Source organism: Lonchura striata, chromosome 14 (assembly GCF_050655825.1).
Source record: "Lonchura striata isolate lonStrDom1 chromosome 14, ASM5065582v1, whole genome shotgun sequence".
In the NCBI taxonomy this organism is placed as follows: Eukaryota; Metazoa; Chordata; class Aves; order Passeriformes; family Estrildidae; genus Lonchura; species Lonchura striata.
The window spans coordinates 6839344-7127635 of record NC_140716.1 but is presented as its reverse complement, the minus strand read 5'-3'; the positions used below and the strand labels follow the sequence as shown (position 1 = coordinate 7127635).

Here is a 288292-nt window from a genome sequence, read left to right as displayed (position 1 = left end):
CTCCTCAGTTTCTTTTCCAAACCGTTCCCTCTCTTGACTTTCCCTGTGCCACCATCCCAGAGCTTTTCTCCTGTTAACACGTGCGGCTCTTCGCAGCGGGGGTGCCAAAGTTTGCAGAAGTCACTGCGAGTGACCGAGCTCATCCTCACCCCGTCCGGCCGCCGGCTTCCAGCAGGGATTGCCTTTCACAGAACGGCTCCGGTCCCCGGGAGCGCTCGGCACAGGAGCGGCGCTGAACGGGGCTGAGCGAGCGCGACACAAACCCCGACCGGCTCCGGGCCAGGGCGGCGGGGCACGGAGCGCCGGGCATGCCGGGCGCCGCCGGCTGCTCCCGGTGTCCGAGGGGGACAGCCCGGTATTCCCGGTTAGGGCAGCGTGTTCGCTGCCCCGCCGACCGCGGCGCAAGGGCGCGGGGCAGTCGGTGCCGGTGCGGGGCAGTCGGTGCCGGTGCGGGGCAGTCGGTGCCGGTGCGGGGCTGTGCCGGTGCGGGGCCGTGCCGGTGCGGGGCAGTCGGTGCCGGTGCGGGGCAGTCGGTGCCGGTGCGGGGCTGTGCCGGTGCAGGGCGGTGCCGGTGCGGGGCGGTGCCGGTGCGGGGCAGTCGGTGTCCGCGCGGGGCAGTGCCGGTGCGGGGCCGTGCCGGTGCGGGACAGACGGTGCCGGTGCGGGGCGGTGCCGGTGCGGGGCGGTGCCGGTGCGGGGCAGTCGGTGCCGGTGCGGGGCGGTGCCGGTGCGGGGCAGTCGGTGCCCGCGCGGGGCAGTGCCGGTGCGGGGCGGTGCCGGTGCGGGGCAGTCGGTGCCGGTGCGGGGCAGACGGTGCCGGTGCGGGGCAGACGGTGCCGGTGCGGGGCGGTGCCGGTGCGGGGCCGTGCCGGTGCGCGGCGCGGCCCCTTTAAGGCCGCGGGTTCCCTGCGCCGCCCGGCGGAGTCGCCGCGCGCGGCGCTCGGGGAGCGGCGTCACGTGGGGCGCGGCGGCCTCGTGACCGGCCGCGAGCGCAGCACCGGGGCCGCCGCTCCGCGCGCGCCGTGGGCGGGGCCGCCGCCGTCCCTCCCCGCGGCCGCTCGCGCCGCCGCCGCCCCCGAGCTCCGGCGCCCCCGGGCGGGGCGGGGCGGCCGGCGCGCGCCGGGCCCGGCGCCGCTTCCTGGTCGGCCCCGCGGGACGAGGCAGCGCCGGCCCAGCATGGACAGCAAGCCGCTGCTGCAGGAGCGGCCCCCCGCCTACAGCCCCGCCGCGCCCGGCGCGCCGGGCTACGACTACGGGCACGGCAACTACGGCGCCATCCCCGCCCCGCAGCCCGGCTTCCAGCCGCCCCCGCCGTACTCCTACCCGGGCGCCGCCGCCGCCCCAGGTGGGTCACGGGCGGCGCCGGCTCTGGGGGGGCAGCGGGTGGGGGGTCCCCGGTGTGCGGGGCGCCCCGCCGCCCCTTCGCTGGGGCGGGCGGCGGCTGCGGAGAGCCCGGCCCGCTCCCGGGACCGGCGGGGGTGCCCCGGGGCCGCGGGAGCCGGGCCGGGGCCGGCGGCAGGAGCGCGGAACTCCCGGGCCGCTCCGCCTGCGGCTCCCCCGGCGCTCGGAGGCGCCGCGGCTGTCGCGGCTCCCCCGCAGGACGGCGGCGGGGCGACCCAGGTGTTGACGCCGTCCGCTTTGCCCTCCTTCCCTCGGGCCCCTGCGGGTTCGTGTTCCGCTCTCCCCAAATCCCGCTGGCGTTGCCGCCGTTCCTCGCACGTGCGGGGGTTTCTGCCTCGGAATAATGGCAGAGCCGCAGCTGTGCTTGGCACTGAAACACACCCGAAACTTGTTCTTTGCCTGCACTTCGCTGTACTCTGGTTAATGTTTGTTTTTTTCTGATGCACTTCAGTAGTCTGAGAGAGACTTAGGCAGGTGAGGAGAAGCAATACTTTCATTAACAATTAACACTAACATCTGCCGAAGAAAGAAGTAGCCTCTCAGGAGAGAGGAATGCTTCAAATATTACAGAAGTTACATAGCAAACACAGACCCCTGTCTTTCAGTTGAACCTTGAGGCTATAGATTGATTTTCCTGTTGATAACTTGAAGCTTGTTTTCCTGCAGTACAGGTATTAGTGGCTATTTTCAGTTTGAATAGTGAGGTTGCCAGACTTCACAGATAGATAACTTGATTGAAGAAAGTCTGAGAACTTGGGAAATAAGCTCAAAATGGATTATAACTGGGATAATTGTGCCTTTATTACACTGCATGCATCTAACCATCTGTTTCAAAAGCTTTTTTTAAAATACAATTTAAAATTTTTGATGTTCTGTCTTCTATCTACACCCTTAAAATAACTCATTCTTTTGCTAACAACATGAACTTTCTGAAAGTTGGGATTTTTTCCTATGTTCTCTTTCTGCTTGCATCCTATCACTCCTACCTTGCTTTCCAGTTGGAAAATTAGTGTATGGAATTAAAGCTTGAGACTAAAGGAAGATTTATTCTGTTTTAAGTTGTTTGTCTGCTGGAGTGGAACATTCTTGATATATAGCATCCAGAAGTGAAAGCTGTGGTCATTGTTCAAACAGTTTTTCCCGAGTGCTCAGCGGCATTGAAACAAAATCTTGAAGTTAATTATTAGCTCAGTGTCCTTTTGGGATGGTTAAATTGATACTTGGGTTTAAGAAGAGGCTTTGCTATTTTATGTGCCAGGTGTTCCAGTTCTGATTTTGATGGAGTTTAAAGTGCATAATAAAGACTACATTCCTGTTTATTATTTTCCACGTTTTGTTGTCATACTTGCAAATTATCATTGTTCTGTGTGCCTTATGTGTGGTGATTGAGGATTTTTTTCTTATTTTAGGGTATGCTGTTCCTCCACCGACATCACAGCCAAACTATTCGAGCACGTACACCATCATTCAACAGCCTGCCACCACCACCACTTCTGTAGTAGTAGTTGGTGGCTGTCCTGCCTGCAGGTAAAATGGCACTTGAGGAATTAAACTCAGTTTTGGGTTTTGTTATTTAAGATAGAGGCATCCATACAGTTCCTCGGTTTTCAGTAGCTTTTATTTGTGTGTGTGTGTTACAATTAACTGAAAAGGCACTAAGATCTAGAAGAGGAATGCTTTGGTTTGTGTAGTGTGAGCTTGTCCTGGTGGGCTCGTGACATGAGCTATAAATAATGAGGACACTTCAAACATGAATTTGTTCTTCAAGATGGAGTAAGATCTATAAGTGATACTTTTAATGAAATGGCACTTCAGTAACAGATGTAACAGATCAGTTCTTGGGGAAAAGCATGACAGGAAGTCCTTTCTGATGTGTTTCTGCCTGGTGATGGTGAGTAGCTTGATATTATTGTGAAACTCTGTAATCTTTGCCCATAGTCACTTCTGGTTTTCTGGCAGTACTGTGGAAGAACTTCTGCTGTTGTGGTGTGTGTTCCCCTTCCCAGTTCAATCTGTGCAAAACCGGTGAAAACATTGGTGGTTTAAAGCTTTAAAATATCTCTATAAATCCTTTAACTGCAGTAGAACAGAGAAATTGATAACCAGACCAAAAATGTCAGTCTGCTGCAGTGGTTAAAACCAGAAAAAGTGGTCAGCTGTTACATGGAGTTGCAACAAGACGACAACTTCCCCCTTGGAGATCACAGCCATAAACAAGGAAGGAGGCACTCAGTTTTTGCACTAGTGCTGTAAGTCAGCTGCAGTCCCTTTCACTTCTCAGTCCTCTTCCTGGGATTTTGGCCATGGCTGGGAGCAGAGGGATTGCTGCTGCTGCAGTTCAGGCACTGCTCTGCCTGGCCAGCTGTGACTCAAATGCAGGCACATTCCCCTCTGTTAAAGTGTACAGGAGATACCCTGGGGGTGTCTTGCAAGGAAGCATTTGATACTCTGCCCTGTGAGCCCTTCCTTGCCTTTCAGCACATGTAGGAAACCTGCCCGAGTAGCTGAAGTGATCCAGTGGGGTGTGTGATGAATGAGACAGGGGATGTCATATGGCAGAGGCTGTAGCCCAAGTGGAAAAGTTGGTGTTTGTCTGAGTCAATACCTGCCTTCAGAGGTGGATTCAAATAAGAAGTATTCTGTGGTGTTATGTAAAAACAGGTGCCTGTTGAAATGGCACTAGTTAAGGCTGAAAAACCTGTACCAGCTAGAGCTATTGATCTAGAAGGTGTGTGTTTTAAACAGTGGGGGAAAGCAAGTGCTGAGCTGTTCAGAGGATGTGGTAGATCCTGCCACCTAAGTGATTACATCAACATGCTGATGCTACATGCTGATGCTCAGCCAGAAGACAGGGCAGAGCATGGCTTGGAGAGAGACAGGCAGTGTATTTATACACACAGGTTTTCTGACCTTGACCCCAGGACAGCTCAGAGTGTTTCACTGGGGAAGTGCTCTTGGAAATAGCTTAAAATGGGTAGGCTCTTGTTGCTATTACTTTTTCTGGAAGTTCATAGAATATGCTGAGTTGGGAGGGACCCAAATCAGGATCATCTAGTCCAACTTCTGGCCCTGTACAGGACACTCCAAGAATCCCACTGTGTGCCTGAGAGCATTGTCCAGACACTTGCTGAACTCAGATAGGCTTGAGGCTTCTGGAATGGTCAAGGAAAATTTTTTGAAACAATCATTTGCACATATAATATATAACTTTGGCCAAATTTTTGAAAATGAGCAGTCAGTTGTTAGTTAAGTGATCTCACTTGAATAGCTTTCTTAAGTCATCACCTATGCTCAGCTGGAAGTACCCATTGTGGACTCTTTCCTAAAGCAAAATACTCTCCACAAAATCCTAGTTTACTTTTGGATCCTCAGTTTCTGTTTTAACAGAGGAGAACTCTAAAATATTCTGGATCAGGGAATCCCAAGGATGAGTAACTGTATCTAGTAATGGTGTGTCAGTCTCCTTTGCCCTATTACAATGTTAGTTCCTAATTTTCCTAATTGTGAGAAAAACTCAATCCTCTTTGACTTCTCAAGACCTTAAACACAGCTCTAGTTTACTTTCATGTCCTGGAAACCTATTTTATGATGAATGTATTGTGCAGCTACACTCTGAATACTGCCCTGAACAGAAAAGATGTTGAAGGGGCATAGAAAAATATTAAAAGCTATTAATGGTACATAAAAAAACTTTGTTATTAAACTACCAGGTCAGTTGTCCTGTTACTTTCCTAATTTGATGGTGCATGATTGTTAGAGAAGTCCATTTGCTTTAGATCACCAGGGAAAAGCCTTGTGTGTGGCTGTGGGATGATGTAACTGATGCAGGAATCTAAAGGCCATCAAGAAGATTTTTGCCATCAGAAATACAAAGCAGTCTGTTGCCCTATGGCATGTATTCATTTTGCTGGTTGAAATCACAACCATTTCCAGACTAAAATATATGGTCTTGAGGAGAAATATACAGTATTGGTCTGTTATATGAATTGGTGTCTATTTTACTTGCAGTCATGAGTGATCTTGGAGTTAATAAGCTGGCTCGAGTACAGTCTGTCTTTAGGTTTCTTTTAATGTTTTTTTTGTAATAAAAACTACAAAGTATCTCCAGCAGTAGCCTCTCTGAAGTTGGTAATGTGCCCGTGGTGCCTGGTAATTGCATTCCTGCCCTTCTCCCTCTGAAGCACTGCTGCCATCTGAGGGATGACTCTCCTGTCTCTTGCTTAGGGCTATTCCTCACACTGAGCTCATTCATCACTGGGCAGTGTTGCTTTCTAGTTACAGACTTCAGTTTTAATGTGTTCCATCCTTCCTTGCACTCGCAGAATGTCTTTGGTAGTTGTAGTCCTGTTTTCTCAGCATGGGTTCTTCTCCCAGCCCTGATGTACAGAGAATTAAACTGAGTTGCACAACCTTGTCAGCTTTATGGCTTCTAGTTGACATTTAAGGTTCGGCCAAGTCCTGCTTTTAAACTATTTTATGTTTCTGAGTACATGTTGAGTTATTGCAGGCACTGACTTTAGATATCCTGCAGTGGAATTATCTTTTTAACTTGGAGAATGGAGCCTGGCTGCTTTACTTGTGGTCACTTTCATTTTCTTTTTCTCTGTCTTCTGCTGTTGGTGATAACTTACTGCTCAGGAATGTTTGCTTTCCTGTTATTTACCAGAAGAAAGTTCCTTTTAAAAACTGTAAAAATACTCTCTTGATCTGATGATTGCAAAAGCCAGTTCCTTCAGAATGTGGGGGAGAGCCTGTGATGGGCCCTGTTGGGTTTTTATTTTCCTGTTCAGCTGTATGTAGTTGCTTGAAAGAGCCATTGCTGCAGCTTCAATTCTGACAGCTACAGTGCATCTGCTGGACCAGCATTGTAGTAGGTCTCAAATGATGCAAACACTGAAGCTTCTTCCTGAACTGGAAGATGACAAGTTTAATTAAAACTGTATTTTTTCTGAGATGTCTTACAGCATTCTTCCTTCTACAGGTGTGTTTTTGGTTCATTGTTATGGTGGGGTTTTTTTATTTATTGGGTTTTTTTTTACTTGACAAAGTTGTAACTTCTCAGGTTTCAGCTGAAATTTTGTTTTTGTCAATTACACACATCTCCTGAGGAAATAGCCTCTAGAAAAATTGCACTTAGGTGATCAAGTCCTTCCAAATTTCAGCCTCCTGCTCTTCCATTCTTTTCAGTCACAAATGATGTCTGGGCTTTGATAAAAGGCAACTCAGGATACAGTCTTTCTATAGTTGTTCACTATTTAAACTTCATGTATATATTCTTAGTATAATTCAATTATAGTCACTGATTAAATATGCAAGGAATCTAAAAAAAGGCAACAGCAAAACACCTGTTTAGAGAGCAGGTCTGAGAGTGTGAGCAAACCTGAGGATTTTTGTTTTCCAGCAGCAGGCTGGAGATCCTTTTGAACCTTGTGAGTGAAGCAAACTCTGCAATACCTTTTTGAGAGTGCAGTGAAGAGGACAGGGAAGAAGAAAGCTTTGATCCAGCAGACTGGGGCAGATGCCACGAGGGCAATTTGGAATTCCTGACTGGGAGAGCTGGGACCTTTCCCAGCTCAGCAGCAGCTGCTGAGCAGGAAGCTGCTCGCTGAGCCCCGCAGAGAGGAGGGATAAGCCTGTAGCAGGGTCCCAGATGAGAACAGCTCAGCTCTGGCTGCTTCTGAGGGGTTTTGTTCCACTGGTCTGACATGATTTGCAGGCAATAATCAAAATATATTAATCTCATGAAGTCTAATTTCTTAGAAAAATAAGGCACAGCAGGAATGTGTTCCCTAGTGGGACTGTATAAAAATAATAATCTGGTCTCTAATGCCTAGTCTGTCACTGACCCCAGATTACAGCAATATTTTTTCTTAGAGTCACCATTTGTCTCGAAGAATACTTGTGTGATAGTTAGGATTTCATTGCAGCAATGAGTTGTTCTGGGAGAGAGGAGGGAGCTGCCCCTGTTTGTTGCTCAGCACAGCAGTTCTGATTGGGCTGTGTGTGCAGACAAGGAGGAACAGCCCCAGCAGGGCTCAGTGGGGTTCACCCTGCTGGGTGTGCACCCCACAGAGAGCTCTGGCTGCTGTGCTCAGCCTCCTTTGCCAGCCTGGGCAAAGGTGGGAAGCCTTGAGGCTGGTCTCCTGATTAGAACTGGAATTCTAATCAAAGCTGTGGTGCTCCTGCAGCAGGGAAGGCTGGTGATTTGGAGGCATTTCAATAAAGAAAAACAGCTAGATACAGTCTGCTCCCATTGCCAGGATTCCTCTGCTTCTGCAGCCAGGGCTCTGTATAGGAAATGAGGCCTAAAGCACAAGGAAATTCAGATAAATCTGTAAATATTGTTGTGCCTCTTAACTTGGAAGTGATTTTTAAATATAATTGCATTTACATATATGTATATCTTGTGCTGATGAGGGCAAGCCAGTGGCTACATAGAGATTTGGGCTTCTTGTGAATATGGATCAACAAGCATTCAAGATGCCATCAAGCTGAGACTGGAGAAGCTGATACCCCTCTTCACAGAAATTAAAACTGTAAACATTCAGTGCTTACTCAGTAGTTCCATATATAATTGTCAAATATTTTTCTTCTGCAGCTGCAGGTGAGATTTAAACAGTCTGAACATAGCTGCTGCTAATGCTGTTGCATTAGCCAGAGATGATGAAGAATCTTTGGCTGGTTTTGTTTGTATGTTCAAAATTAAAGATTTGGCATGTAGCTGCTATAGTCCATGCTGCTCCCTGGTCTGCTGTTCTCATTCAAATCTAAACTTTGAAACTCAGCCAACCTCTGTGGCAGAAGATGGGACATGATTTGGAAATTCCAGGTGGTTGGACAATGATCTTTGTGGAGGATAACAGTTTTCTCAAGTGCAGTTTCTTTTCGTGTCTTGCAGAGCTTGTGATACAATCAGCCTCTCCGATTACCTGGGGTGACTCTTTGAATGTATTTGTAAGGTCTAAAAAATGCTGATAAGCCCACATTTAAATACTGTGATGTAGTGATAAGTCTAAAAATGCACGTGTTAAATCTTACCAATGCTGTGTTCACAGTTCTCATTATCAGCCCTCTCATCCTGAGCATTTGACTTAAGATCTTAATGTGAGAGTTACTTTGAAAAAGGGGGTTATCTGAAAAACAATTTGGTTTCAAGTACTTGTCAGTGGGCATAATTGACCTTACTGTATTGAGTTGGCAGCTGCAGTTATAGCTTAAATGCAAGATGCTGCTTGCAGTATAAATAAACCTTTCCACTTTATTTTTAGAGTGGGAGTGGTGCAGTTATAATCAGCTTTTATGTGGTTTATGCTGTAGAAGAAAATTTATGTTTGGTTATGTTAGTGAATCCACAGTGTGAATATGGAGTCTCTAATTACTCCACATCTCAGGCAAGATATACAAGCAAAAAATATCCAGTTTCCCTTATAAAAAGTATTTTTTTTTTCTTTTTATATTTAGTAACTGGCTAAGCAGTGGTTGGGTAAGTGTTCATCTAAAATTAGGTGCTGACATAAATCAGCAGAAGCCGAGAAGTGTTTGTGTGGCTAATGCTGTAATCACACTGTTAGACACGAGAGGAGCTCTGAAACACCAGGTATGGTGTGGGGGTCATGCAGGCACAGCTCTGGTGAGTGTCCCCTGGAAATGCCTTGCTGTGCTGCTGGCCTGGGCTGTCCCCGTTCTTCTCCAGTGCTGACCCAGCAGTGCTCCCTGTGCCTTGCCCTGTCTCTCTCTGGGCCTTTTCCCTGGATCTGGTGTTGAATATAGATGGCAGTTTTTTAATTTTTAGTTTTAGTTTAACTCACATAGTGCATTTTGCACTACCGCTAAACACTTCCAAGTAACTGTTCAGGGGGGAGTTTAAAAGAAATTATATTTAAAGTGTCAAGGACTTGTGCTGACCAATGTACTTGGGCCCTGCAAGCTGGTTAGGGGAGTTGGTTGGAATGGGTTGGGCTTTGCTCATCACTGTTGGGGCTGACCAGCAGTGCCCCGATTGATCCCTCTGTGTTTGATGAGTGTGTTTATTCTTTAAAGGTCACATTAACAGACTGCTTATACTCTTAACTAATCACACTGGCTTACTTGTCACAAATGGAGGTTTCAGGGCAGGAACTGGATATGGAGTTATTAAGAGACAAGGAGAGGATTTCAAAACAGTAATGAAGCAGGAGTTTGGTGCCTGCAGGAGGGAGCTGCTCAGTGAGTGTGACAGGAAAAGAAGGCATTAGTGTAACAGCAGGGCTGGAAATACCACAGCTGTAATGTGCTGTGTGCATTTCCTAAATAATGTCATTTGTGATGTCATTGAAATGCCTAGAAAAGGGGCTTTACCTGTCTTGGGTGGATCTGCAGTGTGAAAACTGAATCTTGAATTACTCAGAAACCTCGAGAGTGTGTCTGAGCCTCTCCATACATCCATTGTGTTACTGGGTTAACCTGTGGATAGGGGAGGAGGAGAGGCCTCACCTCCTGAGCTCATGCTGCTGGTTTCTGTTTGGTCTGAGGGTGGTCAGCATTTCGTGTATTGCCCAAGTGCAAATTGCCAAATTCAGCTGCTTCACCCAGACCTGACGGTTCTGGCTGAACACTGCAGTGTCATTTTACCCCTTTATCTGTAACTGGTCTGGTCCCAACAGTCCTGAATTTCTTTGCATTCCACCTCTAGTAGCAGAGTGTTCCAGGAGTGGCACTTTCCCAGGCTCCAGCTCTCAGGGCAGGCACTTTGTTTTGCCACAACAATGCAAGATTACTTGGATATTGAATTGAATATCTGCCTAGAGAGATTAGAACAGTGAGAGATGAGCTCTGCAGCAGTGTTCTGTTTCAAGATGCACTCCTCAGGACATCAGCTCCAAACCTTTTTGTCAGAGCTGGACGTTTTTTAGAGTGAGTTTCAGTAGTGCAGGTACTGCTGTTCTCTCCCCAAGGCTCCACAGCTCTTTGGGAGAGCCTCCTGTTCTCTCCCCAGGGCTCATGTTATGCTGAGTTTGTGGGAATAGCCACAATGTCCAATACGGGCTGCAAAAGTCTGAGCTGTGGGACTTGTGTGCTGAGACTTGAACCTATGTGGTGATACAAACTTTGTCTACATTTTTTAGTTGCCATCTGAGGACATGAAATGATAAAGCTGCTGCTGGGATCAATGGTAACCTGACAGTTCCTTTATTTTATACCAGATACAGAGTTAACTTCTACCTCTGCAAACAGAAATAAAGTGCATTAAAGTGAGGGAAAGCTTAAGGGGAACATGAACTTGCGTAAGCAGCAGAATATCAAGGACACTTGGAAAAGCCTTTGGCTTCTGATGATGGTTGAGGGGAAGGGGAATGGTTCCCAAGTTAAATCAAGTTGCAATGTTTCAGGCACTTGCTGTAAGGAAATGGTCTCTTGAGCCTGTGCCTTCCTTCCTTCGCTCTGTTTACATGTCCAAGAGCTTGTCCCGGACTGCTCCCAGGGGAACAGCAGCTTGTTGGCCTTGGCACCCTGTTCACAGCCTGCACTTCAGGGTCACTCAGCTCTGTTTGCATTGACTTTCACTGTACCAGGAGGATACATCTTGTTTGTTTTGCTGAACTCCACATCTTGACTATTTAATGTAACTTCACAAATTTATAAACTTGGAATTCTCTGTTTTACTGTCTGTCTACATTTTGGAGGATGCTCAGATACAGCACTTCAGAAAGGAGCTGGGGATTGAAACGGAGGTAAATTTCTGCTGTCATAGGACTGTGCTGAAAGAAAATGTCTGGGTGGTCATAGAGTTGGGAGCCATGTGACATCAATAATTAGTTCCTCTGCAGTTGTAAAGGGAAATTGTTTTTGTGAAGTAGAAACCAGGAACAAACCCCAAACCTTCTACTTTATCTTGCTCTATAAAATGGTGTGGTTTCTCGTGATTGCCAGAGCACTGAGTGGTGACTTGGGGGCAAACTTGTTGAGTGTCCTTTGACTGAGTCTGTTTTCCCTTTTTGCAGGGTTGGCGTGTTGGAGGACACCTTCACCTGTCTTGGTGTTTTGTGTGCCATTGTATTCTTTCCAATTGGGATTCTGTTCTGCCTTGCACTGAGGCAGAGAAGATGCCCCAACTGTGGGGCAGCTTTTGGCTGAGGGGCTGAATGTGGACGTGCTTACTGAAGCTACAACTGTTAGCATACTCTTTCTAATGTAAATGTCATGTACAATCATTTTATTTGCTTCAGACCTGTTTTGTAAAGTGTGAAGGAATTTAGTCTCTTGCATGTAATTTAAACTTAATCTTTTATGAGCATGTGCATTGCAAAACATGAAAACCTGACTTGTTTTCCATGTTTAGTGGCACCTGTTGAAAACTAAATAAAACTGCTTTTCCTTTTGCAATCCTCAACTTGTGGCTGGATTATTAAGTATGTTACTGACATATCTGATGCTGTGTAGTCTGAAAGCAGAGTAGTAATCCTAGCTACAACGAAAGGTATTTGCCAGAATCCTTATGATGATGATAAATGATGTTTAAGACTGTACATGTTTAGGGCACCAGGTATTTGAGGGAAGTGTTTTAAGTGCTGTGTGTGCTACCTCTGTGCAGTATCTCCCTCTCCCTCACTGCAGGTGTAAGTATTAACATGGAATCAGAGCTCTGTTTTAATTAGTGAGGGTTTTGCTTCATGCAGGGGCTGGTGTTGGTTCACAGACAGCAGAACCTTCTGCCTGCAGCAGGAAGAGGTTGGGGCACTGCCAACCATGAGCTGCCCTGAGTAAAGGCTTTTGCATCTTAGATTGTTGAATTCTGATAGTGAGTTACTGAGAGCTCAGACAGGCTAGGCTGAGTTGCCTCTGCCGTGCTTTAGAAGATGGGCTCAGGTGTGAGTTACCCCTCTGAAAAGCTGGTGTTGCAGGTGGGGATGGTTGATGTTTATGCAGGGTGCTCTGGCAAACTGTCCTCGGCCTTGAACTTGAAAGGCAGGGTGAGAGGAGCCAGCACATGCTCATATACTATTTTTTGATATTAAGTAACTGAAAGGCATTTCACATGACTTGAATTCACTGTTTATAGTAGTAGAAGTAGGCACCACTAAACGAATGAGCCAGGGGATGCTGCAGGAAACATGTGCATGTGTAAAACAGAATGATTTAGAGTTAAGGATTAATCACAAGCACAGCTCTGCTCTGGCTGAAGTTAAAAGCTCCGTTTCACTTAACTCAGCTACTGCACTGTGCCTGCACTCAGGCCTTTGCTCAGCTCCTTAACCAAAAATATTCAACTTTAATCTGTTTTTCTTTTGGGTAGGCTACAGTAATGGAGGAACTTCCAAGGCAGTTTTTTATATTGGCATTTGAGAAAAAACATGGCACTGCTTTATCAGACTAAAGTTTGACAACAGTTTTTAAAGACGAAATTATCATTGAAGAATGTGTTGACAGTGTAACATTAGACTGCAAATGAGTTTCTGTTGACTTGAAATTTGTGTGTGAACATTAAGCAAGGCATTACAAGTTGTCTATTCTTAAGGGGATAAATATTTATTTTTAACCTAAGATATCTTTCTTACACAAAATAACATATAATCATTTATACAGGCAATTTTCTATTCTGGAATAAGGCAGTTGTTACATTCTTCAGTTTGAAAAAAAAATCACTGTTATCTTCTTTAGGTGGCATATGCAGACTTATATTCTAGGACTTACCATTGAAGCTTCCAAGTAATGAATGCCAAAGATTCTGAGCTGTTACTTACTCTGATTCACTAGAGTATCCAAACTATCTCCAGTATTTTCACAATTCCTACTACAAAAAAGGCATACTGTAAAATCAAGCCCAAGTGCTCAAACACTAGCCCAAAGCAATTACCTCATTAGAAACTATAGGTTTAAAAAACATCAGAGCTCCATTCCAGTATGTGTCTATTGTACAGTAATTACATTTAAATAAATTTTTAGGACAAGTTGAGATAATAATTGTCATTGCTGAAAGTGGGTGTTGATAAGGAGGAAGCAGATGTGTCTGACCCACGCATTCATCGGATAATCGGTGCTGATCTGTCATTTGTTACTGTGGGTCTGAGTTTCACCGTTGCAAAGGGATTTTCTCCACTGAAAATAAATGCATGAAGTTACTTGAAGGCTTTCTGCAATCCAACCCCAAATTTATTCATCAGGTCCTTCACTATCAAACAGTAAGTTTTGGTTCTGAGACTCAGGGATTCTGTGCAACTCTTAGGTTAACTTGAATTTTTAAAATGAGGTACATACAAAGAATCACTTTTCAGTGAGCCAAAAATATGGGAAGTTAATGCCCAGTTCCATCTGGACTTTTTTTAATAGCTCCCAGTCTTCAAAGGTTTTTGCTTTTAACCCTCAAAGTCAGTTAAAGAAAGGTTTTAAGTCCTGGTCCCTGTTAAGCTACTGAAGGAACATGTTTTTCTGAGAAGGGCCTGTGTATTGTGCTGCATTTGATGCCACTCTTGAGGAAAGTACAACTAATTTTAGCCATATTGTTCTAGCAGTGCCTGGGAAAGGTCACAGAGAAATTAATGATAAATGTCCTTGTTTCCCCTTATAATCAATAAAATAATCCAATATATAAAAAAAAAAAGTGTAAAACTATTTTACCTTAGAAAAGGTGGTTTTATAATGCCATTCATGTCAGGTTTCTGTAAAAAAAATACATATATTCACATGAATTTGTAGAAATTTGCTACAGGTGATCTTGCTGTCCTGCTAAGGGAAAGAGACCCTGTAATTAATCTGTATGGCCAGTTTGGTTGTAATACTTCAAATTTCAGTGCTGAACCAAAGCCTGTCAGGCTTTCCATTCCAGGCATACTGTATTTCAGGACCTCATTCAGCAGGTTCTTAACTCATGTTTGGCTTGTGACTCCAATGAAATTGCTCAAGTACATCAGCTGTCAATAGACTTAGACCTTAGAATGGTCTAGTTAACCCTTAAAATTAAGAAAAATTAACAAATGCCTGAATTAAATCATACTGAGCACCATCCCTCCTCAAAGCTATGTCAACTACTAAAGTCTTTTTTTTTTTATACTTGATACTGTTGTGCATGTTACTGTCTTGTGTAGCACAGCAGCAACAGTTTAACTGTCAATAACTATTCCTCGTCTCTCCTTGAAATCCTGAGCTATTTTTTCTCTGTATTCTGAAACGAAAATAAGATGCCTTGAATAATTTCCTGCTTCTGCACAGGAGGCCCCATGAACAGCCTGTTTTACACATCTGTAAATCCTGTGTGAATGTACAAGCCACCCCAGTATAATGTTGGGCTTATTTCCAAAGCCTATGGAGATGTGGGGTTTGGGGACTTGCACGGAAGCAGGAAAGACAAGGAAGTTCTGCAAGAATGAAAATAAAGAGTGACTTTGGAACAAAACACTTGGTTGCAAGTGCAGCAGCTCTCCTCTACAGTTGTCCTAAGATGGGGTCACAGCAGCTGCTGTGAGTTAGGAGGTGCCTCAACAAAAGTGGTCATTGTTCTATACTCCAGAAGTTCTAATTTATTTTAGCCTTGCTTTCCCTGTCGAAATTTAGATTATCAAAAAAGATGTATTTGTTTTCCACTCCTATGAGCTATTAGTTTCCATTCTGGCTTCCAAAGAGATTGTATAGCTCTAATTAGAGCTCTGCCAAATGACTGATCTGCCCTTCCTCTTGAGTTTCTGTTTCAACAGGAATGTTAGTCCACAAGCCCTACATTTATTTCTAAACCCCCTGACCTAATGCCACAAACCAAAACAGCCCTTAAAGGTGACTGCTCCTGAGAATGGAGTGCCCCCAGCAGAACACTGCAGGGATCCTGAGACCATTTCACACATTTCCATAATTCTTTTAAGCTCTTTAGTCAGTCACCTGGTCCCAGGGCACAGAACTCTCCCTGCTGGACTGGCACCTCCCAAGAGCTTTGGACATAATCACACTTAAAAGCCACGCTGATCCTGCAGGCTTCAACAGCAAGACACAGGCTAAGGGAGCCTCCATAAATTCTGACATTTCAGCATTACTAAGGCTTCTTCATTCAAAAATGAAAGCCACAAATATGTCAAAATACAGATGCTGGTCTTCAGAATAATTTTGATATTTGTTTTAAAAGTAACTGAACACTGAGATTTAGGTCGTATTTCTTGATAATCATTTTATGCAGCAGAAAAGCTTCATTCCTCACAGAAGACACTGTCCCAGAAACATCACTACACAAACTACACACTTCCTACACCACAATGTTCATTACTGAGAAATAAACTCACTGACTTGAATGTGGATTCAAATATATATGCTAATATTAAACTCTTCTGGCTCCTAAAAAAGTGCAAATCTTTTCTGTAGGAATATTTAGATGGAAAAAAATAAAAAGGGGTATCCCAAAACATGACTCATAGTGAAATGGAGTAAGATCTCTGAGAGGATCTTCACAAATCTCCAGCAACAACTTCCATACTTTCACACTATTTATATTTGTAAAGTGAGGTAACCTGTGCTTTTAAGAACTAGACACAAGTATGTGATTCAATTACGAAAGTGATTGTAAAGGCCACTTCAATTTCAATTTCTACTGCAGGATTCACAACCTTACTTAGAAAGCAAAAACACCTGTCAGCAGGTCAACCTAAAATTTGTTTGGATGCTATATTAAGAGAAAATATTTAGTCATACCAATAAATAATACCATTTTTAGCTACTGGCAGTCAATCAGCCAATTGTATTATTCTTTGATTCTTGAAGTTTCCCATGGCACCAACTAAGAGAACTTTGCATCTTACTTTGGTACAGTGTCTCATATTTTAGCAATGCTAACCTTATTTTATTTAATTTATTTTTTTTTTTTTGCCTTCAAAATGTGATTTCTGCTTTAAGAGGCTCTTTGGAGAAAGTCTCAAAAACATCACCCTTCCATACATGTCAGCAAAATACTTACTTAAACAAGCAGCAAGAAAAAAAGGTCATAATTGCCTAATTTGATTAGTCTTAATTTTCAATCAGTTTGAATGCTGCTTAAATATCAGAAATAACAGCATTGTAATACATTATCTGTTAATAAAAAATGTATTTTCACTTAGCTTCAGCTTTGCTGAACACAGGCAGAAGTTAGTACAGCCCTCCCCTGGCAATAGCTGCAAACTCAAATTTTATGCTGCTGTAAGTCCCCTGTGCCCCACAGCTCTAACATCACTGGAGGTGATGGATTTGTACTGCTTTCTGTGAGAATTTCTTTTCATGTTTAACAGATTCCATGGCTGAGAAGTTTTGCTCTGCAGGGTAAGTCTCCTGCTGTTGTCAGTTACATATCTGAACAATTCTCTCCCTTCCTGTTAGGATGGATGGACCGAAATGCCAAAATCCCCGATACTGCTGGAGACAGATGGGTCAAAGGGCTGAGGTCAAGCACAGGTGGGTGAGGTAGGAGATCTCAGGGCCTCATTTAAGAGCCCATCCAAGCAGGGGGGAATATTTGGGTTCCCTGCCCCGGGCACTCACCGGGCCTGCCTGCTCCGCTCGGTCGGTCGGAGTTTTCACAGCAGCACCTTTGGCAGGCTCCATCCGTCTGTCTGTCTGGGCAGCCCCCAGGTAGTCTGGTGGTGGGAGGACAACTTCCCCTTTCTCCACAAGGTTCACAGAGCTAACACTTCGGATTGGTGCAGGGCTGCAAGACAGAACCCAACAAATACCAGTCTCAGATGCCAGAACCCACCTCGCACTTCTCTTCAGCACTGGAAAGCTCAGAAGTGCACGAGCTGGAAGTGAATAATGGGTGCCATGTCCTGGAGCCAGGGGGACTCTGAGTTAAGGCTGTTCTAAAGCTACTCCTTGGGTCTGTGTGTAACCATTAAAACACATTATTAGCATAATTAAGGCATTGTACTACAGACTATTAGAGAGTATTCGCTATACATGTTACTGAACCTCAAAGAACATGAGCACAAAAATAACATTTTAAATAAATCTGGGCATTTCTGCAAGTGGCACCCAAAATATTACCTTGGCACTGGGGCAAAGGCTTTTTCTTCTGCTGATTCATCCAGTGGTCTGGTGTATGATGATGGAAACCATCCTTTTCTGTAAAGGGAAAGGTCTTTTATATTATACAAAGTTGGAAAGATCTTTCAAAATACAACAGTAAAGTCAGCAAACAGATTTAACTTTTGAAGAAACCAATTTCTGATGATGCCATGTATGTGCATAGATTTTCCTTAGAGGGAAACCCCAAGTCCTAGTCAGTGACAGCCAGTAAAAAAGGTGGAAAACCATTTACTAATATCTACTAACTATAATCTGGTGAGACACTTTTACTTCATTGTCAGGGTGGGTAATGATTATCTTACAGTCTGGTTGTGTCATGCTCCCCATAAAGCCAGCCATCCTTTTCCTCAGCCACCAGCAGGGTGATGATATCCCCCTGGGCAAAGCTGAGCAATGTCTTGTTGCTTCCAGCAGTGTGAGGGAAGATTGTCTTCACTTTTTGCCTTTTCATTATGTTCAGTCCCGTGGCAACAGAAGTTGAACGTGATAAACTGGCATCATCTGAATTCTCTGTCAAAAAGAGGAAAAAAAAATTGGACACACAGAAATAAATGCAATTAGTAATCTGAGAGGAAAAAAATAAAGGAAAACTCAAGTGAAAGTGGAGTTCTGAGACTTTGTACTTAGACACCTCTCACTGCCAATGTTTCTTATCACCATGAAGTTATTAACTCCATATGCCTTTATATGCACATACCCAGCATAATAAAGTGGAACCAACAGGCAGAAAAAGTTCTGTGAGTTTTAACTGGCTACTTCTTTCCTCTTTTGGCATGAAAAGTACTAAACAATCACATGTGTAGAAGGCCTTTGAAAATTTTCCCTTCTGAAAAATGGAATTGTGTATAAAATCTAACTTTCAAATGTGCCTCAGCACTCAGCTTCAGCATTGAGAAGCCTTGCAGATACTCAGCACTTTTTGGACACCAGATGTTTATCAGAAAAAAATATAAAGGAGGGCTTAAGTCTGTATGTTATTTAACTAGTACAATATATTGTAAATGTATTTTTATGGAAGAAATGCTGGAATTTCTATTACACATTGAAGAGTTCTGCATTTCTTATGCTATGGTCTAGGCCTAGTTGTTTCCCATATCACAGAAAGTATAAAAATCAATATATTAGACACTTGGGAAGCAAATCTTACAAGGATTTTAAATTTCAGGAAAAGAACTACAAGACTATGTGCATTTTGTCCCATGTGCATTTCTCCCTTACTACTACATGCCCTTGAAGTATGCCAGAGTGATACTGTCAGTGTTTGTTTGTGTGCACTGAAACACTCACATGTATACTGTTCAAAATCATGGAATGCCTTCTGCTGATAACATTTCAAGCCATGAGAGCAGTTAAGTTGGGTTAATCAGTGACACACAGAGAGTAATTAAAATAGAAACGATTTACCCTGACCTGCGTTTAACACAGCTCTCTCCCGTTAGGTAAATGATGCAAATCCTTTGTAAAGACCATTTCCTACTCCTCCAAAGATCCTGAAATTCACATCTTCATAGTAGCAGAGCAGCCCTGAGGTAATTTTGAACTCTGCAGGATGTCATTCACACTTACCCAGTTTGCAGGGAAGGGACACTCACCTGCTGAGTGATTCAGCTTTTCAGAAGGTGCTTTGGGAGCTGTTGCAGGATTGTTGAACATATCCACGAGTGGGCTCGTGTACGCCCTGCCTGTGGGAGCCGGGGGCACTTTGGATGCATTTTCTTGGTGAGGATAAAAATCATTTCCAATCTGGAGCCACAGAAACAACAGTATGACAATACTGAGGGAACAGCAATAACTTTTTTGCAAGATTGAATTTGAGAGAACAATGTTCAAATATTCCTGAAGGATACACATTTAAACATGACATATAGCCCACATGTTCCTATGGAATTGCTGATTGAAAGTTTGTAAGTGGCTTGATAAACACTTACTAGTGGGAAGGCTACAACAGCCTTTTTTCTGCAAATAGCATGATGCTCTCCAGATTTTTCTTGCTTAGAAGTTTACTCTGATCTTTTAGAAATTCAACAACTAATGATGACACAACATTTGAACCAGCAGAAATGAGAATTTCACCTGTAGTCCAGTAAGCTAATAATCATGAAAGGAAGAAAGAAAGCAAATAGAAAATAATATTTTTCTTAAGTTTACATTGAACTACTGAGTATGAAATGCTCTTAGAGACAAGAATGTAGGAAATGGAATAGCTGGAACAAAAGCAGCCCTGAGGCCGAGTTCTGCAGGACTGGGCACCCAGCTGAGAACCGAGCCTTGCCTGGACACGGCTGCTCCCTTCTCTGCTGTGTGTTTTCCCCATAGCAGAGCTTCAGCTTGATGATCTTGGTTCCATGCCCAAGCCCAGCATATTCCAGCTGAGATACACCGTGGGGTCCATCCCAAATGCTGAGGTCCAGCAGAACCTCTGGCAGCCCCAGCCGTGAGGAAGAACGTACCAGGGCGTTTCTCTTCACCATTGGCGACGGCTGCGGCGTTCCCGAGACCGGCGTGGAACCAGGGGTCCTGATTTCATCTATCATCATCCTGACTTTTTCAGGCACTTTGGTGGCATCACTGCAGATTTCCTCCCACCCAGGCAGCTTGGATTTTAGGAAGTCCGCACACTGCATCCAAATTAAAAGATACTTGTCAAAGCAGGCTTCTTCATAAAATTGCACAAATCTACTGGTTAGTTTTCATTGTACCAAAATGTCTACACCAGCAAAATGGAAGTATTTTGTAGGATTCTTCTAAGGAATACCTCTTTAAAACAAATAAGATATTGTAAAAACAACTCTTTTGCAGGGTCAGATATTGGAAGTACCTGATCAGTCCATGTATTTTTTTCTTGATACATGATTAAAAAAAAAATCACAGTAACCCTTGATTTTTGCTACAATACATTTCATAGAATAGTGTATTATAAACACTTTTTGTGAACTGGGCACAACACTCGTCTGGCACTTCAGTCTTAGCGATTTCTGACAGTCTGGCCTACATGCTGCAGGAAATACTCAATACTCCTGTGTGCCTGGATTTCAGGAGTTTCATTTCTGTTTACTCTCACAGCACTGACCTGAACATGGTAGAAGTGCATGTGCTGGGTAAAGCTGCAGTGCTTGTCAACCAGAAAACAGAACCTTCTTTTCTCTTCAAGGAGAGCTTCTCTGCATCCTTCTGCAATAAATCTCTGAATATCACTTTGTCGAGAGCTCACAGTTTCCAAATACTGAGGGAAAAAAAGAATCACATAGATTGAGTTTTATTTGATGCTATATCCAATTAATTAAGAAAACTCTAAAAGCCTTAGAAAAAGCTTTTGGAAAGGCAGGGTGGGATAGGCTCTACTTCTAAGTCCTCTCTTTTCCTGCACAGATCTGACTTCCCTGATCTCATCAGGTGAATGTATACTGTCCACAAAGACAATTAGCAGCCTATTTAGGGGTTGTGAGGGGGGTGTGTGTTCAAATTAGACTAATGACCTTTGTCTGTGCCACCACAGCTCCATTTATTCACACAAAGCTGTGATGAATCTCTGCTTCATTTGGAGGGGGGGGATATGAGTTACTAAAAAGACTGAACTATATTTATCTGAGATTATGAGGATTCATTAAATGCTAATCCTTGAACTCAGACCCAGAACTTTCAAAAAACCCTCAACTCTTATGAAAGCAGGTTAAAAGACAGGCAGTAAGAAATAGGAGCTGCTGTTACCTCCACTTACTGTATTGTGTTATACACAGAGATTTATTTGGAAATTAAAATAGCTATGGAGAAAAATTATATAGGCTAGCAGGAAACACAAGTGTCATGAAAATAAAAATATCAATGGCAAGTATTTTCAGAGAGATACATGACAATGAGAATCTGATTTACTAATTTTAAAACAGTTTCTCTTCAGTGTGTTGCCATTTCAGATTTCACCTCAAGATGGCAATGCTGGATTAAGAGCAGTAGGAAAGGCAATCACACAAGCTGGCATTGCCTACTTAGGGAAATTACTCTATAGCGAATTACTACTGAATTTGCATAGTTCAGCTGGCTCCCTGTGTAGAGCCCTGAATAAAGGTGTAGTTAGGGATCAATTATTGGCCAAGGGATGAAATCTAGGAACCAGAAGCCTCTGAATATGTACACTGGAGCAGTGAGAGCTCCATTGCAGCTGCAGCACAAACTCTAGGAGTGCCTTTAGCACACACCAGCTTTGAGAAACCATTAATGTTTTCTGTTGACCAGTTCTCATACAGATAATGGAACAAATAAGAGACAATGCACTGACCTCCATTTCTTTGTGCTCATACTTCATTACATTTCGTGCTCCTTGGCTTTTCCTTCTGATTTTTTTCAGCTCAGCCTGAGACTTCTCTAAGGAATCCAGTTTGCTTCTGTGTTCAGTTTGGTACCTTTTTAAAGTTGCCTGCAAACAAAGCATTTACATCCTCTCATAATGCACTCAGCCTTGTATCTGGGTAAGGGACTGAAAAGCATTACTGTGATTTCTGAGATATTGCTCACACACCCCAAATGAATTCAGCAACTGTAGTAGTTTTATAAGGAGCTATGAAGTCATACAGGGGTTCCCTTTTTAACTTAAATTAAGCATGAAAATCTTGGCCATCTTTGTATATCTAAAGTGCATTTCTATTAAAGTTTGTTTGTATTGATTAATTAAATCTTGGGAAACAATGTTTAAAATAATTGACTAGCAATAGACAAATAAAATACGAGTTTTAGAATTGAATGTACTTACAGTCATATATTTTACATCCAGGTCTGTTTTCTTCTCCAGTTCAGATATAATTTCTTTATGAAATTTTTTGAACTTTAAAAACAAATGAAATAAGCATTATTAAAAATTGGCAAAAATAGATTATAATTGCACAAGGAAAATGAATTAGAAAAAATTATTTAACTTACACTTTCCTCTAGACTGTCATTAAGTTTCTTGTGTGTTCTTGAGATTTCTACCAGAACTTGGCCTGTTGATAAACATACAACTCTATTGGTTTCTTTCTTAGACTTCTGAAGTTAGTTAACAAAGAGCAGTAATAAAATACATTTAACTAAATACTCATTAATGGTTATATTTAAGAGCGGTAGGAAATTTCTTGCCGTTGCTTATCACAGCAGCTGAAATGAATAATTCACTCTGGCCACAGACAAACTAATCATGCATTGTTATGAAAAAGGGACCTGGAGTGCCTGGAAAGACCTCCTTCTCTCCAGAACGGTTCCTCTTGGTTTAGTTCACAGCCTCTTTTCACACCAAGTGAGAGAATAGCACACAAGTTGTTACTACCCAAATAGCTGCTATCCATTTCAGAGTCTGAAAACTAAACTTCAGTGTTTATTAAGTTACTGCACCTTCAGAGTCAACAAAGCAACCTTTCAGTTCCCTCACTGCACACCTACTAAAACAGACCTGATCCACACAGGAATTCCCACCTGTGCTGCATTAACCAACAGCCAAGGCAGAGCAGATTCCTCAGCATCCTCACAACAGACCCTGAATATCCCATTCTGCTCTGCTCTCCAGCACAAACTTACACAGCCCAGGCAGGACCGTGAGCAGCGGAAAGCTGAACTGTTCCATTTTGCTCCAGAAGGATACAGAGGAAACATCCCCCCATCCTTGGGTGTGGCTGTACGTGCAGAGCAGAGCGACCTGTGGGCTGGTGCTGCCCTGCCTGCAGCACCCACATTGCCCTGCCTGCAGCACCCACATCGCCCTGTGCCTGCTGCACCCACATCACCCTGTGCCTGCTGCACCCACATCACCCTGAGCCTGCTGCACCCACATCACCCTGCCTGCAGCACCCACATCACCCTGTGCCTGCTGCACCCACATCACCCTGTGCCTGCTGCACCCACATCACCCTGTGCCTGCAGCACCCACATCACCCTGCCTGCAGCACCCACATCACCCTGTGCCTGCTGCACCCACATCACCCTGTGCCTGCTGCACCCACATCACCCTGTGCCTGCAGCACCCACATCACCCTGCCTGCAGCACCCACATCACCCTGTGCCTGCTGCACCCACATCACCCTGTGCCTGCTGCACCCACATCACCCTGTGCCTGCAGCACCCACATCACCCTGTGCCTGCAGCACCCACATCACCCTGTGCCTGCTGCACCCACATCACCCTGTGCCTGCTGCACCCACATCACCCTGCCTGCAGCACCCACATCACCCTGTGCCTGCTGCAGCCACATCATCCTGTGCCTGCTGCAGCCACATCACCCTGAGCCTGCTGCTCATGGCCACGTCAGCCCCACGCCCTTCCCTTCCGTGCCCTGGCACGGCACACAGAGAGTGCCAGCCCTGGCAGGGAGATGGCAGCACTGCTGAGGAGAGCAGCTGGAAGGGCCCAGTTTGGCTGCACCCAAATTACACCAGCTACCAGTGCTGGGACCATGAACAGAGCCACAAACTGGGTTGCGTGTGGAAGCCTTGACTAGAGATGTGTTTTCCTGGCATTCCATTTGCATGGCAGGACTGGCAGGTTCAGTTTGACAGCTGGTTTCCTGGCACACCTCCTCCAATGATCCTGATCCTTGGATCCCTCAATCACCCTTGCACCCATCCCACCTGGATTTGCCACAGGTACCTGCAGTTGTGCTATTCTCGTGCACAGGCAGGGCTGCAGAGTGACCACAGTTCTGTAATTCCTGCACATCACTGGCAGTCACTGCATGGGACTGTGTGTCCCTCCTATCTGCCATCTTATGCAATTCTAGTTTCCTTTTTTTGAGTCAAAATAGAAAGGATGCATTAAGTGCTCAACACTTATGAATTTTGTCATCTACCATCCATATTCTTTGAGAACCCCTGAGCAAAACCTTATCATTCCATAATGCTTCAGATCGTTCAGCTGTTCAGAAAAGCTCTTAAAAGATGCCAATAATTAAAAAAAAAAGGCTTAATAAATGAATGACAGAACTCTTCATGAGAACCTTCTCATCTGACAGACATCCAAGCCTGCCTCCCCAGCGAGCAGGCTGGTGACTTGGTAACCTTCTCACATCAGGCAGAAGCATCCCCATGTCCATGGATGTTACCACCTTTCTCCCTTCTAACTTGTCATTCTCCAGGTACATCATCTCAAAAATCTTTGTTTCTTTGAAATGAGAACCACATATCTTGTGAAGCAGTATAACACAGCAGATTTACAACTAAATCTTATAAAATGTGGGTCTGCATTGTTGTTTGTGGGGAAACATGAGGTGGTGCAGGAGGAAACACACGTGTCTCTCCTGGCTTTTCAGGAATCCCTCTTCCTGCTCCAGTGCCCACCCCTACCTCTCTTTGCACAACAGACTGCAGGACACTTAGAGGAAAGAATTGGAATGCAACGGGAACAGACAACCCCTTGACTAGCAAGAAAAGGAATTCACAGTCACAGAGGAATGCTTTTTTTAAAGAAATATATATATAGTTTTTCTGAGTTCTGTGCAGCCCACAGAGGGCTGTGGGGTTTTTTTGTTCATATTTAAAGCTGCTGGTGACTACAGCAATATAAATACTATGAGAAGTGAGAGGTGCTACAATAATTAGTTGCTCACATGCAATAGAAAAATAAATACAATTAGTTACACAAACACTTGAAGTAACGGAGGTGAGCAGTGTTACTTTAAGGCTCCAGAATGAATGCACTTTGGTTTCTACTGTTTCTGTTTCACCAACTACACTCAAAGGATATATTTTAGACTATAATGGGCTTTTAAAGTTAGAAGAGTTTTATGAATACTTATCTACAACTTAAAAAGGAAAATGTTGATAAAAGAAAGAAGGAAAAATTATAGGAAATACAAACAACATTACAAAGTTTGTTTGGTTTTACATCACAGACTAGAGAGCTGTTTTGGAACTTACAGAAATTCAGGGCAAGAACTGGAATGGCCCTCAAAATAATTACCCTTCACAGATTTCTGTGCTTTTAAAACAAACTTATTCCCGCTCTGTGTAAAAACCCCACTCCGTGCAGCAGCTGCCAGGGCAGAGCACTGAGCTAATCCTTGGCAGTGTCAGCATTCCAGCACGGACAGACATCCAGCAAGGTGGGGCACTGACTCAGCTCGGGGCTGCCACCCTCCCTGCCACCCTCCCTGCCCAACGCCTTCCATGGAAAACCTGGGCTCACTTCTGTCTGCAGCCCTTCTGCTCTGAGTGCTCACTTTTTCATCTCTGTTACAGAAAAACACTGCCAAGACATGTCCTGAGAGAACTTCGGAAGCTGCACTTCCTTCTAAATGGTTTGTGCTGGGTTATTTGACTGGTTCATTTTAGTGTTCCAGAAAACTTTTAAACTGTGTGTTTAGTTGTCAGTGCCTCTGTCATTAATTGCATTTCCTTTTGCTCTCAACCAGAGATTTCCTGTACTGTGCATCAATCAAAAGTCATACTTATATTTAATGTATACATATATATACTTTATTCTGGGATCTCCTCCCTGCCACCAGGAATCCACGGGCACTGCATGTACTGGCTCACCATTTCATTTCCCCTTTACAAAATGTTGATTCTAAACATGAAAAGAACCTATCCACAATAACCACACTCTGATCTATTAAGATTTAAATTATAGATCAGATTCTGCACTTTGAATAAATAGAGTGCATTTTTGCAGTGAACAGTATCATATTTCTTTATTGCCTGTTTAAGATAATGGGTTAGTCACATTTAGATGGTGTTCTCCTGAATTAATTTATACAAGGAGACAAGTTTTTGTAGAATACTAATTCAGGAGAGACAAAATCACCCCTAGCCTACAGAGAACAGTGTCCAAGTAGAATGGAAATGGAACAACTTCAGTATGATATTTGGATTGTAATCACCATGGTGAATTATAGAACAGTTGTAAGAAAGACAGTGGATTACTCTGGATTAATGGCAGCATAACCTAAGGCCAGGCTCTTGCAAAAAGGCACAGAAAACTACTTAACGTGAAGACAAACATGCATTTCTCACATCAGTTAAAATATTCTGCTCTATATTAAAGCTGCTCATGATTAGGTTCTAATCATGATTAGGTATATGATACCTGATAATGAAATATTAACCTCGTCATCATTTACTGGAAACCCCCCAAACCTATCAAACAAAACAACAGAGCAGAGCACATGACACCAGGCCACTAAACTCCAATTTGTGGCAGCCATCCTGTAAACTTGAACCAGTTTTAGTCATCACATGATGCAATTAATTAATAAACCCAAAACACTCGTCTTGATGATAAATATAACTATTAAAATACTTGTCTTTCAACAATACTTCTCTGCTTTCCATCTTCCCACACCCTGAACATGAAATCTTTGTGACTGAATGAAGTAGGTGTGCATGAAATTTTCTCACTTTGTTTTAGAAAACAAAAAAGTAGTTGTAGATGTTCACAGATACTTGCTCTGATACTTTGCTATTACGTTAGAGGTGCACTGTAGGGAAGAGAAACAATCTCTTTCAGAAAAGGATTTTGGGGGAACATCTCAAATATCTTAAATTACTTAAAAATTAAACAAACATTCCTCATATACAGTTCATGAAACCATGTGTCATAATACAGCTATAATTTGATATAAGACCATAAGCAGTATTGGTTCCATGGTACATTTATTTCAGTTTCAATTAAATTCAGTGCACCCATAGAAAGATCTTTTAAGCTGAAACTTCAGGAATTTGTGGAATATTTTTAGGCTTAACCAAAGATGTTGGTTGCATCTATATTTTCTATTGAGAAAGTAATACAGACTAGAATTTCATTAATTATGTTGGGTCTGCTACAAAAAAACCCAAAACAACCATGAGTCCAAAAGGTGCAGCAGTCATTTCTCCATATACAGCATCCCCCGAGCAAGAAAAAATCCTTGAAAGGCTGTCTTGCCCACAGATGAAAACCAAGGAAAGCAATTTCTCTCAGAAATCCTCATTGTAAGGCCAGAACTTCTGCAGAAGTTACACTTCAACCTCACTGTTTGCACTGGCTGATTGTTCAGGTTATTTACCTTTTCACCTTGTGTTGACTGTTCTTGTGAAGTCTAAAAGGATTTGTTCAAGTTAGAAACAAAAATGGAACTCAATCAATAGAGTTCTGTCATAGAAGCAAGTATCAACAGCTACCTACAAAATCACTTAAACTTTTAAATACCTAATAGCTACATTAGCATAAATAAAAGTATTAATTGCATCAGCTTACTTGAAATATAATTCAATTTTGTTTTATTTAGAGGAGGTTGCTTTTGAAAAAATTCAAGTCTCTTAATAGTGACTTTTTTAGATGTCTGGGAATAGGCAAAATGCTTAATTATATCACTCATTTACCCTCTGTTGCCTTGTTTTGTATTCAGAGCAGGTTGATTAACTTTATGACTTAGAGATGAAGCCACATAATTATTTCTATTAAACAAGAGAATGAAAGGCTGAGTCAAAGCTGCACATGGAGACAGCACAGTCCAAGTGTGCTATTAGATGTATTGCTGGCAAGATGCTCTTTTCTCCAGGTCACCCTCTGCCCAGAAAAAAGGCATTTCTGACATGGGAAAATTAGAAACAAAGTCCTTTCAAAACAGCAGTCCCCAGGAGGCAATAAAATAGGAAATTTCAAAGGAATACAGTGTAACAAATATGGTTGAACAACACATCTGCCAAACTTCAAACGTGTTAAATTTATCATTATGTAATAGGAAGGATTTAACTGTGCAAGAGATGTGTTAATGAAACCAAAAGGTTTAATGGAATTTAACATATGAAGGAAGAAAATCATAAAGAATCATAACAATGCAAAACTTGCCTGGCTCTAACTGCACTTCTGATAAAATTTGTCCAGAATGCTTTAACACACTCCCCCCATCTGTAGAATTAATAGTAATATGCACATAAATCAATAGGACTAGGTCAAGTCTGCCTTTCCTTACTGCATGAGCGAACATAGAATAGGAATTCAGGAGTAAATCTCCCTGTAATTCACTTTACAAAATGGCATTGACACATGACCATTCAGTGCCATTTTGTGAAGGTGACTGCAGAAGGTGAAAGGGAGGAGAAAAAAAAAAAAAGAAAGATCGAGAAAAGGGGAAGAGATTTTATAGTATAGTAAGTATCTTAAGTCCACTCTACATGCTAGATATAATACCCTGAGGCAGCCAGAACCATACATAAATAAAATAAAAATAGAAGTAAGGAGAACTTCATATTCTAAATGAGATTCTGAGATTCATTTTAAAATATGCAGACTTCTCATTAAGGCTATGAACAACCTTAGTACAGTGAGAAATGTTTCTGTGATATAACAAGCAAATAAGTCAGTTAATTTAAAACAGATTAAGGGTTAAGTGAAATGAATAATTACTTTCCAGTCTCATTGACACAGAAGAGATAAACAGTCCTGCAAGATGCCTAAGTCTAAGTAGTCTGAGTATCTTGCCTCCACGTCCAGACAAAAGCAGTAAGCAATAATAGGATTGTGCAGGATTGTTGCTAATTTTGTGAACTGGGCACTGGTGGGATTTGAGCTGATGAACTCCCAGTGCTCCACTTGCTCCTGCCCACAGGACTTCACTGCTGTGCTCCTGAAAAATGTATTCTAGCCCATGCCTACTTCTTAAGTATCTTTGACCACAATCAAATTTTCATCTGATTCAAGTGAAAAAACCCCAAACAACCCAACCCTAAACAGCCTAAAACTTCAGCCTCTGTTTTTATCCAGTGAAATTAATTCTTTCCAGTTATATCACAGCCAACACACTTGGCCAGGAGTCCACAGCTGCTTTTCCCAGCACACAGAACTTTCTAGGCACAAGACGCATCTGTAGGACCAAAGGGAACTTTTAGCATTTTACTTTTACAGCAAATGCTGTACACTAAGTTCTGTCCTTCCCAAATATTGGCTTTATTTTGCAATGTACACGTTTGCCTGCACATATATAACTTAGCCATACAAGTGCCTGTCGGTTTCTCACTGACACATACTTGGCAATACTCTCTTGAGCACTTCCCTGTCATTAGGTTACACATTGCTCTCAGCATGGGAAATAGAATCAAAGAATCCTCTTATTCAAAGAGCCTTTTCCCATTTCATAATTAGGCAAACAATGAAGGAATAGAGCACAGTTCACTTCTATTCTAGTAGCCTAGCACCTCTTATGATATCATTTCCTTTTGTAGCCCAGGATCAGAACTATATATAGTCACCCCTTTCTTGTCCTATATATAGTCACCCCTTTCTAAAACTTCATTGATGATAATTTGAAATAGTTTAGGACCACATAAAAAAGGACTTTCCCAGTAGAGAAGACAGAATTTTAATTACTCAAATTAAAATTATTATTTTTCTTTAAAACTCTGGGATATTTAAATATTTAAAGAGACAGAATACTGCTCAGCTCTTTATAATTTAGAAAGTCAATGCCTGTTTATAAGCCACATTCAGTTAAACCCAAGGATCAACTTGTTTTTTAATTATACTCTACTAAGACTAAAATTAATGCCAAATTCTTTCAGCTGGACACAGGTGAAAGTGACTTTAGAAAGAACTACACAGTTCATACCATGCTATAAAGTGGGCAATGAACTGCTAATCCATGACTTATTCCCACATAAGGCTAGACAAGAGTGAATACTTATGACATTAACAAGACCATTTTGATTTCCAGTTACTCAGAGTTTGTTCTTGGGGTGATGCTCCTATTTTCCTGTTTGAAATGGAACAAAAACATTAGCTCACATTGTATTCTAAAGAGGAATGTGACTTTACTGCAGATTCAGCAAAGTTCAGTCTGCAGTCTAGTTCCCCCATTTCTTACAAGATGTTGTGATCTCTTAGTCAAAAAAAATTCAGAGATTAGAATTTTTAAAAACATACTGTATCATTGAACAGATGATAATCAACATGAAATATTCAGCTTGTCTCAGATGATTGGTAAGAACAGAAACTAAATTTTAATTAAAAAAAAAAGGAAAGGAAAAGTAAATAATGCATGAAAAATGACAAACTTGGTTTTCCACCTGTTACTCCATTACTAATATATATGAAGTCTGCTGCAGGTATTTTTTTTTTTCCCCAAATATATAAACCCATAATACATTAGGGTTTGTATGTCAGAAACTCATCTTTCATAGGGCCTTGGAAGCCCTGTATAAAACAGCTTTTCATACCTGAGCTGCAGTGGGGTACAGTGACTGGTAATCTCCACACAAGTCAGGTGAAAAAAAAAAAAAGTTACAATACAGCCACAAGCCTGAACTTGCCTGGATGAAACCCTGCTGGTTTGAGGCAGATTAGTTAAGGAAGATCATATAGGAGAGCTAATCCCTGTTTTACAGCAGGGATGGAACAAACAAATCATGCGAACCAGCAGCAACTGAAGTTTTTATGGGTTTCCAGTACCAGAGAGAGTAAATATTTAAGTCATCATTATAAATGCTACATGAAATTCAATAAACCACAAGGAACCACTGCAACTTTCATTACAGCATTGAACTGCCACTGAATTTCACAGTCTTAGCAGTGTCAAAAAAAACCCCAAACCAAAAAAACCCATATCTAAATTGTGTCAAAAGTTTTGATAACATTCTCTTACTCAGAAGTCCAAGACAATTGGTTTAGGTTCCCTGCCCTGCCCCGTGGGACTGTTAGTGACATCTACAATGGATACTGGATTATTTTTCTGTTGAGAAATAATTCAGCAGGAAGAGCTGACTGTACAGACTAAATATATCCTTTCACTAAAGGATTTACAAGCCAGCTACAAATATGACGTTATTTTCCTCACAAAATTTACTTTCCATTTTGTCTCTGAGAGCACAAGAAGTGCATTTTTTTGACACAGGCTGATTTTACCTGGGTGAGGAAAGGCTGTGATTGCTCAGCATCCTTAGCTCAGAGATGGGAGAGAGAACAACCTCCTGCCCTGGATGAGCCCCTGGTGATGGAGCCGTATTTGGGGGTTCAGGCTGGGGGAGCCGTGTTTGGGGGTTCAGGCTGGGTCGTGTTTGGGGGTTCAGGCTGGGGGAGCCGTGTTTGGGGGTTCAGGCTGGGCTGTGTTTGGGGGTTCAGGCTGGGCTGTGTTTGGGGGTTCAGGCTGGGGGAGCCGTGTTTGGGGGTTCAGGCTGGGCTGTGTTTGGGGGTTCAGGTTGGGCCGTGTTTGGGGGTTCAGGCTGGGGGAGCACACACCTGGAGTCAGCCTGGCCTGGCCAGACCTGGCCACAGCCCAGGAAACGTGGCATGGACACACAGGTGAGGGCCAGGGCACCCTGCCCAGGGCTCCCACTGCAGGATGAAGGATGATGCGAGGCTCCCGTGGAATTTACTGTTCCAGCATGGTGAGAAATGCTTTAAGCAATCCTGTCACTATTTCCTCAGGCCTTTGAGGCACAGCACGAAGATATCAAGTCTCACTCATTGCAGGTGTTTTGAATATGTATTTTTCCCTGGAGGGTGTGTGCTCATGAGCATCATTAGGGGTTTCTGAGCTGAAGCCAGAGTCAGGGCACTCAGGGGGATGCTCTTAGAGCCCAGACACCAGTTCTGGTACCAGCACCACCACACTGCATCACACAACCACCCTGAGCAGACCAGGGCTACAGGCTGCAGGAATGCTACACCCCATCTTATCACTGACTAACAACAGGAGAATGAGCTGCAGTTTGTAGGGTGCAGTAAGACTGGGACAGGTGGGGAATAAAAAATTAAAATTGACTGAAAAAATGTAACCTATTATCTCACTTAACATGAAAAAATAGCTGGGAAAATATAACTGAAATCCTATGAATATATGTCTTCTTTCTTTTCTCTCGTGCTACTACAGTTGTTACCAAAGGCCTTTTGTATTTTCATATTCTGCTTCCTCCCATCAGCCATTTCTAGAACTTGAAAATGTGTTATTTTTCTGGAAGCCTGCATAACAAAATTTACAACAATAATTGTATACAGGAAACTTTTTTTGGGTAGTTCTGTAAGAACAAACTGCAGTATCTGTTTCTACACACATTCTTTTATGTTCAGTAACAAACTCACCTCTTGTTCACTGTGCTTCTTGAATGCATCATTTCTGGTTTATATTCTAGCAGGGAAATATTACAGAACTTACACTTAGACTGGCTCATCTCCTTCCACCTTTCTTTTAGCAGACTGGAGGTTTGTATAGCACAAGCCTGGAATGTTACTGCATAACTGGAAGATACAAAACCTTATTCCTGTAAATCCCCACAAATACTTTATATTTCCCTTTCAAGACAGCTCTCTGTGTAGTTTCCTTTTATAGCATAGGAATCGAGTGACTTTTTCATCTGAAATTCCATTATAAATATAGCAGAATACTCTTTTATTAATGCTCCATAGGAAAAGCTGGCCTGATTCTAACTACTCAAACTGCAGCCTCTAAGCTGGTTTCCCAGAAGTTTCCACCAGATGAGGTGCTAAAGGTTCTGCAATTGCTGGCACGCTTCACTCTCCTTTCTGTCCAACACAATCCATTCCAAAGGCAGCACACTGGGATATAGGGATGGCATGGATGCAGTGAGGTGGACAAGATGTCAGATCTCTCCTCTCCAGCTGAAATGAGCCGAGGAAGGGAAGAGTGCAGGGTGTCATCTTTCTAAGTGAAATAGGATTCCAGCTGACAGGGTCAATGTATATGTGTTAAAGTAAGCCAACAACTCTTCTCCCTCCCCTTTTTATTTTAATGGAAGCTGAGCTAGCTACATTCATCCTAAACCAAGGAATTTTCTCTTTTTCTGCTTGGTTTTCCCACTAGTGAGAGTGACACAAGTTGACACTTGTGGATAAAGTTGTGGAGACCTTTACAATTACACCACTTGACCGGCAAAAGTCTTTTGTGTTCAAATCCTGTCTTTTACCCTGAAAAAGAATCTGTTCTTTTGTGCCTGAGAGGAACATCAAGTTCAGGGCTCACTCTCTGTCAGGAAGGAATTCCACTTCCTCTGTGCACCATAAGAAGTTTTGGGGTTTTTGCCCCTCCTCTCTCCATCTTGTGGCTGCTACAACAAAGAGCAATTTTTTACTTCAATACTAGCTTCTCTAGATCATTTGTAGTGTTTTTTAACCAGAAGAATTCTTCTGAAAGGAACCCAAATTTTCCCAAATTCGTACATTTTAGACTGCAGATGAACACAAGCTCTTGCGTACCTGTTTCCAATTAAGTTTTAACACAATGCAACTATTAAAAACAAACCTTTAAACCAGAGTAATCTTTAAATAAATTATCATTCTTGGTTAGATTAGGAGACACTTTTGTGTCCTCTGATTGTTCTATCAACATACTGATCTTCTGCAATTTAGTTCCATTGATCAAAACCATGCAATGTAATATTTTACTTTCTTCTTCTATTTGGACATGCAATTAATAGTTTACACTCCTTAATTCTTGAGCAACAAGCTCTGGGTGCAGATCCATAATGTAATTGTGGGTGACTGCTGTAGATACCGTTGCTACACAACAAACTGAGTGGGACTTTACACCCATAATATAAAATGAGATGTAGCTACAATAACTGGCAGGTGCTGGAAAAGATAGTTGGGAAGATATGAGAAGCAGAATTCCATAAGCAAGCAGGAAATAACTTCCCAATTCCATGTGCAAGTGAAGCCTACAGAGACAGCCTGTGTTACTAGAGGAGATTTTATTTAAATGATAAACACTAAAAATTGACATGACACAGCCTGACAAACCTTTGTGTTTTGGGCAAGACAAAAACCATTAGCAACACGTGAAAGTTGCTATTTTAACACTGCAGTGAAATGTCTATGTGAAGTTGGGTTTACTGCATTATTGAAACACAGAATTTTGTGCTGGTGTGGTATATGCTTAAATTTGAGTAGTATGAAATCTTAACATTTTTAAACATGCAATGTCTTGTTTTCTATCTTCCTAGAGGGATTTCCAAAAAGTACTAGGAAAAAAGATATGCAAATTCCATATTGCAGAATAGCTTGAAGCACATAAATTCAGATTCTGTTATTTTAATGCTCATAGCCAAGTCTGAGGGACTACAAGCTCTGAAATTTAGGGAAATACAAAATTAGAAAGAATGTTGACTCAATCAACTCATCCCTTATTCATAAGGATTGTGTTATGACTGTTGTACATTCTTCCACTTCCTCAATTTGCTTAAATTATTCTGTATTAAAATAATGCAGAGAGCTTCAACCAGACTTGAAAGATAGAGATACTTAGTACAAAAGTTCTGAATCAGCTGGAATATCCAGATTTCCTTTTCATTCTCATTTCCCTCTTCTGCTCCAATCTCATTCAACAGAAGAAAGGATTTCTGGCATTTTTCCTTGATTTTTTTCCCCATGACTTCTCCAGCCTCTCTGCTTTCCACCCTCTGCTTCAAAAAAATCTCCTTTTTTCTGTTCTGTTTGTCTCCTGCTGTGGGGCTGGTGTCCCTTTTGCTGTCTCATCTCAGAAACCCAGGTTCTTTCTGTGTTTCCTCCTGGGGAGGAAGGATTGGCTGTGGTTTGATACCAATCTTTACATCACATTGGCAGTGAATAGGCTCTAGGTCACCCAGCAGGTTTGGGTTTGAACTGTGAAACCACCTCTAATTTGGCAGAGATAACACAAGTATTATGCATGACAGAGCTGCTAGTGGTCAACCACTTGTGTTTGGGCAAGTCTAAAGGAACTCCCGGGTGAGATTTGCACAGGGGGCTGCAGCAGCTCCCCTGGAGTTAGAAAGGGCAAAGTTTGATCTGTCCCTATGCACCCCATACTGCTCAGCATGCACTGCAATATTATTAAAACACCAAAGTGTACAGTAAATACTTTTCTTTTCAAGCAGATACTTTTAGAGACACCTGGGTATATCATATTTCTTTGGTAAATAGTCTAATATTGTAGCTCAGCTTCAGAACTTGTAAGACTTCTTCTTGAAAATGCAAATGATCTATCACAGACTTCTAACCACATTATCCTGCCTTTTCCAGCATTCACTGACTTTCCTTATCTCTAAATTAAGTATTCCATCAGAGAGTATGCTGGAAGAAATCCAGGGTTGTTGTTTGCCTTAAGAAGAATAGATTTTTCTGCAGTAAAGTTGAAGCAGAAGGTGAACAGAAAGCAGAGAGGAAGGCCGTGTTTTCTCAGTATGGTATCTCTTGAAAAAGATTTATAATTGCAGGATGGAATTCATAGTTAAACAAAAATAAATTTTCAATCACAATTCTGTATTGTCCCAAATAATAGGGAAAACCAGCTGTTTTCGAAAGTCAGCAGAAGATTACCCAATAATAATAATATTTCCAAATAAGCACACCATGTCCCACAGCGACAAGTCATAGATCAGTTGCTTCCATGCATCTGACCAACTGCTTGACTGCAAAAACTGTCATTGTGCATTTTCTGCTATTTCATAAGACTCTGCACAGCCATTTCTTTTAGCTGTTCTGTAGTTTGACAGCAGCAGCTCTGCTTTCTGTAAACAGCCTGCAAAGCAAACAGAGGCGCTGCTGTCGGGGCTGTTTGCTCTGCCCTGTTTGCTGTTCCACCACTCCCGGCCCCCAGCGCTCAGCCACAAGAGCTGTCAGAGCAACCATAAAAATGCAGGCAGCCAAACAGCAACCAGTGCCCACCTTTCAGCAGGGGCCTGTCCCCTCAATTCTACTTCTCCAGAACTATGAAAAAAAAATTACTAAACCCATCCGTGGGAATCACCTGAATTAACAAACTGTGGTGAGTTACAGGAGGAGATGCAAGTTACATCACGGGAAGGGTCCTACATTGCCCAAAATCAAAAGTTCATAGGCAAGACACATCATCAAGTTATTTTTGTCAAACAGCAAATGAAAGCATTAAACAAATGTTTATTTTTTGCAGGTATAGGTCCCAGTTCTTTGCTTTGCAGTGACATGAGAATATTTTGTCAGAAATATTGCAAATACTTTGTTCTCCCTTGCCCAGTGTTGCAATTATGCTGCTCAGCCTACAGAACTGAAGTTGTCAAGGTCAAGTGCTGCTGCTGATCTTTCAAATATTCAGAAATTATTTTCAGAGAGTACAGAACTTGAAGTATTATATTAATGTAAAATTAATCTGTCTTTGAGTCTACAGTTTCTCTTTCAAAAGCTCGAGTAGAAAATAAATATAAATGCACCTGAGAACTTTTAGTCATACACTTGATCAAAAGTAGTGAAGTAAAACTGAGCCCTTCACAATGACACTCAACCAGAAAATTGTTTTAGTTTAGAACTGCTGTTGTACATGAGGACTTCTCATACCAATATTCTGTTGCAAAAGTATTCCAACCTTCACCTCTACTTTAAAAATCAAGATACATAGTTTTTTGGTACTTACTTTAGAATTAAAAATACATATTTTGAATGCATATGAAGATATATTCACCAAAGGAGGGAAAAAAAGAGCTAAATTTGTCAAAACATTGTTAAGAGTCTTGAGACATAATACGCCTTAAAGGCATGTAATCCCTTCCATCTGTGTTATATAAAAGTAGAACATACTTTAACTGATTCTTATCTACTTCACATTTGTTCTGTGAGCTGCCAGCAGGAAAGCAAAAATAAAGGTTATACTTTGGAGTAATTTAAAAAATGCATTTCCACTTACCTAATTCTTTAGAAACTGGAGAATCTGCTGATATGTCCCCAATCTTTGCAAGGCTATCATAATATGCTCTTCCAGCCATTACCATAACTGGGGGTGAGTGAAAAAAAAAAACCACAACTGTTAAAAAAAATCAGAAGATCTTCAATTTTTATTAATGTATGATCCTATGAAGTCTTGTCATCCAGAGCACAGAGTACAAGAGGGGTACATGGCAATAAGGAACTCCTTCTGTCAGAGAAGGTTAGGGAAGTCCCTGTGCTCCCTGCTGATCTGTGAAACCAGGAAACAAAGGCAGAACTCCAGAATACATTAATGAAGTTTCAGCCTTTATTTAGCTCCAACCTCCGTGCATACCCAGAGGAAATCAGCATCTAGTGGGAAGGCTCAGCCATAAGCCATTGGTCAGGGCATAGCAAAGTCCCTTGGTACAGAGAAAACTGCTGAAAAAGCCCAAACTGCAATCCCAAACTTCCTAAAAGTGCTGAGGTCTCTCGTGGTGACCAGCCAGAGCAGGGACCTGGGAAATGGCAACTGGACCAGGCACATGTGGAGCCCCTCAAAACAAATCATCCTTTCCCTCTAAAGCTGGCTGGTACAGGAACCAATAACATGTACCACGAAGTTTCAGTTATTCCCAGTTAATAATTTCCTGGTTAGGGCTGATTTAAACAGAAAAGCCAGTTTCTCTGGAATGAACATGGAAACATTGGGATTGAAGCTGCAGAGAGGCCAGTGGGGAGAAACACCTTAAACAGGGAATAGATCCACAGTGGCTGCCTTGCATCTTCAATGCAAGATCTGTATACCACAAAGAAAAGAAATAACGAGGACAAATAGGCAAGCTTTAATGTGATAAATAGATTATTGAAGTTATTTGTCATTATTTTTTTGTAGTAGTACATTCTTGACCTAAAGTGAAAGTTAAGCAGAGCCTCACTGTTGACTTTAGAATGCTTTTTCTTCTGAGAGGAATATAATTGCCAATTACAGGTCTGTAGTTTATAGTTTTTACTAGTAAGGTGATATCTTTGGTTGCATAACAGTATATTCATCGAGAAGACTGAAAATTTTCCAAATCAAATAAAGATTCTCTTTGAGGCTTTGTTGCATTAGAAAAGTTGATTTCTGTCTAAGCTGTCTCATAGGTGCTCTGTATTCAAACATTTTGAGCAGAAGAATTATACTGGTGCTACTGGTGGAGCAGTGTGCCACCTGCACAAAAGGATTTGATGCCAGTCCAACTCTTCCTATCTGTGTTTTCTCAAGACAGCCCCAAGTCACTCTTTTCTCCTAATACAACCACTTAAAAAGGAAGGAAATGTGTGACTTTCCCTGTGCTAAATCAAGAACCCTGCTTGTATAGTCCCTTAACCAGTACTATGGATATATATTATTTCTACAGAAAGGGAAGGTTTTTTGACCTTTTGTCCTTTGTGTAGAAAAATGCATTATAAACATATCTGGAGTTATTGTAAGTTTTATGTTCTTTGTCAGCATACTCCAACTTTTTTGGAAAGCTGCAAAGTGTTTGATTAGCAACAGAGTATTTACTCTTGTTACAGATCTATTTACACCACTCAGAACTGATGGTGAAAAGATTACCAATTTATGAGAGTCCAAAGAAGACTTTGCAACAGTTGTTGCAACACTGTAAATATTCACTTGAAATTAAGCGTTCATGCTAGATATGCCTTATTAGCTAGGCTTGAAGGCAAATGTAACAAAAACCAAAATGTAACACATCAACAGCAAAGTGTGTAAAAACAGGACCCTCAGAAACTGGTATAGAAATATTTCAAATTATTATAAAAACACTTGTTATTCCTTCTGGGACTACCTGCAATTCCTAAGATCAGGTACTAGGTAACCACATGTTAATCCATCAAGTTAGGCACTGCCACAATTAAGTCAACATTTCCCTATTTTCATCTCCAGCAGGTTTTGGTTTTATCTTTTTCTCAAGCCAGGTCTAAAATTTGCATGAAGAGAGATTTCAATGTCTGTTTGGCTAAGCACTACTTCTGCAGGATCCCATTTCTCAGAGGACTGATGTGCCACAGGCTTGAGTGAGGCAAAATTAGAGAGATTTTACATGGCTTTAATATGGTATCAAGCAGTTTGACAGGTCTGCATGGGGAAATGGAGCAGGCTCTGACAGGTCCCACCCACAGTGCAGGCTCTGGGAGTCTGGAGCCCAGTCCTGGAAAGCCCTACTTAGATTGTTTCTATGAAGTCAGTAGTGGAAGCAGGCAATTATATTCTAAAATCTTTGAGAGACTGATCCTTAGATTCAAATTCATTCTGATTTTGACACAATGAAAAAGATAGCATCAGGATTAGTATGGACAACAACAACAACAAATCAATCCACTCCTGCAGCTTGAACTAATTCACATTTTTCTGTACTCAGGGTTACTTAAGTAGTGACATGTGTAGGTGAGCAGGAACAGATCTAAGAATGTGAAATATCTCTGGAAGGTATTTTCAGATAAAAAAACCCACCTAATTTACATAACTTTGGTTTTTTTCACTTATTATTCTAATGTGGGTTACTTAAACCCACTTTCAGTTTATTTTGCAGGAGCTCTGTGTCTAAGTGTTTGTGATGCAACTTCTCCAGAACAGTGGAAAAACCCCAAAAGACTGGAAAGAAGCATATATATTTGTAAATTTGTGCTTGTTAGTTGGGTTTTTTTTCCCTCTTAATTAAACCCATCCAAAGTTCAACTTGGGAATTAAGCCTATATACACAACCCTCATATCCAATATGTATATTTCAATGAGAATTAAACATTCTTTCTATATGTAGCAATTGGAAAACTTACCATTAACAGCTTTTTCATAATTCTTCCCCAGATTTATTAAATTCCTCAGTCCGGGATTGAACTGTTCCATAACATTCTAGTGCAAGAAAACAAAATTTGTGTTATAACCAAGATAATTCCACAGTGCATGTGAGTATTAATCACAGCATCACTCAGGCCTAGTTCACGACTGAGAAGTCCATAGATGGATGAAAATTGGAGGATTTGGGAGACACAGGAAAACAAAGGATGGAAGGGAGAAGAAACTGAGCCATTAAGATCAACAAATGGGAAAAAAAGTTAAACTATTGGAACAGGGGGTAAAAAGGCATCTGGCTGTTTATAATACAAAAGGATATCAAGTGTGTAATCAAAGTTTGTGCAAGACCATCTTTTATGGTAGGTGATGTTGGAGTGAGAGAAAAACTTTTATCCACTAATTGTTTTATAAATTCAGACAACTTTCTGACAATGGTTCAAGATTTGAGTTCTAAATAATAATTAAAAAAAATGCTAGAAAAGAAAAGCAAAATTTCACCAGATCTCTAGTTCATATTCTTTGTGGTTTCTGTGTTATAGATGCATTTAGGGAAATTAGCCATTTTGGTATTTTTTGCTGTACTTTTTGTTTGTTTAAAATTTGTGCAAAGCCATGTTTTTTTCAGAAAGAAAATGAAAATGATGACCTTATTTAAATAGAAGGGGAAAAAAAAATCCACTGCAGCTGCTTTCACTGTCAAATACAAATACTGGCTGAAACAACCAGAATCTGAAATCCAGCAGCTCCAGGCAGGACTGCTCTCATTCCTAGCAAATTCTACAACCTGCAGATTCTGCACCTCCTTTCCCCTAACAAAACTATGGCTATGACATTACTCTGTGAAATTATACTGTCATGAAAAGAAGATAATGAGATTCCTGTAGATACCATTCCGTTATTCTTACTATTTTTATGACAATACTTTTATGACACCACTCACTACTGTTCACACAGCAGAATTGTCAAGTTCAAGGAATTCAAAACAGATGCTTTCTGTTTACAAGAAACACAAGAGTCAAGACAAGTGAAATACTATCAAGCTTTTGTCTGTTGTACTATTAGCAGAAGGAAAATATTTATGTTTAGTACACAGGTGGACCTAAAAAGAACAGCAATATGTCACATTTGTCTGATTTTCAGGCAAGGCCATGCAGACAGAATTCTATTACTTTTCAAAGACAGCACCATATCTGGATTCTGCTGAACATAAAAATTGAAGGATTAAGTCCAATAATACTTTAACAGTCATACTGAATAAAAATATAGATATTTTAAAAGTATATGAAACTATTAGATTCCAATTCTAGTATAGCATAAATTATATCACAAGCAGCCACAGAACAACAATACCTGGCTTCACTGCCTTTGTGTACACATTAAATGCAACTGGGATTGTTTTCTGGTCTGTCCCATTAAACTCTCACCCACCCAAATGCAATCACTGCAAACAAACCAGCTATTGTCCCCAGGCCCTTGATTTGTGTTAACTCACAAACCACATCCAGAAATCATTTGGGAAAGTGTGTTTCAGGTGGAGCCAACAATGCCAAGGGCTATTCTAACAACTTAACAGGATGGATATTCAGGCTCTGGTGTCTGGGAACATCCCTCCTCCTGCCCCAGCTCTGGAATTTGCTGCTGTCAGTGTTGCTGCTGTGGTTGTTGCTCTCCTCCTTGCTGAGGTGCTCTGACTGTGAGACACTTGTTCCAAGGAGCAAGTTGTTTCTTCCTATTCCAACTTCTTGCTATTTCTTCCCAGCTGTGTACTAAAGACAGTGTCTGTTGACTTACATGGAGTCAGTGAATCACAAGGAAAAAAAACAAATATGAATTAGGGGATTGTTTCAGGATAAAGAGTCCTGTATGTTCAAGGATATGGGAAAAAAAAAGATGTACTATGATAGGGTGTGTCCATGGCACATAAGAGTCTCAATATCATCTTGAATTGCCACTCTATACTGAAAATAATCTTGGAAGATTCTGCCTATGCTAACCCTGTTCCTCAAAACAAAAAATGACAGAGTAAAACAGTGAACCCCTTATTGCCACCTACCCCAAAATTCTAAGAAGAACATGATAATTATTGGCCTTGAAGTACTGATTTTTGGAATGACTGTCTTAAGCATTCAGGGGTAAAGATTCCAGTTTTCCTGACATCTTCTAATTCAGTTTTCAAACCAGTGACTGCACTTGTGTCAGTTGTTTTCATTCAGGAAGAAGTGAACAAACCCCAATAAAATTACCCTTAATGCTCCCCTCTCTGAAGCCAGCTCCCACAGCTCTTGTTTTTCACTGGACCTCCTGACCCAGAGCAGGTATTTGTGTTCAGCAGACACAGATCACGCTCTGGAGACACAGCAGGTCCAGTGGCACACTGGGGACTCGGAGGGAGAGCTCCAGGACAGCACTTCTGCTCAAGGTACACGAAAAACCACTGGGAAAGGGGAAGAAAACTTACAGCCAGTGCCTGCAGCAGCTGGAAGGAGCACAACTAATGGATCTTTTCTCCAGCAGCCCAGGCAGTCTCTGGAAGGGTTTCAGGCCACAGTGGTTGATTGTTAGAACCAGTCCCTGGACGTGAACGCCCAAGAAACGGCAAAAACCTCAGCAATGGAAATTCCCCTTTGGAGTCCTGGTTTCACAGTTTGCTTTATGGGTATCAGCTGATCCTCCCAGCACTGGGCAAGGCTCATCTCAATCAAGGGTTTGTGCTCAACAGAAAAACTTAACTCTCCCTGACGCCCCTGCCATGTCTCCAAGATGACCTGATGAAATAATTCTCCGATTATTTCCCTTTCATGCATTAGGAGGAAAGCATAATACGTGATCTTTTACCTTTCTACTGAAGACAAGGTTCTCAAAGCAAACAAAAAACCTGGCCATGCTTCTAGTGGTCTTTCTATACAGTTAACCACAGGTAACCACTGGCTGCCCTTGAAGTGCAGGAGAAGTATCTATCAGAAAGGGAAACTGTCACAGGCAGAATGAGCTAGAGATTTTATATTACCAAGACATTTCAGATAAATTAAAATTATTGTAGTATTTTATTCAGCTTCAGAAGTAACAGGGGACAAGTGCAACTCCAATCAATTTTTACAGTTACTTTTTCTTACCAAGTCTTACAGTTTTATAGCTTCTCTTACTTTTAGTCCAAAGAAAAGGTCACAAAGATGAGTGAGACTGAACACCAGTGCAAAATTTCAAGTCACACAATAAAGTCAGATCTCAAAAATTCTCAAAAAGGAGGACAGAGGAACAAAGAAAAATTTCTGATCAGGAGACAAACGAACTTAAAATTGTCAAAAGTCTCAGAAAATAACAGTATTTTTATCTGCCTTGGTGTACAAGGACATGCAAATAAAACCTTTGTCTTAATCCAAATAAACATCATAAAGTGAGAGAGAGCTTGGGGGGGGATAAAGTGGTTCAGAACACATCATTTGCCTGTACAGTGAGGCACACAAACAGGGCCTCCTAATTGTCAATCGTGTGTCCTATATTCCAGTGACACACTACCTCTCATGAACAGAATAATTAACGAGAAGAGGAGGCACATGATCAGATCCTACAGCTTTCTATTATTTAGGATGAATGGAAATAAAGGGAAACATTTACAAAACAGGCAACTGGAAACATCTTTTATGCAGAGACCTTTAGAGCTGGCAAAAGCGACCTTCCAAGGGAAAAAAGCACAAGAGAAACCTATTCTGGTGGTTTGAGTCATTAAATCCTCAGAGAATCTGTTATAAGAGTTGCTGTGTTCCTTTCACCACATGAAACCAGTGTGAGTTATCCAGCCTGGTAGCATGGAGCTGGCTGAAGAGGAAGAAGCCCTGAATTTCCACTTGTTGTGTATGGGTATTAAATCTTCCACAGTTCCTGATAGTCACATAAACAAGGCTAATCTTCAAACCAAATGACAGCCATTGTAAAAGTGCCTTCCTGTAAATGCTCAGCTTTGCTTTTTGCTTAAAGACACACCTCACTGAACAATAGCTCAGCAGGTATGAACACAACTAAACAATGCATAGACTCCCTGCAGTTTCAAGTTTACATCCTGCAGGCAATCTTGCAAGAGTGAATAACAGTGTATTTGGGTAGAATTCTGAAATTAGAAAACTACCAGAGAGAAGTAGATCTTGATGTCTACCATCACTCCTATTGCCATCGCTGTATCTCTTCATAACTAAGCTCTGCATAGCTACTAGTGATTTATTTTAAATTGTTATTTCTCAATTTGAAAATGAGCAAATGTTTTAAGTCTCTAGTGTGACCACACTATGTCTGAGACCCCCGCCTTGAGAAGATTCAAAAGGTGTACAAAAAGGAAATAATACTGTGCTCTACTGTACTTGAAGCATTTTGTACATTAGTGCATTTCATCTCCTCCTTTAGCTCCCGAGATCCATAATACAATTTTCAGAAGGGCACAGTTGAGCCCTCAGCACATCTCATGCTAAGATATCTCATTTGTATGTTAGCTTAATATTATTTTAAAACTGGTTTAACAGAATGGAAAAGACTAAATCAAGATTCCAGTGTTTATTCAAAAAGACTATTTCTTATGACTAATTATTAGTCGTCTTGATGGAACATTTCTTATTTAAGAGAAACTTTAATACATCATCCATCAGTGTGTTTCAAATACAAACCTTTTCAGGTATGAACATATGCCCAAGGATAGACCTCAAGTAGGCATAACTCTAAATAAGGGCAGAAGAGATAATTTGTACTGAGGAAGAACTGGATTTTATACAAACTCCCAAAGGCTCCTCTTCCCCCAAGTTAGATTTATAATGCAGGGATGCAAAGCAACAGCCTGACTGCAGCTTGTGCTGGGACCACAGGTGAATTTGAAGTTTGATACATAAATCCACTAGCTTAATATAATTTGTGAGGTTTTTTAAAATACAGAAACATAGAATTTAGGACTTTGAATTTATCAGATCTATTTCTCTGTATAGCCTACTGAAATAATTCTTAATGTCTCTGGGGAGTGCAAAGGTTTTTTTTTTAGTGGGGCTGTGTTTTGGGTTTTTTTAAATAGCGCATTGGTTGATAATCAAAATTTTTGGGTAAGATTCATCTGAATACAAAGAGATCTATTTTAAAGCCAAGATGAGCAAGACAAATCATGCCAATACCAAGAGCTCTGGAACCCTCACCCCACAGGAACACTCTGAGCTGCCTGCCCAGCCCTTGGCCCACCCAGGCAGAAGGACAGGTCTGTACCTCAGCACTTTCCTGTCCTGTCCCCTTTCCCCTGCACTCTGTGTGTCACAGCCGGGTGCCAAGCAGTTTTCCCCACTTACAGCAGAAAACCTGTGCAGGCTGCAGGGACACAACCACACATAACCACTTTGCTGGGGTGACCAAGTGACCATCTGAGTCCCACAGTGTTCCCCCACACTTCCACATCCCCACAGGGAGCTGCCAGGGCAGGGCAGTGTCATACCAGGGAACCTCTCAGCAGTTCCTTGGCAGAAGGGAGGCTGTGGCCCTCTTTAGTCATAGGCTCCCACACCCTTGGGCTTCATTGTGCACGTGCCATTCCTATCATGCATTAAAGTGATTCTTCAGATCTTACATAAAGGGTAAATGTCAGCCCTGGTTCTTGTGTGTGCACACACATTTGTGAATTATGCTGTTTATTTAGTCAGGTTAGCTGAAAAACATTGAGGTATTCGTTTTCTGGTGTTGTTGCCAGAAGAAAGGAAGAACAAGATAAAAATAAAATTGCATTACTCAGCCACCTGACGACTTCTGTAAATATATTTTGAAGCTTTGTATAACACAGGTTACTATGTATTTAATAAATCCAATGGATTAGCACTGTGAGAAAGAAAAAAAAAATCACACAACACTCCCCCACCCCCACAAAAATAGCAGGCCAGCAAGGTATTCAATTTAATTTTTTATTATTTTTCCAGGTCACCCAAAGCTTGATCTTTTTTGAGAAGTCGTAAGCCTGTATTTGGTCCTGCAGCACAGATGTCATCACTGCACTGGTTTTTCACCAGACCAAGCCTTTCTTCCTAGAGGCAGGAGAAGCACAAGCAGTGCTCTGGGTTTTACCCATCCCAGCACGGTGTTTCAGGCAGTGCCCTGCTGGGATGGCACAGGCGAGGGCAAAAGCGCCACGAGCACTGCTGAACAAAGGAGAGCACACTCTCCTCACAGGAGCATGGCACAAAGATGTGTTCATTTGTTTTACATGGGGCAGCTGTGATTTCAGTCCCAGCCAGTGCTGAACACACAGGCTCCTGCTCGCTGCCCCTAAAGGGTACCCAACTGCTTTCAAGATTTCAACTTTGATGGAGAAGTAACCGCTTTAAAGTGGACCCCGAATCCATTCTCTATCTGAAGCCGCCTTTATACCTTATCTGGATAAAGTTTCAATTTTTAATGAGGGCAGGGCAGGAGGGTTTCCAGGCCTGTGAGTACGAGCTATGTGATGCAACATGCCAGACCTCTCAAAATACCTACAGAGTAGACATTTCATCACAATGTCAACATTAACTTTGTATTCCTTTGTGGTTTTCCTGGTTATTTCGATCTTAAAGATCCCTTTGAATTAGTTGAGAAAACAAAACTAAAATGCAAACTTTCCCAGGAAATAAGTAGTGAATAACAGGGAAGGTTTTGCTATTTAGAGGTCTCTCATTCCTTTAAAGCCTATTTTAAATTATATCCATTGAAACACACAGGAGATGTTCTCCCCTCTCCTCTGTAAAACTGTTTTGACTGCATTCTGGAAGTCAATAGACAGAGCAGAGCATTCCTTTGTTGGCACAGCCCTGAACAGTCAACTTCCCAGGTTTCTCCTCTCTGAGCCTGTATTTACAGGGTGCTCTTCTGAGAGAGGAATTTATGTTTGCTTATGGCCTTGCCACAAACGTAACTGATACCAAAAAGCACCAGACTATTTAAGATTATCTGCTCTAGTTCTAGAGGACAAAATTTATACCCAGATAATCTAAATTTTTTTCAGTACTTCTGCATGAATTTGGTATCCAAGTCCAAAGACAGTAAACACCAAATACAACATGACCCCAGTGTAACTGGGCTACTTAAAGGGAGGGGTAAAGTTGACTTAAATGTGTGTTGAAGAACAACAAAATCAACAGCAAAATTTACTCCTTGTAAATGTTTTTGGAAACCTTTAAATACTGATGACAACATATTCAGAAATATGAAAATATTTTATAATAAACCATAAAAATTTAGTAAATAGTGAAATACAACAATCCAACAGAAAGCTTTCCTCAGGGCTCAAAGCTACAAGTACAGTGCAGCTGTAAGTTAAATTTGCAAATGTATTCAATCATGCAAATTTGAGTGCTTTCTCTGGTACAACACACTACAGAATGAGGACTACAGATACAACTATGGATTACTTCACTACCCAACCAAAAGTATGATTCTCAAGGGAATTTTTCCCAATTAGAATTGCTGTGTTTTGGAAAGAGTGTGTTTATAGGGAGAAAGAGTTCAGAACAAATGTCTGGTGTTCATAAACAAAATATTTTAAGTTCTACAAATAAGAGATTCCAAGGCTTTTGGAAAGTTTAAAACTTCCCAACATGAACTACCCACAGCAGTCGGTACTTTGGGGCAGTGCTAGGGTGCACCATCATAAATCTGATTATCAGCTCGGGACGCTGGCAAGCAACTTAATTCAGCGTTAAGCCATTTTTAGGCTCTGGCCCGTATGAAGAAACGGTTCAAGCAGAGGACCACAACCACCAGGATCTCCAAACCGCCTTATCACCAAAACACACCAAGGGAATCAGGGCCGGCTGTTGAACCGAGCCTGCTGGAGAGGCAGAGCCCGGGCTGGGAGCCGCGTTGTCCCGGGTGCCGCCTTGTCCCGGGTGCCGCCTTGTCCCGGGTGCCGCCTTGTCCCGGGTGCCGCGGCCGTGCCCCCCGGGGCTGCGGCGGAGCCCCGGCCGCGGGCAGGGGCGGACGGACGGACACAGCGGGGCGGGCGGGATCCCTCCCGAGCGGGGAAAAGAGGAGAAGGGAAAAAACCAAAAAAAAACCCAAGAAAAGAAAAAAAAAAAAAGAGGGAAAAAAAAAAAAAAGAGAGAGAAAAGAAAGTAAAGAGAAAAGAAAGATAAAAGTTTGCTGCGTTTCCGCGGCCCCCGGGGCAAAGGTGGCGGCGGGCAGCCCCTCCCCGCTCCGCACTCACTTTGTACGTGTTCTCCGTCAGCTTGTTCACCTCCTCGGGGTCCCGGGACATGGTGCCGGCGGGGAGCCCTCGGTCCTGCGGAGCGCCCGGGCCGCAGCGCCGCGGCAGCCGCGGGTTCGGTGCCCGAGCTGTCACAAACCGGCGGAACCAGCCGGGCAGCGCCGCCGGGGCGGGCCCTGCGCGCCGCCGCTCCCGACGCGGCAGGACTGGCTCGGCGGGCGGGGAGGGCCGGGCCGGGCTCGCATCGCCGCGCTCGGCTCGGCGGGCACGGCTCGGCTCGGCTCGGCTCGGCTCGGCTCGGCCGGGCGGGGCGGGCGGAGCGCTCGGACCGCCCCTACCTGAGCCACCGCCCGCTCCGAGCGCCGCCTCCATCCTCTCCTCCATGCCCCATCCTCCTCCTCCATGCCCCATCCTCCCCGGCGCCCCTGCCCCGCTGCCAAAGCCCGACCCGGGCTGTGTGGAAGGAAGTTCTCTCCGGAGGCAGCTCCGCTCTAAGTGCCCCGCGAGGTCGGAGGTAAACTTTTCCACCCAGCAATTAAGCGAGGGCTCTGTAGGAATTAATTAGTCAGGGTGAATTTTAGCTCAGCCCTGGTGATGGTGGTGCGGTGCGGTCACCCTGCTTCCTTCCACAGCTACCCAGCGTGAGGGAGAGCGGCGGGGGGAGACCCCCATTCCTGAAACCCCCTCAGGAATGGACACACATTCTTTTCTCCCGAGTCCTGGTCTAATGCACTGCCCGAACTTCCTGCTACGCGCTGGAGTTTTCTATTTGTTTTAAATACACACCCAATAAAACACTGCCCTCAGTCATCTGTCCTCTCTGAGCTGATTTACAAGTCCTTCATGGAGAGGGGTGGTGAAGAAGGCTGCGAGAAGCTGTAAATTTTTGTGAACTGTAAATTGTCCAGATTGTGAGATTAAAGTATGCCAGTTAGAATATCTTCCTGATAAAGTAAAATTGGCACTATCTTGAAGGGCTTTGTGGGAATTTTATAACCTTGGCTATTTGAAACTGGGTTATGGTGCTGGGTATCGCGTGTGTGAGGTGCAATCACCCTCCTCACTCGCTGCCTGTCCTCTTGGTCGCTGTCTTTCCCTCTGTTCCCCTCAATTTATAGCAGCAATAAAAAACTGGACTTGGATCAGAATCCTAGATATTGAACTCTGGTGAGGGAGGAAGTTGTTATGGGGTTTCGAGAGCTGCAAAAATGTTTTTGAGCATAGCAAGGTGCCTTTAGAATTAAAATTACAATTTACCATCTGGGGGAAAAGTGGGCACTTAAATTTTCTCTTGCATGCAGCTAAAATGCAGGGCAGAAGGGGGTTTTAGGACTCTTCATACTGCCAGGTGAGGTCTTTACTTCTGGTATGTATGGTGATGATTGCCTTTTAGTTTAATTTATAATGTTTTCCTATGGCCATAATGGATTATTCTGGGCCCAAGTCTACAACTGATGTTCCGTCTAAGCCCTGTTTGCTTGTACAAAGAGTCCTGTCAAACGTGAATTAGGCTGCTTGCCTGAGCATGGCAGGGAGAGTCACACTGTTTATTCCCAAGTCTTTTGTCCCCAGAGTTTGTTACATCTCTGAAAACAGACTGGGTGCTACCAACTTTTGTATCGCTAAATGCCAGTGCCTGAAAAGGATGTTAATCCCTAACAGACTGGTCAAATTTGAGGGAGGAGGTATCCAAAGGAAGATGCATAAAGGGACTTTTCCTTCCCTGATTCCTGCTCAAGGAGCTGGGAGTGTAGTGTATAGCAGAGAGTGTTTTATTCCTGTTAGGGGCATAGCATTTCTCTTTCCTCTGAACGCTGTGGAGCTCTGGGAGCTCACCCAGGATTCGGGGTGTTTGTTTCCAGCTGGTTTGCTAAATTCATCACAGTAGATTACAATGTGAGTGTAAATGGAGTATGCATATCAGACAGAAACAATATGGATAATTTATTTAGGCAGAAGTGTTTAAGTTGTTATGACACTTAACACATGGTAGGAATTCTCAGCATTTCAAAATATACATTTGTAAAGGTCTTTCTTTTTACTTTGTAAGCAGATGTAAATATTTTAAAGTTCTACTGAAGTTCCTACTTCTGTGTATGACCTTTGGTCTTTGGTATGATCTTTGATATTTGTTTCTGTATTCTTTCTTTTTTGAGTTTTTAGGTAATATTTTTTTTGTGTTTTTAGTTCTGTTGGTTATTTAAAAAATGAAAATAAAGATGGAAATAAATAATATGGTATTATACCAATTGTAAAGCTATGGAGAAAATAAAAAGAAACTTAGAAAAAACAGTCTTTAAGGAAGACCTAAGTGGGAAATGAAGCTAGCAGGGCAGAATCCTTAATCTGGGGTAATGATTACATCTATTATTTCATCTATTTCCAGATTAAAATAAAAATAACCATAAATAGTTCAGATATTTAACTTTACTCTGCAACTGCAAAACTTGAAACTTGATGGCCAAATCCAGTTCTTTGAGTATCCAGGCCTCATAAATTTTCAAATTCACTAGGAAAAGATCCTACTTGAGCTTGTAATTCAAATGCAAAGGCTTTGTTCTCTTAATAGGGGATTTTTATCTTACATTGTGTAAAGATTAGTGTTATGTTACTGACTTAGCTGGACTCAATCCTGTGCAAACAAGAGGAATTTGGAATGGTTGAATGAGGTTTCATTTTTGCAAGTTGCTTAAGGATGTTCTTACATTAAAACATGAGTGCAGTAGTTTGCTAGTAACACACCAAAGTGTTTGGTGTGATCAGGACAGAATGTTTAATAGCTTGCAAAGCTGAAACTGAATGAATACCTATCCATGCTCCATTGCCTACATACTCCTGGAGGCATTTGTAATAAACACACTATTGTGAGATGTATTGTTTTATGCAGACTTTTCTGGTTTATCATATTCATCAATTACACTGAAGTTTGGGTGTTTGACTTCTGAGGTAATGCATTTTGGTATTGTTTCTAAGGAATTCTGAAGAGCACTTGCTATCATTGCTGTGGAGGAGAGTTCAGAGCAGGAGTCTAGTTCTGATCATCAATCATATCTGCTCTCTGAACTGATTGAAATTGAAATTAATGTTTATTTTTTTTAATTCTTACTTTTAACAGATATGGATTTGTGTGCAAGAAGAGATGAAGAAGAAAATATTTTTTCTTTGGTGGTGAACCCATCTTGTGGTAGAACTATGTCTATTCTTTGTATTTTGTCTCAAGCAAAAACTGCACCTCAAGAACAGTTCAGGGAACTTGCCAGGTTAGTAGCTTAGCTGGTCCAGTCCCCATCTGAGAAGGGCTAAATTCAGCATTAGGTTGCTCAGGTCTTCATCCAGTTGAATTTTGAAGGGAAAGTTGAGGAACAGAACTGGAAGTTTTTTTTTGAAGGATCTTATAACTTGACAAGTAAAGATGACAATCCTCTACAGTGTTATAGCAGACTGTTTAACATTTTGTGTTGGTCTGTGCCACCCTTCCAACTGAGTTGCCTGTGCTCAACAGGCATCCTCTGGCTTGTAAGGAGAGCTCTGACTTAAATGTTGCCTATTGAGAAAACAAAACTCCTTCCTCATTACCTTCATTCTGCCTCACTTTACACTTCCCTGATGTTAAACTGAAATGTTCAAAGGACTGTAATGATGTATAATTCCAACATTTACCCTTGATACTGGCAGTTTATAAGTGATGGCTTGGATTTCAGGTGTCCTGGTGTTCCCCTTGCAGTGGTGAAGGGCTCCTGCCCCTGGCAGGCAGGCAGGGGCTGAGGCTGCCAGCACCTGAACCTGGTTTTTGCAGCTGTTGCTGGGAAGTGCCTCTCTGGGCCCCAGTCCAGCAGCTCATTCCATGCTGGCCAAAGGCAGAATCACATAGATTTAGCAAAACTGCTGTCGAGGGACTCACTCAAAATAAGTGTTTATATTTATTCCCTCCAGAAGGCCAGCTCTCCCTTGTAGGGTTTAAGCTTTGGAACATGAATAGCTACAATAAAAATTTCCCCATGCATTGCAAGCCCTATATAACTGAGATTGTAATCAGGAAAGGGTGTTGTTGATACATCTTTTGAAAACGCTCAGAAATACTCCCTTGAGTAAATACATCTGTTTCTTTAAAGGCATTAATATTTTGATGTACAATCATTTTCTGCATGTGTCCTGTTTGCATGTCAAATATGTCAGAGACATATTCAAACAATCTTTGGGAAGAATTTGAGCATGCTGTAAAGACCTATTAATATCAGTTCATCATTAGATCTTTAACATGTGTTTTAAGTAGCTTAGTACAACTGTAACTAATTACACAAATTGTGGCTAAGCAGTAATCACATGTGCATGATCTAGCCAGCTGTGCCCTATTTCATTCCCGTGGTCATTAGCAGATGTTTAACTCGATTAAGGAAAAAAAAATGTATACAGCGTGTTATTTGATTATTTCAAACTACATTCAGAGTCAGAATATAATTTTCTGAACAGGAAATTAGAGGGACTCTACAAGCTCTCTTTTCTGATTGATAGATTTTTTTTTACCCTCTGTTGACTCTTATAAGGAATTTTAAAAGTGTTTTAATCCCCTTAAAGTTGACAATGCAAAACCACACCAAAACTTGCACAAAGTGTCATTTGAAAGAATTATACAAAACTTTGAAGCGGTTACTGACCCTTTCAGTCTGATTCAGCTCTGGATCATTTAAAGGAATGACTCCATTTTTAAATTGATGCAAGCAAGCACAAAATCATTTTGTTCCCTGCTGTTCATTGTCCTGGGCTTGTTTCAAAGCAAATGAGCTGTAACTCAGACTCACAGGTCAATAAGATACTGAGCTCTCTGGTCAAGGAAGGCACTTAATCAAATGCTTAATTTAAACATGTAATTAATTGACTGTACTTTGGGGGGTTGAATCAAGGAAGTGCAAAATGCTTTTTATTAACTCTTCTTTCTCTAGGCTGAAAATTAGATTGTGTTTTTGTCTTGAAGATGAAGGCTTTGGATGCTTGTGTTTTGTGTCTCAATAGTCTCATGTTGCAAATTATCTTGGCAGTATTATAAGATGAACTATAATCTGATTTCATGACTGTGGTTTATGTTTTTTGAGACTAAAAAGAACATATGGTATGGAAGAAAGTGTTTTTTGAAAGGTTTCTTGCGTGAGGTCGCCTAGGACTTGGACAAAATTTAGCATTCAAGGGACTCCAACAGACAGTCCTGCTAGCTATGCTAATAATTTTCTGCTGCTAGCAGAAATATTTAATTCAAAGCTGTTATACTCACACATTTTGTGACTGCTCATTTCTTGCCCAGAGTAGCTGTGTTTTAATTCACGTGCTGTAGCCACTAGATGGCAAGCGAGCTATGCACGATGGAGGGAAGGAAATACACATTATCTGTAGGCATAAGGCTTTTTTCAAGTGCTTTGTAATGAAAAAAGATAGATATTAGTGGTAAGCAAATGAAACAGCCTATATATTGCCCAGCCTTGGAATTTTTTCTCAAGAGTGTAAGTGCAGTTAGTATGTTCATGCTATTGAAATCTAAATATGCCTTGGGATCTGTAACTTTTCTTTTGGAAGCCAAACCTAGTATTGAGCCAATATCCTGATGAAACTCCTGTTATAAACTTTTAATCCATTTAGGTTTCAGGGATTTATGAGGTGAGTCATGCTGAAAACACATTATTTTAAATACCTACGTATTTGTTATGCTCCCTTTTGTAATTTGCCAGCTGAGGATTAACTAACAACAGGTGTGCACTGTCCCAAATGGATAAATTGGTTTTGCCTGGGGCTGAGCGTAGAGTTGTGCAGCTAAACAGAGATCTGCTCATTGCTGCTCTTAGTGATGTCAAGAGATTCTGTATTAGAACAAGAGTGGGAATTAGCAGTGTTTGTTATGGGGTGGAACATAAAGGCCTCAATTGCGATGAGGTTGCTGGGCTGGGAACAAAATGTGCACCAGGTGTAAAGCAGTGCTGCTGTGAGGATTTTCAGAGAATTTTGGTGCTGTTCTTACCTCTTCCTTTCCACAGGAAGGAAAAGAAAGACCAAGTACATAATATTGGTAATTTGATTGTACTTAAAATTGGCAAAACTACTAGAACTGTGCTTCTATATTGTAAAGAAACTTGTGGTTCATTAACCCCTCTCTTTCATGCAGCCTAACTGTCATGGAGAATTACTAGAAAGGTGGTCAGGATAAATTGTATTACTAATGAACTGATAAAAAAATACAATTACCTTCTTCCCGTATTGCCATTTAACTGTGAACATTTTTAGAAGTGTTACTGATACCAAAAAAGCAATCCATGCCTGTTTGTTGGTAATAAAAATATGATTCCAAATGCATACATGATATTCTTGGACTGAGCCATACTGAAGTTTCTCTGTATGGACATGCTACAAGCCTACCTTCTCCTCTTCTGTTCACTTGCTGTTCCAGGAATGGAACACTGCTGTGCCTGCCCACTCCTTGTTTCTAGACACCCACTGGCCAGTGACAACTCTAGCAATGCTTTCCAGAAAATGCAGGGGCACTGATGGTTGATGCTGAACAGTGCAGATCTTGGGAGCAGCCTGTGGTGGATATTTGTAATCCTGGCTGTGTTCTGGGGTGTCTCCTCAGCAGACCCAAAACAGCTGCTCACAGTCACTGTCCCTGCTTGGGGTCCCCCCCTGGTTTGCAGAAGCTCCTGAGGAAGGAGGTGGTTGGGGGCTGTGACTGTTCTGCAAAGATGGGAAGATGGTGATTAGATTAGATTGGCCAAAGGCAGTCTTGGAGGTTTGGATGAAAAGGATGATTGATTAATCACAGGTTGTCTGATAGCTCTAGCATCAAAATACCTTACTTCCAGTCCCATTGAGATTGGGAAAATAGCATGTTTAGGGAAACTAGAGTGATTAAGAGTGGTTCTCAGCTTCTGATTAACTGGCTTTGTTGAAGTCAGTTCAGTTCCTATCAATTTCCTGAAAGTTTGGCTTGCCATTCCTCATTTCTGCTCAGCTTTCTCTTTTGAAAATCAAATATATGGGCTGTATCACAAGGAGTGGTCCGTAGCCTCAGGGCAAAGAGGTGTGTGGGATGGCTCAAATCCACCTGGTTCTGGGTGGGTTTGCTCTGGGACTTTCTGGCTGCATCTATGCTGCCAGCCCTTGGTTTGGGTCGCTGCTGGGAGCCACCTGTGGGCTGTAAACCCTTAACCATTGCTTTATTTCACGTTTTTTGGTTCAAAACAGCTTGCCTGAGTAGCATTTGCAGGGATGGGAGTGCAGGTAGCAGTGCATGCCCTGGGTGGGCAGGGTTACAGCGGAGGGCTCGGGGTGCATGGACTCCTGGCCTTTAAGGTGGGTCCTTGCAATGAGCTTTCCTGGGGTGCAGCTCCACTTTCTGGTGAAAGATAAGGTGGCAGCAAAGGGGATCCTGCATTGGAAGTGGCAGGGGTTATGTAGGGGGTGGAGAGCCCTGGGATCTCCATCCAGGAGTGACCTCAGGAGCTCGTTTGTCACCCTTACCTGACCTGTGAGGAGAAGGAGGCGCTTGACTTCTGACAACAGTGCCATGGGCATTGACTTCCAGAGGCTTCTAGGGCAAAATCCTTCCATGTTATTGAGCCAGTGAATTACTAGAGTTACAGGTAATTTACTAGGTAAGAATTGTTTGGGTTGTGATTCAATACAGACATTGGAGCTGCTCAGTTGTTTGGCTTCTGAGAAAAAAGCTTTTTACTGTGTCTTCTGCCCTTTTCACATAAGAGCTATAGGTCCAGCTCTTCCTGGGGATATCTTGAAACTAACTGCTCTGGAACCAGAGAATCCAGTTTCTGGATAGAGGAGATAAGTTGCTTTTGTGCTGCGTATTACTGCTGGTCCACCCTAGAATTCACTGAATTAGATATCAAGAATTTAATTAATTTCAGCGTTTCTAAGTGTGTTCTAAATATGTTAAAGTTTGAAGGTCTTGTTCATATAGAAAGCCTATATGTTACTGCTGGTCCAAACCAGAAGAAAAGGAATGTAGTGGACATTCTTTTGACCATGAGATTCATGTCTTTAATTTAGGACAAAGTTGTGGTTGAACTAGAATTGATGGGAGCTTTTGATTTAAATTAGAAAAGCCCAGCTTTCTTTTTTATGCTCTTGATTTTTTGTTAAGCTTCAAGTAATGTGAATTTTTAGAGAGAAAGCAGTTACTCAGAAAACTCTTACGCTGATAGGATTTGTGAAACAATTTGATGATACTTCCTCCTTCTTTGCCTGCTAAAATACTGAGAGCTTGTTGTACATGCCACGTTTTTATTACCTGCTCTTCATCAGTCAGTTGGTTGTGCTGTGTAGAATTTTTTTTGTTATTATCATGAAATACACTTGCAGCTAAAGATTACATAAAATTTCATATCTCTACCCACATTTGTTACTCTTGTAACCCTACTTAGCAGCTAAAAATAAATAAAAATATCAGTAATGAAAAACCTCTCAATTTCCCTCTTTACAATAGAGAGGAGGGTCTAAGCTGCAAAATTCAGATATTAGTTTAGCTCTGAAATTTTCAGAAGATCAAGGATCTGACACTGGTTTTATATTTTTAAATGTGAAAAGTCATTAGAATTACCTGGGTCTACTTTTGGGTGTTCTGTATTGATTATTTACAGACCAAGGCACAAGGCTGAACTAAAAGTATTACCATACATAGTAATGAAGTAAATAAAAAGACAATTATGATTGTCTCCTTTTTTGGAATATCCAGAAAAGATGTAATGTTGTACTGTGAGTTTATTCTAGATCAGTATCCTAAGTCCCCTTCCTCCCCCAGCTGACAGAACAGATGGTTCATCTCTCTCCTACAATTTCTGCATCCTTCAAAGTCCAACTGTAAGGGACCGGGGATAGGTCTTTCTCTAAGAAATCCTGTCCCTCTGGTGCATTTTAATTCTTAATTCCATGGCTAACTCTTCAAATAACACTTCAAGTATCACCCTGTTATGCTGATTTTTTCCAGAAATTACTAAGGGCTGAGATGGTGTGTAGAATTAATACTGCTGATGAAAATATCAATACAAGTAGTACTTCAGCAGGATGGGAGAAATGTAAAGGGAGAATGTCTACAACCTTTTTCCCCAAGTTTTTTTATATAAGCCTGTGGGTCTTTGAGCAGTCTGTGAGAGCTGTGGGCAGTGTAAACAGTTTAGGTCTGTTTATACCCATGAGTGGCACTTCAGGCAAAAAAGGATTTGCAAATTATACAGGTGAGATAAGAGCTGTGACAGTGTCACCATAACAGCATTGCCAGCACTGCTGAGGGGAAGGCTGAAATCTTGGGTCTATTATGAGTGACTCTGCATTCATAGTGGAATAATGCCTATAAAAAGAATGAAAACATCCTTGACAGTCAAGGACCAAAATCTGCACTCATGGGAAACAGAAAGGTGAAAGATAGGCAGAGCTGCACCAAATGGACAAGGAGATCCTGAACACCTTGATGAGTAGTAAAATTAAATCAGTTTTTGCAATAACTGCAGGCAAGGGGGGTGGGGAGGTTGTGCAGAAAGGCAGTAAATTTCTTACGATTTTCTTTCATTGTTGGGAACTTTCCATGACTTCAAGAGAACTATGGCAATTACATAGCACCAAGTCAGGAATGACATCAAAGTGACCAAGTCAAGTGGGCTGTGTAACTGGGAATTTAAACTCATGAATTACTTACATTGATGGAGAACTCTTTAGAGGAAATGAGCATTTTGTTATGGTGATTCACCAGCTAGCAGCTGGATACTTTCCCCAAAATATTCAGAAATATTCATCTTGCTAACTGCAGCAAACAGTTTGTGCTGTTTGGGTCATATTAATGAATTAATATAAATGTGTCTTCTATTCTGTTAGTTCTAGACAATGTGGGCCAAAGCCACATCCTTTTTTCAACAGCACAAAGTAGTTGAAAAGGCAGAGAGTGGATAGGTAGGAATCCCACTTACACAGGAGGAATCCCTTGGTAACAGAACCACCACAGCAGCTCGATTTCAACTTTTCTCCAGTGCCAAATCAGTTGAAATTTCTGAGCAAAACAAGAGTTGGAAATTGGTTTTTGCTTCTGAGTTACTCCCAGCTGTCAACAGTCCACCAAGAAAGTGGGTAGAAGCATATGAATTAGGGCAGTGCTGCAGCTTGAATTCTGTTTGATGTTGGTGCTGCTCTGACTCATTGTGATCTGGATTTCAGCACAGCTGAGGTGGAGTTTGAGGCATGAAGATGGAACTCCCTGGCTGCCACCCACCTGCAGCAGCAGCTACAGCTGGAATCGGGTACAAGTCAAATTCAGACCTTCTTCATTGCCAATTTTGTGTCAGTCTCTTATTCTATTTCTTGAATTTCCAATTTGTCCTGCCCCACCTATGAGTACTATTTGCCAATACAATAAAGAGAAAATACTGTATAAAATAAAGCACATACACATGAAGTAGCAGAAGTCCTGTTTCCCATTTTCAGATCTCTAACATAATGTTCCCTTTCTCCTTGCCTTTCTTGCTCATTTTATGACTCTTTCCTGTCTCAATTTCTCTCTGCAGTCATTGATTACTGATATAATATTTCCCATATCAAATCAAGAGCTATAAAAATAGGCTACAGAGCAGAAAATATTTTAGACAGAGGCTGGTTTAGTTGAGTTAGTGAGGTTATGTGTTGGAGAATAGTGACACATTCATTTATTTATCTGCAGGGAATTGTTAGTGAAGTTTCTTGTTTATGCCCTCTCAGTCTTTCTACTGATTCATTCTCACCTGTTTTCTCAGACTGCTGTGACCGTGTAGAAATGTAATGTGACCTAGGCAGCTCAAATTCATTAGAACATGAGGATCATGAAGCAAGAGGTCTAGCAGAGACATTTTAAATGAGGGTGTAATATAGGTAGCTTTTAACTTTTATGAAAGTGTGAAAGTATGAGTTACATTTTCATTAAGTTAAGGCAACGAGGTCTTCAGCATGATTGGTGTACCTGCTGTAGAGACAGCACTGTGAAATAAGCCAGGAGCAGCATTCTTCCCACTGCTTCCTCCTGCTTTTATTGATTTAAGTGAGGCTCTGGGGTATCTGATCTTACCCTGATGCCTGAAGATTTATTCCTATAACTCCCCATGCATCAGCATGATATTATACCACTTGTTCTCTGGAGAAAATAATTAAGTGAATTACTAACGCATAAAATGCTCAAGTTAAAATGCTTAAATATTCCATTTGATGCAGTTATATATAGTTTAATGTAATAAGTGTCGTATCCTCTTAGAGTGCCATGGCTTTAATCTCCATTAAATGGAATATTAATTACCAGTTGATTCCAATTTTGTCAAGGTTGTTTTGTTGCTGTATTCTTCAACAAGACCAGAAGGTGAAAAAGGACTAACCTGTATATAAATTAAAAGTAATCAACAGAGGTCAGAGCAATAGTGTCATTACTTTGGGGTTGCAGTTATAAATACTTTGCTATCACAGAGTTTTTAAAATGAGACAGAAACTTAATCTGTTGACTGACTTGTAAGAGAAGTTGCTGGTGGGGGTGTCAGGTATTTCATCCTACATGCAGGTATTGCAAAGAAAGGGAGAGTAACCAAATACAAGCAGTGATGGAGCCGGTGGTGGAGTTCAGCCTTTCACTGGAGGAACTGGTGTGAGAATGCAATTCCAGAGCAGCTCCGTGGGGCGCTCAGCAACGAATGGATGCACATGAAGCTCCCAGTATCCTGCTCAAAATGCCATCGAATAGCTTCCAGCTGTGTGTAAACTGCTGAGAGATGCAACAGTTAATTCTTTTTCTGATTACCTTTTTTTCTTCTTCTTCTTCTTTGTGTTAGAAAGCCTAATTCATCGACATTGAACATGAAAGATTGTTTAATTTTTGGGGAAAAGAAAATATTTTTTAGTCCTAAAATAGCTTAAATTTCACTTATAGTGAAACAAAATGTGTGGGCTTGTCTATATTGTTTAAAAGAAAACAAAAACCTGTAATATTTTGCAACATTTAGACTATTTACATCAGATGTTTTCTTTTGCACATACAGTTTCATTTGCCTGGGAATAGAGATATCAGTCCCAGATTTTAAACATGTTTTATTTTTTTTGAAATGTTTGCCTTTTTGTCTTGTTTCTCTATGGAAATAAGCATTTTAGCCCAACAAATTCATAGTGAAAATACAGCTGAAATTAACTTTTTTTTTTTTTTTTTGGCAAACCATATAAATGTGTGTTTGTGTATTCTGGTTGTATTAAAATCCTCTGAACACAAAATCCACTTCAGGGGCCAGATCCTAATCCTCATCCATCTTCATGATTCCTGCTATATCCCTTTCCCTTGATACAGCTGTTATATAAATGTCTGTGTATTGTACTGGGAATTGAATGCTGACAGTGTAGGAGAGGCACATGAAGGGGAGGAGGGAGAATTGTTCCAGCAGAGTGGTGTGTGTGTGTTTGGGTGGTGCCCACTTCATTCACTGCATCATTTCAGCTCAGTGCTGGCTAATTCCAGGAACTGAAAATATATCTAATGCAAATCTCATCCTTTGGAATCAACTTTCCTTTGGGTCCTGGTAAGAAAACTGAGTGTGTGCTGGCTCTGTTTCTGTGTAATGTCAGCTGGGAGCTCACACACCCATAGCCCATCAATGCCTGGGCACTTACTCCAACATCTCAGATTTCATGCTTTGCCCCAGAGTGCAAAATAAGAAATAGTTTAAGCTCTGCTATTGTTGATTCACACTTCCACTTTACCTGCTTTCCATGTAACAGAGGTTTTGAACAGGATCTCTGTTACACCAGTTTTACAGCCCAACTCAATTTAGCAGTTCTGCACCAAGTACGAGAAACTATGGTTTGGTTCATCTTCCAAGTAGCTTTTGCATCATTCTGCCTGTCCCCCTCCCTGATATTTTTCTCACTTTGATGCTAATGAAGGGCTGGAGAATCCAAAAGCTAATTAACATTCCTGGTCATAGCTGTGCAAATGTAAGAAGAAAATTGATCTGCCAATGTTGATCTAAAGTGTAAAAAGTAGAGATGCATTGCTAAGGTATCTTTCATCTAAATAAAAAGGAGGACTTTTTTCAGGAGCTGCTACTGCATTTTCCTGCACTATTTCTCATCAGCATATTAAACCTCTTCTTCACAGGCTTTGCTCAGCTGTTGTTGAATACCATTCTAGGTTGTGTAAATTCATGGGAATGTGGTTTGGGGAAAAGTTGGCAAAATGAAGCTGTAAATTGTTGGGAAGTGTTTAAATTGAGAACAGTGTTGCAGGTTTCCCACGGAGATTTAGGTCTGATTAACTTAACAGAACTGAAATATATTTTTCAATTTATATTCAAATAATGTTCATTGTTATTTTCTTTAATATGAACTTTTAAGATCTCCAAGGGGAACATTTCTCCACAGATAGCTGTCTTCTTTACAATAAACCCCAGTGTTGCCATTGACCTTGAATATTTTCAAGAGAGAAGAAGAGGCAAATAAGTTTAATTTCAGCCCTTGTTTGCCAGTCATCTCTGAATGTGCCAAATGTCACAGCTACCACTGACTTTGAGGAACCCCAGTCTTTGAATGGTATGAAGTCCAGATATAACATTTATTTTGATAATATTAGAAAATGACAGTCAATACATTTCAGTTATTCAGGAATATAATGTAATAGTACAGAAATTATTATAGGGTGAGTAAATTTAGCTGTAGTGTAGATTCTACTGTCTGGAATCCTGATCTTAAAACTTTCCAGGGCCTCAACTTTGGGGTGCTTCCAGTAGCAGTTTTTGTGGTCAGAAATGTGTTCCTACCCATGAAAATTATTTCTAGAATCAGAGAATATCCTGAGTTGGAGAGGGCCCACCAGGATTATCAAAGTCCAACATTTTTGGAAGAATGTATGGAGCTGTTTTTTCTAATTCTTATTGGAAGAAAACCAGCAGGGCTTAGGAGATGGCACTTTGAAAGGATTAATAACTCATTCAAAGTTATTAAAAAAAATTGGAGCAACTAAGGCAAGGGGACAGTCAGGGCAGTCATGCATGTTCATGAATTGATAGGGAACTTAAAGAACAAGGCCTGTGACTGAGAAGGACTAGAAAGAAGTCAAATATTGGAGTTATTTGAGGCTTTGTACACTGACTGATACATTATTATATTATCTGCCTAGAGTAATGGTGAAAAGCAGGGTGTCAATACATAGTAATGACATAAATTTATATAAATTAGGCAATTTTAGAAATGACTACTAAGACCTCTAGGACAATGTAATAGAACTTGGTAATAAGATGTCAGATTAATTCAATTCAGATAAGTGCATGGGAATTAAAGTATAAATCACTTCAGCCCATGCAGTTCTAAATCAGTCCTTAAGAAAATTTCTTGATATTATATTGGAATATTTGAAAAACACTACTTTGATTATATAAGTAAAGATTATAGTAAAATGTGTGATAAAGGCATAGATATTTTAAAATGGTATGGGCACTTTCATTGCACTTCTTAATTCTTGGTCATTGATTGCAATGGTTCTATAAAGTGTTCCAGGTACATGAGGTTGTGCCAGATTCCAGTGGCTTGGTAAAAGCACACAAATCCCATTCATGGCTCTGGTATCTGGCTTGTAGATTTAAAACTAGAGGTTTAGATAGTAATGTAATTTTTTTTTCCACAATTTCTCTTTTTTCCCCACATTTTTTAAGTTCTGCTGAAGACCAGGTGTTTGAGTTATATTGGATCAAACTTGGGAGGTTATTTCCATAAAGGTGTGCAAGATCTAAAATGTGACATTCCATGAGCAGGGTATACCCTTACAAGTAAATGGTAATCCTGTGAGCATAATTTTCCACTTTCCATAATGAAATGATGGCTGAATTAATCTTTCTGAATGCTTAAAAATAACAGCCCTAAACTGAAACCTAATCTAGAAAATCTGATGAAAATCAGCATTTTCTAACCTGCTGTTTTCCTGGAAGCACTAGAAACTCTGGTTGAGATGGTGAGAGCAAGGTATCACCTGCAAGACAGACCTGTGTGTTTGAATAATGAAAATTCTGATGAAAGCTGCTCATTGTGGCTGCAATCTGCGGTAAAACCACTTATGACTAAATCATTGCAGATTTGACCATAAACCTTTCCTGAATTCTCTGCTAATCTATAGAAGAGCTGATTACATGTTGAATTCTTTTTGCTGACACTTTCTCCATTGTTTTATCAATCCCTGCCCACTGTGTAGAAGTCTTGAAGAGAACTTGTGCTCTGTAACTTTGCAGTAGTCCTCGTGTTGTCCTTGTAGCTCGAGTTCCATGTGAAGTATTCCCTTTCAGAATTGGTTTATAATTGAGCTCCAGTAAGATCACTCACCTTGTCACCTGTTAATATGAAAAGTTCTGTATTTTAGGGAGAGGACATTGATCACTTTATTTCCATGTTAATAATAACAACTACTGTCAAATTATCATGGATAAAGGATGTATCTTTTTTTTTTTTTCCATTACTGGCGAGAGAAGTATGCTTAGTCACTGCAGTTAATTTTGGTTATGTTTCCAGAGCCTTATAGTGAGTAATTTCAGTCTCTATTTTTGGTTAGCTTTGGAGATTTAAAAAAATTTGGAACAGTTTTTAAAGCAAGGTTTTGATGTCATCTTGAATGACATTGGTTGCCTTTTCACATAATTTTGATTAAATCCTTTGCTTTTTTTACTTTGTTTCACCAGTACAACTAAATCTGTCATTCACTCCCAAATAATCCAAGCCCAACTTGCTTTGCAGCTCAGAGGATTAATATAGACTGCTCAGTGTTACATGCTTTAATACTATCTGGGGAAAAAAACTCCGTTTCCTCACTATCTGTTTTCAGAAGCATTAAAATGTTTTACAATTTCAGTCCTTATACTTTGTCTTCGATAGCTCTGTTGTAAAACTGTGGAAGCAATAAATCCTTTCTATCTTTAATTGAATCCTTTGATATCACTCTTCAGGGCAGTCTGGGCTTCGCAGTTATTTGCGCACATTGAGCAGGAAAGTCTGTTCTTGTAGTTTTTACTCCTTGTCCTTCAACATGTTGACTCTCATGGCCACAGATGTTTTCCATACTGTGTGGTCTCTTTATCTTTGCTGCACAGAGCTCTTGTTGAAAATAATATTGGGGCTGTTCAAGCCAGTTCAGTTCCTGTCCTTGCCAGCTCTAGCATTTAGGCCTGGCTCTGTGCACATAGACCCAGCCTTAGTCCAGCTGGGCTGAGCCCTACCCTGAGCCCTGTTCTGGCTGTGCAGTCCCACAGTGGGGCTGGGCAGGGAGGATGGAGCTCCAAGGAGGCTGCAGAAGGAGCAGAGCTGGTGCAGAGCTGCTGCCAGGGGCTGCACCTTCATCTCTGCAATGTGCTGCTTCCACTCCTGATCCTCCACACTCACTGTCTGGCTGTGGGTCGAAGAATTGCCTTTTATTTTTTTTTCTTTCTTTTTTTTTTTTTCAGATTCAGACAGATTCAGAGCTGTTTTGTAGGGAAATATTGCCAGTTCATTGTCTAGAAAAAAAAAAAAAGTGCGTCTTTCTGAGGTTCTTAGGAAAACCTTGTTTTTTAGAGGTAAGAATAGTTCAACTTTTGTACCCAAAAAGTATTTGCACATGGCAACAGTTGTCTGAAACATCAGGCTTAAGAAGTTTCTCTTCTGTGTTGTTTCTTTTTTTTAAAATGAAGCTAGGGCTGCTATGCAAGATATGGCATGTGCGTGATATCCTTCTTTGGAGATTTTATAACACTGCTGTGTAGGCAGAAAAGGGATTTTTCCCTTTGCAGTCTCTTTTGTTTGATTTTCTTAGGCAGCAGAGAAATGTACCTCAATTCCTAACCAAAACACTCTGTTGTACCAACATTGTTCATACAGTTATTGAATTTTTTATATTGGATAAAAACATGAGCAATATCTTTGCTATTAACATGCTGCTTATTCTTAGCAAACTTTTTCCTTGTAAAAAAGCAAAAAACCAACACAAAAACCTCCTCTAGAACACTGTAAGAAATAAAGTATAGTAAAGTAAAGTAGCCAGTAACTGGGGTGGATATGACTGTACTGAGAAAAGGATGCCGTGCTCCTTTAGGAATTATCTTGTTTATATTGCTTTTAAGTCACTGAACATGTCCATGGTGAAATATAGACTTATATTTACAGAACTCTGAACAGTGTCTAACTGAGTTTCAGACTTATGTAGTTAATAAAAGACCCTATTCTCTTCAGACAGCCTTGAATTCTTATTAAATGTATAAGTTTCATTTTAGATAGCAGGTTTCTACATACTGGAAGCCTCAGGCTAAAGCAAAAAGCAAAATAACTTGTATATGTTTGTAAGTACAGTGCAGAAGGGAGAATTCCTGTTTCTGCTGCCAGGGCTCCAACTAGTTTATTTGTAAGTTGGGTCTTTTTCTCTTTAAGAAGGGCGGGTAAAAAAAATACAACTTATAGAGAAAGTAGTTTTATTTCTGTTGCTCTCAAGGAGCTAATGTACTTTTAATTAGAAAAAGACATTGAAGGCAGGTGGGAAAGGGGAAAAACTGTTGTTTCTTAATGAAAGAGCAATGCAGAAAGAGCAATAGATATCCTACTGAGAATTTTTACTAGAATTAATAGAACTAGTGGTAGAAATGATTCTGTAAGGAATGAGAAAACAAGGCCTGAATTAATTAAGCCTTACAGTACAGTACCATGCAGTAAGTGCAGAAACTTCTTGTTTTTCACAGTCTGAAAACAAAAAGAAGTCATACAACTTGAATATGGCATACTTTTTCTGTTACAGCAAGAAAGTGAATCTAAATTGTTAATTCTTGACACTGTCTTATACCCCAATTAGAAAACAGCTTTTTTTTAAAGCTTAGAGGTCATAAAGTCATCAACATATTTGGGATAAAAGGCTATGTAGACAACATTGTCTAATTTGAAAAGCAGACTTGAATCAAATGAAAGAACACATTAAAAGCTGCATTTTAAGTATGGTGATCTTCACAGCCATGCCACTGTAGTTGTAAAAACTCCAAAAATCAGACATTTTTATGTAACTTGATTTCAGTGTTTCACTGAAAATATATTCTCATAACTGAATGGCTGCTGTGAGCTTTGCCATCCAACTTAATTGCTTCCATTTCCAGGCAAAATGGCTCTCCTGAATTCTGCTTTGGGCTTTTCCTTTTGCCTAGTGGAAGGCCAGAAATGCTCCCTCATGGAGGCAATCCCATATAGCAGAAGGTGAGAGGGCATTTGGAAATGGATGTTTGAAAACTGCTGATCTCACCTGCTGATGGGTGGGAGAAGTGACAGCAGATTCCACATCAAGAGAGTAGGAAATGCATGTGTGTCACTGGCACTCCTGCCTGAGGCTGGATCCTTCCAGGTGCCCAACACAACACGGATTCTTGAAGCAGCTGCTGCTGTGAATAAACATGTGTGAGGGTATTTATCTGGGATGGAAAGCTTAAAAAGCGTTTTGGAACCATATCACTGACATATGGCACAGCAGTTGAAATGAGTGGAATCATTGTTCTGGTGCAGACTTTACAGATAACAGCCGGAGAAGCAAAACTCAGGAAAGGTGCAGAGAGCCTTATGGGGTGATTTACAGAGGAACTGGATGTGACAATGCGAGTCAGTCTGAAAAAAAGAACAGCCCACAAGTTAAAACAGAACAGCTTTTCCTCGGAGCAAAATGATGAAGACAAACAGACGAATGTAGGAGGAATAAAATAAATCAGCTGGTAACAGTCTTTGAATGCAGTTTTAAAAGGGAGTAAAATTGCTTTTTAGATTTTTCATCCTTTTAAAGAAGAAATTAAGGTGTCTCTTGATTCTGTACTTATTAAAAATGAAGTGTTGCCTGATCCTGTGAGCACCTTCACATTGTGAAAAGTGTTATGTGAAAATGACAGCTGCTGGTTGTGAGAACAGGTATTTTTAACAAGTGCAACAAGATGACTTAACTGCCGACAGCTCTCATGAATTTGGCCTCCAGTCCAAATGCAAAATTCTGGGGAGGAAATGGGCTTCATGCTGGGAACAGAAAATTAAGAAATATGGGTTAGAGGGTGATGGTTCTGTGTCAAAAACAGTCTGCAGCTTTCTGCCTAGACTTTACAAATTGAAAACAGCATCTGTATTTGGATTCTGAAGCAAAAAAGAGCACAGCATAAATAGTCCTGATATAAGATGCTTAATATGTCAGTTCACCTAAGCAAATGATCCCATAATCTCTTCCAAATCCTCACAGAATCTTTCTGACCTTATCTCCTCCCTATTTCTACAAAAACTAGTGTTCTTTTTGGTTTTGAATTGCAAACCTTCAGAGTTACTGGTTTCCTGGGTGTTAAGCAATCGCAGCAAGTGTGAAGTTTTCTGTGTCTGCCTTGCCATGAAGAAACTGTTTGCAGGATTGAAATTTATAATCATGGAACTGAAATTATGATCTAGACTCTGCAGTTCTGGATAAATGTAGAACAAATGAAGTACCTGCCGTGGCTCAAGGCAGACTCAAGACTTCCCCAAGGTTCAGAATGAGTTTGTTGCTAAGGTCTCATTTGCTCCAGGAGTAATGAGAGTGCAGTTCTAGTTTTAAAACAGAAAATGCTGTTGCACATATCTTGAAAGAGAACATTGAAAACTGAATGTTGAGCAATTATCTGCTTTTTTGTTCTCTCCTAATCTCACAAATTGATAATTATTTTGTAATAGCTGCCAAAAAATTAAGGACTGGAATATATTTACCTACCTGTGCTGATAAATGGTATAATCTTTTTTTTTTTTAATTTTTATCCATCTCAGCAGATGTATAACTGCATAAAAGATTTTGTTTCTATAGCCTACTGGATGCTTAAAAAACTTGGGCAGATTAAAATTAATTTTTGTATCTTATTCATGTGTGGGTGTTTTGGGGGGGTAAATGTCTCATCTCAGTTTGTTTTCAGTGCAATGTAAGACATCTTGCGTAATTGTTTTAAAATCTTGGGTATTTTAGAGAGTATTTCTTCCTGCATCCATTTCAGTCTCAGAATAATTAAAGGAGGGAAGAGGTACCAATAATAAGAATAGATATCTTTTGAATAATATTGTAGACTTAGTTTTCAAACAAAAAAATACTTATGCATACATGAAAAAAAAATTGATTTTTATCATCAGAAACTCTGTGGAAATGGCAGTGGATATTACACAGGATGGCTCTCACATGCTCAGCTCCATTGGCATGGACAACTCAGGGGGATCCCAGCTGGGTTTCCTGGCTGCAGGTCACACAGGTACGAGAAAAATTGCTTCTACAGCCACTTCTTAGCAGTCATTCCCTCTCTGAATCTGCCTGAGACTCCAGTAAAACTTGGCAGCACTATGGTCTCCATCTCCATTATTTATTTATTTATTTAAACATCCACATTTGAAAATTACTGGACTTCGTACTTTCTGGTTTTTTGTTGTTGTTGTTGTTTTTTATTTATTTTTTTATTCCTGCAATTTGCCATTTTAATGTAGACTTTTAAATCTATTGGTATATTCTGGTAATTTCAGCAAAATATATTGCTGACTAGTTAAAAAGATGGATTTTTGATCATTGCATGGTGGATGAGGTGAAATAAAATGCCGTTGTAGTATAGAATCTAAATATTTGTGTAGATGTTTTATTTGATAACTGCCATTCTGCTTCAGCTGTTTATGGGGTTTTATTGCCTTTTTTGCAATCCAATATAGGGATCCAGGTGTACCAGGGGAGGCTGAGTTATGTTGCATGTGGTTTCACAGAACCATATTAATGTTCCTTAATCATTAAAGCAATGTGAATTGTGGTCATACATCTTTCAAAACAGGACATGATTATAGCCCAGGAACGCATTAAGAAACTTAAATGTGAATTAAGTACATGAAAAGATTGCTTAGATATTGCAGGCTCCACTGCATTGTGAACACTGAGTGGTGGGAAGGGATAATTCTTACAATGCTTTCTGTGTGTGAGTTTTAGAAAGGCTTTAAAGGGGTTATTGTGCCTGTCTGCAGGTGAGAAGATTGAAACAGAGAGAAAAGAAATTTTTTTCCAAGGTCTCCTGGAAAGCAAATGGTGCTGCTGGAGGGAAAAGCAATCAATTCAGAGGTCTGGGCCAGTTCTCTCTTCAAGTGCTCTACTGCCTCCTTTGCTTCCAACTGTTCCTGTTTCCCAAGAAAACAAACATCTCCACTACAGCTTCCAAGTAGAATGTGGTAAGTATTCTGGGAAACCTCTGCTAGAAATTTCTACTTTTATCATTTGTTTCTAGCAGCATTGCACTCATAATCAAAAGCCTAATAGTTGATTCCACTATAATTCCAATGTTCCTTTTGAAATGGTGTTACTCTGTATTTTTGTATACAAAAATGAAGGTAGTTTACCCCATTTTTCTACATTACAATTCCTAATATTTTGCTTTTAAAGAGAGAGATCCTCCTGCTGTAATATATCTCACAATCTGTGTATATTAACAGAAATTACATCAAATGCAACATTAGAGGAATAGCTTTAACTTTACATTAAATAAAGTCCTTAGTCAGAAGTTATTAAAAAAGGGAGAAAAAGAGGAAAATGGAATTATTTTTCTTTTATTTCTTGACTAGACATGAAACTGCTCAGTTTATTTCTGTGAATCCTACTCTTTAGCCAGTTCCTAGAAGTGCCATCATACAAATCTTAGCTTTACCAAGCCTGTCTCCTCAAGACCAAGCTGCTCTTAGCCTGGCATTAACAAAGCCTGAGTTTGTATCTAAGCTTTCTGATGGACACATTGCGGGGTAGAGTTGGTTGAAAATCTTTAGACAAAAGATTTTCACCTATCTGGTGGAGCTGGTAACCTCTTTTATTGGAGCTGGTTTCAGTCTGGAGGCCTGCTGAGGCTCTTCAGGTGTGCCACTGAGACCTGAGCAGTGCCACACACCAGGGGCTGCAGATGGCTTTCCTAGGAATGAGGGAAGCTTGTCCCTCTACACCAACCCCTCTGCTTTTGCAAGCAGTATTAGTAAGCCACAAAGATCTGTAGAATTTCAAGCAGGATTTAATATGACTAATCATCATCCCACAGGATTTGACTGACATTTTGGTACTGGCTTCTGTGCAGCAGAAATAAGCCTTTAAGAATAAATCATTTTCTATATTAAAAGGATACCCTGCATATAACTGCAGCAAATCTAACATGAGGAATGACTCTTGTGCACTAAAATTAGAGATTATGTGGCAGGCAAGGTAAGAGCCCAGGGTTCCAGTTATACACAAGAATTTGCTAAATTGAATAAACACAAACAGATCTAATTTGATGCTTTCTAACTTGTGCATGCTCAACTTTAGAAGTCAATAACAGTTTTCAAGACAGATTATGTGAGCATTATCTGAAATTGAATAGGTGCCTTTGTCTGCTTAGGAGCTTTTTTTAATAAGACAATGCAATAATATACACAGAGTATCTGGACTTGTTAAAATGTATACTCTTGCCTGAAAATGGCAAATTAAGTATTGCATGTACTTTGAAAATACTAATTCTGTATTTTTCTATGAAAACATATTAACATGATTTTTACTGACATCCAGGTGTGACCTTTGCTGTCTTTGAAAAACAGATTTTCAACATCAGAGCTCTGATGTAGCACGTTCTGCTTGTTAGTTGGGGCTATCTGACTGTTTTTTTTATTTCTGAAATCCAAGTATTTTCATATAAATTTAAATCCATAAAATTGATGTAAGAATAACTTAGGTTCCAAGATTACAGTCAGCTTCATGTGTGCAGACTAGTAATTTTTTCATCATAATTTTGTTGGTATCCTGTTCCTTATAATTCCTGGCTAAATCTGTGATACCCTATCATTTTCGGGGCTGCTGTTTGCTCTGTCTCAGAGTTTCCTTTCCATTTTACTCAGTGCTGTGTATTATCCTGAGACCTGTTCTCTATAGCAAATTTCATTTTTAACGTTGGTGCAATAAACAGCAATAAAATGGGGTGAGTTTTCTAACTGTGCAAGAAAACCATGATGCTTTTTATTGAAGAAAACATTTAAATACTTTTTAAAGGTGTTTTAGTCATTTGGCAATGTGCAATGTGTAGAAGCTAAGGATATGTGACTTGGGAGAAATGTGTTTGTACTCATTTAGGGGAAAAAAACTTGGTTTGTATTCATACAGAGCCTGAGCTGAGACCTGGGGGAGCAAACAGAACTCTCTTCATCACACATGGGGGGAATCTGCAGTTGATGTAATTTTTTATAACTCAGTTGATTTCAGAAGAGCAACACACATTTTATAGGAGATGAAGGTTTTTGCACAGTGGTGGTATTTTATTTGTTTACTTTAAAAATAGCTGTGCTTACTATTGGGCAGAGAAGCAAAATCAAGTTCTCTGACCTGCATCCCTGTCCTCAGCAAAGCTCTTCTGGATTTACATTAACCAGACTGGCATCAGGATCTGCTTCAATACATTCCAAATACCAAGAGGCATTTATTTCTATATTTTAGAGGCATTTCTAGTTTTTGTTCTTTTACTACTTTGAGCCACTGTGTTGGATCAAAGCAAGTTGAAAGCTGGGCTAACCAGATGGTTTGGGAATTTCTGTGAGGAAGACTGTCCTGGGGAGGCACAGAACCAGAGCAAGGGATTGCTTGCTCAGAGAGTTACTGAGCAGCAGTTGGTTTGAGTTTTGCTGGGCACAGGTGACTGTGAGCTGAAGAAAGGCTGGCAGAATGTAGAGCAACCCTGAAGCTGCCCTTCACTGCACCAGGTCTGAGACGGCTGTGGGAGAGAGGATGGAGGAAGGAATGTGTCCCCTCTTCTCCCAGCTGTAGGGGTGCCTCTCAGCTTCAGTTAAAAATTCAGTCTGTGAGTTATAATTTTTGCTCGAGGAACCAGATTTATGTTTCCATTTGAGGAGTTTTGTATGCAAACCTTCCCAAGCACCAGGATGAGAGTATTCTCGAGGGCGTGTTCCTGCTGCTTCAGCTACACGGGTTTGCAATTCATTAAACTCTGCTGTCTTGCATGGCAAAATTAGCTCCTACCAAACCCAGTGATATTCATTTACAAAATGGCAAGTGTAGCCATGTGACAGGCCAGCTCCATGAAATACATCTCAGTTCCTGTGCAATGTGCAAGCTTTACAGGTCTTACACAACAAACAGTGTCCTTTGAGTGGAAGGTCCGTGCTCATGGAGGGGGCTTGGAGCTATACCATCTCCAGTGCCTCTTCAGCCCAAACCATCCTGTGGTTATATGGGTCTATATATACCAATTAAGAATTTTAGGAGCTCTTCACAGTATTTTTCAATGGTTAAACTGGTTTACCTGTTAAAACTTTAAGTCACAGCATGAGTTCAGTTTATAATGACCTGAAATTGTTGACTGAATCTAACCCAGACACCACCTTGCTCTCCAGGGAACACCATGACAGCTGAAATTTGTTAAGAGTTTGGGCACGTAGATACCATGTGCAAATGGCTGAATCCCATCACAGCTGAATGGATGATGTGTGTAATACTGGGGGATGATATAGGAAAATATATCAAATACAAATTTGACATATTTGTAATTTTTTTTCCTCATGCCATTTGTATTGTTAAAAACTGTGTCTCAGTTTAGATGCACTCAGCCTATATTTCTGTTGTTTATATGAGTGTGAATTGGCACAGTTGGGATAGCTCTAATCTATGTACAATTAACAGAAGAAGGGATTGGGTGTTTTGCAATTTGAATAAATTAACCCATGAAGGTTGTACAGAAATGTAATTCTTTTGGCTGCTGCAAATATTTAGAGATAATCCTTGCCAAGCATCTTCCTTAGTGGTGGAAGATCACCCTTAGAATAGGGATTAATGTATGTTTCAATATTTATTTATGTGGGGTTTTAATTTTTAGCTTCAGCACACATCCATAGTTGCTCTCAGTCAAAACATCTGTCTTCATATTAACTCAGAGTGCTTCTGATTGTTGAAAAAACAATGTTATGAGATGTGGGGGTAGAATAATTATCTCTCTACTACAGCATTAAGAAATTCTCTGCACGGAGAAAGACAGATTTACACTTGCTTTGTCTTATGTGGGTGTAAGAGATAATGGGAGTATAAATCTCTGTAGGATAATAAAATGTATAATTTAGAATCTCTGCATAAGATTAATGCCACACAGTTTTTTCTTCTTCTTTCCCCCTCCCCCCCCCACTTTTAGGTAATTAGATTAGTATTTTCACGAGTTACAGTTTCATTATCAGTCGAAATAATCAACTGACCATAACATATTTACAGGATTTTCGTTTAAAAAAAAATTCTTAGGGTCACTGTTTTTATGAATAAAATTATTTCTTAATAATTTCAGTGTAGACTTTCAAAACTCAGTTTTTATTCAGTTGCCAGTACTTTATATTAGGTATATTTTGTGATAGTGTTTTTAGTTTAGGAATTGATCCTTTTTTGGAATATGGTACCTTGTGATAATGACGAAGGGGAAATACAAGAAGGGAAGGTAATATGTAAAGAGGGAATAAATTTTTTTGTATCAATGTTAACACTGGTTCCCAGCATGTAGTAAAATACAATAATTTTGTGAGATACTTTGTATTGTCAAGCCTATTACCAGATGTTCCTACTTCTAAAAATAAAATTTATTGTGTTAGTGAACTCTGTCCAGAGAGGCTGAACATCAGAAGCCTCTTAGAGCCTTTTGTTGTTGCATTGTAAGAAATGTTGGAAGGCAGTGGAATTAAGGGATTGCTTCCTGGTCCTGGTCATCTTGAGTGCTTTGACATTTCACCTCATTTTCTGTGTTTCAGTTTACCCAGTGAACATAAGGGTCACTCTGCAAAGCTGCGTGAGATCCCAGGTGATTTGGCAAAAATGTGTGTGATGGGATGCTGTTCCTTAATGTTGCTGCTAGGAGTTCATGTTCAGTATACTTGTTCCAGTAAAACCTCATCCTCTTCTCATTTATCAGCTTCCAAACATCACTTCTCATTGCATGAGACTTCCCTCAGACAAATGGTTCCTGTGAACATTTTGTCTTTTGAATCTTTGGATTACTTACTGTCTAATTTCATTTTAATGCTTAGCAATTGGATTAGATCCATTTTCTTTTTTTTTTTTTCTTTGATGCTAAACTTTCACATTCAATCTATAATTAAACCTAATCTGGAATTTAGGTTTTATTTTGGAGTTGAAGATAATTACCTTTGCCAGGAAACCATTTAAGGATACCCCTTATATACTTTTAATTTGCCTTTTATATGTTCAAATGAACTACTCAAATGAAATAAATGCTTTCAGTATTCTCTGGAATTCAATGGGATTTAAACATTTCTTATTGATACCATGTGATGTGTACTGTACTACCCTTTCCTTAAAATCTTTTCCCATTAATTCAGACTTTATGCTATTTATTTTTAGAACTTCTTAGAGAAGTGCTTCTTAAATATCCTTCAGCAGAGGTGGGTGTGTGAAACATGCTGCAAAACCTCAGTGATTCCAGAAGTTGGGAAACACATTTTGGTCTGTCCAAGGAAGAATTTCTCAATTATTTTTCATGTTTCTAAGCTCTGCAGAGTGCACTGAGCCTCACTGAGTGTCCTCTCCCTTCACTGTGCCCTGTGCCATCTTTGTCATATGACAGTGATAATGCCACTATTTTGGGAATCAGTTCTTAACAAAATTAGCCATTATAATCCAGTTACAGGGAAAAGAAATGCTTTGAAGATACCTGGAGTGCTGTGTTTTCTGAACTGCTGCAAAGACAAATGCTTACACCTCATAAGTCAGTTTATGAGTATATAATTTCTGGCAGATCCCAGTAAATAGAATTAGAAAAAGTGGAGATGCCATTAGAGGCAAACAAATTACTTTATCTTTTTCCTAAAATGGAATCTGAGAGTACTCTGATCTGCTTTTTAAGCATTTTTACTGCACATTGTATGCTGTTTCCAGGAAAAAGAACAGGCTCATTTTGTTCCAAATGTCTACCATAATAGGGAACATTACCACAAAGATGCTTCCATACCACAGTCTTCAAGGTTTGAAAGCGCTTTTTTTTTTCCTAATTCTTCAATCCATCTCTGTTTTAAGGTTGCAAATTGCAGAGCATGGTCTTTTAATCCATGTTTCTTTCTATTTATGCCCTAAATGTGCCAGAAAATAGCTGTACATACTTTCTTTAATTTGATACAAATTCTGCAGCATTTTCTTCTTTGGTAAACTTTAAATTGAATAATAATGGTTTTACTTAGCTTTTAGGTTGCGCTTTACTGGGTTAAAAAAGACTGTGTAAAAAATCAATTAGGAAAGGTTTAATGAATAGCATTGTTTTTCCCTACTTATGCCTCTCATTGTGATAATTAAAAACACTTTTGTTTTTCTACTGTGAGAAGCTGCACTGCATCAAGGCCAGCAGAGTGTTTACAAAGAAGTGATGTATGAGCTCTGTGAAGGCATAAAATAAACTGCAGCAAGCTGACATTGGGTTGGCTTCTCTAAGTTTCAATTATTACAGGTTTGTAATTTTAGTTGGGACATAGTGAAAGTTTATTTATATAAATGCTAGTGATGTTGTTAATAATTGTGTCCAGGATCAGCGTAGAACATCATTGATCAAACCCATTGAGGCTTTGTTTTAAATCAAGTGTGAGAAATTTGACAAGTCCATAGTTGTCTAATATGGATTTTTTTTTTTCCTGATATGCTTCAGGTATCAAAGTTAGAATTGCAGGGACATCAAAGAACAAGCTCCAATTTACAGATCTGTCAATATAGGCAGCCAGCAACATTATGATTGATGTAATTTATTATAAGATTACATGAGGGAAGCTCAACACAAATGATTTCTGCAGCACTTGTTACTTATAGATTTTACAAGCAGTAACATTTAGAATAATGACCATCCAATACACTTCTCTGCAAACACAGATAATAAATTTCAGTTATTGGTTGAACTTGTGAATTGGTAGCTCATATTGAGATAGTTACTCTTGACAATTCTTTACATCCCTTAGTCAAAGATAGCAATGTTTAATTTTGACATCACACACCTTGTATTTGGCTGTTTAGAAGAGCCCTTTGAGTTCAGTTTACCAAGCAAACTTTGTAGTTATTGTTCACTCTTTTCCATTGTATCCATCCTTACCCTTTTGGAAACATTATCAGATTTAATTGTATATTTGTATTAAAAGAATACATCATGTCACGGCCTGGGAATCACTCTCTAGGTAGCTTTTCACCCCAAGTAATTGATAATGACTTACTAAGAAATGTAGTGTGAAGAAAGTATTTTCCAGTTTGATGTTGCCCTCTAGCTTTTGGGTATTCCTGTCTCTTAGAAACAGCAAATTGTGTGGTATTGGGTTCAAAGCTTAAAACATGCTCAGAAATATGTTGTTAACAATTTCTGCCACTCTGTTAGTGGGAGTATTTGATCTGACAAGACTTATGTTCTCCCAAAAGCTGTTGAGTACTATAAAAGAGAATGAATCCTCCAAGAGTAATTAATAATCTTTAATCTTATACTCTATGATTTTCCCTGAAATCAATATCCAGGTGGATGACTCAGAGTAGTATGACTCACACTATTTACTCTTTTGAAATATTGACAAAACAATTTGTTTTAGGGGAAGTATATAATTTTACTGAAATTGAATAAACATGAAAAAATGGTATCTTGAGACCTGTCTAAGATGCAGTCTGTCTCCTGTTGGCATTCTGCAGGAATAAGAAGAATTGAATTAGGTTTAACATCAGTAAGTTTGACTCACAAAGGATTATTGGTGAGGGTTTGCTTTAGGGCTCAGAACTTGTTGCTTCCTCGGAGATGCCCTGAGCACCTTGTGGCTTCCCTGCAGCAAAGCACATCCATTCACTTGGGCTCTCAGAGCTGCTGCCTTCTCTTGGGAATAGCTTTGAGTTTTAGTAGATTTACAGAGTTTTAATACTGATGTTGGAAGTTTGTGTTGCCATAATCTTAACAGTCAGGATGCCTTTTTGTGGGCAATGAGAACAAAATCTGGAGAAGAAGGGGAAGAAACCTGGCATGAAAAACTTGTGCTTCTGGATTGCCAACAGTGGTTGAAGCTGAAGTGTGAAACAAGCAGAGGCACAGACCTCCCAACACGTGTCAGCCACCTATTATTTCCTACAGATGAATAAAAAAATCCTGAAGCTGGAAAATCAACCCCTTTCCTTCACTGTGAGAGATATTCTACATGGATCTAAGAGCTTGGCATGTATTATTGTGGCAGAGTTGAGCATGGCTGCAGTGGGACCCTCAGCAGCTGAGCTGTGACCTCTGCTCCTCACTCCTGAGAGAGCACAGCAGGCAGCTTTAAATTTCAGTGACAGCCCATGATCCTGCAGCAATTCCAGTCCTGAACCTTTTGTCCCCTGACAAGATGATTTGTTGTAACTTGCAGTAGTGTCAGAAGTATCATAGAGGGGTTGCAGGTTTTAGGAATACTTTTCACAGCTCTGCTCCATGTCTAATATTGAAGAGATCTTCCTCTGCACGGGGACAGCTTTTGATTTTGTACCACAGCAATTTTTAGTAAGTTTGGAAGCATGGTGTTTTCCTCAAAGATAAAATAAAATTGGATTGTTGAAAACCTATGATCAGCATCTATCATTAACATTTTGATTTAACATCAGTGAATACATATCCTTGTTCATAGCCTCACTACATTGCTTTGAATTATTTTAATGCTATAGTCATTTGAATAGTAGGAAATAATCTTGTGAATGACCTCAATTTCAGCTTGGGGAGTACTTAGAAGCATTTAATCATAATTGTCAGATCAACGGAAAGAAGTTTGCATAATGAAGAATAGAGAACTTGCAGTGGTATTACTTAAATCAGAGGAGTTTAAATTCTTATTTGTTGTTTACTGTTTCAGCTTTGTTAAGCTCCAATCTTGGTTTTAACATTATAACATTTTAAACAAGCCAGTGTTATGGCTTGTTTTGTCCTGTTTTTATGCAGTTATTTCCAATTTTGAGCAATACTTTAACTTGTGTAGACTCTCCTAACCTGGGTGCTTACTTCCCCTGATTACATTTTAGAAAACTTCAGCTCATAATTTATTCCTGAGGTTCAAGGTTGACTCCTAACAGCCCCCATCAGCTGAGCAGACCCTGTCTCCTTCCCTCCCCCTCAGGACCCCCATACACTGATGTGCATTAATTATCCAGCATCTGTCACAACTCTTACATCACCTGATGTAGAAGTGGTGTAGGTGTATGAGAGAAAGGTGACACCTTTGTCTCATACTCGAGCATGTTTAGAACATTCAATGCTTTGTCCTCACACCCTGGCTGGGGACCAGGGAGCCCACGCCAATGAATTTCAGTGAAATTTGTGGTTGTACATCCACAGGCAGGGCGTGAGGAAGGAATCCATGTGCAGGGACAGGAGCAGGTGCCCCAGTGAGAGCATTCCAGGCACCCCTGGCCCACCCAGCTCTGCTGGGAGCTGTCACACACAGGTTTGCTGTGCTACAGCAGGCTGGGGCTGTCAGGTTGTCTTTCCCAGTTACAGCTCTGCTCTAGCTCACTGCTTCCTGCAGAGCAAACCTGTGTGCCCTGGGTCACTGCGAGCTCCAGGTCACTTCTGAGAGCATATTAGGTAGGGTATATGGTATATAAGTACAGTATATTTGGCAGCAGAATTTTTCATCTACTGTTCGTGTGATGGAGGGATAAAAGGGGTAACTGTTTCTGAGCACAAATTAAGCCAGACATTGAGTGTTCTCTCTTTATAATGCATATTTCCTTTTTTTTTCCTTTCTTTTTCCTAAGTTAGTCCCTGATGCCCAGTGTAGATTTGCTTTTGACCTAAGTGTAATTTGATATTTTTCCAAAAGCATAGTTATCTGTAAAGTACAGGCTCTGACTTTTTAAAGAGATGCTTTGGGATTGTGTTTATCAGATTTGTGTAAGCCATACCTTATTAAGTGTTCTTTTTTTTCCCTGCCTGAAGGTTGAAATTTTTTTCTGAAGTACATCAAAGCTAGAAAATGACAGGACAATTACTTCTTTTAAAAGATATTCAATAGTAATCAGTAAACAGATACTGTCTCATACCCACTGAGCATGTTTTGTATATGCAGTTTGGTTTTGTGGAGGCAGATGGTTGTCAAGTTAGAAGCTCCAACACCATGAGATTCTATCGACAGGAATTTGATCCCTTATTATAAGCTGAATTAGGGACCAGGTTTTGGCTCTGGCAATGGTATTAGCTGTGAAATAGTTGCTTTATTCCTTCAGTGGATACCAACTGGCATATAGTTTGTGCATGATAAATAGCCAATGGTAAAATAGTTTTACGTTTGTATTTCATAATTTGTATGAGTAATAGTGTTATGTTTGCTTTTCCCCTTTGATCTGTGAGTCCTGTGTGTTTTCTGTGCTGCAGAGCAGTTGCTGTGCAGGAAAGGAGGCAGCTGTCTGCCCTCCAGAGCAGGCACAGGCTGGGAGCTTCCCTAGGATGGTGGGAGATGAGGTTTGCAGCCTTCCAGGATAATGAGGAAATGGAATCTGGGTTTCCCACTACTGGGAAGAGTTTTCTGATCTCCAGGCTGTTATTTAAAATACCCATATCAACATAAGAACACTCATCTTGGGAAAACACCCTTAGCAACTCTGTGTTACTCTGGCCACAGGATGTCTTGAACGCACCCTGAGAATAAACCCCTCGGCAATCTAGATTTTAAGTGTGCTCAGAGTGGGGAAATTGGAGCCATGCACAGAGAAGTTCTCAGCATTCAGGGAGCTTTAAGGGCAAAAGTGAAGTGCCTGGGAAGCAGAGGCTTATCACTGGTTGGGAGGCAACTGTGTATATACTGATAAATATATATACAGAAATTGTTCCAAATAGTATAACCTTCCTTTATAAAAGTGTGGGTATTCCACTATTGTCTTAAGGGTCACAGGACAATTTGCATTTTTGCAGTGTGAAATAAGTGAAGGCTGGATAGTTGAGATGAAGAGTGCTTTCAGCAGCTTTCTCCACTGGCAGAGAGTTGAATGGTTCTCAGCAGTGACTTGAAATGTTTTTTGCTGTGCATCTAGTCCATCCATAATTGCAGTGCAGGTATTTTACTGCTGTGACTTGATAAAAGCATAACATAACACAAATTATGCAGTCAGATTTTAGTGACTGTGTGGTTTCATGCAAGTTTGTTAACTTTTCATACTGTTGGCTCAGGATGATGCCCTGAACAGTCACTTGTCATGTACCCACAGCCCAAAAACCCCAGACAGGTTTTTGTGTGAAAAATTCATGCTCTGTATGTTGGACCAGCCATTAAAAGGATAGCTATAAAAGTCTCTATGGTGGGTTCTCTGTTGTAGGATGCAATACATTATTCATGACACCAACCTGCCTTGGCAAGCTTAAATGTATTTCTAGCATTAACTCAGATATGTATCCAAATCCAGAAACTGTATGTGACATAGCATCTACCACTTTGATCCAAGCATATCTCACTAAACCTCTCACATCTCTGTCAGTCACTTGGGAGGAAGGATGTGAATGGTTCACCTGAATGTTACTGGATTTCAAATTTATTGTGATAAAAAAATTGTCTTTGGCTGTTGCCTTGCTAATTTATCTTCATTCCAAATGGTAAACATGTTGGTAAATGTGAATGAAAAGCCTCCAGGGTATAAATAATAAATGCTTCTTCCAGCTGTACTGAGTGCTTTACGTGTCTGAAATGATGCCAGTGTTTTTTCTTTTGCTTTTAAATGGATTTCATTGTTACACAGTATTGTGCTCTCTGCTAGGCTCTGTGAAGGCCTTTATCTGTGTTCATAAGTGTTGATTTTATGTAATTACTAGCATAAAACATCATATGCTGCAAATTAAACACAAACAAATGAAATGAATATTCAGGGAATCCTTAGCAATCTGTAGTATTTTGTACAAGCTCAGTGCAGATGTTTAGGAGTTTCTCAGTTCTTGACAAGTAATAGATGATTTTGTTTAATATCTGAATTATGAATATATTTATGTGTTTCCTTATTAGGATAATGTTTGTGAATTTGTTTTAGCTGAATTATAATTATTACATTAAATCCACACAAATTATCATAGTAAGTGAAATCAAAATGTGTAATTTCCCTCCACTCTCTTCCCCATTTCTAACCATAAAATTGAAGGCATTGACTTAGATTCCTTCAGGAGGAAGGAACTCCTTTACCCCCTCCAGTTTGGCTTCCTGAATGTGTAAGATTCATGTAAGTGTATCTTAGACACAAGATAAAGGTATAAATTAGCTATCCTTCATAATGCCTTTGAAAATCATATAAGGTTCCAGCAATCCCTTAGGGGACAGACACTGACTTTTCTAATAGTGGAAAAGGTAATGCCTATCAGAAAAAAACACCAAGTGAAATCTTAGGAGCAGAGATTGAGCTAACCTTGGATTTTCTTGGCAGCTGCTGTTGTGTATTTGCTTTGCATAGCTCTGAGCAGGAATAACTACTGTTAACAGTGAACTTGCAGAGCATTCAGATACATGGCATGGTGGGTCTGCAGTGTAACAGAATAAAACTGTGGGCACTACACATTGTAAGAAATGTTGACAACAGAATTATTTTCCCAAAGTAGTCAATTTGTATGATTCCTCTTTTCAAAAGTAACAATCAGTTGAGGACTAGAAAATAGGTTTTATTGTCTGTCAGCATCCTGTTGAGATAGAGTTCAAAGCAAAGCATATAAAACCAGTGAAAGGTTTCTCTGCTGAAATGGTGTTTATTCTTTAGATGAAGTGAAAGGGTGTGTGCAAATGAAAAGCTGTGTTGGAGAATATTTTGTGGGAAGTCACAAAGAAACCAAGCCATACAAGTCTTTAGCTTTTGCATGGTTTTCCTTTTTTAATGTGAATAAATTTATTGCTAAACCACTGTCTACAATTTCTTTCCTGAATTGTCTCTGTTTTAACATGGATGAAATTCCAGCCAGTTGCCTTCCTTTCCTGAATGCATGAGCATATAATATGACTCTGCATTAAATAGTATCTGCAGATAGAAATTTGATAATGGCACGTTAAAGATTATTATCCCATGGAAGTAAATGAGTATTTGAGCCATCTGCATAATGGGAAGTGTGATTAGGGCAAAAGTGCAAGAAGTTTTTCAAAGAAGTCAAAGCTTCAGTGATGAATGGAGAATCTTAGCTGTTGGAAGGCATCTGATATGGTGAATTTAGAGCAGAGATTTGATCATATTTCCTTTACAAGAAATTCCCTCTCTCTTTTTAAGGTATAGGAAAATCTCATGAGGAACTGGTCATACTTAGACTGCAGAATGAGGTACTTAGCTGCTGTTTTGCTGTATTTGCTGCTCTCTGGACATGTATTGCCTCAGGCTGTTCATTCCAAGGCATTGAAGCTCACAATTTCTTATGCTCCTTTTGAGGGCAAATGTATTTGATCTCTACTTTGTGCAGTGCAGTGTTCTGGTCCTGCTTCATCATCATGAGTTAAACCCTCTTCAGAATCCTTCAAAACCTCAAAGAGTTTTGACACAGCAGAGCTTTTGGAGCTGAACTCTATTGTGCACGAGGAGCGTGTCCCTGGCTGTCCACAGCAGTTTTCTGTTTTCCAGGACGGGAGGGCTGAAGAGCAGGCAGCTCCCTGAAGAAACCTCAAGAGTAAGTGCAGGAATTACTGGAACCAAGTGGTAATTGTGGAACAAAACCACGCAGTCGATAGGCACAGACAAGAAACAGTCACCAAATCCGTGAACTCATTTAGGGTTTGGCTCAACCACTGCAGTAAATGGGAGCAGATGATAATCAGCTTCTGCTCTCTGCTGCAGAGGGTAATGAATGAACACTGGCTGCTGCTGCTCTGAGGAGCCCTGCTGAGGGAGCAGCAGCATTTGGCCAGCTTGGCTTTGATTTCATTACAAGTGTCAGGAGCTTGTGTCTAGACTGGTGCTTTGGCAGCTAATTGATCTCTAGTATTTGATATGCTAATTATTCCTTTCATAATATGCTAAAATGTGTATAGTGAAAAAAACAGCTTTTAAATGCTACGAGGATCTCAGAGGCATATTTGGAACTGGGAAGTAAGAGTTGGAAATCATGATTTATGTCAGTACAATATACAAGTGACTGAAGGGTTCTAGTTGTGGGAATTTAGCTGGAAAATGAGAATGTTAAGACAAATTGTTAAGTCAGACAGTGACTGTACAGGGCTGTCCTGCACAGCCCAAACAGAGAAAATTGGTGTGGATTAGGGAATATGCTCCTCTGTCCAACACAATTTTTTTTTTTTGCTGCTGCTGCTATATGAATATTCTTTTTTTTCCTCAGTGATTTGGATGTCATAGTTTTTATCATATTTCCTGCAGTGAGAGAAGGAAAAACGAATAATAGAGAAGTATAGTTGAGTCACCTCCCAGTTCTCCTCTCTAAATTACCACTTCTTCTCCAGGCAACTGTTACTTGCTGGCTCTTTGAATTCCTACCATTTCACCATTCAAAATCTGATGTTAATTAACTGTTTTATGTTCATTCCCATTTTTTTTTGGTCCTATTCCTCTTTGGATTTGCTTCACCCTCTGGGTACTTTAAAATACAGTCTGATGAGTCTCAGTCATTACCTCTCTGAAGCTCTGTGTGGAATTTTAATTGTATGTATTCTTCAGGCTGTGACAGAAAGGAGCCATCAGGGAGAGTTTTCATACACATTTACTTTTGTCCATCTCCACTCAGGTATTTTGAAAAATACTTTTATTAAATACATATTTGATGGGTTTGAAAGCTATCAAAGAAAGTTTGCTGGAAGAAAACTACTGAGGAACCCTCCAAAGACCAAGGATAGAGCTGGAAGCACACATTATTCATGTAGGACAGAGCCAGAGGCAGAAACAGGATCCTTACTGACCCTTGGAGGTCAGCCATGCTTGGCAATTGAACAATTTAATTTCATGAAATATTTTTGAAAGAAAGCTGCTGGATTTTCTTCTATACAAACAGCTTTTGCATAACTAATAGTCTGTCCCAGTGCCACTGAGTAGATAGTAATTAGAGCACTAATATGTACTTAAAGTTTTAAATAATAGGAAAATATCTGCTCTGGGTTTGGACCCAGTCCCTGGCAGCAGATTAGATGAACACCTATCAAGTGTTATAAGTGCATGGGCAGACTGTGCAACCATTACTGGGAACAGTAATAAGCTTATCTCTATGTTCAAAGCCCTAATCACCTTCTTATTGACAAGAGAGAACTTCAGTTTTACTCACAGGGGTATAAGAACCTGATTACTTAGCTCTGCAGACCAAACCAACCCAAATAAATCCACCCTTTCATTTTAGAGAGCAAAGTGAGTGAACTGACTGATGAAAAAAGTCAGCAGAGCTGTGCTTACTGAAGTCCAAAGCAGCAAATCCAAATGCTTTCTTATGTCAAGAGATACTATGTACAGTTAAATTCAACCAACAAAATTCTGCAAATGGTGTGGAATCACAGGAGTGTTTTATGCAAAGAGAGATATATTTTTATAATGGAATTTTGTATGTTTGTCTTGTTTTCACTTTGAGCTTCAGAACTGATATGAAGCTGGTGACAAAGGAGAATTTCTCACCCTGATACAAGTGTAGGTGATAAAATGTTCACCATCAATGGCATACATTCCTTCTTTTTTCAAAAAACTAAATTTCCTCACTTGCAAATCTGATATTTGAGAGCAACAAGTATCTGATGTCCTGAATCTCCCTCCTTAGCTGGATTTCTTAAGGGAGTAGTTTTAATTGAAATTGGCAAAATGTAATCTGACAGTGAAAGAAGGACTCCTTAATAAATCTTGTTTGTGGCCCCTTTACTTCTGCTTCAGAAAATGGTTTCCAGGATCCACTCGAACCCTGCAGCAATAGACTTGAGACATAATGCTTGGGATAAATTGTGGATTTTTTCATCTTTTAGCCAAAGAATTCCATCTAGTTGAGACCATGTAGTTATACCATAACTGCCCCCCTGAGGCTTCACTGATGAGGCTAAAAACTTTGCCACTTTCATCTGTGTGCATAATATATTACAAAAAACCACAGAAAGTAGTGTCTTGATATGCTTGCAGCTTATTCAGACATAGCACTCAGAGATGTTACTGATGCAATTCTTACCAGGGACCTACTAGGACTGTCTGGGTTATTGAAATATACCTTAAATAAGAAAAAATAATTTAAAAATTTATGTGATTTGAACAGTTAAATGTAGTGACTTCACTCTAAAAAAACTTTACTGCTTCAGAAATATCATGTGCAACTAAATTGACTTTAAACAAAAGCGAATCTTGAGTTGAACTTATTTTACCCACATTGTTGCCTAGTGCATTTCCTTTCCATAAATATCCTACACTTTTATAAGTGGGAATGTCCACCAAAAAAATAATGGCATAACCATTATTAGCACAGCAATGGTCTCCATAAGATACAGCATCCACATGGAAGATTTGGTATTATAAATTTTGTCCCATCAACAAGAAACAGGAAGCATATCTTTGAAGAACTGAGTTAGATGTCTCAAACTTGCAACGCTAAAAACATGGGGAGAAATTCTAAAAATGAGTAAGTCAGTGGGGATGAGGAGAGTAGACAGATAACTGATAGTGCAGGACACCACTGAATGGTCAGAAAGAAAATCACATGTAGAGCATAAATTCTGTGTAAGACTTGTGTGTAGAAGAGTTAACAAATTAATGGAAATATAAAGGGATATCAGCTGAACACGGAGAACTGTTCTCCAGAAAGCTCATGTGCAAATATATGACCCCTTAATATGCTTTATGATGGCCTTCAAATACCAAGATAGCCTATTAAAATGGTGGTGGGTATCTCAGAGACATCACTGTGCCCGGTGCAAGGTGCAGTGTGTGTGCCAGGAGCAGCCCCCTCAGCAGCTGCATTAGTGGCACCAGTGGATTAATGAGAGGCAGTTCTGCTGTGTGTGTGGAACGTTCTGACAGCTCAGTGATGCACCTTGGGTACATCAGCTTGTATTCTGCAAAGTGAAGTATTCCAAAATAATTTTCTCATTTTTAAGTAGTGCTTGAATTTTTAAACTTCTCTCAACAAAAGCTTTCAGATACTCCAGGCTAGCATCAGATAAATCAGGGACCTTTTCTCTAGCCCAGCTGAGCTTGGAGCTACCCTGCCTTCCTTAGGTTGTGTGTTTAGGTTCATTAAACGCCTGCTGAGAAATGTTTATAATATACTGAGTCATTTTTTGAAGACTGGAGTGCTTCTGAATGAACAGCAGTAGGTAAATAAACCATGTTAGGAGCTCTCACCAAGAGACATAAGCTATGATTTTAGCTTGGGCACAAGGATTGCTGGTGGCTTCAGGGGGCAGCTCTGCCCGGGAGCTGGTGACTGTGGCAGGCTAACTCAGGGGCCTGTGCTCACCTGAGTGTTCACTGGCTTTGAATGAGTACAGCTCAGAGATAAATACACCTCCCATTTCTACACAGTCCCTCTGAACTTAAGTATCCTATGTGGCCCTATCCATGATTTTTGAACAAATAGAAAATAAACACCTGCAGAAATGAAAATTATGCCTCAGGAGAATAGTGTTGATGTGAGGGTACACACTCTGAGTTTTGATCTGTAATATTTCCTCTATGTAGCTAAGTGTCTTATGAAATCTGCCCAACCTTCTAAGCCACAGAGACCTATGCTGTAGATAAAAGGTCTTGATGGTGGTTGCTTTTTAAGTGGTTCTTACTGGGATAATCTACTTGTCATAATCTGGAGCCCTCTGGTTGCTGCTCAGCACACCTTTTGTATCCAGGTTCCACTTACTACAAGGATCAATCCTTTTATTTAAGAGTCCCAGAGCTGCTGTCAGCAATGGTATTTTCATGCAAGTTTTACTTTTACTGAAACTGGAGGGAAACTGTGGAGTAAATCTGATTTGTAATGAACCTCATTCACATGAGCACTCTGCCTTCTCCACAGCAGTGCTTCCACTTGTTCTCATTTGGTTTCACTGTATGTGTATAGACCCCAGGCATTCAGAGCTTGTATCAGGGAAAAAATAAAAAATCACTTACTGATAACTTAGTCCACACTTGAACTTAACAGAAATATTACAACTTCTAACAACAGTTAGTTTTTTAACCATTAGAAGATCTTTAGTTTCCCCAGCAATTGGTTTCATCACTGTTCCATTGACTGTACCTTGTAGCTTGGCAAATGGAGAGCAGGTCTGGTGACTGAGCCCAAAGCAGTGTTTCATAGAGCACAATTCTGAGTGGGGCTTGCACAATGGCAACTGAGTCAGACAAGGTTTTAAAAATATTCCCTTTACTTTTCCCTTTATTTTTAGAATATTCCTGTCAGGGGCATTCATTCACATACAGTGTTTTGTGTAAACATGACACAACAACACTATTTTACAGAAAAAAAAGATATTTTTCATTTATTCATTCATCAGGGATGAGATTCTAAAATCTCCTGGTTTTAACAATCTCACTCATCTCTCCACAGCAGGGTGATGGGAGATGAAGCCAGGCCCACCTGTAACTTGTGGCACAAGGCTGTGCCTGGTGCCTTTGACTTCCCAGCTCAAACAGCCACCTACACTTTTACCAGTGCTCTGACTGAGCCTGGGCTTTGGCACAATACCCAGCAGCAGGATTTGAACTTACACTTGTGGATTTGTAGCATTTCCTTGAGCAGCTCTGACACTAAGCCTGTTATCAGATCAAAAAACGGAAAAGAAATTCCTTGGCTTATTTGGCTGTGGTGGCTCAATGGCTCTGTACTGAATTATTTGCCATTGGTCCAGACTAAAAAAGAACTGTACATCAGCTCCTGTGTACTGAATGACTTTGAGTCATAAGTTTTGGAAGGTATCTGGGTGAAGTTATGTTACAAGCTAAGGTGATTCTCTCACTTTTATCCTTACAATTTTCACAGTCTATAAAATATTACTGTATTCCCATAGTCACAAATAAAAATTATTTTGGTGTATGATTAATGATTTTCAAAGTTAGGAAAAAATAGCTGACTAAGGCCCTTAGCATTGTACAACCTGATTGGATGTTGATGTACAGACAACTCATTATTTTGAAATGTAAGTGCTCTATTTTATCTTTGCCTATCATTACCACCAACATTTCGGATAGCTTTATGAGAGCTTTGATTTCATTAATCCTCAGTACTTTTTAATAATTTCATTTAGAAGGGCTTTAGCTTCATAAGAACTGCTGCAAAAATGATCTTTAGTTAAACCTGTGAAGTGCAAAAATCATCTGTCAAAGCAGATGTACAACATTTCCACTGTTAATATCTCTTTGGCCTTTAATCCTATTTTTCTGGTCTGTGTGGGCACTGACAGTTAACTCAAGTTTCAATCAAACCTAGACAAATAGGATTTTTCCTGCCCTACAGTCGGCTAGTCAGACAGCCAGTGATTTTTTTCACACTGTTCAGAGACTCATTAGACCTTTGTTCAGACTGGCTAAGGCACAGCAAGGATGTAGAACCTGCTCTTTCATAGTCCACAATATTTTTCACAGGCTAAAGATTAAGATTTTATAGGCAAAATATTTTCCATTTTATTTGAAAATTTAATTTATGTAAATTGCAACTGCAAGATTTTGACATGCCTTAGAGATTGAAAACATTGAAGTGGGCTCTGTTTCACAAATGAATAAATTTAATGCCATTTAGCTAATGATACCTGAAATGTTGCTAAGCACTTAAATGCAAAGGACTGAAAATTTTAACACTGCATTATTACAGTATTATTTCAGTGTATGCTTCCCAATGAATACCCATTGGCCTGCAAAGAAAGAAATTTAGTTTGTGACATCATTTTGTGGTAGCATCTTGCATAAAAGATACTGTGAAAAGCAACTAAATGTAAAATTACCAGTGAACTTAGATATTAGATAATAGAAATATAGATAGGAATAACATCATTACAATACTCAGTACTTGTATTTAATGTCAGTGGGGAGTTAGTTGAGTACTGTAAAACACACAGAAAATGGCCAATCACTTCCCCAAAGGTCTTGTCACCTTAAATGATGAAAAGATAACAGGCTAAATCAAAATTGAACTGGGCAAGTGGCAGGCAGGAGGGGTAAGGTAAATCTGTTATAAGCATTAAAACTACATAAAATATGATTGCAGCCTTGCCAAATAGAGTTAGTACAGTGACAGGTAAATGCATTGTTGACAATAAAACCTACAATTTTTTGGGCTGGTTAACTCTTCTCACAGTCAAGTACCTCTCAGTGCAAATAATCTTGCCTGAGCCAGGGGATGAAGTACCCTGCATGGGTCAATGGTGGAGCTGCTCTTGAAGCCCAAAAACTTCACAATCTCACTGCTGGTGTAGATGAAATAATTTCCAGATTCATTATCAAATCTGGCCCCAGGTATTTAGTCTGAAGCGTGGTGCAGCATCCTTAGCTAAAGTTATATAACCCTTTATTTTGTAATCTTCCTGTGTCAGTCTTCCATCTGTGCACATTCTAGTTTCTTGCAAAAACTACCTCCACAGACACTGACTTTTTTTCCCCCCTTGGCCTACCAGAACTTTTTGGATCATTATATACTCCGTGTTATCATTACTTTGTCACACTCATTAGAACTTGAAATGAAACCTACTGAGGTGACTTAACATCACCTCAGAACACCCGGTGCTTTGACATTTCACGTGTCATATGGGTCATGACATAATAGCATTTCTAATTGTCAGTCAGAGAGCGAGATACAGAAATAGGGAGTGGAGAAGGGAAATCCCTGGTGGGAGAACTCAGGGTTATCACTCTGCTCCTGGCAGAACTGAGAAACGAGCTCACCCACATGAAAGGCTGGGCTACTTCTATAGTAATGTTCTATAATGGAAAGGCACAGAAAGATGTTCTGCCTTTTGTCCTGGATTTCTGTTCTCTCGTGTATTCTTTTCTCTCTTCCTTTGTCACAAGGTGGGTACATTTTATTCTATTCTGTGGATTCCAGCTCTAAGTCTAAGGGTATATTTCTGTATTAAAAAATACAGTTAATGTAACATATATCTGTGAATCTGTATGAGTATCTTGCACACACATGTAGAGATATGAATGACTGGTACAAACAAATTTTTGCTTTATGTAACTGTATCATGGAAAGAAAAAAGACATTTCTAACACCACAGCGATTGGTCAAGGGACACAATTTCCCAGCCAGCCACAGGGAAACCATTCACCTGCTACTGGAATTTAAAGTTTGCAGATCTGGAAAGATTTCAAGGGACTGCCATAAGCTTATTGCCTCTAGAAACCCTCCAACACATAGAGTGTAATAATTATCCACGCTGCAGTATTTGGAGATGTAACAGGAGGCACTTTTTCCTGCTCCTGTGCCGAGCACTGAGACACCTGCAATGGAGTTAATAGTTTCAGCTCCTGCTCTGAGAGCAATAGTCCATGTGGGAAGTGGTGCTAATGGAGTCTGCAGAGAGGAAATGCCTCTCACGTGCCACAGAAACAAGTGTCATATGAGGTATTCCAAAACCCTGGATCTAAGTGGACTTAGAATTTTGAAAAGAAATGTGAGAAAAAAAAAAAATCCAGATCTAAACATATAAAAGCATTTGATATATTGCAGTATATTTTGTATATATGCAGATTTTAGCCAGATTCTGTGGTTTGTCTTGCTCTTGGAGTTGGACAAAATTCACACAGTTTCAGGGAGATGTGCATTAATAATCATCAAGTAATAAAGGTGAAGCTCTCAGGGTTTTTTCCTCCATTTAACTAACCTATTTCACTTCTCAGATGTATTTCTAAGCCTGACATTTTGGGCTAAATGTCTGTAGAGTACAGGAGGGGAATAGGTCCTGCAGTGGCTGGTTGGTGAGCAGTGTCAGGGTGACAGGCAGCTTGTGTGCATTCCCACAAAGTCTCCTGGTCCTGTCCTTTAGCCACCAGCAGCGTGTGGGAATGCTGGAGGCAGTGAGCTCTCTTTTAAGTACCTGATGTGCTTTGAAAGTTCCTGCAGTGAATCTTTCTGACAAAGCTAGTTTTTCCTGCGAGCTTTGTTGTCCTTCTGCTAGGAGGAAGATCATGCAAATTAATGATTCTCAGAAAAGTGATGTATCATTTAAATGATCTAGAGAAATCCTGAATTTATTCAGATCAATGGGAAAAAATCCCATTGGCTTAAAAGGAAATACATTTTTCATTTATGATTTTCATAGACCAGCCTAGAATATGGAAAGAAAAAGGGAGAATGTCTCATTATGGATGGTTTCTTCTAATATTCTATTTTATCCATAAAAGCTATGTAAAATGGGAATATTAAGAACTCCTAAAGTGTGTTGAAAAAAACCCTCATGCTGCAATATTCCTCGGTGCTGTGACTTTTAGTTTCTGCTGGCAAACCAGAGTTTCATATCTTTTCCTAAAACTGGTTAATTGCCTCTCTTCCTCTTAAATTTTCTGGTAGTAACATTTGCCAGATGCCAAGTTTCTTGGAAATACTTAAAAATCTTGGAGTTCAGTTTTGTGGCACCTCTCTAATCAGTAGCCAGGGGACTTTTATGCAGTCAGAAACTGATGTTAAAGAATGAATACAGGGTCAGATAATATCTGATTACTTCAGACAACGTATTAAGAAAATACTGAAAAAATTGAATAATTTTAGGCTTTATTGCTGGTGAATAGTAGTATAGGTAATAGAGTAAGTAGCTAAACTTGTCATGGAAGAAGTGGATTGATACATTTTGACAGGAAATTACACAAATGAAATATTTTTTTTTTTTCACCTTTTGGAAAATATAAATGGCAGCCCAAGCAGCATTTTCTTAGAAGAAAATGGAATAAATAAATTAATATAACCTACCTGATATAAACACTTCTTTGTTACAAATAATAAGCATCGAGTCTCATTGTGATGCACAGATATATAGGAATAGACAAATTTTGCCTGGTTTTTATTTATAATTTATAATCTGAGAAATGCTAAGGAGATGTAGAGAAATTAGACTTTTTTTTTCAAATATCCCTTCTTACTGACAAAGTTGAACAACTGGCACTTTTGAAAATTTCTTTAGCCAATTAAATGCTTAACTCCCATTACAGTAAGAACGGAATTTCTAAGTCACCTATAAAAAGGACTTAAGCCCTGTATCTGTAGGTCTATCTTAAATCAGACCTTTCAGATATTTTAGGCCAATATTTTATTGAATATCTGGATAATAATGAGTGGAACAAACCTGAAGTATCAAAAAAAAAAAATCCCAATCTTTGATCTAAAGTCACTTGTACACTGCCTTTCATGTGCTTAAGCTACACCTTAAAAACGAGACATAGTCTCCTAATTTATTTAGAAGTTTTTGCAAAGTTGTGTTACTGATAATGGCCAGACAGATGTGAACAAAGATTTGTGTCAGATCCCCTGAATTCCAGACCTTCATCCTAAACATAAACCCTTTATATTATTGAGAATCCCAATGCATTTTACACAGACACCGAAGTTCTGGTGTTAGACACTCCAGTTAGGCATCAAAGACAGAGAGCAGCTAGCATACAAGTGCTGCTTCCAAAGAGAATAAAGCTCTTTTGAAGGCAATAGAAACTGTCAAAGTTAAATTAAAAATTAAAAATCCATTCTGTGGCTGCTGACACACTAGGCTGCCTGACAGCCACAGAGGCAGAAGTTTCAAAAACCTCTCAAATGCAACTGTAAGTTGCCTGTGCTCTCTGTGCTTCCCCCTCTAACCCAATACACTTTTATCCTACGGTGAAATATCATCACGGTGCCTATGAGCTGATCATCTTGGTCATAAGGAAAAAAAAACATCCTTATTTTAAAAATCTTGAGTGATCAAGTATTCAACTAGCTTATGCTTTAACATGTGATGTATTGATGTAAAAATGATAGACTTTCTTGGAATTTTAATGATTTATTATTTATGATAATGTACTGCTGTATGCCAGTCTCTCAAAATGAAGATTTATATGGCCTTCAACATGAAAAAACGCTGCCTACAGTCACAAGAAGTGTTTCAATAAATTATTACCTGTGTTAAATTTAGGTCTTAGAATCTGCAAGTAGGGTAAAATGGGGTAATTCATATTGTTTGAGTTCATAGAGTCATAGAATCATAGAAAGGAAAGGATCCACAGGGATGATTGAAATCCAGCTCCTGGCCCTTACAATCCCCTAAATCCCACCCTGTCCCTCAGGGTCCAAATGGTTCTTGAGCTTTGTCGGGCTGGTGCTGTGGCTGTTGCTCTGGGGAGTCTGTTCCAGACTTTTTCACCTCTGGGTGAATTTTTTTTTCCTAATCTCCAGCCTACCCCTGCCCTGATCCAGCTCCAGCCATTCCCTTGGGTCCTGTCCCTGGTCACAGGGAGCAGAGATTGGAGCTGCCCCTCCAGAGGGGTTGGGGACCGCTCTGAGGTCTCCCCTGAGTCTCTTCTCCAGGCTGAACAGACCAAGTGTCCTCAGCTGCTCCTCACACAGCCTCTCCTGCAGACCTTCCCCATCCTCCAGACCTCCTTTGGACACTCTCTATTAGCTTAATGTCTTTTTTATATTGTGGTGCCCAAAAATGCACACAGGACTGGAGCTGAGGCTGCACCAGAGCAGGGCAGGGCAGTCACCTCCTTTTTATTCTGAAAGTACTGAAGCACCACAGCTAAATATTAAGGGTATTAAGAAGCACAATGGACAATACCTGTCTTTCCCTGTGTCCTCCACATTTATACTCCATTGTGTAGTAACTGACAGTTCTGAGTGTCTTTGTTGGGATTCTTTCCTGTTTTACTGACCTCTCCTGTCAAGAAGAAACAGTAGAGTAATAAAGGACAATACTTTTGTTGTCATGAGCAATTCACCATCATATACCTTACAGAACTCTGAAAGTCAGATGTTTATTGCTTGCTGCTGCTTGTGTTACTCTTCGGCTTGTCTGAATAAGAGATCATGACAAAAATCTATCTATAATTAAGCAAAAGCTTCAAGCTATACATTGCTTGAATTTAAAAGGTTGCAAAGCCTTTATCACTGTCATGCATTCAGTCAAAACCTGTTTAGAATCAGCTCTGAATTGTAAAGTGGGTTTTAAAATCAAGATCAGGAGTTTGAAGTTTATGTTGAAGTAATGTGTGGTTATTTGCCCAGGATGCCGTCATAATTCATATTATAAAGGGTAGAATCAAGCTGTATAAAAGCAATCGACTACTGTTTTCCTACAGGCTAAATCCAAATTTTACAATTATTTCATTACTTTTCTCATATCACTTCACATGAAATTTGGGAGAAATGAGCTGCAATACAATACAGATGGGACTGATTAATCTTACATGTAGAGCAGTAATTCTAGTACATTATTCTGTGTAAGCTTTAATATTTCCTTGACTTATGTGGCCTGGAAAGATCCTGTGTTGACAGGTGAGATGTTCCTGGTGTGCTTGCATGGTGCTGCTCACTGCAGCACCCAGAATTTTAATCAGCCAGGTGATGAAGACACGATGTGCTGTTGATTCTGATGGGAGTTCAATGTCTGCCCAGGCATTAGTCAGAGCCTCTGCACTTGAGTGGGTACGTTTTCATTCATCCAGGAAGCAGCACAGTCCCCTGAGACCTGGTTTCCAGACAAAGGGAGCTCAGACAGAAATCGGAGCTTCTGGTTGCATTTTGAACTCTGCCTGCCCCTGGTGTTCTCTCCCCTTGAATAAGCAATAGGAGCTGCATCTCAACCATCTGGCTGAACAGCGCCTGCAGTTGCCTTTGACTTGTATGACTTTAAACAGGACATTGCTAGAAGGCTTGAACAAATAAACTGGATTCCATGAAACCGTCAGATTTAACTGTCCCTGTGGTACATGCTTCTGGAAACTTATTAATTCATTATGTTACAAAGCAATTCTCATACTGACTGAAAAAAAAAGCTAAAATTATTTTCAATTACATATTCTTTATTGTTGTTCGTTATTACTTAAAACGTTATGTATTTCATAGTAGGAGCTATTTACCCTATGGTAAAATGTTTTTCATTTCCATATGCAAACTTTCTAAAAATCTGAAATTCTACTCAAAGATTTGGGAGTCCTAAGAGCAGCCTCTGCTGATGCATAAGGAAATAGTTTCTTAGTTTTTCCAGTGGAGGTAAGAGTTTTTATGGCATATCCACAAGAAGTTTGTAAGAACTGTTTGGTGTTTGAATGTCTCTTGGAAAATATAAAAGCCTTCACGGATGATACATTTAAAGTAACTCAAATAAGAGGACCAGCACTTAAAATACTGGATGCCACAAACAATATAGCTGAAACCACAATGGTCTTATGGTCCAACAATAGAATTATGGTACTCTAATGAGTAAGATGTGCCTGTCTCTTTCCCCTCCATAATTAATGTGAATACCGATGCACAGCTTGAACCGTTCCCGTTTTTCTGGCGGCATTATCTGCGGTCCAAACCGGCCGTAGCCAGGCTGCGCTAGCAGCAGTGTCGAGGGGAAGGGACAGTCCCGTTGCTCCCCGTGCACTGCCCGGATCACCTCGAGGCGCTGGGGCCGGTTCTCACCCGCTCAATGCCAGAAAGACACTGGCAGTGCGGAGCGGGGACCATCGCGGGGGATGGAGCCGGGCTCTTCACGTGCTGCGAGGACACGGGACAAGGGGTGCGGCACACACCGGGGGTGCGGCACACACCGGGGGTGCCAGCACACACCCCGGCACACATCGGGGGTGCCGGCACACACCCCGGGTGCGGCACACACCGGGGGTGCCGGCACACAGCCCGGCACTCACCGGGGGTGCGGCACACACCGGGGGTGCCGGCACACACCCCGGGTGCGGCACACACCGGGGGTGCCGGCACACACCCCGGCACTCACCGGGGGTGCGGCACACACCGGGGGTGCCGGCACACACCCCGGGTGCGGCACACACCGGGGGTGCCGGCACACACCCCGGCACACACCCCGGCACACACCCCGGCACACACCGGGGGCGCCGGGCCGGGCGCGGGGAGCGGGGCGGCCCCGCGGGTCCCGGTCCCGGAGCGCGCCCGGCCCGGCCCGGCTGACGTCAGCACAGCTCGCAGCCAACCAGCGCGCGCGGCGCGAGTCGGGCTCCGCCCCCCGCGCCCTCGCTGCCCATAAAAGCCGCGGCCGGCGGCGGGCGCGGGACCGGCGTGAGGGGAGCGCGGACGGGACGGGCGGCGGGACCCGCTCCTGGCACCGCGGCTCGGCCCCGGCCGCCCCGCCGAGCGGGCGCTCCGCTCGCCAGCCGGGATGCTGCTCGTGGCCGCCGGGCTGCTGCTCGCCGTAGCTGCGGGCGGGCGGGGGTCGCCGGCCGGGGAGCAGGAGAGCCCGCCGGGCAGCCGCTTCGTGTGCACCTCGCTGCCGCTGGACGCCGCCGGCGCGGGCTGCCCGCTGCCCCCCGTGCCCATGCAGGGCGGCGCGCTGCCCCCCGAGGAGGAGCTCAAAGCCACGGTGCTGCAGCTGCGGGAGACCGTCCTGCAGCAGAAGGAGACCATCGGGAGCCAGCGGGAGGCCATCCGGGAGCTCACCGGGAAGCTGAGCCGCTGCGAGGGTGCCGACGGCAAGTCCGCCGCGGGGGCGTGGAAGAACGAGGTGGGCAAGGGCAAGGACACGATGGGCGACCTGCCGCGGGACCCGGCGCAGGTCATCGACCAGCTGAGCCGCACCATGCAGACCCTGAAGGACCGGCTGGAGAGCCTGGAGGTAGGGCCGGGCAGCGGAGCCGCTCCACGTCTAGCGGGCACTTCCTAAATCCTTGTGGACATGGATCCAAACTGGCCCAGCCCGGGGCGAGCGGCTCGGTCTGGCTTGTCGTGGTCTCTTGGTTATTCATTTCCTCTCTTTAGTGGTAAAAACCCTAAGGGGCTGCTCTTGAATGTGTTCTCCCACTGCGTGGGGGAGGTTATGGTTTTCCTGCTTGTCACCAGCTTAGTTTCTGTATTAATAATGTGTAAATCTCTCTTTCTGGGGATGTGACTTCATGCGGTTTGAGGCACAAAGCTGACGTCTTGGGCAGTAAGACCTCGGCATATGGTGCTGAACAGACCAGTGGTAATGAGGAGATTGTGTTGGGCAGATGGTGCAGCTAAGATGATGTACTCAGGGCTGACACAGAATGAAAAGAACCCGGTTCTGTGCACCTCTGAACAGAAAGGGGCTTTGGTCCAAGCCCACCGATAAGTGATTTCTATGAGGCTTTGGACAGTTCCCATGGTTTGAGTACTGCTCAGGCAAATGGCTTGTAGAGAGGATTCTCACAGGATTTGTGCTGATGTTGTTCTGCTTTTCACACCCTGAAAGCCTCACGTGTGTGCTACTGCTGTCCTCCAGTCAGTGCTGATGTGAGGATGGGAGTAACTTCCAAAAGGCTGTTCTGTGAGTGCTGCTTTGCGAGTGCAGTTTTGAATGAGCTGTTAGTATTCATTCTATCCTTGTATTACTATTGCTGTCTCTCTGAAGCATTCTTTTTAGCATTGTGGAAGAGAAACTCTTCTAGAATAACGTGGTAGGTGGAAATGTTGTCTTTATAGTATCTTTAAAGATACCAGTATTATTTGAGAGTGTGAGGTGCCTCTTGTTTTTTATTCTTTTTGGATAAGAATACTTTCACTAGTTAATACTTAGATTGCTCTAAACAGTGTCTTACTTTGTAAAACTGCTTTCAGAGTGGCTTGGTTTTTAATCTAAAATGAAGTGATAGTTTTTCTGTTTACTTACATTGGCCATGTCACTAACAGTAAGTAAAGCAAAAATGGACTGATATGCCACATGTATACATACTTATAGAAGTACATCCGACCTGCTCCCTACATTGATGTTATTGAACTTAAATGTATGAAAACTCTTTCATATTAAGTGCTGGAAATCTCTAACAAAAGTGCCCTTTTGTTACTACTGTTTAGCTACAGTGCTGATAAAAGCACTGACCATGCCAAATGCTAAGAGAGAGAGCTGGAGAGCTCCATGATCTTACTTTCCTGCTTTGAGCCGGGAGCATATCTGCATTTCACAGTTTCTGTTTCAGGAGTGGCAATGTTTTTACCCTTGTTTGCCCTGCAGCACCAGCTCCGAGCCAACGTGTCGTACACAGCGCTGCCCGGTGACCTGCGGGAGATGCTCCAGCGGCGCCTCGGGGACCTGGAGCGCCAGCTCCTGAGCAAGGTGGCCGAGCTGGAGGACGAGAAGTCTCTGCTTCACAACGAGACCTCAGCCCACCGGCAGAAGACGGAGACAGCCTTGAATGCTTTGCTAGAAAGAGTGTCTGAGTTAGAGAAAGGTAGTTGCTCAGAATCTAAATGCTTTCCCGTCCTGATTAATTTTGTTTACTCCTTCCTTCCAGAGCAGTAGACTAAATGTGGGCCTTGAGGGTAAGCCGTTAAGGTACTGGACTAAACAGTAGGTGACAGTGCAAATACTTGGATTCTCCTTTTTCTTTTATCTCAGGCTTCCTGCTTGACAGGCAGTTGCCTGGCTTTGGCTTCCTGTCTCTTAATTTGGCGTGTGTGGGTGGCTAGGATGAAACTCTTAGTGTTTGTGGGATGGAAAGATCTATAAGGAGGCAAGTGGAGATAGGAATAAGTATGGCAGGGGTGTAAATAGCTACATAATGTCAAGCATACATCTGAGTAGAGCTGCCTTTATTTGGACTGAGAGTCATATGGGCTAAATTTATTTAGCACAATTACCTTTGTTGTAATGAATGGCATTTTTTACCAGCTTTGTTTCCTGCTGCTTTGGAAGTATTGATGGTGGTCTTTCCTTTTGTTACTGGTTATGACTTTGGGTAACTGCAGCTACTTGAATTATGCTCTATTCTAAGCTTAAAGCCTTCAGAATTTACAGTAGATTACACATGGTCCACTGGGGGATACTCTTGTAATCCTAGTCATTTATTCTGATTCTTGGCTTAATTATTACTGATATCTCTCTGCTTGAGTAGTGTCTGTTTATTTGGATTACAAATGTCTGTGAGCACAAAACTCTTTCTGTATTGACTGTATACATGTACAGAGTGGACTGTATAGAGCTGGAGTTGCAGTAAATATCACTGCCCAATCCTTAAATGATTTTCCAAGGTGAATAACTCTCTGCTTAAAAGCAGCTTAATGGACATGCCTTCCAAACGGTACAAACATGCATATATCACATTAATTTAGAAATGCAGCCTAATGGACTTGTGTGTAATACTGTATCTAGTCTTTCCTCAAAAAGAGTGAAGGAGGGGAGAAGGGAAGGAGGAAGATGATTTTCTACTGGCTCTGTCTTTTAGTATTTCCTGAGAGCCAAGATAAAGCCTAATCTGCAACTAAAGTTATGGAGAATTAGTGACCTGTTAATGTCTTATGAGTCAAGTATAGATAGTCCTTGTCTCTGAAAGATGTGACTCATATCAGGAGGAGAGAGTGGTGGGAGAACAAGAATGTGTAATTCAGTTAGGCTAAAAATAACCTGTTCCCACCTTTATTTTTTGTGTGGGGAGTGAGGGCTGTCTTGAGTCTCCGGGGAAGTGAAGAATTTGGGACAGGAACCAAGATTACAGTCTTTCTTTTACTTTTGTAATTTGCTCTCTATTACTGTACAGCTTAGCTGTTCTGGTTCCTCTGCCAAATCAAAGTGAGGGTAGTAATGATGAAAGAACTTACTTTTTGGTATTTTAAATACAGACAATATTTGATCTGGTCTCATTTGAAAAGAATATTTCTGTTGTGCTTTTATTTGAAATACAGTATTGTTTAGCACTTCTTCCCAACAACTAACTAGAGTGTCATAAGCTCCTCATTGTCCTGAGACTAAACAGAGATAAAAAAAATAACTTTATGAGGTAACACTGTAAGCCTTGGATTTTATCTGTAGTTGTGACAGCTGTTTTAGCTACCAGTGGTTCAAAAGAGTTTAAAACTTGTACACCTGTAGTGGTTCCCAAAGTTTTCTATAAATTCCTTCAGTGATTATCTCCATTGACAGCAGAAGATGATGCAGTAGAAAAAGCAGGAGGTATAATCCTACAAATAGTAGTGCCTGGACTTCAGTGTGATTCCTAGCTTTGCTGGAGGTGCAAACAGATAATTTACTACATCTAAACTTATTTTCTCCATTTCTGAAAGGGTATAACAGTATTTCTTGCCCATCTAGCCCAAAAATAATTGCTCTTTTAATGGGGTATGTTTTTATTGTGTGGGATTGGCTGTAGCAGCCTAATGGAGGTTGTTCAGTATTAACCCTAAGACCCTGGTGTTTATTTACTTACCATTTAGAACATTTCAGGTCTCTAAGGTTCCTCAAGACAAATTCAAGCCAAAGAGAAACTTTTTCTTCTCCCACCCCCTTGTTCTCTGAAAAATGCAGCCAAAACACTTCAGTTGCTTCTAAGAAGGGGAGCTGAGAGAATGCCAATGGTTTAAAAAATACATATGAGAATTGTGACAACCTTTTGTGGCAACAGCTTTTCATTTGGACTGGAGTGTGAAGTTTGGCAAGGGGGTTGAATTTGTTTCAGGAATGTGAGCAAAGGAAATCAGTGAGACTTGGAAGAACAGGCTGCTAAAAAGTTGAGGGTGACACTACTACAAAACTGTGGGGTTCAATTTGATTTATTTCTTAATACTTCTAGAAAGTTACTTATGAGCATCTACTTCAACTATATGATACAGAGTATTGCAACTTCAGAAAGTTTTGGTCTAAGGGTTCTCAATTTTATAAGCACGTCTAAAATATATCACTGGTTTTTTATCACTTTTTTAGAAAAAACGAAATAATAATTTCTGCTTTTTAGTAAATTGAGTGTCTAATCTTCCCATAGTTCATAGCTTGATATTGCATTTTTAATTTAGATCACTTTGAACTTTTCAGATCTTGTCCTGTTCGGTTGGTGGGACAGAAATCAGTTCTACTGAACGTAGCTGCTGTCTGGACTATGTCAGTGTAGTCTTATTTCAGATTTGCTGCTCAAAATGTGTTAATGTGTGTTAGCCTAAGATCTTAACACAGAGATACTGCTTGTGTAGCAGGAGTAGGAAAGGAAATCCTGGCTGTGATGCACTGTGATGCTTTAATAACGAGCATAGCAGAGAATCCATTTTACTGACAGTAAATGTCTTAAATCAGTGTGAATTGTTTGTAATAGGGAGGCCTCCAGCCACGAACTAGGCAATGAAGGAGATTGTCTGCCATCTATTCTTTTGCTTTAAATGAGCAGAAATAAACTAAATAATTATCACAATGTGGATAAAATCTATTTGCATTTTTGTGTGCAGCAAAATCAACATTCAGTAAATACTACTTCAATATATTTTTTTTTTCTGTACCTCTTTAAAGTGATTAAAGCCAGAGGTTTTCAATATCAATTGTGTCTTAGCCTGAATGATCAATGCATTGTTTTGCTTAATGTTAAGGGTTTTTTTGCTCCATGTGATTCTAGGTAACAGTGCATTTAAGTCACCTGATGAGTTCAAAGTCTCCCTTCCTCTTCGCACAAACTACCTGTATGGGAAGATCAAGAAGACCCTGCCAGAGCTCTATGCTTTCACTGTGTGCTTGTGGCTGAGGTCAAGTGCTTCTCCTGGAATTGGCACTCCGTTCTCCTATGCTGTTCCTGGGCAAGCCAATGAAATTGTCCTCATAGAATGGGGGAATAATCCCATTGAACTGCTAATTAATGATAAGGTGAGACTCGACGAGCTCTTCCCTGTGGTGCCTTTGCACTGACTCCTTCCTTCCCTCTGAGAGAAGCCTTTGAGGTGGTGCTGTCTGCTTGTCTGTTGTCCACTTGCTGGTTGCAAGTCCATAAAAGCACTTGAAACAGAAGTTAAATTGTAGGTATTTGTGTGTTGAGACCAAGCAGCTTGACATTAGATGTGCACATGCTTGTGTTGTCTGAAGTTACAAGCAGGTCTTGGTGGCTTGTTTGTTTTTTTTTTTTTTTGAAACAAAATCAAAATTTGAAGCCACAGCATTGCAAGACCTGTGAGATCTAAGCCAGTTGCAGTATTTCTATCTTTCTAATTGTAGAAGTTACAAATGTTAAATGAATTTTGCTGAAGACAGAGAGCAAAAGGCTCTCCACATTATGGTCTAGTTCTGTTATACTTAGTGACTGAACATCAGTTTAAATACAATTTTTCAGACTTTAGATACAGCTACTTCATACAATTGATGGTTTCTGACAAGCTTAAAGAAAACATTGAAACTTGTCATTAAAGCAGTATCCTTTCTCCCCACCTTCAGTTATGTTTCCTGGTAACTCACTGCTCTCTGAGAGATCAGGTGTATGCTACACAACTCAGGTGGTTCATCTTGTGGCTGATTATGGACTTCTAACAGTCCTGTCATCCTCCCAGATCAATAACCAATTATTTTTAATGGTTTGTGGAAGAGAAGCAAATGTGAGTCTGCTTATCTTTAGCAATAACTTTTTCTCTTCAGTATTATGTCTGTAATATCAGTATTCTGTGAGGCTTTTATTTCTTCCACAAAACAGCTGTTCCAGAACCCACTGCACTTGTGTCTTGATGTTGACCTGAGAAGGTTTTCAGATCAAACTCCTAAAAGAACATAATTCTTCCTTATTGTGAGGTCTAGGGAACAGTTCCCACAAGTTCTCCTGCAGACAGATCCATTTGCCAAAGTTGTTACTGCAAATGGTGCTGGCAAACCCCAGATTTTAAGAGGAACTTAATGTGAGCCTGGATGGAATCTCACTAAGCACTGAGATTTAAACAACAAATGCCACATATTAATGTGCAGGATATGATGTTGGTCTCTTCTCCCAAGTAACAGGCAAGAGAAAAAGAGGAAATGGCTATAAGTTATGCTAGGGGAAGTTTTAATTGGATATGAGGAGAAATTTCTTCACTGAGAGGGTTGCGAAACACTGGAACAGGCTGCAGAGGGCAGAGGTGGAGTCCCCATCCCTGCAGGTATTTTTTTATTTACACCACCTATGAGAGGTGTAGATGTGGCCTTGGCAGTGCTGGGTTAATGATTGCACTCCTGATCTTGGAGGGATTTTCCAACCAAAATCATTTTATGATTGTATGGAATCCTACAAAGTAGCATGTGAATTAATTCTTGCCTCTATAAAGCCTTTGCTTTTGAGGACAGAGTAAATACTATTCTTCGTTACATGTTGGGCTTGAATGGCTAGATTTGGGTTGTCACATGCATATTTTTTTTTTGTAGGTTGCTCAGCTCCCCCTCTTCATTAGTGATGGAAAATGGCATCATATCTGCATAACATGGACAACCAGAGATGGAATGTGGGAAGCTTTTCAGGATGGAGAGAAACTTGGCACTGGGGAGAATCTTGCTCCTTGGCATCCAATTAAACCTGGAGGTGTCTTGATTCTGGGTCAGGAACAGGTGAGTGAGTGACAGGGTGTTCCAGGGTTTAAACAAAATGAAAACTCCCCAAACAAACAAGAGCTGTGAGAATTTCTCTGTTTAAACACTTGGTCTTGTTGTACACATGTATCAGAAAGATTGAAACAAGGCAACAAATACTTCATGAAATCACACACTGGTATATTTGTTTCACCTATTAAATATTCAGAATATTCATATTGGGGTTAAGAATAAGTTATTTTAGAATATTGGAAAAAAAACCCAGAGGATTTTGAAACTTGCCATTCTAGTTAACATCTCATAAGTCATGATTTGTGTGGCTTCTGACTTTACATTATTTCTCTACGTACATTATACATTTACTAAAAAAAGCAAATATTGTAACAAGTAGCAGGAAATAGCCTTTCTTCAGCTGAAGCAATGAAAAATTAGGTTCACAGTTGAAGCAATAAAAAATTATTTTGTGTTAATATTGATTTTAGTTGATACTTATCCATGACATCAATGACAGAATGGCAAGTTCAATATCCTAATACACTGCAGAGCAGATGCTCCAACTCACTGGTGAGTGTCTGGCAGGTTTCCTTTATCTCTGCCTGCACTGTGCTGGGTTCTGTCCTGTACTATCAGTTCCAAGTCGGTAAAAGGACTGGATTCATTCAAAAACAAGTGATTTCTGTCCTTAGGTAGTCAGTGGAGAAAGCAAACACTTACAGGCTTATGCAGTGACAGTTTGAATCCCTCATTTGTTACAACCAGCAAAGCCTGGGTATTTAGATCCAAAGATCACATCTCACAGTCCCTGCAGACAATTGGGCAAGGGCTGCAGTTATGGTTTAATCTATAGCCATAAAGCTTTCAGGGTAACCTTACACATCTGTGCAATTCTTACTGGAGTTGTCCTGTGCTAAGCTTCCACAGTGGCTCTTAAATTAGCCTCCAAGTTTAAAGCTGCCTTCCTGCTCTACTGCTTGAGGGCGAGGTTGGTTATGTACAGCCTTTCTGTGGTGCTTTGCAGTCACCGTTTGCCCTCAGCTGCTTTGACACAATTTAGGTTGGAGCTTGTCACTGAATGCCTTGTTCAATGTAGCCCTTGTAGAAACTTGAAATTTGTTCCCTTCTGTGACTGAACTCTGCACCCCTTTCTAGCAGTGGGGCTGGATAGGGAGGGACTTCAAATTTGAACAAGAAAATGTCAAAATAACCTTCTCATCTAATCCTAACTCTCATGTGCTTAAAGGACACAGTAGGAGGAAGATTTGATGCAACTCAAGCCTTCGTTGGGGAGATGAGCCAGTTCAATATATGGGACAGGGTTTTAAGAGCTGAAGACATCATGAATATTGCCAACTGCTCTATCAACATGCCTGGCAACATCATCCCCTGGGTGGATAACAATGTGGATGTGTTTGGAGGTGCTACTAAATGGCCTGTGGAGACGTGTGAGGAGCGTCTGCTTGACTTGTAGCTGTGATCACTTCCCATCCAAGTGCCCCCTTTAGTAGGACAATCTTCTGTGCAATCTGAAGCACTTATTTTTCTCCTTGCCCTTCCCCAGTCTTAACTCCTTGAAAGAATAAAATAAATTGAGTAAACTGCCTCAGTGCAAAGATAGCTGCTAGTTTGGGGCATTGAGCCTGCCTATGAAAGGAGCACTGCTTGACTAGAGCAACCCTTGCTTTCTTATGGCCTGATCCAAAAATGTGCTTTGGCCTGCAGAACCCTTTTGGTTGGGCCTGAGCTTAGACCATCAGCTCTTCTGCAGGGAGGGAGAACAGTGTGCACACTTCACTCTCATGTTCCTGAGAATGTGCAGTGCTGACAGCACCAGGAATAACAGACTAAATGTGAACCCTTCCTTCCAGTCTGTCTCCTATTCAAAATGAAGCCATTCTTTTTTAGCCCTTTTTTAAAAAAAAAATCACTTAATCCTTACACTGCAGTGGTTATGGTGCAACTATGGGTAGAGCAGAACAGCCACTGTCTGAGTGCAAGGCTTTTGCTTCTTAATTTGCAGATTAGAAATCCTTATTTTATGATAAAGAGGTGATGTATTTGAGACACATTGTACCAGTTCAATTTGAAGAAAGGGCTGTTTAATCAGCACAGCTCCATTGAAGCAGAGGTGCTTCAGGTGAGGTTCTGTCCCAAAGCCTGTCCTTTGCTAGCCAGGATCCCAGCATAGGTGGGTGGATGAAAGATTGTACTTGTATTTTCTGTAGGCTGAATGTACTGAATTCATAGTGACCTGGCTTGTACACTTTTCTCTATTGTTTTTCTCGCTTCAGTCAATGTCTTTATTTATTTTTTTTAAATATACAAGCTGTGATTAAGTGAATTTCCATTTTGTTTTGCTTTGAAAGGCCTTTTTATGAGCAAGTGCCAAAGTTCAGTTTCTGCTTGCTGAGAATTGCTATCTATTTTTCCAGCATAAAAGTCTTCTGCACTGGTTTATATGTTATTATAATGGTCCTATGTAATATGAAAATGTGCTGCTTTTTCAATTCTTGTTGACTGTCTCTTCTGTAAGCACTGGGCTGACTACTATATTTTTTTATCATTTTCTCTCAATATTTTGCAAAAAATGTTACTGTTTCCTTGGCGTTGATGTGACTTCTTGGTTTGTGGCTCGCAGATAGCAAATGCACTGTACTGGGAAAGAGTTAATACTTTTGTTATTTAAAATAAAAAAGGATTTAAAGGGGTGGGGGAGGGGGAATTTATAAAGCTAAATATCATATTTTATTTTTCATATGTTTAAATTGTAAGAATAATATAGTGACAGTCCCATTTGTAGGGTAAAGTTACATATTTCCATGAATATGTAGTATGCTGTTCTTAAAAGAAAATTCTTATAATGAACTTTTAATTAAAATGCACTGTAAAATGAGTCTCTTAATTCTTTTATAGTCACACAAGACACTGAATATTGCCTTTCATAGCTTCTATGAGTTCACCTGCTGTCTCTCTCTAGACTGGTAGAAGTACAGTCTTGTAAGAAATTTTCTTTAGTCCCTAAATGCATCAAATTTATTCCCTAAATGTCTCAAGTGTTGATTGGCTTTAAAATATACACACACACACTGCACCCTCAACCTACAGCACTGCTTTCCCTGCCTCAAGGAGAAAACAAACAACAAAACTCTATATCTAAATAGTCTGTGTTGTGAGGTGAGGAAAATTGCAAAATTCTCATCTCCCATGGGCTGGTGCCCACAAGAGGCATCAGCCTTCCAGTCAATCCACCTTTGAAAGAATCTGATAAATAAAAGAGGCTGCAGGAGCTAAGCCCTGGAGTTACACAGATTTCCCTCTGTATTTCAAAGGTGCAACAGTGAAACTGTCTTGGACACTTTGCTGAATGTCCTGGAGTCCGTGGGAGTGGTGGGGTCTGCTTTTTTGGACACCAGCAGTGTTTAAAACACCAACACTAGTGTTTGAGTTCAGTACTTGGTTGAGGGAGGTCTTTACACATCTCTTGGCCATGCTAATCTTTATTCAGAGTTATTTAAACACTCTCACAGCCTTTAGCCATATGCACCTGAGTAAGAAGCCCCACCTCCACGGGAAGGTGTTAACGATGGGGGCTGTACTTTCTTGGGTTGGTTTGGTTTTTACTCATTAAGTAGTTCAGATGGTAGGGATTTTGGAGGAAGGTTTTGGTTTGTTGGGGGTTTTTCAAGACACTGATTCTTCAGGAAAAGTCAAAGGTATGGATTTCATTGAAAAATATTTCATTGTTTTTAATATATATACACATATACATTTTATTCTTTCTTTTGTGCAACAGTATCTTTTCATTATGAAGATGTGTTAATTTTTGTGCCTTTATCTGTTGTTCTGCTGCTCCACATCCTGGGAGTCACATGTTTTATATGAATATATAAGCAGATGGCAAAATAGGAATAAATTTTACCACATTCTAGCATCTGTATTGTTTATGGAGTGTGGAGCTGACAGCACAATCTTCAGTTCCCAAACTGCTCTGAATGCACAGAAGTAATAACTTATGGAAAGCTGAGTGGCAGCACTTGGAATGTGCAGTAGTGCAGATTTCTAGAAAATGTGTTTTTATTTAAAACCAGGCAGAGCTGGGACTCCTAAAAGCAATATCAGTGATCCCAACAAGCCAAGGTGCTGGGGGCTGTGACTGGCCAGGTCTGCAGGTGCCTGCTGGGCTGGGAATGCTCTTCAGCCTCTGTACTGCAGCATCCTCTCTGTGCATTGGGTCTTGGCTGACAAGTTGAACATTTGGTGTGTTTAAATCCAGTTATATTTCTTTAAAGATAAGTAGTTTGCCTATGTGCCTGGCCACTAGAAAATGTAGTCATCTCATGTGTTCTGAGTTTGCTTGAATGCTCCAGTTACACACAGGTGTCTGTAGGTGAGGGAAGGAGGATCCCCTGTGCATGGGAGACCTGCTCCTGCCTGGGCTGCACTTGCTGAAATGCTGGTTTAGGTCTTAAAAATGCAAGGAAGACCAGCAAAGCTCTACCTCCATTTTGCACACATTTCCCCAGTGAGTGAATACCTGGGACTGCCAGGGAGAAGCTGATTCTGTTTTGCTTCAGAGACCTGATTTCCCTCAGGCCTTTCCCGAAGGTGAAAAGCAGGTCAGTAGTGAAGCCCCTGTGTTGTATTAGGTGTTTAAAGCTGGCAATTTCTCAATCAGGGTAATGGTTGTTCTAAAAAATGCTGCTGTAACTATAGGTTAGATTTATTTCTTCTTTGCTAATGGCACCTGACTATGTGTAAGGATTCTTCAACCAGTTGATTTTAGTTACCCAGGTTGGGAGGGAAGATCAGCCTTCTTCTATTGCATCATCCTGAATGCTGCTAGGAGTGCAGAAACCCCAAACAGAGACACTGGTCTGGCTGAGGCTTCTGATGATCCCTTGGTGCTGCTTAGAAATCTGAGCCAGAGCCCTGCTGATGGAGAGAGGCACTGCCCAACCCCTCCAGAAATGAAAAGTGTCTCCTGGTGGCCAGGGAATTGGGGTGGGGGTTGAAGGTGATGTGGGATTTTTCCAGACATCTTTTGCCAAAAGGTCTCTGGATCTTTTTTCTCCTTCACAAAGAGAAAGTTGGACCTTGAGAATGTTCATTGTTGGCTGTGAGTTGTAAATAATACATGAGTTTTTTCAGAGCTAAAAATCTTCTGGAAAGAATTGAATTAATTGCCCCCCTGGCTATAGCTGTTTCTAAAAGGCTGCGCTTAGAAAAGTATAAATTTGCACGAGGAGTTCAAGGGGCCATTTCTTTCTCCACAGGAGGGCTGGGCTGATGTTTTGGCACAGCTTCAAATACAGAAGCTCCTTGATGGCTTGATGCCAGCAAGAGGAAGTTTTGTTTATTAAGGATGCTTTGGTGTTTCACCTGCTCTGGCTCCCAGCTCGTGTCTCCAGGCAGTTCAGCTCCTGCCATGGGGAGGATGCTGAGCCTTTGTGGTACCCACCTTGTGGTACCCACCTTGTGGTACCCACCTTGTGGTACCCACCTTGTGGTACCCACTTGTCCCCTCGCTGCCACTCAGCCTGTCCTGAGGCTCAGGGACGGAGCTGAGCTCACACAGGGCTGGCTGGGGCCCCTGTGGCACTGGCTGTGCTTCCCTTCTGTGCTGAAAGGAGCTTGCAAGAGGCTTGCCCTGGTTTTCTTGTCACCAAGCTGTTCCCAGCTGCAGTTCTGGAGTGCTTTTTAAGAATAAGTACTGAGAAAAGTAACCATGGCTATTTCTTAGGAGGATTTTGGTGGTTTTTAAGGTACTAGACAGTTTTTTATGTTTTGTCTTTCAAAACACTTAAACCAGCTTGTGAGTAACTTTAAATCCTTATGTTCCTGTAACAGAGTTCATCACCTAGGCTTATCTCCACTACTGGAGATTGCTCTGCTGACCTCTCCAGATGAAAGGAAACCTCTTTAAAGGGCAACCTCATTTATTAAAAACAGGATGTTAAAACTTCTGGGTAACAACACTAGCTAAGCAGGGGATTTATAACTTTCCTTTTGTTTAAATTTTTTATTGTACTTGGAGTGGGCTGTTGATTTGCAGTGGGAATCCTGGTGTGCTGTCCTGCTCTGGTTCCACAATGGCTGCTTTTCTTGTGTCAGGCAGCAATTGGTTTTCCTCCCATTTCAGAGGGCACAGAGCAGGCAGCTGCCTCGTCCCTGGAGCAGAGCTGGGAAGAGATTGTCCTGTGCAGCTTTATTGTTCCTCAGCAGCCACAAAAGGGCCTGGGAGAAGGGATCTGCACTGTCTTTTAATTTTATGTGAGATGTCCCTGTAGGAGATATTTGTGTCTGACAAAACAGGACAGACCTAGATTTGCTTTCCAGGGATAGTGTAGCTCACAGGAATGAGCTGGGTTTTTTTTTTTTTTTTTTTTTTTCTTTATTTTGCTTTCCTGCTTTCTTTATGGTAAATTATATATGGTTGATAAACACCTGTAATAAAATAGAGATATACATGGGCAAATCATCCTTTTTGTTTTTTTCATTAAAGAAAGCTGTTACTTACTGTGTAGAGAGTACACATCCTCCTAAGAGATCAAATTATTTATGGCAGTGCACTAATTAGCTTTTTTGAGGCTTCTAAGGTCTTGCAGATACTTGGAGCTCCAGGGATAACTGCAGCAGGTAAATACCTCTGTGCATCAAGGATAATTTCATGTATCTGGCCAACAGCTGTCAGTATGTGCCTTGGGCCTGTTGGGGCTCTGGTCGAGTGGAGCCCTGGCACCTACAAGGCTTTGCAAGGGAGTGGCCACCACTGGCTGGTTGGGTCACTGAGGATGCCACAGGTATCCAGGCAATTCTGGAGGCTCCCAGAGCTGGTTTGGCCCCCATTTTCATTTCTGCTGCCATATTAACTCCGGAGCTGTACCAGCACTCTCACCTGCCCATCCTCACTCTCAGTCTGATCTCAGGGAAGAGCAGCTCCAGCTCCCTCCTCACGTCCATCAGCAGCTCCAGGCTCTGTTCACAAGTATTTGGCATTGTTCAAATATGCTGCTATGGTTACTCAGGCACCACTGACTGCACAGGTCAGCTTGGAAGAGCTTTAGACAAAGTATTTGGGACAGAATGCGGCTCTTGCTCGTTAATTTAAGACCTGGCACATCAGTTTGAACACATTATGTGGGGGACAATATATTTTTTGTTTTCCCTTACACTTGGGATTTGGAAAAACCTAAAACCATTGCCTTGATGTGAGGCCAAGCAATGGCAGTGGCTCCTGCTGAAATCAGCAGCCAGCCTGTTTGTTCTGGGGTTGCCTGAGGCTGCTGGGCTCTGTGTGCACAGGTGGAAGGAGGATGCCCAAAGCTGGGGAGCAGAGCCCAAGGAGGGCTGGCTGCAAGGAGCCACGGGCCAGCTGGCCAGGGGAAGGGGCTGGAACTGCCTCTGGGAGCTCAGGGAGCCTTTCAGGGCTCCTGGGGTGGTCTCACTCCTGGCATTGGCACTGCCAGGGGATGAAGATGCAGGGGGCTGCAAGGATGACCTGTTGAGGGCTGCAGCCATGATTTTAATCTCCAGTCCTGTTCAAATCCATGAGCTGGATTGGCAGGAGGTGTAGTTTAGGTCCCAGAAATTCAGTGACATCTGTTCTGTGCTTCACCATGGGCAGAGGTTGAAAAAGGATGGCTGTAAAGAGACTTTAGTGTAGTGGTGCCCTCACTAGGCTGTGCCCTTTAATGTCTTTCTGATTACTTTATGAGAACTGAATAAGCCTGATTTTCTTTTTCTGGTTACACTGAAGGCAAAATTTCCATAGACTTGAATGGGAGAAGAACAGGAAACTGTTTGAGACAAGTCTGAACATGCTGGTAAAAATGAAACAAAAAAATCTGGTGTGACTTAAAAGCTATTTTTAAAAACACAAGCTGGAGCGGGTTACTCTGAATCACTGGAGTCTGTTAAGTCTTTTTTTCTTTTTATTTTTTTCTTCTTTTTTTTTCTTGTACTTTCACTCAGTAATTTTAGGACACAGTCAGAAGGCAAGTCTTTAGAGATGGGTTATATGTGATAAAAGGGGAAATGTGCTAGCATTTGCTGAGCACAATAAATATTACTGCCAAATGAGCAGGTCCCTTTTCTGACAACGCAAAAATAATTGTAAATGAGAATTTATACCAAGCCATTTCAGAGAACAAGAGAGGGTGGAGGATTTTTTGCTTTAATTGAAATATTAGCTTTGCTATCTTCCTTGTATGTTTATGTGTGAAACTGGGTGTTGCTTGGCATTTGCAGGCTAAATCTTGGGCAAAGTTTTTGGTGGATGTGTTGTGTTAGGAATTGTCTCCCTCATTCTCTCCCATCCTGCACGAGCCCTTGGGGCAAGTTCCTGGCAGCTGAGGGTGGGGACTGAAAATAAAAATAATTTACCTTCACTGTCATAGGTAATAGCAGAATGTTGCTAGTATCTCTTGGCTCCTGTCCTGGTTTTCCATTAAGTGCTTTAATTCAAAGGCTGGCCATTCATATACTTGTTTTTCCATTAAAGGGTGCAAATTTCAATGGTGTTCCTTGGGCTAAGCAGTACCAGTTCTCTTTATGTAGTTATTCTTGTAGCTCATGGTAGCAGACTTCTTGAACTTGAAGAAGGATAGGGAGGGGGTTGAAGCAGCATAAACAACTTGAGGGGAGAAATGGAAGGAAATTGTGACCATAGCAGTTTGTGAGGTAAGGGGAAAACTGTGTCTGAATTCAGCAGTGGATGTTGGCAATAGCAGTTGTTGTGATTGCTGCAGGTATGAACCATCTATCCCCTGGACTTTGGCAAAAAATCGGATTGTATTTTGGGAGACTGGACTGCACCAACTGGCTTAAACATTTGTTTTTCATTCTCCTGTCCTGTGAGGAGTGTGTGTATCCAACTCTTTTTTGTTACTGTAAGGAAAATATTTTCTTTTCCCAGATGCAGACAGGAGTGCACTGGAGCAATCTGAATTAAATGCCAAAGTGAAAGAGTGTTGCTGTAGAAACCCATGCCAGACTTGCAACTGGTTTTTGTGTACTTCTGGGGATGTGTTACTGATAAAGACTCTCCAGCTATTTTCTATTTTTCTGTGATATTGAGAAATGATTATTCCAAGTGGCTTTTTAGTAGATGTATGCTACTGCTCAGAAAGGCAGGGGACTGCATGAAGGGATGAGCAGGAATCTCTGGGAACCATCCACTGGCTTTCGAGGGCTTTGGATTTAGTGTCTGTTCACTCCAGTCTAGGCAACATCCAGTGTGTTGCATCCCAGGATTTTTTAACTTCCAGTGAGAACTGTGGGAAGAACTCCCAGAAAACTCTTCCACTGCCTTCTCCTTTCTGCTGAGCATACAGGGCTGTTGATGACAATTGTTCATAAATTGTGTGTCTTGAAGAGGTGACAGAGACAACCTGATCCTAAATCATTGCTGTGGCACTTCCTCAGCATCCCTTTGATACCTCTGCATCCTCTTGGATTAGCAATGCTGCTGTAACAGTGCATGGCACATATCCAGTCACATGAGCTCTCTTATTTGAATGTCTTCTGAGCAGCATTTCAGACTTTATTAAAACTTTTCTGTATGCATTTTGGCTTTGATAAATATAAATTCAAAACAAAAGCCCATAAATCTTCGTTTAATCAAAGTATACCTTTAAGAACAGTGTACATGGATATTGTATAACAAGAGTGAATTCCAAATAGGACTTTGAAAATCCATCTAGAGCAGAAAATCAAGACTGGTGGGAGATTTTTAGAGAGCCTTGCTTGCTTCCTGGGAAAATTCTCTGTACTGTGTGGTATTGTCAATGCTTAAGTTACAACTGCAAGTGGATTCAATTAAGAGCTATGCTAAGGGATATTGTATTTGCTAATGCATAGTTTATCTCTGAAGTTGTGAATGTTGCTGGCTCACTCATATGTTGGTCTCAATGACTGAGGCTTGCCTGTTGACAGCTTTGTCAGTTTGAAAGCATTAGAAGAGAATGAAATTACACTCTGGGCCTTGCCCCAGATGGGAATTGATGTAATATTTTAGACCTCAAAAAGGATGGGAGTGTAACAGAACAACATGACAACATCAAGATTTATTAGAGCTGCTTTAGTCTTGGCTTTGGGTCATCTCCTGTCTGCAGAATTCCTGTTGATCTCCCATCTGGATTTATATAAAAATTGATGGTAGGGTAAAGCTCTCTGATCCTATCAGTTCACATTTGCATCACTTTCTGTTCTGGATGCACTGTGAAGGGCTGGAAGCAGCACTTGTTAAAGTAGTTAGCAGGCAAGCAAAGGAGAATGCAAGGTCAATTTAGCACTTACAGAATTTAAATTATTTTCTGAATTGGAAGGGTGGGGGAAGGAAATCAAAGCCCATGTCTCTGAGTTCAGCTGCATTTCTGAAACAGTCCCTTAAGAGATAAAAGTACTTGAATGGAGCCATTAAGCTCTAGTTTGCTCTATATTTTGCTGCTATAATTGTTGCAGAGGTCATACTTAAATGCACGCAATTTGGGTTTGATGTCTCTAAACACACACAGTTGCTGAGAAGAAGGAAACTTCATTGTGACTATTGATTGCTACTAAGAACAAATGGATGAAGTTTCCAAATCCTAATCTAACAGCTCCTTTGGATTCATCTATCCAAAGGTTTTGTGTCCCCTGAAAGAATTTGTTACCCCAGTACTTCCTACTGGTAGGAAAATCAGGGCATTTGTACCTATTACAGCTTTTTTCTGCCCCCCCTATTTAAGCTGCTTGTGTCATTACAGTCTTTAACCCCTGCAGGTGCTAAGAACAAAAACTAGGGGGGACCAGGAAGGAGGGAGTCAGTTTGAGTCCTTGAACAGGACATGCTCAAGACCTGGGTGTACAATCCACCCTGAAATGAGATTTTGGGTGCAGGTCATAAATAAACTTCCAAACAGGGGGATGTGTGCTTTGGGCATCCTCTCTGTCCTCTGTAGCTGCTGGCTGCCTTGCTCAGGTGTCCTTCAGAGGGTGTCCCCCTCTTCCCTCTGGCTGCTGACAGGACAAACAGGCTCACACAGCTACAGGGAGTTCTTAACTCCCTCCAATCAGATGCTCCACCAAAACACCTGGCATTCAGGTCATACTTCAAGCTGAACTAGTTTGCATTATCTGCTGTTACTTTTGGACTAAGACAAACTGTTTATGTGTATTCTGGGTCACTGATGCAAACAGAGAATTACTGTGGGTCTGAATCAACACTGCAGCACAACCATCAGCAGTCCTGCTCTCCTTGTGGGTACCAATTTATTCTCTAGATGAAGCCGTAGTGAGTGAAGGCTCATTCACCAGGAAAGGTGATTGAATGCATCTGCAGCTGGTTGATTAAGCTGGACAAAGAGAAACACTCATGTGTCACTCAGCTCGCTCTGCTACATGAAACAAGGGGATTAGATATGGTGAATTTCTAGTAATGAAAGCAGGCAATCGGGTTCGTCATAAAATCAGCTTAAAAGAGCTTTCTAGATTCCAGAGGGAACTAAAATAACTTGACCTACCTTGGTCCTGTAATCTTTAAATGCTGCTTAACATCTGCTCATCAGCACTTGGCAATAATATTTATTATGGAATTTTTAACAGCAGACACCATCATGTGTTGAAATTAATAATGCAGAGGGGTGCATCGTGGAGGAAAAAAATCATTACACAGGGGTTAAAAAGGTAATGGAAATATTTGACTTCAGGGAAAAAAAATCTTTAGGAGAAAGTTACAACTACAGAAATTTTAGTGAGGTCACCAGCCTGGCCCAAGGACCTTTCTAGTCCCCTGCAGGTAGTTAGCACAGAACCAGTTCTGCCCAAGGGACCTAAAATAGGAATGAGAAATTGTAGAAACTCTCCTTAAGGGGTAGAAAAGACAGATGTGCAAAAGATGCCTTAAGATTTGAGATGTTATTTGGAAACAGCTTTCTTCCCCCAGGACTGGCATTTCTGACTATGTTATTAACTTTGGAGGTACAGAAGGTGCCTTGTTAGGCACTTGGTTAGGTGCAGTGGATTTGAGCCATTATAGGCAGAGGAAAGAGTTTGAAATTCCTTATTGCACACTGTGTATTCTTGAAAACTGTAATAGAGAAATTTGAGAATTCTTTATTCCCAACAGGTAGCAAAAAAGAGAAAATTGCAATTCTTGGCTTGAAACATCTTCCATGTAAAAAGCTCTGTAGAGCCTCACAGGTCCCAGTTATTTCTCCACTGAGCCTGCAATCTGCTCTGTAAAATGGATTTCCTAGAAAATGGTCTGAAGAAGTCAGCAGGTGCTGAATCCACATTTTCCATTGCAGTGTGTCCCTGTCAGTTCTCCCAGGCCTCTCACCACAGTTCTTTTAGTCCTGGTTTGATTGTGCCTGGTTTCAGGTTTCACTTGCTGGTCCTGGTCCTGCACCTTTGTTCCTTGCAAGGTGACTGTGCCCATCTGTGCATGAAGGACTGGCACCATCCTGGGCTCTTGCTTGCACTGAACACGTTTGTGGCTTTTTTTTCTCTGCTATCATGAGTCTTTCCCCAGCATTGGGTCTGAAGCAGGAATTGGTTATTGCTAATCCCCTGTAGAGAAGTCAAATATCGTCTACACTCCCAGACATTGTTCTTGGATTCATATATTCAGGGATGATATTAGACAGCTTTACCACTGGGAAATGCCTAACAAATTGCTGGTTCTTTTTGTTGTCCAAATGCTTTATTCACTCTGCTTTCTAGGATGAAGTTTCTCATGCTGAATTCTTGCTGTTCCTAGACACAGGGCTTTGTGTCTTGGCTCTATGGGAGCCTATTTTGTTGGAAAGAGCCCAAACTTTTAAGCCATCCAGGCCACTCTATTGGCCTCTTTCCATCCTAATTTACTGCTGTGTTGTCCTTTGTACAGTCTGTAAATTCTCTGCTAGTAGAATATATATTTATTTCTGTATTGAGAATGGTGAATATGTCAGGCCTGGTGTGAATCTATGTGGAACACCCAGTTGTTTGCTAATGCTTCTCTGTAGACATCATCTTTTGAAGACCTGTCACTTACCCCAGTTTTAATTCTTTTAATATGGACTTTCAATTGAAACTATGAAGTGATACAATAAATGTCTTAAAATTGAAATCCCAGTAGCCTTCAGCCACCTAGTCTGTGTGTGGTCTTTCCTCCCAGCAATTCCCCTAGAGCTGATCAATACCTGTTCACTTTTACTTTTTCTCTTTTTTTCGCCCCCCTTTTATTTAGGAGTTGGATCTCAGACTGTTCAATACAGTGTGTACTGCTTCCCTACAAATGGGTAGTCCTTGACATTAACATTCTGCTGAGACTTCTGCAGCAAGCTCAGCTTTCAGCACTGAGCTCCTCTGTAATATGCCTCTGAACTTTTCTACCCATTTTTTTAAACTTTCGTGATGTACATGTTAACTTTGTCTTTCATGGTAGCTGAGATGGAAGGGCTGCTTTGCATTTCTGCAAATGGCCCCATCCTAATTCAGGGAAGCACTTCAGCATGTCCTGATTTGTAAAATTGGACTGAAGATTGCTATGTTGTTATGGTAAATGCATAATTATCAAGGCAGGAGGTTTTGTGTTTTTATTTTTTGTCTTCTTGTTTGTGTTTTTCTTTCTCCATGAACTGCAGCAGTTCTTTCCCTTGTCAGAGCAAGGAGATTCTTTCCCCCTGGAAAAAACAGTCTGAATTTTTGCTCTGCAAAGCAATGCAAATTCTACATAGAGTAACAATTCTGCAGAGTATCTGCACTGAGGATAACTTGTGGTTTTCTGCTACACAAGATGTACTGTCTGGTTGTTGTCCCTTACTCCAAAGGCAATTCTGTTAGTGTCCTATTGTGTGCAATTATTTAAAAAATAAAAATTCAGAGTTCATTAATAATGTTGACTGCTAAATCTGGGTATATTTTTCTTCTATTTGCCTTTATTTGTGAGGTCTTGGATATTCTACAAATGTAATTTATGGGAGAGGGAGATGGGATTGTGTTCTCTGTGCTTGTCTAAATCAGTTGGGCTCTGCTGTCCAAACTAGGAGCCTCACATTTGGTCCACAGGCAGTTCTTCCATCCTTCCTTCCTGCCAAGGCCTCTCTCCAGGGCTGCTTCAAGCCAGGATTAACCATCCTGGAGGGAAGACAGGAGCATGTTCAGGGAGGGAAGTGCTGCTGCACTGGATGAAAGCTACCCTGTCCCTTGGATCACCACCAAATACCTGCATCACTAGGTTTTGCAAGAAAACACTTAAATCATTTATTTTAAAGCTGTTCTGTCTCCATTGATGTGCTCAGAGAAGTATTACTTTGTCCTCCTTGTTAAAAGTGAGCATTTCTTTCTTTGCTGTATCTCTGTGCTCAGCATGTCTTGTTGTTACATTTAAGTTGCTCTAAACTCTAAATCAATAATCCCATTAGGAAGAAAAAAAAAAAAGGGTCTAGTAGCAATAAGTACAATTGCAGAGTTAATCAGATCATTTTTATTCGTGTAGTAGACTCTGTTTCCCAAAGATGTTCCAGCTCTGCAGAATCAATAAGGGCACAATCAGTAGGTTTATTTCCTGGATATCAGCAGCATAAGGGTGGGGGATGGATGCCTGGAGGGTACCAAGGGATTTTGCTGCCTGTGAACACAGTAGCTGTGGGAAAGAACTGTTGCTGCCATGCAATCAAGTAAGAGAAAACAGTGTATATTTTGGGCATTCCAGTGTCTGGGAAATGTCTGGGGGAGGCATAGATCCAGGAATTTCTCCCTTAGTCCATTCTCACCAATTTCGCAAACAAAATGTGTCCAAAATAACACTGCATTTTAAATATAGCATTTTGAGTTGGTAGCTGCTCGTTTTAGAATGTAAAACCCACCTGATTTTACAAACATTCTTCAAAGAGGTGGATGACGTTTTTTTGCCTCCTCTTTCCATTTTAATTTCTAAATGTGGTCCTTACTGCTGATCTCTTCTACTTTTATGCTACACAGCTATAAAGACTCCAGTGGAGATGCACCTGGCTGGTCTGTACAAGGAGATTTAATCTTTCCTAAACCAGGCTTTGCACAACTTCTTTTGAGTGGAGCTGAACCCTCTTCTCCACAACCATTTCCCTGTAAATAGCTACTGAACACAAAAAAACTGGAGCTACAAAAAAGATGAACCTCCTTGTTGTTTCATTATTGTTAAATATGACCCCTGCTGTGCTGTGGCATAACCAGTGCCCAGCCCTGCTCTATCCTGATTGTTACTCAGTGATCCTTTAAACTGAGCCCAGCTGTACATTCAAGGATTAGAGTGCTGCTTTCTCCTTGCCCTGTACAGCCATAGGTCATGGAAATGAACCTTAAATATTTAGTATGCCTGTGTTTGCTAATAAAGACCTCTTAGGAGAAATCATGTTTCACGTTGCCACCCTAAGACTGGAGTGCAGCTGGCTGGAAATTTATTTCACTGTGGCTCAGGGTGGCTTGTCCTGTTTGGAAATGTGGCTGCAGACTCAGACTGGGAGAACTGGGAGTGTGGGCAGAGCCAGGGGGTGCTGGGCACAGGTGATGCTGTGCTGTGGGTGCTGCAGGGGCTGAGCAGAGCTTGCCAGCAGCTGAATTCCCTGGAGCTGCTGAGCTTAAAGCCCTGGGAGCAGCTCTCAGCAGCTGCCACTGGCAGGGCTGGGCTGTGCCTGCATTCCCAGCCAGCCTGCAGGCACTGGGAAACTCAGACACCCCCCCAGCCACAACCCAGCTTCCTTTGGTTGGGTTTAGGTCCTAGAATTGCCTCTTGGTTTTGTCAGGACTTAAATGAGATTTTCATTAGCGCGGTTCTGAAAGTAGATACTGCCTTGGGCTGTTAAATTATTTGGGGTTTTTAAAATATTCCTAATTTCTTCTTGAATGTTCTCAGAGTTTAAATTATTGTTAAGGCATTCACATTCTGTCCTTGCCAGCTGGTCTTTCTGAATTTTATGGTTTGCTTGAACATCCCAGGCCTGATTTTGCTCCAGGTAAAGTACCTTACAGTGAAATGCAGCAGCCTCAGCTGTGCTGATCTGTGCACACACTGGCTCTGTTCACTTAAGAAAAGTATCAGAAAGAACAGGGTTGAGAATAAATGCAGTGGTCAAACACAAAGCTTGGAAAGTTTGGAGTGGTTATAAGACAAAAAGAGTTTCAGATACACACTTATTTGAAATTTGCTTTAAAAAATTGACATTCCCCAGAAAAATAAGAATCTGTATATGAGAGATGGTCTACTTGCAAGAAGACTTAGGTTCAGTGGATTAGTCAAGCCTTTATAGTTGTCTACTCTAAACTAAACTCTAAATATCTAGAAGGATTCTTTTTTCTTGGTATGAGTACTGTACCTGCACAGTTGTGAGGAGTGGGAGGTGAGTCCAAACCTTGAAGAGCTCTTCCTGGTGTCAGTTCTGACTTTCAACCACACTATTGCTTATAGTTTTATAAATTTCTATTTTCAGTTTATTTACCACCTGCTCCTAAGATTTGTATGAAATATGCTAGGACAAACACAAACCCAAATAGCTAGCTCTTACACATTCCCAGAATGTGATCTGAAAAGAAATGCTGCAAAAAGTGAGACACAGTTTATAAAAATTAGTGTTTAATTATTATATAAACTATATAACTGTATAACTACAAATGCTAATAACTAGATAAACATGGTGTATAAAAATACATATATTTTGTGCCTGTGTGCAGGCATATATACACAGACACATGCACTTTTATTATCCCTTTGACACTTTATCCCTCAGCTGACCAAGGTGAAGACTTTGGTCAAATTTAGCAAGAAGTTTCCAAAGTTCTGCTAAATAGTTAAAAAACTGCTGTGATTAAAATGAGAATCTATTGCTGTTATACCACAGCTCAAGGCTACACAATAAAGTGTGCATCTCCTTAGATTCAGTAAGGTTAAGTTGTAATGACTTAGCCCTATTGTTGCATAACATTATCATGAAATTTGCAGAATATTAAGGTTTCTCCACAACAGAGGAAAGGCTGCATTTATTTAGATGATCATATTGGAAAGATAGAAAATAAAAATGGAAAATGAGGCAGACTGTAAATGCCAAAGAAATTGCTGGCCACTGTGGCCATTATCTCAGAAGTTGGTGCCATTTTGTGGAAGGATGAACTGACTGCTTTAAATGGACTTTGAACATGTATGGGTTTATTTTTTTCTATCTGATTCCTAGTTCCTGATTATGGTTTTTTCCCCATGGAAAGTAACTTCAGTGTGTGTACAAACACTGTGTGTGTGTATGTCTGTCTTGCATGACAGATTTAATACAAATGTTGTATGTGTGTATGTCTGTCTTGCACGACAGATTTAATACATGTATAAAGTGTTTGTGTGCACACAGGCATGCACACACTTCCCCACATGTGGGAAGAGGGAGTGGCTGAAACCAAGGTTGAGGATGAGCTTTCAAGCAGCCTGGCAGAGTAAAGGCACTCACAGCTGTGGCCAAACCCCACAGGAATGTTTCCAGGTGAGCACAGCTCTGTCCTTTGCCGTGGTGGTTATCCAGGCTTGTGTGTGAATACTTCATGTGGACACCACAGCCTCTGTCACAAGATTTCAGCTGAGCAGCTGCAGCTGTGTCTGTGCTCTAAGTCACTTATCAGCACCATTGCAATATAGAATGAATAATGTATACATTCCAGAAGAAAGAGCACTGACTGGCAGAAGATTCAAACTGAATCTTGGGAGCAAAAGAGTGAATCCTTGGCTGGATTGAATTTTTCTGAAGCTCTTTGAGGCAGTCAGGTGGTGGAACAGAGCTAGAGATCTGTCCAAATGTGGTATTGTAGAGAAATATTTTATGTGGCTTATGCCCCCCATCACTTCAAGCATATGGATGTGTGTAGGGAAAGGAGGGTTAATCTTGTCTGGTATAAATTAGTAAGAGCTGTGCAAAAAGAACTTTTCAAAGACTTGCTTGCTAAATAAATTACTGGTCATGTTTTATTTAAAATGCTCATGCTGCCAGCAGAGAACATAGCAAACAAGCACATTTTCAATTAAAGGAACAGCTAGGATTTTCCTTCTGGCACTCCTGTGGCCTCTTGCACTTGTACAGTTTTTATTGCACGTCACAAACAACCGAGCAAATCCCGTGCACACGTGTGGCACACGTGGCACGGCACGATCCAGCTGTGTGTCCCCTTGCCCTGGCAAATGCCCTTTTGGTGGAGCAGAGCTGGGAGCCCCAGCCAGCCCCTGTTTGCTTGGGGGCTGTGGTGTAGGAGCCAGCAGGAGCCCCCCTGGGCTGTGCCTCGTGCTCTGCTCCCCCAAATCTGTTACCCAAATCCAGCGTGGGGCTGGGCTCGGGCTGGTCCCTGTGCCCACCCACGAGCTGCAGGAGCTGGGGTGGATTGGTGCCAAGCTGCAGACTGGCAGGGATGGGTATGGAGGATTTGCATTTCGAACAGGACAGATGTTTGCCTTCTTTTCTCCCAAGCATCTGCTCGCATCCTCTATTTTGGGAAGTGCTGAGCAGTACTTTAAGGGCAAGACTGAGGTTACAGGAGGTTGTCAGCCTTATGCCATCAGAGGCCATCATGGGATTTCTGGCTGTTCTTGGTTTAAGACTAATGGAGGAAACGTGTGGAGGAGATGTTTGCTACCTCAAGGATGCTTGAATATTTCTGGAAAATTTTTCAGCTGCAGGACAACCTGTAGCACCCTCTGGAACCCTGGAGGTACAAACTTCTCCTTTAGCTGATGGTCAGGCTTCAGGTTCAGAGATGAACACTGTCACAGGAGAGCATTTGTTCATTTCTGTGTCAGGTTTTTCTTCCTCAACTACTCTCATGAGACACAGAAAGGGTTCATTGCCATCAGCACTGGGAAGTGTCAGTAGATTTGTGCAGTTTTCAGTAGGTTAAATATAGAATAGGTCTTTGCTGCCTTTACCTTGAGCGTAACATTGATCAGTTCACGTCACAACTTCTCTCTAAAAAATCAAATAAAAGGACTTGTTGAAATGGCTGGAAGGCAGGGGATGGTGTAGAGGAATTTCTTAGGTGATGTGGTATAGCTGATGTGTTTCTTTGTGCCTAAGATGCTTTTTTGAAAGAAATATCTCCCAAGGGGATGACAGGAGTCTGAGAAACTTTCTTGGGCTAAAGGAGCAGCATTTTACAAGTTTGTAAGGCTTCATTTGGCACTGAAAAAGAACACCTGAGTGAGCAAAAGGCAAATATTTGGGGCAAAGAGTGCATGGTTCCAAACATTTGGTAAGGTATTGACACATTCAAGGCATTTAGCATTAAATGCAATAAAAAGAAAACCTCCAGCCTGTGAGCCCTTTGAGATGAACAACTGCTATGCTTGAGACTTTCTTGAGGTAAAAAACCACAGATCAGAGGAAAGCAGAAAGTTCCAGATTTATCCCTCCAGTGCCTGTGGGTGTGGGAGGTGGGATCCAGCACAGTGCACACTTACTACCTTGGAAGGCCAAATTTGACCCTCAGAATGGTGGCACTGTCTGTAAGTGACCCTCAGAATGATGACATTGTCTGAAACTTCAGCAGATCTGGAGATATTGTAGGACATGTTTTAATTGCTTGTGTTGAAGCAAATCAGAGGCACAGAGCCAGAATTCCCTCTGGATTTTCCTCCCAGACTGATCATGTTCTGCTGATGGGCTGTGTGGAGCAGATCTTTGAACTTCACTCCTGCTTGTGCCCCTGGGCACATCCCTGGAGCTGGGCTCCTGCTCGGGTTCATCTGCCTTAGGGATAAAATCAAGTGCAGTTCCACAGGACCTTGTGATGAGGAAAAAGTGCTCTTTGTGATCAATCCCTCTTGTTAGGAATACCTGAAAGTGTCTTTTATAATTGTACCAGGGACTATATTAGCAGCAGTTTCCAAGTGCTTTGTATATATTTCACAAACTCAAAAATCTGAAAGGGATGTTGGATACAATCCTTGGCTGCAGGGGAGGGTCTGGCCATCCACTCCTGCTCACTTCTTCAATTAAGCAATTAAACATGGAGTTAGTGTTTTTGTATTCTGCACAGAACAATTTGGACTAAATTCTGACGGATAACTTCCGATGTTATCCATCAGAATAAAAGAAGTGTTGATCTTTTTCCTGGGGAAAGAATCTCAAAGAGGCCAAGGTAGCAGCTCTGGGACTTCTGAGGCACAGGAGCACCTAAAGCTTGTTCCTCATGCTCTGTGCTGAGAGCAGTTCTGTGCTCAGGGATTTCAAGACACAAAATTACAGTTGCTCTTTTGCCTCTTGTGTTGGGAAGTTGCTTCATTGTGGTCAGATTCAGCCCCTCTGTTGTCTCAGTGACAAAAGAACCCAGGTTAAGGGCATATTGATGGAAGTAATTCTCCAGGATTTGAAACCCTCCCGAAGTTGTTACCAAAAGCCTTTTGTTTCCAAAAGTTGTTTCTAATTCATGTTCTACCAGTTGGGTTCTTAATACAGTCACTTGACCAGTAACACCAGTGAAAAGTGCATTCTTCCAAGGCTTTATTATGAATATGAGTAAAACATTTTCTGGTGCTACTAAACCAGGCTGGAGTAAAGCACTGAGGGTGGCAGCATTCAGGAGTGATCTCTGTGTCAGCCTGAAACCATGGCAGTTTTGCCTTTTCTTTAATACAATAAAACTTGGATAATTAGATTTACAGAGAGCTATGAAATTACTTGTTGTGCAGGATCTAGCATATGACAGTGCCTTTTTCTGCTCCCTGTGCTAATATCTAATACAGAATGCTACATCAGAGAAGTTGTATGCACAACAAAGAAATCTGTGTCCAGCAATCTGTGGTCCTGGCACACATCCTTCAGCAGCATCTTTAGTGTGTGTTGAGAAAGCCATTCCAAATGGATGCTTTTGGATTATATAAATTTGTTGTGTTATCAGCATTAGGTCCTCTAAGGAAATCACAGGATTGGCTTAAAATGCAAATATGCACATTATATATATATATAATAATTTTACAGGGTTTCTGCCTTCAGATTTTTCAGCATTTGGCCATTATGAGAAGTCTCTTCCCAAAAAGTTTTTTTTTTTTTAAGGAAATTTAAAAAGAAATTTTTGTATAATGACATATGCCTGTTAAACTCGAGTCCTGCCTAAATATTTTGGTATTAGCCTTGGTGGTAACTGAATGAACCTTACTCAGTACAGAAGACATCCTGTATTTACAAACAAATGGCTAAATTAGCCTATATTATATAATTAGTCCAGACTTTAATTAGCCAGCACCTCATTAATACTTTTCAAGTGTCTTGTAGTTTGTGGTCTTGTTTTTATGGGGCTCAGTTTTAGTTAAACGCTCCCAGAACCATTCCAAGATCATGGAGTCATTTGGAAGACAACATATTTTTAATTACATTTCAAAAGCTTCAGTGCATCCCTTCAGCAGTAAGGAGATTAGGGCCCCTGCCAAGGGACTGCACCAGCCTCTGCCAGGCTGGGGCTGCCTGGCTTTAGCAGCTGCCCCAGCCCTGTGGTTTCGTGGGGGTGCAAATGCAGAATGAGCAGCCTTGCACAGGGAAAGGTGAAAGAGCCTTTCTGAGGATCTTGCTCAGGTATTTGAATGTGCAGGATGGAGCAAATCTCTGCATCAGGCCACCCAGAGCTAATCTGTCCACCAAAATACTGCGCTGGAGTGCGAGCTGCAGAGGTTGAGCTGATTGTAGAATAGCTCCATGATTTACCAACATCCTTTCCAAGCTTGTTTTAGCTCCTCTAGAAGCTTTTCTACTTTTTCCAATATTCCAAGAGCGTGTCTTTATTGTATAGGCAAAATCTGATCTTTTAGGTCAGACAAAAACTGGTAAATATTCATGGCAATTTCCAAGTGTGGTTGCTTGATAATATGTGTCTGACATATGCAGGTTTGCAAAAGAAAGTCTTGATAGTGAAGTCACCTTGCTTCCTACTAGATATTTCAGTCTGACATTCAGATGTTTTTTTTCATATTTAAATTCAATCTCCTGAAGCTTCATTATATCTAACAGTGGTTTTCCTTCTAGGAGTTTTTATATTCCAAGGCCATGTGTAGGTAGGGCTTTTACCAAATCAGGAATGCTTTGCTACTATTTCAACTGTGTTCTCAGGAAGCTTTACACCTGCAGAGGTGCACAATGAATTCACCTGAAGACAATGCACAAGTGGCTTTGTCTGGTGCAGCTGTGCTTGTCAAGGATTTGGGAACTTATTAAATCAACCTGTATAAGCTGAAGAAATTAAGATGGTTCAAAAAAAGGAAAAGCAGAAGAAATGAAGCAATGGAGTAGCACTTACTAAATATTTGCAAAGGAAACATGCTGATTAGGGGAGTAACTCCAATTTTAACTGAGAAATAAAGATAAGTTTTTGAAACACATCTAGAGTATAGCAATATAGCAGTGTACCACTAGCACAAAAACAAACCCCTTTTGGCCAGGCAAAGGGCAGATAAATCTCAAACATTGCCATGCACTGACTTTGATTAGAGAATTAGAGGACAGCACTTTAAACTCAACTTCCATGTAATGCTGATTTTAATGCTAGTTCCAATGCTGCAGCTGCCTGACATCCAGAGGAGGTGGAGGTGGCATTTCTCACTGCTGTGGCTGGGAAGGGGTGATTGTTATTTGTGCACCAAAATCTGTCTGACAGGTAACCACATGTTCCAGTTAATCTTAGCTGGGCTATAAGTAGATCTTGTATCAAATGTAGTGACTCAGTTACTGAGCCTGATGCTAATGTCCCTGACATCTGCTTCAGCCCCTGTGTTCCTTAAAAATGGGTTGGAATCAGGCTTATGGGTGAGTTTGTATTAGGGCAATCCCCACTCAAATACTCCAGGTCTCACTGGTATCTGGTGCCAGCAGAGGTGCATTAGGACAGATTTGTCCCAATGTGGGTTTTTTTTTTGTGCATATCCAAGGACACAGCTGCAAAAGATTGGAATGGGTTTTCTGATGCATTAAGAGACTAATCTGTTATTTACTCTGGGAAAGGCAGTCTTATTTAATATTAAGTTCCAAATTTCCTTTATGTGTTTACCAGCCATCCAGAAGATTAGCTGCATTAAAATAGTGAGGGTCCCTTTTTAATAAATTATCTTCTGCTTCTCTTAGTTTGTGAGTAATGGAGTCTACCCTCCTGTGTCTCGTGTAGCACTTACCCAGTATTACCATATTCTGTTTTTTTGAACCACAATGGGTTAAGATACAATTCCAGCTGCTTTCACTACATGGATTCTTTGCTCTGTTAACCAAAGTCATGTCCCATTTGCTCTGTCTCACATCTTGCTTTGGACTGGAGTCTTGACTAGTGGGTTTAGTCTGACCTGGAACCTGTCAAGGAAAATCTAAGGATGAATTGATCAGGAGGTTGCACATTTAGGGCTTTGGGATGACCTAAATGAGACACTGATCCCAGGTCACTCTCCCAGCTCCTCTCTGGTACTGACCACATTGCACCATTTTGCTTGGACACCATCAGCTGCATTATAGCTCTGAGCTGCCCTTGGTTAAAACTGGCTTTCAAAAGCTCAGGAGAGAAAAAGAGCAAACCAGATGCAAACCTCTGGTGTCTGGGAATCTCCTGACACCAGAGTTCTTTGTCCAAGTTTTCTGCAGCTTTCAGGTCTCCTGCCAGACTTGTGACTAACCATACAAGGGTTGCAAACTATTGTTATCTCTAAAATCATGCACAGATAAGATATATATATATATAGCCACATTACTATAGGTTACATTCTATCTGTCTAACACCATCTGTCATATACATGTGTGGGTTTTGTTTAAGGGAAGAGCTTTAAAATCTGAATCATTCTTATCTGAAACTGCCTCAAAATGTTAAAATAATTTCAGAAGTGGACTTTGACTAATGATTCAGTGTATTGGGGAAAATATAGCTTTGCACCCAGGCTTTGATCACAATGGAGTTTGACTGGCATCAACTTTAAGTATTAAAACAAACCTTATTAAGCTCCAGGGAAGGCTATGTAGCTTTAAAATCTTGGGAAGAAGATCCCCTTGTGCTTTTGCCAACATCCTGTTACAGATTTCTCTGCTCCCCTCATGCTTAATGATTTTAGTGGGAAATATGATGGATAGCAGAAATAAGATCATTCTATTACCAGTGAAAGTTTTACTACATTGATTTCTTTTTTTCCGTGTTGCTGTTTGTCAAAAGCAGCTGATGTACAAAATTCAGGTGTCCCTGGGAATTCAGCCTGTCACTTCTGTTAAATTTTGACTACTGCTTGCACCGTGAAAAACTTAACTGCTGTGAAAGGTAATTTATTTTTGCTGTAATGGCTGATCATTAATGGACTCAGTAGAAAACTGCACAGCACTAGAATAAAGCTCCTGTGTATAACTCAAATAACACATATTTCTGTAGTATAATGCTATGTTGATATAGCAACATTTGGTGCTTGTATCACTTTTTATTGTGGGATCTGAAGTATTGAACAATATTATTCATGCTTCATGAGAGCTCAGTGACTGCTATCATGCTGGCTTATTAGACAGGGAAGCAAAGACAAGCAGGGATTTGGACAGAGATGTGATACACTCAGCCTTGCAAAGCCATATCTGTATGCATAGGCTGAAGCATGTGCTTAATTCTATCCCTGCTCAGTCACTTGGATATTTTACCAAATCTGTATCTATGTAACGAAAATTCCTGGTCAATTTGATTAACTGTCAAATGATTCTACCTAAAATTCATGAGAAATCAGTGGGATTTGCATACAGGATTATTGTTCAGCTCCAGGTTAGCTGTTCTGCTGGATGGGGGCACAGATGAAGGCATGTCCTTGAAAGCAGCTTATGGAGCAGAGTACCTGGCTACTCCCATCCTCATTCTGTCATTTCAGGCAGCAGTTTTCATGAGCATTAAACTCATCACTAACAGGAAAATGCCTATTTTTGGACTACCTATTGCAGCTGCTGTAGCAAGTTGCCCTCTGGAGCTCCAGCCTTGCAAACAAAATAAATATTTACCTGTAGGCTTTTGTTAATGGAAGAATCCTTCCATTCATGTTTACACTGGAAATACCTGCAGTAATTTGGTTGACAGGGTTTGAGTGCTTTTCATTCATTTTACTATAGGAACTCTGAGTGAATGGCAGCCAAGGCAGTGGGGAACCACAGCTATTCTGAGAAGTGTGGTTAATTTGTTTAACTACCTTCCTGGAGTGTTGATTTGCTGGTTTTGTTCATAAAAAATACTGGAGATCCAGACAATATAAATAATTCAGTATGCAAGTATCACATTTCTGGGAATACTAGCATGAAAATTGCTATATATGCATTTAATTTAAGCTTGATTAGGCAACTGATTCTGTTCATAATTAAAATGTGGTGTTGTGAGGTTTAAGCCATTAAAGGGACCCTGTGCTCCATGTGCAGCATGGCTAATTAGAGGGGTCCCCTTTGGGCTGGCAGGCTCAGCATTTGAGCAGCAACTGGGCTCCCAGCTGTGGGGCTTGGAAAGGTGGTGGGAGAGTGGCTCATCACACCGAAAGAGCTGAAATATTGCAGAGGCAAAGGAAGCCTCCCCTCCTGTTCACCTTGTTTCCCTGCAAGGGATGCCTCAGCAGTGGCAGTGGAGTGACTGCTGCACATCTCCATCCCTGCCCTGGTGGGAGTTTCTGTTGCCTGCTCAGGCCAGGAGGATGGGGCAAACAGCTGAAATGAACCTTGGGATAGAGAAGCCTAGATTACCTCCAGGCTGCATCCTCTACAATGCCTTCAGCAGGAGCTGGGCTGTGGATCTCACTAGAGACCCATCAGTGTTATAAATGGAGTGCTGGTGGGAGTAGACTAAAGGAAAGCAATTTCCTAAACATTTCTTGGGCAGAGTCATGGGGTCATGAAGAGATGGAGAGGTTCTTTTGTTTTTGAAGGTGTTCTTGCTCTGGAGCTCACTTTACCTTTGGGAAATTGGCAGTGGTATTATTTTTGATGTGAAGCCAAACTGAAGGCTGTGCCCTGCAACCCATCCTTGCCTGAGACAGAAGATATGCTCTGGAAATGTAGATAGTCTTGCAAAGCTGGGTCACAGAGCTGCTTTTCTGACTGGTAGAGAGGTGAGACCTGCAACCAGAGATGGTTGTGGGTGAAATCCATACATGCCCCTTTTGCTTTGGCAGGGTCTTGGTGGCTCTATCACCAAGACCTGGCAAAAGGGGCCCTTGGAGGGTCTGGCTGGGCAAACTGGGGACAGGTGTCCTGTGCTGTGTGACACAGCTGGCTATGAGTACACCATCAGCATGAGGCTGTTGCTTTCCATTTCTAGTCTATTTTGTTTTCTTGTTCTTTGGTTTTTTCCCCTCTCTTCCCTCTCTAATCACCAGAGCTCCCTGCTGCCTGCAATTTGTCTGGGCAGCTCTCCGAGCCACAGTGAACATGTCCGACAAAGCTTAAATCTTGATCTGAGCAAATCTCTTTTAGGCTTTCTCATTTCTGCAAAGCCCTTGTTCAGCTGCATTAGTTCCAAGGAGTGCCAGGCCACTGCTCAGTCGATTATCTGGAAGCCTGCTTGCCTTTAGCACACACGGAGAGTTTTGACATATCCCTAATTCATAATGTAGGAGCAAACTCTCTTGGGTGGGGTGAGAAATTCAGAGTGAGAACGAACACCAAATCCCCAGTCCCCACAGATTCTGCAGGGTCTCTTCTGCATTTGCAGTTCAGTTGCACTGGATTTCACCCCTTTCTTTTTTGATATCTCAGGCAACTGGGAACTGGTTGCTCCTTCTGGTGAGCCTTGCTTTAATTGGGACAGCTGGTAACAGGACATCTTCCCTTGGCTGTTGTAGACCTGCCTGACTGTAGCATTTAAATCCTTTTCTCTGTGACTGATTGCACCCCAGTCAGGGCAGTGGTGTTCTCCAGAAAGCCTTGCTGAGCTCAGCAGGTTCCCAGGGCAGGAGATGCTGTCTGTCCTTGCTGCTTTTGGGTGAGGCTGAAATGAGGCAGGCTTTAGGAAATTAGGTTTGTTTCTCCACATTCTAGTTGCTGATGGTTTTTTTTTGTTCCATGGCCTGAAATATTATTTTCTGAGAGCTTGTATATTTAATAACAGGCTTTGCATTCCAGTTTACTGTGAGGCTTTTGTGTGTGTATATACAAACACTAGATGAAATGCTGAAAGGTATATTTGTAAATTGTGTTTATAAGTGAAGTGGGCTGCTTTTCACTCCCAGAGGTTAATCTGCTTCTGCACATCCACTGCCACATCTTATACAATTTGGAAGTGATCTCTTAAAGCAAAGATATTTTTGTTTGCAGACTGCTTATTGTAACACATTATATTGTATTATATAATTTTGTTCAACAACACTCTATTCTGTTGTGCAAACAGCATAGAAAAAAAGGAGGGGGTAAGGGGAATAAATAAGCAGACACACCAGCAGAAATTCTCTTTTGGTGGTACCCGAATTGCTCTCAGGGAAACAGACACATTTGTATTCTGTCGCTGCTGCCATGACCAGAGAGATCTCCTGGTCCCAGAGCTCCAATTTAGAAAATCTTGCTGTATAGAGCTTTGAAGAAAAAGTGTTTCTCAAGTGAAAAACCCCGTGCTTGTGGGCATGGATGGCTGCTGGCGCCGTGGGAGATCTCTGGCACGGCTCTCTGAGCTGGGCTCCTGCAGGGCAGGGAGCCGTGCCTGGTGGCATTTCTGATCCCCAGCACGAGGGATGGGCTGAGCTGGGAGCAGGGCAGAGCCTGGCACAGGCTCAGGGCAGGATCCAGGATCCTCTGTGGCTCCAGGGATGCTTCCCTGGCACAGAGCCTTCCTCTCCACAGCTGTGTCTGTCTGAGCACAGGAAAATACCAGGGGGAGGAAGGGCAGTGGCTGCTTTTTAAGGGATCATTCTGCAGTCTCTGCTGAGGTGCCTCTACCCAGTGCAGAGCCTGTTTGCTGACACTGACCTGGGTGTCTGGAGCTGGGCCCTGCCATCTGATATTTTGTATTTGGGCACAAGTTCTCCACTTCCCCCCTATTCAGCATTAAATAATCATATCATGCTTTAAACTCGGGTCAACCTCCATTCCCCAAGTCTTGTGTTTCAGGCTTACTATAAATTATTTAAACAAGGAGGCAGCTTGACTGTAATGTGGGCAAGTGCTCTTTATGCTAAAGGCATAGATGGCAGTCACTCAGCCTCCAGAATTTACAGAGATCTTTGCATACTTTGCTACATTATTTCTTTTTTATCTGAAAAGGTGGCACAACTGTGAGTCAGCACTGTGATGTCTGATCTCAAGGACCTCACATGATGTGCTCTGAGAAGAGGACATTCCAGGTTCATCTTTTTCCACTGTTCCAGTGAGGTTTTTAAAGCACACCCCCTGCCAGACAAACCATCCTCTGGTTCCCTGGCACTGTAGAATCCTTTCCCAGAGCTGCCCCAAAGAACGTGCTCCTGCTGGGTGCCAGTGTCAGGCTGAGAGCAGAGCTCAGGTGTCCTCATTTCCTGCCCCTGCTAATTGCCAGCTGCTCCCTGGTGTCGTGTAGTGATAAATGAGCAATAAGGATTCAAGAAACTTAGCAAAACCGAAGCTGTCTCACTGAACTTTCTGTTGAATAATGGTAAAAAAGGGTGCTAGGATTCAGTGATGTCAGAAAACGTGAAACCAGCCAGCAGCTGCCAGGGAGCCTGAGAATAAGCAATCTCCAGTGGTTTGCAGCATAGCCAGGTCTTTTTTTTTGATGGCAAAGAAAGATGAAACACTACAAAGATATTCCCAGGGAGAAAATAGATGTCATACAACATTTAAATAGATCCTTTCAAGAAGGAGAGCTGCAGAAACCCTTGTAACTAGCTTATAAATGTGTACCTGCTGATTTTTTTAAAAAGGAGTGGTAGGACAGATAGCAGGCTTTAAATACACGGCTCTGTTGTCTTGATAGCTTAATTCTATTGTCCAGATTTTGCCTGAATGTACCAGGTAATAATAAAAGCAATGCAGGAAGCAGGTCCATAACTACAAAATGTGTGTTTAAAAGAGCTTTGTACTCTACAAAGCAAGACATTTTGAAATAGAGAACTGGTTAAAATGGAAGTTTTAAAGACTACATAGGGATTCATGGTAATAGAGAGAACACAAGTGGCAAAGAAATTTCTTGTGTAGTGAAACTGAAATATTGATAACTGGGAGATCAGAGGGGAATATAAGAAATGGAGAGAGCCTAGAGGTGGCAATTTCTTTCCCAGAAAGCTGAATGCAATATGGAATGAAGGCACTTGTCCACTTCTAAATCAGGAATGATTTAAATTTGATGTTTGTATCAAAAGGCAGCTCAGTATATCTCCATCAATTTTCAGAAAAATGTAATAGCTGAAAGGGCCCCCTGATCCTGAAACGTGCATAAATGTTAGAAAACAGCACTTTAGAGGCAGGGTGTCCATTGTTTTTTTGGTAAAAAACACGAGTGAAGTGTATGCAGGAGGGAAGGAAGAGGCTGTAAGCTCCCCTTAGTGCTTCCCACCCTGTCCCCACTGCAGACCTGCTGCAGTTTCCTCCTTTCCTCCCTGGGAGCCCCTGGGGCTGGCTCTGCTCTTTGGTTCTCACTGCCCTGGGGGAGCCCAGTCCTGTTCCAGGCTCTTTCCCTGCTTGCAGCAGGACCTGAGATGGGAGCTCTGGCCGTGCCCTGAGCCCCTCAGATTTTCTGCCTGTCCCCATGAAGGAGCTGCCTGGTCCCCACAGAGCCATTCCCGTGGCTGTCCCAGCCCACCTCTGTGCTTCACCCTCATCTTCCTCCCCCTCCCCTGCTCACTCCTCAGAGGCTGCTGCTGCTGCCTGGACACGCACTGAGCACAGTCCTGCTCAACCTGCTTCTCGCCAGAAAAGAAAAATCCAGCTGGGTACCAGCTTGATTTGAAGCAGTTCCACTGGATTTATTGTGGTCTTAGTGTTGAACCCCAATTCATTAGTATGTGCTGATGAATTTGATTAAAGATGGCCTATGTATTAGAAAATCTGAATATTTTTGGGCTGCATTATGTCTGTGCGTTACAAGGTGGTCTGTCTTTATTAATTTATTTCCTGCATTTGTCTTGGGAAAAGAAGGGCCACATCTAAAGGAGACTGAGAACAGCTCTGTGTGTTTTGGAGCAGGTGGCCATGAGGGTACAAATGACTCATCTCCAGAGGTGCTGTCAGAGACTGACTTCCTTCAAGTTCCTACACAAATATCATTTATATTCCCCTGTCAAAGTGATTTCAAAGTATCTGTTGACTGTGATGGAAGAAAAAATGTTGTGAATGTAGAATTTTTTCTGCTGGTAGTAAGGAGGAAAAGGAAAGAAGAGGTCTTTATACCATTGTATAAAATGTTTACTTGTAATACATATTTATAAAGAAATATATAAATCAAAATATGCAAATGAGCCCTTTCCTGCAAATTTTTTTGTGAATTCTGTACCCCTGCCTTTCGTTTTACAGTCACTTATTTTGGATATTAAGTAAAAATTCTTTAAAGCATCATACTAATTAATGCATCATCATTTTTGGACACTATTTGATATAGGCAATGTGAAGTCTGTGTCTAGGGCTCAGAGCTACCTCCTTTTCCAAATTCATGTTTTCCAAGGATGGATCTTTCTTCAAAGCTTACACTAACATTGGTGCAGGGCCAGGACTGGGTGATCCTGCACAGAGATAAGGGGGAAATAAGGGATTTGCTCAGAGTTCAGGGAGATTTAGTCACAAGTTGTTTGTACTGGCAGTGTGGAAAGAGGAGCCCGTGGCTGACCCACTCGTGGGCACCTGTGGTGTGTCCTTTTCCTGCCAGGGCTCTTGTTTCTCCTGACAGCCCAGAAAAGGGATGTGGGGCTGAGCTGTGACCTGTGCTCCTGGAGGGCTCCTCCTGCCCCCATCATCTGTGATGTGGTGGGAAGGGTCAGGCTCGCTGAAAATCAGCCCCTGGGCACCCAGAATTTGCATCAAACATTCTGCAGTGGCTTTTAGCAGCAGAAAGTGCATCAGTTCTGTGCCTGTGCACAGCTCTGCTGCAGCAGGGCAAATCCACTGCTGGTGGAGGGACCTGATCGGACTTAAAATACATCTCTTCTTATTGTAAAGCTGATAAAATTTTGAGAGGTTTCTTGTACTTACAGGCTCAGCTGAGCAGATTAAACATTACATAATGTGCCTCTCAGGGGCACTGCATGATTAATGAATGCTTACAAAGTGCTTTGTTAAATATGACATAGTACAAATGTCTCTCTCGTAGCAGAAAAACTGAGCAGGAGTTGGTAGAAATTGTGTTCCCTGAAAAGGTATTCTCTGTGTTTTTTTTGCCAAAAGTAGTTTACTGAATGAAGTAAAATAAACTTTGAATTATATGCATTACAAAGCAAAGCCAGATTTCTCTTCTTGTGTTGGAAGAGGAACCTACCTGCTCAGGAACTCAGCAATACAGTCCCACAAACATTAGCAAAGGCAATGTGGAGACCAATAATTTAACTGGCAACTTTCCTGTGCCATCAAGCACAAAGAAGGAATAGAACCTGAAGCTAAAAGGAGACAATTTTGAAATGATTGCTGCTGTGATAGCTGAACTTTGATTTATTTTTATTATTTTGCATTGACAAATGAATCCGAGTGGAGCTTTGACTTTCAGATTTCTCTGCAATAAAAAATATTTTTGACATAATAATTCTAAGGGACTCCATTTTGGAAAAGCAGGAACAGAAAAAGAATTCCAAGGTGCAAGTATGTCTTCTGTATGGAGCTGGAAGACAAATTATAGGTCTACTCAACTGAAAGTCAATATTTATAAAGACCCTGCCAGGAATAATTGCATAGGGCTAGGCTGATGGCTGCTGAAAATCAACATGGATATATTGGCTTTCATTTTTGATAGCTGAAGATCTGGCCTTCATTTTGGTGCCTCTAATTTAAACTCAGGATAACCCAATATTGGTGTTACATGTATCTTTCTGTACCTTTTCCCAGAGAGAATTCTCTCAGTATTGAGAGGAAAAATCAATATAGATTCATGTTTTGTATCTTCATGACACTTCCTTGCAGTGGCTGTCACTGAGAGTAACGGGGGACTGAGATCAGAGGCAGAGGGATGGCAGATAAACTCAGTTTTGTTAAGGATTAAAAAAATTGATCCTGTTCATGAGCATTTGCAGATCTTACTTTCTTCCAAGGAGATCCTAATACTGTTTGATTTTTCCATCTGCTTTGTTTTCCAATTACATTATAGGTTTTTGTTGTTGTTGTTGTTTTCTTTTTTTTAATTTAAAAATATTTTTCTCTTTCCTTCTTAAAAAGAGAAAAGGGAAAAGAAAAGTTCTGTGTTTGTGCAAGTGAGAGGTTTGAAACGCTGGATTTTTAATCTGCTTGTTAATTTTACACTGAGAGTGAACAATTCCAGCATGGTGATGTTTTTCATCCACATTTTACTGAGATCAGTGAGGACATGTGGCACAATGCAGTAGAGGCCAGACATGAATCTGAGTTTTATCACCAGCCTTTCAAGGCACCCCACCTCAAACCTGATTTGCTGTGTTTAATTTGGACAGACAATCAAATAATTCATTGCTGCCACTGTGTGCTGAGAAGTTGGTGATTTACTACTTTGGGTTTATTTTTAGACAAAAGACAGAGCATTTGCTTAAGTAAGGCTATGATTGGTGTAAATTCCTGAAACACCAAGGAACATCCTTTCCCATCCTTTTGCTGCCTGGATGGGAGCAAATGGACTGGCCAAGCACTGGGTTTGCAAAGAGAAAAGTGGCTGATGGCAATTTATCTTCAGCTGGGAATTTTCCAGAAGAGTCCAGGACATGAAACACAGGCTGAACTTTCCTTTGGACATCTCATAAAGGAGATTATGGGCACACATAGGTGTAGGTTTGGAGAATCCAAGAATTCTTAAGCCCTTGGAAGAAGAAGCAAAACTCACAATACTAGCAAAAAAATCTTCACCTGTCTGTATTTTCAGCAATGAGAATGTTTTCTGACTTTGCAGTTTGCAAGTTTCAGACCATAAGAATTCTTTATTATTTATATACTATGAACACAAGTTTCTATGGTACTTCAATTCGTATCATTTATTATTGCCCTGAATGCTAAACAGTATTTCTTATTGCCTGTATAAACTATGCAACTACAATGATTTATTCCTTGAAAAAGTACCAAAATTTTATTTTATTAAAAAGCCTCACAAATCCCTTGAAATTATCAAGTACAGATTTTGTGACATATTGTTTAAAAAAAAATTAATGTTCCTGAATATTTAATCTTTTAGTAATGTCATATATAAAGTCAAGTAGTTAACTGACATTTGGATTATGATTATGAAATGCTGCACAGCATAAAAAATATGGAATTGTTTTTGGAGTACTGTACCCAGGTATATAAAACTGCTGTAGGACCTTATGCCCCTTCATAAATCTTGTGGAACTGAAACATTAATAACTAAAATTAGTTAGTGATTGTGTTGTTAATGCTTTCAAAATGAAAAAGGGCTTAATACTGCTTTGCTTGGAGGTATTAATGGCTGCTGTTATGTGGGCTGTGTGTTTTTGTTTATTTGCAGTGCTGCTTAGTGGTGATGGATATACTCACCTCTTTCATTTATGGTAAATACAAAGACCAATTAAGTGCTCCTTTGTGTGGTGATGGATGGAACAAAAGCCAGCTGGGACTCAAGGCAATGAGCTGTGCAAAACTAATGAGCAACAGAGCCAAATGGACATGGGTTTTCCTGTAGATTAATTGCAAACTCTGGTTTGACTCGCTAATGGTATATCCTTCCATATTTTTGAGAAGTAAAAAAATTAAGGAGAAACACTGGAAAAAGAGAGAGAGGCAGTGCTTAGCCCAGGAGAAAGCCATGAGCAAGAGCTCCTAGTGGGAATAATGCTCACTGGGAAGGGAATCTTGAATTTCTGGGAAGAAAATCTTGTTTGGGGTTTTGTACTTGTGAGTTGGGAAAGCAGATTTGTGCTATACCTTTTTCTTTTTTTTCTTTTGTGGTAAAGAAGAAGAGCTGCACTCAAGAAATGCTTGATTTGTCTCAGCTTGTTTTCTTTCCATTGGGAAACAAGTGTGCTATTGAGACCTGCCCCCACCTTGGGAGAAAGGGGAGCACTGCAAGGAAATGGGAAATGTTCTGCTTTTCCTTTGTATTCCACATGTCACAAGGCAGACCAGACTTCTGTGATAGGCATGGTGGGAATCAGGAGGGATACCAAAGGTGAGGGTGTTTATGGTTGTATTTGAGGCCCTAAAACCAAAATTACTTGATTAGTTTATTTGCAGTAGTTGTGAGCAACACCAGTGAACTGGGAGTGGAGCCTGAGTGCAGCTGGTGACTTGATTCATGTAGGGCTCAGCAGGCACATTAAAATTTTCTTCTTTAGCATTTCAGTGTAATTATTTTTTTCTGATTCTGCTGAAAGAAGAGATTCAAGGAATTCTAGGATGAGAATGCAAAGGGTTCTCTGCAGGGGGAATAATTCTCCAGGGCTTTTTTCTGACATTGATGAGAGCAAGTTGGACACTTGGGATTTATGATAACCTCCTGACAGCAAGATAGTGCCTTGAGGAGGACAACTAAAAGTTGCCAACATCCTCTTTGCTAAAGAACACTGGACTGTGTGAGTCACTGGGAATGAAATATAGGAGAATATTTTTTCTCAGCCCACCAAATAGGTTTAATGTTTACCCTATTGTTAAATTGTCTTCTCCACTCATGGATTTGAGAACATGTTGTTCACTACAACTTAGTCACAAATGTGTCTTGGTACAGTGACTACAAAAGTCCAGTTGGAAAAGCTGGTAGCTGTATCTATTGAAATTCATGTTGCAACATGCTTTTTATTTTTTTATGGGAGTCATTGTTCTGAAGTCTTAAGCACTTATGAGAGTCTGTTCTTATTTGTTCCTTCAAAAATGTAATTGGTGGGGTAAATTGTTTAGAAATGTGTCATAGTCTGCTTTATCTAAGTAATTATGTGTTTTGACTGGTATATTAATTGCATCTTACAAGTGCTCAGTTCAGCTGTGACAATATAAAGGTACACAGAGCACTGTGGCAAGTTTTTTCTCTGAATTTATATGATTCTAAATCTATATGATTTCTCTTCCACTTCTAGTGGAAGGACACTAAAACTTCAGGTGAACAAGCCAGAGATGCCTGAACCTGGGGGTAAAACTCTCAGAAGATAATATTATCTTGTGATCCCAATAATGAAATAGAAAAAGAGCTGCTTTCATCTGACAGCTGGTAAAGATTTTTGTTTAGAATAAGGAAAATTCTGTTCTGCTCAAAGGGTCTGCCACCTTCTTAGGGTATGGGGGTTGCAGAATGGGAAAACCTTGTAAATGGAAAGGAAAGGAAACTGTTGCTAAGCAGCTCACATAGCCCTGGTATGTACTGTGTGTTTAAAGGCTGACAGCTCGCCTGACCAGAGGCTCCAATCCAGTTTTACAGCAGCAGTTCAGGATCTGCTCAGGATCCTGGGTGGGAACTTGGAGAAGGAAATGAAGCAGTGATTCTGTAGTTGCTGGCAGGCAGCAGGGTGGGTCCCCTTGGATGCCAGCTCTGACCTGGGAGGAGATCAAGGCTCCAAATTCCTGCAGCCCTGGGCAGCATGGGTTTGCTTTGAGCTCTGCCATGCAGGGACAAATTACAGAGCAGCCAAGGGAGGGATTTTCACTGCCAGGCTACAAGAAGCCTTATGAATCTCTTCAAGGCACTGCTCCAAAAGGCAGTCACCCGCTTCAGAGATGTTCTTTTGGATGCTCATCCCCTTTGCACGTATAAATTCTGAATAACCCCTCCAATATATATCTTTTAGGTCTGACTTCATTAAGCTGGAGACTAAGCTGAGGCCGTAAGCCAAAAAAATCCCATCTGGCCATTTGGCCCTGGCTGGGTTGCAGTGAGGAGCTGGCAGTGCTGGTCTGCGAGGATCTGCAGGGCTGGGGTTGCCTGGAAGTGGAGCAGATCTGGTCTCTGCTCGTGGCCCTGTGGTGTCACAGGGCTGCTCAGTGGGGTCAGTGGCTCTGTCTTTTGGCTTTGGGGCTTCTGGGCTCAACCTGTGTTAATGTGTTTTGGCTGTGGGGTGGCATCCCAGGCAGAGAGGGCAGAGGGACTGCTGCTGAAAATTTAAATGGTACCTGTGGAGGCTCAAAGATCTAAATGAGATTTCACAGGTGACAGCCACTGCTCACTGTGTATTCCTGCTGCTGGGGGCTTGGAATAAATTCTCCAATCCTCCACAGAACCTTGATATAGATAGATATGGTGCCTGCTATTGCAGCTAAATATTCAGAGATAAATATGCCTCAGCAGAGCATTGAGGAGGCAAAGAACAAAAAATTTCAAATTTGGACTGAATTTTTTGCTTCCTGTCTTGAACAGTGTCTGTTCAAGGACCATGGAAAGTGACTCTTCTTCCCCATGGTGTCCCCTCTCATGGTCTGGACCTGTGTGATGTATTATGAAGTGTCTTTTGTGAAGCACGAAATCGAGTCAATACGTGAGAATCTCGCCTTTCATTTTGCCGGAGAGCAGGGAAGAGAGGAGGTGGGAGGGAAAGGCATGCGTTTAAACCAGCTCAAAATAACAATCAGAAAGTGAATTTAAAAAAAAAAAATTCCCACAGACTTAATATTTTTAAGACTATGTGACTTTTTAAGCCAGCCACCTGACTTTGGGGAGGGGAAAGGGGCTGACTCATAACATTTGAATACTACAGCTTGGCAATGCTGAGCCTCGCTGCTTTCCGGGCGGGTGTAATCATTGCAGAGAGTTAATTGCCTCCCTCGGATCTTGGAAGGAGTAGTAGAGCAGAGGAGTGGCTGTGACTCAGCCGGGGGGATGCGTGTGACTCACGGTGACTCTTGCTCGCTAATTGCTTGCTTAGAGCAGCGCTTCAAATCTCCCAGTCCATCCCCACGGAAAGAGGAATGTTTGCAGCACAGACACACGTTTAAAAGAAATGCTCTTGCTGGCTGAGATAAAGAATGAGTCCTGACATTTTGCTGTCTTACAGGTGAATTAGAATCTAAATGGAGATGCTTTGATTCCTTTCCCATCGCATGGGCTGGTTTCAGTATTTACATGAACTCTAACCCCTTAGAGCTTCAGAGCTCCAGGTGTTTGTGAAGCAGACATCAACACAGCCTAGATGAAGAGGAAAGTTTGAACAGTAACGACAGTTTGATGACTTGAGATTTTTATTGTTACTTTCATTACTTTTATAAAATATTTGTCAGTCATGTCTGCAGAGTAGGAATTCTAGTGAGTAATTGGTATTGCTATTGGTTATTGCTTTCATGCGAAATCTATTTTATTTATTTCTTTGGATTTCAGCCCAGGAGTGGATTATTGTTTTATCCATATCCAGTTTAAAATATTTGATTTAAGCTTTCAGCATGCAAATTAATCTTTGTGTATTTGTAGATGGAGAAACTGTGCAGTCTTCTATTTATATGATATTGAAGATAAGGGGCAAGGAGCAATGAAAATGGAACCAAATATTTACACCTGGTAAAAAAAAGAAACAACAACATCTCAAATTGTACTCTACATAAACCAAATGAGAGAAAAAAGGCCTGTAAGAATGTGAGAGAAGCTTTGTTGCCTCTAGGAGATACTAGTAGATGCTGCAGAATTGAAGTGGTTGATGGTTACTTCTGTAGCATCTGCTACAGTTTGCCCTGCTCCCCAAAGAAAGAGAGAGCCTGGAGCATTTGGTGTGTTTATTCCTGAATTTTCAGAAAATAAAAAAAAAAGAAATTGCTGCTGGGCTTCAAGGACATCCTTGATGGCTACAAAACACCTAGGTAAGCCTGGCCAGCTCCTCAAGTTTTATTTCAGTGAAATTCCACATTTCACTTTTATGTGTGTCTGAAATGGGGTCAAAAGCAACAGACTTGAATGTCATTTTGTGGAGGAAATTGCACAGCTCTTAATTTGAGCAGCATTGAGAGGAGCTTTCCTAGTGCCCTGGGCTGGCAGGAGCTCAGCAGCCAGGGCTGTACCATGGCAGTTCCCTCAAGTCCCACTCCCACCACCACAAAAAAAATTGAGAATTTTTCCCACATCCAAAGAGACCTGGATGAGGAGGAGGCATTTCCTCATTTATATTTCCCTATCTTTGATTAGGAGTATCTCAGTTGTTGCAATTCCTTCGTGAAATCAGTGTCATACTCAATGAAATTGTTGTCATTTTGGTCTGTCCCCAAGTGATCCAATGGTGCTTCAAGACTAGAAGACACTTGGGGGAATTTAGAGGGGTTATCCTATCAAAGGGATTCTGATATTTATGAAAGTTTCATTTTTTTAAAAGCAGTCAGAAAATGAAACTTCATACAAATACTTTATCACAAGATTGCTTGGCTTATGGTTGAAAAGAATGAGTTGGGGAGGAAATTTGAACATTTGGAACATGAAGAGAAGATACAGGGCACCTTGTTCCTCATTGTTGTTAGAGTCTATATTCTCTTATTTTTAGCAGAAATACCAGTTTTTTCCTAGGTGAGATTTCACAGTTACTGTAGTGCAAGTGACACTGAGAGGAGAAAAGGTCTCTGTTTTCTTCCACACCTTTTAATTTTGAGAGGTCTAAAAACAGTGTTCTTTTTCTCAAGAGGTTTCAGTGCTCCTCTTCTTCTTCTTCTTTTTTTTTTTTTCCCTCTACCCTTTTGTATATTTTAACAGCATAGTATTGTGCTTGTTTCTTCATGGTCTCTTCATGCTCTACTTGGTAAAATTAAAATGAGCTATATAGATATTTTATTATTATTTGTACACAGGGACTCACTCTCCTGTGTATCTAGTTATCCACAGCCAAATGTGCTTATTCAGTAGCCCTAAGATAAAATCTTTGTAACATTAAATTTAAATCAGTGTCCTCATGGAGTTCAGTGGTCTGGCATTTAATTTCACCAGAAGAAAGATATTACAGCAACTGCTGATCCCATCAGTGTTCTGCTTTTCCCTAAATTGGTGATAAATATGGGCTGTGGAGAACTTTTGAAACAAAAAGTCCTCAGTCCTCTGGGATCTTTCACACAGGTTAAAACTCTGCTTATTGATATTGGCACCTCCACTGTCCTCAGCCATGTCATTAAGAGCTGACACCAGAACTGTTAGAACTGAGTGTCTCAGAAAATGAAATTTTAAGTATTTTCCTGCCTTTATTGAGGTTTTGTTCATTTCTTGGTCCCTTTTGTCCCAGTGGGCTCAAAATCCCATCACATCAATTTTTGTAGGAAGCCCTCGTGTCTGGAGCCAAATTAATCCTGGAGCACGTTGCTAACTCTGAATAGCAGACTGGAACCTCTGCTGGATTGTGCTTAATGAAATTTGTAATGTGCTTAACAGTGCTTGACCAGAACTTCATTGTATCCAAATAAATAAGTGCTGTCCTATCCAGTTGTAAGTTTAGTTAAAAACAGTGCAGTGGACATTACCATTAATTGCTTTTCTTCCCTACCCTTTAAAAGTACACTTTAAAAATGTTTTGCTGGTTGATGCCTGTCCTTTGCTTTGCCATTTTGAGGGTGACCCTGGTCTGGTTTGACACTCAAGCTGCTTAGATTTTACTCTGGAGCAAAATCAACTTTTATAGGCAATATTGTTTTAGAGTTTTGCCTTTTATTTGAGCTGAGCTGGGCTGCCTTTCCTGATGCACAGTGAAACCACCAAGCCATTGTAAAGAGGGTGAGCCTTGCCAGGAATACATCTACCAGTGTCAGCTAGAGCAGAGCTAATGGCACTTCAGTTAATACAATTTCTTAATTAGTGCATTCAAAATGCATTGCTGCTGGACACTGCCTTAGTTTTCTTGTCTGTGCCCCAGTTTACTGTATTGATGCATTTTCACATCTAAAAATACCCAGGCTGTTTCCATGATACACCACATTCAGCCTGCAGGAACACAAGTCCGTGTTTGACAAAGGAATATCTGCATGATATCCCCCAGCACAGGGAGCCTTCCCTGGGGATTTGGGATTGAGAAGGGGATTTGCTGCGGGAGGTTCTCCCCTTGTTGCACACCACAGCCTGGGAGCAGCAGGTTCTGAGGGAAGCTGTGCCTGTGACATCCAGCTAGGACAGGCGTGCCCCTGCCCTGCCCTCTCCTCCTGGTGCTCCCTTACTGCCATTCTCCATGGGTGCCTCCCCAGAACAGGCAAGTGAGAAAATACTCCAAAGGAAAAGATATTCTTGAAGACCAATATAAACTCTTAAGGGTTTGGAGTGTTTCCTCATGGATTTTGTAGCAGAGCAGCTTGAGCTCTGGCAGGAGAGGTGGCATGTTTTCCTTCTCCCTTGGGCAGCAGAGGAGGTGATCAGCTGGCACAGGAGAGCCTGCAGGCTCCAGGATGAAATGCTTCTCCTGGGTGTCATCAGCAGGTCAATAATAAATAGGCTGTTGCTCCTTAGATGAGCTGGTTTTGAAGCCCAGCTCCCCTGCACTCCTGCTCCCAGTAAATCCCATCTGGAGCCCTGTGAAACTGGAGGGAGAGGAGGTCTGGTGTGGTCTCCTCCTCCCAACCAGAGCGTGGTTCGTGGCCCCAGTGTGTGGGCAAAGTGGTTGTGCAGAGCTAAAGAGGCAGTGTTGACAGGTGGCAAGGAGAATGTGGGCTTTTTTGCTTTACTGCTTTTTAATTTATTTTAAAATATTGTACCCCTGTTATCCCAGGAGTGTGGTAAGCCTGGGAGAGCACATGCTGCTCCAAGGGCCCCCCCCTGCTGAATCTCAGCCTTGGGTCTGCTGTGCTTGGCATGTGCTCCCTGAAACTCTCCCTGCACTGTCACAGGTCTTCAACAAATCAAGCTGAGTTCAGTGGAATTAATTTGACTCTGCTCCAGGATAGTTGGCAGGATAATTTGGTCTAAAATAGCATCACTATTACCACCTGTGGTACAGCTTTATTGGTTGGAGTGCTTAATTTTAAGGGTTTAATATGGAGCTGAGTAGGAAAGGGTTTTCCTGTCCTGAAAACTCATTGTGATTTCCACCCCTCTCCCAATATACTTTGATTAGACTCTTAGAGGGCTTTTCTGGGAGCAGTGGGGAGCACTAGAGAGCACTAGAGAAGGGTGAAGCATCATCAAGCAGGGAAATGCAGGTGTGAGGCTTGGTCCCAGTCCCTGCCTTGTCCCCATCCAGTGTTCAAATCTATCTATTACTGCAGGGTTGTTGCTCAGACTTCAGCATCCCACTTGAAATTACTGACTCACGCAGGAAGCAACAAATATTTCCTAATGGAGTGTTCTAAAAACTGCTATCAGTCCTGCTGAAAAAGTGTAGCAAGTTGACATGTCTAATGGAGGTAAAAAAAAAAAAAAATCAGAAACTTTCTGCCATCTGTGGTTTGTTATTCCTACATAAAATGTATATTAGCTACTTGTTTGCTTCTGGTGTTTTGGGATTTATAATGAAAAGTGATGCCAGCACCTTGGCCCTTAATAAACAGTGGCTGATTGTCAGCAATAGCAGCTTGATCCAGGATTTCAGGTACCTTTAGTTCTCCTTACAGTTGTAATTTATGACCAGCATTCTTCTGTTGGTTCATGCAGGGCTGCAGACATAAAATACCAAGTTAAATATTTATGTAGGTAGCACATCTTTGTGAATACTTCTTCATGGTAAGGAAATGCTGTTTAAAGAGCAATACATTTCATTACAGTGGGGATGACTATGTGAAAGCTGTCAATGTTTTGAACAAAATCTGTAGATGCCATAAAGTGTTAGGATTACTCATTTGCTAGATCTGTGCTTTGGAAGGGAGCAAAATGTGTTAATGATACTTCAGTAGTGACAAAGAATTTGTCTAGAAAATTGGCACATCAATTGAGAATATCTGGTTATTGAGCCTAAGCATTAGGGGTTCAGTGTTTCTTCAGTGCATGAATTAAATTTCAGCTAAGGGGACAGAACTTGTGCATAAAGCTGAGTAAGAGACAGTGACAACTTACCTTGCTATCACATATAATTGGAGATCTGATGTGCCCAGCTTTCCTCACTTGCCAGATCTGACAATTACAATTGCAAGTGTCTTTGCAAAAGCTCTCATTTCATTCCTGCTGACTGACAGCTGCCCAGTGAATTTGCATGCATAAATCCATTTTGCAAGCAAGCACCTCAGAAGAAAAAGAAACTTATTTCTGCAGAAATTTTGCCTCTGCAGCATGGCAAGAGTTGCAGGAATTGATTTGCATCTCTGCTCTCTTTGGCCCCTCTTACCATGAAAATAGCTAGCAAAAATAGGGGAATACAGTTTAATAAAGTCTTGTGAAGAAAGTGAGGACAAAATTAATCTGGAAAATTATATTCCTACCATAGGTTTTATTAGCATTTTATTTTTAAGACAGTAAATTACTACCTACTGATTGCATAATATTAAAGTTTAAGAATATATAAAAAGTTAATTAAAACGTCTTAAGTATCAAGCTGAAGAGCCAATGCTATCTGAGTTTTTGTTGTCTCATGAACCTACAGCTGAAATCTCTGCAAGTCCTTCCCTTGTCTTTAATAGATATCAGAGCAGGCTTTTGAAGGAGTAGGTCTATTTACAAAAGGTCAGACACATTTGTAATGAAAATTCCATTCATCAAGATGCATTCAGCTTGTGAAAACAGCTTATTGCTTCAGAATGGATTTTCTTCCCTCTATGGATAAAACAAACATCCCTGAAAAGAAGGATGGATGCATTTCTCATGGCACTCAAAGGTCAGCTGGCAGTGAAACAGCCCTGAGGGTTTCCTCAGCTGGATGAGGGAGCTGTGCTGTTGCCAAGTGCCAATAAACACAGAGGAATGTGGCCATTAATATCTGTTTGAAATAACCCATCAGAGCTGGTATTTATGGGTTTGATAGTAAAATGAACCTGTTGCTGAAGGACTTTGTGGAGAAAAGCTCACTGGTGGATTGTCTGCTTTGAGGGATTGAGGAGGTCTGCCCTTGGCTCTCTTGGTGTCTGCAGGATAATATAATTTTTGTAGTTTCTCCTCAGAAATGGGTTTGCTGAGCTTCTAGAAAGTTTTTTTCTTTTTTCATTTTCCAGGCCCCCCACCCCCAACTACACAAAAAAATGCTTCTTTGTCATGTTTTGATTTAAATAGGTAAAGAAATAATTTTTAAAATCAAAGCTCCTGGACAACTGCTGGAGCCTGTCCAAATTCAAGGAGCATCTGGATGATGCTCTTAGTCATGTGGTTTATTACAGATCATCCTGTGAGCAGCAGATGATCCTTACAGCCCCTTCCAACTTGAGACATTCTCTGATTCTAACTCCCAGAATAGTTCAGCAAAACCCTGAAATCCCTCAAAGGACTTTCAGATTGGGCTTTTTTTTTTTTACTTTGAAATTTTCTTTACTGCCTCACTCCTCATTGTCCCTTTGCATGCTCTCTCTCCAGCTAATGGAAATGAGATGGACTGTGGAAGATGCAAAGGAAGGAACATGGTGTTTATAGTAGAATTCATGAGTTAAGTTCACATTGCAGCTACTCCATGTAGTAATGGTATCTCTAAATTAATTTATTTGATAGCCAAAATTATGGTGTAGCTACTGAGGGTTAAACAGGGGTTTCAGTGGTGTAGCTGGGGAAAAGGAGCCCAGTTTACACTTTGCTCACACTAAGCCATTTCTAAGGAAGGTGGGTTATTTCCAAGCTGTGGTGTCCCTTCCTCTCTCCCTGTGCCCTCTGCAGCTGCCCAGCCCTGCCCTGGCCTTTGCTAACAGAGAATCTCATTCATTATAATCCCTCAGCCTTGCTCCTGCCACCAGGATTGCCCAGAGAGGTGATGCTGTGGGCATTAAAGCCAAAGCCTGTCCCAGGAGGATCCTGCCTCTGCCTGGTGTGAAATCTGTGCTATTTTTATAAACATTTATTTTGTGTGTGATTTGGAACACGCTTCCCTGCACAGGCAGCTGCCTCTTCTTCCTCCAGGTCCTGTGCTGCACAGAGGAAGCAAGAGCTGGGATAAGCAGAACAGCTGAAAGCAAACACTGAGCTCTGTCCCAGGGATGTCCCCTCCCTCCCGCTGGTGGCCCCACCATGGCAGGGTCAGTCCCTGGGAAGGTGTGGACAGGCAGGGTGGGATGTGCAGCCTCCACTGAGCCTTGTGCCTCTGCCTTGAGTGCATTCTCACAGGGACAGCTCTGCCCATGTCCCCAGTGAGGGATGCTCCAGGACAGGGCTCCCACCTGAGGGGAGCTCAAGGAATTGGCCACCTCCAAGATCCCTGAGAGGATGCCCACCAAAGCATTGGTGCTGCTGGTAACCAGAGCTGTTTGTTTCAAAGCATCTTGAAATGCACTCCTCCTCCTTGTAAAGATAATATTTGTTATGCATTTTATAGTCTCAGGCATGGCCATCTGCTAATATAGTCAAGTAGACACAATAAAGGAGGTTTATATCTCTTTAGTTTCTGTTACTTCAGGTTCTATTTTTGATGCAGTAGGAGCCGGCACAGCTGAGCTGAAAGACTCTCAGGAACATGCCATGCATTTTATAGTGGATGTGACTAAAGAAAACTTGCTAAAGGACTGGAATTAAAGGTGGCACATAACAGAGAATTCAAAATTGCTCTTGGCCTTCCTTTAACCAGGGGTAGTTCAGAAGCTCTTTCTAATGTAAGCAACTCAAGACACTTTGACTCTGGCATTGCGTGACTTGTGAGGTGTACATGAACTGCACTGAGATGTGAATGGTCAGGACCAGCACATCTTTCACCTGTATAGGTATGAAGAGGTTTTAATTGCTGTCTGGGGGAGGATTTGTCATCAGTTTGTCTCCTGACACTCGGTAGACTAATACCTGCATTAACTAAATAGATAAATAAAGCACACCCCTAATTTTGTGCATAGATAAATTTTGGTTGTCCAGAGGTTCAGTTTCTTGCTTTTACTGTGGGGAAATCTCTTGTCAAAGTTGGGAGCTGAAGGCTGGGAAGGGCTCCCAGACAAATGAGGTGGAGTGAAGCTCTTCCAACCAACCCCACTGTTCATTCTGTGTTGGCTTTGAATGTGAAGTGTTTTTCCCTTTCCAGAGAACTTGCAGTGGAACTTACTCCAACTCAGCCCAGTGTGGGACAGGTCAGTGGGAGCCCCAGTGCTGTGCTGGGTCACTTGGGCTGGGCAGAGCAGTGCAGTGACCCGTGTGCCTCCTTGGCTGCTGGGCCAGGCAGGAAGAGGGACTGAGTGGCTCTCAGTGGATTTTCTTCCATCTCTGTATTTGCTGCCTAATGTCCTTGTTTTGGTGGGTTTTTTAAAATTATTTTTTATTTTATTTTAACCTCTCAACCTGCATGTCAGAAGATGTTTAGTTATGTGTTTTAAAGCCTTTTGCAAGATCTGGTTCAGACTGACTTTGTGCAGTTCTCTTGTGCAACTCTACACTTCTTGACCTCCTGTAAGCCATTATTTTCTTCAGTTGATTTTCTCTTTCCAACCCACAATATGCACTAAGTTTTTTCTGAGATGCTTTTTCTTTTTAAATGTGATTATTCAATAGGGAATTTGGAAGTGCTCTCTTAATCCTACGAAGTCATTAGGACTTGGGCCAACAACAGAATCTAAGAGCTGAAGCTCAACTTTCTAGATTGTCTGGGGAAAAGTTGTAGAGGATGAGCAATAATTCATCTGCCAAGAGTTGTAATTCAGAGTGCAATTTTCATTCATTTATCTTTGCTCTAAATTGTCACAATTAAAAATCTCTTGCTACCTTGACACCTCTCCAACGTGTTTGCCTGTTTTACACATGCTCTTCCACCTTCTTTTGTTGCTAATTTGAGTGGGTAACACCACCCAGAGAGCCATTCCTAGGCTGATAACCTTGCACAGAACGTGTTATTCCTGAGGTAAACTTCATCATTGATGGCAGGTTTCGTTGTTAGTTTGCTTTTTGCTTTTTTCACCTTTCAACCTGCGTGCCAGAGGACTTCTAGTCACTTGTTTTACAGTCTCTGGCAAGTGTGATTGAGTTTGGCTTTTTGCAGCTCTTTCCTGCAGAGAAAGTGACTGTAGTGGGATGGTGCCCTCCTGCTTTGCTTGGTGGAAGTTGAGGATGAGGGGTCCTGGCTCTGTGCACTCTGGCACTATGAATTTCATTTTAATTACGTATGACTGCCTCTCCCTGCCATGTTACTAATTATCTGTGGTTTATGCCAAGCCTTTACCTACCTTAATACTTCTCTGCTACTGTTTTGAGAACTTGTCTGACAACCAAACCAGATAAGTTGGTGTATCTTGTGATATCACTTTTCCTGCATGCTTTGTTTTCCTTTACCTCATGCCCTGAAAAGTGCAGAAAGAAGGAAGGTTCTGAACGAGGAATGGCAAAGAAAGAAGAGCACAGAAAATTGCCTTCTCCTTTCTAATGTGCTAGACTTGTGCAATATTTTAGTATTAATTCTTTGGTTTATCCTATCTTCTCCATCTTCATGCAGCTTTTGCTTTCAACTGTGTGGTCGTCATAAAACTTTTCTTTAGTATTTGATGTCTCATTCTACAGCAGTTACATGATTAGACAGCAGGTGTTTAATTAGATTTTGGCTAGTTGGCTACGTATCTTGGTAGTTGTGATACCAATCTGGTCACAATTAATAAAAGGGAATATACTCCTGTAGTTATATAATCTTGTTTAAATATCCATGACCTTAAGCAACAGCAATAAGTAGGTAAATAAGAATATTAGAGTACTACCTCTGTGGGTGGAAGGATCTTATTTGAATTATGCTGAACATTTTGGCAGTAATAGCATAGCAGGTGATTCTGCAATGAAAATTTCATATAGAATTTTGTGTATTTGCTCTTTTTAGCTAAAGCATTTTACAGCCAGTGCAATAAGTACTTGCAATTTACAACAAATGTTCAGGAGAAAATCTCTGGTAATAGAAACTGTTCCATTATCATGTGCTTTAGATATTTTTGATATCTCCTCACAAGGCAAGTACATTTACTGAAGTCACAGCAGAAACGAATGACCAGGGTGAAACCAAAAATAACATGAGTGTACTCAGATGATACTGTAGCCCCCTCCAGTATCACTAATTCCTTCAGATACCCCCCTGCACAGAAAAAGCAGTTGGAAAAGCAACTGTTTTGTCATGGGAAGAATTATACTGTGCTGACAGTGTGTGCAGACATCTTGGAATGGTTTTCTCTCCCTCCTCTGTCTCCCATTTCCCTTGAAGGCATCTCAAAGCACCCTCAGGTGCAGTCATTGCTTTCTTGAGTAGCACCCATGTTTTGGAAAGTTCATAAAAATGTATGAGCTGTGCCAGGAGTATTGCTAAATGAAAGGAATTTATTTATAAAGGAATTATTGCAGCCTTTGTTCTGGTGAGAGATGTGTGAACACATGAATGAGAGTGGGCACTGATGGACAAGCACCTTGATTGAATTTGTGTTTGTATCCAAAGGGGGGAGCCTGCATCCAAACCTGTCAGAACTTGTGATTTTCATTTCCCTCTTACCTGAGAAAACTTCATCTGAGAATTTTCCAGGAGTGGGGAGAAGAGTTTTGGAGGGCAGATGAGAACAGGGTGTGTTTAAAAATGTCTGATCTGAGATTTCATGTGGAATAGGAAAAGTGTCTGTTCCAGGGGCTCAAGTGCTTTATTATTAGGAGTATGTGATTGAGGTAAGTGCAGTCCTGGCAGCAGAGCTGACTGGAAAAGCACTGTTTCATCAAAGCCCGAGCTGTGGGGATTTCTTAATGCATTTAACTGTTTTGGTGTATTTTCCTGAGAGGAGAAAACTATCCAAACAGAATGTGCTTGCTTTGAAATAGCATTAAATACTGGCTTGAGGAATTCAGCCTATGTTCTGTCCTGGAGATACGAGATAGCTCTGACTTCTATTAAAACACCTCTCTGAGGAGGAAAATGGGCCCCAAATTATTTTCCACAGGTGAGCAGTAAGGATTCACAGGGAAACTGCATGAGGCAGTCAGAGGGTCTGTCAGGGGGAGATGGCTTTGCTGAGAGAGTGACACACAGGGATCATGAGGCTTTAGGACAGATGAAGGGGAAAAAGTGCAAAAATAAAATTGCACAGGAAAGTGTATGCTGTGGTGGAAAGATAGAAGATAAAAAGTAGTGCTATGATTTCTCTTGTAGTGATACTCTTGATGTAACTCTTTTCCTGTTGGATGTGCACAGGGGAAAGGCATAGATCTGTCATTCATCTTCAGAGCCCTGGCTCTCCTCTGCCATCCCTCCTTTTCAGATTTTGGTGCAACAGCATCCCTCTTACAGAAATGGAATTTCCATGTGTATCATGTATGTATTTCTATAAAACCAAACGTTAAGTGCACACAGGTAACTTTGTGGCTAATGGAAAAAAACCCAAACAACACTTTTGTGTGTCTAAAGTGAATTTAAATTGAAAACTGTGGTGGAATATTTCAGCTTCAAAAGGAAAATGTTGACCAGATTGGGAGTGTTTTTTCTTTTTTTAAACTCCCATTTTTCTTGTTGTAAGAAGCAGCTCTGATACTCCAGGGAGCTGGGCTGGGCTCTCATGTCTGTATCTTGCTTCATCACCTTCGCATGGATTCTCTGGGTCTTGTAAAGGAAGCAAAGGCACTTTGTGGCATGCTGAGCTCTCCCAGCCGAGGTCTCTGCCTCAGCTGCTTGAAACGTTCTCTCTGCCTGTCTGAAGATCATTCCCAGCCTTGAAATCCACCTGGGTATTTTCCTCCCACTCAGAGCTGTGCGTCCTCACACCCTCTGCTTCTGTCTCATTGTTTCAGATCTTCCTGGGGGAGTTCTCAGCCTCTTTCTATAGATGTTTTTCATTTTGTTTTGCATTAATAATACTGGAAGAGGTTGGAGGGGCAGGGGGGGAAGGAAGTTTCAAGTCTGCAGGAATTTTTCCAAATCGGTTCATCATCATTAATCTTCCAATGTTATTTCCCTCCCTTAAAGCTTCTTGATTCATTATTGCCATAAAAAAAAAGGGAACCCTTTGTTCAGTAACAAGGGAATTTGTGTCTGTCAAGGCAGCAGCTTTTTGCTCCAAATTCCATATCTAATTTTGCAGAAAAATACTGTCAGCAAATTGCTTGAGGTATTCCAGTGAAACACAGGGCTTCTGTTACCAGCAAACATTCATGCTATTATGTAAATCTTTGCAGAGCTATATATCAGCAAAATAAATAAATGGAGTGACCAGAAAATAAACCTGAAATCAGGATGCAGTGGGCAACAAGAAGAGCTGGCGGGTGACACCATAAAACAATTAGCCATCTGCTTAAATGACACTTCCATTTCATTATACAGAGAGAACTTAGCTTTATTCATTAATTATTGAAAAATAACTTTGAACAGGAGAATAATGCTTTCCCCGCATGCGGAATCTGTGCTTGCAAATCACAAAATCCCAGTGGTTCAAAATGGAAATGTGTTTGTTGGCAACCTTAGGAGCTCCTCTGCCAACGTGTGAGTGCTCAGTGTCTGGTTTTCTACGTCTGGGATTCCCAGCTCCATTTGCTGGGGAGCCACCAGCAGTGGTGGATGCAGCAGCACTCTCGGGGTGCATGTGGCCCTCCAGGTGCCACCCACAGAGGTGCAGTGGCACCCTCAGTGGCACTCAGAGAGCCCTGCCCTGCCTTGCTCTGGGGTTCATTTAGTCAGGGCTGAGGCACAGCAGCTCAAAGGTGTCTACTTTCTACCTGGAGGCCAGGAACTCCAAAAAAAATTTTGTTGCACAGAGATAAATACTACTCCTCCAAAATTCACATTTTCTCCTTCTGGAAAATAATTCTGTGATCATCTCTCTGTTCCAAACATTGTTACATTTATCAAAATTGGCTTTATACTTAGAAACTGGGTTGTCGTGTTCTAGCATTTTGAACTGTTTGTCTTCTAGTCCTTTGGAGTATTGCACACATCTCTGGAAAGACCTGGATCTAGAAAAATGAGTAAAAATTGGCAAACATCACTTCTGTATCTCCAAAGCTCAATAAGAAAAAAAATTTGAGTTCCACTTGGGTTCTTCTCCAATTATTTCTTACTGGATGGGGCCCAAAGAGCCTAATGTCCCAAGGACTTCACAAATCCAGTCAAATACTCACTCAGTCCAGCCCACGTGCTACCAACTGCCTCCCCCAGACATATGGTGATGTTTTTTGCCTATCACTATATAAGGTTGGAGCAGGGCAGAAATTCTTCCCCCTCCTGCTCAATGGAGTAAGTGTGATAGTTTTTCTAAATTAAAACAAAACAACTTCTACTCGGGAGCGTGACTAATGCAATGTAACCCGAGGGAGGAGAGGCCAGGGGAGTAGAGGCCTCTGTGGCCTCTGGGCTGGGAAGCTGCTGACTGTGACCTGCATTTCTGCCTCTGTGGCCCAGACACATCTAAAAACTCCTATCAAAGGTTGCTCTCAGAGCACATGGTCAGGCATGACCCTGTGAGATGGAGGCTGGATATCACAAGTCCTCTTGAAAATCAGTGTTGAGTTTTCAGTACATGTTGCTGTTGCCTGGGATGGAACTCTCTTATCTTCTCTAGCAGTGACATCTCCCCAGCAGCTGCCAGTCACACTGGGTGGCAGAAGCAGAGAGATGGCAAGGATGGTGCTTACACTAAAATTTTGCATTATTTTTGTCCTTACAGCCACTTGTTTGCTGTGGTCTTACCTCCAGTAGCTCACATGCCTCAGAAATGCTCTATATAGACATTGTCACTGCAGCCATTGAAGTTCTTTTGCTGCTGGAAATTAGAAGGACAATTGCAATAACTCTGCTGCATCATTGGCACAAGAACACTGCAGCTGCTGGGAGATGATGTGGGCGAGGCTGAAGGGCAGGGCAGGAAGGGCCTTGCTGCCTTGGACAGGCACTGTCACTGCTGATCCCTGCTGGAGCAGGGAGCTGTGGCCTTGCTTGGGGACAGAACAGCATCACCCAGCTGCAGGGACACTTGTCCTCCACACAAACTGCAGCTCCAGGCAGTGCTGAGCTCCTCCCAGTGCACTCACTGCCTCAGTTTGGGAAAGCAAAACCAGTCTGTGCCTTTGCAAAGCCCCCAAATTCTGTGTTGTTTGACCACCCTTGTCAGTGATCTGATGAGCCTGAGCCATGTGGTTGCAAAAAACAGCTGGAACACTTATGAATAAATACAAATTGTAGGAAAAAGTTCAGCCTGCCTTAAGAGCTGCTGCTGCTCCAAGACAGTGAGTGGCACTCTGCTCTGCAGGTTTCATGACTTGCTCTCCTCCCTCAGCATTATTTAAAATATTTGGGCTTTTTTAAAGTGACTGGTCAGGTTTATTCTTGCAAGCTTTTGGGGAAATAATGGTTGAAGATGGACAGTGCTGTGGTTAAGAGGATTTAGGACTGGTTTTGAAGATTTTCATTCTTCTTCAGCCAGTGTGCAAGCTACAGAGGGTCATTTGATCTCTCTCTGCCTTGATTAACCTTTGTGAAAATCAGATAATGTCCCCTTTTATTTTATTCATGTATTTATATAGTATGTGTATGATAAGGACAAGAATAGAACTTCTGGTTGCTACTGTCCTACAAATAAGTAAGGCAATTTCTCTATCATGAGATTCCAAATGTAATGTTCATAACAAAATATTTTGGGGTTCAGATCTATTTGTTACATGCTAGTCACTAAGGATAATACTGTTTTCTAGTCAGTGCTGTCCAACTTGAATTTTGAAAACATATTCATTGGAGGCTGAGTGGGAGGGGAGGAAGAGAAATTTAAAACTTTTGTACTTAATTGGTCATGTGTAAATCTCATAGGTTTTACTCAAAACTCATCATTGGTTTTAATAGATCTGCTTAACAAGTGTTGGTCTGAAATACCTTAGGGTAATTAATGCTAATTATTACACGGCCTTGACACTTCTGCAAAAATTCCTTCTAAAAGAAATAATCAAGGGATAAGTTATTATTTTAGCATATATAATGATGCATTTCAGGAAATATCATATTAGAAATGAGATAACTAAGTTGAGAGAATTTTTTGACTAGATTAAAGCACTTCTGAATGAAAGTTCCCAGATGTCTTTCTAACTAAACTTACAAAAATATAATGTGACTGGAATCTACTCTTATATTCAGCCCAGAAAGCAAAGTAAAGATGTATGCAAGAAAATATCTGGTTCCCTTTCCTATCACTGATAAATATGGGCCAAATTAGAAAAGCATTGAAGTGAACACTTAGAGAAATGCTGAAGTGTTTTCATCAGGGTCTAAACAGTGAATTAGAGCAACTCTCTTACCCTTGTTGAAACCACACTGATGTCAGTGGAAAGACTCTCATTAACCTCTGAAGATTTTGCATTAGATCTGTGGGTAAAATTCTGGTTCCTTTGAAGTTAGTGACAAAGTTTCCATTAACCTGTGCCTGGGACTTCATTTATTCTGCAAAAGGAATGTTCTCAGCATAAAACATATGATCATGTCCTGATAAATATAAAGAAAATTGATGCTATTCATTTAGGAATATCCAGCACTAGCAATTAGTAGGAAGTATGAATACAGGAAAAAAAATTCATCTAATTATGTGAAAATCCTTGCTGTGTAATAAAATTGAAGTGGTTTCTGCATGTCTTACCACAAATGAGAGAGATCAGTATTCAGAAACAGGTTTGAATTGATTTCAATATGTATTGAAAATACTTTGTGCTTTCAAACTTCTTCTTGGTAACCATTTTATTCTACCAGCCACAAAGCTTGATTTACCTCACAGTCTTTACTTGTTTCTCTGTCCCCAGTAATGTTTTGGAGACCTGCTCATATTTTGAAAGGTGTTATATTGAAACCTGGAAGTTCTGTTCATTCCATGCTTCTGAGTCATTTTATTTGAAAACTTGTGAAAAAGAAAAGGAGTCAGAGACATTGAGGACAGATAAAATTTGTCTTCAAAAGTTCAAGAAGAGTAATTGCATCAATCTGGAAGAATATGGTTAGGGCTAGAACTCACAAATACAGACTGTATTAGAGACTGTATAGAGACCCTGTAAAGCTTTGGTAATCCTAAACACAAAAATAAATGGAGCTCAACATTCCAAAAGGCTTATGCAGGGCTTCCTTTGCAGAGGAAGTCTGAGGGCAGCCTGCAGGGATCTCCAAGAGTGGGATTTGGGGATTTTGCAGCACTGCCTCCTCGCTTCTGGAATGTTTATGGAAGAAAGTGCTGTCCATGCTGGGAACAGGTCTGTGTTCTCCAGAGGGGCAAGTCCACATGGCAACTTGGCTGTGAGCATTTGTCTTCAAGAGAACACATTTGATAGAGCAGGCCATTACACCAGGGCATGGTGTGCTTTTACAGACCCCGTTTCAAACAGGAGGATGCATTTGCAGAGACTCAGCAGCTCTGCACCAAGCACCAGTGCAGCTGCTGAACTGGAAAACTCAGTCACTGAGGCACCCCCTGAGCTCTGGGGCTGCCAGGTGTCCTAAGTTGATGCTGAATATTTTAGGGACTGAGGGTACTCAACAATCCCTGAGATTTTGGCAGGATGGTCTCAGGAGAACTCATATTGGTGGGGTGACTGCATGACAAACTTCTGAGGTAGTGACTGTCACTGCCAGCTCTGCACTCCCCAACAGCTGCAGGTGGGACACCTGCATCCAAACATGACATCAGCCTTCCACGTTGCTGTGGAAGATTACATGTTTTGTAATCAGAGGTGCTGAGCATTACCTCCCTGCATGAACTGGTCCCTGTAAATCCTCCCCACATGTCCAATAAACTCACATATTAAGTAAGAAATACAGGTCTTGAGAGAACACAAACAACTAAAACCAAGCAGCCAGTTAATGTGAAAGCACATTTCCAGGTTAATGAAGTGTTCCTGAGTTCTTGAGTGCTGACAAGGAATCTTTGTGGGGAAGTGTGTTTTACTCCAAGGCATTCATTTGCAGCAGAAGCCTTGAATGGCAGCAATGCTAAAGAGCTTCTCAGGCACCCTCTGGTTCAGTGGAATAGTGTTCACAGTAAGTTTTCTTGACCAGGCTACAGGAAATATATCTAGGCTATGCTTCCCAGGGTTGCTTATGAACTGTCAAGTAGAACAACATAAAGAAATGGCAGAGAAAATGAAATTACCTTTGCTTCACGTATTTGTTCTTCACAAATCCACGTTGCCTATTACTCATCTTCACGTCACCTTCTGGTTTCCTACAGGCTTTATATTTCAGTATTTCCCTGCATACTGAAAGATGTATAAATCCCTAGGCCCTCTCTTGCTTATTTTATAGCACTCTGCATTCTCACCTCTCTCAGCTTCTGCTCCAAAAACTGTACTAGTTCCCTCAGTACCCCTTTGATTTTTTCCCTTGAAAAAAGACATAAAAACTTCCAACTTAGCCAAGTACGTTTCAAACTCTTTTGATTTTTGCCATAGTTTTTACACTAATCTCTCCATGCCAGCATCAATTTTGTTATTCATCTGATCACATTTAACCTTTTTAGTGAGGACTGAGGCAGAAGAGAGAGTCAATGCTTTGGTCTGCTCAGCATCATTTATGGAGCAATCCTTTCCTGTTGAGTACCAGACTGACTTTCCTTGACCTTCCCCTTCCTGCCAACACGGCCCCTTGGCTTGTTGCATTTTGTATCCTGTTGTTTGTTTGTTTTATTTTTATTATTTATTTCTCTCTCTCTCTTTACACTCTGCAGCAGTTCTTAGACACAGTCTTAGAAATCAGATGAGTAAATTATAAGTTTTCTGATGCCTCTTGACTCAGTCTTTGCAGAACTCTAGAAATCCTCCAGCTGCAGCTTTACCCATAGTTTGCTGTAAAATCTTATGCATTAACATTTAGAAGGAATAATAATCAGAGGATCAAGCGGTGTTTGGTGACTCTTCTGTGGAATGTTTGCTGTAATTGTTAGGGTACTATAACTGAAACTTTCTAGGCCACTAAAGGACATATCCTCTCCTGGATTTCTAGGCAGTATTTATAATTCAAGAGAGATGCTCATTATATCTGAATATATATGAGGCTTACCTAAAAGAATGCTCTAACTTGTAGAGGTGTTTTGTGGGTTTTTTTGGTTTTGTTTGTTTTGCTGACAGATTTCACCGACTGGGAGAATTTTGAATACATTGATATTTTAGTCCAATTTTTATCCTTTCTTTATCCTCCCATTAATGCTGTGCCTACAAATGCTTCTTTAACTTTTGTCTGTCACTATTATTTTGTTTTTATAATAAGCATTTTAAAGCCACAAAGCTACTATGTTATTACCATAGAAATAATTGATATTGTGTATGTATAGCACCAAAAATTCTCTTTCTAAAACTGACGCCATCTTGATCTGGTTATTGGTAACTCTTGAACCAAACTCTGTGTAACTGAATAGCACAAATCCTCTATGCCCCCATGGGCTGATGAAAATTAAAGAGAATACATTTTTTTGTGTTTGGCTGCCTGTGATGCGAGGGGTTTTGCACTTTTTGCTAGATGATCACTTGTGGTTATAAGCTGAGTGTGCCATTTACACAGCTATTGAAAGTGGTGTTAGGAGTTAGTGCCCAAATCCTGCTGAAACTCATCTGATACTCCTTGGTGGTAATGAAAAGCTCTTCCTTGTAAGCAGAAATATTGGTAAGGGTATAATGAAATAACATTTGCTTGATTCTGATTGAGGCTTTGAAGACTTGGAAAAGTGCTGTGAGACCAGCCAGTATCTGTGGAGTTAAACATGCTAAACTGAAATATAGGGGTTTCTATGAAGAATAGTTTTGGGAAACAGCCAGTGATGTTTGCTGAGAATGTGAGTATTTTATAGCACTCTGCATTCTCACCTCTCTCAGCTTCTGCTCCAAAAACTGTACTAGTTCCCTCAGTACCCCTTTGATTTTTTTTTTCCCTTGAAAAAAGACATAAAACCTTCCAATTTAGCCAAATATGTTTCAAGTTTTTGATTTTTGCCATAGTTGTGCACGGTTTGGGCTGGAGTATTTAACCCCTGCCTCCCAAAACCAACCCAACCCAACTCAATATAAAAAAACCACTAAACCCCCAACCAAAAAAAATCTTTACCCAATAAAAAACCCCAAAATTCCCCTCAAAAATACAAACCAACCAACCAAATAAAAACCCCCCAACTAACAAAAAGAAAAGGAAATTAAAATAATGGAAAAACAAAAAAACGAGCTTAGGACTGAATCCAGGAGAAATAATCACCTCCATGTAAATGAGAGCCCCTGGGTACTTTTCTGACTGCTGTTGAAAGGATGATGACTTTGGGTAATAAAAACCGTGCTGCCCTTTCCCCCCTCCTGTTGCCACCCCACTGCTGACATTTAATGCACGAGCAGGACCTGTGCCCTGGTGAAATATCACTCCTGCCACCTTGGCAGGTGACACGAGCGGTGCTGGGGACAGCGGGCAGCGAAAGCACCCGGCAGCAGGAGTCATCCTTCCCAGCTGATGAAAGATAACTTAAAAGGGGGTGCATAATTACTGAAAGAGGCTTCTCAGAGACCAGAGGTGGAAAGAGTGACTAAGAAAGAGCTCGTGTTGAAAGGTGCTCAGAGTGACGCACGCCGCCCTGCGTGACAGCGGCTCTTTCCTGGCGCTCACGCATCCCTCCACTCGCGAGGAGTTCCTGCAGCTGGAATCAGGCCCCTCTCTCATCAAACACCCTGTGCTGATTTTAATAGGCAAGATGAAACAGAAGACAGCTCAGTATGGGTTTAGACTGAGTCATGGTTATTGAATTTGTCCAAGGTACAAAGGTGCTGTTTGCAGCAAAATGAAATAAGTGATAAAAAAAAATCCACAAAGAACAAAGGGACTGGGGAGTAATATTTGTCACACTCTCAACAGTCTTCTGTTTAGTGTATGAGAGGAAAAAAGAGAAAGGGACATGCTGCACACTTGCAACAGTGAAGTGCACGAAAAGAAAAGAAGTTTAATGAAAGCATTGTTTTTACTCAACTCTACAAAAGTTTGGGTGGGGATGGATAGTTGGGTGGAACTGAAAAAAGCTCACAAATAACAAACAACAAAACAAGGAAAAATGAGGGACAATGGAGAAGCCTTCAGAAGTCCCCATAATGAAAGTCTACAGATGCACTTGCTGTGTTTCCCTGGATGCTGTGCCTGGTTCTGCCCTTGTCCTTGTGAGTGCCAATGTAATGTTGGGTTTGGAGTTGTACTTCCAGACATGAGGCTCCTGCCCACCTACTTGTGTACCTCTGAACCTTTCCTACTTTTTGATTTGCAAAGAAACCTGGTTGTGTGACTACTTAAGCCTCTGAGATTTAGTCTGTCTCTTTTGGCTCTTAAAGATAGGACTAGTTTTCTTTACCTGTGATGATTAATAAGATAGGCAGATAGGTACTAACAAGGGGAGAAAGGCAAGTAGGTGCTTCCATGGTAAGGTTGTTGTGATGGTTTGAGGACATAAGTGCAGCGGGATTTGTAGGTAGAAACGTCTTGTAGAGAATATTCTGTAGTTAATTTATATGAGTACTCCAGGCTTCTGTGTGCAGGCTGCCCTTCATTTGGCCCTTATATAGGTTGTTTAATCTTTTATGAAGCATTTACGTCAGAAGAAAATGACAATATTGAAACAAATTGGAACAGAAATCAAATGAGAGGTACTTGCAGAGGAATCCTTTGCCCTCTCTTCTTTAAATGGGTATGCAATCAAACTCTGCTGACCTTTACCACTCAGTTTCCCAGCTGTGGCTTCTTTTGCAGGAGAAAGTAGCCATAGGTAGAAGACTCTTGGGCAGATGTGTGCCTTTGCTTTGTGTCTGTGAGTGTAGCACCTCTAGAGTGACCCATCAGGCTCCTGTCACCCCTATGTACCAGTGTTGCAATTCTGCAATACCAGCTCTTGTCTCAGCTGCTGTTTGGAGTTGGTAGAAATGAATAAACCTAATTGGGAAGGAGCAGGAGAAGGAAAATCCAGCTGCAGAGAGAAAAACATTTTTCCCCCATGTGTTTCCTCTCCCAGGAGCAGTGCCACCATCCCTCATTAATGCTCAGGCTGCCCCGGGGCCGCGTTGCTCCCCAACGCTGTTGCCAAAGTTACAGAATCAGCTGCTCTGGCTGGCAGTGAGAGAACAGGCTCTGCTTTCCTCAAAACTTACTATGGACTTGGTTCCACGGTCCAGCCACCACAGCTGAGTCCTGACTGGATCAGTTCCTTCTGTTGATTCTGATTTATTTCCCCTCTCCAAAATCCCTCACCAGTATCCGTGGCCATCAGGATGGGTTTGATCCTTGTCCCACGGCTCTGTGGACACCATGCCCTGAGGAGAGCTGCTGGGCAGGGAGGAAGCTCACAGAGGGGACAGCAGTGATACCCTTTAGAAATTGCTCTGGACTGTGCAGAACCTGCACTATCTTGACAGATCTGCTCTCGATGGTGAGGAGAATCATTCATCTGGTTTGATGCTCTCCTACTTCTGTATTTCAATGTTTTCCCTGGGGGCTTCTGAGTCTTTCTGGTTCAGCACATTCCCCCAGCACTTGTGCCCAGCCACATCTGCACCAAAGCAGTTGCAGAGGGTTTTCTGTTGTTGTTTTGGTGAAAGGTGTTTGTATTTCATTTCAGAGGAAAGCCTTGATACTCAGATTGAGCTAAGACATTTTTTTACTTATATAAATTAAAGGTTAATCACTCATCTTCCAAAATAACTGTATCTTGGACTGCATCAAAGTAGTAGGAAAACAAAACTAGTCCTGTTGTTAGTGCACCGTTTTTATCAGTAAATCAGCAGTAATTGTGTTTCTGTCTGGTCTATTATTTTTATTCCAATATTATAGATCTGAAGTCCTCTGTTCTTACTCCAGGGAAACAAATAACTTCTATAACTGCTATGCCATAACTTTCAGTTAAGTCTTTTCCTAGTGAGCCACCACACTGTTGCTCACTGGTTAAGTGTGCTTAGTGAGACATTTGCTGTGGGCATTTTTCAAGTTGTCATCACTTAATGCAAAACAAGGCTTGAAAAAAACAAGGCAATAAAGTTCTTCTCTTTTGCACAGTTTTAGTTTTTATGTCCTGACCCTTGTAAAAGAGCAGACTTGGGTTACATTTTCTGCCTGTGTTGTTGTACCATCTCTGTGCTGCCCAGAAGAGCCTGGCATTCCCATTTTCATCAGTCTCACAATGGTAGTAGAGGAGCTGAATAAAAAATAACTTGAGAAGCATTTTGGGTAAAATTTAATCTACCAATATTGGTTTCCTTGAAAAATACAGGATCTGGATTATTTGGAAATAGATTGTGCCAGACAAAAAGAGGGAAAAAGTTTAAATGTTTTCTTTTTGACTTTCAAAATGCTGGGTTTATTTCTGTCTAGGTAAACAAGTGATTACAGTTACAAGGATTATGCTGTAAGAAAAATGTCTGCAATGAATTTAGTATGAGAATGGTGGAAAAGCTGAAATAATTATAAATTTCTGTGAAGATGGAACAACTGTTTCTTTATCTTGCATTTGCTCTGGCAGATTTTATGGGCATATTATAAAGGGAATTTGCACATGACCCTTTAGAGATTTAATTTGCCTTGGTGGTCTCAACTATACATTTATAATGAGTTCTTAGAATGAATGAAGTTTCTAAGCAACTTGAGTATGAACAACTTCAGTCTACTGGGTCTTTCCAAGAAGTGTTTGAGGCCTTTTTTTTTGTGTGTAAGGACAGTACAGTAAAAAAAAGAGAAAAAGATTCCCATCAGCCTCTTAGACAGAGTAGATTAATAAGTTTCCAGCCCACTCTGGAATCTTGGGCTTTTATTACTCTCCAATAATTAAATTTTCCAGCTTCAAGTCAGATTTCAGGCTGCCTTGAATGATGGATGAGATGCTACAAGTACATTCCACTTACCAAAACTTCCTACAAGTCCTCAATGTAAATAAGAGATGTATTTGAAATTCATATTATGACCTAAAATTCCTCTTTGTTGACTCTTACCATTTTTGCTGGCATTCAGTTACTTTGTTCAAGTAGGGAATACAAGCCTGTACAAGGAGGCCAATGATCTATTTTCAGCAAAAGGACACCTGAGGGCTGCTGTGCTGGGGTCTGAATTTGCTCTTCCAGGTACCATTTGAAGATGGGCTATGTGACACTCAAAAACTGATGACACAAAATTCCTTTTCTTCTACCTATTAGCAGCGCTTTCCTATCAGAAAATTTTTACAAAATTAAGATTTAATTATTCTTGCAAAGTGTAATGTAATACATTAATTTTCATCATAGGAGGTATTATCACACTGTAAATAATTGAAGAAACCATAAATTAGAGTTGATGATCTAAATGAAGGAAGCACATTTTCTGATTATTTTTTTCTATGGGTTTCCTTGCTGAATTCTGCAAATTAGCAAGTAATTTGTAATGCTTATCCTGAACATTATGTGAATTAGTAAGAGTCCATTGTAATTAGGTTTTTTTAAAAACCAATTAGCAAGTGACAAAGGTCTCATTGTTTATTTAAAATTAGTCAGTAAAAAAAAGAGCATAATTTTATTTGTACTGTATTTTTTTCAAGATTTTAATGCTTTCATTTCCTCCTAATAAAGGGAGGGCACAGAGAAGAAGGATGATAAAATCCTAAGTTACCTCATTTCCTGCTAGATATGTAGGCTCCTTCTATTTTCAAAGGTTTCTGAATCAGACCAAATGTGATAAATGCAGTATTCTATAGGGCAGGGAATTAATTATGTTTTCTGCAGATACAGTCTAATGCTTTCACTTTGAGATAATTCTTTTTCTACATGTCTTTGCACACATCATCCTAGAACGTTTTTAATTTCCATTTTAACAGAAGTGGATCTTCTTTTTCACTTCTTTTTCATTTAATAGTGAATAAATTGCAATAGAAATGGAATTTCATGAGTTTTCTACCTTGTCTATCAAAATCTTTGATTTTCTCCTATTTTTCTATGAAGAGTCTTATGATAAGAGCCTTGTTTTCCTTTGTGCTGCCTCAGGATGTCAAAGTGAAAAGGATTTGGCTGCTGTATTTTCATGAATTGCTATAGGAGGTTGGATGAGGTACTTGGCAGGGATTCATGGAACAGCTGAGATGTTGACTTCTTGGCTACTGCAGGAATAATATGGACACTGCAGCAGTGTGCACAGCAGGGCTGCAGCCATCAGCACCAAGAAAAACTATTTTCTCAGTTCAGAGCAGGGGCTGAGTCCCTTCCTTCTGTCACATTGCTGTGCACCAGCATGCCAGGTGATAATTGGAATCTGGGGGTGATGAAGGACTGGTGATCCTTGGTGTGAAAGATGTGACCTGTGTCTGAGGTTCAGAGCAGTGAAGCTTTTCACGTGGTTTTGTTTGCACTGGAAGGCCAAGACCAGCTGAGGGATGCAGTTATTCCTTTATGAGCCCCTCCACGGATGAAAGTCTCACGTTGCAGCACAAAAGGTTCTTTTTTTGTCTTTCCAGTCTGATCTTATCTCCCAAGATGCATAATGAGATGAAGTCCTGGAGGTTTTTCGTGCATTACTCAGCTGCAGAAGTATTCTCCTTTTATCCTTTAAGCAAGGTATTTTGTTTCATTTTCTATTTATCCTGTGCAAAAGAAATGTTTTGTACTTTAAGTGGGGTTGTGTGGTCTTGTGTCCTCTTCTGTACTGCTTTTGCCGAGTTCTTCTCCTCTTGGCTTTTTCAGCATCTTCAACAAATCAGTGGGAGAGTTCAGAACTGAGATGCTCAGTGAATTACAGCAGTTTAGTTTAGGAATGGGACTAAGCTTAGAAAAACTGAGTTAATAACCAAAGCAAAGTAAGTGTTACTTGAGTAGAGGAGCAGAGAGAACTTGGCTGTTGCTGGAGGCACTCGGGGCTTCCCTGGACCTGAGCCCTGTGGCTGTGAGGCACAGCTGCTGAAAGCAGTGATTTCAGTGGTGGGATTCAGGCAATGGCACTGACCTGCTGGTTCTCACTATAAAAATCCAGAAAAGACAGAAAGCTGTGGTAAAGCTTTTCTTCCCCAGTCTGAGTGTCTGTAAGAATAGGCATTAACTGACAACAGAGGAAATCACAGGATGCTGCAGAGAGTTGTGGAATAAGGCAGATGAATTTTAAAAAATTAACCTGTGCTAGAACAAGCTGAAGCATGACTGCTGTAGCATTTATCATGTTTCATTACAAGCTGACTTACTGACAACTTCTTTGCTTGATATTTCTCTGATGCTGAGACTTAACTGGCTGCCTCTGAACACTTCACACATTTTTAATAGTTTTAATAGTTTGGTTGGTTTTTTTTGTTTTTGTTGTTCTTTTTTTTTTCAACAACTGAACTTTCCTTGTGGGCTTTACAGATATTACTTTTCTTTTTTCGGCTATACTTTGAAATGCTTGTCAAGAATTCCAGGTAGTTTTGGTGGTGGAAGAGAAGTTTGCTGAATACATCAGCCATGGTAATACCTGAAAGTCTTGCTCAGGTTTGGGAAGGAAGAACAGGTCGGCTTGAAGATGGATAATTAAGTGAAATACACAATATCTGGCAGAAAATTCCAGTAATTTCCCGCCCTGATACACACTTATGGGTAGATATATCTTCTAGTTAACCAACTGTGGACCACTTCCTGCTCTGCACAGAGGTAACATCTGGCTTAAATAAAAGGAGGGGGAAAAGGAACAAATTTCCCAGAATGTAATATTTATCTCCTCCTATTCTCCAGAATAGAAGCTTCAGTAGGTAGTTTAAATTGAATGGCAGGTACTTAAAAGGCTTCTTTCTGAAACATGAGTTTTAAAAATCTAAGGAGTGCATGAACATTTTAAAGACAGGAAAAAGGTTTCAATTCTGATTCTCAGTTCCAAATTATTCCTGTGTTTGGTCTGATTCTTATAAGAAAAAAAGCCAAGCCACTCTTTAAAAAACATTAGTAGGATGTGTGTGTCCTCTCTAAGCAAACCAAGAGATTTCACATTACATTAATTTGCACAGTTTGCAAATATTTCTGAAGTAGCCTCTCAATTAGATTTCCTGTTCCTGAGTAATGGGATCTTTGCAGGGCACCTAAGAAATGTATTATTGAGAAAAAGACCTTAAATTATTTGCTTAGCAGATGAAGGGAACTATTGAGAGAACATGGACACAATGTAAATATCACCTGGGCATATATGGGTAGGAATTTGTGTGAGAGAAAAGGACTTCCCCATGCTTACTGCCCTCAAAAAGAGATTTATGTGTCTCATGTAACATTGATAACAGTGGCAGCCTCTTCCTTCCTCTCAGCAGGAATAGCTATCAAAGATGAAAGTGCCTTTGTAGGCCAGCATGAACTGATTTCCTCAGTCCTGTGCATGATAATATTTTAATTAGGCAATTCCTCGTGCTGGTGAGGAGATTTTCAATTAACCATTTTTTAAAAGTGTTCTCACTTTCTCTAATTACATTACTTTAATTTCTTAGTGAAGGAATAAATCTCAACAGACAGGAATTCATTCACCTGGATTTTTGGGTGCTATAAATTTGGTAGAAAATCCAGAAAGCAATATGCAGTGGATGAAATATTAATAACTACTCTGTTTCCTATGCAAGTTATTTGTGATTAGGAAAATGTGTGATGTGTGGAATTTCTTGCTCTTTAGAAGACTAAAACATGAGACATTTTTTATAGTTGAAAATACTGTAATGCCTATTCCTTTGACTACCACCAGTTGTCAGTTCAAACCTTAAAAAACAAGTTAATTCCTGGTCAGTGGAATCAAATATGGAAGAAGTCAAGATGTTTACCTGAAGATCCTTTCATCAGTTTTTTATTAACATTTTACAGAAGTTATGTGGGGGTTAATAAGTAACTAAGAGATGCTACAGGTGTCATGACATGTCACATCTGCATTCAAGTGCTTGGACCATTACAGATGTTGAAGAGGACCATAAGTGAATGGAAACACTTATTTTATATATAAACAGCTTTTTAAAAAGTTTAGACATAAATTACAGGCAAATGAAAGTGCTTAGACTCTGCAGTGACTTTCTCACAAATCTATGAAACATTTACATGTTTTATGCACTGTTTGAGTAGAATTTTTACTGCTCCTCTCCTAGTTCTGACAAATGAAGTACTTCAGTTGTTTCTGCTTTTTGATACACGTAACAGCTTAATTACTCTTTTGAAACCCATGAGCATTTCAGAGGTGATGAAATTAAAAGCAGGAATTCTTATCCCAGTGGTTAGTGGGCCTTTTAGTAGTGAAGAAACTGCGCACTGATGAGAAAAATCTCATCAAGCAGATTCAGAAACAATTGAGTAAGGCACAGCTATTCTTCACAAAAGGAGAAAACTCTGGGGATATTCAGATGATTATTAGTTCTTGTTTTCCAAAGAGCAAGGATCTCACTCACACTGGTCTTAACTAGAATCTAATGATTTTCTTCATTTTTAAAAATTTAAATCTTTAGTTGTCATAACTCTTGCTGAAAGATAGGAAATACAGTTTGTCTTTTTTAGAAGTTGTAATAGGGACAGTGGGGACCTGGCAATAGGATACCCAAATGAAACCCAGTTGGAAATGTTTAATGGAACAGTTTTTCCACTACAAAATTCAGCTTGAAGGGTGGCAACCAGGATTAAATATTAATTAGAACAGGCTGATATTTGACCAAGAAATCTGATGAGATAAAGCCCAAATAAATGTAAATAATTTTTTTATTTTCCTGATTTCATGCATTTCTATCCCAATTTATATTTTAAATAATGTAATATATACTTTTAACCTTTGATAGCAGTATTGTTGTTTTATAAAGTCTTGTCACTTTTGTAGTATTTATAGTTGGTAGCAAATAATTTTATCAGAATTATCTTTCTGCAGGTAAATTAAAATTTTGATTTTATATTCCAATTCAAAATAAAACCAGATTTTGAAATGGCAGCTTTTCCTGCAGGAAGAAAATGTGTCTTTTTAAGCAGATGTATATTTGTCTTAATATAGTTTCAGTATCAAAAAGATTTTCACTGCATTTGACTGACATTAATTGGAGGGGACAGGTGGTGGTGGCAGTGAGGAGGAAATCTCTTCAGCATTGTGTAGAATTGATAGCAGGACCAGAGCTGGTGAAAAATGCATAAATATCTCTTATGCATTTATGAGATTAAAAAAGGAAAGAAAGAAAGAAAAATCTGCAGTATAAACATAAACTAACAACAATAAAAAGATACTTTTCAGTTGTCTTCATGAAGAATCCCTAGAAGTTCACTCTTGTGCCCCTGTGTCACACTTTGAGAGCTGTGTCCAGTTCTGGGCCAAGAAAGGTGAACCTCCCCTTTGTGGAGGTGTTGGAGCAAGTCCAGAGAAGGGCAGCAGAGCTGGTGAAGAGTCTGGGGGGTAAATCCTGTGAGGAACAGCTGAGGGAGATGGGGGTGGTTTTACTTTGGGGATCCACTGGTTTTGCCAAAGGAGAATGTGATCTGCTGAGTTGTCAGGCTTGTAAACCAATGGGGTTGATCCAACAGAAACTAAATAGACACTGATGCAAAGCCATGGTAATTAACTTTCAAAAGTTAATACTTAATACCAGAAATCAGACCATGTTGTTGTTCATGTTTAACACTCATAAAACAAGGCACAATTGAAAATTTTCCAAATACTGGGATATTTTTCATGCTATAAATATTTATTTCTAGAGACCTTAAAATAGAAATAGAAGAGAACTATGTAAACTTATATGAGGTACTGAAACAAAAGAGCAGCTGCCTAGAAATAGAGAATGGTTGTTTGATGCCCCATGGCTTGGGAAACAGCTGATTTCTAAAGGTGAGACTCTGCTTTCCTTCCCATAATCACTGCCTTTCTTCTAGGCACTTGCTCAAAGTGAATCAGGAAAGGATTAATACTTCTGCACAAGGCTTTTGACAAAGTGTGTGATATCAGACTGCATGAGCTCAAGCATTGCTGAGAAAGGGATTTTGCAGAGGAGCAATATTGTGCCTTGGAACACCTGTGTGTGCCACAGAAATAGTTCAAAGCCTTTGACAAACAGCTCTGGAAACAGAAGTGATGTCTCTGCCTGAAATACTGGAAAGAAGGACAAAGAGAAGGGGTAAAACCATTTTCCAGCAGTGGCTTCTCAGTTTTCTGAGCTTCTCCCACTTTCAGCAATGCTGCTAAGTTTGGGCTTGGTGTGGCTGTGGTTTCCAGTAAGAATAACAAAGTTGAATAGCCACCTGCTGGTGGTGATCTGGAGTGATTTTGGTTTGCTAGGGCCAGTTCCCAGTTGTGATTTGTGTAGGTGGAGCAGATGCAGCAATTTAAAAGACTGTGGAGCCTACATCTTGTCCCTGGTGGCTTTTTTGAGGAGAGACATGGCTAAACCCTGTGGTAGAAGTGGTCTGAAGGAGCCTGGCTGTGGTGGGGAGAGACTTTCCATTCCCTCAGGGATCTCTGCTGAGAAGGGTTGCTCTGCACCAAGCCCATGGTCAGATCCCTTGATTTATTTGACTTTTGTTTGGCAGCTGGGTCAGGTTGAGGGCTCGGGTGCAGGCAAGGCAGGATGGAGCCTGGTGCAGTGCCCTGCTGCAGTTATTTATCATCCCTGCACAGAACCTGCAGCACTGAAGCAACATTATCACTGACTTATCTAGGGATTGTGTGGCTAGAACAGTTCCTTTTTCTGCACTGCAAATGAGAAGCTGATAGGAAAAGGAGAATGGTGCTGTGGGCTTTCCAGAGCAGAGCTGAGAGGCTGCTGCTCCTGCAGGGGTACATCTCCCAGTGGCAACTTCCTCGTGCATATGGAGGAGATGATCCATCAGTGACTCACTGAATGCTTTCCACTTCATCATAGCAAATGATTAAAAAAAAAAAAATAGAGAGAGAGAAAAGAAATAATACAATTTCCATGTCCTTATAAATGCAGTAGGAGCCTGTGATTAGAAACAAGCAGCTTAGCATGGGAAGGGTAAGAGCACGGCAGCAGTAGCAGCAGGTTAGATGTTATTGCTGTTATTGAACAGAGCACCAGGGTGACCACACTTTACAAGGGCTTTATTGGTTCACTCTAGTAAAAATGAATCACACCTCTCTCCCTCAGCTCCTCATCTTTTTCCCCTCAAAAGACTGATAGGAAAAAGGATGATTAAAAACCTCCAACATGAAAAAAGTTCGACTTTACACGTCAGTGCTGTGTACAGATAGATGATTCACCAGAATCCATCTCTGTGTTTTTAAGATTTTTTTTGTTTGAAGTGTTAGCATGTCAGACTTTATAGAGATTCCAGATTTGAGCCTCTGCTAGTACCTGCTTTTATCAGGTAAAATGTTATGTGGTGGCACAGAAGGCACTCCTGCTGAAAAGTGCTCCCCTTTGCTAGTTTGACATAAAAAATAAAGAGAAATCTACCTGGAGTCTCCATTTCTGTGCTCTGAGGGATTATTTCCATGGAGGTTTACACTGGGCACTTAAATGGCATCTAGAGATGCTTTTTAACATCAGATACCATCCTTTACAACATTGGAGGGGGTGAACTAGACAATTTTCCAACTCTGAATCAATTTTGTGACTTTCCAGTCTCCGTTAAGAAGCTTTTAAATTTTGTTACCGTTACAGTCTTGGGAGTTACAGGCAGCAGAAGGCTCAGCTATACACCATTCACCAGGCAAGAGGCTTCATGCCAGGGAGTGCAGGGGCTTAAATACATTATTTAGAACCCATATCATAAAAGTACTTGAAGATGTAAAAAAGGATGGGGCGCCAACCTGCAAGCGGCAAAGAAAAATTGAGTTTATAGTCCTGTCATATGTGCATTTAAACTGAGTTTATCATTGTTGCTACTTGCAGCAAAACTGTAGTAGTCAATGTTCAGCTGCAGCAGCACCACTTGCCAAAGTGAAGCCATCCTGTCTGTGACAGGAACGCGTCTGTAATGCCTGGCATCTGACAGTCCTGAAGCATTCTGCACTACAAATGTTAATTAAGCTTTACAACAGCTTTGTAAGGTAGGTAAATGCCATCAACACACATTTCAGCTGAGGCACAGGGCTCCCTCTCCTGCGGAAGGGTATCAGGGTGTGAGAGGGGGCATGTTGGATGGGTAGCCCAGTGTGTGGGGCCAGATTTGTCCTCGTGAGGATAAGTCTTCAATTGCTGCATGACCTTTTGTGCCTGAAAATTGGGTCCCACATCACAGCTGGGACCTCTGCTATGGTTACAGCAGGAAAACTCAATACAGTAATAGAAATGTTCCATAGACTGGAGTAGCACAGTGGTCTGTCTGCCAGGGAATTATTTTGGATTTCCCCCCAGATGAGACTGTAATTCAGCTTTTGATATGCACCACATCTCCTCTTGCTGCCATGAACCCTTCTTTGTCCCAGAAGTGTGGCCCTGTGTTGTGTGGGCTGGCTCTGCACAGCTCTCCAAGAGCAGCCACGTGCCCTCTGCTCAGGTGTGAGCCTTCATTTCATCCACACTGCTGAACTGTTAGCAGTGTGTGTGCATCCTGTCAGCCCTTCGTGTTCTCCTGGCAGGAGGAGAAAATGCCCCTTCTAGCTGGAACCCTTTGCTGTCACACTCCCGAAGGGCGAGTGCTGTGTCCCACAGCCCACCCTGAGCTGCAGCCCGACGCCCAGGGCTCGTGCTGGGTGTTGTTCAGATTCATCTGAGTCTTATGTGTAAACCCTGCAGAATTTCATGGCAAAAGGGTGGGAGGAAGAGGAGGCAGACAAAGTGCCCAGTGCCCTACTTAGCAAACGCCTAAAGCCTGGCCCACTGCATTGCCTTGTCAGGCTCTGCATGCTGCAGAACTGATTAAACAAAACCCCGACGTGCTGGGGCCAGAAATTGCCCAGTTCAATGTGAACATTGTGTAAACACTCTCCAACTGACTAAATTCTAGATCCAAAAGTTGCCAGGAGCATTTTCATGCCTTCCCTCTCTGCTGAAGCTAAGCCTGCAGCTCCAGCTCCCCGGGTCTCCCTGGGACTCATTAGCATGGCACCGCTGTCGCTGCTGGCAGAGGCAGCCACGGGGGACAGTGTCACACGTGCAGAGTGGCAACCTTCACACAGGAGCAACACAGTGAAGCAAAACTGTGGTGGAGAGAAAGGAGCATGTTTAATAATATGCAAATCAATGTAGCATCTCACAAAGATTTGATTTGCGTTTCGAGGCAGCTGCTAAAAATGTTGTTTTAACCCCTCTTGGGAGCATAAATATATCCACTATACACAGACTCGATGGAGGGTGATTACATTTTCTAATAACTTTAATTTTACAAAGTAGAACATTTGAAATCTGACATGTCTTTCATCCTTGGACGAAGTGTGTTGGGGAGATGCCCATGTAGGGGTAATTGCATCAGTGTTAATACAGCACAACCCCGCCAGCCGCGCAAAGAAATGCCCTGCAGACTTGTCAGGACGTGAGGAAGTTTTGCTGTACATAATGAAATGTGAAATATCATTTTTGATGCACAAAGGACATGCTTTCTCCTTGCTTTTTATTGTTTCATCTCAGGCTGCCCAGTGCTCAGTGGTGTTTCCTGGGCTCAGCTGTTGTGTCTTGGGCTGCGCCTCCGCCTCACTGAACCAAGCGCTCATGTACCAGCTCAGGAAAGTCAGTGAAGCCAGTGTTTTCACAATTATGAGGGCAAATGATCTGGGTCCTTTGCCTTCCTGTAGCAAATTCCACACGTTGTTAAGCTTGTGTAACTCTGATGGCTTTTTATTGCCTGTGCCTCGCAGAAAACAACGCTAGACTTAATGCAGTTGTTTCCACATGACAGTGCTGTAAGAAAAAGCAATATTATGGCCCAGTGATGGGGAGAAGCAGAGAGGTACCTCTGGAGGCAGAGACCTACATAAGGGCTGGGGCCTTGGAGTCAGGAGATTAATAAATGAGCAGCACACTGCTGTGCTAGCACACAGGGGAGGCTTGTTTGTGTCCTGCTCTGCTAAGTTATTGTTCAGAAGATAGAAAATTGCTATTTCTGTGGCTTGGATCCATTTTGATTTGTTTTCCTGTATTCAAATCATCTGCCTCCAGCTGCTTTCTTGGGCTGAGTTAGACAGAGATGCACAAATTGTCTCATGGCTCATTGTCTTCTAAAGAAGATCTGTAATTTCTTCCCTTTAGTTTTTGTTTGGAGCATTTGTGGTAGCAATGTCACTGTAAAGAGCCAGGATTCCCTGCTCTGCAAACACAAAACCAAAAGGCAAAGGGCTCAGGGAGTCTCCAGGCTCTACTTGGTTTAGACACACGTTGTTGATCGCAAATACAAAAGTATTGAAGGACATCACTGTACCTCAGTGCTGCCCTTGACAAAATTTTCTTAACAGCTAAAATGAGGCCGGGTGAATCAGGAAGGGGCTGCCCAAAGGCTGTGCCGTCCTCGGGCAGGGTTTTAGCAGTCAGCCAGGAGCCCATTTCACCTCAGCCATGCAGATCTCGTCTCCTCCTCACGCCCCGGCAGGCAGCAGCTGTGCCGAGCTGCAGGACTGGTGCTGCTCTGTGACTGACCTTGGTGCCTTCAGCCCGTCCATCACTGGAGGGAGAAGATTCTATCACCTGGAACAATCTGCTGTTTCCCTGGTATTTGCTCAAACATTTAATTATACTCTATGTTACATGTCTTGCACGGCACTGTTTTGAGTTTGTCTCATCTCATCAGATGAAGGGAATTTTTATTAACAACTCTCCCCCCCCGCCTCTCCTTCTCTGAGATCTTCAAACACTGCAAATCAGGCAGATCTTGGTCTCTGTTTTGGGCTCTAAGTCTTACAAAACCAGGCAGGTTCTCTTTTCCTCTGCTTTGCACTTTGCTGGTTTTCAGTGTTACCTTTTAAAATTTAGGTACTGGGGGATTTATAGAATATTCATCACCAGTCTCACAAGTGCTGCAAATGGAAACATATTTACCTCCCTATTTGTCACTTACTTGTTCATGCATCTAAGGATAATTTTCTAGGTTGCAGTCCCCTATTCTGTGGCTGTGCCAAAGTGCACTTCTTGTTCCTAGATACACAACACCATATCTGGCTTTAAATGAACCTGGTGAATATGAATGGATTTCACTGAGATATCAATGTTTATTAAAAATTAAAAAGATCTCATCTAAGTCTGCTTCAGCTCCTCTGTGTAGACTCTCCTTAGTTGGCTTAAAATGTTTATTCCTAGAACTTTAACATCATCTTTAGTTACTCAAGGATTGGAAAACAGTTAATTTTCTTACTGTCATTTTCACAGATGGAAAATAAATATGTATTGAACACATTACCTCTTCCTCATTTTATTGGAAACTTTGCTGCCTGTGTAGCTGCTGTGCTGCTGAAGTTCCTTTGCTCTGTTTAATTCTGTCCTCAGCCAGGCCTGAGATGACTTTTTCCTCTGTCATTCTTAGTTTTCCTAATAAATATTTCATCTTTCCTAATATTGTTTACAGCAATTCCTATTGATTTCCTCCTTCTCAGTCATTTTATATTGGCTTTTTGTTCCTAATTGCCTCCTTTACTTTTCATCAAATGAGACTTTGCTTTTAGCCAGACTTGTTTGGTTTTTTTCTTAAATTGTGGTATTGTGCCTCTTATTATCTCATGATTTTTCCCCAAGAACTCCCCAGTCTCATCCTCTCTACTTTTTCAGTTAGTTTTTGGGCAACAGTTCTTTTGAGCCCTCAGCTATAAAACTGTGTACGCCACATTAACCCTTCTCCTTTCTCTTTAGTCCTCATTTTTTAGCATCTATTTTTATGGTCACATTTTGCACAGTATGACATTAAAGTGCAATATGCAGAGCAGCAACAGTCTTACCTATATGTTTGAATAACGCTTGGAAAATCATGTCCTATTTTTTTGTAGTCCAGAATCTTTGGAGAGATTATTTTCTGTTCTAGTCTTTTCTCAATGAGTGCAGGGAAGTTGGACTCCAAGGAATTTTGTTGCCAGTTTGTTTTTTTTTATTTCAGCCCTGAAGAAGTGCCCACTCAGGTTCTTCAGGCCATAACTGTGTTTCTTTTCTTTATACATCACTTAGAATAACAAAAGGTATTCATCCTTGTACAAACCTTGCTTGTATCCTTACTTTCCTACAGCTACACTGCTGGAAAATAAGGTTTGGTTACAATCCTTTTTAGCAGACTGCATTAAACAAGTTTTCCTGAGAGTAGGAATACACTTTTGCAATGGTAATTTTATAAATGGAAGAGACTATCCCAGGAATAAAACTTCTTGTTTGAGGGCCTGAGTTCTGAGACCTATTACTGTGAAATGCTGAGGGTTGGCATAAAACCAGCATTTGCTCATAGACCTACATCCAAAGCCACTGCTGCACCAACTGCTGTGAAATAATGTGCTCCTGTTGTGGCAGTGATTTTGGGAAATGTCTGTCAGCACAAGCTGCCAGAATGATCTTGCTCCTACTGCATGGCTGTCCAGTGGGTCGTGCAGCAATCTGCAAAGCCAGACACTCACTGATTTGTAAGAACGTGGCAGTTTGAGTTGGCATTCCTGAGCAGGGCCTTACTGAGTCACCTTGCCTCGTCATAGCTGAATCACTGACACTTAATTGATGGAAAGCTTTCCTCACACACCAGATGTCAGGCCTTGCACAGAGGGCTGGTGAGTGATCCTGGGCTCCAGGACTGATTGGGAAGGTTCTTCAAGTCAAACCAATCTACACAGAGTTACCTTTACTTCCCCCAGACTTCACCCAGCCATGCACCCTAAAGGATGAGTGTGGTCACATTGAATGCCACAATCCCAATTTCCTGCAGCAGCCTCCCCAGAAGTGTCTACCTTGAAGAACTTTTCCGAGATGTGAGAGGGCATCATGATTTTTCATGTGACAGAGGACAGCTGGTAGCTCCCAAGGTGTGAGTGAGGTCATTGTGCTGTGTGGCACAAGTTACACACCTACCCAGAGGAGATCCTGAAGCACAACCAGGCTCTATCTGAGAGGCTGAATGACAGCCAGCTCAGGCTTACAGAACATTCACAATGTGGTTTTCAATGCCTGGGAGAGCTCTTACTTTCACAGAAAATTTCTTGGAGCTCCAGACTGGAAGAGTGTCCCTGATTAAGGTCTGCTGCCACTGAGCTTCTCCTCTCCACCTTTTCTACCCCACAGCTGTAGCTAGAAAGTTAGAATTTGGTCCTAAATGTCTGTGGTGATGCTGTGTTCTATTTGGCATTTGTGCAATATCTCTCCCTGCTTTTTTCCCTCCCTCAAAACACAAGTCCCTAGATTTTTAAACACATCCTACCAAGAGCACTCAGTGAGCACAGAGCAGATTGACTGCAAGCCCTTCTGATGCTGAATTCAGCTGACAATCAGCTCCTAACGCCAGCAGCTATTCCTGCTTTGTATCCTCTTCTCTCAATCTGATGCTGACAAGGTCAAGTTTAGAAACTTCTAACAAATGTTACTTTCTCATTAGCAGACTGTCAGGTGGCAGCTTCTGTTTTGTGTGTGCCAGTTGCCATTTTAATCAGCTCTGTTCTGCAAGCTTTGTGTTTGAGGAGCTGGCCATGCCACTAGCAAGTCCCTCTGCACATGTTCAGCTCTTCATGGTTTTCATAAGGAATTTGTATTTTAATCCAGCTTTTCAAGGGACCCTGACTGTTCTCTGCTCTTTGAGAAAGAAGGGATCAAGTGACATAAGAGAAAGGAGGAAGGGAAGGCTGGCTGGCTGGCTGGAGAGCATCATGACCAGGTTGCAACTTGTCCATGTTGTTTGAGTGAAACTCCTCTCTGTTGAAGGCGTCTTAGTTTCAGATTCTGTAATTCCCATTTTCCTATTCTGCACCCTCAGCATCCTCTGCTAACCCACCATTGTCTGAGGGCCATTTGCAAGGGACTCCAGCTCAGCTGAGTGCCTTCAAGTTGTGCATCCTGTACAGGAAAGGAAATGAACTCCCTGCTGTATTGGTGTTGGATAATAGGCTGAAGTAAGAGCCCTGCTTTATTGTGACCTGATCTATGTCTCTTCTCACCTAATGATCACAGTGATCTCTAACCTAGTGCAGCAGGCTTGGCTTTGAATATGCACTCATAGCAATTATATAGGTGAATAAATCAAATGTATATATAAAAGATACATAAGAGAGTGATTTAAAATTGTATTGTGAAGATGTATGTGGAAACTTACAGCTTTAATCAAACCCATTTTAGTTATTTGGGAATATTTCCACTGCTGTCATAGAATCATTGAATCATTGAATCATTTCGGTTGGAAAAGATCTCTAAGATCATTCAAGTGTTGGTAGCCTTTGGTTTGCCTTCCTAATGATTTGTCTTTGTTCTTGGAAGTTATCCAGAGGCTGTTTTCCCATGAGCAGTTCAGGGCTGTCAGGTTGGAGAATGCTCTGCTGGGGTGATGGTCCTGGCAGTGCACATCTGTTGGTGAGGCAGGAGGGTGGGTGAGATTGGTCCTTCAGTCTTGATGAGGGGCAGCCTGGGCTGTTTCAGGATGAGTGAGGGTGGAATGGCTTTCCACAGGCTGGAAAGAACATCTCCAGGACAATGCTCTTATCCAACATGCTTTGGAATTGATAGCCATCATCAGCTGCAATGAAATGGCCTCTCATTAACACTAATCACACTTGCCTCTTACTTTCTTATTAGATAATGAACATAGTTAAGTAGTGGAAAGCCTGCTCTCCCTTTTTCTGCTGTGACAGTATTAGATAGTTGTGATTTATACTCTTCATATAGGTAGTAATATGATTATTCAGTTAATCTATTATTCATTTCACTCATGATCTATTCTTTTCACATCCTTGTTCTGTGAGTCAATTTCTCTCTCTGCTATTTTAATAGAGTAGCATTTTAAATTGTGAGAACACCGCATTAAACATGTATAAGATTTAATCTAATTTAAAATGCTTTCTTCTAGCAGGATATGCCTAATAAGCATAAAACTAATAATGTTCAAAATGCTATGGGATATTAACATGGCACATTGTGAGGGATGCATTTTTCAAGTAAAGCTAAGCACTAATTAATGAATATCTAAACCACTTTCTTATTCCTTATCCTGAAGCTGTGTGATTGACATGGAAAAAGATCTTTTGACAGAATACCATTGCATATAAGCTGCCTTGAAGTTTACAAATACTTTTCCTTGCTGTCTAATGTGATATCTTTAAAGTAACACAAAATTAGTGATATCTCACATATTAATGTTATATGGATACTGAAATATTTGGGAATCATTGATCTGCACTTGACTTAGTGCTAGATATGTGTGTGTGACCAACTGAATGAAGTGAATTTTTAGTTTCCTCTCTGCATCTTTCTGCAGAGATCATGGGTCTGTTCCAGTCTGCAGTGGCACAGCCTGGCTGTTGCATTCTATGTTTGTAGTTTTAGCGACTTTTGGAAGTGTTTCATAATTTGGGCAATAATTATTTTTATTTCAAATTTGTTTTACAGAAAAAATGAAGTTTTGGGTTTAATGTAGACTTGTTTGAAGCAAATTCAGTCTTCTATCTGCCTCTGCTGCCTGAGAACTGAGTAATTTTGTTTTATGTTAAATATTTTTGTTTCCTGCTTTCCAAGCTTCCTCTTAGAAGTTAGGTCAATGTACTCTTGTGGAAATAAAAAACCTGCCCAGATGCAAAAAAAGTCAATTTAGTATCAATTGAACATAACTATTCTAACTAAAATAGAATCTTGTTTATTTGCTTCACTATTTTCAGGACCCCATTTTTTGTTCAGCTTTTGACCCTGTGAAGGTAGAGAAAACAGAAAACACCTGATTCTACAGAAAAAATGGTGGTGAAACTGTTTATTTAGCCTGCACTGGCTCACAGGAACCTGTTTTTCCTTTCTGGGCCAAGCACAGCAGAGGGCAGGAAGGCAGCAGAGCCCGGTCTGTCACTGTGACACTGGATTCTGACCAAGAGCTCCCACTGTGCAGATTTGGAAGCCTCCTCAGCTCTGCTGATTTCGACAGAGCTGGTGGAAGCCTCTTTGTAACACCCAGTGGGAAAACTCATATAATTAAGCACATCTTTATGCCTCTGCAGCCCCTGAATCTGCTTCGTAAATCTCCTCTTGGTTATCATCGTACCAGTTTAATTATAGATTTTCAGCAGAGGCTGACATGCAACAGGCGGGCCAATTGCGCGTTGGCTTTCCGGGCTCGCTGGCTCCCAGCAGGAGACTCCAGGCGCATATGGCGGGCTTGGCCGCTCGCTCCAGGGCCGCCTTCCCTGCGCAGATCCCGGCGGCTGCGAGCACGGCGCCGGAGCGTTGCCAAAGGACACTCGGGCAGGCGGAGGATGAGCATTGAGACAGCTCGCTGCAAGCTCTGCTAATGATGTAGAGAAATGACTAATGCCAGAATACAAACTGCAGAGGTATCAGGAGGGCTAAGAAAAAATTATTTTCTGACAAAGAGGTTAGGAGGATATTGGTTCTGAGCGTGGCTTTGTCACCCTGATTCTTAAGATTTTTTAAAGCCTTCCGAGTTTAAATTCTGTTAGAAAACTTTCCCACACATTTTCTATAAACAACATATTGTTTTGCATTCCTTCGTGGGGGTGGAGGAAGTTGATGTACTGGTGGTTTGTCCAATGTCTTTGGAGAGGTGGCCCATTCACTCTCCAATCCACTGTCACCTCTGGAAAAGTATAAAGCCTGGAGTCAGAAGAATAAAGGGTCTTCCTTTTTTGCCTTGCCATCGTGGTGGCTTCTGTTGTGCTTTCTCGTGTCCTGTAGCGACATGGCTTAAATTCAGCAGTGCTCTTCTTTAAGCATGTTTGAGCTCTTGCAATGTCAGGGCTTTGCTGAATATTTCTGTTTATTATTTGTGTCTTGCTAGTTGCTATGTACTGCAGTTGTAGTACAGGATCTGTTGTGCTGGTGGTGTTTGAAGATGAGAGAAAAATAAGAATACGTTCAAGGAATGTATTATGAGTGTACTTAATCCTACATTATCTCTGCCCTGGAACTTGCATGAAGTAAACTTTCATGGGAAACTAGCTTTTCTGAGCATTACCAAGCCAATGATTGAATGTGTATTTATGGTAGTTTTTAAAATGAAGAGGCAGAACTATCTTTGTAATTTTTTGTTCCAGGAGACATTTACAGAAACTGAGCTACAGGGGTTTGAGAAACCCAGAGTGAGGTGCTGGGACTTCAGGGATGCTTCCTGGTGTGCTGGAGAGACTGATGGGGAAACTGTGGCCATTCTTGCAGACATACAAAATTAAAGAAATCACGACTTTTGAATTGGGAAGGAATTTTACCTGTGTATTCCCCAAATGCTGTTAGGTGCTGCAGATCCTAATGCTGCCCACCCCACTGTTTCTCTAACCCTGAAATCCCAGTGAATTTAGGAAAAAACCCGGTGGGTAGATGATTAAGCTTTCTGTATCTGCAGGTGAAACAGCATAACTCGATGTCAGTCCTTCTGCCACCAGGACTATGATTCTATTTGCAATTACATCTGCACCTCCACAGTGCTGGAAAACAAGGTCAACAGCAGATCTCCTCTGCCCTGAGATCTTTGCAATATGCCCCAAACCCACCCAGAAACTTCCAGCAACGAAAAGTGCTATTATAGCACTGCTTGGTTTCACTGATACTGCTCCAGGGGTGATACCACCAGACAATAAAAGAATTGGCTTTGGTACATAAAGCTCTTCCTAGGTAGGATCCTGATGCCTGGGCACCGACTCAGCTCAAGTTGACAGCTGGCGTCAATGACTATTTGAGAAACTTAGGCCTTGGGTACACAGAGATGCAGCACTTTTGTTTTTCATGTCTACTTCTCCTCACATCTATCCATCTCAACAATGATGTTATTTCTGGCCTTCATTGTTTTGTTTCTGCTTTCAGCAAATAACAGAAGAGAAAGGTCTGTGACAATTTTAGGAAGCTTTATAGAAGGAGGTTATTGATGGTTGCTACTTCTTCCACGGGCACTTGGAGAAATCCTTGAAATTATGTTTGCTGGCGTTGTGAAACGAATTATTACTATGGTAACAGCTGCTGAAATGTTACAGGAAAGTTTAGCTCTATTTTTCCTTTTTTTTTTGTTTGTATGCTGACATGAAATCTTATAGCCTTATTGCCAAGATGGTGGCCTATTTGTTATGCAGCTCAAAAAAAGGTAAAGAAACAGGCGTGTCAGAATCTTCATATTCAGGATCTGAACAGCAGCAGAAATAAACACCCTTCTACCTAAATAAACTAAGAATTGGGGAAGAAGCATTTATGCACATCAGCTGGAGGAATCTTATTTTAAATGCTAGTGATTTTTTAAATTAAAGTATTATTTCATACTGGATTGATATCTCAGTTCTACAGTTATAACTGTGCTTGAGGTAAAAAATAAACTGCCTTTACAGTATAATTTTCATCTTTTTCCCATCAGGGCCAAATCTACTGTTTGGTCTGTGAGTAAGCTGTAGAGAAAGAAGAGCTAAATTCTCTGCCTGCACATTCTGGGGCTGATTTGGCACAAAATATCACGTCCTCCTTGCAGGAATAAATGGTCCTAAATTATAAAAATGTCTGCATGACCACACAAGAAACAAGAAAGTAAGCTCTGGGCCTTTGAGTGTAGAAGTCTCAGTTTAGTATCACAGTAGACACTAAAGGACATGAAATGTGGAAGTTCAAAACAAAAGTTAGTAAAAGTTTATTGCAGCCTTTCTTAAGCAGGAAAAAAGGGCTTCCTCATTCAATTCTGGCATGTAAATGATGAGGACATTGAAAAGTCACCAGTGGCTGACAGTGGAGGTGGACATGAAGTAAATGGACTATTTTCAAAATCCAGATGGATTGTCCATCATGGACAGACCCCAGCCCTGGCAACTCATCCTGCTGTAGGGGTGAAAGGAACCTTGCCAAGTCAGTTCATTTATCTGCTGTGAAATAGAGTCTACACTTGTGTGCATCCTCTGCACTCAGGAAAGTTCAGCACTGACTCAGTTATGAATGTAGCTTGAGAAATATGGAGCTGTTTTTCCTTATGAGGTTGGAGAAGCTTTGTAATGAAAAAATGTACCCACTGTGCTGGGTACATTGCAAGCTCTGCACAGTGGCTTTCACTGCTCATCCTGGAAGAGAAGTGGAATCCAAGTCAAGGGCAGCAGCTCTTTTTAGCACAGAGATTGCTGATGCTGGTGCTCATGACCAAAAGAAGATGCCAGTCTCTTAGGTTTTCTTCCAGACACTTGACTTATTATACATTGTGTTGAAGGAAACAAGCTCATGCACCTCAAGAAGGTGGAATGCCACAATCTCTGGGTTTCAAAACTCAAAGGTGGGGCTAGTCCCAGTGTTGCAGGTGCTACCAACCCAGGAGCCTTTGTCCAGGTGTTACCAGCCTTGGACCCCCAGAGTTTGGGACCACATGATACCCTTTCATCTCCAGGCTGTGTTATCACTTGCAGAGCTGCTGTGGGAGTGTAAAACCTGCTATGTGTAGTGTAGTGACAGGCAGCTCAGCTTATTCACATTCCTTATTTTTCACTAGTATTTTTGGATTAGGACAATGTCAGGAAGATGTTATTGAAGACACAACAATCTTATGAGACCTGAGGGCAGCTCTGACTGTAGTCAGCGTGAGCACAGTCCTGCTGCTTAACCACAGATGTGGGGAAAACTCTGCAAAGGGACATGGTTTAAGGCTCTAACCCCAGGTTTGAGACAGAAATTTATCATGGCAATGGGGAGAGAGGCAAACTGGAGTCTGCTCCTTAGAGTGTTTCTGGGAATGTTTGGGCAAGCTGATGCACAACTTCACATCGTGGGAGGCTCAGCCTTGGTTCACTGGCCTGACTCTGATATGTTAAAAAGTTATTGAGGAGTTTTATCATTTAACTTCTCTCTGAAATTCCAGCCAGACTTACTGTATATGCAAGTACCAGATAGGTAGAAACCTTCATCTCAAGGAATGACTTCTGCTCTGTCCTTTCCAAAATCCCATCTTTAATGTGCTTTTTGAAGTTAAACCTTTTGTGATGGCTAAGGTGATGGGCTTTGTCCTAAGCCACAATCACTTAGAAATACTTGATTGTATATGACCCTAGCAAACTTTGGGAAATTACTGGCAGCTTCACTCCATTATTTGGGATTTTAGTCCTTCTGCAACAGCACAGCACTTCAAGTAATTTTGCTTCATGTAGCAAAGGCTGCCTGGGGCTTTCTGGCTACTGCTAATTTAAGCAATGGATTGAGGAACTTTGTGCCTAGAAAATGAAAAACTACAAGTGGATCAGACAGTGGGAGGCAAAGTGGGTTTGTGTTTGCAAACACCCCAAAGCACTGGCACCAGAGAAGTTTTTTGGCAAATCCTGAATCTTATCCTCCATAAATCTGTGGCAATTAGGAGCAACTCCAGTGAACTGAATGGGATTACTCATGTAAATAGAGATGAGATAATATTTATGCTTCTGTGCAACTAGTCTTAGCAGGGAGGGGTTCCTGAACAAAATGAAAATATTCTGTTTTGAATGCATTTTAACTATGCTTCCCATTACTCCTGCCCCTTTAAATCCAAAATAAAATATTGCATGGAGTGGATTCATAAATAATTTACTTTCTGTCTGACACCAGTCAGGGAGGCATAAAGCTTTCTGTGTGTGCATGCTGCTTTCAGAGCTCAGCAGTAACTAGATCTGAATTTAAAACAAAAAATCAGAAGACTTTTGTTTTTCTATGAGGATGGAAGAAGTTCAGGGACTTTGAAAGAGTCAATTCAGGCCCCACCACATCAAACACTCTCCGTGGTGCTTGAAAAAGTACTGTTCATTCATCCTGAACCCCCAGATGGGAGAGGGATGACGTGAGGAGAACTGCCCTTGTGGTTAAGGAACTGGGTGGAACTCCTGGGATTTTGGCTCAAGCCTCTGCTCTGCTCTAGGTGATGTTGGCCAGACACAATGCACTCCTGTGCTAGGATTTCCAGCCTACTTCCAAACAAGCTGGGAAGCAGAATAGCTGCATTGATATGCTGTGTTCTGGAAAGATACCTGCTGCCCACTGGGGCTTAGTTAACACAATGGGTGTGTCTTGTTTTCCCAAATGACCTCGCAAAATTACTAAATTTCCACTTTTCAGAGGGAGAGTAATTACTGGGCAAGTTGTGGAGTTGGGAGGTGTTTTTCCAGAAGTCTTTTATGACCTTGGGCAAAGCACTTAGGCAGAAATATAGTGAAGTTCATTTCAGTGGGATTTAGGATTCCACTTTCCACTTAAGAACCTAAATCTTTTTGTGATCCACAAAAATCTTTAAGTTTCTCTTTGGAATAAAATAGAATAATAAAATATCTTGTCTCATAGGGGTGTTTTGAGAAGAAATTAAAGATTGTGAAAAATCCAAAACAATTGACTCTGAGGCTATGTAGATGTGATAGAGAGAATGATCATTTATTCCTTAAAACAAATCCTGGAATACATGCTTGGCATGAGTGTTGTACAAGTGATTCCATGCTGGCAAGAGCACCCAGCCCACAGTGCACAAAGTTAATTCTATAATTTACAGAAAACCTATGGAAAAACATTTCTTTCACTTAAAAAACCCAAAAAACTCTGCCTGTGGCGTGGCATCTGGAATATGCTTAGCAAGCAGCGGGAGCTCTTTATAATTAATCAAAAAGGCCACACAGATAATGAGAAAAGGTTCCTCGCTGTAGTGAAATATTTCTTCCCAATGCTGCTTCAAAACAAAAAGTACCAGGGTGGTGGGCGTGGGGAAGCCTCGCTCCAGCCCCAGGGTCTGCTGTGTCCCAGGCAGGAGCAGTGCCCAGAGCTGGACTCGTGTCTGGGGGCACAATTTCTTCCCCCACTCCAGGGATGCTCCAGCACAAATCATCAAACCATAAAACTCTTCTGCCTGGCTCTGGCACAGAATTTGGGCTCCAGTGCCCAAGCTGAGGCTAAATGAGCTTCAAAAAGCTGCCAGAGCTATCTTGGGACCTCTGCTGCTGCCCTCTGCCACCACTATGCTTTCAGCAGGGCTGTGGTGGGAGAGTTGTCTGGCTCCAGACAGACCCAGAAAATGTTGTTGGAAGAGAGGGCAAGCTGGGTTTGGGCTTGTTTTGTTTCTAGGTGACACTGTGCACAGGGCTGAGCTAAGCCTGCCTGTGGCCCTGGGGATAGAAAATGTCTGTGGGAAATGATGCTTTCACTTGGCACCATTTCCAGTGGGAATCAGTAAGGATTTCAAAGATGTTCCCCCTGATGTGCTAAAGCTTAGCTTAAAAAAACAGAGAGATGAAAGGGCAGCCTCCTCTGGCGTGCACTGAGATGTGACAGGGAGAGTGGCTGCTGCTGCACTGAGCTGTAATGAGCTCCTGTAAGGGGAGTCACAAGCACTAAAAAGTCAAATGAGCAGGAATGCCTGTGTGCAGGGTGATTCCAGCGGGCTGCCCCTGCACATGGTGCCTTCAGCCCCTGCTCCTTTGTATGGCTCTGTAATTCTGTGGGCTTGGGGGTGGTCCTCTGAGGTGTCTGGGGAGAGAGAGGGAGAATTGCTGTACCACATAGGCTCGCTCTGCATTTTTGCCACCTCCCCTCACTGTGTTTGTCTGGTTTTTTTTGTCTTTAAATGCAAGCTGCAGAGACTTTGATATTCTAACAGAAGAGGAAAGTGAGGCTCCTGGACTCCACTGAAAAGCTGTTAGGTTATTTCCTGGTCTTACAGCTGTCTTTTCCAGTCTGCTGAAACTGTGGCTGAAGCTGTAATGCAGAGATAGGGAATTTTCCATCATGTTGTGTGAATCTGGGAGGATTGTGAGGCTCTGTAATTCTGCAAGCTTTTAGGAGCACCATCTCTGTGTGGGGTTCTGTGTCTCTGTTCTCCCACCTGTATTGTGACAAACCTGTAGGTGTAGTGTGTGTTTATAGCAATAATCCTTTTTCCTTTTCTCCTGTTTATTTTTGTGGATCCATTAGAAATTAGTAAGAAAGACTAGGGAGCTGCCTCATCCCTCTGTCTGTGGGATACAATGTCAAATGGAAGAGGACACCAAAGGAGGAAACAGAACAGTGGAGAGCATGAGGGGATGGAAATGCTTCCACCTGCTCTGCCTTCCCTGTGTAAGCTCTGCATCTAGTTGTAAACTAAGAATGGGAGTAGCAGCATTAGAGAGATGTGTATGAATGATTTGCTTATAGTTGAAAGCAGAGGTTTCCCTCTCTCCTCCTTCAGTTTAGAGCATGCCTTATGGCCTCAATAACACTGACTGAGAGATGCACGCTCCTGCCTTGGGGATGACAAATGGCTCTCAGTGATTAGGAATGGGACTACCTTCATCTCTGGGGTAAGCAACCAAGCTAACTCTGAACACAGTGGGGATGGAGGAGTTATTGTGGCAATAACCTGTTGAGTCACTGCTTTTTATTGTACAATTATTTGTTTCAGGTCTGATGCCTAAATAATGTGCAATACTGAAACCTTGCAAAAAAAGGAAATGAATGCAGAGAGCATTGCTCTACATGGCAGAATTTCCCTGCTGAATAAAATCTATAGCTATTTCCCTTAAGCTGTAGTTAAAAAGGTTAAAAAAATGATGGCTGGACTCCTCAGGGGCTGACATCTGAGAGCAGTTCAGAGGCATAGCCTGAAGTTCTGACACTTCTCTGAAGCCTCTCATCTATTTGAATCTCATAGGGTCTTCAAACCTGGGCTGCAAACCCTGTGAGGACACACTTCTCAGGTACCCCCTGGAGCACAGAAGTGCAAAGGCATGCAGAACTCATGCCATTTCAAGCCTGAAAAGCAAAGTTTGTGGTGTATTGGTAATAGGCAGAGATTTAGGGCGGAGGAGCATCTTAATGACTGGTTTCAAACAATGGAAAAATCTCACCTTTGTTTAAAATATGGAGTATGCAGGGCTTCTTAATAACACATAAGGGAGGGCTTTGCAGCCTGTCCATATTTACTCAATGTTCATCTGCCTTATTACCTATCCTGTCTGGTGTAAGGTTGGTTATCATACCCCAGCCCAGTGTCAGCACCCTAACACAAAGATAAAACACACTCCCTTGTTTGAACTGCTGTGGTTTCTCTAGGAGCTCAAATAGCACAGGCACATCCCTCAGCATACAGAGCCCCAGGGCTTTTACATGGACTGAGAAACAGGCAGGGCCCTCCTCCAGAGCAGCAACATCCACACCCCTTGGTGGTGCACACATGCCTGCAGGACACGACCTGGCCACATACAGATCTAGGCTGTGGCTTTCCACAAGGCAGCACCCTTAGGAGGCATGGCAGGTTTCCATAACAGCCAGTTTCAGTAGGAACCTTCTATTCTGAAGAGAATTCTATTCTTTTTTGTGTGTGTGAGAGTGAGTGAGCAAGCAAGTCACACAAAGCCTTGCTGGATTTAAGGATTGCATTCCTCAGCACAAGAACTGGCAGGCTGTCAAGGATAGTCTTTAAGTATGCACATATATTTTTGCAAATTGGATACTAAATGTCTTAGTAGAAACCTGATACAAATGGGAGATGTTTCCAATCAAAAGTCAACATGCTGCTGATCCAGCTCATCAGTGTATCTTGTCCCTGGGGAGTAAACATGTTGACGTACCTGGCTTACATGAGAGGACAGATAAAGGAATTGGGTGTTTGGGACCATTACTTGTTGCCTCTCAAGCTGCCATGGTTGCACCAGCCCTGCAGCACACTGTTCAAAATACCAGCTTTATCCCCTTTCCCATCCCTGGTTTACCTCCAGTCCTCCTGTCCTTGAAGTCCTTTGACATCAGGGTGAGTTCTGAAAAATCTTTGTCTGAAACATCAATTAGACTATTTAGGAATTGTGTGACTACAATTGTGTGACTGTGTGTCAGATCTGTGAATGTTGTCTGGGGCTTTGAAAAAAGTACACATGAAGGAGCGAGGAGGAAGTGTATGAAAATCCTTGACTTGGGTTTAAACAATGATGACTAAGGATTGTCTATGCAGGAGTTTCCTGTGCAGTGAGGTAGACTTAGAAGTGAAATGCTTTACTTAGCTGCCACTTCCATCTGCAGTGTCTGGATCTATCCCTCCCACAGGTTTCTGAGGTAGGAGCACAGCTGAGTTTTCCAGGGACAAGAGAGTGGCACCTGAGGTGCTGTTAATGGAGACCTTGCACAGAGTGTACACAAAACTGGAGATTCATATTCTTGCTTAGAGGTCTGTATTATTTGTGGTATTGCTGAAAAATCTTTGTTCTTCAGAATATTGGAACAGAGACTGGGAGAATTCATCTGCAGTGCTAGTCAGAGGCAGGTGGAACATGCTCCTTATCATATGATCCACATATATGTATGCTGTGTATTCTAAGAGCATCTTTGCTGCTTGCTGTGAGTCACTGGCAGATTTGCAATGCCTCCAAATACCTGAGATTGTACAGCTAGCATGGTACTCTGACAAACATTTTTAATAGCTTGTTATAAAAGTCCAAAAAGGACAAAGAACTGCAAATGCGCATTCAAAATAAGTGAAATTCTGCACTTCTGGGTTGTTTATTTCAGAAAATCCATCTTGATAAGCAAGAAAGGAGGAGGACAATTTCCAAAGCAGAGGTAGGGTTGCTCCTGGCAGGACCCCTCCTGCTTTGCTGGCTTTCAGGATTGCCCATGGCCTAACCTGCTCTCCGGGCTTCTGAAAAAGTCCATGCACTATTGACACAATTTTGTGATAAAAGATAAAAATGCCTTATTGTGTGCACTTTCCTCTCGATCCACTAAAACAAAGCCACTTTTTTGTTATGTTTTTTTTTGTGAGATTGTCTATGTGACATTCATCTTTCAGCCTGTGACATTAAATGCTGTATTCAGGTATTGGAGAGAGGAGAATAATGTCAACAGCAACTTTAGTATTTCAGCTTTCAGAATGTTTTGAGGGTTCTCAGCAGAACTGAACAAGGTGTTGGAATGTGAGGACCCTTGTTTTCCTCCCTCCCCTCATGGTGCCTCTGACTCTTTTCCAGAGCACCAGAGCTCATCCTCCTTGAATCCATGGAGGGAAGGTGGAGTTGTTTCAGTGCACCTTCCTGGATCCTTGATGCACTCTTGAAGGCTCTCTGATTGCAGTGTTATTTCCTCTCAGAGCTGATGTGATTCTCTCTGTGCCACAATAAAACTTAACAATCTTTCTTCCCTTTCAAGAGAAAGGAAGCAATTTAAAAAAATATATAGCCACATATATCCCCAGCATTTCTAGGCTAAAAAATATATCACATTTAAACTGTTGTGGCTTTGGCTCTGCAGGCTTTCCCACATCTGAACAACGCAGTCATGCTCCAAAACTTCATGACTTGTAAGATTCAATGCTGGGTTGGTAACTTTTATGTTGTATTTTTTGAAATGTTGCAGTATTGTATATCATTGGAAAGAGAAAATACTCATTTGTCCTCAGATACTGAGCATTGATTAGTAGCCATGTCATATTTGAATTAGAAATATTTTAAATTGTGGCACTCACCAGCACATAAAAAGTATGTTAGATTATCTTAGAGTGCTTTTATGGCTCCATGTGAGTAAGTCGACAGATGGTACAAAGGCACTTGGTTATAATGTTAAAAAAATGTAAAAAATGGTCTTGTTTAAAATAAGGAAGTAAATTCTCAGGAAATTCTACAACAGTTTCACAAGTGTGCTATGTGCTGCATAGATAAAGGAGTGAATGTGAATTCTTAATGCCATGCCTGCCTTAGAAACTCAAGTAAAATCTCATGAAAGTAGTAATGTTGTCCCCCATGTACACTGAGAAAACATTTGCATTCCATGGTTCTGTATCTGTCTTGAAGATCAATGTGCATATGCAGGTACAGGTCGTGTTCAGAGAGTACATGAGTTAGGGAAACATATCCAGCTGCTTTGAAATCAGGCAAAATTTGCAGCACAAATTAGGTGGAAATTTTCCAGATTTGTATTTAAAACCAGCATACTCAAGAGCTTTGGAACGAAACAAGCCCCATCTGTTTTAAAAATTATACAGCACTATGAAACAGCCGCAGTATACATCAAAATTTGGGATGTTGTATAAGAAACAGCAATTTCTAGGGTAGAAAAAAGTTTTCCAAAAAATGATTTTGTATGTCTCCTCTTGAAGTAGTTGATTAAAGGCACTCATTGCCTGAAACAGTATACTAAGTTTTTCATGTTAGTTGTGAGCTATTTCCAAGTCTACTTCTCTGATGGAAGGGCTCCACCACACCTTATGGCTGAGCTGTATTAGCTGGGAGGTCCTGCTCAGCTTGGAGAGGGCTCTCTCTGGCACCAGCCAAGCCACAGTTGGTGTTGAATGGGAATTTCCAGTGATATGTGTATTTTCCACCGTCTGCATCACATAACTGTTTTATTGGGACACATTTGTGGACACAAGGAGGAGGAGGTGGTCAGGAGCAGTCAGCACAGATTGAGGAAGCAGGCCTGCCTGACCTGATTGCCTTCAGTGATAAACCAGCAGCATTTGTGGGTGGCTGAGGAGCCTGCCTGTCATTTACCTTGACTTCAGCAAGGCTTTCCTCAGTCTTCTAGACAGTCTGTGTAGCGTGGGACATTACATTCTGGATGGAGAGAACTCAACAGATGGACAGAGAACTCAAAGAACTGGATAACTTAGTTCGTTGATGCCGGGCACACTCATAGGCATATGCCAAGTGTGGTATTCTGGCATCTGTCCTGGGATCTGTTCTGTTTGTGACCATTACCAGTGACCTGGATGAGGGGATGGAGCATGCTTTTGTCAAGTTTTCTGGTGACACCAATTTCCAGGTACTACCTGTGTACAGCTTGAGGGCAGACCAGCCATTCAGAAGGACTCTGACAGGCTGAAAGGTCAGCAGGAGCCATATGAAGTTCAATAAGGAGCGATACAAACACTTCATGGGGAAGACAATGCCCTGTAACAGTAAAGGCTCCAAAAGGCAGAGCCAGACTCTTCACTGAAATTGGTGGAAGGATCAAAGACAGCAGGCATAAACTGTACAAGAGAGATTCACACTGAGTGTAAGGAAAACTGTTTTCCCAGGATGACGCTGCAGCAGGAGCAGCCTGCTAGAAGGGCTGTGAAGTTTCCATTCTTGGAAGCTTTCAGGACCCAACTGGACAAAGCTCTGAGCCACCTGGACTGACCTCAGGCTGGCAGTGCTTTGAGCAGCAGGTTGCACATGGAGATTTCCTGGGCTGCCCTCCAGCCTGAATTACCCTCTGTGAATCTCTAAGAGCTGAACATTTGGGATTGAATATTTTTTAGGCCTTTTAGGTGATGTAAACCAGAGCTAACCACAGGGGAGTCAGACCTTCATATATTAACCTGGGATTTGGTATTTCAAGTCTCCCAAAGAGTCTGGGATATAACAGGAGATGCAACTCTGTAAAATGACAAACTGCTATACATTTATTGACTGGGTCTTACAGGCCTGCTCAGCTTTATTTTCTTTCAAATGTCTTTGCTGGCTCAAACACTGGAATGTGTTACTGTAATAAACAGGTGGCCAGTCATCTGTGGTTTGCAGGGGAGCATCTGTATGTTCATTTTATCCAGGAGACACTATTGCCTGAATTACTTACTGATAGTAGATTTGCTGTTCTAACAAGAGAGGGAAGAAACCAGAAGAGTTGACTCAAAGCTCCTGTAAACAATTAGTAGCGAGTAGAGCAGGGTGTGAACTGAGGGCACATCAGCTAACGCCCTGAATTCCTCTGTGTGAAGCAGTTGACCTCGCTCAGAAGGTACAGTGAGGTCCTGGGCAGATGGGCCTCTGCAGGTTCAGCTGAGCAGACAGAAGATGCTACAGATACAGGTGTTCCTCAGTGCTGCTGTGCCAGAGGCTGCTGCCCCTTCCTCTTTGCTGGCAGAAGGGGTTTGCCCGAGCACGGACACCTTTGGTCAGGGGACATCAGCAGAGGCAGCACAAAGTGGCAGTGTGGTGGGTGTGAGCTTCTCCCAGGGCACTGCTGATGTGCCTTAGGGAATTCTCCTGCAGGCTGCTCAGCGTGGCAGATCCAGTGCAGGGGCAGGTGCCAGCAGCACCTCACATGGAGGAGATCTACCTGAAAACCAAGAGGAACAGACGAGCTGTGAGTTCACACCCCTCTCGCTGTGCATTGGCTTTGTCACTTCCAGAGAGTGATTAGGTTGCTGTGTCACTGCCAATGGACGATGGCACCCACCCACATTTGCTGAAAAGTCCCTGTTATGTTGTACAGAGGCCTTGATTATCATTGTCTTCTTCACTGACTCTCAAGAGTATGAATGTTTTACAGAAGCACAGATGTTACACAGAAAATTCCGAAGTTGTAGAATTGCCTCATACTTATAATGCTTTTAGCTTCACTTTGATATTTCCCTGAAGGATACAATGCCTTCTTCATCTCTTTCTGGACAGAAAGTCCCCTTTTAATGTCCTTATACTGTAGCATTTTCTGTCTTCTTCTTCTTATTATTTTTTTTTTTTTAATTTAAAAGCTTGCTTTGGGAGTTGTTTCACCTTACACAACAGTCAGTCCCCAGGAATTATTTCACTTTTACATAATGTGCACATCTATGTTCTGTGGTATGAAAACCAGCAGAATGCTGGCTGTTTATAACAATATCCTATAACATATATGTTAAGAACTTATATCCACTGCTTTCCTATTGCCCCTGTGACCCTCCCCAAAGTCACTGGCAATTCATCATCTTGTAGTAACTCCTAAAAAGCAACATGCAAGGGGTGAATTCCTGATGGCTTAGTGTGGTTGTTGAGTGTCCTCATTGCCCTTTCTGTCCTGAAGGGTTCTGTACTCTAGAGGACACTTTCAGTTCACCTGTTACCCAACTGTGACCATCTCTGCAATGGGTATGACAAGTATTGAACAGGCTCCATTTGATCAAAAATAGGCTTTAAAGGTAGAATATCTTGATGGTTATATGTGGCAGACATTTGCCTGTGCTGCAGTGACATGGGAGAACAGGTCTTTAAATCACAGGACTGTCAGCAGCTGCAAACATCTGCAGATGTGGGATCTTTAATCTCTCCTCTCTGACATTGCTGCTTAATCTCTTCTATTTGTGACTACAGTTTTGTTTTTATTATATTTTTTTTATAGGAGTCACATAAAATCCACTGCAGGAAGAAATCACTGCACATTTCTCATTTGAATGGCAGTAGATACTGCAGGAATACATGTATATGCCTGGATATGTGTATCTATACACACATACACACATATATATGTAAATAAAACCACAAGGAGCTCTAATGCAAACCTTACCACATAGTGTGAAGCTAAATGGAGGCAACAGATGCAGAGGCATGGGAAGAAGGTGTTGAGTTTTCAAGTGGTACAATAATAAAAAGTTGATGTGCCTTGGTGTCCTGGTGGTGACACCCAAGAGAGCCCAACACACGCCTCAAGGACAACACACCCAGAGAGGTGCAGTCGTTCCTATTAAAGTGCTCATTGTTTTGGAACCAAGGACTTCCTTTACTGATCAAAGAGCTGCTTTTGATTAATCAGTTTTGAAATGAATGAATTTATAAGTTCTTATTTTTCACTTTTCTTAGGGGAAATATTTCAAAAGCCTTTTGATCTTTGGTGATAGGCATTTAGTAAAAGGCAGGTAGGCTTTTACAAAAAGAACCTGGGAAGCCTTGTTGTAAAGGGGAACGTGTATCAGAAAACATTCAGAACACGTTCAGCAGGTCTATTGGCTTCAGCAGACCCCTGCACACTCACAGAGTTGCTCTTGTGTTCATTCTTTAACAGGATCAACAGTTGTAAAAGGCAAAATCAGGCTTCTGGTCTGTCAAAGAAAGGGGGCAATATCTACTGCAAAGGTCAGGAAATATTAATGTGGCATCTAACACTAACAGAGTACAGGCAGCACAAATCTCTACAAATAGGCATCCTGCTGGTAACCAATTGAAATGTAGGAGGTAGTTAATGTCTTTCAATTGTAAGTGTCATTTGATCCCCAGGGAGACATTTAATGGATGGTATTTTCCCACTGAGTCCTGTCTTTTCTTTCTGTACTTCATTAGTAATAGTTCAGGGTCCTCATGCTAATAAAAAATGTATGCACTGCTTACCTGATTTTTCACATTTCACACACTGTATTAGGAAAATGGATGTTTTTCCTACAGAATTAAATAGAATGCTTTACCTTTAATTATATGGTGTCTTCCTGTCTGCAAGCAGGTTTTCCCCACTACTTATTAACAAGCCAAAGAGAAAGAATGATCAGAACAGAAAAGATAACAGTACCTGAATAAAATAATTGCTATTTGCAAATCAGCTTGCTATGGAAGTTTCCCCCCTCCCCATCCAAGCTGTGTGGTCTGGATTGGTCTTGGGGATTGTTCAGAATGCAGGTCCTATCTGAGGTATCTCTGGGAAATGGATGTCTCACTTCAGCTGTGGAGGTGGACCTGTGATATGAAACACTCATTTACCAAGTATGAATCATTTTACCCGTAAGTGGAATCTTACAGTTTTTTTGACAGGGTAGAGCATTGATATCCTATTGTCACTAAAGGGGAAAAAAATCACTCAACTCAAAATTCCACAGGTGGAGCTGCCTGGAGTAATTTCAGATTCAAAACTCAAAGTGTTTCCCTGGTGGCTCAGGGAGACTATACTGACCCATCTCTCTTCCTCAGGATCAGGGGCTGCATTCATTTTCTGATTCTGTCCTGTGTGACTGCTGTCATGTTTTCACAATGTTTTAACTCAAACTTACTTTCTGGTAATCTTTACTAACTCAATAAATAGATAATTTAGTAATAGAAATATCTTACTTTAATGGTCTGACTAAATACAATAAAAACAGTCTAACATGCAAATAGAGCCTCCCAGGAGCTGTTCTGTGTTGATGGGGTTCAGTTCAGAAGTGCAGCTCAATCCACGTTTGTGGCTGCAGTGTTCCCGCATGGAGCACTTGCCTGGGATGGCAGAGAACAGGCCACGCTGCCTGTCATAAACCAGTCCCCTGTGACCCATGAAAATACTCTGGATTCATTGCAAATGAATTCAGTGTGGGTGGAAAGAACCTGCTAGTGGCTAAAAAGTGTGGTTTTGCATTAGACATGAGGTCTGCAGGTGCAGGAGCTCACTGCACATGTTCAGTGTGGTCCTGAGCACTGGCTTTTCTGCTGCTCACCTGTCCATCGGGCACTTTGCAGCACCACAGGGAGCTGTTCCTCCTGTGTTTGCACTTACACACGTGTTTGAGTGCTCTGCTGGAGCAGAATCAAGTGACCAGTTTCAATATTGACTTGTTTTTGTAAAGTTGAGCATGTTGTGTTTTGTTACATAGCTCGTGGTGGTGAGAGAAATCCATTAAACTTGAAGTTAATTAGTATGGGAAGACTGTGATTTATCGAGATTGCCTGAATGGAAGTAAGGGCACTGCTATTTAATTAGCAAGTGCATTTAGATTTTTAGATTATTTTTTCCTTTTTAATTTTATTCAAAATATTCTAAGTACTTTGCATATAATGAAAGAAGACTAGATTAAGGACAGGCGACTGAAAGACATTAAAAACCTATGGGATAATATTAGGGGTTTTTTTATTAAGTGCATGCTTTTGATCAGATAAGAGAACTTTTATTGCTGTGGTCTATTCTCATTTTGTATCTTAATTCTGCCTGAAAAGATTCCTTAAATGACAAAGTCCTAAATTATATTACCACAAAGGGCCAATCTTACAGAGTTATTAAATCAGAACGTTCCTATTTGTTGCTCCTTCTGCTTCCCTGTTTCTGGGACCTTCCACTGAAGTCATGGGCACCTTCAGGTGATTTCCATAAATGTTTACACTCAGCTGTGTTTTATTCTGTGGGTTGCTTTCATTGTTTTCCTTAATTTATATCATTGTAGATTCAAACTCCACTAACATCACTACTTCTCCAAGTGAAAAATGATGGGACAAGAGGAAATGGCCTCAAATTGCACTAAAAAAGGTTTTAATTGGATGTTAGGAAAAACTTCTTCACCAAAAGGTTGTCAAGCACTGGAACAGGCTGCCCGGGAAGGCAGTGGAGTCCCCATGCCTGGAGGGCTTTAAAAGATGTCTGAATGTGGCACTTGGGGATGTGGTTCAGTTATGGCCTTGGAGGTGCCGGGGAACTGCTGGACTTGATCTTGTTCCCAGCATCAGTGGTTCTGGAATTCACAGCCACCCTCCTCCACGGAGAGTGAAGCTGCCCACAGGATGGACCTTGTCCCTCCAGCTCCTGATCACGCAGCGTGTCCCTCCGAGGTTTGGTGGGATGGGGCATCCAAGCGCGCTGAACAGGAAATTCTCTCTGGGGAGCGCACAGCACTCAGTCCATCCATATCCATCCGTCCGTCACAAGCCTTGCGCTGGGCAGGACAGCATTTCGGCACAGTGATGACCCCGCGTGTGGTCTCAGGGCGGCACGGGGAGCCGCTCTGCCCTCGCCGCTGCTTTCGGGCCGGCGGACGCCCCTCAGCCCGGCCCGGCCGTGCGGCGGCCATGGCGCCCGGCGGCTGAGGCGATCCCCGCGCGGCGCGCGCCCCCTGCCGGCCGAGGAGCGAACTCCGTAAACAGCGCGGCCTAAACCTCGGGACAGACACGCTCCGACGGCGCCTGTAGAGCCAGCGAGGAGGGTGCTGCTCTTCCCGAGCTCAGGAGGAGTGTGTGTGTGTGTGCCTCTGTGTGTGTGTGTGTGTGCCTCTGTGTGTGTGTGTGTGTGTGTGCCTGTGTGTGTCTGTGTGTGTGTGTGTGTGAGTATGTGTGCATGAGTCTGTGTGTGTGTGCCTGTGTGTGTGTGTGTGTGTGCCTGTGTGTGTCTGTGTGTGTGTGTCTGTGTGTGAATCTGTGTGTGTGTGTGTGACTATGTGTGCGTGAGTCTGTGTGTGTGTGTGCCTGTGTGTGTCTGTGTGTGTGAGTCTGTGTGTGTGTGCCTGTGTGTGTGTGTGTGCCTGTGTGTGTGAGTCTGTGTGTGTGTGAGTCTGTGTGTGTGTCTGTGTGTGTCTTTGTGTGTCTGCATGTGTGCCTGTGTGTGTGTGTCTGTGTGTCTGTGTGAGTCTGTGTTTGTGTGTGTGTGTGTCTGTGTGTGGAGTCTGTGTGTCTGTGTGTGCCTGTGTATGTCTGTATGTCTGTGTGAGTCTGTGTGTGTGTGTGTGTCTGTGTGTGAATCTGTGTGTGTGTCTGTGAGTGTGCCTGTGTGTGTGTGCCTGTGTGAGTCTGTGTGTGTGTCTGCATCTGTGTGTCTGTGTGTGTGAGTCTGTGTGTGTCTTTGTCTGTGTGTGTGTGCCTGTGTATGTGTCTGTGTGTGTACCCGTGTGTGTGTCTGTGTGTGTACCCGTGTGTGTGTCTGTGTGTGTGTCTGTGTGGCCGACAAAATTTTCCAGCCTCCACACAAGATGCTGATACAAAACTTCTTCACCTGTTTGTATATTTTTAGCAAACTAAGAGATTAATGTTCACTGATTTCAAATCACACAATTAGTTCTTTAATTAGTATTCTGTCCTCTCTTGGTTATGGATATCTCACTGTTCCTGCTAATTCATATTTTTAGTCTTTTTAAGTATCTGTTTTCCTCCAGCAGCGATTTTCCAACACAAATATACTGAGTCTTTGTTATCTTCTTCTTTACTTTCTGGTTCCTGAAAAACATCTTTGTAGTCCATAAATTCTTCACTTCTTGTATCCAGTTTCAGCAATACATCACTCTCTCCCAGGCCTTGCTCATTGAAGCATATCAAAGTTAGCTTAGCAAAAAAAGTTTCTGTAATTTTCCCAAGTCTATTCCCCCAATACCTGCTCATGCTAAATTTTGGCTAAAAGTGATTTTTAACACATTGAATATAATTAATACACTAGTTATGATTAAATAAAACCAATTAATTTAAATGAATTAAACCCATCAATTAAAAAATAGAAAAGTTATATCATTTACAAGAGAAGGACAAGATTTGGTAGATGGTCATAATCTTTTTAATCTTGAATTTTATGCAGGTATTTGCAGCTGCCTGTGCTTGAGCAAGCTCCATATCTCTGCATGGCTCCCTTCTGCCTCCTGCGAACAGTGATAATATCACTTCTCTGCCTCCCAAGACTGCTGTGAGTAAATGCATTAGAAAATTATTTGGCTGGGCTATTCTTTCCCTCATGCTCTAGTATTTGCTCCTGTAGTTGTGACAGTTGTACAGCTGCAGTATTTGATAAAACACCAGAGAGAGTCAGGAGATTCTGCACCCCTCAGGTGAGACCCCACCTGCAGAGGAAGGACTTGGAGCTGTTGGATGACTCCAGAGGAGATCACCGTGGTGATCACAGGAATGGAGCAACTCAGCTGTGGGGAAAGGCTGAGAGAAGTGGGATTGTTCAGCCTGGAAAAGGGAAGGCTTTGGAGTGACCTGAATTCCCCTGCCTGAAGGGAGATGACAAGAAAGAAGAACATGTAGTGACAGGACAAGGCAGAATGGCTTCAAACTGACAGAGAGGAGGTTTAGTTTAGACATCAGAAAAGGATTGTTTACTCTGAGGGTCTTGAGGCCCTGACACAGGCCCAGAGTTGTGGATGCCCCATCCCTGTAAATGCCCTGTAAAAGTTGGATGGGACTTGCAGCAACCTGGTCTAGTGCAACAATGGCAGGGGTGTGGAACAAAATGATCTTTAAGGTCCCTTCCAACTCAGGCCATTCTATGATTTCATGATTCCAAGATCAGCTGTGACTGCTGTCTTGGTGCACACTGCTGTAGGAATGACACATGCTGGTGATGAGTATACCCAGCTCTGAAAGAAGTTTCTGAAACGTCTGTGTTCCCCACTTTCATGGCTGCAATTTAAAAATCCACATTTGTAGTGCACGGTGTGCTGTCAAAGCCGAGATCTGCAGGATCTGAGCAATTTTGTGACAGCTGCAGGATGGCATTTCAGTTTCCACGGAAACTGGCACAAAAATCAAGGTGAAGTGTTGGCTGATTATCTAATAATAAAGCTGAGCATTTAAATATAAAGTTATTCACTTTCCTTTTGCTGAGAAAACTTCTGTTCTACAGCACCTAGCAAATGCTATAGAGGCCTCATGTCTTCAAACTGTGCTCACAGCTTGGGCTGTGTAATCTTTCCAGAGAGGAAAGACAAAATTCAGCCTTGACCCATTCAGCCACAGAACCTTGTTCTCTGCTTTTAAGATAAAAGGCTGATTTGTCCTCACAATTACTGCACAAACCAACACCATTGTTTATATGACAAATTACAGAGTAACTAACAGAAGTTCTTTTTCTTTGCTGTGTTTTTTTTCTACTGTGCATTTCCAGAACATTTCTGTGCTCAAATGCATTTCCTTATAAAAAGTTCTCATTACATACATTTTTTAATCTGCCCACACTCTTGCTTATCACCTGAATTTAATGGCTCTTTGGCTTTGCACTCACTGGACTCTTGTTTTGAATCAGTGAGTCTGATCCTTGTGCTGAACATTCCTTTTTCAGGTCATTGAATTCTAAGGTTAACAAAATGAATCCTCTTACTGATCCTTGCTACGTCCCACTAATCTTATTGCTATATCCTGAACTGCTCAATTACCTTTTGTCTTCAGTTTCAGATGCATTTATCAAACCTACAGATCAGTCTTTTGTACAGGAAGCAGTTTTATATTGTATTCAAGAACATATTCGTGTGACTATTTCTCGTACTTATATTTCAATTTGCTAAGGCTGTTTAAATTTTCTTGGTTAATTTGCTTCTTGACATACCCTTTTAAGTGCACTTTCTCCACTGCTTATTTTTTTGCCAGAGATATCTTTCTTTCTAACCTCTATTCTTTTCTGCTCTTGAAGAAGTGTCTTCCAGTATTTGATAGTGTTGAATTCTTTGCAGCACTTTATCTTTTCTACCCTCCTGAATAATTTGATTCATTTGCCATCCTTTCTTCACTCTAGGCAGAGAATAAAAGACAATATTCTTCTGAAGGACATTGGCTCTGGTTTTCTTAATAGGAAATCTGGGATTTTCTTAGTCCTGTCTTTTGTATCTCTAACTCCATGTCCCACTTTTTTGATGGGGGTTGATGCCTACTTTGCCAGGTTTGTCATGATGAGTTGTATCTTGGCTGGAACATATGGAGGAGAACACAAATGCAAAAACCCAAAGCAGCAAAGTTTATGTCCTAAGTACCTATGACACTCTGGATCACCTGGGTATTAATTCAAAAAGGGGCAAGTCTTGTTCCTTTCAAATGACCCCCAAAGGATGCCAGTTTCATGTATCTATAACTGAGTCTGCTCTCACAGATATTGTCTTTGCTAGCAGTACAATATGGAGAAGAAAGGGCTTTTTACACATCCATTAACATGTCAATGGGTGGTCTTTAAGTGTATTACAACAGCAAGGGCCACATGTCTTTCACAAATGTAATAAAAGAAGCCCAAACGAAATTCTGGCTGCAGAAACCCCTGTGCAGTCTGTCTCGGGACTCTGTCACTGACCTGCATTTTGCATATCAGAAATCTCTTCTTTCCACTGCCCAAGGACTATGTAGCCATTTACAAACTACACTGACATCCCAGAACAAGTCACTGCCTTTGGCAGTGGCTCAGAGGGCTGGGATCTCAGGAATAAACAATCTGAAGCTCACAGGCACAGTAGCTTCTTTGCTAAAGAGAGACACATTCTTAGCAGTAACTGAATATGGCTGAAGATAAGAGTTTGATACCAGAGCACGGAGAAAAAATACAAAGAACACCACTTTCAATCAACAAGCTTGCTTAGAAATACCATTTCTCAGGAAAAAAAGCTGAAAGAAGTTCTGCTTTGGAAGGGACCTTTTGACAAAAACTTGGGTTTATAGGATTTGTTATCTTACATGATCCTATTCTATTTTAAATGTATCAAGTTAATTCAGGGTCATGTAATTTCTTTCACAGAAAAACTGAAGCTCTGGGCTCCTCTGAGGGAGCATGGAAGTTGAACATGTGAGAAGAGTACCTCAAAAACGTCATGGTAAATCCCCTCACATTCAGACTATTATCTTCCAATCATTTTAAATATGTTTTGCTGAACAGCTTTGAGGTACTTATTGTTGCATTTTTTATGAAGAGGACCTTTGGTGGCTAAATGGGGAGCAATATGAGGTCTGAAAGAAGCACAAATAGCCTAAGAAAAAAAATCTTCTTAACAGATTAAAGTGGTATTCTATTTTAGAAAGTGGTGGACATGTGGAGGTTTCTGCAGGACCAAAATACTGTCTAACAGATGAGTATGTCACTACCACTGCAGTCTGATACAACTCTATTAGCTTAAAAAGGGGTCTTTTAAGACAGGAAAAAGAACAACATAATTAGGTTGTCTCCTTCATTGGAAACCCCTCCTCTGTTTTCAACCCAGACACATCAGTTCCTTGACAAAAGAAATACACATTCAACAGTATTTTGGGTGACTTCCATTTCCAGTAATGTTGTTATACATAGGAAAGGAGGTATGTTTGTCTTAAGCATTTTCTTCTTTGAAACAGAGAACAGAAGGAACAGAGAAATTACAAGAGGTAGTGAATTTAGCAAACCTGCACATAAAATAATCTTTCATAAGAATAAAATGTTGCATTTACAGCTGTAAATGTACACACCCGTATAAGTTAAAAATACAAAGCTACTTTTACAGTGTTTCTTGTTCTTTTTAGGTTCAGAAAATGAAGTACTCAAGTGCTAGACTTAAAGTGGTGAACCTCATTGCATTGGCAAAACCAAACCATTCATGCAGCACCAGGCTTTTGACTTAGCCTAAGTGAAAAAGTTAGACAGTTAGTGCAACCAAAGTGCAATTGTGTTCTTCACAGTGTGTACATTTTGACTGGCTTGTAAAGTGAATGTAGAAGTTCATGACTCTCCCAGGCAGCTTCTTTTGATGATTGAAGAAAACATGATCTGCAACATACTGGGCCACAGCCTGACTTGGAACGATTAGACCGGCGTTCATCGGACAGTGGAGAAAAGTCAAAGTCAGCTACCTGGGAAAGGAACATCAAAAAAATAATTCTTAGTTCAGTTCCCACTGGCTCAAGTCCAGCAAGAACACATTGGGTTACAAATGGCACTTGGTTCTCAACAATTTTCACTCGTCACTAACTTCAAATAGACCTCAGATTAATACCTGCTGTGCACATGGCTTATAGACAGTGTCTCTAGAGGTATATAATTTATATTGTGGCACAGTGTAAAGGGTATTAGTTACTTTCTACAGCACCATGAAAGTTACTTTTGATTTAAGAACTTATGCTTATTGCAAACACCTTTTGTAGCAAGTGAAAGTATATTAGAAATGACAGGGAGCTGGGGAGATGAAGGCCACATACAAGGTAGGTAGGTAACAATTTAGGGCTGCTTTAGGTAACATACTCCTCATTTTTTATTATCCTGTATCCTCTTGCACTGTCTCTTTGCTTTCTTTCATGTAACTACTCTGAGGCAGATCCTCTGGAATGCATACTTCAATGCAAGCATCTACTTGGGAATATTAAAACACTGTCCATTATTATTCTGGCCACTTAGAATTCTCTGCACCAAGCAAGAAGCATGGCTGTTTCTTAATTTGCCTGCACTGCTTGGATTGTTTTGGGGGTTTTTTGGGGTTTTTTTTGTGGAGCAGATCACAATTACCAGGGAAATTCTCCCCCCAACTCTGTTTGTCTGGGGATTGAAGAGCCTTTCATATCAGATACTTTTCATGGCTGAAAGTTACCTAATTACTACCCCAGCTCAAAGTAAGAGTAACTGAATACCTCCACAAGGTCTTTTTGTTGTGTGTGACTTCGAAAATTCGTGTACAGCACCAGTACCAGCATCACTGAAACCAGAGCAGTGCAGAGAAGGACAAAGAAAGCTGGGTGGATTCCTAGGAAAAAGCACAAGGACACATTTCTGGAGTGATACAATACCCCAGAAAAAGCAACAGTAAGAAGGAAATAATAGAGAAATTTTAGGAGCATTTTTAGAAAAAAGAAGGAATGTGTATAAGGAGGAATAAACTTTTCAGCCCTGATCACTCCAGGTTTTTCTGAAATCTCAAGAGTGGGAGAGGGGTTTGTAAGGGTCTTTCCCTTTATGCCCTCTTTTGCATTGAAGAACCTAAAAACCTCCACCCAGTTACATATGTTAGCTCCTGACTCCCCAGGGTGTTTGTGGCACCCCAAGAGGATGGGAAGGACTCTCACCTCCACAACAGCCAAGAGCCTCCAGCACAGAGGACTCAGCCCTGGATGCACTCCAGTGCCTTCTGGAGTGACTCCTCTGTCTGTACACAGGTGGCTCACAGTGACATGGTGTGACTGCTCTGTGTCACAGCCTGGCTGTGCCCTGTCCTCTTCACTTGGCACCTAACCACTCTCCCAGGTGGTTTAGGGACCCAGGATGAGCATGTGTGACCACTCATGGGGGAGCCAGCTGAGGTCACTGGTAGGAGGGGCTGACTTGTAATGAAATGGAAGCCTAGAAAATCTACCCTCAGAATCCCATAACTAAACTAAGCACAAAGAATTGAGACTTTAATTAAGGTAGTGTTACAGACACATACATTTTGCTAGTTATCCCCTCGAACTACGAAAGGTGGACTATTTAAATGGGAAAATATTTAATTTAAGTAATACAGCCTTCCCAGTGTACTTAGTAGCTTCAAGACACTCTTGGGACTGAGGGTTCAGCAGAACACAAGAAGCTCAGAGCAATTACAGCAGGCACATTATACATTCTCATTTCCCTTTTTATTACTCTCATTTTAGGGATCTACACCACATTCCTGAAGCCTCATCTGCAGGCTGGTTAATCCACGCTTGTCCCTAACCTGTCTGGGACAATCCGTGCTGCTCAGACTCCCTGCCCCTCACCTGCTGGCTGCACTTTGATCCCGTGGTATGTCTGCAGCATTGTCACGCCGTTCTCCACCCTGACACTGAGGCAATACTGTCCCGCGTCCCTGAAGGTGTGGCTGAGGTTGTAGCAGGAGCCACTGACCTCCACCAGATGGCATTTGTCACCTTCAAGAGGAATGCACTCGGATTTTATAAGCCAGCATAATGCCAGTGGTGGGCTGAAACGACAAGAGCAAAAAGGCAAAATAAAAAGGTGAAAACTCTGCAAAAAAATTCAGTAAACAGCTTAGTTAAAATAGCAGAATAATTTTGAAACTAATTAAGTTAATTTAAATACAAATAAAGAAATAATCAAGTGCACTGTTGTTTGGTTTATAGCATATGACAAATGAAAAAGTTCTTTGTGATGCTTCTATAAAGGCAGGTCTTTCAGCTGAGAGATGAATACCTGCAAGGGTCATCAGTGGGCCACTGTTTGTAGAAAACTCCATAGTCCGTCTTCAATAAAGATAAAAGGAATCTTTTTCCCTGTACTTCCAAGGGAAGGTAGTTTTTACTTTGTCCTTCTCACACAGAGATCACTGTCTGTACCACTGAAGCATACCCAAGACTGTTTTAATTAAAACACCCTGCACACGAAACTGGAAAGAATATAAGATGAGCTCTGGAAAAGGACTAATGGCTGGAAAATGTAAGTAAATTTCAAGGAACACAGCATTCCCTTACTTTAACAAAAGGGTTTTTATTCTGTATCAAGCAATTTAGTGCACTTCATGGCCATGTGGCTTCTCACCACATCTAATTGAAGCACTTTATTTACCTGTTCAGCTCCCTGTTTCAACTGATTCTTCTTGAACTCACCTTATGCACTTTAGACTTTGATTCTGAAAACAGACCGAGCCTTTCTTTACCCTATTTTATTAGTATTTTGTTTCTTATCTCTTTACAACATCCTTTGCTAAAGAAAGCATCATGTTGATGCGTTTAACTCATTTTCTGGCTTTGCTTTTGATAACCCATCTCTTTGTCACTGCATCTCTATCTTAAACTCCTCTTGCATCAGCCCCAGTCCTGTGACTAGGAGGTCACCCAGCCTGTTCTTAGTGATCCCAGGTTTGCCTGTCACGGTTTTTGGCTGTTCACCTTTACTGGGATGCCATCTCCAGTTCCCATTCCTGCCAATATGCTTTTCACTTTCTGAATGCTGACTGTGATGCTTTGTCTGTTGGGACTGCTTATGCCTTTGGTAAATGATTCTGTTTGGGTGCTGCTCACTCCAAAACTTCAATGTGCTCTAATGTTGCAACTTGAGAGAGTTTGTGCTAGGACTGAGGTGCTCACAACCTTCCTATGATCCTCACAACCTTTTCTATGATCCTTGCTGCATGGGGCATCTATGTCTTATTCATCTTGTGGCAATCTGAACTTTGCCAGAATCACTCCCCAAACCTATCAATCCCCCATGCCAGTCAAGCTTTGCTGCTATGCAACAGGACTTGGAATATATTTCAATTTAATAACAAGGAAATTGGTGAAGGAGAAAACTTCAGAAAGAATTTTTCAGATGTATTTCCCCCCACCATTTCTCTGGCTGCTTGTCTTTTAACATTCCCTTTACAAAGATTAAAAAAAAAAATAGCATTGCTTTACATAGGAGGAATCTACTTTTCTGTAAAGATGCAGGGTCTTTCAGGCTCTTATAGCTCATGGCTTTTCAAGTCAGGAAAATACAATATTCAACAGTATTTTGGGGGAGAAGGAGGTGGTCTTGTTTTTTTTTTTTTTTAAATAATTGTTCTCTGGAGTTCAACAGACTATATTTAAGAAACACTGGGGGAAAACAGTCAAATAAACAATTTTGGGGGAAAAGAAGTTGTGTTTGCTACTTACGTGCCATTGATATGAAGAGATAAATTCAAGTTTTCCATTACATGAGTCTCTCTGGAGCCCACTATGTCAATACTTTTAACAGCATCTGAGAAGAAATGAAAAGCCAGCATGTCACAGTCCACATGTAAACTTGAGTCTCAATGGTTTCCCAGTGAAGTTTTGCTTCCACAGACTTGGAGCTTCATCAGTCACACAAAGAAAACTATTTGTCTCACACCCTAAAAGGAAACCTACCACTAGAGATGTTGTAAGTTTCCTGACTTTTTGTCTGATTCCTTTGTATATGTATCATCAACTTTATTAATTGTTTATATTTTAAATTCTGTGTTTATTTACTCCCAAATCTGATCAAATCAATGAGACTTCCCTAATGCTTGATTTAACTGATTTATTGTTTAGGGATAGCTGGTGTAAATTGAACAAACAATAGCATAAATTACGATAAATACTTTGTTGTTTGAATTGTATGTAAGACTTTTACAAAAGACAGTAAAATAATCTGTAGATTAAAAAGAAACTGAAGATTTTATGTGTTTCCACCATTTTTTCTGCCCTAGAAGAGCATGCAGTCAATTCTGCAGCAGAAACACTCCGCTGAAGGATGCTGCACGTGAAACAATGTTGAAGTTGTGTTACCGTGTCAAACCTAGATTGTATCTGTGCATACTAGATTGTATCTGTACATGCTTCATAATTACCCAAGAGCTCCAGAGCTGTGGTAAAATCACCAGTTTTCTGCAGGATTTCTCTTTCGTGTATGATGTTTCCAATCTGCTCCCATTCAGCTACGACCTTCAGATGCACCGTGCGGTTCCCCATGGAGGAGCAGTTGCAGTAGACAAAGGGCTCCTTGGTAATCTGGTAAACTCTGTGTGCAACAGCAAGAGATTTAGAATCAAAATTGCCTTTTACCAAGTGCTTGCATATTTCTGGTCTAAAAAGGGACAAGCTCTAATATATTTTCTTTACAGACAACATTCCAGTGGCTGTGATTCTAATTCTACTTTATGTCCATGTAAACGAGGATTTATGTCTATGGTATTACCTGCAGAATGACAATTTGTACAAGATCCAGAGTGAATCTCTGTATTTTTAATTAAGGAAACTAAAGAGAATGCTAAAAGAATTCACAAAATTGATGAAAATAACATTCATAGCAGGCAGACTATTAGCTAACAGATTTTATTAGGATTTTTCTCTAGATGAACACCTGAATCAGAGCTATCTGGAATACTCATTAAAGCAAACAAAGTAACCACACCTACCCATCTCCAAAATCCCAGTTGTAGACAAATGATGCAGACTTGAAATAATGGCTTGGGTCATGAAGAGAGAAAGAAATTCGGGTCACAGTGTCCATGGAGGAACTAGAACCATGTGTGGTAACTCTGCTGTCTTCTATCTGGGCTATGGTGAGGTTCCCTGTGATAAATTCTGCAGAACAAAAAAGGGGAAAGAAGAATGACAACATATGTGATGGAAGAATGATAGCATATATGACAGAAGAATGACAGCATGCTTCCACAGCATGCTCTGTGTGTGTATCAAAACATTCTTTCAGGTGTACTGGGTAAGTCTTGCTGTGTCCCAGTCCAAGTGGTTAAGTGTATTTTACATCTATTACTCAGTGTTGTCATGCATGTGAATGAGGCAGTGAAATGAAAATATTTATTGAGGGTTATACAATGGGTCATGATAAAACATCCAGGAGAACTAAGAGAAATAATCCTTGACTGATTGAGCTCAATATAAAATTTTACTATTTATTTAACAATAACTGATATTAATATCAAGCATCTAGATTCAGAGTCAGGCCAGTACACATACTCATCATGTGTGGGATGGTGGTTTTTGTTTGTTTTATGGGTTTTTTAAATGTGGCTTTTTTCCCCCCTTAGTTTGAGGTATTTATACAGAAATTAAGATTTGACTACTCTTAATAACAGTGCTATATACTGTGAATGCAGAAAGGGAGAAATGTTTTTGTCTATGACAGATTCTTTGTTGGACAATGAGTGGAAAGGACTGATCTAAAAAAATCTTCTCTAACCTACAAATAAAAAGGTATTATGATTGTTATAAAATTAATGGGCTATTGATTACCAGTAACAGATTCTTATCCTGTTAATAATTCATTAAACCTGGTTAACAGGTTTTTTGGTGATGCACAAATAGTGATTGCAATTAGTGTTGGAATGGGGCTGTCAGTCCCTGAGATTTAGTTAACCACAGCACACCAGTTGTTAATTTGTAAATAAAAAAGCATATGCATGGTTACGAATACTCCCAGAAAACTGAAGTTGCACTTAACAACATTTAGAAATGCAGCCATGATTTCAGATACAATTTCAGTACACTTGGACAGAGCTTTAAAAGAAAATGTAAAGCTCTGCTGTGCTGATGGCCTAAGATTTGCTGTGTCACGCAAGAGGGAAAAGCCGTAAATTTGCACTGCTGATGGTCATCCTAACTTTAGGTCTAGAAATGCTGGAAGGTAGAAGAAGCATTGTTCTAGGAGTTTGGACATCACTGACCCATGCTGATGTGTGAACTGCAGCTGCTGAAGCATTGGATTCTAGTTCAGTTTCTCTAAGTGTCAGAGGGAGGAAAACACAGGCAGCATCACACTTTCTTCCTGGGTATAGAGAGACTAGAGCGTGGCTGTAATGGTACTAAGTGCACCATGCCACCCAAACCCACCTTCAGCCACAGGCCTACGAATCAAACTCTGTTATCAGAAGCCATATTTACACTGGCTTTCTTCCTGATGCTGCAAGGGCATATATACTGAGTTCCTGGAGAGGTACAGGCTGTGAAGCCATTTTCCCCATTTTACCTGTAATCTGAAGCACCGTGATGTTTCTTGCAATCGGCCGACACAACCAACAGTTTTTGTGAGTCACCCAGACAGACACGGGGAAAGTGCCAGGGAACTGACCAGTCACATTAATTATGGAATTAAACTGCTGCTCTGATTTCTCTATCAGAATCAGAGGAGCATAAACCCAGTTAAAGTGATACCAGTTTGATGTGACATTTTCATTCTTCATTCTTAGCCTGGCCTGAACAGTAGCTTGAGCTCCCGTTGTGATGGGACCATTGTTGGTTATTTCCAGACTATACAACTCTGTGGAAAGCAGAAGAAAATGAGTAAACCAAACCTTCTTGCATGGCATTTTAAATTTCATTTATTTAGCGTTATCATACATTTTAGCTAGTCAGCTCTAGTTATATAAATCACAATGACACTCATCCCAGAAAAGACTCTACCACCATAATTTTTTACTGTTTAAATATTTGGAACAGAAACAATTGCATGTGTATATGAGTTCAAATAAATAGCAGTTAACAACATGTCAGACTGGGTCCTAGAAATGTTCATAGTAGAAGACAGCTTCAGTCTAGAACATCACAAAAGCATTGATGAGGTTTTATACCCAGAGCTGGATGCTGGCTGTAGGTTCATTGTCACTAATGATCTAACATGATCACTAGATTTCCAGCTACTGGAAGAGGCTCAGTGTCCTAATCTCTCTCCTAAAAATGTAAACTTTCAAACTCAGGTGAGATTTCATTCACTAGATTCCTTTGCCAGCTCTATTGAAAAGTTTATATAACTTTCCTCACAAGTAAGCATAAAAAAACTCAGTAAAAGCATTTTATGTGCTATGGTCCACCTTAAATTTCCTTTTCCAGGGAAGGACCAAAAGTCCCAAGGCAAATAAAAGATGTACCATGCCGTAGTGGCAGATCAGTTGCTGTCCAGAGGGACCTGGACAAGCTGAAAAAGTGGGCCCATGGGAACCTTATGGGGTTGAACAAGTGCTGCATCTGGATTGGAGTAACACCTGATATTCAGTACAGACTGGGGGATGAAGGGATAGAGAAGGACTTGGGAGTACTGATGGAGGAAAATGTGGACTTCAGCCAACAATGTGCACCCAAGAAAGATATGAGGCTGCATAAAAATCAGCCAGCAGGTTGAGGGAGGTGATATTCACAATGAGGGTGGTGAAACTCTGGCATGGGTTGCCCAGTATAAACATTCAAGGTCAGATTGGACTGGGCTCTGAGCTACCTGATCTAGTTGCAGATGTCCCTGCTTGTAGCAGGGGCTTGACCTTGATGACCTTTAAAGGTCTCTTCCAACCCAAACCATGCTCTGATTCTATGACACATCAAGTCATGAGAATGCAGGACCTGTGATACTGAACCAGCTCTGCTGCTCTGAATGACTCACCATTATCTTCTCTGCCATATTTACTCAAATTACTTACTTCAGATCTTGAACTACTGCAATAGACAGTGTTGAGTTTTGTGGAAAGAATACATTAATTTTTTTTTTTAATAGCAGCGCAGAAGCATTAAAGAATATGCATGTGTTAAAAAAAAAAAAATCAACCCCCAAGCCCCGAAACAAAAATAAATGCAAAATAGCTGTAAATTGGGACAGAGTTGGGAGCAGAGCAGAGTTGGGATCTGGTTGCTTGCCTCCAACGTGGAGCATGTCACTTCCCTGTATCAGAGTTCTGCCTGGCTCTCCTCTCATCAGCAGTGCTGGGCAGAGCAGCAGAGCTGGAGGGTTCTAAGGCAGATGCCTTTCATTATCCTCTCTTTCAGCAGCCACCAGACTGCTACCAAGGACCTGAATCTCTGACCTTTAGAGACTGTATTTCTCACTCATCCATGACCTCTAATATGAAGGGAGAACTGGGGCTAGCTAACTCCTACACTGGCTTTTCTGCACCCATCAGCTTGGGATGGGATGAAAGAGATGGCATTTGTGCCTGCATTTTATTCTACAGATCACAGGTGTTGAACAATTCTGGAGGCAGAAGAACTGTGAGAAATGAACTTTAACACTACTGTCTGAGAAAAAACTCCACTGTTCCCATTTTACAGCACAAGAAATGGCCCTGAGTTCCATTTTGTCAGTTAAAAGAGAAATGCTTGTGATTTGATGTAACCTGGCAGAGGGAGGTTTCCTGTCTCTGGAAGATTCAGGCTATGTTCCACTTGGTTTCAGCAGAATTTGGGAAAAAAATAGCCGACTACCTCATGCTTATCTAGCACTTCTCCTTGGAGGTTATCACGGTGCTTTACAAATCAGGGCCACACTGGCCCGACAGCTGAAGCAGCTGGAGGTTCAGTGGCTAAACCAAGGTCACCCAAGGAGTGACTGGCACATCAAAACACTCCATCCAATTCAGGGATTTCTCCTGCCTTTCGGACCTCTCTGCAGAATGGAGCTCTCCGAGTCCCACAGGCGAGGGACAGCAGCTGCCCAGGTGCCTTGTGACCCGCGGCGCGGGGTGAGCGGGGGAAGCAGACGTGCAGCTTTTGGGTTAGCAGTGCAAAGCAGACCCCCGGCTTCCCGGGATGCCCCCCCTTCACTGCAGGCACCAAGATCGCAGCGCCGGAGAATAAAGTCTGGGGTGGTGGGAGCGTGCCCAGAGCTGCTTCCATCCCTTGTCACATCTATCAGGCTCGGGCAGGGAACCACTCCCACCCGTGATGCAGCTCACTCCTGAGGTCTGAGCCCTCTCCCCGAGCATCCCGCACCCCTCGCCCGCTCCGCAGCGGCGATGCCAGCGCAGACCGGCGGCTCCTTACCTGCGGCCGGGGAGCGACCGCGGCCGAGCTGCAGCAGCATCAGCAGCATCAGCAGCGCGCAGAGCAGCCGCCGCATGCTGGCGGCCGCGGGGGCCGGCACCGGGGCCGGCTCTCGAACCGGGAGCGGTCTGGGCGCGCTGGGCCGCGCTGCCCCCGCGGCGCTGCGGCTCCGGTGTCCGCGCCCCCGGGACGCTCCCCCGCGGCGGCGCCCAGCCCGCCTCTGCCGGGGGCAGTTCCTGCGGGATCGCGCTGCCAGCGCCGCCGGGGCGCAAAACCGCCGGCAGTTTAAGCAAATGGTCAATAAAACCCACAAATGCCTCGCATCTGCTCAGGGCGTGAGAACATCCCGCAGCGTTTGGGAAGGGGTTTGTGCTGCGCTTTGGTTGCGGCAGGCACAGATAAAGTATTCCAGTGCGGCAGCGCGGGGATGCCTCTGCCGGGGGCAGCTCGGCCGCTGTTAGCGGTCCCGCGGCGCTCCGAACGGCCTGTAACGGGTGCGGTGCTGGAGAGAAGCCACAGCAAAAGCGCCGGAATGTGGTTTACTAGTGTGCTTTTTCTGTCGTTCTATTTTGTTTTTTCCTGTTTTGTTTTGTACATTTTGGTTTTGATTCGCTTACTTTTATTTTTTTTATTTTCTTAAACTCAACATCCGAAGCCCTTTCTCGCTCCGGGCCGCCGTTCTGTTTCTTGCGGCGGATCAGCCTTTGCGCGCTTCGTTTTCCGGCGGTGCCGCCGCTCCCCCGGGGCACCGGCGGGGCGGGGTGGGCCCTGCGCTGGCCGGAGGCACCGGTCACGGCCGGTAAATCCTCGCCCGCTCTTACCGGAGGCCACTCAGCGGAGCCTCGGGGGACGCGGGGACGGGCGGGGCTCGCCTCAGGCAGCGGCCGCCGGCAGCGCCCAGCCGGGACGAGCCCGCCGGGGCGGGGCGGGGGTCCCGGGCCGGCGGGGGTCGCGGGCGGCGCGGCGGAGCTGCGCGCCCGCCTCCGCCCGGGGAGAGGCGGCCCCGGCAGGAGGCGGCCGGAACTGAGCTCGGCGCTTCCGTCGCGCCCATGCGCTGCCGGCGGCCTCCGGGAGCAACAAAGGAGGGAGCCGGGGGGCCGCGGGCGGGCGGCCCCGGGGAGCCGCGGGGTGAGGAGCGCCCGGTGGGGCCCGGGCCTGGGCGCGGTGAGCGGGCCGGGGAGGCGGGGCCGGCGCGCTGCGGGCGGGAGGCGGCGGCCGAGCCCCGCCGCAGGCCTGGGCCGAGCGCGGCGCCGGGGGGGCTGAGGGGCGGCGCGGAAAGCTCCGCCGCGGCCGCTGACGGTGCCCGTGTCCGCAGGGCGGAGATGGGCTCGGCGTGACGGCGGCGGGGAGCGACCCGGGCGAGCGGCGCTGCGGCGGGGAAGGTGAGGGGCGTGGGGTCCCGGCTGGGCCGGACCTGGCCTGAGCAAAACTGATGGGGAACACCCAGGAGAGGAGGGAGGTGGCCGGTTCCTCAAGCTAGATGTGATGTGGGCTTCTTTACGAGCGGGACAGGCAGCTTGTGGGGCAGGAGAGCTGCTGGCGGCCCGGAGCGAGTCCCCAGGGTGTGTCCCAGGGGAGCTGTAAGTGCGGCGGAAGGCAGGATGCTGACAGGTGTGCGCGGTGGGAGCATCCCTGAGCCTGCAGCCTGCTGCTGCGAGAGAGGAATCCGAGCGGAACACGTCAGTGTTCGTGCCGAGGAGAGCTCAATAACCCTTTTATCTGTTACTCCTGTCACGATGAGTCCTGTACATGCTTGGTGTTGTATTTGTAAGCCTAAGCAAAGGTTACAGTTTTTGGAAAAGGTGGTCCTCTTCAGTATGTCAGAAGAATGGATGCAGGTGATGGGATAGCTGCTGTTAACAAGCCATGTAAACTGACAAATAATTCTATATTCTTTTACAGGTGTCTTGATCTTGATTTTATGTACTGAAAGCTGATCTTTACTCCGCCAAGATGGCATTTGTTTCAGCACAAGGGCCCACAGTGGTGGACCAAACCACTTTGATGAAAAAATACCTTCAGTTTGTGGCTGCTCTTACAGATGTCAATACACGTAAGAGATTTTTTTCTTCTTGAAAAGTGCAGCTCTTCAGTGGTTTGTTTCACAAGTGTTGCCAACTTGTTCAGACAGTTGATGAAAGAGACAGTGAAATCTGTCAAATTAACTTTGAAATTTGTTTGAGTTTTGGTTTTTGAAGAAGCAAAATGATGAGAAACACTTGCATGAGCCGAAGTGAGTGAGTTGTGTGCGTGTGTGCAGTCGTGTGTGCTTGTTTGAGAGAACTGTGTGTCTTATAATTGGGCAGTGATAGCTAAACTGATAAGATCTGATTGCTTCTTTGATCAATGAGTTTGTTGTTTTCCTTCATGGCCTAGTTTTACACTCACATTTTTCGGCTTGAATTTCCATTTTCAGCTGATGAAACCAAATTGAAAATGATGCAAGAAGTCAGTGAGAATTTTGAGGTAAATAAAAAGATAATAACCCCAAGCAACAAAACTCCTACAAAAACCCCCTAACTTTCTGCAATGGCAGCCTTTCTTATGCCTAATGCATATTAATTGAATTTCTGATGTTATGCAGTTAAAATATTAATAGTAGCATCCTGTGGCTAATGATACGGTTACAAGTCATTGATTCTAGGTTTGTAGTTAGGAATGAACCAGGCTGTTGAAGAATTGCATTTGGGCTTAGTGAGCTTTCATTGCCAAATATTTATTTATTCATTAAGCATTTAAATAAAAGTGAAGTAAGACATTTTTCTTCTATTTTTTGAATGCTATGAAATGTCTGTATTTAAAGCTTTCTTTTATTTAGTTCAAATGTGTATTGTGCTCTTGTGAAACAGAGGCCCTTCTGATTCCTCTGAGTATTCCATGGTGTGGAAGTGAGAGAGGAGTTGTCAGATGCAGAATCTGACATCAGGAGTGGAGATGTCTCCAGTGACATCTTTTGCATGGTGGTGGACCTTCTTTTTAGATGAGCAGCAGAGAAAATGTGAAAGTTAACCCAGCCTTGTGTTAGCAGAAACTATTCTTTAGTTGAATTCTTAATTGTTATGTGCCTGTTCTGAAATTACAGAAAACTAAAATCATACTTGTGGGGTTTTTTATCTGCTTAAGCTATTTCTAAAAAAAATTATCTGATGAAAATATTAGTTTTAACTGCTTAGTCTGGTGATCTGTTAGAATCTGAAGACTTAATTGATTCTCGTTGCTCTTCCCTTCAGTAGGGAAGGACTTGTATTTGTTTTGCTAATGTTCACTTGGAGCTCACATGGTTCTGTAGTGTCAACAGATACTTAGTCACTGAATCTATTCAGAATTCACGGAAAATGTTTAATAGTGGCTTTGAATGTAACTGAATGTAATCTATGTGATGTCTGTTTTATAACCCCTCATTTTTTGTTCTTAATTAGAATGTGACATCATCCCCTCAATATTCGACGTTCCTGGAACACATCATCCCTCGGTTTCTCACCTTTCTACAGGATGGGGAAGTTCAGTTTTTGCAGGAGAAGCCAGCACAGGTTAGTTGTGTGGAGCATCTCTTGCCTTTTTGCTGTGAAGTTCTTGATTAACCTAATGAACTCATTTAAGACTTGTTAAAAATAGATCTGTCATTTGCAGTGGAACTGAGAAAGTCAGGTTTCTAAATAAGTTACTTATAAACTTTGCTAATCTGGGCTTCTGTGAAATAGGAGGAAAAGTAGGTGTAACAGAGTTGGCTTTCTTACTGAAATATTACACATCATTGCAAATTACTGACTTTACTGAAAGTTAGGAATGAAAGGAGAAAGTTGAATCTTTGTCATTAAATATTTAAAATTGCATTTCTTAAAAAAAGTCTGATTTTACAACTGTAAATTAATCAAATTTGCCTCTTTCACATAGGTGGATAGTAGGAAGAGTTACGCCTTTGTATATGTCTACATGAAATAAACTGGCTTTTTTTCTGTTTTCACATGCACAATTATTAAGCTGAAAAAGATGCTGCAACTAATTGTTGGGTTTTGTTGGCTTTTCAACAAATTCTGTCATATAATTTTTTTTTTTTACAGCAACTCCGGAAGCTTGTGCTTGAAATAATTCACAGAATACCAACAAATGAACATCTTCGTCTTCATACCAAAAATATCCTGTCTGTGATGTTCAGATTTTTAGAGGTATTTTTTACTTCATCTTAAAACTGTTTGAAATTTTCAGAAATATTTTCCTCTACTTTCTTCATCTCCCAAATTTGTTGGTGATAGGTTTTTCAATAGCTGTGAACAAGAATGGAAAGACATTCTATTTAAGCTTCACCCATGCCCCCTCTTACCACCTACAGGTTTTCTGCGTGTTCTCTTCTGCCTGATAGAAATTTGGATTTTACAAATGCAGGGAGCTGTTCTCATGCTGGGCAGGATTTTCTGGTGGATAGCTTATTCTTGGGAGTTTTTCTGTCTTGGAATTCACAACACTGTCATTTGAAGCTCACATGGGGGGTCTCTGTTTGAGGGGCAATGGGAACAGATCTGATGGTAGAGAGTGGTTGAAATGTCTGGTTTTTATTCCCCCAGGGGTGGATTTAATTTCAGCCATTCTCTAGGACTGCAGGGTATCCAAAGAAAGGTGCTTTGCTCACACAAACCCATTTTAATGGGGCACTTTAGATTGCTGAGAAGGGTATAATTTTAGTGTTTTGAAGTACCCACTGAGTAGTGGAAGAATTCACCAGTGGGCTCACTAAAAAGGTTTTCTTTTCTTTTTCCAGACAGAGAATGAAGAAAATGTACTGATTTGTTTGAGAATAATTATTGAATTGCACAAACAGTTCCGACCAGCAATCACTCAAGAAGTAAGTCATTACTCTTATTACATGGTATAAAACTTGCTGCCATGCTCTTCAGAATTGCTATTTTGTTCAAGTGGGTTGATTGGTTTGTTTTGCTGTTGTCCTTTTATGTTGCATGACCTGTTGTGGCAGCCATATGTTGAATTTTTTTCCTTTTTTTAATATTAAAGTGGTTTTTAAAAGAGGATTGCATAATGCCAGCACTCCTAGGTAAAAAATCAAACTATTAAATCTTAGTTGTACTTGGTTTAAATGTTTATGGACAATATGATCAGTCTTAGGAATAAAATTGCCACACAAAATAAAAGAATTGATGCCTTTTTAGTGTGTAAAGGAAAATCCTGAAAAAGAATTTACTCTGACTGACTTCCTCCTGCCTCCCCTTTTCTCTCCTGTGACTCATCAAGGCAAATTTGGAAGTTTGCATTGTTATTATCTCGCTTTTTGCTTTGATTTTCTCTTGGGAAGACTCTTGGGAAGTTGTTTCATAATAATTATACCTAACAATACTGTATTGGAACTATGTAGAGATGATAGGTAGATCAGATTGTTTCCAAGGGAAATTTTAATTAATACTAACAAAGCAGAAGGAGGTAGGAGAACACTTTCAGATTATTAGCAGTTACCATGAAAAATATGTTGTACTGGTGAGTAGAGATTTTATGTATTTGTACTGTTAATACAGAGATTCTAAAATTGTAGTTTCAGAATTGTTTTTCAAAAATTTCTTTATGGTAACTGACTTCTTCCTTCCTAGATTCATCATTTTTTGGACTTTGTGAAACAGATTTACAAGGAACTTCCAAAAGTAGTGGTAAGCTTTTTATTTCTTATCGCCCTTGCTATAGTCAGAAAAACACTTTTTATTTCTTAATTTTATCTCTAAAAGTTACTGACATAATTATTTTGCATCCAGTGATACTAAGTAAATATAGTTTTAGTGAATCTATTTATCAAAGCTATGTCTAAAAATGAAGACATTTAGATTTTGATTTGGAAAACCTTGTGTTTGTGGCACGCTGTTAGTGGTGGGGGAAGATGGAGGTGAGCTGGAGTTCTGGAGCAGGGTGAGGTTGGCTGCAGTTGTCTCCATGTGCCCAAATGTGTCTGTTTCTGGGGGAAGGGGGAGGCTTCAGTCTGAACCTCCCTCCCTCATACAGAGTAGCTCTTGGGTTGCTTTACTTCAGCAGAAGAACCGCTTTGGCTGGGGGAGCTTTTCTGCTGCTCTGTCCAGGGGGAAAGCTTGCAGGGTGTGTGCCTGGCCCAGGAAGGTGCTGCAGTGCAAACATCACTGCAGGGAGGAGAAACCTGCTCCAGAGGAAAATTATATGGGGGAGTTCTGAGGAGATGGATGGCCTTTCGGCTGTTACTGGCATTGTGGTATATTTTTTCTGCTCTTTGCTTGTAGAATCGGTACTTTGAGAACCCTCAGGTGATTCCAGAGAACACTGTTCCCACTCCTGAAATGGTTGGCATGATTACAACCATTGTGGTGAAGGTGAACCCCGAGCGAGAGGACAGTGAAACGAGGACAGTGAGTGTTCTGACTGCTCTTACCTAGGGACTGTCTGTAGCACAGGACAACAGATCATAAGGCCAGGCAAAAATAACAGATTTTCTTTTTGCTTGTTTTTCTTATTGAAACTTTTCAATAGAAGCTGATTGAAACTTTCCAGATCTTTTCTATGCAGCTGTAATTACAGGATTTTTATTTAATGTAATACCCAATGCTTTGGTGTTTTTTTGAATGTTATTATTGTTAAATATAGTGCTACTAAAATGAGCAGTTTCTGTAAAACTGTTTTACATGCTCTTTTGAATTGATAATTATACAGTTTATAAAGCATGCATTCTTTCTTCCAGCATTCAATAATTCCCAGAGGATCTTTATCACTAAAGGTCTTGGCTGAGCTACCTATTATTGTTGTTCTCATGTATCAGGTTAGTACACTTCACTATTTTGCATGTAAATACTTCATTACCTAATGGCTTGTGTAACTTCTGTTGGCTATCATATTAGCAAAAATGAATGTGATATACTTTTGAAATTAAAGTATCACCGAAAAATAACCTCGTGAAATGTCTTAATTTTTTTCTGATTAGCTCTTCAGAAATTTGGCTGCAAGTGTGATGTATGAATTTCTCTAATAATATGTTTTTATTTTTAAGCTCTACAAACTGAACATTCATAATGTAGTAGCTGAATTTGTGCCCTTAATTATGAACACAATTATAATACAAGTTTCTGCTCAAGCAAGGTGAGAGCATTTAATGGTATTTTGGCGATATTTGAGATAAACTGCTTAATCTTGTCATTCAATATTGCTCAAAATATTTTTGTGTTCTATTTTGTGACTTTTGATTCTAGTCTCACTGCTTTTAATCTCAAAAGTAGCAATGATTATTTGACTAAAATTTACCAAGGTTCTGTAGGTGAAGTTAGTGGCATTATATGTCATTGGTATAGTCCATAGTGGTGCATTATTATTTGATAATGAGTTTTTTTTATTATACAGTTTCTAACAAAAATCCACATTGTCATAGACAATGGTGAGGACCCTGGGAGTGTGGACACTTGCCATTGTTTAATCTTTGCTGTACCATCAACGTGCTCTTCAAGGTGTGGCTTACATGAAGCCTTGTGGTGTTGCAGGGATAGGCAGTGCTTTTCTCAGAGAGAGGGATATTTCTGAAGAGCACCAACTGGTTCTGTTCAGGGCAGTGGGAGCAAGATCTCTGCCTTTCCCTGCCTGGATGACCTGGTTAAGTGGTTGGAGCTTGAGAGAGACAGACAAGTCTGTAGGAGGGACTATTGCTTGGAGAAAAATTGACCCCAGTTAGGGGAGCTGAGCCAAGTGTGTGCTGATGTGTATTGGCTTGGCTTTCTGTAGAAAGGTGCTGCTGGGAATTTGAATGGCAGAGGGCTTGTTGAAAATGGGATCTTCCAGAGAGAATGTATTCTTTTAAGAGGCAAGAACTTTTCTACAAGATTATGTAATTTGAAACTTCTCTGAATTTTCTGAGTGAAGGTACTAAAGGGGAGGAACAAAATCGTAACCACTGTTCCCTTTAATTTCAGACAACATAAACTTTACAACAAGGAGTTGTATGCTGATTTTATCGCTGCTCAGATTAAAACATTGTCTTTCTTGGCTTACATCATCAGAATTTACCAGGTAGGATGAATTTTTATTCCTTTGGTACTTAATGCATCGGGTTTCTAGTTGCTTTATGGCAGGCAAGTGACCTGCATGTCTGCAGTGCATCAGGGGTTGGAGATGGGAGCATTTGTGTAGAATATCTGGAGGTGGAGCTGTACTTGGTTATCCTTTCAAAAGTATCCTCATGTGAATACAAAGTAAAAATATGCCGTTCCTCCTCCCTGGGCATTTATGGAATGACTACTGTATTTTAGTTTTAGGATTAGATTTTGGAAAATAAACTAGTGAATTTTAATGTAATGCTATTTTCCAAATGTAGCACAAACCTTAAAAATGTAGTAGTTGTACTCATGTTACTCTTCTTTTGTTGCAGGAATTAGTGGCTAAATATTCTCAGCAAATGGTAAAAGGAATGTTGCAGCTGCTCTCCAATTGTCCAGCTGAAACAGCACACCTCAGGAAGGAACTCTTGATTGCTGCTAAGCACATCCTGACAACAGACCTGAGGAGCCGTATGTAGCACTTTTTATAAGTGTACCTTAAACTGGAAAGATTTCTGCTGTTTCTGTCAATTGTAGAGGCTTATTGCTTATTTATATTGGACTATCAAAGGATGCCAGGCCAAATAGAATTGTTGTGTGCGGGGCTGCCCAACTTGTCAGTTCCAGTAAATGACAAAAAATTTTTCAAAGTTGTAAATAACGTGAGCACTTTTTTACTCTTTGCAAATATAATTGGCTTTGACTGAGTACTGCAGTGTTACTCAGGGAGCAAGTGTCAGTGGAGTAGATAGTCACAAGAGATTGTTCAAAAATTTTCTTGTAAGTGGCACTGCCTTTTAGAAGCTTCAAGAATTAATTTAGGGATAAAATAACTTCCTAACTTCAGGTTTAAATACTGAAGTTAAGTGGTCTATTACTTAACTATCTTATTTTCATTATTTCCTTTGCCAATTGTTGTGTATGGCTTTTTCATTTTTCTGTTTTTTAAATTCTAGAATTTATTCCATGCATGGACAAGCTGTTTGATGAATCTATACTGATTGGCTCTGGATACACTGCCCGGGAGACACTGAGGTATGAGGAAGTTCAGAGTAATGATCTGAGAGCCAGCCAGGGCTGCTTACTTTGAAAATTATTAGTATTTACAGCAGTTTCTGTATAGAGTCCTAAATCTTTGCTTCAAATAACTGATTTTAATAGATTGTTTTACTGGCAGAGCTTCTGCTGCTGTAATGGTGACTTTGCTTTAACACTTTGATGGCACAGCATGATAATGTGAGTGTAGGACAAAATAAGAAAAATGGGTGAGTGAAGTTGATTTCAGTTTGTTGAATTGTGAAGGACGACCAAAACAGAGAAACCAACTCAGTATCTGCCCAGTATTTCATGAAACACCTTAAATCTTATGTCCACTGTAAAATCTGAAGTGAGATTTAAATTGTTTTGTCAATGAGTACTTTAAAACTTACTTGTTCGCTATTGAAAAAGTAAATGGAGAGAATACCTGACTTTCTATATCTTCAATAGTCTAAATCTGAACTTCTTTTTGTTTAAGTATCAAGTGTACCTTATTGACAACATGTGTTAGATTTATAAATATTTTTTCTGCTAGAATAATTTATGGTTAATTATGAAACAGATTACTAGGACTGCTCAAAATGTGGCTAACATGCACGTTAACTGCATGTCGATGAAAATATGTGGTGGGGTGTTCTGCAGTGAAGGAAGAAAGATCAGAGAGGCAATACCTGAGTTGTGGGGTAGATTGATGCATCATTGGTTAAATTGCACAGGTTAAAATTTCCTTGTGTAACCGAAAAAGCCTTGTGAACTCTGTGTTTGCATATGAAAATGGAAAACTTACATTGAGAAATCTGAAAGTACCTCCAGGCCATAATTATTTGTTTAGCCAAATAAACAACATTTTTAGTTGTGCTCAATGTGTTTTCCTCATTCCTTGTTTTGGCTGTAGACCCCTTGCATACAGCACCCTGGCAGACCTGGTACATCATGTCCGGCAGCATTTGCCTCTCAATGACCTCTCCCTGGCTGTCCAGCTGTTTGCTAAGAACATTGATGATGAATCCTTGCCAAGCAGCATCCAGACCATGTCTTGCAAGCTCCTGCTAAATTTGGTAGACTGTATCCGGTCTAAAAGTGAACAGGAAAATGGAAATGGTAGAGACATCCTTATGAGAATGCTGGAGGTATTGATTTGTTTAAAGCATTTGATAATTGCTTGGATATCCTGTTTTGTAGTATGTTGTCAATCAAATTTTACTTTCTCTGTTCTTCAGAAATGAGAATATGTAGGTATAGCCTGTGTATTTCACTTCAGTGCTTCAGAGGAGGGCTCTTTAAAATGCTCTGCAGCTGGGATAATACATCAAGTGTAGTGGAGATGCTTTGTCAACTCAGCTTAATTCAGTGGCTAGTTTCAAAGAAGGAAATTGAATGCCTATTTTGAGTAGCTTTTTTTTAAAAAAATAATTTCATTCTAAATTTTAGTTATAATAATTTTTTTCATTGTGTACAAGCATGCAAGAACCATATTTTTTAATGCCTTCTGGTTATGGGTGTGCCTTTTGGTGTGTTTTTTTTGAAGCCCTGAAAGAGGATCTTTGCACAGGTCCTTGGCATGGCATAATACAGTCTGTACAATTAAAAATACTGCTCTTTGAAGACTTAATGATCCTTTTTAATGATCTTTATATGGAGGGGTTTTTTTAATTTTTGAAAATCAAGGGTGGACTAGTTGTTTGAAGAAGGCAAACTAGATTATTGATACATTTAAAAACGTTTGCTGTCATTCAAATGACTTCAAAAATAGCTGGAAGTTTTATTGATCTCAATATGCTGATTTGAAATATCACTACTACTGAATTTAGGATGATTTTTGAAGAAGCAACTTATTTTCTTTTTCCTTCCCCCCCTTCCCTGCTGTTTGATCTGCCTCTCCTTTGCCTTAGGTGTTTGTTCTGAAATTCCACACCATAGCACGCTACCAGCTGTCTGTCATTTTTAAGAAGTGCAAGCCCCAGTCCGAGCTTGGGGCAGCTGAAGCCGCCTTACCTGGAGTGCCCACAGCAGCAAATGCAGCCCCAGTTCCTGTCCCCTCTCCTGCCCCAGCAACTCCTGTGGCCCCTGCACCAGTACCTGTGTTTGAAAAACAAGGGGAGAAGGAAAAAGAAGACAAGCAGACGTTTCAGGTCACGGATTGCAGGAGCTTAGTGAAAACTTTGGTCTGTGGGGTCAAGACCATCACGTGGGGCATCACCTCGTGCAAAGCTCCTGGTGGTAAAACTGCATATTTAATTGCGTTTATCTCTCATAATTCTACAGAAAAAAGCCTTTCTAGAATGAAAGGAAATAGTATTTTTAATGTTTAACTATCTTATTCTTCTTTCAGAAGCACAATTCATTCCTAATAAGCAGTTGCAACCTAAGGAGACCCAAATCTATATAAAACTGGTAAAATATGCGATGCAAGCGTTAGATATTTATCAGGTATGTAACCTGCCTACACAGCACTTCTATTTGTACACTTTCTCTATATTAGATCTTAGTAATGATTTATTTGTCACAGAATATACATATAGTATATTTGCACTAAGTCTTTAATTTGGACCACAACTATTGAGAAATGCTCAGTATGAGGAATTAATTTCAAAAGCGAATTTCAACATACTTACTATTTGCAAGCAACATCATTTTCTCAGCAGCCATTTTTGTCAGTTCATGCAGGCAGGTCAGATTGGAAATAATTGTCTTTCATGTAGTGAATTAAATCTTTCCTTGAAAGGTAGTTTAGCTAACAGTTGAAGCATTCACATGTCTATGTTTATCTTCAGTAGTTATACAAAATACTAATGAAATGTAAATGTATTTGATTGGGTATTAAGCAATTTAGAAATACACGGATATTGCCTACTGTTGTCTTTCTCTATTTGTAACTTCCTAGTTTTAAAATCTGTTCTGAAAACACTAAATTTTAGTATTTTTGTCATGGTTGGCTTTTGTGCCCAACTTCTACTTATGTGGGGCTTGCATGTAAAACGCATAAAATGTTGGTTACTTTGAAAAGCTATTTTAAGAATAATGGGGAATAAGCTACTCAAATTCTGTAACCAGTGTATGTGTTTTCTCAATTGCTGTAGGTGCAAATAGCAGGAAATGGACAAACATATGTTCGAGTAGCAAACTGTCAGACAGTCAGGATGAAAGAGGAAAAGGAAGTTCTGGAGCATTTTGCTGGTGTGTTCACAATGATGAACCCTTTAACTTTTAAAGAAATCTTTCAAACTACTGTTCCTTACATGGTGGAGAGGATCTCTAAAAACTATGCTCTTCAGGTACGTTACTGTTTACTTTTTAAATTGATAATGAACAGCATGTAGGAAAGAGGTTTATGCCTTGAGGTATATATGACTGGTGCAGAATAATACATGATGTATAAATAATATGAATGATGTAGAATGATGTATAAATAATAATATTGAAATTAGCATGGGAGATTTCAAGCATTCCATAAATAAAGTAGTTTGTGAAAATATGTCAAGATGAATTTTCAAAAAGCCTTGCCTAAGTGATGCAATACAAACATGAACTCTTCAGTTTAGAAGATATGAATGGACTTCATTCTTGAAAAGCACTGAACATTATGGACTTGTTGTTTTGTTCAGCTTGTTGTGCTAATGTTCTACTGTTTTACAGAATGCAAATCCTATAATATCCATTTAAAATTTAACCTGAGACTTCAACATTAAGCTACATACATGGTTGTTTTCCACTGACGACAAACAGAATCACTTGGGTAGCAGTGGAGATGGGGAAAGAAATTTGTCTTAGTTTTTTTTTAATGGATAGTGCATTTATGCTTTTGTTCTTTTTATTACAGCAGTAATAAGTTCTTTGTGGTTTCCTTTTATAGATTGTTGCCAATTCTTTCTTGGCAAACCCTACTACCTCTGCTCTCTTTGCAACCATTTTGGTGGAGTATCTTCTGGATCGTCTGCCAGAAATGGGCTCTAATGTGGAACTGTCCAATCTGTATCTCAAGCTGTTCAAGTTAGTCTTTGGCTCAGTTTCACTATTTGCAGCTGAAAATGAACAAATGCTGAAGGTAAAGGTCATTTGTTTTAAAAATAAGTCTGCTTTAAAAACAACACTCTGAAGAGTTTTGCACAGTCTAACATTTGAGAATCATTTACTGTTTGAAGCACTATTTGTGACACATCTCCATTTTTTTCCAAATTCCAAGTACCTTGTCTTATTTATAAGAGATGTTTTCCGTTAATATTTTGTTCATATTTGAAACTGTGGAGTGATGTGCTAATTCTGAGTATGAATGGCTGATAAATGACTGTGGTCTGTGATTGCCATAAGCCTGTGTAACTTCATGGTCAGGACGTGCATAAATTCTTGCATATTTTCTCCCTTTGTTTCTGTATTAAATTAAGAGTTTTGCTTTAATTGATATCACTTTTTTGTGTGTTAGTGAATTGGTGTACCTCTTGAGTTAGATTTTTCTGTGCTCTTGGAAAGTCTGGGCTTAAGGAATGCTATTTTTTCTACTGATGACATATTATGTATTCCAAGGATCTATTTAGGTTGATGAAATCATTTCATTATTCAGTGAATTCAGAAATGCTGAGCTTGTAGCAAGAGTGCACTTTCCTCATAAAGGCAGCAGCTGCCTGTATCTAGAAAAGACATTAAGAATTTAATGGAACACTGATTATTCTCTCATAGTTTCTCTTTGTTTTTCTTCCTTGTACCTTGTACCAAACAAAATTTCTGATACAGGTAACTGTAGAACAGAGGGGGATTACCAGTTTCTCTGAATCTTTGAAAACTAACAGTAATATGAAGCAATATTCATATAATCTTGCTTTAATTCTTGCAGTTTGTCATCAGAATCAAGGTCATTTGGATTTTATAAGATGGTGATGAAGTTTAAAGAGTATAATTTACTGCCTTCACAGTTTCATCTTCTGTTACTTTTTTTTTGTTTCTGTAGGATGAATGGTAGGGGCCTTGGGCCGACAATTTAATTGAATGATTAAGGCTGTTTGCAGCATTTGCATAGCAATGTGGAAAGCTTTTTAGATGTTAATAATATCCAGACACCCAGACACGTTGCTGTTTGTCTCTGGTCCATGAGAATACTGGAATTTTTCAACTGTTTTTAATGAATCTTGCAAGGTGTTTATGTCCTCTGTTCTAGAAAGGCCACCAATTCCATAACCTTTTTTACTTGAGAGAGTTTGCTTTCAAAATGAAATTTTAGCATTCACAGAACTTAAGAACTAACAGTGAAATTAGATCAGGGGTAAATGAATATTGTTAAGTGTCCTCTCTTTTCATTCTGACACCTCTGATGTCTGCTCCCCATTACCCAGTACTTGAGAGGAAATATTTTCTCATTGTGTCAGATTTGCAAAATCTCATGCTAAACTCTTGTGCAGTATGATGATAATAAAATTGGTGTTTTATTAATCTTCAAGCTTTATTTTCTTTTTAGCCACATTTGCACAAGATTGTGAACAGCTCTATGGAACTTGCACAGACTGCCAAAGAGCCCTATAACTATTTCCTGCTGCTCAGAGCACTGTTCAGATCTATTGGAGGAGGCAGTCATGATCTGTTATACCAAGAATTCTTGCCGCTGTTACCAAACCTACTGCAAGGTAGAACAATACCTTCTTTCCCTGCCCCAGCTTCTGATTTTTTTTTTAATGTGAATAGTAGTATAAAGTTACGTTATGTAGTTTTGAAAACCCCTCAAAACTATAACCCTACTCTTGATAAATAGCTTCTGATTTTGAGTTTAGTGATTGATTTAAATACCTTGAATGTGCTTATTTTAATTTCCTATCAGCTGCTTCAGGCTCCATAGTTCTGGCTGCTTCACAATTTGTGCTGCTTGTTTTTCTTCTTTTCATTGTGGGGCTGTTGGGGTTTTCTTGTTTGTTTCTACTACTTGTTTGGGGGTTTTTTGCAATGGGTAACTTTGTTGACATAAAGCATTTGGGGGATGAGTGAGCAGGTGAAGCAGCACTGCCAGGCCACCAGTGGTTTTGTGGGGAGAACATGGCAGTGAAGCTCTGGCTGTTCTGCAGTTGAGCGCATGTGTGTGCACGTGCATGGGCATGACAAATAGAAATTCAAGTAGTGCCAGACTGCAAAAAGAAATGGAAATAACAATCAGTTTGATTAATTGAGCACTTACGCTTGCAAGAACTGTGTTCCAGAAATGCTGAGGGTGAGCAAGAGAATGTGGAGAGCTACTTAAACCTAAGGACAAGCTAGTCAGAACTGTTCCAGGACTGTAGACTGGTTCAGATCTATAGCTGTAGGGGCAGTTTTTATTGTAGTTAGCAAATATATGTTATCAATAAATCTTTTATGTAAAACTCATGTCAGTAGATTTATGGAATATGTGAAATCTTTATGGGGAGAAAAATCACTTGGGGAGTATGTTTAGTCTGTGTGGGGCAATTAATGCCCTTGAACTCACTGAATGTTTCTTTTCAGGATTCAAACTATTTTCAAAAATGTTCTGTGTGGGTTTACTTTTTATTGTTACAAGGCTGAGGTTTGAGTCAAATTATTTTTTTTTCTTTTCTATCTGCTGTATTCAAATGATGCCTTATTGAGTCTAATATTAAACTTCAAAATATGCACAGATATTTTTATTTCTATGTGTATACCTAAAAAAGCATTCACTGCATGACATCGGTAGATGTAAGTTAGAACAATGAATGGTATTAATATTTAGTAAATTCATTATTTACTGGAGCTGTAAGTTCTGTAGTGTTTAAAAATGTCAGACTCTTCTGAACTGCGGAAATAGCAATTTTGAACAGCAAACTATGGACTGTCTTTTTCCTTTGAGTGTATAACTTATCCATAATTTTCAGGACTTAATATGTTGCAAAGTGGCCTTCACAAGCAGCACATGAAAGACCTGTTTGTAGAGCTCTGCCTCACGGTGCCTGTTCGTCTGAGCTCGCTGCTGCCCTACCTGCCAATGCTGATGGACCCCTTGGTGTCAGCTCTCAATGGATCCCAGACCCTGGTTAGCCAGGGCTTAAGAACTCTGGAGCTGTGTGTGGATAACTTGCAGCCAGACTTTCTGTATGACCACATCCAGCCAGTTCGAGCTGAGCTCATGCAGGTAAATGTGTTGTTTCCTCTCAGACCACAAGAGGTCATTGATTTGCTGAGTACTGTTAGAAATTCATGTGAAGCTTTGGTTACAAAAACTTGAAAAATCTGTTGTGAAACCTGTACCCGTCTGATGTGAGTGTAGAAAGATAGTTGGTGTTGTGCTGTTAAGCTGAAAACTCTGAAAATTTAGAAGAGAATGAATTATTTCTCCTAAATACTTTGTTAAATGGTTACATTCTGTTTACTTTATTTACTTCTGTTTTTCAAAACTAGCTCTGAACTTTGTTCATCCTTAACTGGCCTGCTTTTTAAATTAACAGTGTTGTTTAATATTTATCATAAACATAAAACTGCACTCCAAGATAGCAAAGATGGTGTAGCTGATGACAGTAGTCTAATCTAAAACTGCATTTAGGAAAACCTTGTTACAAAGCACGTGGGCTGTTGTGAACTGAGACTGCTGATATTCGACCTTGATAAGTAACTTATGCAGGGTCAGTTACCCAAATACAAGAATAAAATGTTTTCCTTGACATTACATTACAGCTTGAAAAATGTTGGAGTTAGATGTTTTTTTTTATGTTACAACTTGAACAATGCTGAAGTAAACCTGGTCTGCCCATGCACCTTAAACCCCCAGGCTTTGTGGCGAACCCTGCGCAATCCTGCTGACAGCATCTCCCACGTGGCTTATCGTGTGCTTGGGAAATTTGGTGGGAGTAACAGGAAGATGTTGAAGGAATCACAGAAACTACAGTATGTGGTCACAGAAATCCAAGGACCCAGTATTACAATTGAATTTTCAGACTGTAAAGCATCCATTCAGCTCCCAATGGAAAAGGTAAGGGCTTAAATTACTTTCAGTGCTGAGAAACTAACGTTAAAAATATCTGTCTGGGAGTTCTTTCTTGATTCGTTCTATAAACTGTAAAATTTCAGCCCCAAAAAACAGATTTAGGCATAGTCTACTGCTCTTACGAAGTGATAGGCTAGGGAGCTAAACTGGCTCAAATAAATGTTTTCACAGAATGGGTAAGGTAGGAACTTCTGGTATATTGCTTAGGTTAGGTGCAGGATCCTCATCTACAAATCCCTATTTGCTTTTTGAAATGTATCAAAAATTTACTGTAGAAATTCTTCAGTGGTGATTATTCTCATGACTCCAGGATTTGGTTTTGTTTGTTGTCTCTAGAAGCACTTTGTACTGTACTGGCTTTCATCAGGCAGTCATGGTGTATCACAAGTGCTTAGTTCTCACTAATTACAGCAATCTAATATCTGAGAGTGAAGCTGGATTCTGAGATAATTTGGTCTGTAGAGTTTTAATACTTACCTTTTCAATTAGACTTTCATAAGTAGATACCATCTGAATGTAGTAAGCAATTTTCTTCACAGGCAGCTGGCTCTCTGGCCCCATCCAGCCAACAGACTTAAAAATAGCTTGGGAAAGTGATTCTTAAAATGCAGATTTACTGATTTCTTCACTGTACTGAAGCTGATGAATTGAATACATATAAATACCATAGTTGCTGACATTTACCTGTCCTGCTTGGTTTAATTCAAAATAAGTTTACCAAAGAATTTTAGCATCTACTAACCTTGATATGGAGTAATCTGTAGCTGCTTGAGGTTGACCAAGAAAGTGTTTTCTGCTGAACACTTTTTATCTATGAAAAGGAAATGTCAAAGTACAAAAAAAAAAAAGGGTGGAATAAATTGAAAACAAGAGATACTTGTTTTCTTTTAGTGCCCTGGTAGACTTTTGTGGTCTGTCCAAAACTAATTTTTCTTTTCATTGAGATGCTCTGATAAAAACATGGGATGACAATAAGTTAAGTAAGTGGAAATACCAGGGAAGGAAAATGCCCACTTTGTAACAGGGGCATTTTCTGCATAAACGTATTATGCATGGATGGTTAGATTTTACTTGCAATTGATAGTTCCTTTTTTCGTGTATTCCAGAAAAATTTTTACAATTTTTTGTTTTTTACTTAATGTCTCATGTATCTTCCTGTCTTTTGTGGGAGAAGGCTAGAAATTAGACAGTTGTGCTTTTATGTATTATCTCTGTATATAAGCACAAAATAGAAATTTCCCAAAGAGATCTACTCCCCTTTTCTAATCATCATGTCTTAAAAGATTGATTTGAATTATTCTCAAATGTATTAAATATTCTTGCAAAGGAAGAGCACTATTTCCATTAAATAACTGGCATTTACAAGTTGCTTACAGGGACATTTCATCATGCATGAAAAGGTACCATTTATATATGGTTATAAATGCATTGTATACATACAGTATAAAGGGATTAGACACAGCAATTATTGCTGAAGGGAAGACAAGGAAAATTTATTTTTGGGAAAGGGGAGTGACACAGTGAAGGTTTACCTCACTCGTAACTTTAAATGCTTTCTGACCATGGAGGCAAATGTATCTGCCATGAAACTCAGCATGTACAAAAACACAGAAAATACCATGGTGTTTTCAAGCCACGCTCTCAGACCCTCTCTGCATTTCCTAGCTTGGGCACTCCAAACTGTGCATACTTCAGAAGTTACTTTTAGTATATATTAATGATACCATTCCCTTGATTAATGACCTTATGGTAAATGCCAAGAGCAAGAAGTGGATTCTCTTGTTCCACTGCAGGCAATCGAGACGGCCCTGGACTGTCTGAAGAGCGCCAACACGGAGCCCTATTACCGCAGGCAGGCCTGGGAGGTCATCAAGTGCTTCCTGGTGGCCATGATGAGCCTGGATGATAACAAACATGCATTGTACCAGCTCCTTGCACATCCCAAGTATGACAATTCTTTAAGCGTAAATGTGTATGTAAAATTTATGGTGTCTTTGGAGCAAACTAGTTTAGAGACAATGATTAGTTTGTGCAGTTCATGGGGTTTTTGCCTGTTGGTGGAAAGGAGTTTTGTTAGCATGTTTTTTAATGCCAATGACATGTTAATGTTTCATAGTTTAATTTTCTTCCCCTAATTACAGCCCAGTGTATAATCTATTAGATATGATCAATATGATTAATTTTAGTTTCATATATTTAAATAATTGGAATATTCTGGTGTTTAATTCTATTTTAAAGATTAATTTAGATTGTGACATTTTGTATGTACATCTATACCTCTACTAAAGTGGAAGACAACATTCAGTTTCATTAGTGACTAAGCTATAGCACAGTCACACGCAGCCTCTGTTCATCGTGATGTGAGATCCTTTTATTGGAGCATTTCTTACATGCTTTGCAATTTTGATCATAGATAATTTCACGAGTTTGTTGCTTTTAGACAACTTTAACATCTTTGCTCAAGAAGTGTGGGCTGACTTTGACTCTTGCAATATAATAAGTGTAGCTAAAGAGCATAGTAGCTTTCACAGTTTGGGCTTGTTAGATTTGACATAAATATAGCTTTGCAATGAATATGTTTTGTTGGGCAGTGATTTGATAAATAGTGTTTCAATCATTCAAGATTAAAATCAAATGTCTTTTTAAAAAAGGGAAAAATGTCAAAATATTGAAAATGACATTCTGTAATTGAGTTGCAGTGTGATGCCTGTATACCTATTATTGTATATACGTGCCTTCTTCTGAACCACTGGCTTTAAATGTTCCTGATGAAATTGAGCTATCCATCATGCTGGAGACCAGTGGCTGACAAAATTAATATGGGCTGAGTGAACTGGTCTAGCTCTATCAAAATGAGGGGAAAACAGGAGGTGGAGAAGGAGTTAGATTTGGAGAGCAAACTTTGAATTGAGTTTGAGCTGAGTGAACTCAAGATGAGGGGAGAAGAGGAGGTGGAGAAGGAGTTGGATTCGGAGAGCAAAATTTGATTTGAGTTTGAGCTGAGTGAACTGGTCTAGCTCTATCAAGATGAGGGGAAAACAGGAGGTGGAGAAGGAGTTGGATTCGGAGAGCAAACTTTGAATGAAGTTTGAGCTGAGTGAACTGGTCTAGCTCTATCAAGATGAGGGGAAAACAGGAGGTGGAGAAGGAGTTGGATTTGGAGAGCAAACTTTGAAGTTTGAGCTGGGGGTGCTGCACTTTGGGGTTCTGTTGAACACAACGTTGTGTTTCAGCTTCACAGAGAAGTCCATCCCCAGTGTGATCATCTCGCACCGCTACAAGGCCCAGGACACACCGGCCCGCAAGACGTTCGAGCAGGCGCTGACCGGGGCCTTCATGTCGGCCGTCATCAAGGACCTGCGGCCCAGCGCGCTGCCCTTCGTGGCCAGCCTGATCCGCCACTACACCATGGTGGCTGTGGCTCAGCAGTGCGGTGAGTGCCGGGGACACGGCTCCTGGAGCCAGGCACAGCTCGGTGCTTTCACACACAGCTGTCTGTTTTAAAAATCATTGCGGTTGCTCCTGGGTAGCTATACTGGATTTTTGTTGGATGGTAGAATTATGTTTTAATTCTTTAGAGCAGTGGGAATTATTAAGCAAGTTTTAAAAAGCAATCAGTCACCTAATAATGCTCTGTGAATGCTACAGCCAATGAAATAACTGCAACGTGGAACGGCTCATACAGTTCCAGAGCATTTGTGTAACTTAATTCTCACAGTACTGTTTGCAGATGGTCTTTAATTAGGTTGTTTCCAGTTGTGGTTTTGAAAGCCCTTCAGAGGAATTAAGTAAATGTTGGAGCATTGCAGTGTCTTACATCCAAGAAGAAAACTTTGTTTGGGCTGTATGACAAGTGATTTGGTAAAAGGCATATTATAAGCATATCACTCTTCATTGTCACATTAATGTAACTGGGATTTTTATGACACTTCATTTTTAATTAATCTTCTTGCAGTGTGTAGTCTAGTGCATAGAGGAAAATATTCAAGTAGATGTAATCTTTTTTTCTTCTAGGAGTGAAGGATGCCTTACAACCCATTTATATGCAAATAGGCATGGGGCTTACTGGTTTTGCCATCAGCTAGTCTGAGTAGTAGTAAAATCAAATTAAAAGACTATTCATATTGAAATATCCACTGTTTTATCTTTATTTCCCCTCCCCCCCCATTCCCTGTTGCAAATTCCAGGTCCTTTCTTGCTGCAGTGCTATCAGGTTGGGAGCCAGCCTAGCACAGCCATGTTTCACAGTGAAGAAAATGGGTCAAAAGGCATGGATCCCTTGGTGCTTATTGATGCTATAGCAATCTGCATGGCATATGAGGAGAAGGAGCTCTGCAAAATAGGAGAGGTGGCCCTAGCAGTGATATTTGATGTTGCAAGCATCATCTTGGGTTCAAAGGAAAGGGTAAGATTTTTTAAAGTGTTTTGAAATTACTGAGTTTCAGCCAATGCAATTCTAAAATTCCGGAGGCTACCAGTAAGGTAGAAAAGGAAACTGATCAATTTCTTTGTTTCCAGGCTTGTCAGCTTCCCTTGTTTTCATACATTGTGGAACGTTTATGTGCTTGCTGTTATGAGCAAGCTTGGTATGCTAAACTAGGAGGTGTTGTGTCCATTAAATTTCTTATGGAACGGCTGCCACTGATCTGGGTCCTCCAGAACCAGCAGACTTTCCTGAAGGCACTTCTCTTTGTTATGATGGACCTAACTGGAGAGGTATGTAATGAATGAATTTCATCAAATAGTGTGGAGAAAATTTCTGGCCTTAAATTCACACAGATGGAAATCTTAGTAATTTTGATTTTGCTGAACTTCAGAATGCATTTTATATGCAAGAGTTAGTGAATTCTAGCAATTTTAAGTCAAACCAAGATCTGAAGTTAGGAATGAGGTCACATTTTTCCACATAACTTTGCTGAAGTTTTTGAGGTTACATTTGCAACTTTCAGACTAGAAATGTACAGGCCACATTAAGATGACAAAAGAACACAGATTCACTGTGACCACAGAATCACTAAGTTTAGTTGGAAATCAGAATAACAGGATTCATCAAAATCAAATTCTAAGTTGATGAGTAATGTGTAGATTTGTGGTCTTTGTTCTGTATTTAGCTGATAAAAATGATCTCTGATGCCTCAGGTTTCCAATGGAGCAGTCGCTATGGCAAAGACCACATTAGAACAGCTCTTGATCAGATGTGCAACTCCTTTAAAAGATGAAGAAAAAACTGAAGAAATTCTTGCAGCACAGGAAAAATCTTTCCATCATGTCACACATGACCTTGTTCGAGAAGTGACCTCTCCAAACTCCACTGTGAGAAAACAAGCCATGCATTCCTTGCAGGTGCTTGCACAGGTCACTGGCAAAAGTGTCACAGTCATCATGGAGCCACATAAAGAGGTAAGCAGAAATATTTACTGAACCCTAGCTTAAAGTTGTTTTCCAGTTTGGATTTGAAGAAATGCTTTTCTTGGTATGCTTTTGCACACTAGTGAATTAAGTTTGTAGTGCTTTGGTGGCATATTTTTGTAATTTGCTAAATTTTGTTGTTCAAACATACACAATGGCTGGAGCATATAGGGATTAATACAGGCTCTACTTGACTCTTAGTCAGTATTTATACTGTCTTCAGGTTGATTTACTTCCTTAAATTATGGGCTGCTCATACTGCCACTAATCAGACATAGGCTAGGCCATATAGACACTAAATTTTGACACTCTGTTTTGTTATTCTTTAAATATGTGGCACTACTGCTATGCCTTTCCCTATCCAGAAAGAGACTATAAGGTTCAAAGCTGATTGAAATAACTTTTGGCTAGATACTCCTTAAAGCTGGTATTGTTTAGTCTTTTGGAAGATAATTGAATGCACATTAGTCTTAAGGGCCATGAAAACATTCCACATTATGCTGAGAAGCTCCCTAATTGATATCTTACTTTGCTAATGCTCTTTAATGAGGAAAGTGAGAAGTTGATGTAATGGAAAAAAGTTACACTAACTTTTTTGGTTTTCTGATGTTTTAGGAGCTTAAAATATTATTTTTTCTTCACTGTTTGAAATGCTTCAGTCTATGAATTTCTTTGTTGTTCATGATGTTGTGGAAGTTATTAAATATCATAGATCTCTTCACAGAGATTATGTATTAATTACATACTGACTGTGAATCAAAGTAATTCAGATAATTATTTTTCCTCTAGCTTTATTTTTTCTCAAGACACATCTGGAGCCACAACAGAGAATGAGCCATGACTAATGGTGTCTTCTCGGCTGGGTCTGTGGGGTTATTTTAAGCTGCTAATTCAGTAATCTGAATTAAATCACATAGGTACTCCAGGACATGGTTCCTCCTAAAAAACATTTGCTTCGGCACCAACCTGCAAACGCCCAGATTGGCCTGATGGAGGGAAATACATTTTGCACAACCCTGCAGCCCAGATTGTTCACAATGGATCTGAATGTTGTGGAACACAAGGTCTTCTACACAGAGGTAGTTTGTCTTTATGTTCTTATCTTTGATTGTAGATGTTTTTCTATGATGGTGTTAGCACTTCCATTGTTAAAAATGTGTATTTTCATTTGTGCATTTTAAACTTTGACTGAAATGCAAGAATTTCCCTTTTGAAGCATCAAGTGAAGTCTGCTTTGCCTGCAGCAGTAAATGCAGAAGATCCTCTGGTTTTGAGTTAAGACAAAAACAAAGTGCTGTAAACGAAAAGCTTTCTGTAAAGGTGGGGGTGCGATAGTGGTGTTTCAAATGTGAGTAGCAATATTAAAATGATTGTTTGTTTTTCATAGTTACTGAATTTGTGTGAGGCTGAAGATGCTGCCCTAATGAAACTACCTTGCTACAAAAGTCTTCCATCACTTGTACCTCTTCGAATTGCAGCCTTAAGTAAGTAAAACCTAAACAAGACTTGATGCAGTTAAGTGTCCTTGTGAGCAATGGGCAGTCTGCTTCCTGAGATCAGCAGAAAACCTGAGCACTGGAAGACTGATGACTGCTCTCCTGAGGTTACAGTTTAATGGAGAGAATAATGGGAAGGTATTGCTGCCTTCTTAATGACTAGAATTCAGTTTTCTGAAAGGAACCCAAAATATTTTAAGATTAATTATGTTATAAAGCATTAGGAAAACTATAGAATGTTAATAAGATTCTCATTCTGTGTTATGATGCCTGTTGATTTTGGCAATGCATACAGTACTTTAGCTGTCTGCAATTTGAGATCACATAAAAAGAAACTATAAGAGAAGCGGTGTAGAATTAGGGTTTATTTTCTCCTCTCCTTTGAAATTGAGTTAACAAAGAGAACAAATTTACTTTGATATTTGCAGATGCTCTAGCTGCCTGCAATTACTTGCCTCAGTCAAGAGAGAAAATCATTGCTGCACTTTTCAAGGCTCTGAATTCAACAAATAATGAGCTGCAAGAGGCAGGAGAAGCGTGCATGAGAAAGGTGACTATATTAAAACAACATTCCTTTTGAGACCACTGTTCTCTCTGCTTTACTTCCTTGGTACAAGACTTCTTGAGAAAGTTCTCTACAGGAGATACTGTTGTTCTGTTCAGTTTTTGTTAGTGATGCTGATAAAAGTTTGTGTCAGATATGTTTGTTTGAGATTTGAACTTTTCCTTAAGGAATTATCCTTATTATCCTTAGGTTGCAATTAAGAATTATAAGCTCTTGGATAAGGACTATGGTAAATCTTCCAATCTTTCTGTGCAGTCTTTCCTTCTTTCTGTTGGACTGGTCTTTGTAAATGAGTCTTCTAAATAGCTTCAGCCCTTCTCAGCTGTTTTGCAAATGGCAGGCTTGACTTTATTGTAAAAGCTTGTCCCATGTTTTGCTTGTATTCCTAAAATAAGTGGTGGAGATCCCATAGTTGGTTTTGGAAAAGTAAAGCAGGACAGAGTTAGATCTGAATCACAGTGTGATGGTTAAGGAACAGGACTATTTGCCTGTCCTGTTTGAGGTCAGAATTAGTGTCCTTGCCTTACACTGCTCTGTCTGACCTGTGGATGCTTCATTATTGTCTATAAAGGCTGAAAGGACAGGGAAAGGATATTCTTTCATCATGATTTGTTGTCCAATAGCAGTGCCTAATTTTGATACAGCAAGTTTTAATTCCATTCTTCTAAATGGAAAAAAAAAAGCTAATGAAATTACTTACAGCCTCTTTGTAATGCTGTATAGCTGGGCTGACATGGAACAGAGACTATTACTGCAGTAATACTGGTGGTTTGCATTTGTTTGTGCCATTGACTGGCCAGAGGTTGTGTGGCTTTTCATGTCACTGTCATCATGAGAGAGAGTTGGGTTAAGAGGTAGCAAATAAGGATTGTTCTGACCTATACATCAGATTTGTCTGATTGTTTGTTTCCTGGGATAAACTCATGTCAACAGGATATTTGGTTATGACAGGAAATATTATGTGTGGCTGCTTACAGCCAGGCTCTTTTGACCTTTTCTGTTGCTCAGGATGCATGCAGATTGTAAGACAGAAATTTGCTCTATTGCCTTTAGCCAGATTCACAGGCAGTTCTTAATATAGTGTCTAAGTAATTTGTTCATAGCTGTGTATTTAATTTATAACTGTAGCAGTTTTTCAGTCTCCTACTTGATTATTTTATGGAATGTCCTACTGTGTGTCAAATACCTCAGTGCTTCCCAAATCCATCTTGTCGCTGTATAAATTTTCAGCACTAGATGTTATTTGAACTATTGTACTGAAGGATCACAATAAAAAGAAGAAAAATCCAATCAGCTGAATCTATTTCAAGAAAAATGCTTGCACAAAAATCATGCCCCTCTCCACCTGTATCTTAATTGTGCACTCTCCTGCAGTTCTTGGAAGGAGCCACCATAGAAGTTGATCAAATTCATACCCACATGAGACCACTGCTGATGATGCTGGGAGACTATCGGAGTCTGACCCTCAATGTTGTGAATCGCCTGACCTCAGTCACTAGACTTTTCCCAAACTCTTTCAATGATAAATTCTGTGATCAAATGATGGTAAGCCCATCCAAGTTTTTATTTTAGCTCTTCCAGAAGAAATTTTCTTCTAGCTACTATTTTTTTGGTAAAAAATCAAAAATTCAGTAGTGACTCAATGTATATGTTGGAAGTAAAAGATTTTTGTTTCACTATTAATAAAAACCCCCAATTTCTTTAAACATTTTGAGTAAATTTCAAAAGGACTTCTAAACCAAGAAGTTAAGAGGTTTTATTTCTTAGTGAAGACATAACTAGTTATACCAAGATTTGTTTGGGCAAATTTATCTTTAAACAAGGTGCCACTTACACCTTTAACAATTTTACTTCCCAATGCACTTAATCTGTTCTGGTGTTTTCTTTTTTAAAATTTTGGAAGGTATTGCTCTGTTTATTTGCAGTGTTTAAACTGAATATGTGAATTCTTTATCCCCTTTGCATGAATATTTAAATGCATACACATCAAGCAAGTAATCAAAGAAGTGTAAGGGCATCAGATTTAAGTCCTTCTTGAGAGGACTTGTAGCAACAGTAAACTTTTCAACTCGAGGGATTGAAAATAACTGATAATTCTTCCCTTTGTTTCCTTCAAAGAATTATTTCTGCCTCTATATTGTCTCTTGTAGCATGTGCTAAAATGGATCTGTCTAATTAGAAGAATAATGCTAATTATCCTTTCTTTGTAGCAACACCTGCGTAAATGGATGGAAGTTGTAGTTATTACACACAAAGGTGGACAACGGAGTGATGGGAATGTAAGTTAATGTATGCTTTTATGTGAGAAGAGAAGAAATAAATAGTATTAATGTTTTGGAATTAAAGAACTCATTCATTTGTAAATGCTGCCATTACTGATTACACATTGATGCTTTGTTACAAGCTAACAGACTGGTTGGATTGAATATAGAATATTGAATATCTGTTAGAAGTCTCAGTAAGAGGAGCTTCTTATCTGCTGACAATGGTTACTTTAGAGACTGTTCTGGTTAGTGTGGGAACAGCTCAAGCATTTGTATTTCGTTTCCCCCTCAGCATTTTCTGCTTAGAAATCTGTTCTTCACTGGAATGGCTGATGAGCTCAGCAGCATAATCCCCCATTTTTCATTAATGTGTTTGATGTTCATAACATAGCCTTTGGAAAATTATACATAATGATAACATAATCCCAGTTAATTTAAAATTTAATTTATTTAAACCAAGTTCAATATTTACTAGTTGGGATCACATTAAAATCATGCTCCCAGTGAAAGTAATGGCCTCAGTGTAGAAGCATGGGAAGCTGATCAGTTCTCTTATAAATGGAAAACTGTGCAGTGTAATGTCAATACTGTGCGCTCTTAGCAATACTGATGGGAATTCCTGCCTCAGTGCAGTTTCCTGTGCATTATCAGAAGTCCCATCATTCTATTAATGTTTTACTAAATGCTTTTATTAAGTGTTGAGATTTATAATTGCACCTAAAGTAAAAATGGGGGGAATTCTATTAATATAGTTGTTTTTGAAACTACAATGAATTTATATTGGTTTTTTATTTCCCTCAAAACATGGAAATGGCTTAATGGCTTTTCATTTATCTTTCCTGTCATTGCAAAAAGAGCTTTTAATCTGAATTTGGTCATTGCTTTATATTAGACCTAGATGTTCTCTAATGAAGGAGAATGAGATTGGTTTCTTATGTTTTAACTAAAACACTGTGCATTCTTCAGTTGACCTCATTTTATTAATGCCAGAGTAGTTCGAAGGCCTTTGTATACTTTTGGGATTCACTTTTCCTCAAATGTGACGATTATAGATACCTTGCAGATCTTTTTGTAGCAATAGTCTTTTAAACCACAATGTGGCACCTCCAGAACAGTTTTTATTTGTCACTAAGTCATGTTTAGTTGGGAATTCCCCTGCTTTTAATGTTTTTTGTTGATGTTTTCTGTGTAATTATGTATTTAGAGAGATAAGTTGCGTGGGGAGTGCACACCAGACACTTGAGAAAGAATCTGCTGTCACATCTTGAGGGACAAGAGAAGTCTGGAAACATTTCAAGTAGAATTGTGCAAATGCAAATCTGATTAAATATTGCTTTTCTGCTTCCTAGCTGTTGCTCCAAAGTTTCCTTAAAAATAAAAACTCTAGGAAACTGCAGGAGGACATAGCTTGGTCTTTGTACAACTGCTGTGGCAGGCTGTGTTCATGTGTCTGTATGTAGACTGTGCTGTTGAAAAACAGGGATGGTCAAACTAGTGGTCAGTTATTGAAGCTGGCATTTCACTTTCTCTCCTTTCTTTATGATCTTAGTAAGATTCCAACATCTGAGACACTCATTAAAAGCAGTGTTGGGGAGCAGGCTGGATCATTCAGACTGTGTGGTTGAGGAGAGGAGGTGGTAAACGCTCAGAGGAGAACAGAACTGGCCAGCAAAGCCTGATGTTCCCTCCCTGTGCTGCTGCTGTTCAAGCATTCCATCCTTTTCCAGCAGCACGGGATGAAGGTGCCCTTTGGTGATGGTGTCAGGCAGTTCTCCACATTGTGCAGATAAAGGCTGCTCAGCAAGGCCTCTTACAGAATAGTGAAAAGGTCTGTGGAGTGAGTTTTCAGACAAACTGAAAAATTAGTTAGAAATGCTACATAGTGACGACTGTTGTAATGATCCACACTGATGCCAGAATAACTAAGCCTTGTTCACCTAAATAATTTTTGACAGTCCTGCTGTGATCCTGAGCTGTGATCTGGCTGTTCAGGGAAGTGAACAAATTAAAATGTAATATATTAAGTAGTGATTAAAATCTAATTCGTTGGTCCAGGGAATAAAATACTAGATTTAAATCTTTCTTGCTCTCTTCCCTGCCTCTCCAGGGAAAGGCATGGGATTTCAGGTCATGTCTGGTAATTGAAAGAATAAGTTTTGAGTAGATTGTTACCTCCAGCTGTCCCTCTTGTGAAAGGGTGAAAATTTCCATGGTGGAAATTCTGCATTACAGCCTAGGAGGAATTTAGAGGACTTCGTAGCTTGGTAGTGCAAGTACTGAAAGTTGTTTTGTAGTAGATGGTGGCCAGATTTGTGTTTAAAGATGCTAAAATGTTGTTTCCCCTGATTTAATTATCTTTATTATCTTTTTATTCAGTTTAAATATTTGAGAAGCTATGTCTGATCACTGTAAAAGTAGAAAAAAGGATGAATTTCATCCTAGTTGTTTGGAGGACAATTTGGAGCATGCGAGATGCTCATTGTCCCCATTCCTTCTGTTTGGAATGAGGAAGTAACTGAGCTGAAGTTAGACTGCAGCCTGAAGAATGGAATGTGCTCCTGATTTATATGTTTATTTGATATTTTTGTGGGCTTTTTCCTTTCATACTGTGACTTCTGTTTTGGTTCAGCCTGCCACAAAAGGGGTAGAGGTGAGAAACTCAGTGCAGGCACCAGGAACTTTTTTTGTTGTTATGATTTCTTTTGTTGTTGTTTGTTTTTTTTTTTTTTTCTTTTAACTTGTGTTTTTTTAGTTTTATTATTGTGTTTTGGGCACAGTGCATTGTGCCTTTGAGTGCAGTGCTGTGAATTGTCTTCTTTTTGTCTGTGCAGAGCTGTTTTGATCACATTGCAGTTAAGGATGTTGAGCATGTTTGTACCAGGAAGAGCAGGATTTTTAGTTTCTGTGAAGGTATAAGTGGTTTCAAAAGGTTTTTATGTATTTTCAGCCCTGCACTTCAGTCCATGAGAGGGGTCTTGTGGGTTCTGTCTGGGCAGATCAGGTTAAAGGAGTGGACCCTAATGCTTTGTGTTTAAATTCAGTTGAGAAAATGTAATGCACTTGATAAAATTATCTTGGATACTGGAACTTAATTTTAGAGAGATGGTGAGGGTGGCTTTGTTATTTTGTTTTTTCCTTTCCCTTTTCTTACTGAAGGAAATCTACACTTAGGCTAGCTGAAATACAGCCTTTCTTTAAATTGCACAATGGAAAAAAATGCAGAATTATTTTGGACTCCTGGATAATTTGATATCTAGTGAGAGAAGAGAGCTGACTTCACAGCAACCAGCTGTTTGTGAGATAGGCTGAACAGTGCTGTGAGAGAGCTGAATCTCTCTTCATGTGTAGTCTGGGGGTGTGGGGTGTATAGCAGAGGTGGTGCAGGTGGAAGGCCTGCCTGTTTGATGCATGACCCACTTGCTGTAGAGCAGTGAGCACTCTGTAACTCCCCCATCAGCAATATCATTGCAATGTTTAGCTCTTACCTGTAAAACACCACTCTGCTGGAAAGGAAAATAAAATTTAAATCATGATATTACCAGAGGGGGTAGGGCAGACTTCCACAGGTACAATTTTTTCATGCATTATGGGAAGTAGATGCTGTGTATATGTTAACCTTTTGCATTTGGCTGCTGGCTATGCTAATACCAAGAGAAAAAAAGAAGTAAGATGTGTGATACTGTTTTTATACATAATAGCCAGTAATATTTATTTAATTGTGTTTCTTTGTATCTGTAGGAAATGAAGATTTGTTCAGCAATTATAAATTTATTCCATCTGATCCCAGCTGCCCCTCAGACTCTGGTTAAACCTCTTCTGGAAGTTGTTATGAAAACAGAACGAGCAATGTTAATTGAGGTAAAAGTGAAAGTTAACATTGCTGAAATTTTTGCTTTATAGTCTTAAAACATTAGTGTATGATGATTATAATATTTTAAATATGGTGTGAGAACAGTTGATGCTGAAATATGCTCTTCAAACCTTTAGGAGGTATTAACATTTGCCTTACACCCTTAGAAGTGAAGTTTTGAAAGTGTCAATAAATTCTTATCGTGAGAGTTCTGAACATTTTGTATCTGTATAAATGCCAAGTCAAATGTATTTTTCTGAGTGGTAGTAAATTAGTGGGAAATACTCTATACTCTGCATTTTAATTTAAGGTTTTGAATTTTTCAGGCTGGCAGTCCATTCAGGGAACCACTGATAAAGTTTTTGACACGTCATCCATCCCAGACTGTGGAGTTGTTCATGATGGAAGCCACTTTAAATGATCCACAGTGGAGCAGAATGTTTATGGTAAGCTGTGTGGGGAGAGGAGCAGGAAAAAACCCTCAACTTGACAAACCTGATGAACAAAAAGGTTTCATCTTATGCATCTTTTTTTGCTTGTATGACCTTGTGGTCCTTAATCATGGTCTTACTCTTGACTGCAGGGTTCCTGTTCCTGGTTTTGTGTTTGTTTGTTCTGAAGTGTTGATTTTATACCTTTCCAGATCATGTAAGGCTATTACTGAAGTGTAGATGTTATTTTTATATACATGAAATATAACCTCTGCAACTTTAGTGTGTAATATAAAAGCTACAGGATGATATAGTTGCTGGGTATTTTGGCTTTTAAAGGTTGTTAAAATTATTTCTTCCCCTTTTGCAGAGTTTCTTGAAACATAAAGATGCCAAACCTCTGCGGGATGTACTGGCAGCTAATCCCAACCGATTTATCACCCTGCTGCTGCCTGTGGGTGCCCAGGCAGCCGTGAGACCTGGCTCCCCCAGCACCACCACCATGCGTCTCGACCTGCAGTTCCAGGCTATCAAGGTATTCATTTATCTTGTTTGTCTCTGCACTGCATAGCTGAAACCTCTTCAGCTGCTAGCCTCTTAACATCCAGGCTTTCAGTGAGTGTGTGTATTAGAGCTCATAGAATACCACTTGTAAAAATGTGGAGTGTTTGTAGTCAGAGCTGCTCTGAGAAGGGAAAAGAGACTCAAATTAACTCTGCTTTTTTTGTCAAGTACGATACAAGAGGACAGCATGACAACAGAAACAGAACTTTTTTTTTTTATCTAAACTATTTTGTATTTTACTCTTTTGTTTTGCTGTTGAATATTTTAGAACCCTTAATTGACCTTAAGCAAGTGCTTGTATATCATTGTTTCTCCTGACAGATCTCTTGTGTGTTGACTGTGCATTTGTCTTGTTTTGCTTTGGACAGATCATAAGTATTATTGTTAAGAATGATGAATGTTGGTTAGCAAATCAACACTCCTTGGTGAATCAGCTGAAACGTGTATGGGTGAGTGAAGCTTTTCAGGAGAGACATAGGAAGGAGAATATGGCTGCAACAAACTGGAAAGAGCCCAAGCTATTGGCCTATTGCTTACTGAATTACTGCAAGTACGTAAAAATCTTTCGTTCCTGGACCCTGCATGTATTTTTTAAATTTTAACTTTGAAAATACTGTAAAGGTATATAAGCCTACTAAAAATGGTTTGCAGTTACTGAAGAGAAAGTGTAATATATTTCATAATACTGCCATTAGCTTTAAAACCATGCATGTGGTATTGGCTGCTCTTGATTCTCTGCTCCTTTAAAAGATTCATTTAGTCAGTTTGTGTATTTTTTTCACAGAAGTTTTGTATTTTATGTGTTTTCACAGAAGGAATTATGGTGATATAGAGTTACTCTTCCAGTTGCTTCGAGCTTTTACGGGCCGATTTCTCTGCAATATGACTTTCTTGAAGGAATACATGGAAGAAGAGATCCCCAAAAACTACAGTATTCCCCAAAAACGGGCTTTGTTCTTCCGGTTTGTAGACTTGAATGACCCAAACTTCGGAGATGAGCTCAAAGCCAAGGTAACTGAAGCAATTAAATCAAAGAAGCCTGGTATTTAGGTTTAATTTTCTTCTTGGGAACTAGGGCAACAAAACTCCCTTACTTAAATGTCAACGAGTTTGATAATTGGCAGAGTCATTTAGGTGAAAATATCATACCTGAAGAAGAGCGATAATAAACAGAGACAGCAATTCATCTTGTGTTCAATGCTGGCTGCTTTAGTTTACACTTTCTAAGAATCTGTGCTCTTGGAAGAAAGAAAGAGGGGGAAAAAAATCAGTGTGTGTCTTTTTTCTTGGGGTTTTATGTATAGTTGCCTTTTGTAACTCAGTGAGTATGTCTAATGGGCAGGTTTGCTTGTGGGAGTACTTTGAATGTTGGCTGCCATAAGAAGAATATAGTAGTACAGTAAAATTTACTTTATATTCTGTAGGTGCTGCAACATATCCTGAATCCTGCTTTCTTGTACAGTTTTGAAAAAGGAGAAGGTGAACAGCTGTTAGGCCCCCCAAACCCAGAAGGAGATAATCCAGAAAGCATCACTAGCGTTTTTATAACAAAGGTAACGATCTGTTTACACTGAAGTATTTGAAAATTAAAACAAAAAGTTGCTCCTCTCATTTGACTTCTCATCCTGATTTGATTTGGTTGTTCTGTTCTGAATATAATGGTCTGTTATGTCAAATTGCTCCATAATGTTGAATGTGAGATCCATCAGTCATCGGTAGAATGGGGACTACAGTTTTCAGTTTATGCTGTTTTCAGATCTGGAATGTGGCTTTAGAAATGGGCCTTACTTGGCTATAATCCCAGTCTTTTTTATAAGGAAAGCTTTCCATGACCCAACATCAGTCTTTCTAATTCACTGCTGTTTCATGGAACCAGTCAGAGGTTATAAAATAAACGTTGTTGAAGATGAGGGTTGGGTTTTTTTATTTATTTCTTTTCACAGGTTATCGTTTTGAGAGTTCCCAGATGTGCTCATTATTTAAAGGTTCTCACTTCAGCAGTGTTTTGTGGGTACTAAACTGAGTCAAGAAAGCAATTACAATTAATTCTTAGTCTTCTTAAAAACCCCTCAAAAAGCAAAAATTTGGGACTTTGCCTTTATGATCATAAAAGTTGCTTTTTTTTGTCAACTTCATTCTCTCCTCTTTGATCATGCCTGGATCTAGGTACTTGATCCAGAAAAACAAGCTGATATGCTGGATTCTCTGAGGATCTACCTGCTGCAGTTTGCCACGCTGCTGGTGGAGCATGCCCCCCATCACATCCACGACAACAACAAGAACAGGAACAGCAAACTGCGGCGCCTGATGACCTTTGCCTGGCCTTGCCTCCTCTCCAAGGCCTGCGTGGACCCAGCCTGCAAGTACAGTGGCCACTTGCTCTTGGCACACATCATTGCCAAGTTTGCCATTCACAAGAAGATTGTTCTGCAGGTATTGACCATGGGCTTGTGTTAAGTTCATGGAGTGTTTTATTTTAAGATTCAGAGTAGAAGCTGCACAGTGGTTTTGAATACTAAGTATAATTCAAACACCACAAACAAATGCAGAAGCAGCAGGCCAAATGTTTAATACAGATTTACTTGTGAGTAGGAGAGTAGAAGAAAGAAGCAGGAAGGGTAAATAAGACAAGTAGAAAGAAGCAGGAGAGGTAAGTAAGACAAGTAAATGTTTTGGTTGAATTAGCAAAATTGGGAATGTTTCTTCATTTAAAAGAGAGACATTTCAGTTGAGACACAATGTGGGGACTAAGGGAAAACTTCTAATTGGACAGTGGAGAGGGAGGAAGAGAAGGGAATGTAAACGAAAGAAGTAGATGCTTTATGCTTCTGGTGCTGTTGTATCATGATATTTCTAACAAATGATGGGCCTTTAGAGAGAAACTGTGTTTATTAATGCTTTGTTTTTGTAAATGCCTAGTATTAATGCTGATGAGAAGCTCTGCTGCTCAGGTTTTTCACAGCCTTCTCAAGGCTCATGCGATGGAAGCCCGGGCTATTGTCAGGCAGGCCATGGCTATCCTGACTCCAGCTGTGCCTGCTCGAATGGAGGATGGACACCAGATGCTCACTCATTGGACACGAAAAATCATTGTGGAAGAGGGCCATACAGTGCCCCAACTAGTACATATTTTGCACTTGATAGTGCAACATTTTAAGGTACTTGTAACTGTTAATCTGGTACTCATTGTATCTCCTGTATCAAGGAAGTAAACAGTTTGATTAGAAAAACAGCATAATCTGATTTATATGGTTTAGCTTCAAAATGCATCATTTGTCTGTAAAGATGCTTATCTATAACTGAATACAACTGTTTAATAGCAAGTAATTTATTAAGCTCTGTCATGATTGAAGCTAGAACTCCAAATGTCAGGTTAGAGTCTGCAAGATGAATTCATTGCACATGCATTAGCAGTGTTCTTTAACAGGTCTGTGAAGATTCTCTAAGAGTTCTTTTAAAAAACTGTAGAGCTATATTCATTGCCAACTTCCAGTAATCCTTTTTTGTTTGACTTTATATATTCTGTGGCATTGACTAGAGCACTTTTATCTGCAGTCAGTATATGTTGGGAAACATTAAACAAATGGGAGAATGGTGCAGAATGTCAATATAGAAGCATTTTTGAAAACGTATTAAAATGCAACCCAAAGGGACAGCTAATAGATGTTTTTCAGGAACTTATGCCTCAAAAATTTTTTAAAGAATATCTGAGTGTACTCAAATGTGAGTTGAAGCTCTTTAAAAGACTTGGAAAAAAATTGGTATGACTGATCCTTGAGAAAAACCATGAGTCTTGAAAAGAACATGCGTCATTTGAGTGCATGAAATCAGTAGTCACTACTGAAAGTTGTAGCCAAAATACTATTTTCAGTGCACCAGTTACTTTTCCATATTGTAAAATTTGAAGTGGTACAGGTTTAGCAAACTTTGGGATTGATGACTGTTTTACAGTTTTGATTTATTTCAACTTGGTAGGTTTTGTGTAGAATTTTATTGGTTAATGGCTAACATTTCTGTGAAACCATTTCTCAGGTTTATTATCCTGTGAGACATCACTTGGTTCAGCATATGGTTAGTGCCATGCAGAGACTGGGCTTCACTCCCAGTGTTACAATAGAGCAAAGAAAATTAGCTGTGGATCTTGCTGAAGTTGTTATTAAATGGGAATTGCAAAGAATCAAAGACCAGCAGGTAGGAAATCAAAATAAATGGGTAAAGATTGAACAGTTCCACAGTTTAATGTACTTTTTTTAACATGCACATTACTGATATTTCAGCCAGATTCAGATATGGATTCAAGTGCAAGTGGAGAAGGAGCAAGTTCTGCCTCATCTGCTGTTAAAAGAGGATTGTCTGTGGATTCTGGCCAAGAAGTAAAACGATTCAGGACAGCTACAGGAGCAATAAGTGCTGTAAGAGAAAATCAAGATTTGTTCAGAGACTCTTAAGTAGTGTAATTGCTTTTTCCACATGACTCAAAACTCCCTAAATTGAAGGTTTTAGCTTTAGGAAATATTTAAAATCTGTTCTTGTAGTTTTCCTCCTCCAGTCTGGCTGATGGCTTTTGTGTTCTGTGTGCATGCAGGTGTTTGGACGGAGCCAGTCCTTGCCAGGAGCTGATGCCCTCCTTGCCAAGCCCATTGACAAGCAGCACACAGACACTGTTGTGAACTTCTTGATTAGAATTGCTTGCCAGGTACTGTGGTTATTCTGATATGCAGATACCAGTGTGGAGTAGCAGCCAAACCCATAAACCCCTCTTTTCACATAGGTCCTTTTAGGCTTGGATTATTCTAATGTTTCTATGCTTTGTTTTCATGATTAATTACATATTTGGGTAAAGCTGCAATGTATGCTTGTTTTTTGCCTAGGTTAAATGTCAAGAATACTTTATCCCAAAATATTTAGAGATATTTATAGGGAATGACTGTATCTAGAGGTAATGATTGTAATTTTATTTTCAAAATCCTATACATGGAATTACTTTCCTGCAGCATGTAGAACTAAAGTTTTTTACCAAAATTGGAGGGAATTAACTTTTCTAGAAGGGGGAAAATTATCTGGGTGTACCTCCAGGCTGACAAATTTTATGGCTTTTGCTCCTGCAGCAGACTCAGCTGGTAAGTAGCATGGGATTTTATATCCCACAGTCCATTGCACAAAGTAGATGTGCTCTTAAGTATAAAGATGAATTGAGTAAAGAGCTGCACATGTTTATGGATACCTTGCAAACAGTAAAGATTAACCATCCTGAGTATGTTCAGAGTTGTAGTAGTAAAGGATGGCATGAAACTTTTTTAAAATACACCTTTGATGGGTGATTTGGGTTAATTAGCAAGCAATTTAGACACCAGTTCTGGTGTTTACTATTAGTTGCCAGCTTTTTATGTATTAAATGCTGTGTGACTATACTGATAAAACTACTTAAGCTCATCCATTTCAGAAATAAGAAATTACATGCTTGCATGGATAGAATAATAAATTAATGATTTGGTTCCAAAAGGGAGTAATTTTGTTAACTCTGATTAATTGCTAGGTAAATGACAACTCCAACACTGCTGGATCCCCTGGGGAGCTGCTGTCTCGTCGCTGCGTCAACCTCCTGAAAACAGCTTTGAGACCAGACATGTGGCCCAAGTCAGAACTGAAGTTGCAGTGGTTTGATAAGCTGCTCATGACTGTGGTAGGTAGCATTCTAGTCCTGTAGGTCTTTAGGTTTTCCTGGCATGTGAGGTGATTGAATGCCAGTCATATCTGGATATAGATTTTTACAGTACTAATATTTTCTTTGCAGTGAAATAAATAAGTGCTTAAGTATGTGAATTGCAGCAGTGATTATAATTTGTAGAGTTGCAATACTTACTTGACTGGTTGGTGTGGTTTGTTTATTTTGGGGTTTTTTTCCTAGTAAGTTTTAACAGATTTTATCTGAGTTTAGTAATCTGTGTAATTCTTGTTTACCCCTACTCACTGCCTTTTTGTATGCTTTCTCTTTAGGAGCAGCCCAATCAGGCCAACTTTGCCAACATTTGCACTGGCTTAGAGGTCTTAAGTTTCCTGTTGACTGTGCTCCAGCCCCCTGCTATCCTGAGCAGCTTCAAGCCCCTCCAAAGAGGGGTAGCAGCCTGTATGACCTGTGGGAACACCAAGGTTTTGAGAGCTGTCCACAGTTTGCTGTCCCGCTTGATGGGAATTTTCCCCACAGAACCAAGTGAGTGGTGTTTTCTTCCTCCTTTTATCCTTTATTGCTGCATAACTTAAGTGGTTGAGGGTGGGATGAAGGCACTCTTTGGAGCGTGCTAATATTCTGTTTTATGATTCTTGCATTTAATGGTCCATTTTAGCTTGCACTTTCAACCTGTGATTAAAAAAAGAAAAGCTGAAAGAAGTAATCATGTGGAATACATCATTATCCATTGACATAAAAACTTAATAACCTGTGGCTGTCATAACTTTAGTTCAAGAAATTCATGCTATAAATTTAATGTATTTCTGCAATTAGATTTTTTCAGCTTCAGAAGTGCAATTTTTTAGGTATTGTTTTTGCTGTTTTGCTGAAATAAGGAAGGGAGATAAAGTGTAAAAAAGAAAGGCAATAAGTAATATGCTGTGTCTTAATAGAAGCTAATGTAGATAATATTTTCATGGAGAAAAGTAAATCAGTAATGTAAGACTGCCCATCAAATTGAGCTACTCAGAAGTGGTACACTATTATCAGAGATGTACTGGTATAATAAAGAGGTTTTTATAAATGAGGGATGTGCCTATGTCACCTTAGATTGTTGACAGTATTAAGACTCCAGTGGTGTTTTATTGACTAGATTCACAGTGTAACTGTTCTCTGCCTGTGCTGTGGGTAATGTTACCAAAACTAAACACACCTCTGAACTCTGCAGGTACCTCAAGTGTAGCTTCCAAGTACGAAGAGCTGGAGTGCCTTTATGCTGCAGTGGGGAAGGTTATTTATGAAGGACTGACTAATTATGAAAAAGCCACCAATGCCAACCCTTCTCAGCTCTTTGGTAAGTGTCCCACACCCCTGGCAGCTCTGGGGAAATGTCCCTGAATGAGTCATGCCTTTGTCATGAGTTTCCTTTGCCATAAATGTGATCTGAGGCAGAGGAAGCATTTCAGGCTGACTGGAGAGACGAGCTTGGGATATCAAAGCTGTGAAGAAAGGGAATGGAGGGGGGGTTCATTGTTCTCTCTGCTCCCTAAAGTGACCTGGGAGCAATTTTTGGAGGTTGGGATCTGTAGATCTGTGAGGTGGAAGCCTTTTGTATTAAAAGTGCATAGGGAAAAGGTGCAGTATTGTTATTAGGCAAAAAATAAAATTACTAGCAGCTTCTTACATGGGAAAGAAACAAATCCTGCAGGTCCTCTGAGATACAACAGAACAGTTTAAGAAGTCTGTGTAGTCTTATGTGTTCTACATTTCTTTTTAATTTTCTAAGCCTTATTTATTAGCTGATTTATATAGTGTATTAAAATTTATGTATTTATAGATCTTAAACTCTCAGTAATTAGAAAATTACAAAAATACTATTTTTTCTTGTGTGACAAAATCTGACTTTTTAGCATAGACCATTCTGAAGAGCTGAATTTTTTTTTTTTTTTTTTTTTTTTTTTTTTTTTTTTGTACTTGCTGAACAGCTGGGCAACTCGGCTACGTAATAGAATGACAAAGATATATAGGAATAATAGAGTTTGGCCCAGAACTGGTTGTGTTGGTAATACAGACCTGAAATTGTACAGTGCTGGAAAACCTGCTGATTTAAATGGCAAATGTCCTTCACTGTTCTATTCTGTGAGCTGTGTAGATGGCTGTAATTTTACCTTGGGAATTGCCTATTTGTCAGATGTCAGAACGTGCTTTACATCAAACTAACCATGAAAGATGTTTCTTACATTTTGTCCAGAGCTCCCTTACAAGTAGTACCACAATCAAGCTGTCAGGAGGTGCATTTTGTAGTAATTTTGTGGCTCAGAGGCTGAGCTTTGTGAGCTAAACTTTGTGCTCATCTGATCAGAAAAAGAAATCAGAACTTTGGCAGGAGCCATTCAATGACCAGAGCATGCTTCTCTAGATATGCTGTGTAGATAAGTTGAATTAGAAAGTTGCAGTAGGGCTTTTTCAGTAGGTATAATTTGTAGGATGTGTGCTTTTTTTTTTAAAGGGAGAAGTAGTCAACTTGAGTTAACTTCTTCAATCTACAGAAACTGATTTATTAAACATTTTAAAGTTTTTAGATTAGAAAACCCAAGTTATGATTTCTTAATTACTAAACCCAGGCCTACTAATTTAAAAGTTTTTCTACTTTTTGCTACTAAAATAAATGTGCAATATCAGGAGTAGTTAAATTTTTTTAAGGTCTTGGGGAAGTATTTGTTCTCAGTCCCTTTCTTCCTGTCCTCCTTTTTCCCCCTTGCTGTTCATCACACATTTGTATACAAAACTTTGAAATATTTTGATTAGTGTAGAAGTAACCTCTTAGACTTACTCCAAGGACTAAAGTTGAGACTGAAATTTTTCTTCCAATCTCTCCAGATTTCTGTTTGCAATCTGGGTAGTCCCATTCTTCTTTTATGGCATCTGTACCTTACTCAGGTCACGCCCAAGAGAAGTTTTAATTCCTGAAACCTTGTTTTTTTCCCTAGGGACTCTGATGATTCTGAAATCTGCATGCAGCAACAACCCCAGCTACATTGACAGGCTGATCTCAGTTTTCATGAGGTCCCTGCAGAAAATGGTCAGGGAACACCTGAACCCACAGGCCACAGCAGGAACAGCAGAAGCAAACACAGGTATTACCTTGTACAGTCTGTTAATGATTAGAAGTGTTAGAAAGGATTAAAATATCTTCATCCTAAAGGGATTCAAATGACTTTGCAGTGTTTGTGTGCATTATAACTTGTTGAAAAATACTTCAGTCTTAGTGAGTAGTACTACTGAAGTATTGAGAGCTAAAAATGCACTTAGGAGTTCCAGTTACCTGCTTAATATATGAATTTCAGTATTAGCCCAGCCTTTTCAGTGAAGGGATAGTGAAATATTTGTTGAGTTGCTGCATAAATACAAGTACTGAAATTCTTCAAGGCTTTAGAGGGTTGAGGGGAGAGGGGCTGAATTTTTTGATTGCTCTGTACTTTCATTTTTTTTACTCCTTCCTATTTTATAATATTGGAACAAATGTGTTTGAATTAACTTGTTGGAGCTGATGCTTTAGCTTTTAATCTTAAAATAACATCTTTTTCAGTCAGTATAATTCTGTCTGTTGTCAAATGAATTAGAAAAAGTCAGATGTTCTTGTAGAAGAAAATTCAGTGCTGGTAAAGGGCCCTGTAATTTACTAATGACTAAGCTACTGAAGTAAACACTTCGAAAGAATTGTTGCTGTTAGATTTCCAGCCCAAACTTCATTAGGCAAATGAGAACCTTGTAAATTTTATTAACACTGAGAAACAATTGGAAAATTATTAAACTTCATAGATAAGCAAGTCAGGAAATTAGCTGAACAGAATTAGAGAATTAGCTGCATCACAGACAATTTCTTTCACAAAGTTAATTGTAGTTTTTCAGTATTAGGTGTCTGTAATACCTTCTACTAAAGATTTGCAAAAAGGAAAAAACAAGCTTGCCTTTAGGACTTTGAAAGGATTTGGTTTTGAAAGAAGTCATAGAATAATAGAATGGTTTGGATTAGAAGGAACCTTAAAGATCATCTGATTTCAACCCCTTACCATAGGCCAGGGACACCTTCCACAAGGCATTTGCTAAAGCTCCATCCAAGCTGGTCTTGGGTTGTGCCTTAGTTGTGTAGGAAGGTAAAGTGGTTATTTATTCTCCACACATTATCTCTGGGGTTAGATGTATTTCCAGGCAATAGATGATGCTGATATATTTAAAATTACAGCATCTTGTGTGTAAATTTTTTTCCCTTGGTGTTTCATAGGTGTATACACAACTCTAACCCTGTTTTTGCATCCATAGCAGGTACAAGTGAACTGGTAATGCTGAGTCTGGATCTTGTGAAAACTCGCCTGGCTGTGATGAGCATGGAAATGAGGAAAAATTTTATACAAGCTATTCTAACATCTCTCATTGAAAAATCCACTGATGCCAAAATTCTTCGTGCAGTGGTAAAAATAGTGGAGGAGTGGGTGAAAAACAATTCCCCGATGGCAGCTAATCAGGTAAATTGAGCAGATGAAGTCATTATTGCTCTCAAGTACTAAATAACTATGGTTAGCCAATATAATTCATCAGTTTTGACAGTGAGGTTTGTAATGATCTGATATATATGTTTAGATGCCCTTGATGATGTTTAGACTATTTTCATTCCCTGTGAAAATAGCTGCCAGCTATAGATACTTGGCATTTTATAGACTTATATTTGATGTTTGATCTCAAATGCTATTTTGTGGAAAACTTCCTTTAAAGTTTTAAAGTATACTTCACATTAACCTGGATAGAAAGACTCTTCAGGAGGAAGATGACTAATGCTGGTATAAATTGTCTTATTCTGTAACATTTTGTGTCCTCCTCAATCTGCCAGACTTTGTTAAGAATTGAGCTCTTTACAGCCTACTGCTGTACAAAAGGACTACACTTTTTGTAATATATGCCAGAAGTTTTTAATCCCTGAACAACTTAGACTTATTTTTGGTCGCAATTTTAAAATTGTCCAGCATATATTAGAAGGATAAGTGCTTGAGTTATTTTTCTTTTTCAGAACTATGACCTACCAAGCTCTTTTTCAGTACTTTAGAAGCAAAAGAATCATGTAAAGAGTGGCTGAGTTGTAGTTTGAATGTGCTAGTTCTCTGCATGTTTTAGGAGGAATTTACAAAATTAATTGTGTGTTCTTTTACCACAGACACCTACTCTCCGTGAGAAGTCCATTTTGCTGGTGAAAATGATGACTTACATTGAAAAGCGTTTTCCAGAAGACCTTGAATTAAATGCTCAGTTCTTAGACCTTGTTAACTATGTCTATAGGTAATTATAGCAATTAATCATTTATTGCAGCTTATTGGTTCATAATTTCTACCATATATGAACTTTATAACATGTCATCAATCCTTTTAGGTTTGAATTAAGGGATTTTTTTCTTTCACTTAAAATGCATAATCAATTCACTTTACTGAGACCACAGTGCATATTTATGGAATGCAATTTGAAAACAGAAGTTCCTTAGTAAGGATTTTTACTTTTGGCACTGATAAAATACCTCCACCCCAACTTCTTTCTTCCCAAGATACCAAGGCATCCTTCTTGCTGACTGTATTCTCAGCACTGTGGTTACAGCTAAGATCTGTCTTTTCACATTCATAGGATATAAAGACTATTTTTCCTTGAAACTTAATTGTCGATTACACTTTCAGGAGAGTTACTTTGCTAGATAGACTTGCAGACTTGAATCACAATGAAATAATTAAAATAGTTACCTTATCAACAAATACCAGGTATTTAATGGTGTGCTGCTGCTTCACATTATTTTGCAGTCCCTTTGCTGCTGTACTCTGCTGCTTCACAGTGCTCAGAAAGTTTTATCAATAAATAAAACTTGTGATTTCAAGCACCATACAGATATAGCTCAGTGTTTCACAATTATGATGAGATTTTATCCTGAAATAGTATTTCTGATAGTTCTGGGCAGTTTTACAACAAGCAGCAAAGTTTTCTTTGCTGTTTCTCTCAAAAGCTGCACCTGGATGTTTATCACATGTGGGTTTTTACAGAATGTCATCTCTTGGGGTTTTACAGAACCTAGGAGTCTTCTCCTTCTAATGGCTCTGTTTTTCATCTTTATTCATTTTAGGGATGAGAATCTTTCTGGGAGTGAACTTACAGCTAAACTGGAGCCAGCATTTCTGTCTGGTTTGCGCTGTGCCCAGCCACTCATCAGAGCTAAATTCTTTGAGGTCTTTGACAATTCCATGAAACGTCGTGTTTATGAGCGCTTGCTTTATGTCACCTGTTCCCAAAACTGGGAAGCAATGGGAAATCACTTCTGGATAAAGCAGTGCATTGAGGTAGGGAAACTACTTGTGTCAGAAATGCAATTAGATACATGTTTTAGTCCTTATTTTTCCTTGTTGGGTGTAAAAGCATTGTCTGGTGTGTGTTTTGTAGAGTGTGTTTGTATCAAAGCTGAAAATACCAAGTCTGCTGCCTCAGCTCCTGTGGTACTTAAAAATGTATACAATGGCTGAACAGTGAAATGCTGATGCTTAGGAAGTGGCTTTAATATAAATGTTTAAAATCTATTTTCTCAGCCAAAAGCTTAATGACCAGGTTAATACTTCTTAAGGAAAACAATTCCTTATAATTGATAATGACTATGGAAAAAGCCCTAAGAATAGTTATAGGAGAAGATTCCAAGAAAACTGTTAAAGCTGGAGTGTCTCCTAACAGTATGACAGCTGTTAGGTGGGATTGAAATGAAATTGCGTCTTTGCTCAGTTTATTTAAAATAAAATGGGTCAAAACCTTTTATTTTAACAATGTGTGCATATTAAAACATGAATTTAAGATGACTGTGAACATCTATTTTAGAGTAATAGAGTTTGTATTTATTAGCAGATTGAGGGCACTTAATCCATGTGTTAAAAAGTGCAAAATACAGCCTTTAGGCCTAGGAGTTTCTATTAATAAAGCTGATAAACAAGCCTTTAACTTACTATTACAACTTTTATCTTGTTTTTAACTATTAAACCATAGTGATGTTTCCTTTGAAGTTCTGCAGTAAAATGTATGTTCAAAAGCTCTTGTTACTTCCCCACGTGGTAGCTGCTGCTGGCAGTGTGTGAGAGGAACACCACGATTGGCACCAGCTGCCAGGGGGCCATGCTGCCCTCCATCACCAATGTCATCAACCTCGCTGACAGCCACGACAGGGCAGCCTTTGCCATGGTCACACACGTCAAGCAAGAGCCTCGGGAGAGGGAGAACAGCGAATCCAAAGAGGAGGTAACTGGGGAAAAAGCAGTCTTTTGGGTGGAATTCAGCTCTTCCTAGTTTCTCACCAGATAGCTTTGGAAAATGTGTGATGAAGGTGATTTGTGCGGATTTTTCGTGTCGCGCATGGGTCTCACAGAACTCCCATTCATTCATTCAACTCTCTAGGCAATTACAGATCTGAACCTTAAGAAGAAAATAGTGAGACCTGATCAAATAAATTTATCAGGAGGGTGTTTTCTATTGTGGAAAATAAACAAAAGTACATAGAAGATGCCTATTTTTACTGTGTTGTTTATTTCTGTGTAGGATGTTGAAATAGACATTGAGTTGGCTCCAGGAGATCAGACCAGCACTCCCAAAACGAAGGAACTTTCAGAGAAGGACATTGGCAACCAGCTGCACATGCTGACCAACCGGCACGACAAATTCCTCGACTCCCTTCGGGAGGTGAAGGTGGGTGCAGGTTATTGGTGACAAACCACTTAATCCTAAAACTTCAAACTGATCTGAGGTGATTTTATTTTTTTTTTCCTTTTTCTGTCTCACACGTCTCATTTTTTAGCTGAATTTTCTTATGTAGACAGCTCTTATAATCTGTAGTTTCTTATTTGCCTATGGTAAAAAATTCTTAAGCCTTCACTTTATTGCTAGTTGTTACTGTATCCTTTCCCTACAAAATTAAATATCATCCTCCTTCACTGTATGTATATTTTAATGATTCAGTTCAGAAACTAGTGATGACAAACACATGGTATAGGATCAAAAATGTGTATCAGCATCTTATGTTTAACTAATTTTTAAGAAAATAATTTAGCTGAAAGCTATGTTTAAATAACTCCACACTAGCAATAGATCTATCAAATTAACCTGATTATTCCTATTAGGAGGATGATCAACATCTTACCTTTTTCCTTCTTTTTTTTTTTGATGGTTACAGTAATGAATCAGAGTCTTGATCAACATGAAAATAGGATTAATTTCTTGTTGCAAATCTATATTGCTAAAGGAAACATATTTTTGTTAAAAAGACATTAGTGTTACTAGTGAAACAACTATATAAGTGGACTTTTTTGCCACAGGATAAATTGTATTTTCCTGTTTCTATACATCTGTCTGTTTCCAGACTGGAGCGTTGCTGAGTGCCTTTGTTCAGTTATGTCATATTTCTACACCTTTGGCAGAGAAGACTTGGATACAGCTATTTTCACGACTTTGGAAAATCCTGTCTGACAGACAGCAACATGTGAGAACCTCTCTCTCTCCCACTTGCAGCTTCCTCTCTGTAAATGACTGTTGTTCTAGGAAAATGTGTTTGTGTGGTGAATTTGTTCACTAGCTTTGCCATTCTCAGACTGTTGAATGCTGTGTACCTGTATGAATACATCTTTTAAAAGAAATAGGGCCTTTCATTTTGCAAAGAGAAATGTACTTATTGAAGGGTTGTTCCCTGTACTAAAGAGATGTTAAATCTGATTTCTCTAATTGAAGAATCTGATTAGACATATAATACTACATTTTTTCTTCTAGGCTCTAGCAGGTGAAATAAGCCCTTTCTTGTGCAGTGGAAGCCATCAGGTGCAGCGAGATTGCCAGCCAAGTGCCCTGAACTGCTTTGTGGAAGCCATGTCACAGTGTGTTCCTCCCATTCCCATCAGACCTTGTGTCCTGAAATACTTGGGTAAAACTCACAACCTCTGGTTTCGTTCTACACTCATGCTGGAGCATCAAGCCTTTGAAAAAGGACTCAGTCTGCAGATTAAGCCTAAACAGACAACAGAATTTTATGAGCAGGAAAGCATAACTCCTCCTCAGCAGGTAGTGTTATATTTGTTGAAATACCTTATGAAATATGAAGAAAAAAATCTAACACTGACAAGTCCTCCACTAAACCATGTCCCCATGTGTCACATTTTGCATGTATTTTAAATACCTCCAAGGGCAGTGACTCTAGCATTACCCTGGCAGCCTGTTCCAGTGCTTTACAACCTTTCCAGTGAAGACATTTTTCATAATATGAAATCTAAACCTCCCCTGGTGCAACTTGAAGCTGTTTCCTCTTGTCCTGTTGTGTCATTGACTTGTTGAAAGATTTTGTTGGGTTTTTTTTTTATGATTTGATCTGTTATGTTAGGGAAAACAAGCAGGAGTCAGTGTACAAGCCTTAGGATTTTTTTTGTCATGCAGTGTTGTTCTCAGTACATGGTTGTTACGAATTTTTTGCCTTGTAGAGTTTTAAAAGAGATTTTTCTTAAGTTTTATAAACCCTTCTCTATTTCCGTGTCTCTCTCAGCTTGCCTCAGTGTAGAACATGGGGTTTGCTGCCTACTATGCTTTATAAAGACAGATTAACTGTGGAGAAATGTGTTCTTAACCTTGTAGGAAATCCTGGATTCACTTGCTGAGCTCTACTCCCTGTTACAAGAAGAGGATATGTGGGCTGGGCTGTGGCAGAAACGCTGCAAATTCCCAGAGACAGCAACAGCCATTGCCTATGAACAGCATGGCTTTTTTGAACAGGTACAGTCTTGATTTTAGAAATTATCTGAGTAGTTCTACAGTCAGGATAAATATTCTGGTCAGCAGGAAAAACCTCCTAATATTAATAATTAACTTCAGTCTTCTAAAATGCAAAGTACCATGGCTTCCCTGCTGTCTACAGTAGTAGTTTGAGGCCTTGTAATACTGTGGCAAAGTGAAATTTTTGTGCACACCCATTAGATTTTCATTACATTTGTCAAGCTGCCAAGTATTCAGGAATGAATTTAACACACTTGGCTATTTTTTTTAAGTCTATGAAGGTTTTATTATCACTGGTTTTTAAAAAATAAGAGAGTATTGACTTATTGTGTACAGAGCAGATGGAAACCTGGAATGGTTGAATTTTCTTTAGGCACAAGAAACTTATGAAAAAGCAATGGAGAAGGCTAAAAAAGAACATGAACGGAGCAACGCTTCCCCTTCCATCTTCCCTGAGTACCAGCTCTGGGAAGACCACTGGATTCGGTAAGACTTGGAAGCTGATGTGGAGCAAGTATTTTTTACTCTGCAATAGGAGCAAAATACCCTGTTCTTGGTTTAAAGCATTAGTTATGAGAATAAACTTACCTCAGGACTTAGATACAGGGAAAACTTAAGGGAATAAAAAAAGCTATTTTGTATTCCGTTAACAGAACATCAGCCTGAATTGCTGTAAAAATGTAATTTGCTATTGGTGGAAACAGACTGGAGCTAAAATTTGTTTTTCCTATTTAAAATGGTTGTTCTGGGAGACACAAAATGCAGTTCTTCCCTGTTCACAGATTTCTGTATTATAACTGATAAATAAAAAAAAAAGTCTTCCCATCTGGATAAAACTTCTGCAGTACTCACAAACTGTAGACAAATATGCAGATAATATTCTGATACACAGACATTTATTGTCACTTTTATTGAAGTTTTTGGGGTTTTTTTTGTAACAAATTTGACACTGCATTTGGTTTTCCTAGTTGCTCAAAAGAGTTGAACCAGTGGGAGCCTTTGACAGAATATGGCCAGTCCAAAGGTCACATAAATCCTTACCTAGTGCTGAAGTGTGCGTGGAGGGTCTCAAACTGGATTGCTATGAAGGAGGCTCTGGTGCAGGTGAGTGAGGGCTTTTTGTGCTCATGTTTAGTTTCTCCTCATCTTGCCTTGGGTATTTTCATCCCAGCTGTTTTAAGAACCATGAGAATAAGCTGGTGGTTATTATTCTTGAGGCTGGTAGGAAGGCCAGGCTGCATGGACATCTTGAGCTTCTTGTGGCCAATGGCAGACTTCTGTTGGAGTTGCTAGCAGATTGTGTGGAATTTTTTTAAGTGCTGTGTAAAGTGTCACTAATCTAAAGAAGATGGAAAACATGGGGTTTTTTTGTGTGTTTTGATTTGTTTTTTATTTGGTTTGTTTTTTCTGTTTTGTTTTAATTTTAAGGAAATATATTCTCTTTTCATGGTAGGTAGAGTTGTTAATCTGTGATGAGTTAATATAGAAACATTAACCAGATGTAAAACTGAAATCTGAAAGGTGGGAATACTGCATTAAATCACAGGTGGAAAGGAGCTTGCTGATCTGTCTTGCACTGTTGTATACAGTGGGGCAATACTGAAATTACTCTGCTAAAGATGCCAGAATTTGCAATAAAAGGGTGAAGTACGTATTTAAAATACAATGTGAAGCCAAATGTCTAAGTAGCAAACTGCACATGCAACAAAAACTGTCTTATGGGTGCTATTTACATTTTAATTAATTTCTTTTGTTCTTAGTATCCTATTTAAGTATGCAGCTTCAGAGGCTAAGTATAGAAATATCTGAAAAACCTTTAAAGTCTAAAATAAGAACTATATTGTACATATATTGTAAGTCTTGGGCTTGAAGAAAGTGAAATAGATAATATTTGACAGTTTCTAGTTTTGGACAATTGCTAGTTGAGTGGAAGTGACAACCCTGAGTAAGTGCTGATATGCTGTAGCTGTAGTTGTATTAAATGAGGTATTTTCAGTAATGAGACATTTACTTTATGACTGAGGAGAAGATGCTGCTGAAGCCATAAATGAAGCCTTTGTGACTCTACTCAGGTTCTTGTAAAAGTGTCAGCACACGTTTGCATAAATATTGGGATCTGAAAGAATAATTGATTCTATGCTGTACTCACTTCTCCAATTTTATTGATGTTCTTTAATGTGGCTGTTTTTTGTCAAGTTCCATGGTTGATTCACAAGAGAGGCCAGAGACAATGGCAAATATCTATCAGTTTTTGTAAATCTTTGTGCAAGATTTTTAATAATCTACCCATTAAAGTTGAGCTATTAAAACAGCAAGTAGCCTTTGATAGGACCCAAGACTCATTTCCACTTGCTCACACTGCCATTGTGTTTAATGATCCAGTAGATAACATAATAAAGGAGGAGATTATTTTCACTGTGTAAGTGTAAGGATGCTACCTGGCACTTTGTCTCTGCTGGCTTAGGTGTAAAAGTCAGTTGAGGATAACAGGAATAACAATTGTAATGGTCACCATACAGTTTATCAGCAGGAGGATAATGCCAGGGGGATTTCTGTGTTGCACATCAAACCATAAAGGGTTTGAGGTAAAGTGGAGGAAAAAGAAATGAGAAAGTTGTAGATTAAAGGCCTGCAGGGTCAGCTGGTGAGCACTGGCTCAGTGCCAATTTGTTGCAAAGTGCTCACAGAATTTGGGTGCTGCACAATTCAAGTGCTCTGCTGGGTTTAGTTGCCACATTTCTACTCTTCCAGAATTCTGAGGAAATGGTTTAAAATTATTTTATAAATTATTTTAGTACTATGACCTGACCTTGCATCTGTGCTTAGAAATTATATAAATGAGAAGGTTGGTTATGATTACTTGAAAAAAAATATCAGCTGTTTATTTTCATAAACTTAGCAATGCCCTAGAGCAAACAGGGAGTACAGTGCTACATGATGTGGGACAGGTAGGCACAGGATCCTTTTATGTGAGAAGTTGCCATTACATGTTCTGGACCCCTTGAAGCATTTCAGACATAGTGTGTATTATCTGCTGAGAAGCATCTCCTGGCTTTGTGCAGGGTGAATTGTTTGCTGTGAGCTTCCTGCTCCTGTGGCAGGGCTGCTTTGGGCTGGCTCAGCTCTTTGGCTGCATTACAGTTGTCAGTGTAAAAATACCCCAGCAGCAACTTGGGCATGGGCACTTCTACTCTTGTGCTGAATTGGCAATTCATGTGCTAGCCTGCCCTTGCCAGTAACTTTAAGAGAGCTGAAACTCCTCTAGTGACATAAATGTTAATACTTTAATCAGATGTTTTTAAGAAATGAGATTATATTTAAGACATCAAAGCTATTCACTTTAAGAACAAATACATATTAAAAAATTAAGCTTCAAAAAAATTAACTGTTTGGGTGTGAATGATCTTTACTGGATTTTTTTCCTATTCCATGACCAGGTGGAGCTGAGTTGTCCAAAGGAGATGGCCTGGAAGGTGAACATGTACAGGGGGTACCTGGCCATCTGCCACCCCGAGGAGCAGCAGCTGAACTTCATCGAGCGGCTGGTGGAGATGGCGAGCAGCCTGGCCATCCGCGAGTGGCGGCGCCTGCCGCACGTCGTGTCCCACGTCCACACCCCCCTGCTCCAGGTAACAGCAAAGAATTCTCCTTTCCATTGTCCTCCAGCAGGTCTCAGAACTTTCAGTAGCTGCAAGTGTGAATATCTTAGTGTATATAATATATATATATATAGTATTGATACTTTTTGCATCGTGGTATTTCTTTGTTTGAAGTTGCAGAATGTGTGTTTCTATTTCTTTGAAGTACGTGTTGCTTATCAGCAAGAGCTTGTTAGTGGTTAAATCCACCTTTTTTCAGAACTCCAGAAATATTTTTGGGAAGCAGCTGGCACATTTATGATTGTATGGAATATGTAGTTTAACTATTATGTGGAATTAAATAACATGTATTACATGGTGAAAAATAAATGGTTGTGTCCTTTGAAACTTTCACACACATTTTACCATAACAAAAATGGATTTCTGTTTCCTTTTGAAATATGTAAAATATCAACACCCTGTTGTCTCTTGGAGTTAATCATGTGAATAGTTAATTTTTCAACTGTAAGAGAAAAATTTTTGAGAGTAGATGTTTTATGTTTTATTTATGCATCTACTTCTGTTTATTTTATAATCAAACAGAAGTAGATGCCTAAATCCATCTTTTAAAAATCTAATTTGGCCTAGAGTTACTTTCAGAAGATTCTTGCAAATGAACCTTGTCTCCTCTGATCTGTGTGGAACCAGTGTGGAAGTGTGGCTGGGGCAGGATCATGCTGGGCTTGGCAGTGTGGAATTTAGGCAAAACATTCAATTCATTGGACATTTAGGCTTTGTCCCTGTTTAGATGCCCTATAAATATATACCTGACAAAGGTTCCTGTGGAGGGAGCCTTTCATCTCCAGGGAAGAAATTGTGGAATATCTCAGTTTCCATAAGAGATCATTTCTTGATGGGCCATTGCTCAGAGGTCTGTGCCTGAGCCCTGCCTGTAGAAGTGCAGAGGACTTTGCTTTGAGTTCCCTTTGATACAGAGGCCTCTGTGATTGTTTAAGATCAGTAGTTTCACTCTGTGTGTGATTCATAACCAGTGTACATGATGTAAGAAGGGACCTCTAGAAAATGATTGCTCCTGCGGGTAGAGTGCACACAGCAGCTCATACCTTTGAATTTTTATAATATAAATTGATGCTTCAGATCAAGTGAATGAATATGGAAATTTTCTCCATATTCAGAAGAAATTATCAAGTAAATAGGTACAATTTGTGAGCTCATACAATAGCATTAGATGGCTTCTCAATGAATTTAATTCCTTCCTGCTAAGTTTTCACCCATTTTTCAAATTTCTCCCCTCCCCTGCTCAAGAATGGCAGCATCTGCAGCAGAAATAGATTAATATTGCTAAATAAAGTATTTAAGTGCTTTCAGAAATCAATTAAAACAAGCTTTTAAAACAATCTAATATTTACATATCCTTAGTGAAGAAATGATAAATTAGTCAGTGACTGACAGAGGTACAAATGCAGCCTCAAATTTGCACCGCAGTAATTACTTTTTTTTTAATATCAGATACCATGTGATTAAATACCCATGAGAAAATTAAATTTATGTGATGAATGGCTGTAGGATGAAGGTTAAGCTATTGTGAGAGCTGATACTGAGATGATTGTAGGAAAATATTACTTTAATTAATTTTGTTTCAAGAGATTTCACTCTATAAATTTGGACTGCCTTTTTTTTTTTCTGAAATAGTTATCTCATTTGGTTGATTAACAGTGAATACAACTGTTATCTGCCAAGCGGTAGCTTAGAGAATACTACACTGGCTTTATTGTCCTACAGGTAATTAAATTCCATTAAAGTTTGTGGGCCTTTTCTTCAGGTGGTTGAAGTTTTAACAAACTGCTGCCTTTAGTGGGTTTGAGACTGCTGCCATCTTCTGTCTGTTCCTTACTTTTATTTATGTTTTCTAGGCAGCACAGCAAATTATTGAACTTCAGGAAGCAGCCCAAATAAATGCAGGATTGCAACCAACGAATCTGGGGAGGAACAACAGCTTGCATGATATGAAGACTGTTGTCAAGACTTGGAGGAACAGGTTACCTATCGTGTCAGATGATTTATCCCACTGGAGCAGCATTTTCATGTGGAGACAGCATCATTACCAGGGTAAGCCTTGCCTGATCCAGCATGCATTCATCATAGAATTTTCCAGACAACACATATAAGTTCTTGGCTTGATTTTGATGAGTTGTAGTTTTTATTCAATTTGCATTGAATCTTAAAGTCATGTGTGTTGCTGTAAAGTTGCTGCTCTCTGCATAGCACCATTTCCCATGGCAAACATTTCACGTTGCCTTTCCAGCCATTGTGACTGCATATGAGAACAGCTCCCAGCACGATCCCAGCTCCAACAACGCCATGCTGGGCGTCCACGCCTCGGCCTCGGCCATCATCCAGTACGGGAAGATCGCGCGGAAGCAAGGGCTGGTCAACGTGGCCCTGGACATCCTGAGCCGCATCCACACCATCCCCACCGTGCCCATCGTGGACTGCTTCCAGAAGATCCGGCAGCAGGTCAAGTGTTACCTGCAGCTGGCTGGAGTCATGGGCAAAAATGAGTGCATGCAGGTAGGACAGCTTTATTCCTGAAGCTGTTGTTGGAACTCGTGGGATTACAGGAGCCATCAGATGCATTGATCTAAACAAGCTGCTTGTGTCCAGAAAAGGGGCTGAGTTGCCTTGGCCATGTTATACCCTGTAGGGAGTGTTGTTTTGAGTCATGCTGTCAGTCCAAAGCAGTTAATGTCCTGTGTGAACTGGATTCTGTGAATATATTAAAAATTAGCTGACCCAGAAGTAAAGTGAGAGTAGATTTTTTTGAAATCTTACAAGATGGATAAATGGAAGGACTTTGAAAATGGCATTATTTGTAATGGGAAAAAAGTGAGTGTCTGACTCATGAGTGGTGGAAGTGGTGGTCAAACTGAAGTAAAATTGTATGTGTTGAAAAGGAAAAAGAGTGATTTTAGGCAAAACCCACTGGCATGTGGTTGACCAGCAAATGAACTTTGTAACACAATATAATTATGACACAATATAATTATAACACAATATAATTATAACATAAACAAGGTGGAAAAATAACCTGCTAAAGGTTGTCTCTAGTATTTGGTTTGCATAGGCCAATGGAAACTTAAAATTGTCAGTCTGTATTTTTTTAAAATCAAAATGAAATACTTGAAAGTCATGCTATTTAAATTTCAAGAGAATATTTTGGCTGTTGTTTTATGGCACTTTCTTTTAAAAAAGCCTTCCCTTTTAAAAGACTTTTCTCACTAAGGCTTATTTAACAGGGTCTTGAAGTCATTGAGTCAACCAATCTGAAGTACTTCACCAAGGAGATGACTGCAGAGTTTTATGCTTTAAAGGGAATGTTCTTGGCACAGATTAACAAGTGAGTATGTTGGCTGCAAGAGGCAGTAGCATGCATCTGAAAAAATGCAGCTGAAATATTCAATACAGTATTTGAGCAGAAAAGCCATTCCATATCTTTATACCAGCCTAAAATTTCTCACTGCTGTGTAAGAAAGTAAAAGTATCTGTGAGAGTTTCTTTGCAGTTTGGAGATGTAATGATTGGTCCTGTATTGAAGCCCTCAGGAGAGAAGTAGTAATGGTTTTGCTTTCCACTGACAGGCATTTTACTATTCTGAGGAATATCTCTCTTTAGTTCTATAAATAAATATCTCATCAGTTAAATTTTGTTTGGTGATGCCAAAAAGACCCCTTTAGATTTCAAGAGCTCTTAGTGGGCATGGGATTTAATGACGATTTTGCTATGTGTTACAAATGGGTGGAATAATTCCTTTACCACTACATTGTGGCCACCTATAGAATGAAATCCATCAGGTCTCAAGCTGTACACTGCAACCTCACATAGCAATTCAAGTCAGGAAATGATGAATATTTTCTTCTGTGGTTACAAGAGAGAATTTTAAATAGGTAGAATGCAATTACTTGGATGGAAAGTACAGTGGGCTTTTATATGGTCACTGGCTTAATTGTAATTGAGATGTAAAGAGAAGAAAGTGTGCCTTCCCCATATCATTAAATTTTTAAAAATTCTTGCAGAGAATTATTGTCTTTGTTCTTTCAGGATAAAATGGATAAAGGTTTCTGTTTAAAAACGTGGTTCTGATGTACTTATGGTTTCTTAATCTTACTAAAAAACACACAAGGATTTTTCAGCCCTTCAGTTGAGGTCAGGAATTTAGGAAGATTTCAGTTAGGACCAGTGGCAGTGTTGAACCTGAAAATGGGACTGCTGAATGATTACCTGTATGTCAACAAAACTGAAGTTAAAGGTCACCTCTGCTCCTGCATCCTCCTGTGCTGCCCATTGGCTGGGCAATGTGATAGAAACCACTTTAAAAAATCACCTCAGGTGTCAAGAGTGATGGATTGTAGAGTGGGAGAAAGGAAAACGGACAGAGAAGTCCCTTTTTTATAAAGGAACAGTAGTGATACAAAGTCATCCATCAGGCTGCTGCTGGGCTGGTTCACTTCAAACCTTCACCCAGGGTGCAGGAAGCTTCTGAAAGCAAGGACATTAATGGAGCACAAAAACCAACACGACAGACAAAGCTGTTTTCCTTTTTAGAGTTATGCCTCAGTAACTGGTCATTTTAATGTAGTATTATAATCCCCCAAGCTAATATTGTTATGTTAAAAATACATTACAGGTAATTTAAAAAAATGAGTCAAACAAGCATCATGTTGCTTTCATATGGCTTATTTCAATGCTTATTCTGCAAGGCAGAAGTGAAGCTCTTTCTGTTAATAAGGAGTCTTGAAATACTTTAAGTTTCTTCATTTTGGTAATGCTTATGGGAGTTTTCTCATCCTTAATTTTTATGCCTAAGAAATAACAGATTCAAGGGCTGTATATATATTGGGATGAATCATGCCAAATTTTGGACTTGTGACACTTGAGGAAACTTCAGAAGGAACAAACAAATAATCTTTTGGTTACGCAGGACTTTGTGATTAACCTTCAAATTTCTTCACTTTTCCTGTTGAAAAAAGAGAAACTTTTACAGCTGTGGGAATGAGGAACTGATTGTTTCCAGAAAATGTTGATTGTAAAATTTTCCATGACTTCTCTGGAAAAGGAGTTAAGTAAGATGCATTCCTCTAAAAGAGAACTTAAATAACATCTTCCCATTGTTGCTTTACTCTTTTTTTGCCCAGTGGAGCAGCACGTTGAAATGATTTTGCTTCACTCCCCTTGTGTTATCATTCACTCTTCTTCCGGTTTCACTGCCTGGCTTTCCACTGCAGTGCACTGGGAGCTTTTAAATTTTTTTTAAGGGAGTATGTGAGATTTTTAATACTTATGAAACTGTTTTCATGATGAAGCATGGTGCTGAACTTTAAAGAAAGCAATGACAAAACAGTTGTAAGGGACCTTACTAGAGAATGCAAAAATATCACTGAGTATTAAGAAATGAACTGCTTGCCCTATCAGAAATCTGACTTACACTAGCAAACAGCTACTAAATTATATAAAACTCATATCCCTACTTGTCACCACACAGGTCTGAAGAAGCAAACAAAGCTTTTTCTGCAGCTGTGCAAATGCACGACGTGCTGGTGAAAGCGTGGGCCATGTGGGGGGATTACCTGGAGAACATCTTTGTGAAGGAGAGGCAGCTTCACCTGGGGGTGTCTGCCATCACCTGCTACCTGCACGCCTGCCGCCACCAGAACGAGAGCAAATCCAGGAAATACTTAGCAAAGGTAAGGTCTGGGTGCTAAAAAAGAATCAGAGCTCCATCCCCTTGGAAAAGGCTGGGATGTGTTCAATGCTCAAGTTTTTGCAATTAGAGAAAAGATTACTGAGGGGAAGCTTTAATTTAGATGGAAGGGATGTGTGTCGTTGTTCATTACTCATTTTGGGATTTTTTTATGTCAGTAGGGTGTCTGGGTTTTCCTTTGGATGTGGAACCTTTCTGTAGGAGGAAAAGGACAAACCACATCCAGCATTTCTACTACATAGTGTGGTGCAATACTTGCAAAAAGGCATCCTTTGGTGTTTTAAAAAATAACATAGTTGGAGGTCTGTTTATCATTACTATGGATAAATAATATTAATGTTTACCTAAGTATTGCATTTTATTCCAAATAAGCCTTTTTTGTACAGTTTTACTCTGAAATTCAGCAAAATTTTGGCAAAAAAAAGCTGTTTGTGTTGTATGTTTCTCAGTTTGGGGGTATTTAATCTCTCTCATGAAGGAAATTAAAGAATTTTACCAGACCAGGGAAGACAATCTGTTCTGACTGTGAAACAAACACAGAAGATATTGTCTGAGATTAAAGGTGGCCTCAACAGCGCTCTGAAGTTTATTATTCTCCCTGTCTGGTTGCATAATAGTTAATGATTTTTAGTCAATACTTAATATATTTACATTTAAATTAGACTAGGGGTGGGCAGTTAAAATAATTAAGAACACCCAGAGGAATAAATCAAGTTCTTGTATCAAGGTTCATTAATCTGAGTTGCATATTTTAGGTTTATAAAATTGCCTAAATTTTTATCCACACCCACAGTGAAAAACACAAAGAATTTCTGGAATGCAGTTCATGTTCATTTGCTCTTTTCTGTCTTATTTCATAGTAAGGGGTACACTTAGATTTATTTTTTACATCCTTTAAATATTATTTCTGAGGAAAAAAAACAGCATTGGCCAGGCACAATAAATGTAAGTTCTTGTCTCTGAGGCAGCTTTAACACTTTCAAGGACTCCACAGTCATATTAATAAAATATCTCTGCTTTCGTGCATCATAATGATTGATGTGTCTTAAATTTAAGCACTGAGAGAGCCTCTTGAAATTCTCTTCTAGGTTCTTTGGCTGCTGAGTTTTGATGATGATAAGAACACCTTGGCAGATGCAGTGGACAAGTATTGCATTGGTGTCCCACCCATCCAGTGGCTGGCCTGGATCCCACAGCTGCTGACGTGCCTGGTTGGCTCAGAGGGCAAACTCCTCCTCAACCTCATCAGTCAGGTACTGAAGATAATCCTTAATTCCTTATGGTCTGTAATCTTCATTCGCGAGGTGACACATGAATATATTTTAAAGCAAATTACAAAAATGCCAAGCTTTAAAAATGGTATTGTTTGCAACTGTTGATGTGTTAAAAAACGTTATTTTCTGCCTTTAAGCAGGATATTTTGAATTTCAAAGTGGGTTTTACTTACTGAGATTAAATCCAGTGAAACTGAATTCTTATTTGCATGAGGCATTATAGCTCTCCCTTTGGAATTCTATTTAATATATTTTTGTGAATGAGGTAGAACACATAAGCATAGTTAAAAATGCTTGTAACGTAGGAGTAAAGAATGGTTAGCTTTTGTGGCTAAAGGGCAAACTCCCTCTGGAAGTGCTTTGGTGTTTGTTCATGCAGGTTGATATAAAATAGTTGTGAAGTCCCATTAATGCACAGGTAGCCATGGGAAGTTCTCACAATACCCGAATTCCAGGCCTGCACTGCTCCACTGTTTCCTGGAGACTGGCACAGGACAACTGTTGTGCTTAATTCCTCACGGAGCTCCTTTCTTTCCCTCCCCTATTCATTTTTGAGATATGGAATTACTGACCATGCAGGTCCCTTCCAGTTCAGGGTATTCTGTGATCCTGTGAGATTGAGCTCCTTTTATCCTATCCCATCTTTCCTCTTTCAGACCACTGAGAATGTGAGTTTTTGTAGCTAGAGAATGTCCATTTGTGTTGGCATGGGTGTACACAGGTCTGGATATGCATGTGTCTGCAGAGGTATTCATGTTTCCTTCCCTCTCTTCATAAAATTAAAATTTAACTTTGAAGAGACCATGCTGCCAAGCAGCCTAAGATGCCAAAGTAGGTAAGGGAAACTTTGATGGGTATGGCTTGGTATTGTCTGGCAACACCAGTGTGCTCCACTGTCTTCTGGCAGAAAATACTCATTTCAACACTTTGTAGACACTTTATTTGTTGAGATCTGTATAAAATTTGTAGAAGTTAGTGTTTGCTCAGAATTCATACACTAGCTGGAGCTTAGACTTGTAAATATCACAGATACTCCTGTTTGTCTTGCCTTTAAACTTCAGGTACACAGAAGAAGTGTGAAATAAAAAAATGCCATATTTTCTGTGTTACTGTTATAAAACTCCACAATTCTCCTCAAATAACTTTTAAGTTACAGCATGAAGCATCTATGTGTCAGGTTAGTTATCTGTCATAAATATCAGATTACTGAATGCTTCAATCCCATTGCTATATTTCCACCACTTACCATATCCATTTGGGTGGAGAAAGGATCTGTGATTTAGTAAAATTGTGGGTAAGAAGCCTCAAATGATGACTTAAGATGTGCTCTACTGCAGGTAGTAGCCAAATGGTTCTTTCCTTTAATAGATACTGAGATTTACAGATTTAAATGGGATGCTGAATGTCAACATCTCTTTAGGGTTGTTTTTTTTAATGGAAGCCATAAAATCCTGTTTTTATTTTTGGGTGCAGTTGGTATCCCCTTACATTAAGTGCCACAATTAGGTGGAGTAAAGTTACTCTCTAATGGGCTTTCTTATCAAGTATCGTGGGGCTTGCTGGGAATTGTGGCCTAATTTAAAGACTAACTGCTGTCATTATGTCTGTTTTTCTTCCATTATGCACATGAGTAAGATCTTTGAGCTGGCCCAGCTGGAGCTCTGACATTATGCTGCTTTCAGGTTTATTAGGCAATATGATCTGGAAACCCTAATTAGGTAATGTCTTAACAGTGTGTGCAGGGAGCTACCAATTCATCCTCTTCGGGCTCCTGTTACTGAAAGAATCTTTAATTTCCATAAGCTGTTATTTAACACAAAGAGCTGATTATTCCTGAATTGGACTCATTTACTCGAGAATCTGTGTTGATGTGATCTGTAGTTCCTTAACTGAGAAATGTGTATCTCCAAATAGGTGGGAAGAGTCTATCCCCAGGCTGTTTATTTTCCTATCAGGACCCTCTATTTGACTTTGAAGATAGAACAGCGAGAGCGCTACAAGAGTGGTGAGTTTGGTCCTCATGGAATTGTTTGGGCACTTTGTAACTTAATTGTTAGGTTAAGTTTCACTGGATATTACAGAGAAAACATTCTCTAGAAAACATACCAACTTAGCAAGGCTAAGGAAGAAAACTCTTGATAAGCTCTGCTTTCATTGATTTGTTTCCGAGAAGTTAAACCTGTAGATGACTTGAGGTGTCTTGATTTTTTCTGTATAAAATACTCACCAAGAGGAGTGCCACCTCTTTCATTCTCATGTCACCTTAATTACTGAGAATCACATGTTCTTCACTGGATGTTTATCTTGATAAATTTGTGGAGAAGTAGAAAATTCTTGGTTTATAAATACAAGAGAATGTCGCAGTTTTCTAAGATTCTCTAGACTAATTTTCATTGGAAGCATGAGCCATGCAACATTTTGTTTGTTTTCAAAGGAACCACATTTGAAAAAAATTGTGTCTCCATAATAACTTCTTATGGTGAATTTTCAGGTAGAATGAGCATCTCAGTTTACACCAATGAAAGCAACGTTGGCTTTGAGAAATGTTTAGGAGATGGGGAAAGCACTCAGCAACTTGCACAACAACTCTTTTCCCAAGAACAAATCACATTTGGAATAGTTATGTCAAATGATTCCACAGAATTTAGTTGTTCTTTTGTCCTATATAATTTCCTGGGAATCCTGGGAGAGCTACTTGAAGAACTCTCATTTCAGTATTGTGTTCTTTATTACAAAGTACATTGTTTATTTAATTGTCCTTTCCATTTGGGAATTAGTTCACTAAACTTCTGTATAAAATTTGAAAGAGCACTAATTAAATAATGTTTTATTTTTGTTTGGATACTCTTTTGCAGAAGGAGATGCCCATATACCCTAATAACTTATTCTTTTCCAGCAATAGTAAAATATTTCCCTGTAGGTTCTGCCAAAAAACACTGCTGGGTGGGTGGGTTGTGTGAGTTAGGTGGGGGTCATCTGATAAAGCAAAACTTCTTAATCACTTTCTGATGGAGTTGTCATGCTAGAGATGGTTTGTGCTAAAAGATACAGACTAGGAATACATAATTAATACTTAGTGTAAATCTCAAGCCAATTCTTGGAACAATTTATTTTGTTTCAAACAGACACACATCAAGTTCATGAAATGTAATTCTTACTTCCTTTTTAATGTTCACTTTCCAGATTCAGGGCAACAGCAGCCAAGTTCAGTTGGAAATCAGTCCCACTCTGCCTCAGACCCCGGGCCCATCAGAGCCACTGCCCCAATGTGGAGGTGCAGCAGGATCATGCACATGCAGCGGGAATTGCACCCAACCCTTCTGTCCTCTCTGGAAGGCATTGTGGATCAGATGGTCTGGTTCAGAGAGAATTGGCATGAAGAGGTATTTGGCTTCAAAGACCTTCCATGAATGTATGGATCATCTGAGGGAAAGTTAACTGCAAAATATTTACCCAGAATTAATTTTAAACGTCAAAGCATAACTGTTTGTTTTGATTAGTAAACTGATGTTTGTGAAACTGACTGTTCTCATTGGAGTTTGGATCTTGGTTATTTCTGGAAGCAGTAACAGGGGTTTTGCAGAACTGTTAATGTGATTAATGCCTCTAGGATTTAAGCTGTTGCTCATACGAACTGAAAATGTATATTCTTACATTAAGTCTCAGAGATACCAGTTTCCTTCTTGAGCTGTTGGTGTGTGAGAGGTGGTGATTATTACCTGAAATTTGCATTGCAACAGAGAGCAGATGGACCTGCCACTCTGCTGTTCCTTGCCTCTCAAAGTGTTGGACTACTGTTCTGTCTGCCTAGCACAGTGTTTATTTAAAGGTTTCCTCATATCACTTTCTTTTCGTATATCTCAAAATATGAAATCAGAAAGTTACCTGCTGTTGAAAGAGCAAGTTGTCCTTTGTGAAGCAGCATTTCTCCTGCTCAGTTTGTTGGCAATGCTAATGAAATTCAGTGCTGTCATTCTTATTGACCCTCTGCAGTTTAAGAGTAGAGTTTCAAGCAGATGCTTTTGAGAGCATAATTCTACTCTATGAAACAGAGTGGGAATGAATATTTGGTGTGAAATCAGAAGGCCTGATCTTCCTATTTTGTTTTTTCTGTTTTTCATTCTCAGGTTCTCAGACAACTGCAGCAGGGCTTGGCAAAGTGCTACTCTGTTGCCTTTGAGAAAAGTGGAGCCGTTTCAGATGCCAAAATCACTCCTCACACACTGAATTTTGTCAAGAAGTTAGTCAGCACCTTTGGAGTAGGTCTTGAGAATGTATCCAATGTGTCCACCATGTTTTCTAGTGCAGCCTCAGAGTCACTAGCCAGGAGAGCGCAGGCAACAGCTCAAGACCCCGTGTTCCAGAAGTTAAAAGGCCAATTTACAACAGGTAAATGTTTAGAATTTTTTAAATGTTGCATTTAATCTCCCCACAGTTCAGCTCTGAGGGCATTCTGCTTTTTTAGTCTACTATGTTTCCTGAGAGAAAGTTTAGAAAACGGCATTCTGTCATTCAGCAAACCTGAAATAGTTTTGTTCCAGTCCTTTGTGCAGTAATAAATGTAATTCAAGTAGAAAACAGACATCAACCTAGAGAATAAATATATTGTTGTAGTTTTTTATTACTGAAAAGTGTAGTTTGATCACATATGTATTTAAATTAGATTACTCGGTGTAATATTTTTGCAATTTAAACAGAACTGCTGGCTGTATGTGAAGGACAGTAATGATCTCTGCCTCTCTATGATGCCAGAATTTAATGAAATGTTCACACCAGAACTCCAAACTGATGATTTTATGTGAAGTCTTTCACAACAGCCTACTTCTGATGAGTAGGATTACTTTAGTGTTTTGGGTAACTAGATTATAAAAATTCTATTACCTAAATTTACATCATTGGTAAATTGAATCAATAACTTTAATCAGAGCTAATAAAAAAAGATACTTAAGGGAAGTAGCTTTTTTGCTTCATTCATTTTCTCTTAACCAGTGGTTACATATTTGAGTATGTGATCTTGGTTTGAAATTCTAAGAAAAGCTTTTTTACAAGCTTGACTTATTTGGTGAAATGTGTTAAGGCCACACAGCTCATACATGACCAAGTGACACTGGTTGGCATCAGTGTTTTGGGCTGCCAGAATTTTGAGTTTTGCATAAATTCCTTGGCTTTTCTTTAAAGGTAACTGAGAGTGTTTGACAAGTAGACTTGGGGTGTTTTTTCAACCATTTTGCTGATAATATTGCGAAAATAGGGGAACTGGTGGGAATCCTGTGAAAGTAACTGAGTTTTAGAAGTGACCTACATACCTCGTGCACGCCATGCTTTGCACGATGTCCTTTCTGAGGCACAGCAGTTGCATGACAGCAGATAATGAAAGTCCTGAACCATATGATTGAATTTTTACTGGATGAAGTGTACTAGGGAGAGAAATGGAAGTAGAAACACTTTGTGTGTCTTTAATGGGAGCATACAGGGGGGAAAAGATCGTTGGATAATGATTAATGGGGTAAAATTTCACCAGTCCAAGTGCTGGATTCTGTACCTAGAGCAGAGGAATAATGGCAGGTACAGGTGTAAATGGAGAGAGGAGAGGCTGGAGAGCAGCCCTGGATCAGGGATCTGGGGATGGTTGTTGTAGATACCTTCCAACTGAAATGCTCTACATTAAATACAAGTATGGACTTGATTTTGATTTTTAATAATGGTTTATAGTCTTTACATTGCAACAGTGGTATAGCCACTTATTGCTGTAAGTGTTGTTGATATGCTTAGTTGGATTTGAGTTATTTTTGGTCAGTCACAGCAGCTCCTACTTCCTTTCCTGTGAGCATCAGAGAGCTCTGGGGTTTCCAAGGTGTAAAGGAAAAGTAAATAAAATACCAGACTACAGTCTGTAATATCTGAAGTAATATTTCAAAACATTTCTAGAGAAACATTTAAGAAAGTTTAATTATGATGCAATTACAACCTTTAGTTAAAAAGTGGAGAGAATTTCCAGTATTTTTATGCTGTGTTTATTTTTTGCATATCTTTGTGGTATATAAATGGCTGTTAAGGTTTTCAGATGTTCTCTCTTAGTTAAAGAATTATATGGAACAACATATAAACCAAAGTATGACATAGGCCTGGTCATAAAAATCATGTAAAGTCATCAAATGCAAAGTGTTTCTTAGTAAACTTCAGTTAAATAACAGTAATTACTTTCCTTTTTTTGAATATTTCATGTTTTAATTTTCAAGTACGATGAAATATGAATGTCTGTGGGATACATGTAATTATTTTGCTTAGTGCTGGATTAGATTTTGTTTCAATCTATTATATTCAGTGTTTAAATTTACAAATTAAATGTGGGAAAAGAGAAAAAATTAAACCCATCAGCATACTTAATAATTTCTGTAATCTAATTCATTATGCAGAAAATGAAAGTAAGTTTTTAATTGATTTTAAAATAACAGTAACATATATGTAAATAACTGAATAGGATTGTAATTACTGTGCTGCAATTTGCAAGATTTTTTTTAACATTACGAGAAACCAATTGTAGAATGTGCCTGGTGTGTCCTGTCACACCACAATATTCATGTTTGTTTTTCCTGTTCTGAGTACCAGTTGCATTTGGATGATGGACAGATAATTACAGTGGTTGCCTTTCATTTCAAAAGTGTCCAAGCTAAGGAGCTGTCTTGGAGTAAACTTTTTGTCAATTATTCCCAGATTAATGTTGACAGCTATTTTTTATAGACACTTTCAGCAGGGTTTGGTTCCATCAACATCAGAGTTGTATTTTGATTCCTGTTTGGAGCCACTGGAGACTCTCACACCATTTCTTATATTCTGAATTCTTTGTAGCAGTCTGGACTGTTGGAACTGTGATAGGTCATCTTTATCTATCCTAATGTTATATTATAAAAACAAATTTTACTTTGAATTTTTTTTTCTAGAACTTCAAATGCATAGTTCTTTGACCATCTGCTCTTTGTTCTTTCCTTTTCTGCTAAACCTTTTGACATCAAAGAAAGGAAAATGCTGAAAAATGCTCCCTTTGAGAGCTCTCTCAGCAGTGAAAGCAGCAGAAAAGCTGCCTCAATTGTCCTTTTGTGGGCAGATGATAGTTTAGAGTTTGGATCAGCTTCTTTCTGCAACCATCTCTCCTCTCAAGCTGAATATGAATGGAGAGCTCCAAAATACCCTCTTGAAGGGCATGGTAATTTCCTTGAGACTTTGTCCCCCAGCACAATGAATCCTTCACTGTGCATGGCAGCTCTGCAGTCAGGAGGAAGCTCTTGAAATCCAAGTGTGGCTCTGGAGGGGGCAGAGGGAAGAGCTCTGCTCATTTTCAGCATTTTAAGGATTTTTTTTCCCTTTTGCTCAAGAGTGAACATAGTGTACTTTGGTAGCTCTTTCTTTGCTTCCACTGTAATTTTTAGGTAACAGGGTGTTATCCAGGAATCCAGGTGAAGAGATGGATAATATTTGACCTCGGTGTCTGGTCTATGCAGTCTTGGTCTTCTGGAGCTGAGTGATAAACCAAAAGTACTGCTCCATATTTCTGCTTTCCTCTCACTGAGATTTTTCATCTTTATTGGTTTCAACCAAAAGTTCTTGTGAGAAAGAAGTTTTGGGAAGTAGAGTATATAAATGTTTGAATAAAAACTTCAAAAACAAGACAGCACTTCAGTTTTGGAGAATGCTTGGATCTTCTTCACGGGCATAAAGAATTGTCCTGCTCTGTGCAGAAAAGCTTACAACTCAGTCCTCAGGGGCACCCTACATGATGGGTGTCTTGGCTTTTTAACTGGAGATCTTGAGATGTGAACCTTTAATGGAATCAGGCTTTTCCTATGGTCAGAATAATCTTAAAAACCTTCAAATGAACAGTTTCTTGCTCTAAAAGCATTAATAGCCTCTTGCCTTTGATTGATCAGAACTATTTTCTTCCAGTGTAGCAGAAGGGTTTTTTGTATAGTTCTGGAGTTTTCGTTTGGAGGTATTCTTTGTTTTCTTAATGCCATATTACTGTTGTGTAGGCCAAGGGGACTGGGGAGCACAGAGGGTTTGATACTCTAATTTTGCTACCTCAAGTATGTTTTTTGGCGTTTCTTCCTGAGGAATGATGGTACAGCCTTCAATCAAAGTGTGTTAAGAGGCATCAGGATTTTTTTAGGTCTGTCTCACAGGGGAGAAGATTCTCCATTTCTCCTTCCATTGAGAGTGGCAAGAAACTTCAGCAGCATTGAGAAGAGAGAGCAAACTGCTTCCACTGCCATGGCCTTCTGTGAAAATCCCCATTAAGGATGAGGGGGAAAACTTCCCATCCTTTTTAGGAATAGGTGGTGCAAGTACTGTGTTACTTCAGACCAGTGTGTATTAGATTGAAAAAAGTGTTTTCCAGTACTACTGAAGAAATAGATTTTTTTTTTTTTAACAAAATCACTGTTTATATAGATTAAGATGTCTGCAAAGCAGAGAGACTTTGTGCACAAATAATGTTTGGTCTTGTATTTCCCTTTCTTCCAGCTGAAATGATTTTTCTTCTCAGATGGGGCTCTCTGTGACATGAGCAGAAAGACTAATTGAACTCTCAGTGTTTCCCATCTGCCACTGGGAAACAAAAGAACAACAAAAATCCTAAAATAGGCATTCAGCAAACTGGAGCTGCTCTTGTGGTGAACTGAGTGACTTTTTTTTGTAAGGAAAATATATTGATGTGTGTTTTTACCTCTTGGCTGATTCACATTAGCACAAAAACTAGTTGCAGTTTGAGGGTACTTTCCTGCACTTCAGAGATTCGGGAGATAAATGATGCAATAATTTTGTCACTTTGATGAAATGATTTACTCCCACTGCTCACTAGAGGGTAGGCTTGGGATTTTAATAAGAGTGTTTTACAGTGATATTGCAGTAGATGCACTGCCCACAGCAGGCAGAAAAAGAAAAGGGAATATTACATCCATAAATATGAAACTGTATTTTTCATTACAGACTTTTTTCTTACAGAAGTGGAAAGGATTTTGTATGAGCTGGTTTTTTGCTCTGTTTTAGGCTGGTAAACTTAGGTCTTTCACTGAAAGATTTTATCATATCAGTTTTTTGTGGATACACAGTGAAATATGTTGGGTTATATGTTCTCAGATATTTATTTAAGTAACAGAACAGCACAATGAAAGCAATCCTAAGGTGCATTGTTTTCTTTGGCATTAAAATCCTGGATTAAAGAAGAGAACTTAGGAGACCGTATCTGTTGAATGACAGGAACTCTGCTGACTAAATGAATATTTTAAGTTGTTTTTAGGAGTAAGTCTTTTGGATGATCAGAGTTTTGAGTGGTTTAATTGTGGTTGAAAAAACTTATATGCAGTAATTGCTGTGTGCACATACTTAATTCACTCTTGGCACACTTGCAGGCAGATGCTTGTAGCATATTTATGTGGTCAAATTTTCTGAGCAGTGCTCATGTTTGTTTGGTTTTTGGTATTTTTGTCAACTTAGAAAAATACTGAATGTATATGGCATATTGAAATGAAGGTTCTCCAAGGAAATTTAAACTAATTTTTAAGACTTCATTTCTTGTTGTATTAAATAATACTGAAGGTTCCATTCTGCTCTAGCTGCAAATCTCAGAAATACTGAATTGTCATTCTCTGGTGTTTCTTAGTCGCTTTTTCACTTGAGATATGTTGAGTTTAAAACAGCATCTTCTAGGGAATGGAAATGAGTTAAAAATTCAGGTCTGTTGGTTAATTTGCACAGTTTGGGATGCCGTAACTAATGAGGTTTACAGAGAGTAGTTTGTCTTCTTATCCAGGTGTGTTTAATCTTTCATTGTTGTGGCACTGAAATGCTGAGCCATCATTTCACTTGTGTAATTTATTCATTTTCCTTCTTTTGGGAAATTCAAAGACATTTATTTATTTATTTATTATTTGCCTTGTCTGAAACTGTAGTGTGAGCAGTATTGGGAAGATGGTGATGGTGTGGCCCAGAAAATGCTCAGTATTGCAGTGATTTCTGTTAGAGAATTAACTTGCATAATGTACTGAAGTCCATGTATTGACCTTGTGAAAATTCCTTCTTCACCTTTATGTGGATTAAAGGAGATATTCTCACTCTGTGATGCTGTTGACATTGCAGTGGAAAGAGCAGGCTGTTGCATAATATTGTTGTTTTTCCTGGGCTGCTGTGGCTGTTCTTCCTGTAGTGTCTTTCAATTGTTGTCTAAGATAGGAAAGAATAAGAATTTTCTTGCAACTGAGAAGAGATCAGTAATAATAATAACTTTATTGTTGTCCTGCAGTTCCTCATGGATTCTATGTTGTAGCCTCAACTGGGGCTCTTCCATTCATTTTAGGAGTAAAAAGTCACTACTGATTTTAAATAAATAAATAAATGACTTGTAATTAAACAGGTATAAAATTATAGTGCTATAAATTAAGCCTACTTTTCCTCTTTCACTTTCTGATGTAATAATTCAGAGTTTTACCGGTTTTTTTCCTATGCAGTATGTCTGGTTGTAGTATATAGAGAATTCAATACAGAAATAGTACTTAATTTTTCACTACATGCTTTTCACTGTTTGTGTGACTGCAAAACAGGAAAATCTAATTAGGAGGTTTATGTACTAAATAACAGAATATTTTAGAGTTGTGTACAGAATAGAGGTAGCAGATTCTGACAGGTTTAAGTTATTGTATTATATAATGCTAGGATTTTGCAAAAGGGTTTTCTATAGAAAATAGAAATATTCAACAGAGCTTGTCTTTTAAAGGCAGTTCAGCTTAGCTGGGGAGTGTGTGTGTTTGGTTTGCACTACTGAATTGGGTAATTTGTGTTTGTTTGGCTTTTTTTTTTCTTAGATTTTGACTTCAGTGTGCCAGGATCAATGAAACTCCACAACCTTATCTCCAAACTAAAGAAATGGATCAAAATTCTGGAGGCCAAAACTAAACAGCTTCCAAAGTTCTTCCTCATAGAGGAAAAGTGCCGCTTTCTAAGTAACTTCTCAGCTCAAACTGCGGAAGTAGAGATACCTGGAGAATTCCTTATGCCAAAGCCAACACATTATTACATCAAGATAGCAAGGTAACCTAAAAGTTTGCTTTGGTAGCTGTAATTCTGAAAACAGAGAAGGAAATTAAAGCCCCATCCATCCATCCATCCATCCATCCATCCATCCATCCATCCATCCATCCATCCATCCATCCACTCTGCAAAAGTAGATAGATATTTTATAGTACATAAGTATTTTATATATGTATATTGCATATGTAGTCAAATTTTGTTGCAAGACCTTTTTAATTGATCCCCCTTCAATAATTTTACATTTGATCACTAAACACCTTCACCATTCAGAGCATATTTGGTTTTCTTGTACCTTGCTGTAAGTTGAGAACCGTGCTTTTATTGCCATCACTAGAGATCCTGTTGTTCAAAGCAGTTACAAAGCTGTCTCCAAATGCTGCTTCATGGCAGGTTCATGCCCAGGGTGGAGATAGTGCAGAAGCACAACACGGCCGCTCGCAGGCTGTACATCCGCGGGCACAACGGGAAGATCTACCCCTACCTGGTGATGAACGACGCCTGCCTGACCGAGTCGCGGCGCGAGGAGCGCGTCCTGCAGCTGCTCCGCCTCCTCAACCCCTGCCTGGAGAAGAGGAAGGAGACCACCAAAAGACATTTGTTTTTCACAGGTACCCAAGGGGAGAGATCTGTGTTGTTTTTAAATGCAAGTTGCGCTCCCAGGTTGTAATGGCTGGAGGTTTTTTGAATATTCAGAAGGTAAATTCACATCTGTCTGGGTGATTAGTCTTGTCTGGAGCTGTAGCACCCCTCTGGAGGAGTGCAGCTGATTACGTGGGATCTGGGGTGTTTTTAGAAATTCTTATGCGCCTTGCTTATGATATCAAGTGCACTTGTGAATATTTAAGGCAGAGATACCCACTGGGCCTGTTGGTGTGGAAATGGGCACACATACTTCAACAGCATTGAAGTATGGGAAATACAATGGAAAATACAACATTTAGAGACAGCACAAGAGAGACAGAACAAAACCTTTTCTCCCCAAGTAGTGATATACAATTATTGAATTTCTTTTACGTCTTCCACATAACATTTTTATTGTTGAATTTCATCTAAACAAACTATTACCCTCATTCCTAAAGGTAAAGAAAAGTAGGAAGAATGATGAGTGCTCAATTTTTGTTTGAAAATACTGTTGATATTTTTGTTAAGATAAAAGAAAACCTCATTCTTTTTTGCCTGAGCTTGTAAATTGGTTATGAGCATAGCATTACATTTTTCTGTTGATAGGCTCCAGCTGATTATTGGGGTTGTGTTTTGAGGGCGGGTGTGTCAGCATTTGGGCTCTGGATGAACTCGGGTTTGCTTTGCTCTCTCTGCCCCGCCCCCTGCGCAGTGCCGCGGGTGGTGGCGGTGTCCCCGCAGATGCGGCTGGTGGAGGACAACCCCTCCTCGCTGTCCCTGGTGGAGATCTACAAACAGCGCTGTGCCAAGAAGGGCATCGAGCACGACAACCCCATCTCCCGCTACTACGACCGGCTGGCCACGGTGCAGGCTCGGGGCACGCAGGCCAGTCACCAGGTACCACAGCAGGGGTCAACCCAGGGCTGTCCCTGCACCCTGCTGTGCCCTGCCCGGGCAATTCTATCCAGGGCTGTCCCTGCACCCTGCCATCCCCTGGGCAACTCCATCCAGGGCTGTCCCTGCACCCTGCCATCCCCTGGGCAACTCCATCCAGGGCTGTCCCCTGCACCCTGCCATCCCCTGGGCAGTTCCATCCACGGCTGTCCCTGCCATCCCCTGGACAACTCCATCCAGGGCTGTCCCCTGCACCCTGCCATCCCCTGGGCAACTCCATCCAGGGCTGTCCCTGCACCCTGCTGTGACAGTTCCATCCAGGGCTGTCCCCTGCACCCTGCCATCCCCTGGGCAACTCCATCCAGGGCTGTCCCCTGCACCCTGCCATCCCCTGGGCAGTTCCATCCAGGGCTGTCCCTGCACCCTGCCATCCCCTGGGCAACTCCATCCAGGGCTGTCCCCTGCACCCTGCCATCCCCTGGGCAGTTCCATCCACGGCTGTCCCTGCCATCCCTTGGGCAGTTCCATCCAGGGCTGTCCCCTGCACCCTGCTGTGGCCATTCCATCCAGGGCTGTCCCTGCACCCTGCTGTGACAGTTCCATCCAGGGCTGTCCCCTGCACCCTGCTGTGACAATTCCATTCAGGGCTGTCCCCTGCACCCTGCTGTGACAATTCCATCCAGGGTTGTCCCCTCCTTTCTATCCTGCCCCTTCAATTCCATCCAGGGCTTTCCCCAGCACCTTGCTGTGTCTTGGCAAATTTCGCTCAGCACTTCTTCAGAATTTAGAAAGTTCATTATGTACTAAATAACAGAATATTTTGGAGTTCAGAAAAGAGGTAGCAGATTCTGACAGGTTTAAGTTATTGTTATATATAAAGCTAGGACTTTGCTAAATGGTTTTCTATAGAAAATAGAAATATTCAGCAGAGCCTGTCTTTTAAAGGCAGTTCAGCTTAGCAGGATGTGCATGTTTGGTAGGTGTCATTAGATATCAGATGCACAGTGCATGGGTAGTGGTTGGATTTTTTGCATGTAATTTAATTTTTCATAATGAGAACTCTTCAGTTTTAGGTGATATTGGAGTGATTTTATTAAAAAAAACTGTATTTGTGTTGCTGGAAGTTGTTTTGGGTAAATGCAACTGAAAACAGGCAGGGTGCTGATTGATTTTTTTTTTCTCTCTTGTATAGTGCTTTAAAAATAATTAATTGACAGCATGGGAAGTAGCATTTCTAATTTACATAAGCAGCTTCAGCATGGTATGTGAGGCAGGCTTCCCATGTTCTTCTAATATTTCTCTTAAAATTGCCAGGGGATCCATTCATCTAAGCCAAACAGAAGCAGTTGGGCAATCTCACCTAATAAATTAAGTACTCAGAAAGAACAAAGCTCTCTCTCTCTGTAACCTTGCATCAAACAACTAGTTGTGATATATAAGGTGGTTTTATGTGGTTTTTTTTCTTAGTGTTAGTGCAAATTTATACATAAAATGCCAGTCCCATTCCAAATACAGCTTTTAAAAAATACCCAGAAGATATGTATTACAGATGTAGTTTAAACAATTGTCTCAGACTTTCTTTGTTACAAAATAAAAATGGAAGTGCTGTGTAACATTTGTTTCTATTTTCAGAATTCTTACATTTGAAACTTTAACAGCCCTTTAATTGAAGTCAACATGACTATCATGCTTTCTGGTGTAACAGAACAGATCCTTCTTTTTCCAACTAATTAGGCCTAGTATATGCTATAGTAATTAAATATTTTGGAAGGGTTTTTTTTTTGCTTTTTCTAAAATTAGATACAGCTATTTAGAGCAGATTGGTAGTTGTTTTAGGTCGATTTGTTTTTTGCTAAGAAGTGTATTAAAAATGCCTTTTTCCAACTAACCCTTTTGCTGTGCAGGTTCTCAGAGACATCCTGAAGGAGGTGCAGAGTAACATGGTGCCTCGCAGCATGCTGAAGGAGTGGGCTCTGCACACCTTCCCCAATGCCACGGATTACTGGACCTTCCGGAAGATGTTCACCATCCAGTTAGCCCTCATTGGCTTTGCAGAATTCATCTTTCATTTGAACAGGCTCAACCCTGAGATGCTACAGATTGCCCAGGTGTGCTTCAGTTTGTTCATTCTCTCGTCTTGGATCACATGGATATTTGCACTGTGCTTTTGAAATGAGTTGAAGTTCAACATAGATAATTAACAGTGCGTTTCAGTAGGCTTTTTATTTCTGTGTGATTGCACATCCTGTAGGGAGTACTTTAACCTGCAGGCCCATGGACATCAACTCTGCCCTCTGTGGTGAGAGTTTAGAACCTTGTGAAATTGTTCTTAGATACTTGAACTCTTCATGTAAATGACTGATAAGTCTCTGCTTTTAGTCTTCTTTCTAATGTATTTTGCTTTCAAAATACCTTTGTATTAAATCAATTAGCTATAAGAAAATTAAAATATAGAACTTCATTTTCTTAAAGGGCTGTACTCCTTTTTAAATATCATCCTCTTTTGAGCATATCCATCAAGCTACAACTTGTTTTAATCAAGATTTTTCTGTTTTAACCCACTATTTAAAATTATGTTTGCCACCTTAAAAAAGAGCAAAGGTGGTACTTATTAAAGTCTCAATGTCATTTTAATGTATGGAGAGCTATAGTCTGTAGAGCAATTAGGATTTTTTTGATCCCTCTCTTAAGTGTTCAGCTGTCTACCCACAGTGAACCTTGGACACTGAATGTTGCTCCAGAGGTCTATTATAGTGACTCCATATAGATCAGGATCCAGAGTCATCTATTCCTTAAATTTGGTATTATATGTATTTAATAAAGGGTTTGGACACAACATTTTGAGAGCAATACTTACCTTTGTGCATGCCTTTATTTATAACTTCATTGCTCAGAAGTTGTTTGGCTAAACGAGTGAAAAGTACTGTTGGAACTCGGCAATAACAGACACAAAACCCCAACTTTTTTGGTTCCATGAATGAAAACCAGTTTCTTCAATTGTTTTTGTGCATTTTTCTGTTAAACCCAGGACACTGGCAAGCTGAACGTGGCGTACTTTCGCTTTGACATTAACGATGCCACCGGGGATTTGGACGCCAACCGCCCGGTTCCCTTCCGGCTCACCCCGAACATCTCGGAATTCCTCACCACCATCGGGGTGTCGGGGCCCCTCACTGCATCCATGATTGCTGTAGCTCGCTGCTTTGCACAGCCAAACTTCAAGGTTTGTAAACCTTTTTTGCAGGTTTGTATTTGACAATTTATAAATAAAACAGGACTTTTTTGGTGAAGGTAGGAGCTGAATGATGGTGTGGATTTGTTTTTAAATTTTACCCTGAGGTCATCACAAAGGCCAGCTGATATGTTGGAAATGTTTGGAAATTCCTTATGTTATGTGTAAATGTTTGATTTGACTTTGGACACATAAAATTTTGCTTTAGAAGCTTGAGATTGTTGGAGTTGGCAAATTAATACCAATAACGCAAGTCAGTGATGAGAAAAAATAGGAAAGTATTCGTTGCAGGCATTTCTTTTTCATCCAGGGATAGAACTGGCCTCTATAACATATATGTGTATATCTATTAGATACATATGTATGGATGTTGTAGTCAGTGTTCTTTCCCTGTGTAGCAGAAAATAATATTCCCCGAGAGTGTAATGACTGCAATAAAACCCTCCAGCTTTTCAAAGTACTCCAGATCTTTCCCCAAGACTTCTGTCTGTGTGTGTGGTAAAAGCCATGAATTTAGTGGAGTAATTTAAAAATAGGATGTACACAACTGTATCTGTGTATCAATATCTTAATATATGTTATTAATTTCTGTAGGAGTCATTGCGCTGTGCTTTTGTAGTGGGAAGCTTTTTATGAGAAGGAATACATGGAGAGGGAATAATAAAATGTTTGGAAGCCATGCTTGCCTTGAAAAGTCTGAAATTGCAATGTGGCACCAAATGTGTCAAAATACTGTCAACTGAAATCTAGTTACAATTCTGTAATCTGATAGAACCTGATCATTCTGTGGATTAAGTGCAATAATCTGATTTTTCTTCTTCATATAGGTTGATGGCATCCTAAAAACTGTGCTAAGGGATGAAATCATTGCGTGGCACAAAAAAACCCAAGAGGACACCTCCTCTCCGCTGTCAGCAGCTGGGCAGCCCGAGAACATGGACAGCCAGCAGCTGGTTTCTCTGGTTCAGAAAGCTGTGACTGCCATCATGACTCGCCTCCACAACCTCGCCCAGTTTGAGGGAGGGGAAAGCAAAGTCAACACCCTGGTGGCAGCTGCCAACAGCCTGGACAACCTGTGCCGGATGGACCCCGCCTGGCACCCCTGGCTGTGACTTGGACCTTTCAATAGTTTGGGGAGGGGGAGGGTTGTTTTTCTTTTTTTCTTTTTATTTTTTTCTTTTTTTTTGTTTGTTTGTTTTTGTTTTTTGTTTTGATTTCCTTCCGTTTGTGAATATGTGAGCCATATTTTGTGTTAAGAAAATGTGAAAAAAGCTTTCCAGACAACGGCTTACCTGTCACACTGTGTTTTGTCAGTTTTCATTCTAGCTGTGTTTACAGTACTAGAACGTTTTTACTGATTTTAATTCCGTAGGGAGACATTTTCTCCTGTTTAAGCAGTTGATATGCAACAGCAGCTTTTGCAAATAGATTAAAATGAAGAGAGAAAAATAATATACAAAAAAATCTAATTTTGTGATGAAGACTATGAAACTAGTATTGTTAGATTTAGGATCTGCCATTCCTAATAACCTGCAGTATATGAATTTTTTATACAATAGTAATTACTAAAAAGAAAGAAAAATACAGTGATCCCAGTTTTCCTCCTTGAAACTTTACTTAATCACTCTCTCTTCACAATGCCAAATTGAAGGCACAGATAAATGCTCTTAACTTTTAAGTTTGCTTCAAATTTACATGAGCAATGTTGCTTTGTACAGACAATTTTGTACCAAATGTTATAGGGGTGAGATTTTGTTAGGCACTGAGAAAATGATGATAAAATTGTGCTGACTTTTCCTGGAGCACAAGCTGTGTACAGTAAAAGTGTAAACCATTTAGAGGATTTGGTTTAGTTGTGGACAGTGTTTGGGGAGAAGTTCATAAAAGGATGGAAAAAGCCATCCTTTGATACTTGTATTTGTCTGTAATAGAGAAAAAATGAAATCTTATCAAGGTCTCTTTACTGTTTAGAATTACAGTAGCTTCTTTAGAATGAATTTGTTCCTTTGTAATTTAAGAAGAGCAGTTTAATGTTTCACTTGTCTTTCTGTTGTGTTAGCATTTTTATAAAACTTGAGTGTTGAGAATGTTAAATTTGTACAGAGTGATTTTTTTCCAAATAAATATTTTATAAAACTCCCTGTGGTATTAATTTTATTTATAAAATTTTTAATATTATCTTATGACTGTGACTTTGCTTCATTGTATGATGGATGAATCAAGCATAGCCCTTCATTCCCGTGCTTGGTGCTCCTTTTGTATTAAAGAGAGTATTGCTCTATGGGGAAGCTCAAATAAATGAGTGCTAAGGACTATATAAGGATTTGGAAAACAAACATACTTTTTTTTTTTTTGCAAAGACTTCCTTATCAAAATCATGTTGGCAAGAATAATCTTCTTATAAAACATAGCACTTCCTGCATGTGTCACAACACACTCTGTCTGCAGTCATTCACAACTGAGCTCAGTGCTTTCATGACTTGAAGGGAATTGTTGCCTTCCCTTTATTGAAGATTGTAATATTTGCAGCTGTGAAATACAGCACACACAGCACAGAGGAGATGCAGGATCATTTCTTATTTGCACATCTTGGATATGTCTGAGAGATGACAGCATTCTCTGACAGGAAGTCTTCAGATAATTCAGCCACTTTTCTGTCCATGATAGAAATCTTAATGGGAAAATGTGAATGTGAGTTAAGAGACAAACTTTGTTGTCTTTAGATTTGTGACATCTCTCTTGCTCATGGCATCATCTCAGATATACTCCTGAGACAAGGCCTGGGGTGTGAGGGAGCAGAGAGTTCTGTTAATGAGCTCCCTGATGGTGTTAATGTGCAAATGTTAATACCTGGTTCCCTTCTTTCATGAGCATATGCTATGGCTGCACCTCAACTTGTGAGAAGGCTTACACAGTCTTAACCCAGAGTTTTACACCAGCTCAGGAGATAAATCTGAAAGCTTTTAGTTATACATGAGCATTCTTCAGAGCCTGGGGGATATCTGACATCTCTGGTATCAGCAGCAGCTGTCCATTAGCAGGAGAGTGGTTTGACAAAGTACAGGGTAGGAAGTTCCTGATTATCATCAGGAACATGTGACATCTATCTTAGCTGCATTTAATTTTTTATGATTGTAGATAAGGGTTCCCTCTGTCTTGTTAGAGATCCATGCTCAGAATGCATCTTGCTGAGCAGATACTTGAAAGTGAACTACATTAAATGTCAATTCACTCTAAGTATTCCCTTCAAGGTTTCTTCCCTTATACTGCACATAAA

At 40.6% G+C, this 288292-nt stretch overlaps 6 protein-coding genes, 1 long non-coding RNA gene and 1 other non-coding gene across 14 annotated transcripts; 6 read left to right on the top strand and 2 right to left on the bottom strand.

Annotated features, from left to right (window-relative positions):
- The first annotated feature begins 1102 nt into the window (after positions 1-1102).
- Positions 1103-11770, top strand: BRI3 (brain protein I3). Its single transcript, XM_021539743.3, has 3 exons — positions 1103-1345; positions 2811-2928; positions 11382-11770. Exons 1-3 carry the CDS (start codon positions 1177-1179, stop codon positions 11512-11514), a joined length of 420 nt encoding a protein of 139 aa, XP_021395418.1. The 5' UTR covers positions 1103-1176; the 3' UTR covers positions 11515-11770.
- A 1110-nt stretch (positions 11771-12880) lies between these two features.
- On the bottom strand, positions 12881-48321 carry BAIAP2L1 (BAR/IMD domain containing adaptor protein 2 like 1). Its single transcript, XM_021539742.3, has 14 exons — positions 48024-48321; positions 39814-39889; positions 36989-37075; positions 22324-22385; positions 22157-22228; positions 21686-21823; positions 20483-20635; positions 19863-20030; positions 19005-19155; positions 17715-17922; positions 17371-17448; positions 16870-17035; positions 13996-14036; positions 12881-13476 (listed from the first exon to the last, which is right to left on the bottom strand). The coding sequence occupies exons 1-14, from the start codon at positions 48072-48074 to the stop codon at positions 13401-13403; spliced, it is 1527 nt and encodes a 508-aa protein (XP_021395417.1). The 5' UTR covers positions 48075-48321; the 3' UTR covers positions 12881-13400.
- Positions 48322-48373: 52 nt separating this feature from the next.
- Positions 48374-95673, top strand: LOC146766073 (uncharacterized). 3 transcript variants are annotated; one of them, XM_085591713.1, is made up of 6 exons: positions 48374-48537; positions 51139-51283; positions 58224-58306; positions 68172-68287; positions 69036-69236; positions 73812-95673. In XM_085591713.1, exons 3-6 carry the CDS (start codon positions 58248-58250, stop codon positions 73883-73885), a joined length of 450 nt encoding a protein of 149 aa, XP_085447839.1. In that variant the 5' UTR covers positions 48374-48537; positions 51139-51283; positions 58224-58247; the 3' UTR covers positions 73886-95673. The 3 variants fall into 3 exon arrangements, with proteins under 3 accessions (XP_085447839.1, XP_085447840.1, XP_085447838.1); XM_085591714.1 differs by lacking the exon at positions 51139-51283; XM_085591712.1 differs by lacking the exon at positions 58224-58306 and having other exon boundaries at positions 48378-48537.
- A 475-nt stretch (positions 95674-96148) lies between these two features.
- NPTX2 (neuronal pentraxin 2) lies at positions 96149-106233 on the top strand. Its single transcript, XM_021539741.3, has 5 exons — positions 96149-96707; positions 98064-98280; positions 101422-101666; positions 103182-103361; positions 104584-106233. Exons 1-5 carry the CDS (start codon positions 96255-96257, stop codon positions 104809-104811), a joined length of 1323 nt encoding a protein of 440 aa, XP_021395416.2. The 5' UTR covers positions 96149-96254; the 3' UTR covers positions 104812-106233.
- A 53391-nt stretch (positions 106234-159624) lies between these two features.
- Positions 159625-206557, top strand: LOC146766072 (uncharacterized). 2 transcript variants are annotated; one of them, XR_014958403.1, is made up of 6 exons: positions 159625-164786; positions 198116-198220; positions 201032-201107; positions 203878-204220; positions 204543-204658; positions 205940-206557. It is a non-coding gene; the product is annotated as an uncharacterized LOC146766072 (long non-coding RNA). The 2 variants fall into 2 exon arrangements; XR_014958404.1 differs by lacking the exon at positions 201032-201107 and having other exon boundaries at positions 164408-164786.
- Positions 201534-211605, bottom strand: TMEM130 (transmembrane protein 130). Its single transcript, XM_021539655.4, has 8 exons — positions 211471-211605; positions 208694-208984; positions 207123-207291; positions 206556-206725; positions 205858-205942; positions 203983-204185; positions 202882-202994; positions 201534-202110 (listed from the first exon to the last, which is right to left on the bottom strand). The coding sequence occupies exons 1-8, from the start codon at positions 211544-211546 to the stop codon at positions 201934-201936; spliced, it is 1284 nt and encodes a 427-aa protein (XP_021395330.3). The 5' UTR covers positions 211547-211605; the 3' UTR covers positions 201534-201933.
- An 867-nt stretch (positions 211606-212472) lies between these two features.
- Positions 212473-287154, top strand: TRRAP (transformation/transcription domain associated protein). 4 transcript variants are annotated; one of them, XM_077786879.2, is made up of 72 exons: positions 212487-212598; positions 212786-212852; positions 213373-213523; positions 213887-213936; positions 214890-215000; positions 215532-215636; positions 216227-216310; positions 217065-217121; positions 217716-217841; positions 218171-218248; positions 218477-218565; positions 219387-219483; positions 219842-219980; positions 220466-220544; positions 221443-221677; positions 222440-222767; positions 222880-222977; positions 223628-223822; positions 224401-224592; positions 225994-226159; positions 227393-227649; positions 228283-228483; positions 230292-230443; positions 231732-231931; positions 232686-232903; positions 233017-233214; positions 233638-233898; positions 234825-234986; positions 235295-235391; positions 235832-235953; positions 237343-237513; positions 238179-238247; positions 241971-242090; positions 242409-242528; positions 242884-243048; positions 243446-243627; positions 243890-244088; positions 244502-244630; positions 245244-245510; positions 246029-246235; positions 247110-247268; positions 247355-247489; positions 247663-247773; positions 248614-248760; positions 249075-249288; positions 249974-250099; positions 251736-251882; positions 253069-253271; positions 253955-254076; positions 254900-255113; positions 255871-256050; positions 256348-256494; positions 257165-257284; positions 257569-257856; positions 258421-258558; positions 258932-259044; positions 259527-259662; positions 261996-262187; positions 264071-264266; positions 264463-264728; positions 265454-265554; positions 267697-267898; positions 269004-269168; positions 271104-271194; positions 272373-272572; positions 273317-273578; positions 280043-280268; positions 280659-280876; positions 281602-281786; positions 283688-283891; positions 284812-285006; positions 285843-287154. In XM_077786879.2, the coding sequence occupies exons 3-72, from the start codon at positions 213424-213426 to the stop codon at positions 286125-286127; spliced, it is 11514 nt and encodes a 3837-aa protein (XP_077643005.1). In that variant the 5' UTR covers positions 212487-212598; positions 212786-212852; positions 213373-213423; the 3' UTR covers positions 286128-287154. The 4 variants fall into 4 exon arrangements, with proteins under 4 accessions (XP_085447835.1, XP_077643005.1, XP_085447833.1 ...); XM_085591707.1 differs by having other exon boundaries at positions 230292-230470; XM_085591709.1 differs by lacking the exon at positions 212786-212852 and having other exon boundaries at positions 212473-212598; positions 230292-230470.
- On the top strand, positions 213665-213808 carry LOC144247177 (small nucleolar RNA ZL1). The gene has a single exon (XR_013340880.2). It is a non-coding gene; the product is annotated as a small nucleolar RNA ZL1 (small nucleolar RNA).
- Positions 287155-288292: the final 1138 nt, after the last annotated feature.

Bases quoted from the DNA above. Each gene is read 5' to 3' on its own strand.
- BRI3 (XM_021539743.3), top strand. From the start codon at position 1,177: ATGGACAGCAAGCCGCTGCTGCAGGAGCGGCCCCCCGCCTACAGCCCC. The intron at 1,346-2,810 runs GTGGGTCACGGG...TTCTTATTTTAG, and splicing joins GGGCGCCGCCGCCGCCCCAG to GGTATGCTGTTCCTCCACCG. The intron at 2,929-11,381 runs GTAAAATGGCAC...CCCTTTTTGCAG, and splicing joins GGTGGCTGTCCTGCCTGCAG to GGTTGGCGTGTTGGAGGACA.
- BAIAP2L1 (XM_021539742.3), bottom strand. From the start codon at position 48,074: ATGTCCCGGGACCCCGAGGAGGTGAACAAGCTGACGGAGAACACGTAC. The intron at 22,386-36,988 runs GTAAGTGGAAAT...GTTTATCAACAG, and splicing joins TCCAGTTTCTAAAGAATTAG to GCCAAGTTCTGGTAGAAATC. The intron at 22,229-22,323 runs GTAAGTTAAATA...TTGTTTTTAAAG, and splicing joins ATGACAGTCTAGAGGAAAGT to TTCAAAAAATTTCATAAAGA.
- LOC146766073 (XM_085591712.1), top strand. From the start codon at position 51,141: ATGGATTTGTGTGCAAGAAGAGATGAAGAAGAAAATATTTTTTCTTTG. The intron at 68,288-69,035 runs GTACGAGAAAAA...GCCTGTCTGCAG, and splicing joins CCTGGCTGCAGGTCACACAG to GTGAGAAGATTGAAACAGAG. The intron at 69,237-73,811 runs GTAAGTATTCTG...TCTGTGTTTCAG, and splicing joins CAGCTTCCAAGTAGAATGTG to TTTACCCAGTGAACATAAGG.
- NPTX2 (XM_021539741.3), top strand. From the start codon at position 96,255: ATGCTGCTCGTGGCCGCCGGGCTGCTGCTCGCCGTAGCTGCGGGCGGG. The intron at 101,667-103,181 runs GTGAGACTCGAC...TTTTTTTTGTAG, and splicing joins AACTGCTAATTAATGATAAG to GTTGCTCAGCTCCCCCTCTT. The intron at 103,362-104,583 runs GTGAGTGAGTGA...ATGTGCTTAAAG, and splicing joins TGATTCTGGGTCAGGAACAG to GACACAGTAGGAGGAAGATT.
- TMEM130 (XM_021539655.4), bottom strand. From the start codon at position 211,546: ATGCGGCGGCTGCTCTGCGCGCTGCTGATGCTGCTGATGCTGCTGCAG. The intron at 208,985-211,470 runs GTAAGGAGCCGC...TGCTTTCCACAG, and splicing joins CGGTCGCTCCCCGGCCGCAG to AGTTGTATAGTCTGGAAATA. The intron at 207,292-208,693 runs GTAAAATGGGGA...TTTGTTCTGCAG, and splicing joins CACGGTGCTTCAGATTACAG to AATTTATCACAGGGAACCTC.
- TRRAP (XM_085591709.1), top strand. From the start codon at position 213,424: ATGGCATTTGTTTCAGCACAAGGGCCCACAGTGGTGGACCAAACCACT. The intron at 243,628-243,889 runs GTACGTAAAAAT...GTGTTTTCACAG, and splicing joins TGCTTACTGAATTACTGCAA to AAGGAATTATGGTGATATAG. The intron at 259,663-261,995 runs GTGAGTGAGGGC...TTCCATGACCAG, and splicing joins TGAAGGAGGCTCTGGTGCAG to GTGGAGCTGAGTTGTCCAAA.